Below are 256,181 nucleotides of genomic sequence, written 5' to 3'. Positions count from 1 at the left end.
AATGTGGGTGTGGATCTTCTCGATGGTGTTTGACAATCTGAGAGGAATGACAGCTTTTCTAGAGACGACCATGTCAAAATAGACAACATTGAAAATCATCGATGCCTTTAGCTCTTCTTCATTTCTCCCCTATTCAATTTACTGTTTTCTTTTTTCACTGTGCAAACCTTATCGACGGTGCTCTCATGGAACTCTTCACTTAGCTTCTTCATACGTACAGGTTCTTCTATCTTCATGATGAGCGACAGTGCCATCTTATTGAATTTGGTATTTATAGAAGCTAGATGCCTTCTAATCTCTCTCATATTCACCTCCCAATGATCATTGTTCCTCCAATTTGCTTTTACAAAGGCTGTATCATGCTGCTCTGATACCATATGTTATGAACCCAAATCAGTTCGTAATGTTATTGATCCTTTTAGAGGGAAGATCAGCATCTCGACCCACTTAAAGAGAAGGGTCGGTCCTGTGTGAGTAGAAACACAGTTTTGGGTATGAAATTCTTCATTGATTTGAAAAATGGATGATTATAAGTTATTTATACCAAATAAAACTACTTGACAACCAACAAACCCAATCTTATAAAAGTAAAACTCCTAAAGGCTAAGGCCAACCAAGACCCATAACTCCACTAACCATTATCCACAACCCTTATCATAAAGAGCCCTCCTAACTCTAAGAACTAACACGATACATCCTTTATATATTTCAGCTTATATCATGTCCACTTTTCTTTCCTCCAAATCATTTGGAACTTTTTCTCGCTCTGGTCAATTTGGTTGAGTAATTGTCTGATTTTTTCTAGCCGACTTGAAAAGAGTGGGTGAGGTTCGAGTTGGAAAACTTTTCTAGGAGTTCAAATACTTCTTAGATCTGATTTATGAAGAATGGAAAAGGAGAAGATTTATGGATTAACAGCAACCCATTTTCCTAATTTAAAAATAGTTTTCATGCTTGCCTTTCTTTGTCGATGGATTGCTTGGTCCTTTGTCACTGTTTCTGAGAACTATTTTTGGGTGCAGAATCTAAAGTCGAACTTGACGATGTGGAGGCTTGGGACTCTTACCTCCAGCTCTGATTACATTCAGGGGCAATGTTCATCCTATCGACCCATCATGGCACATGCTTGGCTTAGGCTACCAAAATAACACAGACCTCTGCGAGGAAGGCTGCTGTAATTCACTACAATGGTCAGTGGAAGCCATGGTTAGAGATTGCTTTTGAGCATCTGCAGCCATTGTGAACAAAGCATGTAAACTACTCCAATGACTTTGTAAGAAACTGCCATATCGTGGGAACCTTAGTAGATCAACAGAGAAAGAGGGAGACTTAGATTACAGTTAGTTTTGGGTCGCGGAGATTTACTGATACTCATTAAGGAAAACAATAAACTCGCTATGCAAGTGATATGGAGGAACCAAGATATTGCCCCACCTGCAGAGGATTGCATTACTGGTGTCATGAGAGATTCTTTCATCTTTAACATAGCTATCCTTGTTCTATTTTGAAGGGGACTTTGATTCATACTCTTTTGAGGGGACAGCTCCATTACCCATTTTTCGGTGCGAAGAGAATTGGATGCCGGACAGGTAGTAATGCGCCCATAATCAAGACTGCTAGAGTGCAGAAAGGTGCTGCTTGATTCAATCGCATGGATGCAAGAACAGTTTGAACTGTTCTTTTTCGAATCCTCTAGATTCCATTTCATTTCTTTTCCTATTCTTCCATTTCCTCCCAATTGTTTCATGGAGATTGCTGTGTTACTGAGCCCATTGAATTTGTGGGCAATTTTTTAGGATATTTGTTACCATTCATGTGTGTAAATAATTGACAGCCTTTGACATTTTAACCTTTGACATTTTAACCATGGGATAGGGATAATTCGCAAACTGCTTTCCTTCATCACCGTTTGCTCTGATACCATGCCAACACTCAATGAACTAAGCACCCAAAAAAAAACAATCAATGAACTGTGGAAGGAAGAAGTAATAGATAAGAAAGATTTGAGAATACAACCCAACTCAACCCACACAAATTTTGGGAATAGGAGTTGGAAGTCTTACCCAATGACTTGTCTCCTCCCCTCTCAAATTAATCAAAAGGCAATTTAAAAATATGCCCTTTAAGTGAATCACTGTGATTTACAATGACAGAAGGGAAAAAGGAAAAGTCTATCCTATGATATAAACAAACATAAATAAAGTACAGAGGAATATAGGATACAAATGCTACTATGTTTCAGTGGGAACCAATTACTACTTGGGGGACTCTTTCTATCTTCTACTCCTTGGTTAATTAGGCCAACCCGTGAGCTTCTTTTCACAACTTACCTCTAAGAAGCAAGTACTTTTTTGGTGGGATTTGCAATGCATAAGAAAGGATAGCAACAAAGCATTAAATTATTAAATCAAAGGGCTTATTACAGCCATGAATACTCTTATCATTTAGAAGCTTTAGAAAATGGCCTTAGAGTCTCTCTCTCTCTCTCTCTCTCTCTCTCTCTCTCTCTCTGTTTCTTTCTCCTAGGTAAGCAAATGGAGATGTCTCTCATTCTCGAATCCAAGGAGTGTGGCTTTAACTCAAAATTTGTACACTACTCTAAAGAGATGATTTCCATAGGTTGAGACATGCACAAACGCTATTTGATCAAAGCTTTAATACATACTAAAGTACATAGTAATATAGGGTACAAATGCTAGGAGAAATTATATGATGAAGGGCCTTATGAAAACGTACTCATCATCCCATCCTTGATATTTGATCCAAAAGCAGCTCCTATCAAGGGTGGTACACCACCTTTAATTGTTCATACAGCCTTTCATCATATAATTTCTCCAAATGCTATCTTTCACAGTGGAACCAATTACTAGTTTGGAGAAATTATATGATGAAGGGCCTTATGAACACGTACTCATCATCCCATCCTTGATATTTGATCCAAAAGCAGCTCCTATCAAGGGTGGTACACCACCTTTAATTGTTCATACAGCCTTTCATCATATAATTTCTCCAAATGCTATCTTTCACAGTGGAACCAATTATTAGTTTGGGGTCGGCATCTTCTCCTCCTTAGTTACTTAGACCAACCCGTGAGCTTCTTTTCACAAATTACCTCTAAGAAACAAGTACTTTGTAGGTGGGATTTGGAATGCATCAGAAAGGAACAGTCTATAAGCAACAAAGCATTATATTATTAAATCAGAGTGCTTATTACAGACATGAATATTCTCATCATTTAAAAGCTTTCGAAAATGTACTTAAAGCTTTTCTCTATTTGTTTCTTTTCACAATGTAAGCAAAAGGGGTTGCCTATGATTCTCAAATCCAAGGTGTGGACAACTCTAAAGAGATTATTCCCCCAAGTTGAGACATGCATAAATTCAGAGTCATGCTCATACAACTCTTGAGCTATTTGGTCAAAGCTTTAATTCCTCTACCACAACCATACAACTCTTGAGCAGAGGACTTGAGGGATCAATAACAAGCAGGAGCCTCCAAGTTTGGCAATCTGACAAATGCAATGGACAATGGAGTAAGAGATATAGGAGATTTTGCATCAACAAGAACAGGATTAAAATTGGGGATGTTTCCATCCACAGTTAGCTTCAAAGGAACCCCATTGAGGAGCATGGTTTGGCTTTGAATGTCGCCATCTTTCGGGGTTAAATGGTACTCTTCTCTCTGTGCTGCACCATCTGATGCTTTCCATCCAACCCATGAAACTCTTCTCTTAAGGCCATGCATCAAAGAACCTTCTCTGTAAGTGGTCTGTCCTACTTGCAGACCGATGTTCGTTCTGCTTTGAACCGTAATTCTGAACTCAGTGGTGTTGCTCAGATTGATCAGAAGTAGAGTAACACCTACCTGCAGAAAGAGGATGTTGCTATTAGAAACACCACAACACCTTTTTTTGTTTTTTGTGGGTATAAATCATAATCACAAATATCTTCCGTATTTTTGAAAATATTATGATATTTTGCAATTTTTTGATAACAAAATAAAATCCCAAAAATTACCCAAAATTCTGAAAAATCAGTGAGATACCTTCACATTTTACTTTTTATCGCAAAAAATATCACGAAAATACCCCGATAAATTCACAATATTATATGTTGTCCTAATTTTGTTCTTAAATTTTATATTTTTATCTATGTTATTTTTAAGTTTTTTTTTTCAGATATAAACCTGAAAACAACAAAAAAATTTAAAATATCAGGACACACTTTTATGAGAAATCCCCGAGACAAATATTTGTGACAGCTATGAACGCGCTCAGGAAGCCGAACCTATGCTTCCTGATCAAGACAAATCAAAGCAAGACAGCCATGCCAAATGGACGACAGACATGCCACAAGGAAAAGTCAAAACCAACAGTTGGGGAACAGTACTTGATGTTTCAAAGGATAGTGTAGAGGAAAAATCAAGATGTTTCATTCTTTTTCCTTTCAAACAATGGGAATGCTTGCAGCTTGCATCTCAAGTATTTGACCAGAAGTAAACAGATTGAAAAGCATTAGCTGAATGACAAACACAGCTGAACTCTTGACAGGTTGCCTTGGCACTCGGAGAACTTGAAATTTTGGTCAATATAACTCAAAATTCAATCTAGTTAACTCAATTTGACACCAGTAAGAAACCAAGCAATGATACACAGATTCTTCTGAATGGACTAGGTACCCGCATTGGATTCCAATACTTTAGGATTCCCTGTGACACTTCAGTCTCTTTTATCTGTCTTTTCGGAATACTACTACCACAGCTTAATATTACGGCATGTTTGAGCTTTATCCATCCTAATACTAAGTGTTTATATGGAAGTAAAACATTATATTTACTTGACCTGTATAGATTTTCAATATATTACTTGTTATAACCATATTATGTAAAAAATTAAAATCTGAGAATTGATTAAAATATTTTGACGAATTCACGAATCTTTCTTTTTGAGGTTTGTTGAATCCAACACTCATACCCATACTGATGCAATATAGAATCCAAGTCAAGTGTTAAGATTTTAATAAACCTTGACAACCAGCCAATTAATAGCTACATAATTCAACATTTCAGGGGTAATTCGGGAGCAAAGTCAATAAATTAGATTAGCCATACCTGTTTTCTTGAACAATGGGCATAGGCACGCAAATATGGAGACCCACTGAAATCAATATCAAGAACCGCTTTTCCCATCAATTGATTCCATAGCCGTGCACTGATTAAAACCAAGCCAACAAAAGCAGGTTCAGCATAAGATGTCCTTCAAGAATGAAATTTATAGCTCTGGGTTACATAAGTGCTTCTTGCCTGTAGTAATCAGGGTTTGGTATGAATGTCGTTCTGTCGAGAAGCCCATAGTTGCCGCCAATTAAACTCTGTCTACAATAAACCTTAGTACCATACTTGGATGCCATTCCGAGCTGATCTAGGTACCTACATTATATACATCTCTTAGAATTTGCATTGAATCTCAAGATGAAAATGAAGAAGCCAGTTAGGTAGGGTGCAACTTGGGTCGATTTTTGGAAATTCAGGTTAAGCTTTTACCATAAAATCGGATTAAGATGAAAATGAACAAGCTAGGTAGTCCGGATTGATTCCAATTCAATTTTTGGCAAAATCTCAACCTGACCCGACCCAAGTTGCACCCCTACAGTTAGGATGATAGAAAAAGAAAAGACCAAACCGAGAATTTGAACGACAATAGAAAACGTACCAAAAACTGTTAACAAAGGTGTTTGATACCAAACGGCCACCACTATTGTAGGCACCTCCAGATTCCCCAACCCAAGCAGAAGCCCATGGGCCATATTGTTGTATGGTGAGTTGGAGATCTCTGAATGTTTTAACTATTTGACTTAAAAAATGGGGATCCAAGATCTTACTTATAAGATTACGATCAACGCCTGAAAAAGAAAGATGAATTATAGATGCCATCAGCACTCAAAAAATAAAAGGATACAGCCATATATACTGTCACTTAGACATGCACATGTATATCTGTATCAGACTTGGACAGACATATCTGTATCACATGCTAGGAATGTCTGTATTCAACGGTCATCTCATATGATAATATTGAAAGATATATTATTTGCATAAATGTTTGAGTACGAAAGAAACATGAATCCAATTACATAAAATCACATGATGATATAAAAAGTGACAAAGTAATCGCAAAAACATGAAACGGGATACACATTAAGGCCATGTTTGGCAGCCATGAAAGTTTTGTCCAGTAAATATTAGTTTATCAAGTGGTGGGAGAGGGTGAGAATTGAGAGGGCATGAGTGAGTAGATGATGCGAAGTGGCAGGAAAATAGGGAAAAGAAAAACTCTACTTATTTCTCCTTACTTTTCAGCCACTTAGCACCATCTCTTCATTCATGCCCTCTCAATTCTCTGGATCTCCCAGTCTCCCTACCCTTCTCTCAACACTTGGTACGCTAATATTTGATGAAAATAATTCATGGTTGCCAAACATGGTCTAAAGTTTTCTCCTGATAATTGTGATTGGTGTGTGTCCAAAACGAAAATCTGGATTATCCATGATGAATGAGTCAAACCTTACCCACCTGGGCCTAAATTATATATGTGATGTGTCATGACATTGACCACCTCTGAACCTGAAGACTGAAGAAGCTGAGTATACCATTGCTGATCGAAGAATCCTCCAGGTGCCACTAGCAATGGCTTTGAGCGGGACCCATCGTATAGGTTATTGAGAATTGCTTTCAGGCCAATTAAATCTTTTCCATACTCTTCAGCATTAACACTTGCACTAACGCCACTCCCACTCAACTCATTTCCTAACATCAGGTAAAGGATGCAGCAATGGTGAGAGAACACCACATTGAGATTTTTCAAGTGAAAGAGATGAAGCAACAAATTTATAAAGTGAAGTACCAAATTCCCATGAATCAACTGGATATCCCTTTGAAATGGTGTACTCTATGAAACTTTGAGCATTACTAGAGTCCCAAGCACCTCCCCAAACGCCCGTTCTCATTTGATGCCTCCCATTCAGTGCATTAAGACCAAATGTCACAATGGCTCTGCAATCACAAGATTTAGACACCAAACACACCATCGGTTTTGGTAACAATAAGGCCCTGTTCGTTTTGGATTTTGCGAATCGATTTTGAGTTCAAAACTGATTATTGGACTTAAAATTAAACACAATTTTGAGTCCAATAACCAGTTTTGGACCAATCACTTCTTAAAATCCAAAACGAACATGGCCTAACCAATTTTTACTGGTATAAACTTCTAAATGAAGATCTATCAAGTTTTCCTATGTGTTCAATTTGTATAGAAAGCACAATTCCTCAGTATAAGATCTCTCCCTTGGAAAAAATGTAAATGGGATTAAAAACCCATACATAGCACACAAATCTTTCGTAAAAATTCATTAGTTCTGTAGCAACAATTGCTCACAACTATCCAGATTTATTACAGAACAACTGGCTTTCATTTAATGTATCTCTATGAGCTATTATAGCAAATGATAACTGCCTACAAACAAGTTAAATGTTTGGAACTTATAGCAATAAGCTAAAGCCTATTGGTTGATAATTATTATATTTAATGAGTAAGAAAGGTGAGTACTCAATACTTCTATCAACCATGCATGTATTTTGCCTAAAATTGTGTTAGTCTAGGTAATATACCCCGAATGCTTAAACAGTCAAAAAAAAAAATTAAGTTCTGGAAATAAAACCATTACCCTGTCTTGATGAAAAATGAGTTGAGTGCATCCCACCTCTCCATGGGCAAACAACCTTTGGAGAATCCGAACAACCCGCCTGGCAACTTTCTAAATGGCTGGCATGGAGGACCCAGATTTCCCACGTCGTACAATACCTGGTCTTGGAGTGAGCCTCCAATCCTTATTCTCAAACCATTGTCAAAACCTACAATTCCAGAAACAAAGAAACATAAAGATAGTATTAGCATCTATTAAGCAATCCAAACGATAACCCCTCACAGGATTGCTTTCTTTTTCAAAAAAAATTGTTTACTTATTCAAAATAAAATGCCGGGATCATCGGGAGCTACATTTTTATTACTGTAAAAGATGTATACTCTATAACAAACATGATTATCACCATCGCTCCAAAAATCAACCAGAAATCCCAAGCAAACAACTTGAATATTCCAAAATCCAAGTAAAGAAATTTCACATAAACCAGACAAAAGCAAAGTGAGTATCATTATCAGAATGGTGGGATAGTAGCGATAAATGAATACCAAAATGACTTTAAGAAAGTATATCTGAATTAAGTAGTCAAGACAAAATACCTTTGATGGCATTGGCAAGAAAGGGCTGGTTCAAATCCTGAAAAAAACACATAGGAGTGCTTTAATTTCTTAAAGAGCAGATGATATTCAACAATAAACAAAAGAAACTTCTCAAAATAACATGTATTGAATCCTCACTAGATTTAGAACAGATGATTGCCCCCATGGGCATTGACCGTAGTCACATTTTTCAGGTGGCCACCAATCCATAGTAGCACAAACAAAAATATCATCAGTCTCAGCTATTGGGGTAACCCCACTGACTTCAATGGTTTCGTCAACAAAGTCTTGGGCCAAAATCTCTGGAATAGAGCATAGAAAGACAAGCAAGAACACTCGCAGACCCATTCCCATATCTACAACAATTACAGTTTCAATAGAGGCAACCCAATTAAATAATCTGCAGAGATTAAAAAAAAAAAGTAAATTAAATATAAGTTTAACCATCTAATCCAAATGCCCCAAAAAAGAAAGATACAGAACTAACTAAACTCAAATTGCCAAATCTAGCAATAGATAGGCATGAGAAAGATAAGACAATAAAAGTGACACAAGTAATTTAATTCAAATTGCCATATTTAGCACTAGATAAGCATGTTTGTCTTTTTGCCCATAAAATTATGAATTTCTAACCGATAAAAAAATGCACAGAATCAAAGCTCTCATCAATAAAAGGGTCCAAATTTTGGACTCTAAAGAGAAATTATTACTGAAATTTGTGTTCTCACCAACAAAAAACATTTTACAGCGGAGTCTAGCAAAATCAACAAAAGTAAAAACAGAATTTCTTCTACCAATCAAAACCCAAAATGTGTTTGGAAATTTAGACTGTAAACTTATAAAGAAGAGAGATTCTCTCTGAATTCTGTTTCCCTTCACAATTACAAATCTGCCTTTTCTTTTCTTCATAACAGATTTAAGAAGTAAAACCAAAGCTACAGCAGAAACAAAATTGGGTTCAAACATTTGTGCTGAAATTTAAGTTTCTTCCCCTAATAAAATCTGTCTTTTTTCATTATCTTCATAACAGACATGAAAGGAACAAAAATTAGAGCTGCCAACAAACAATCTAGACTATTTTAAGAAAAACCCAAAATGATACAAACATTTAGAGACAGAAACAATCACCTTTAATGACTCATCTGGTTCTTGCTAGATTTGGAGAGGCCTTTAGCACAGGGGTGTCAGCATAAAACAGGAATTTTTGTACTATGAGAGAGCATTTTTATCTGCTGGGCTGTCCTCAAATCTGTCAGTTTGAATAAAAACTTTGCCATTTCTGAAAGAGGTGTTTGTTGTACCTCATCAGACTTGCTGCTCTAAGAAGCAAAGGTTTTTCCTGACAGATGAAAAAACATATAATTTCTCTAACATAGCTAAGCAAGGGCAACAAAGTTAAAATAGTGGAGTCTTATGATTTTTTTTATGATAACCTGATAAGATATGTTTAAGATTCTGATTTATCCTCAACAATAATTCATTGCGTCATATGTCATTATGGTATCTTTGTTCCTGCATGTTTTTAGTAAAAACATTAAAAATAAATAATAAAAAAATAAAAATAAAAACTTAGCATAGGGTTATTTGGGTTAGTGGCTAGTTGGCTACTCGTGGAGGCGATTATTATGTGATAAGTTATTGTTTGGGTTGCTCCATTTATGATGTATTTAGTCTTTAGTCAAGGTTTTTTTTTTTTTTTTTTAATATAAGAAGTGTTCTTTATGCAGAGAATTTATATGATGGGTGGCTGTGAAAACATGTGAAGTCTAAAAAGAAAGGTACGGGCCACTTTTTTTTTATGATCCAAACCGTTCATCTGTTTGGGCACAACGTAAATAGGTTGTGAATATGGAGATTTCCAAAAATCATTTACGGAATCTTCTACAGATCGGAGGGTTAGGATCATGCTATGGAACTGATTTTTGGGGCACAATCTATTTACGTTGTGCCCAAACAGATGAACGGTTTGGATCATAAAAAAAATAAATTGGCCCGTACCTACTTTTTTAGACTTCACGGGTTTTCACGGCCACACATCGTATAAATTCTCCTTTATGCATTCGATTATTATGTCTTTGAAGTTTTTTATGTTTTTCTAACCTTAAAATGCTAAAATTTGTAGCTTATGGGCCATTGAATTGAGGTCATTTTTGGGAATTGTGTTGAGCTTTTACCATAAAATGGGGTTGGGGTTGGGTTTGGGTTGATTATTCTAATTGACTTTTTAGCAAAAGCTCAATCCGATCAGACCAAAATATATGTTCGGGCCCACATTATTTGGGTGATAAAAACCATTCAGTTGTTGGGTCAGATAGGGGTGGAGGTGCCACCGTCAAGTCCAAAAGGCTTAAAAGTTAACGATTTCTGTCGAAGGGAGCGGAAATATCCATCATGGGGGGAGGGGGATATCACTGAGACCTAAGATAAATGTCAGAAAAAAAATCAATGATTTAGCTTTTCTTGGCAAAACCCAAAAACGGATATTGATGGATCAAAGGGCTAGGATCAACGGAGCAGATAATGTTCAGGTGGTACAGTGGGCACCAAAAGTGGATGTAAAAATGTTTTCCTTCAAAACAAATATTATTATGAGATATCACCATGGTTTAAAATTTCGATTTCGGTACCGGTTTCGGACTTCCGAAAAACCGAAATTTCGGTCGAAATTTGGTACTCTCGTTCGAAATTCCAGACTGAAATTCCGAAATTTTGTAAAGCTTTAAAAAAAAAAAAAAAACATTTTCTCGAAATTTCGTAAATTACCGAAATTTGGTAAATGGCGAAATTTCTAATTTCGCCAAATACCGGTTTCGGTCCCCACCGAAATCCAAAATTTCAGTCCGAAATTTCAGATTTCGGTCGAAATTTAAAACCATGGATATCACAAGGAAAAAAGAATACTAATTTATTTTTAAATGAGTTTACTATTTTGCTATTTTATTTGTTGATAGAAATACCAGTTCTTTCATGAGTTTTTTTTCCTCTTGAAATAAGATGAATAAATTAGAGATTTAGTGTTAGTAGATAATTATGCTTAAGTTTAATTAATGGACAGTCAATACTTGCACCAACCTTAGAAGGGAGGTATTCCTTCCTTAAATGCTCTGCATCTCCTTTCACTTTCATTCCTTCCTCGTTATATCCTCCCCACCAACTACATGTACATTCATAGATAGATGTCTGCATGTACATAATACATAGGGGAATGATATCGGCACTCCATATTTTGATAATGGCACTACTCACTCCGGTTTACATTAGATTTTTTCCTTATTTTTTTAGCCACTTCATTGAGTCTGCTCATTCATGACCTCTAAAGTCTCATTCATGACCCCTCAAGTCTCTCCTCTCACCCACCTTACATCTCCTCTCACCACTTGAGAAACTAATCTATCATTTAAAAAAAGGACCAATTACCAATGGGGGATAAACATTAGGCAAAATTATCAACGGGGGACAAAAGAGGTCTTGTCAATAAAAGTTGGACGAAAATACCCTTTGGCATTTACAACACGTTTTGACCTTGTTTTCTCCTTCTTTCCTCTTCTTTTACTTTTCCATTATCACCCTTTTGATTTTTTACCCTACTAGTCATCTTCCTCTTTGTTCAGCCACCATTGTTGCTGGCAAATCTTGAAAACTTGAATGTTGAGTTCTTACCATCTATCTCTTTGTATTTAGGTTTTTTTTTTGTTTTTTTTTTTTTAGGGTTTTGCACTATTTTTCATTCCTTTGTTTTTGATTTATCTTGTTTAGGGTTTAAGCGATTTGTTTTTTAGGGTGAGTTCTGGAGATAATGCATGGATGGCTTCACTCACTTTTTTGGAAGACGAGTGGTTGTATAAGAAAAAGTTGATGTAATACATGAATATTCATGGCTACACATTTTTTGATTTACTTAATTATTATTTTTTGTAATACACAAATTGGGATGTAATACATGAAACACATTTAATGAAAACAACATCTATTTCTTTTGTTATTTCTATCATGAGCAGAATTATAATGCCATTAGAAGAGTTGCTATAGGCAGGGGGTTTTGTAGCATAGGAGGTTTATCAACTCTTTGGAAGGGGGTTAGTAACTCTCAAAAGTAGGGCTACCAATTTTTGAATGGGCTTATCAAGTGCTTGAAAATTGGCCGAGGGTACTGGAGTTTTGGAAGAGGGTTTTCAAGTCTTTAGGATTGGGGTTATCTAGTATAAAAAATGGGGTCACCAATTTCGGAATGGGGTGATCAAGTCCCTAAAAATTGGCCAAGGGTACTAGAGTTTTGGAAGGGGGTTTTCAAGTCTCTCGGATTGAGGTTATCTAGTAAAAAAAATGGAGTTACCAATCTCTGAATGGGCTTATCAAGTCCTTGAAAATTGGCCGAGGGTACTAGAGTTTTGGAAGGAGGTTTTCAAGTTTTTAGGATCGAGGTTATCAAGTATCAAAATGGGGTTACCAATTTCCGAATGGGGTTATCAAGTCCCTGAAAATTGGCCTAAGGTACTAGAGTTTTGGAAGGGGGTTTTCAAGTATTTGGGATTGGGGTTATCCAGTATCAAAATGGGGTTACCAATTTACGAATGGGCTTATCAAGTCCCTTAAAATTGCCTAAGGGTACTGGAGTTTTGGAAGGGGGTTTTCAAGTCAATGGGGTTGGGGTTATCCAATATCAAAATGGGGTTACCAAATTCCGAATGGGCTTATCAAGTCCCTTTTGAACACGTTTTTACTTCCTGTTTTTTTTCACTCGTTCATTTTCATGTTTTTTTCTTTCTACCGTACAATTCATCTTCCTCGTCCTCCATTGAAAGGGAGAAGGAGAAATGCAAAACCCTAAAACAAATGAAAAACAAAACCTAGATATTGAGAGAGATATGGGAATGAACTCACGTTTCAAATTTTTGAGTTTTTCCGCCTCCAATGGTAGCTAAATGATGAAGAAGATGACTGGTATGGTAAAAAAAAACAAAGTTGAAAATGAAAAAGTAAAAAAAAGAGGGAAAGAAGAGAGAAGAGGGAAAAGTGGAAAAGCAAAACGTGTTGCTTAAGAAAAGGGCATTTTCGTCCAGCTTTTAATGACAAGACCTCTTTTGTCCCTCGTTGATAATTTCTAAAAGGCATGGGTCCTGTTGATAATTCCACCAAATTTCTGTCCCCCATTGGAAATTGATCCTTCAAAAAATTCATGGTTGCCGGACATGACCTACAAATTGAAGCCATATTTGGCAATCATGAATGTTTTTTCTATGAAAATATATTTTATCAAGCAGTGAGTGAGAGAGAGAGATGGTTACAAGGCGGGGGGGAATATATTGTATTTTGATTAGCGTTTTTCTTTTCCTTATTTTCAGCCTTTTCTCACCCTCTCCTCATTGTCCTCTCTAGTTTCTCCATCTCCCACCTTTCCCAGACCTCTCTCACCGCTTGATAAACTAAAATTCCATTGAAAAAAATTTCATGGCAGCCAAACATGGCCTCCCGTGTTGATCTATTACCTGCTACAAGTGCTGATGATGGGTCTCTTCATCAATCTAGTGGCCGATGAATTACTGATCAAAGATAGAGCAACCACCAAGTTTAATGATTTGGCGGGATCCACAAGGGTCCGTTTGGATGCAAGAAATTTTGAAATAGAAGTGAAGTAAAAGGAAAGGTTACTTTCCATGCGGTGCTTGGTTGTCATGGGAAACTATTTGGAAAATTACATTTGCATGTTTGGTAATATGAAAAAGGAAAATGAATGGGAAAATATTTGGAAAATTACAATAAGATGAAAACTAAAAGTGGATTCCATTTACCAAACCCAATTAGCAGTGCATTTCCCTTCCCTAGCAGGTCAGCATGAACATAACAAGACTACATGCCTTTTTATTTAGTCTATACCTCTCTTTTTGTGTAGAAAACTCCCTCCTTTCACTGCTAGCTTTCACAGACCAGCAAGTTATCAAAACAAAATCGTGCACAACTAGAAATCTCTGAGCATGGACTTTTATAGAGTAGGGGAGTAAATGGCTGATAAATTACCTATTTGGAAGGCGATTTTGTCTTGATGCAACCCATTTAAATGATAATAAATGGGTAATAAACGATGGAGAGGAATGTGCGGCTTTTAATGGCCATTTCTTGCTAAGCAATGAGATTTTTGCTTCATATATGGTAGAGAAATTGTATGGTGCACGGCCGTGCATGCGTGTGCAGCCCAAAATATATGGTGGGCCCCACATTGTTTGGGTGATCCAGAGAAATTTTATGATGAATGGGTGTATGAACACGTAAAGGTGGAATGATAGAAGTACCATCCTTGATATTTGATCCAACAGCAGCACCTCAAAAAGTGAGCTGTTGTTGGATCAAATATCATGGATGGGATGTTGATCGTGTTTATACTTAGATTCAGTGTTTAAAAATGCGGATGTGACGGCACAGAATGCGGCTAAGAAAATTCCTTGTCGACTCGGCGCGGATGCGGCCAAGAACGCGGTTGACACGGTCATAACTCAGGAGAGTCAAAGGAGTTTATTGACTCTGTAGGAGTTTTTAAACACACTTAGAGAGGGTTCGTCAGAAAATATTCTACGTGAGATGATCCTAGTAATGGATAATAAACAATGGAGAGGAAGGAAGGTGCAGCTATGAATGGTGATTTCATGCCTTTGAGCAATAAATACTACAAAAATGACAACTGAGGGTGAGGAAGATGAAGCTATATCACGATTTTCCCTTTCTGATTTCATTCGTTTTCTTCGCAATTCGGCAGGAAAATGAAAAAAAAAAAAAAAAAAAAAAAACACCCTTATTCGGAAAATATCACCCAGACAAACAGTGTTCCATTGCCATGGAAAAACATATGAAGGTTTGGAAAAGGAATGCGACTTCATTTCCCCTCTCTTCCCCATAACTTACCGATTACGGTGGCATCCAAACAGCCCCAAATGTAAAATGTAAATGTTCAATGCACATCTGGTAGCCAAGGGCAGTGACTACAAAGAAATTAGCTCCTATTCTGAAATTCAAAAAAAGGGAAATGATATCAAAAGAACGATGTTTTAATAATTGCACAATTCTAACTTGTCTTTTAGATGTTAATTGGCTTGTGAGAGCTTTTTGGGATCTGTAATAGCCTTGACAGCTCTTTATATAATAAAAGACAAGATGAGTTAGTGCAAATATCAAAACAGGTTGTGCTGATATCATTTCCCTAAAAGATAGGGGAAAACATATTTGGTATAAACATGTTTGGCTTTATTTTGGAAAGTGTTGTGCTGATATCAATTCGCTAAAAGATAATGGAAAACACGTTTGGTATAAACATGTTTGGCTTTTATTTTGGGAAGTGATATATTGACCTCTCCAGCGTATTTATCACTTCTCTTTTACACAAGAGGGAGCTTCTCCCAACGGATCCAACCTACAAAAAAGAAAAAAAAGAGAGTAACAAAATGGGGCCAATATAACATTTCCCTTTGTTTTTTGTGTTTTTATATGTGATAAGAATTCACACCTTGCCATTGTTTGGTTGTCATGGAAAATCCTTAGACTTTATATAAAGCGTGAATCAGGGGCTAAACTCTAAAGTCATCCTCGCTTTTGCGTTTTTTCCATTCACGTATCACAGCCTCCGCCACGGTACCTTTCTTTTTCATTGCCATTTCTGATTTTCCTTAGGGGTATTCTCGGCATTCATGTTGGGCAATAAATACCCAATCATATCATAAAGTCAGTTTGGGCGAGACTTCCAATTTTTCAGTCATTGTCATATTTTGTTACATTTTTTCCGTATGTTTTATCGTAATTTGTCCACTTTGCTTCCATTTTTCTATAATTTTTCATTTAAAACTTAGTATCGCATGATTATTATTTATTGCTATTATATACTGCTACCCACCTTTGCACAAATCCTGCTTTTGCTAATCGTTGCAGTTTGCACCCCATCAACAATAAGACAAATGTCTCAAAAAGTCAACAAACATAAATGGGCTAACATCACATGATCGCATGCAATTGCAAAAGATGGGTTGGTGAAGGTGGCTAGCAAATCCCTATACAAACAAATTTTTTTTTTTTAAAAATATGTCAAGCTATTATTTATTGCTACTCACCTTTGCACAAATGGTACTTCTGCCAATCTTTGCAGTTTGCACCACGTCAAGGATTACACAAATGTCTCAAAAAGTCAACAAACATAAATAGGCTAACATCACATAATCGCATGCAATTGCAGATGATGGGTTGGCGAAGGTGGCTAGCAAATCCCTATACAAACAAAAAAATAGCTGAAAAAATATGTCAAAAATCCGGCTGACCCCGGGTCAACCAAGCCCGTATAGGCCAGGTGCGGGTCCAAGCTTAGTGACCCGTATAATTTCCTGGGTCATTTTGACCCGTCCCGTTTGCCCCAGACCCGTACAGGCCGGGTCAATCCCGGCCCGGCCTACCCGTTTACCAGGTTTATTCCATACGATCCAAAAGCAGCCGCCCATTAGAACCATCAATTTCCGTTGAAAGGCCTACAACCAAATATGATCTGAAATTTCTAAGTTATATTGAAAGCGAAATGACATCAGCACCACAATATTTTAATAATTGCACCAGGGTTATTGCACTTTCCAAAAGGTTCTGATAGGGTAATGACAAAATAAAATACACGCTAAACTTCTGCAGCTATAAATCAGAATTACATTATGGAAATTTCTACAGATCGGACCGTTGGGATCATTTTGCTATTTTGGTCCTAAATTGACTTTTAAAATTTTATTTTATTTGGTAAATGGTAGGGGCATATTAGAATTATATATGTTTATGGAAAATCAATAAGATTGACAAAAAGCCATGTTTGGATTGCATGATATCAAACCCTATCTGAGTGCTGAGTTTCAGAGCTGTTAGGCTTATTTCAATTAGAGAAGTGTACAAAACGAGTATAGTCATTACTGTAGTATGGGAATGCAATATATCATTGTCCTTTTATTGTTCAGGTTTGATAGAAAGCTTGGATTAGAATCAACATATTTGATATTGGCAATTCTCTATCTCTATCACCTTATTTTCATTACTAGACAACTTACGTTATTTAGTTGGAAAATGGAAATTTTCTATAAAATCAATTTCCTATGCTTATATCAGCACAAACATGTTTTAATAATTGCACTAACTCATCTTGTCTTATACCATATAAAGAGCTGCCAAGGTGATTACTGCTCCCACAAAGCTCTGAAAAGCAATTTTAAAAGACAAGACAAGCTTAGTTCGTGCCATTATTAAAACCTGGTTGTGCTATACCATTTTCCTAATAATAAATGACTCTGATAAAGGTCATGGGGGTGTGTAAACATCAGAGAGAGAGAGAGAGAGAGAGAGAGAGAGAGAGAGAGAGAGTTACTTGCAGATTAACTTTTTTATTGTTTTTCCCATTACATAATCAGTTCAGGAAGACTGAATGCATTTGTCATTAGCTTTCTTTCCCATTACTGTTTAGTTGGCATTTACATTTCTCTGCATTTCTTCTGCCTTTGGTTTTTCATTTTTTTTCAATGGAAACAGAGATAGAGGAGGTAGAGGAATGCGTGAGCTTGAAAGTGAGGACATGAAAGATCAAAACTGAAAAGGAACTTCAACCTGAAGAACAAGTTGGTGCAAAAGAAGAGTTGGGTGAGCAACAAAGAAACATTTTCTTCGATGTAACTCAAGGTAAAGACATTTTTCTATCTTTCCTTTGCATTTTTATGGCTTTCTGTTGAGAGGTTTCTTTTTTGTGATGAGTTTAAGTAAGAAGGCTTTTTATCAAAAGGTGGTATTGTGTGGACTTAAAGGACTTTTATGCCCTTGATTTACTGTAACTGCTTTTATCAGTGGGGCATGCTTTAAGGTTTCACATATAAGAAGAGTTGGAGATTGACAAAGTTCGTTTTTATTTTCTTCTTTTCGTTGGTCGGTATTTTCAAATGCATTGGATGAGCTATTTGTTTGATTTGGAAATCAGCTTTCAGCTTATGAATTGCACTGGAAGGTTATAAATTTGATGAAAAAAGGGGCTGTTTTATGATTTTTGGGCATTGGGTTTTATATTATATAATGGTGGGACTAGATCAGGTTGTGGATTTTGATAGTTTTGGCCTTATATGTGCATGAGATTATCTTGTCTATTGTTCACTAATTTTGTTCTGCTAATATTTTTATCCAAGAACACAGCACGATGAGTTTTGTCAAGGATAAAATAAATTCATGCCTGCTAACCTGTGGAGAATAGACCCAATTGATCGATGAGTCTAATTGGATGATTAGCACAATGAGTCTAATGGGATGATTAGCGTTGAAGCTTAGGAATGTTAGACTGATTTATTTGATCTGTAGGCGTAATGGGTATTGATTTATTTGTTTGTGCTGAAATCATTTCCCTAATGTATAAAAACATGTTTTTCATACAACATGTCCAATTCGAATTGCTGAATTTACACTATAATGAATTAAAACATCATGTTTCCTGCCTAAAAAAATCAATCTTAATTCTTTTCACATTAAAAAAGAGTGAAGGTTTCGCAAGAATATACAAACAAAGTTTTTCGATTGAAATTATCATCCTTTAAAGTGCTCAAAATGTATTTTTATCCTTTCGTTCTCTGCACAATGACTAGATAGAAAAGTCGAAAGGGACAGTGATGGCTCGTGAAGTAGACAGCAAGCAGCAAGCATCACTTACTAATAGGGCTAATGGGAGGCCCCTATGCAACTCTCTAGCTGACGCCCAGTTTTTTTTAATCTTTTTCTAACGTACGACATGTTTTCTATTATGTCCTATTTATCAAAACTTTCTTTTTCCAGTACAATGATGTTTTCTATCATGTCCTATTGCTCAAAAACTTTTATTTCGAATACAATGATGTTTTCGAAAGATAAGTTAATGAATATCATTTATAGATTACTTATATATGTGCTATTCTTTGTAAAAATTTATTTTGATGATGATCCGTAGAACATGTACCTTTTGTAAACTTATCATTCTAAAGATTTTGACGATCTTCCAAAATTGTACTTGCACTCTATAAGATTTTGAGACCAATTTTCCATCAAAAGTGAGGAATTGGTCAAATAAGTGTTCAGCAAGAGATTCTGTATGATATATAGGTCAAAGCGCGTGTGAGTTAAAATCTATGTGACTTCATGATTTCCATGAACATATGTAGTTTCAAAATTAATTTCCATTAGAATACAGATTACATATGTAGTTTCAACAATACTTTCTATTAGAATACAAATTTACACATGCTTTTGATACATATTATTTTGAAGTTGTAATTGCACTTATGTGACGCTTCATGCTTGGAGTATTGTCATCTTAGGCTTTTCTGTATCATACTTTTCAAAAAAATGTGCGACCTTCAGAAACTTGCCTTTCTTGCTTAAAGATTATTATTATTAAATTCATTTTCAGTTAGAATAGTTCATTAAGACGCTGCACGTGCGGTGCACGTGCCTTTTTACTAGTAATAAAAATACTCTAATCCCATGAAAAACCACCAAACATTATTTGTTATGCCAGGACGGGTGGGCCCACTCTTTTCTTTGAAACTCTACCTTTCTCTTTATGGGATTTGCTAAGGTCCATCGCAAAAGGCTTTTCGCGGGTGGTCTGTTGCACGTCAGACCAGCCACCTCGTGAATGGAGACAAAAGCTGTTGTTTTCATTAACAAGGTGGCTGGTCTGACGTGCAACATACCAGCCGCAAAAACCCTTTTGCGATGGATGCTAGCAATTCCCTCTCTTTATTCAATGTACGTACATCCAACATTTTTATATAAGCTACTGATATTGGCACTACCATGTTTTGATAAGTGCACTAACTCATCTTGTCTTTTCTTTTTAAACAGCTGCCCAAGGATATTATAGTTCCCAAAAAGCTCTCATAAGCCAATTTAAAAATAAAAGACAAACTGAGTTTGCACAATTATCAAAACATGGTAGTGCCAATATCAGTTCACTTTTATATAATAGGGTTTCCTTTCCCTAGCCTCTTTCTTTGTCTTGGTGGGTATTTTTAGAGTTTCAGTGTTACACGATACATGGAGAAAATTTGATGTTTGAATTGGGTTTTGTAGAAAAGAGAATATAAGATGAAGAAACAGATGGAAGGGATTGCTTCAATAGCTCTGCTGCCTAGTGGTTCCATCTCAGGCCATTTCATTACACTTCCTGACTCTGTCTGCTATGGCCTTCATGGCACTGGTATTTGATCCTTTTATTCACTTATTCATACATTGCTTCATTTGATTAACCAAAGTTCTATAATATTTTTAGTTGGGCATTTCTTATATTCCAATTATTTGTTGTTTCTATTTGTAGGATTTTCCCCCCCTTTTGTGGGTTTTGTTTTTCACTTTGATGTTGATTGTTTGGACATCGGTTAATGGAGTTGGTTTTACTTCTCTTTTTTCTTTTTCTCTTTCTTTTGTTGGGTTTTGTAGACTCAGTTTGACCCTAGTTGTTTGCAGATGGGTTATTTTCCTTTTCTGTTTATTTTAGTATTGATAGGTTATTACTGACGATCTTTTGTTTGGTTTGAAATGTTTTTATTAAGGTTTTGGTAGTTGGCATGAGAACTAGTAATTTTTTAAAGTAGTTCCTGAAAGTATATGACTGTTGGGTAGCTGAAATTTCAATTGAGTCCTGTGCAAAGGTAGAATAGGGCTGTGTTTTCCATGTCAATTGACCATGTAGAAGAAATTTGACATTGTTACATTTTCATGGAAACAGAAACATTTTGGTCATTCCAAAATGGAGCATAGTTACAACTTGTTTAGAGGTCAAGTGAAATTTCCTCATTTCCTATACATTCAGATTCTAGCTCTTACGATTGCTTGGGTTCGAGCATTGCATTGCCTTGCTTCTGCTTCGTCTCAGCGCACAAAGGTATAATCAGGCTGTAGAAGAAATTTGGCATCGGTACATTTTTCATGTTTGATTAGATTTTTATGGAAACGGAAACATTTTGGTCATTTTGTATGGGTTTTGGCAGAACTTTAAAATCATGGATGATTACCATTTCGTTCATGAGAATGCTGCTTTTGGACACTTTGTTTCCTATTTTCTCTCTTAGCTTCAATTCATTGATGCAGTGTTTAAAAACTCGTACTCACATGAGAACTTGACCAAGGTAAAAAAAGAGTCGACTTAGGCAAGTCGTTGAGACATGGTCAAAATTTCTTTAACCTAGATGAGTCAAAGGAGTCTTTGATCGACTTGGTAGGGCAATGCTCATACTCGAGAACTCGGCCAAGGAAAAAAGGTGTCGACTCAAATGAGTCGATGATAGCTCAAGGATTTTCTTAACAATGGGTTGATTGATTTACCAAAGCATTTACTAAGAGCATTTTCAATGGTTTCAAAGCAAGTTGGGAATTTGTGACACTTCCACTATGATTGAGCTAATGCAACATGTGATACAAATTATAGAATGTGCTTAACACAAGATTTGTTCCACCTATATGTGTATATAAAAAGCTTACCATAAATTTGAAATTTGAAATTAAATTTCAGAAGTACCTAGGAATTGGTTAGGGGGGAGCCATGAAGACAGTAATCGAATTTAAATGCATGGGGCAGATTCACGAGAGATCCACAACCTAGTGGCCCACACTGTGCATGAGCACAACTCAATAAAACCCTTTTAATACCACATCCACTTTGTAGACATGCTACATAACTCTCAAAGCCATGCCATCTCATTTCAAAAGAAACCCCAAAACAACTTTGACCGACTCCTTTTTTTACCCATATACGATCAGACTGATATCCAATATATGTAAAATTTGTAGACATTTCGCATAACTAAACTGCCTTATATAAACATACAAAAAATGCCAAGAATTTCCTAGAACAAGTTTTCTTCTTTCTCCCAAATTACATGAAACACTTGCAAAAGCCCATTCTTAAAATACAAGATCCTGCACGTGAATACAAAAATTCAACACCTAAACATTTTTACATAGCCAAAACTATTTTGTCTTTTGGTTGTATTTCTCTGTTATAATTGTACCGAAAGATTACTTTATTTATTTCTTTTTCTTTTTTCGGAAGAACTGGCGTGTGAGAGAGAGTGCAGCAGAGGCGAGGATTACCGCTTGATCAAGCTTACAATCATTGATTATTGTGTAAGATTCGGTTGACAGTGATATTCCTCTTTGACTAGTGTATTTACATTTGCAATTTATTTTTATGGTTTTTTTCCATCTTTTTGCTTATCTGCAATAGTTGGTCTTGTCTATTACAGAGCAAGAAAGAGCGAGTGGTTGTAGTGGAGTGCAAAGGTCATGATGCTGCTCGGTTTCATAACATCGATCATGCACACGGGTATGCTAGCTATTGATGACTGGTATGGCATTACCAGCAAGCCTAGATTTCAATGCTTTGTTTTTATTGTTTCAATAGAGCATTGAATGAAAAAAATTCCCTCACAAATAAAGGAATGAAAAATATATTTCAGGCACCATAAGATATGATGAAATGAAAGTGCTACTTACTCAGATGGCATGTGTATCTAAGCATACTACCGTGCCTGTTAGTATGTCAGATCTACAATTAAGGTCATCTAATTAACACCCAGTTACTTATGGCATCTAAGACTTATAAGCATTGGTAATGAAATTGGAGTGGCTTTTAAGTGGTCTATCATTAACTGGACACCCTAAGTTAATGCCATCACAGATGATTTTTATGATTTTATTTCAATTTTCGGAATAATTTTTATTGAGTTTTAGAAAGTTCGTGTTTTGGGAGAAGATGAGGTTGTGTGAAGTTTCTAGAGTTTCTATTTTGAATGAGAAGGTTGAAGTTTGTTAACTTACCAACTTCTCCAACAGCGTAAGCTGTTGGAGAAAGGCGTTATTTATCTTTTATACTTCAACACTCCCCCGCACGTGTGGCCCACTTGGCAAACACGTGGCACATGTGCTCCGACCATCGCATGTGGATTTTTGCTATCTGGGAGGGTTTGAACTCGAGAGCTTTGGCTCTGATACCATGTTAACTTACCAACTTCTCCAACAGCTTAAGCTGTTGGAGAAAGGCGTTTTTTATCTTTTATACTTTAACAAAGTTGAAGTAGGAAGGTTTTATCATAGCTGGTTTATAATTAGAAACAGTTTATGATTTTTTTTAATGGTAAAAAAAAGTTTATGTTATGGTTTTGTAATTCTTTTAGAAATAGTTTATGATAGAAGGTTATATTTTAAGAGGAGATTTGGGTTAGTTTTCTTTGGAAAGTTTCTATTTTTTTCTAAAAGAATTATGGTTTGCTTAGGACTGCTTGAGAAAGGTGTTAAAGTTAGGAAGTGTGCAAGGGAAAGCTTAAGATGTTTGTAACTTGGATTACAAAAACTAAAACCTTTGTAAGTAGTTTCAACCTTTTCTTTGCTGTTTTCTCTTTGAGACTGTTCTATATCTTACTCTACTACTTGTCATTTGTTGAGGTACATGCTTGGTTTGTTCCGGCTTGAATTTAAGTTCGAAACTTGTGATTATTATTCTATTTCTGGTGCATCACTTGATTTGGGCAAACAAGAATGATCTTGATGACATTCTATAGTGTGGAGTTACTTTGCATCTTTGGTATCCAATGGTCTTCCCAGCTGCCAGCATCGTTCAAGGAGCTTGTAGAGGGCTGGTGGGGAATCCTTTGACTTCTTTCTCCATTTGTGACACCTTGGTTCTAATGTCAGGAGAGTAAATAGAAAAACATTTGAAAACTGTCCCCTTAGGCTAGATTAATTGGGGAAAGGGATCCTCTTCTCACGGGAGATAATTAGGAAAGAGTTATCCCATTTAATCTATTCAAGTTATTAATGGATTGCAAAAAGAGAAATATTCTCAGTTGTACCAAGGTAGTCTCTCCCCCCTCTGTATTTTTTTTTCATTACCAGTACCTGTGTTGCAGGTGATGCATGCATAAATGTAAATGTCAAAGTTTTTTGCGATTTGCCACTGCAAATTATAGTTGTTTTTCTGTGATTTAGAGTCAAATTAATGCAGATGGGAGACCGATGTTGTTGGTATGGTGGAGCAGAAGCATGGAAAACACAAGATTTCAGTTTCTTTTGAGTGTGAAACATTGAAGGCCGAAAAAGCAGCAGAAGAACATATCAAACGGTTCATGCCGAATCTAGATGGAGTTGATGCTGTTGGTAAGCACACCATGATTAGATGATCTCAACCCTTTAAATTTTGATCAATGCCTGAAAAAATTATCAGCTGCAAATTTGTTGGAAATGCAAAAAAAAAAAGGCCTCATTGATCAAGGGGTTGTCCCCTTGATCAATGAGGCCTTTTTTTTTTGCATTTCCAACAAATGTGCAGCTGATAATCTTATATCATTTATAAAGAGGGCGAGCCTTGGCGCAACGGTAAGGTTGATCCATTGTGACCTGGTGGTCACGGGTTCAAGTCACGGAAACAGCCTCTCTGCTAAGCAGGGGTAAGGCTGCATACATCTAGCCCTCCCCAACCCCGGAATGGCGGGAGCCTCGTGCACTGGGCCGCCCGGTAATTTATATCATTTATCTTCCTAATACAGCTGGGTTGAAATTGCAGTGAATGTAGGTCATATGAGCATTGTCGGATTAGACTTCGAATCAGAGGATGAATCCAACTAGGAACATCACTGACAATACTAAATGAAGGTTTCTCCTCTGTGATACTCATGTTTGCTTTCATTTGAGTACCATGAAACTCTGAAGTTCTCTCCTGTTACTTCTTTAACTTAGCTGTACAAATGACATATATTCTGCCATATCATGCTTCCTTGTTCGTTATCCATCTAAGAAAACAAAATTTTAAAGGAAATACAGAAGAATCCCTTTATACAAGTTATTCTCATCTGAATAAGCTGATCAGGTGCAAAAGCAGTAAGCGAGAGCCGCCTCTGAAACATATCACTATCCTAATAACGTTGTGTTTGGCAACTGATTTTTCTGTGGGGAATGGAAAAATCCGAATTTTTCGTTGCGGAGAATTAAAAAATCTGAAAGATGCAGTTCGGGAACCGAATCGGAACAGCCCGTTTCTCATGTTTCTCACTTCTTGCAAGGTTAAATATGCAGAAAAAAAAGATTTTCTGACTTGAAGTCACGTAGGAAGATTCTCATTATCTCATTGTCGCCTTGTTTTTTGAGAGAGAATGAGAAGCCTTGCCGAACTCACAACCCTCACAAAGCTCAGGAGAGAGTGTTTAAGCAAAATAGTTTCATTTGATCTGACAAGACACAAGTGAATCATGTTTTCAGCAATTCTTTGGCAATATGGACACGACCCAATGCCTTCCCCGTCAACTGCTTCAATGGGAGAGTACGAGTTACTATGATAAAACAACTACATAGAGAATCATGGTTTTAAATTTCCACTGAAACTGATACTAAAGTTTGGATATGCGAATTTTAGAATCCAATTTTTAGTTTGAAAACAGTGTAAAAGAGGGTTCATGATTAAGCGTTGTATGCTATCCTGATAGCGTTTCTTGGATTTAAGTAAGAAAGTCAGGTTTTAGAAATCTCTTCCGCATCCTTAGATTTCTAAAACATGGAAACATGGGATGGTCTACTACTCTCTTGCTGATGGAAAGAAGTGCGAGAAGTCAGAAAACACCGTCTGGTTCGCTTCTTCTCTTGTCTCTCATCTACAATTTTGAAGAAATCCCTGATTCTAAATCCGAGTATCCAAACAGGGCAGCCTTGTTTGGATACGCGGATTTTAGAATCCAGGTTTTTAGTTTGAAAACAGTGTAAGAGAGGGTTCATGATCAAGCTGATGTATGCTGTCCTTACAGCGTTTCTTGGATTTTAAGTGAGAAATTCAGGTTTTAAAAATTTCTCCTGCATCCTCAGATTTCTAAAACCTGGAAATATGGGAGGATCTGCTACTCTCTTGCTGACGGAAAGAAGGGCGAGAAGTAAAAAAACGAGTCAACAACGATGGGTGGTCCGCTTCTTCTCTTGCATCTTAGCTACAATTTTGAAGAAATCCCGGATTCTAAAATCTGCATGTCCAAACGGGCCCTAAACAACCGAAATGACTGAAATCTATAAACCAAATCATAAGTGTAATAGTGGTATATATATATTAGCATGTATTACACAAGGAATGAATGAAGGGCAGCCTTGCAAAAACCACCTTCAAGGACCCCTTGATTGGTCAATTTCAACAAAGTGTATTTATGATGGTGCCAAAAGAAGTGGATGGCACCGAAAAACATAGGAAATTGCTTTGGCTTTGCTGAAATTGACCAATGAGGGTGACCTTGAAGCTTTTTTTCCAAAGGCGCCCTTCATTCTATCATTCATCATATTACATAATTATATTTATATAAATTGCATGTAAAATGTGGTGCATGCATTATATATAAATATTCATATGAATTATATGTGAAATTTAGTATGTACTACATTATCAGACCTGCGATAGTGACATTCACGAGGTGTTCAATGGTCTTAAACCATTACGAATGATGGTCTTGCTTATGTGATGGTTTCTAAGTATTTTTATTTTGTTTAGAAATGGTGGTTTCTAATTGTGTATTTGTACTATTCTAGGCTTTCTAGCATTTCCTGAAGTTTCATAATTAAATTCCATGATTTACATATGTTTACATGTCTCCTTGATTTTACAGGATTTCTACCGGAATTTTCAACCGAAACGTTTCCGTTTTCGTAGCGACAGAAACTGAAATTTAAAACCATATTGAGAAGTAGGGGTTTTATATTCATTTGAGTTACTTGTACACAGACAATCTAGAGTAACAAAGCTGTTCAAACGTGAAAAGACGAGAGATCGTGGCACAACTCTTCAAACTTGCAAAAACTTAAGTGGAAGTCTTGTTTCGAGGTTTTCAAGCTGTCTACAAAATAATCTGGTTTTAGTTTTTCAACCAAGAGTTAAATTACCTCTAAATTTGCATCTGCACATCCCATCTGTTTTGTGCTGTTATCATCTTTAAGCTCCTTCATGAAGGTGGGCAATTTTTTGATGATTTTTTCACTGTCAAACGTCCCTCGAATAATCTAGGTGGGTCAATTGATGATTCTTTTTCAACAGATTTTTTGATGGATCAAGCAGTTAAGTCTACTTTTCACCTACTTTTTGGAAAAGTGAAGTTTAGTCTTAGAATAATTTGGAGTGTTTGTGGTGATCAAACATATAGGCCATGTTTGGCAGCTGAAATTTTGTTCATGGAATATTAGTCTATCAAGTGACGAGAGAACGGCAAGTGGGTGGGAGAGGGAGAGAATTGAGAGGGCATGGGTTTGGAGAGGGTGAAATGTGGCTGAAGAACAGGGAAAAGAAAAACTAAACTCAAAATAGAATTTTATATTTCCTTATTTTCAGCCACTTAGCACCATATCCTCTCTCTCTCCCCCTAACACATCTTGGCAAACTAATATTCCTCGAAAAAAATTTCATGGATGCCAAATAGAACCAATAAGTGTTGAATTGATTCTCACCTCCTTCCTATGGGAGTAAATGATAGGACCCATAGTGGGGTATTGATAGCTCTATGGGAGTTGTAACACAACCAATAAGTTAAAGTAGGGGGTGCCAATAACAATATGGTTGGTGTCAATATCATTTTGCAAAAGGCATAAAAAATAGAGATCCCCAACATCGAAAAAACATCCAAAAAAGGGGTGTGGATATCATTTCCAAAGCTAATAAGAAATGAGAAAGACGAGACAATGTGAAAGGGAAAAATAAGCATCAAACTCCCAAAACAAATTCACATCCCTTTTCAACTTATCTTTTTACAGCCCACCCAAGCCCCTATCTTAGACAAAGTGATTAAGAAAAAAGCACATTTCTACCCACAAAGAAAGCTTTAATGGAAAGAAATCTCTAAAGCATATAAAAAAAAGATAGAGAAACCTACACAATGAAAAGGGAAAATCCTTTTCTTCATCCAACAGCTCTTTAGATCCAAACCAAGCCTTGTATGCAAAGCATATCTCACCTTGCTTGCCCCCCTCCTCCATACACCATCTAAGACCCCTAAACCACCTTCACAAACCTTCCTTCTCCTCTTACACTTCTGCTTCAAGTAAACATGCAATGTTCTCTTCTTCAAAATCCTCAAACCCATCTCTCAGAAGCTGCAGAGAACCCCAAAGATTGATAGCAACATTTTGAAGGAAAGGATAATTTTTTTTGTTAAACAGATAAGGTAACTCTAAGCGCGACGGTGTTTACTATAATTAATCCTCTTTTTTCTGTTTGATAACTCTAAAATGAAAAAGCTTAGAATTCATTAAGAGAGCATGAAAAATTACATCAAGAAATATAAGAAAAAAGGCTACTGATATTGCCACTATCACGTTTTTGTAATTGTACTAACTTATCTCTTCTTTTAAATTGGCTTCCTAGAACTTTTTGGGAACAGTAATAACATTTGACAGCTGTTTAAATAATAAGGCATGCTTAGTTAGTGCAATTATTAAAACATGGTAGTGTGGATATCAGTGGTGAAAAAAATAGTGTATCAATAATTATCGATAGCACCTTAAGGAACAGCAACTCCTCTGAGTTTTCTACATACTAATTATTTTTCATTTCAGTAGGAATGGAGAAAAAGCAATTAAATTCAGTATTCATTAGTAAAAGCAGGATGGATTAGTTCAAGTTTACTAAAGAAATTGTTAATTATTCTATTCCCAATAATGTTTAAAATTGTGACTTTTTGAAACCAAAATGTGTAAAATCAACACACAGAAATGGCTACTTGGTACCCTCAGATTGAAATTTGATATTCAAATTTTCTGTTTTTTTTTTTTTGTGGTTTTTAGAGATTGTTTAGAAGAGGTCATCAGGGTACGCGGCAAATGGAGAAAGGAAAAGACCCAACACTAAGAAGACCTCCGACTTTCGCCGAGAAGTATGAGAATTATAATAAAAGCAGAATGAAATCTGAAAGTGAGCAAAAGCAGAATGCTAAAACTTCAGAACCATCTATGGTTCAGCCAGCCAGTGACAAGGAAAAGGCAGGCACTTGGGAGAAGGGCAAGATGGCAAAGATAAAAGACCGGTAATTAACTAGTACTCTCCTTCAAATGCAAGGAGTCATGGTACCAATTCTGGCACCAGAATTCAGATTTTCTCTCTTGCTAATAAGCAAATGATTTCAGATACGAAAAACTGCGTACAACTATTCTTTCATGGGAGAACGAAAAGAAGACAAAAGCAAGACGGCAATTGGACAGAAAAGAGGTTTTTAGTAACTTCATCTAAAGTTTTTTAATTGAAACTTATTCTGATTATCAGTACTGATCATCCAGTTCTGGGAATTGCAGAGCGAAGTGGAGAAGAGAAGAGCAAGAGCAACAAAAAAATACCACAGAGAAATAGAGAGAATCAATAAGATCGCAGGCGGGGCAAGAGTGACCATGGAAGAGAGAAAAAGAAATGACGAGTCCAATACGAGGGAAAAGGCTAAGCTTATCAGAAAAAAGGGGAAGGTGTCAGCCACATGTTTCTGCTTTTGATTACACAAACCCAGTTGGTTTGAGGATTGATACTGTAATCTGCTTGTCACAAAAATAATTTCTTTCACCATTTCTATGTAATTCTGTGCATAAAAAAATAGCAGGCCTAATTGGCCTCAGGAAAAATTCTGTATTCTACACAAAGAAATACATATATAAATTAATTCTAGATAGAACAGGTAGCTGATTAAATAAACATGTAAGTGGCTCTGTATAATTGCTGATGTTAAAAATGCCATTAGACTAAATGAGCAAACTATAGGATGTAGATGTACACATGCATACATAATATAAAATCATGCCCACAAAAGCTCAGTAGATTGAGAAAAGAAGGATGAGCAACATGTTGTAGCTTGCAGGCCCAAAGAGAGATTCTTTTTATAACCTTACATAGGAAAGATAAAATTTGGTTTTCTGTCTCCAGTGAAAATAGAAGATGAAGATTGCCATTGCAGCTTTGTCGCATCCCAAGTCCAAGTAAGAACCATGAGGAGAACATAATATTCAATACTTAATAACACAACGACGACCTGCATGAAATAGGAAACTAAGTGATAAACAAGATATTATATTAAGGGATTTGCTAGGGACCATCTCAGAAGGCATTTCGTGGACCGGCTGTTGCACGAGATAGTAGCCACATAGGCTCACTTTTTGTCTTATTGATTTAATTCATCCTATAGGGCTGCCCTCTCATGCAACAGCCATTCAGCAAAATGCCTTCTGCTATGGTCCCTAGCAAATCCCTCATATGAAAGAATGAAAAAGCTAAGGGATGGTCCAGCATCAACATCCATGAAACAATGGAGGTTAAATCGACTTAACATCACAAAACGAGAAAAAGAATCGCGTCTGAGGAATTCTTCAGTGAGGATAATTTAGATTTTGTATAAAACCTGGAGCCAGTTCCATCACATTCCAAAAGTTTGGATTCTGATATGTGACACTGTTGAACCTGTTGAAGCTGAGATGTGAAAATAACACTGCCAAATTCAAAATTTTGGTATGACTTAACACCCACATATTTTCCAAACATTAGAAGCGGTACACATGACATAAATCATATTTTCAATAATATGAGTAACTTTTTGTCCTTTTGAATAACAAAATTTGGAATGATAACTCAGAAAAATGTTGATGTTCATAATGATGGGGTATAAAAAAAAGCAACCTATAATAGGCCGACACCTGTCCAGGGGTATTATGGTAATTACCTCAGAGTAGGTAAACTCAAGCCTATGACAGGCCGACACTTGTCCAGGGGTATTATGGTAATTACCTCAGAGTAGGTAAGCTCAAGCCTATAACAGGCCGACACCTGTCCTGGGGTAGGTAATCCAATCACCCTCTATAAAAGGGCTTTCAAAGCTCAAACCAATGGGTAATAACTTCTCACCCACCACTCTTAAAACTAGCTCTGCACTCCTGCTCATACAGACTTGAGTGTCAAAGGGCCTGTCCGGAGCAACACTCCGGGTTGGTCTTCTGACCTCGTTTGCTCCTTGTGCAGGACTCAGCTCCTCAGCCTCTCCACTCGGATCCCTCAGGACTCAGCTCCTTCACTTCGACTCCTCGGGTCCTCCAGCTCAGCTCTGACGTCACTGCCATATCTGTTACCGATTTTAGGCCTAACACATAATTCTTGAGAGGTTATTAGTAGCAAATCAGTAACATAATATGTGAATGAATTTCGAGAAGGTTACTTAATAAAATCAGTACATCCAAAACCCTGTACTTTTAAAGTAACCAATTTGCTGTTGTTAAAGCAAAGAAAAAAGGAAAATAACTACTCATGCATATGACAGGTGAGTCCTTCTAAATGTAGAAAGAGAGACTATACATCCACCATTGGAAGCACTAAAAGCTATCAAAGTTTGTATTAGAAAAAAGAGGAATGATAGAATGAAGGGCGCCCTTGCAAAATTCAGCGTCAAGGGCGCTCCTATTGGTTGATTTCTGCAAAGTGCAATTATGGTTGTGCCGAAAAAAGTGGATGGCGTCTAAAAAAGTGGAAACAGTGTTGACTCTGCACTTTGCAGAAATCAACCAATAAAGGCGCCCTTGAAGCTGATTTTTGCAAGGGCGCCTTTCATTCTATCATTCTTCAGTCTTTCATTCCTCGTCTATTAATAACTTTTATAAAAAAAAGAAGTACGTACCAGGCTTTTGCAAACGAAGTCTTCGATTTTGAACGGTCTTCTAGTATGACAATTTACAAACAGAGTAGTAACATTTGAATGAATTTAAGGACATGCCATCAATTTGTGAGCAAAATACCCATGGTAGATTTTGGCTACTGATATTGGCACTACCATCTTTTAATAATTGTACAAGCTCAGCTTGTCTTTTATTAACCTTTATAGAGAAAGATGAAGTAAAGGGTTTTTGCAAAAGAAGTCTTATATTTTGCTTTATTTCTACAAACAGTCTTCTAGTTTGTCAATTTACAGAGTCATCAGATTTGAATGAATTTTTGCAAATACGGTCGTACCATCAGTTTGTGACCAAAATACCCATGGTAGATTTTGGCTACTGATATTGACACCACCATCTTTTAATAATTGCACAAACTCAGCTTGTATTTTATTTTTTAACTGGCTTCGGAGAGCTTTTTGGGACTGTAATGTCTGTAATAACCTTTAACAGCTGTTTAAATAAATGCCCAAGGGACTTGCTGTAATTGCTTACCAGAGGCTACATATAATATACCCCTTCTTATAATTGCTTACCAAAAAGAAAACCAAATTTAAGCATGAACATTTATGCTAATAAATGCCCAAGAGACTTGCTGTAAGATCCAAATCTTACTTGAATTTCTGGTTATGGATTAAAAGCACACCCAAGTTGTGGGCTCTTCAGTTTAGTCCAATTTTTGTAAATTATAGTTTGTACAGATTTATTTGGTGGGAAAGCTCAAACACACCCATCCAAATTAAGCAATTTAGAACATTCATACAAAAATCTTCATCAGCGGAGTTTTGCAAATGCGGTATCTAAATCAATGAATGGAAGTAAACCCATTTAGAGGTTGATCCTGCCAATATCTTCAAGTTTCAAACTTGGTTCCTTCAATGGCTAACTCCCTGCAACTCAAATCTGACAATTTTTGGAAAATTAGACCTCTCTAACTTTTTTATTTCATCAAATATTGTTCTAATGGGTTAGCTGGGCTAGTTTCTAGTTGCTAGTTGGTGATTGTGTAATTGATTATCCAAAGTTCAATCTACAGTTGGATTTTTAATTTCTAATCTTGATGTTGGAGAGTAGCACAGTTCTTTTACCCATAAATGGAAGAATGGAGCTCAAGAGCTCCTCTTGAACTCACTTAAACCAGTTCGATGATTTGGACTCGAGTATTCAAAAACCTACTCCTAAATGGTGACCACGTCCTTTTCATGTAATAAAAGTGAATTTCGACATTGGAGGGATCTTTAGGGATCACAGAGGTAGAACCCTCAAATGCTTTTCAAGTCCTTGTAGAATAGTGGACTCAAATGAGGCAGAGGCAAGAGCTCTTCGAACCAACCTACGAATATTTGTGGGTTGCTTCGTGTGAAGTTACATCTTTGAAGGGGATTTCAAAGTGGTTTTGGCATGGGGGCCCCTGGAAATTGGTGTCTATTATTATGGAGATCAGCCATCTCAGAAGCGGATTCTTTCACAAAACAAGGTGAGGACCGAAGTGAGCTCCTCATTAGTAACATATCTTATATATTATCCTTGCAATGCAATTATCTTTTTCAAAAAAAAAAGGGTTACATACACATTTCTTGATCAAATTGAAGAAATTAAGATAAAAGAAAAAAAGAGAGATCAATCTAAACCACCCAAAAGTAGGTGGGCTTATTTATTACAAGATCAGCTCAGTATAGATACAGATATGTGTAGTCAATGACGTAAGTATGATAAGAATCACATCAGTAAAGTTTAGTAAAAAAAAGAATCCCTTTTACAACAGATATGTAGAATGGCAAATTTTCTACACATAAAACTCTGCAATCCTTCTATCCAAGCTTCTTCAGAGAACATGCACAAGCCTTTTCCACTGTTCCAACTTTATATACTTGTAAAATCCAATTTCACACTCATGATTATTTAGATATATTTTTTTTACAGTGTATAAAAGTCATTCGACAAACATTTCAATCCCCATGTAAGCATATCATGAATTAGTACCAGGTTTGCTCTCTTGGAGAGAGATTACAGTTTCAAAAGCACCAACCAAGGCCTTCACTTTGCTCTTCCTAGTCCCGACGAGCTTATTCGCGGTTTCTTCAATTACATCATTAAACAAACCTTTCTCTTCTTTCTTTCCTTGCACATCTTGATGCCTCAACATTACAGCTTGAGCTTTTGGGTCAGTACCATTTGATTCAACAAACTCTTTCCTCTTAAAACTTCTCCTCCCAAGAGCAACCTTACCATTTTGATTCTCACCCACCACTCTCCCTTGCCTGAATTTGAGCCTCCTCGTGCCATTATTCTCAGACTGAAGACTGACCACCTTTCCTCTCCTGAACCTTAACTTTTGTGGCACACACTCTTTATCCTCAGGGTGAACAATGCCACTCCTCAACCTCCACTTGTCTCCTCCCTTTGAAACTTCAACTTGGTTCTTTGTTTCGATTTTGTCCTGTTCAGAAACAGACTCATCTGCTTCGCTAAGTGTACCATTGGAGTCCGAGTCCTCATCTTCATGTGAAGACAGTGAGGGAGATGATGACAATGATGGACGTGAACGGTTTTTGTAGGTTTCGCGTTGAATAGGTTCCAAACTTTTGTTCTCTGGTTTTGGCTCAATGACATACAAAGTCTTTTCAATGATTTCTTCGTCATTGGGTTCAGCCTTTCTAACCTTATTTTGATTATTCATAGGAAAGGCTGCTTTCACGTCCCTATGTTTCACTGGTTTTAAGCTTGCAACTCCATTAACAATAGGCTTGGGGGACAAAGAAGCTAGTGGTGGTTTCAGTGCTTTTCTTTCTCCAACTTTCAACAAGCTCACGTTATTGACTAGCTTGCCCCCACTGTTCCTTCTATCACTTACACCACCTGAGCGATTAAATTGGTTGCTCGGATTGTTTCTTCCACCACTTAAACTTCCTGAAAGATTAGATGGGCTGTTCTCACTGTTTCTTCTACCACTTCGACCTCCTGAAAGACTCAATGGGGATAATGACTTTGCTGCCACAGGTTTCAGCTTCGAAGCGATCACTGGTTTAACATGGATATCAATTTTCTTGCCAGGTGATAAAGCTTTTTGCTTGATAGTTCTGGGTTTATCAGATAAGCCAGTGTTCTTCTCATGTGTAGGCTTGAGTTTGATCACTTTTTTCATTTTCCTCTCTACTAGATTTACATCTTTTATTGCTTTTTGGCCTTCATCTGGGGTTGCATTCGGTTCAAGTGTAGGCTCGAGCTTGATCACTTCTTTCTTTTTTTGGCCTTCATCTGGGGTTGCATTCGGTTCAAGTGTAGGCTCGAGCTTGATCACTTCTTTCTTTTTTTGGCCTTCATCTGGGGTTGCATTCGGTTCAAGTGTAGGCTCGAGCTTGATCACTTCTTTCTTTTTTGGGCCTTCATCTGGGGTTGCATTCGGTTCAAGTGTAGGCTCGAGCTTGATCACTTCTTTCTTTTTTTGGCCTTCATCTGGGGTTGCATGTGGCTCAAGTTTAGGCTTGAGCTTGATCACTGCTTTCTTTTTCCTTTCTCCACCAAGATTTACATTTTTTACTTGACTTTGACCATCCAAGGTTGTCAAACTTCCCATGCTTAGACGAGGAATAGGACACCTACCCTTTGCTTCAAAAGCGTGTTTTCTTCCATATTTACAAAAGTCATGGCAAGAACTCGTAGAAGCTCTCAAATAATGGGGAAGCAACTTCTCTTCACTGTTTGGAGGAGACAATGAAGCTCTCATAAGTGTTTCTCCTGTTGAATGTCTCATCAAATTATCTCCTTTAGATTTAATCTTCTCAGGGGAGAGCGAGGCGATGGGCGTTTCAATCCTTTTCACAGTAACAAATAGGCAGTAGGATAATATTCCTTTCTGTTACAATGAGGTGGGTCCATACCAAATTAAAACAGAGAAACCGTGACCTGCAGCAAATGAAAACCTGTCTAAAAAAAGGGAACATAAATGGGAATATCATAGTTTCAGCTGCGTGAAATGAAAAAGAAAACACTAGTAAATATCTTTAAATTTTATATGATAGGCTAAGAGGAACAATATCATTCAATACTTTATGACAATCTGACTCTACCTCTACAATATTTAGCAGCTCAACTGGATACCAAGAAATTCGCCAACTTGATCTGACTCGATACTCAAGTTAATGAAGTCACTTGGTTTTCTTTAAAACCGTAAAAACTCAATTGAGAGCTCAAGAAACTCATTAGAGTACACAAATGTTGAAAATAAGATCATATAGAGCTTTTTGAACTCAAATATATGAATATATCAATTGAGTACTCGACTGAGTCGGAATCGGCTTGGATACAAGCCCTCATCAAGTCCAATTTGGCTTCGAGTTTCTAAACCTCGACGTTGCATATGATAGTATGAAATTACCTAGGCCATATATCTGACGTTACTCAGGGGACCAAATGATCTTCACTTGTATCAAATTTTGTTGATATATTGATTATAGAGCCATTTGACACGATAGCAGGTGCTTTCTTTCATTTTGAAAGTAATGCCATCTTCCGATTCACATTTCTACTCTCTCTCTCTCTCTCTCTCTCTCTCTCTCTCTCTCTCCAATGTTAAAACGTAGAAAAATAAGGGCAATTCATCTAGTTTCGAGTGAAAAGTATATTGTATCATTAGTCCAAATATATGATTCGTCAATAACAGGAAAGCAAAATGAGAAGAACTCACCAAGATCTAATCTGTTCTTACTCTGGCAAAAGAGATTCATGACAACTCAAGATTTTCAGGAGCTTCTTGATCTGCAATATAGATAAAATGGAGAAACCAAAGTAGAAACCAAAGTCTGATCAAAATCCATTCCAGAATTCTATGAACCCTTACTTTTCAATATCAGACCATTATAAGAGATCTGCTCAAGGGAAAACAAAAGGGCAAATGACATGACATGGAGAACACCTTCTTAGTACCACATTACCTCAAACGAGTAAAATAAAGGCTTTTTTGGTGGTGAGCTGGCTTCAAAACCTGACAAGATCACAGCATCACTTCAATCTGTAATGTGAATCAAAAATTGAAAATTCCCAATCAAACCCAATCCTCGATGATAAGAAATGGATACAAAACACCAAAATGACCTAGAAAAAGAAAACAATTTTGAAAATCTCACGTTTCTAAAATTTGAGACCAAAACATTAGAAATGTAAAATTAAATCACAGGAGAAATTTCCTTAAAAAAAAAAAATGCAAAACCATAATTTTTTTTCCCAAAGCAAGCTTCAAAAGAGGAAAAATCTAAACAACAACTATAACTTTCCTTAATCTGATAGTTTATAATTTCTGATCTAAAATACGTAAACAACATCATGCCATTCTTTAAGTAACAAAAGGATCGAAGCCAGATCGACTACAAAAATCCCTATAGGATTTAAATCACCCAAAAGCTCCTTAATTCCAATCTCCTCAAAAGCATAGATAATGCTAACCGATATGACAAAACATACATGAGATTGCTAACTTCACACATATCAAATTTTAATACAAATGAGATGAATAAACAGTTTTATTCATTTTTTTACTACGAACAGAAATATAAAAAAATGCCCATCAGGATCACACTTCTCACCAAAATACAAATTATACCAAAATCTGAAAAATCTTTGCCATGCATATCATTCCTTTGCAAAGAGATCCATAATCAAAGTTTATTTCTTTCCAAAAATAAATCAATGAAATTTAAGAAAAACCCATCAACACAAAGTTTATGAAAGATCATTTCTTTTGAATTAATATGAAGGGAAAAAAGATCAAGATCAAATCTTTCTGAAATTCCTATCACTAATAGAGAAAAAGAGAAAAAGTAAATCAATCATAGTCTCTAAAAAAGACTTATCTCTCTGCAATTCCCTTAACCAGAAAGAGAAGAAAAACCAACCCATGTGAAATCTACAAAAAGGGTCCCTTTTTTTTTTACAAATTTAATCCATACTTAAGAGAAGAACCCATCAAAAATAGAAGAAAAAACAATTTAGCTTTTCTGGCTAAATAATTCAATAAAATGGGAAAAAAAAACCCACCAATATCCCACCTTTTGCAATTCCCTTGAGCCCTAAGTCAGAGACGGTGAACCCATTTAAAATCTACCAAAAAAAACTCCTCTTTTGGAGAAATGAAAGAAAAAAAACCCATCAAAACGATACCTTTAAAGAGGAGAAGAAGCAATCATTTGAAATCTGTAAAAAGAAATCCCTTTTCCATGAAAAAAAGAATCGAAAAACAAGACAAAACCCATAAAAATCATACCTCTATGCAATCCTCCACACCATAAATAAGAGAAAAAACAACCCATTTGAAATCTATGTGAAATGAATCAATAAACACGAAAAGAAAGCACACAAAACCCATAAAAAATCATACCTTTATGCAATCCTTTTGAGAGATCGTGCAAGCAACAAAGCTGTTATTGGGTTCGATCTGCGTTGCTTTGAAGCGTGTGGGAATTGGGATGGCGTGTTTGTTGTAGGAATAACAAAAACAAAACAATGTGAAATCTTAGAAAGAAAGATACTGATGAAAACTGAAGTGGGGCCCACCAAAATAAACTGTTCGGAAACAGATTTATTGTTGGAATGATTCAATTGGCGGCACGCCAAATTAAAAGTCAATTTATCGTAAGTTAACCATATGAAGATAAATTGAATTCTCACCCTAAAAATTGCTAAATTATCCTGAGTTTTTCGACAATTTATCATGTGAAGATAAATTGTATTCCTGGCTAAGAATTGGAATCGGCATCCTATTCCAGATCACATCTGATCAAGGGAAAAAAAATAAAATAAAAAATAATACTGAAAAAAACAATAAAAATTTAGGTTGCTAGAATCAGTAATCGGAATGGGTAACTTATTACAATTCATATTCCAATTACCTTGAAAATAGGATGAAAAAAATTAAAATAAACAATAAAAATTTCATCCTGACCAGGTAGAATCGAATCAAAATAGCACCACTTGGGGGAGGGATACTGATTCCAGCATTCCCCTCCTTTAATTCCGCCAGGGCGCTTAAATATCATACTAAAATATCGTGATAAATGTATATTTTTATTTTCTCGGTTGAATGTTTCGACTGAAAGTCAAAATGTCGGGGCATGGAATTCATGTCTGATGTTACACTTTGAGAAAAGAACAATCTTATTGATTGATGAGGGACTGATTTCCGCAGCACCATATTTTGATAATAGCACTACGCTTCGTTTAGCAAAATGCTCTATGCAGTGTCCCAAGTTCAGTTGTTCTCAGGACTACCTAAGTCTATAGCCCGCCCTAATCTCTAGGGTACACCTTAAATAAGCGTGATTGGAATCATCATTATATATGGTGGGTCACATGATGGGTAGATCAGAGTCGAACGGTTGATCGTAGCCATCCGATCGGTGTAACGATTCCACGATTGCAAATCTCTATTGATTGGAAGTTAGGGATTGCTCAATAGCCAATAGGTGTAACAAACTTTCAATAATCGGATGATCCTAGCCATTCGATTGGTGTAGGGAGTCCATCGATGTAGCAATATCTATTATTGGAGGGTTTGGATTGTTCGTTCAGTTTAACATTTGGGAAAAAAAGCAATTGTTGATGTCCCAAACATGTGGGAATCAACCAAACAAGGAATCGACACTGTTATAGTATAAAAGATAAATAACGCCTTTCTCCAACAGCTTAAGCTTTTGGAGAAGTTGGTAAGTTAACAATTGGCATTTGAAATTCCAATATATGCCGAGCATTTGTGCAATGAAAAGGGCCTTAGATCATCGGTCTAGCAGCTTCTGCTTTATCCAAACCTTCTGTATGATCGGGACCGTTGATATGATGAACCAGGTCAAATGATGTGGGAAGATCACTTTTGCAAGAGGCATGCAAAAATTAATGACTTAAAGGCATCTTTTTCATCATGCTGGATCAAGGTCTAGAATCACCCGATCAAAGTGGGGCCAACAATGTTCATGGACTTGATCACTGCACACATGGCAATGGGTCCATCCGTCCGATGATTATTTTCCTTACGCTCCATTTCTTCAATGTAAAATGGGTGTAAAACAGATTTTACGCTCAAATTTTCACTTAAAATGAGAAAAATAAGTATAAAATTTATTTTATGCACATTTTATGTCGAAAGAAACAGAGCCTTAATGAGCGGTCGGCATTTATAGCTCGTGTCGACCGAACTGTAGTGGAGGTGGCATTTAGTTAAAAAAATTATCCATAATTAAAGGTATTTTGGTAATTTTCACCATAGTTTTTTTTGAATTCTAATAAAATTTGTTTTTTTTTGCAGGAGATAATATTTAAATTGGAAGCCCAAATGCATTCTCAATGGTTGGACATCTACCACTCTTCTTTAGCAAATCTGAAGTATCTTTGTCATAACTCATAATTAGTGGGTGCCATAAAAAAGAGGTTTTATCTACCAAAAAAGGGATGTTTAGTATTAGCTCCTAAAAAATAGGGAAATGATATTCACTTCCCCTTGTTTTAATAATGACACCACTGTATTTATCTACACTTCCAATCAAAAAATTGTCTTATATAGTGAAGAGAGCTATTATCAAATAAGAGAGTGCATATAATAATTCCCAAACAATGTTGTGCTTATTTTGTAGCATTTGCTTTTTCTACACTGTACAAAAAAATTGAGGATCCCATGTGGGCTTTTGAAGGAAGACCCTAACAAACATGCTCTATTGAGCCAACTTCTGGTTTTTTATTTGATTTTACGAACAGAAGAGATGGGAGTTTGGGACCATGAGAAAAGAGAAGGTTTATTTGGAAATGGGTGGTTGGGAATTTTTGGTCGGATGTCATTTTCTTGATTTTGGGCTTATGAAAGAACCCTTTTCTCTTGTCTAACAAAAAGAAAACCAGAAAAGGTGGGGAGATGATATTTTCCTCCCCTTAAATGGATAAAATCCCCCCCTTTAACGGTTTCTGTGAGAATGGCTCACTGCTTGAGAATAAATTCACCCCCTTTAACATTTTTCTTTGCCTTTAAAACTTAACGAATAACGTTAAAGGGGTGATTTTATCTGTCAGAGGGGAAAATATGATTCCCCAAAAAGTGGGTTATTTGAAAGTGACTTTCTTCCAAAAGATGGGAAGAGTTCAATTAATGAACACATTATGGGAGAAGAAACAAAAACATGTAGAAAGTGACTTTCTTCCAAAAGATGGGAGGAGTCCAACTAATGAACTCATATATGGTAGAAGAAGCAAAAACATGTAGATAATAACAACACATGGTTGTTATGATAATGGCACTCTATTTCAAATCTGGATGACTGTAGGGGTGCAACTAAGGGCCAGGTTGGGTAAGGTTGAGCCCAACCTAGCCCAACCTAATATAGTATTAGCTCAGCCCTAACTCGACCCAACTGAGCCTTGGGTCGAAGGGTCAACCCTAACCTAACCCACTTAACCTGATTTTCCAAATAACACAATGTTGGGTTCGGGTTGGCCTGGGCCAAAAAATGTAAAATATATATAAAAAAAAACATAACCTTAAGATTTTGAAAATTGCAATAAATTGAGATAAAATTAAGAGGAAAAGGGTCGGGTCTACGATCAGGTCTGTAAGACTTTTATGGACTTACATAGAACATGTTTTTGCTTTTGCCGGATTGTAGAGAATGGTTGATTGTGGTAAAAAGTAATCCATATCAGCTCATATACAGTCAGTGATCAACAAGGTTTTGAGCCGGCAGCACCTTAGCCACGTGTTCACGTTGGAAGACGTCTAGATATTGTCCGGTTCTGGGTCGCAACCCGCCTTGGTTTTGTTCCTCCGCGGCACTACTATGCTCGACCCACCCAGTGGGGATGTGGAAAATGGGTCTACACAGGGAGAAAGGGTTTACATATATAGCGCATGAACTTTCTCTCCCTTTCCGATGTGGGATCTTACAATCCACCCCCCTTAGGGCCTAGTGTCCTCAATGGCACACTGTACTGGAGGAGGTACGGCTCTAATCCCATTTTGTCACACCCTGATCCCATTGTTTTGATAATGTTTGGTTCTGGGTCGCAACCCGCCCCGGTTTTGGTCCTCTGCAGTACTACCATGCTGACCCACCCCGTAGGATCCAGAAAATGTGTCTACATAGGGAGAGAAGAAGTTTACATATATAGCCTACAAACTTACAATCACGCAACTCAATATCAGTTTTACAAGGTCTGGTTGCCAAAGACCTCAACCCTAACCCAACCCTAAATTAAATCAGGTTGACTTTTCCCTAATCCTAAAGCAACCCAAAATTAGATGAGGTTGGTTTTTCCCCAATCCTATCCCAACCCAACCCAATGAAATGCTATCCTAACCTGGGCCAAAATATGGTGAACCCATCGAGTTCGGGTTGAGCTCGACCCAAGTTGTACGCCTACTTGTCTATTGACAGCTACTTTTGGATTCTAAGAACAACTAAATAGAAGAGTGTCATTACAAAAATAACGGGCTGAGATTATCATCTCTCTGAAATAAGGTGTATAATTTATTTTATTAAGAGAAAGCACCTTGGGAGAATATTCTCTCTCTCTCTCTCTCCATATCTTTTGATTTAAATCAGGCATCTCCCTCTCTCTCTCTCTCTCTTGACAATGATATGCCATCCATTTTAGGTAGAGGGAGTTAATTGTGGAGGGTGACCCTCCAACAAAAGTGTAGGTTTAAATCTAATCCTGCATTCAGATTCAGCAACATTGCTGTAAAATCACAGAACACCTTATTACAAAAATTAGAGGAATAATATCCACACACCCCTAGCTTGATAATGGCAATCCTATCTTTGATTTACAGTTCCTTAACAGACTGTTAGAGGCACCCTGTTGTTTGATAATGACAATCTTTTCTTTCATTTACAGTTCTCTAACATACTGCTAGTTTTACATTTCCTAAGAAGCTATTAGGGGTGTCAATGGAAAATAACCTCATACATATAAATGAAAAAAAAAAAGTGAAGGGCATTTTGGTACATTGGTGCCCCCATTCGGATCTAGGATGGGCCTCAAATTTTGTGGCTACGTCTAGATCACGATCCGAAGTTATTTTCGCCATGGGATATGGATCCAATGGACATGGTCAGATCCAATTGTTGTGCCTAAATCGTGTCCATTAAGGTGCAGATCCTTTGGATCTATGAGACCTTGTGGATCCATTGACACACATAGATGCTGTCAGTATCTAATTAGAAAAGTATAAAATACAGGAGTCTCATTATCAAAACAAGGAGTGTGGATCTCATTTCCCTAAAGTGAATCTTCTTAATATTTAATTAAGTCTTTTTGGTAGATATCAATGGAAGGAGATTCCTTAACCAGCTGAGACTACTATTCTCAAGAAAGATAAGACTTCTTTTTCTTGGACCCATGACAACAAGTCTTTGGTCATCCTTGAAGACTTGTCAACTATCAGAAGAAAAAGATGTTAGAAGGGTGTTTGATGGGTTGTCTTCTTACTATTCTTGGAGTTGCTTTTTTGGAAGTTTGTTGCAGAAAAGTTGGTATTTTTCTCCCAAACAGCCATTTTAGGGTTAACCATGAAGGCTAATGCATGTTAAACTAGGGCTAATGCTTCAGTAGGCTAATCCTATATATGTATGAATTTGAAAGTTAAAAAAGAAAAGAACAGAAAAAATGTTTTAGTATATTAGCCCTCCAATAAAGATTTTCCTTCATATTTATGTTGAAAAATCCTTTTTATATGGTTAAGTGTGGTCTAGACTATGGACTTTTAATTAAATAATGATGCCATTTTTTGACATGAAATACTGAAAATACTGGTTTTTATCATTACCAACTAAAACGTAGTCATCAACAACCAACCATGTAGGTAGTGTTTCTCATGTAGATCCAATGTGTATTGTTGAAAGTTCGTCCATCTTAATAAATACTTTCCTGTATCTTGATATGTGCTTAGTTGGCTCCAGAGCCCACCCCCGCCCCGCCCCGCCCCCCATCATACTGCTCATCGCTTATATACTCAATTGTTCCTATAAATTCCCTCATGCAGCCACCACCACCCATTGTAAGATCTCATTTGTTCCTATAAATTCCCTATAATTTCCTATACTTCTATGATAACAAACAGCTTTGTACCTGAACTTCAAGATCATGCAAGCTGATCGCAAAATCGCAAAACTGTAGATTATCTCTTAGTTCGAAGCCACTTTATAAACTGAACCTGAGAAGTGCAGTGCCAAAATCAGATAGATTCCGGCGAAAATGGAAAAATGCAATAGAAGTAAATGTACAAAACAAAGGTTGGATTAAAATCATCAAATTCAAGAAAGTCTAGATACAAACATAGTACATGGATCTCAGACACAAGCAGTAAGCTTATACACACAATACCCAATTCCTAGAAGAAGTTCAATAATGGGACCTTGTCTGTTATTTACATGGCTGGGCATAACCACATGGAGCAAGCTTCAAACTCTTTTAAGACCTACACCAACATCATTTTAGCAAGCTCACAAGATCCAGACTGATTCTAAGCGCAGAAAGGCAAGTCGTCAAATTACACCATAACTGAGACTGAAATGTAGAGATGCACCACACTGTAGAGAGGCGCCATACTGGAGAAATAAATGGCATTTCAAGTGATGATTTCTCTCACCAGCCAATCCAAACTAGGATACGCAAAGCAGAGTATCAGAAAAGATGGCAAAGCAAACAGAAAAGTGATAAGGATGTACAGGGCCAGAATGGCAACGCTGGCTGGAATTATGTACAATACGATCAAAAGGAATATGACAACCAGCGGAAATTTGGCAGTTAAGTGAACAAAGAAAAGCAGGGATTTACGTAAGGAAGCATGGAGCCTCTCTACGTTAAGGTGGTCATTGACGAGGTTAACATCATTTGGGTTTTGCAATTGCTCTGGATGCATGTATGGAGGAGCCCTTCTGAGGTGACCATGACTAAAATGACTTCTTGATGCTAAGTCATTGTTTGAAGACCAAACCCCTTGATGATCCCCGGAAAAGGTGGGATGAGACTTCACCCTGTCACCATTCATGCTCTCAACCATCCAGAGTAGGAAAAAGTTCTTGCGAGGAAACTTGAGATTCCCTTTGTAAACTAGGCGAAGGGATAATAAGTGGCACCATGGACAGGAGATGAAGAGTGGTAACTGGACAGGTAGCGTGGGGAATTTCACGACAGCCCATTGGAGCCCAAGTACACAGTTCTTGCAGAGAGTGTGACCACACCATAGGACATAAGGTACGTTCTCAACAATATTGAAGGATTCACAACATATTGGGCACTCCAGCCCTTCCTCTCTGCTAGCGCCCGAAGAAACCTCATCATCTGAGCATTCAGAACCAGCTCGAGTTGACACTGGACGACCATTCTTTGGGGCTATGCTTCCAGCTATGGCATTTGAAGCAAAACTCCACATGGTGACGGTGTAAGGTAGCAGAATAAGAAAAAGAAATCCACTACTACACCAGTTGAGTCCAAACAGATCCAACCTCCGAGACAGTCGACAAGGTTCTTTTAAGTGCAACCTGAAAAGAAATAAAATGTTATCGAGTAAAAGATATCAAATTCTAGAAATTCAGAACAAGATCTGCAATCGACATACTTACAAAATAATAGAAAGGCAAGATTACATCTATCACATGCAAATATGGATTGATGTGGATATGGATACTGGTGAGACTTGGCATTTTCCAAAAAAAAAACAAGGAAGACAAAATGGATGTGAGCATGCATATTCTATCTTATCCATCAGTATTTAGAAAAGCTATGCAGAGCATGAAGGGGGATAGTTTGCTACTGCCATTTGAAAATGATACATAAAAAGTAGCATCCAACAGATCCAATAACATTCCAGCTTCGTATGATATCTGCATGGATCTTTGATCTATTAGAAATACCAGGGCGTCACAAGATGGCATACTGGCTGGAACCACTAATTTATAAGAAGGTCAAAACAGTGAGTTATGTTGATGTTTCCATGGGACTACCAGACAGAGAAGGATAAAGTGAAACCAAACAAATATTTTAAGCATACTCGTGAAATTCTATTTGATCAATGATTTTCTATCATCAGCAATACTAAACACCAATGTTACACGGATTCTTCTGAATGGGTGAAGTACCCATATCCGACACGTGTTAGATTCCAATACTAAGATAAGGTAAAGGATACATTGCAGGCACTTCTATATGACTTGGAGAAGGCTTGATCCATGGCATCCTTATTAGATCCCCGTAGTAGATCCTCTTATTCACAAGCAACACATCATATTGTTTTGCATTTTCTCTTTTGAAGCATTGAAGACTTGTGTTTTTATGAGTATACTATGTTACTACACAAACAATTTATGCTCCGCTCATAACTCAAATCAAACGATTCATTAGATAACCAAGTCAAATAGCATAGCAATCACAAGTTCCAAACTTAAATTCAAATCCAAAACAAAACCAAGGATGTACCTCAACAAAAGACAAGGAGAATAGGAAATGGTGCTGCCTCAAATAGAAAACAACATAGAAAAGTCCAGAACACTCCTTGCATAAACTTCAAACTCATATCAATTAAAGATTTTCCCAAAAGAGTGGTCTTACAATATGAATAGATTCTTTTCACTTCCAAAACACTTCCTTTCTTATACAAAAGCAATCTAAACCTTTCCTACACACTTTCCAACTTTGAAACACTTCTAAAACAGTCACAAACAAGCTAGAATTCTTTCAGAATAAAATTAGAAACTTCCAAAGAATTTTTTTTTGTACGGTAAAGATTTTCCATTAAAAGCAAAAGGGATGACCGGGCATTAAAAAGGGAGGGCAAGGATAAAAACAAAGCAAATAACAAACAAGAGGTGGCCATCAAGGGGGGAGGAAATCAAACATCTCGAACCCTGACTTAACTACATCTTCCCTTGCTAGTCTATCCACTGCACTATTGGCGGATCTTCTAATGTGCTTGAAAATTATCGACCATCCTTCCACCCGGCCTTGGATCTCATCAAAATATTGAGCGAATCTCCTTGGGGGGACTACAAAACCTCTAATCCACCAAGAATATTAAACCACATATATAGCTTCTAAAAATATAACTTCTCATCCTAAACTTTCCGACTCCAAATCAGTCCTAATTCATCATTCCCACTTCAACGTAAACCACCTCAATTCAAAATAGAGTCTATAAACATCAAACAACCCCATCTTCTCCCAAAACATGGACTTTCTAAACCCAACAAAAAATATTCCAAAATTCAAATGAAGTCACCAAAACTTATTAAAATATGTTTCTTCAAAGGTCAATATTCTCTAAATTTCGGTTTGAAGAACCTATGAGTAAGTGCTACATCAATTCTCTCCAGGCTGAAGAAACTTGAATCTGAATTGATAACCCTACCAGACTGTCTTAAAGTCCCGAACAAAGATATTGTGGAGACCCCTTCCACCGAATGAGTAGAGCCCTATAAATTTGAAAATATTCCATATATATACTTTAAAAAATCTTGCTCACATAATTTTCAAACTAGCATATCATCTCCTTCATAGAATTCATAGGATCATTGTCAACAATGCATTGAAAATCCTTATTTTCTATGAAAATTTTGTTAAGAAACTTTGATTCTTGCAGTCTTGAATTATTGGAATTGACTGCAGTCCACAAAATTAATGGCATGACTTCACCATCATCAGCACTGCTTTCATCATCTTCCATGGAATGATCTTTGTGAAAAATTGATTCATCAGAATTTTCTTGTAAATCCTCAAGTTCATCATAATATTCATTGAAGCGTGAATATCCATAAAACTCAAAATCATTTGCTTCTTTCTGATGCTGATTTTTTTTTTTTTGAATGGTACTCTGATGCTGATTGTTGTAACTGTGATCAATGTCATCCAAAAATTCTTCACGTGTCTTCATATTCCATAGAATGTTTGATGAAGTTGAACTCTTCTTCTTCGTCAAAGGTTTCATCTTATACTTTGACATGTTGGGTTTGGTTTTCCAAAACACCTCTATACAATTTTTCACCAAATTGAAGATCGTTTCTGCCTCCCAATTTGATTTGGACTTGGTCAATTAATTGGTGGAATTCTCTAAAGGATTGCTGACTATCATCAGTGAAGGCCTGGCCAATCCGTATTGCAAGAGTTGAATCTCACATATAACACAATCTATTTGTCTCCTCAAAGTAGCTACTTATCTCGTCAGAACATTAAAAGTTTTAAAAGTTCCATCAACTTTACCAAAATTTCCACGACCACGATTCTTAAATGTCATATTACCAACTACAAGTCCTAAGATCGAACTTGATCCGCCAATTATGGTGCATCAAATAATAAAATAAAAATAAAAAATTCCAAACTTAAATTCAAACCCAAAATAGAATCAAACAAATATCTCAATAAAAGAAATGAGAGTAGGATATGGTGTTGCCTTAGAGAAAGTGATAAAACTTCTTGCATAAACTTCAAATTTGTAATTATTCAAAAACTCCCCTAAAAGAGTGTCTTTCGTCATATAAATAGATTTTTTCACATCCAAAACACTTTTCCTTAATAAACCCAAACATTTTAGACCTCCACACACTTCCTAACTTTGAAAAGGTCCTAAGCAAGCTATTTAGAATAAATATAAAAAAAACTTCCAAAGAAATTTAACCCATATCTCTTGCAAATTACAACTTCCTCCCTAAACTTTTTAACTATAAACTAGTCCTAATCAACATTCCTGCTTCAACTTAAACTTCAATTCAAAATAGAAACTCTATAAGCATCAAACAAGCCCTCATCTTCTCCCAAAACATGAATTTCCTTAATCGAATGAAAGTATTCCGTAAATGTAAATAGAATCACCAAAATAATCATAAAATCTTCTTTCATGAAAGGTCAACCATCTCCAATTTTTGGTTTGGAGGACCTATTGAATTGTGTTGCATAATTAAGGGGCTTTTTGATAGGGTAAATGAAAGAATGGGTAGATTCTAGGTTCCCACTTATCCACTGTTTGGTTTCAATAGGAAATAGGAAAGAGGGAAATGATCCCACTTGCCCATGTTTTCTTGCTTATTCCCAAGAATTGTGAATGAAGCACCTGCCCCAATTTTTGGGGTGAGCGTGATTCAGGGTAGATGGTCCTTATGCTAGCTTTTCTCTTCACAACCCACGCAGCCTCTAAAGCATAAACAAGTTGAACAATGTTCCACAATTTGGTCCCCTAAATCTCAACTATGAACCTTGGGACTCGCATGTCATCATTTTTTTTTTGGAAAGATAACAACAATTTATTGCAATCAAGAAATATACAACCAATCCTGATAGCACAAGTCTAACAGACGAAGCGTCCTTAAGTAGAAAAAAGCAATTACAAGATAAACATTGAAAACCCTAATCCGTCATCAAGCCTTCGATTGGAATGGAGTTGCCAATAACCAATTCTTCCCTCTCCACCCCTTTAACCAGTTTGTCCACGAGTTCATTTGTAGCTCTTAACTTACACTGAAATCCAGTTTTAATTTAGAACATAGATCAAAATTTTCAAAAATAAATCCAGCTAATTTCCAAGGCCCCGCAAAATTTTTTAGCCCCCCACGCAATAACATTAGATGACTCACCTTCACTGGTATCATACTCAACTGCAGACTGGAAAAAATCAATAATAAAAGCCCATTAAAATCATGACATACATCGCCAGCCCCAACAAGACCTGACTTGCCTTTGGAACTCCCATCCCAGTTAAACTTGATCCATCCACAACGGGGGAGGTGGCCGCTTTGGAAGAGCTCCATATTTCCAACTTTTTTCCGTGTAATGTTTTTCCAATTTCTAATAATGTCACAAGTAATATTTTTAGTTAAATTCTAGTCGTTCCTTCCTAAAAGGATTATATCAAGTTTAATCTCCAACATTATTCTTCCCAGAGATCTCTTCTTATCTTTAAAAATGCGGTTATTTCTCTCCTTCCAAATATGGCAAACAAACACATATGGTACGAGTCTACAAAGAATTTTACCTAATCTTCCAAAATAAATACATACATATAATACATAAGTATATTTTATGATAGTATAAGATAATACATTGGCACACATCATTTTTTTTTAAAAGGTCATTGGCAGGCATCATTACCACAATATGTGTGTATAACATAGGTTAGAGTACGGGATATACTTGCATAATGTGCAATACGCACATATTTGTGCTAACATATATATAATAATAAATAATAACCATACTCGCATCCAAAATCAAATATTCATCGACCGGTGGTTCCAACTCGAAGAAATGACCGCTCAGAGGATAGTGATTTAATTGTCATCCATGTAAATTAGTCTTACATAGTTCTAACTCAAAGAAATGACTCACATGTTGTTGAGTTGTTCCTTAACCTAACACATAGTAAAATATACATGTGATAGTACTGTTACCACAATATGTGTGGTGAGACTAATAGATTAGAGTGTGTGATATATTTGCATAATGTGCACTAAGTAGAGGTATGTATTAACATATACATCATAATAAATAATAATCTTACTTAGGGTCAAAATCCCATACGCATTGACAAGGTAAGTATCTAAATCCATTACAACCAAAACACGTCATGAATAACCCCCATGAATCTACCAAAAATTTGCCAGTGCATCCATTTCTCCACAAACAGTTAAGAACAACAATGAAATTTGTTGGCAACCATCCATTTCACCACTAAGGGAATGCTTGGCAACCATGAAATTTTTTTCATGGAATCTTCATTTTCTCAATCGTGAGAAAGGGGTGGGCTATGAAGCACGGGTACGGTTATGAGGTGTGGGTACGACACGACACGGGTACGTGGGTACGTGATTTTTCAAAAAAAACCGGGTGCGGGTACATTTGGGTACGCCGAATATAATAATATATTTTATTATTTTATTATATATTTATAAGAATTATAAAAAAAAAATTGGACAGCAATCAAATAACAATAACATCACCAAATTGGAAAATTCTAATATTACTCTTCATTTCATAAGTTTAATATTCCATATTTCATAACATGAGGCATCAATACATCATTCATTTGAAAAAAGTCTGTCGCCAGTGTGTTGACCAGTGCCTGAAAAGATGAATAATTTTTAGAGACCAAATTATGAGATTTTTTATACCGGGCTTTTGGGATTTAATAATGTTTGGACATGATAAATTTTATAAATTTTTAAAATTTGAAAAATACCCCACCGTTTGGAAATTAAGAAAGTTAAAGTTTTGACCCGATCCTTTTTCTGCGAATTTTGTACTAGAACAGGAGAGTTGACTTTTGTTCCTTTTAGATTTGGGTCTTGAAACTATTTTTAATAGATCCAAATGGGGGATATTCCGTTATTTACATGTAAACCATTTAAGTCTTAAGTAAATGTCTTTACTATTTAGATTTGGGTCTAAAGTAAATGTCTTTACTATTTTATTGTCCATTTACTTAAGATTTACATGTAAATACTAAGTACAGGTAAGGAGAGAGAAGAAGCAGGAAGGGTTTACAAACCAGATAAGAGAAGCAGGACGTGTGGGGTACGCGTGGGTGTGCACCCCCAACGCACCGACACGCACCCAGTACAAGAAAAAGGCTTTTTATTATTTTAATTATGGGGGTGCGTACCCGGGACGTACGCAGGGCGTACCCGCACCCCATACGTGTTGGGTACGGGTACGGGAGGCCCGGGAGAGTACCCGTGCTTCCTAGGGGGTGGGAAGGGCGGGAGGGAGGGAGATTTGAGAGGGCCTTAGTGAGGAGAGCATGAGAGGGGGTTGAAAAACAAGGACTCGCAAAGCATGAAGAGGGTTGAAAAACAGGGACTCACACCTTCTCAAATCTCTCCCCTTCGCCCTCCTTAGCCTTCTTTCACGACAGGGAAAAAGATTACTCTCACCCTCTCCTCACTAGTGCCCTCTCAAATTTCTCTCCCTCCCTACCCGCTCTTTCACGACTGGAAAAACGAAGGCTCTATAAAAAACAATTCATTGTTAAAGGTCATATCCCATCCAAAAACTTGTCAAAGTCAAAATAATTTGTGGTTATGAAAAAAAGACACTAAATGGAATAAAGCATGAACACATCCAAGAGGTTAAGTATTGCAACGAATTCCAATTACAATTTCATGACAAACACTAAACGACTGAAAATGCAAACTCTATTGTTAGGCAATGAAACAATATGCCAAAAGCCCAGGACTGATGGAACGCGTTAGGCTAGGCCCTTGAACCAATGAGAATCGTAACATCCCACCATGCTCCATAGCCGACGTCACCAGTAGCCCACTCTGTGACGACTTTCACTCTGATTATTCTCCAGGTACTTAGCCATTTTCATAGGTCGCCCCTTCAGTTTGGTGGCCCACTCTATGATGGTGTTCACTCTGGTTGCTCAAGGTAGCCCTTTTTCTCATGCAGTCCCTTTCGTGACTACACGGGACGTGGTGGTGTCTCTGATACCAAATGTTAGGTGCCTAAAAGCCCTAGGACCGAGGACCAATTAGGATTGTAACATCAATTCCAGATCACTTTCTAGATTCAAATTGCACCTCTCGGCCTTATAATAGCGTTATCTGCCCTTTCCAATAAGCAATGTTCAGTCACATAAAAATGAAGAAGAAAAGAGCATCCATAAACAACAAAACCTACTGAACTCAAAATCAACTTTTGTTTGGGGTAAAATCCGTCCATCTATGAGTGCTCAACACGTGGCATCAGACTGACCTTCGGGTCTGAACTCACCGAAGTGAAACGAGGACAAAGAGGTCATTTCGGACCTCTCCCTCGAGTAATCCTATTTAAATAGGAAAGAATCATAGCTCCAAATAAAGACTCAAAGCCCTGTACGGCAGCTTTCCCAAGAGCTCGAATATTATTAGAAACCGAGTTTCTTAAGGAAACTCAGAGATCGCCCAGATGTGGGTGGAAACCGATTTCATTAGGAAATTGACCCAATAAGGAAATCGCCAGAGAAGACAACCCTCCTAAGCTCCATATGCCTCCAACTCTATAAAAGGACCCCCACGCTCAAGGCAAGTGATCTAAGCTCTTATAATTGCAGTGTCACTCTACTCCTTTTTTGCTCGGTTTTTCCATGTGTTACGGTCCTGAGTGGGGGCCCGCCTAGGTATGGGACTAGGTGGGACCCAGCCTGGTATGGGACAGGTTTAAAGGGCCTTACCTAAAGTGTTCCATTAGCTCCGGAGCTTTTGGCATATTGGTTAGGTACCTAAAACACTGTTGAGCCATTTTCTGACTTCAGCATCGGAGGGTCTTTCCGAAGTCTAAACTCCGAGACCTCTAACATTGCATTCTCTGAACACAGGACGAGCATGAAGCATATAATCAGTTCATCCTCCATATCGGATTTCGGCGTCAACAAACATCATTGGCAGGGCAGCAATCAAAAAAATTAAATGAAACCAAAGAAATACAAAAATTCTAACAAATTTCAGAACCACAACGACTATCAATCAAAACGATAATCTCCTACATATTGTCATGATGCGGACAAAGAAATCAGAAAGCAAAATATCAATAAATAGAAAAAAAATGAAATTTAAAAGTTAAAACGAAAGAAATACAGAGATCCTAACAAATTTCAGAACTACAACGACTATCAATCAAAACGCTAGCAATCAGAAAACAAAATATCAATAACAGAGAAACGTGAAATTTAGAGCAGAATCTAGCATTTTATCAGGTATATCAATGATCTAATTTCATACGAATAAAACCAAAACCCTAGAATTTCATTCAGAAAGATCTAATTTCAAGAGGAGAAAAGAAGAAAAATAACGGATCGATTAAAGGAGTTTGGGAAGAGATCTTGCCGTTTATTTTTCACGGGATTGATCGATCGAACGACAAGGAGAATCGAGTAGAGACGAAGAAGAGGAAAAAACCCTCCATCTCTCTCTCTCTCTCTCTCTCTCTCTCTCTCTCTCTCTCTCTCTCTCTCTCTGTGGAAAGTGGAAACTCCAAAATCACGAACTGATTTTTTTATAATGTTTGTTCAGTTAACAGAAAAGGACTTCTTAAGAAAGATCTTCGGCCTCCTTTATAGGGCTGTATATTTAGCCTAAGCACTGGATCATGCCACCACATCTTATGTCTTAGTCTTTAACATGACTAGATTACCTCCAACAAAGTGTAATAGCCACTAGTTGATCTTCTATTAGTCTATGAGCCTGCTCACTCTGCACCTTCTATTAGTCTGCATCTGTGCATCCCTCTATAGTTAGATAGCCCCTCACGGCACACATAACACCTTTTTCAGGTGTTCCCTTGAGTTATCATAGCATCATTTAATCAACTTCTAGGTACATAATTTTAGGAGAATGCGTGATATATGAAGATCCCATGGTTAGATATGGACACTTCGATCCTAAGAAACATTTAAATTTTGTTGCTTGGCAGTAAACAAAAAGAAACATAATTGATTGACATAAATGAAGAGATATAGGCACAACTAGGGGTGCAAGTTTGGCCCTGTCACAGGGGCGGAGCCAGGAATTTACACTTGGGGGCCGCAGTAATTTACACTTGCTTGCATTGGTCATTGGGAGGGCCATGGCCACTAAACTACCTAAGCTTGCATGTACAGCCCATACATGATACACCTTTAAAGGGATTTTGCAAATCATTGGGGGGGCCATGGCCCCCCTCATGCTATATGTGCTAGGGGTGGACATGGTTCCGGTTCGAACCGAGGAACCGAACCGAACCGGCACATTTGGTTCGGTTCGGTTCGGTTCCATTTCTATATAGTTCGGTTCCGGTTCCAAAATCCGGGAACCGGTGAAAATTCGGTTCGGTTCTGGGTTTGGGATCCCGGAACCGAGAACCGAATTGGTTTAATGAGGGCATGTTTGCTTTGGATATTAGGGCCTGATTATTTCCCAAATTTGTAGTTCATGGCTTCATGCATAGCCAAAATTTGTGCATGATTATCCCACCTGTTTGTACTTCTTCATACTTCATATAAGTTTTTCATTACCCAAATTTGTGCCTATTACTATTACTGTTAGTGCTTGTAATTCATATATAAACAGGGCCATTGGTGAAGGTTGGGTAAACCCAGAACCGAACCGAACCGAACCGATTATATATGGTTCTGGTTCGGTTCGGTTCCACAGATATATGGTTCGGTTCTGGTTCCAATTTCAGGGAACCGATTATACATGGTTCGGTTATGGGTTTAGCCCAAAACCGAGCCGAACCGAACCATGTCCACCCCTAATATGTGCCTCCGCCCCTGCCTGTCAGCCCTCACCCGCCCTTAGCCCAAACAAGGTCTGGGTTGGATTTTCCAACCCTAAGGGTGGGTCAGGTTCATTTTTTAGGCCCTGACTTAGGGTCGGGTCGGGTTAAGGGTTGATACCTCGGGTCGCCCCGACCCGACCCGACCCTAAGTTTTCTATTATAGAATTTAACCATCTGTGCATATTTCTTTTGCTAATGTTTTCTATTATCTTGGATGGATATTTCTTTAGATTATTATTATTAATTGTCTCTGTTGCCCGTCATGTTGTTGAATTCATATTGTCTTATTTTGTTCCCTTTCTCAGTTTATTGATCATTTTGTTCTAGGCACAACTTTCTTATACCCATGGATTAATGGACCTTAATTATATTTTATTGGAAAAAAGAAAATAACCTTATTATTAGATGAAAAGTGTTCTTGCGCAGCTTCGCAGGGAGCTCCCTACGCTTAAGTGGCTTATGAAACCTCCCATTGGTCACTTTTTGTGGACCTGCAAAGGTGGACCCGCTATACGAACCAATGGGAGGCTTTTTAAGCCGCTTAAGCGCATGGAGCTTCCCTGCGCAGGAACACTTTCCTCTATTATTAGTCATGATTTTATTTGACTTTTGATTTAATGTTCAAAGTCGTCATCAGTCATTGTCAATGAATGTATATGGAAGGTTGTATGACCATTATATTTTCCCATAGTCATTGTAATTAGGGCTGCAACTCGGGTCGGGCGGGTCGGGTTTTGGAGAACCCAACCCTACCCGAGAAATATCTCGAGTCGGGTCGGGTCGGGTTTTTTTTTCGGAAAACCCACGATTCCCAAACCCGGCCCTACCCATGATAAATCTCGGATCGGTTCGGGTCGGGTCGGGTTTTTTCACGTTGACGCAAATTTTTTAGGAAAATTCTTATTTGGCAAGACAACTCAACTCATAGAAGCAGAAATTACACTCACATTACACTTGAATCAAACAATGATGTAATTACACTCACATCACACTTGAATCAAACAATGCTGTAATCAAACAATGTTGTAATTACAATCAAACAATGCTGAATCAAACACTCGAATCAACTTATCTCATAGAAGCAGAAATTACACTCACATACAGTAACAGTGGGTGCGTGGGTTTTCACTTTTAACTTTGGGATAATTACATTTACACCCCCTCTAGTTTCTGACACATCCACTTCCACCCCTATAGTTTAAAACGTGACAAATACACCCCTGCAGTTTCAATTTGTTTAAGGTTTGCCCCCTCAGCTGAAGGTTCATCCATAGATTGAAGTGTTAGGATGATCCGATGGAGCTAATTTTTTGGGCACACCATATCTATGTCAGGACCCATCAAATGAACGCTTTGGATCATCCAAATAATGTGAGCCCCTACCCGAATCCAAACACTACCAAAAATCATCCAAATAATGTGGGACCACATTGTTTGGATGATCCAAAGCGTTCATTTGATGGGTCCTGACATAGTTAGGGTGTGCCCAAAAAATCAGCTCTATCGAATCATCCTAACCCTTCAATCTATGGATGAACCTTCAGCTGAGGGAGCCTACCTTAAACAAATTGAAACTACAAGGGTGTATTTGTCACGTTTTAAACTATAGGGGTGGAAGTGGATGTGTCAGAAACTAGAGGGGGTGTAAATGTAATTATCCCTTTAACTTTTAACTAACAATAGAAAAAAATGTACATACCATAACTTATGCAACTCGGGTCGGGTCGGGTCGGGCCCCTTCAAACCCAGCTCGACCCGAGATTCATGTGGGCTTTTGAATGCTGAACCCGGCTCGACCCGAAACCCATGAAACCTGAACCCGACCCAGGCTATTTTCGGGTCGGGTCGATGCGGGTTGGGTAAAACCCGGCTCAAGTTGTAGCCCTAATTGTAATCAAGGTTTTAAATTTCGGTTTCAGAGGTAATTTCGGTCCTACTGAAATTATGTAAAGGAATAAAAAATTAATATTTCATCTTAAATTTCGCCAAAATTTCAAAATTTTGGCAATTTTGGTTTTGGAACGTGTTAAAGTATAAAAGATTAAATACTGCCTTTTTCCAGCAGCTTAAGCTTTTGGAGAAGTTGGTAAGTTAACATAGTATCAGAGCCAAAGGTCTCGAGTTCAAACCTCCCGGATAGCAAAAGTCTACATGCGATGGTCGGCCCAAAGTGGGACCACATGTGCCACGTGTTTGCCAAGTGGGCCACACGTGCGGGGGAGTATTAAAGTATAAAAGATAAATAACGCCTTTCTCCAAGAGCTTAAGCTTTTGGAGAAGTTGGTAAGTCAACAGAACGTTTCGGTTTCGGTCCTCGCCGAAATATGAAACCTTGATTGTAATGACAAATAATGACAGACCCATGCTGAAAGTCATAATATTTTTCCATGGTTGATTGGAATCATGGATTAGCCGTGAAGACGAGGCCCATATCAAATGGTCAATAGTTGAGTGAAACCATAGATTAGCCATGATAGATGGGGAGGACCTACATCAAGAGGTGGGCCCTGTCCTCTCCTAAATCTCCCAACTTTGGGATGAAAATTGATGTGTACAACATAAGGCCTAGCACACTCGAATGGACGATCCGATTTGAAATGCATCATGACCCAGATTAGATAGTAAGATCCAAAAAGCAGTTTGAAAAATGGTCCAATAGATTAGGGATCTGAACAGATCATCACCAAGAAATAGGTAGATCCAATCCGAAGTGGATTTAATTATTGACAACTCTAACTCTACCGGACTAAGAAATCCAAAAAGCACATTAAAAAGGAGCTTAGGTTGCCGGGTTTTTTTTCTTTTTGTGGGATTTATGTGGGTAAAGGTAGGAGACAAAAGAGGGGACAAGCATTAATTAGAGAAAGATATTATGATTAGTGGAGAGAGAGGGTAGAGAGAGCAAGAGAGACCACCATTTTCAAGACAAGATTTTGCTGATGTCAGCAAGAAAAAGCTGGTGTGACCACTAAATATTTTCCCACATAAATCCTAGGGAAAAAAAACCCAGCAACCAAACAAAGCATAATGGATCATGACAAAGACGTAGTAGATGTTCCAATCCGAAGTGGATCTATTGACACCAATGCCAAGATGCTGAGATATGAGAACCTACACTTCTGTATTTTCCTCTACAATTTAAACTTCGAGACTAATAACAAAAGGGAAATGATATATTCACCCCCTTTTCTTCCCTGGGCCACCCCCTTCTAATGTAAACAATAGGGGTGTAATTTGGGTTGGGCTTTTACTAAAATGGAATTGGAATCAACCCGAATCCAAATTGACCCGAGTTGCATCCCTAAATTGAGAAGAGTAGTCATAAATACACTAAAAGGGGTGGCCCAGGGAAGAAAAGGGGGGAGGTGAATATATCACTTCCCTAACAAAACTTCCAAAAAATCATATCGTCAGGAACAGGTACCCCAACCGTTAGGTGGGAAACAAAACAAATCCCAACAGCCAACAGTTCTGTCACTTCTGTGAGAAAAAAAGACAAATCCCGACAGTAAAATCACATGTGATCAAATATCAAGCAGGTACACCATACCATCTCAACTAACGAAAACTTCCAAAATCTAATGTGGCAAACTTGTTTGGTGATCGAGGCAATTGATCAAATGGACATCTTTTCATCGCCCTTGATCAAGGGTCAGGATCATCTGATGAGGGTGGCACTCATGACAACATGCCTAACATGTGAAAACCGACCCGATTCACCTTATCTAAATAAGAGGAATGATAGATGCAAGGGCCCTCTTTATGCAAGGGCTAAAGAAGGGCTCTTGAAAAGATCCACATCATTAAGTGCAACCGAATTCAGTTTCTCAACCGACTTTAAAAATGACGCTGATCTATTCAAGGTCCCTTCTCCTGCCCTTGCATAAAGAGAGCCCTTGCATCTATCATTCCTCTCTAAATAAAGGCTTTGTTTGTTTCCATGTAAAATGGGCGTAAAACAAATTTTATGCACATTTTCTACTTTAAAAAAGGGCATAAATTTATTTTAAACACCATTGTAAAGTAGCTTTTCATATAATATTTTTTTTTACACTTGTAATATCCTACTACAAATTTATTTTTTTCTTCTTCTTCCTCTTCTTTTTTATATTTTCAAGCGACTCCTAGTTTTTCAGGCATTCATTCTTCCTTTTTCCTTCTTCTTCCTCTTCTTTTTTTATCATTTTTCCGGCGTCAATTCTTCTTCTCTTCCGCGAAGTGATAGACGACCTCAACATGTTTGGTTCATTCAACAAATATTGAGTTAGAGGTAATGTGAATGACTTCATGTTTATCATGTAGATCTTCTAGGATTGTCTACTAGCTCTTACTCCCATCCTTATGAGGATTGTCTCTTAAGCCAAAAAATCATACAAGTCACATGATCAATGGCCATATATTTAGCCTAAGCACAGGATCATGCCACCACATCTTATTTCTTACTCTTTCACATGACTAGATTACCTCCAACAAAGTGTAATAGCCACTAGTTGATCTTCTATCAGTCTATGAGCCTGGTCAGTCTGCATCTGTGCATCCCTCTACAGTTAGATAGCCCCTCATGGCACACATAACACCTGTTTCACGTGTTCCCTTGAGTTATCATAGCATCATTTGATCAACTTCTCAGTACATAATTTGAGAAGAGTACGTGATATATGAAGATCCCGTGGTTAGATATGGACACTTCGATACTAAGAAAATAGTAAAGAGAACTAATATATTTGATGTCAGATGTCTACGAAAGATCCATCTAGACTTCTTCTTGGAGGCTGTCATAGAGGAATTAATAAATCATGGTATGAGAGATATGGGTACAACTCTCTCATACCCTTGGCCTAATGGACCTTAATTATTGGAAAGAAAATAACCTTATTATCAGTCATGATTTTATTTTACTTTTGATTTAATGTTCAAAGTTGTCATCAGTCATTGTCAATGAATGCATATGGAAGCTTGTAATAGTCATTGTAATGACAAAAAATAACCCACCCATAACGTAAGTCATAATATTTTTCCATGGTTGATTGGAATCATGGATTAGCCATGATGGATGAGGTGAGCCCATATCAAATGGTCGATGGTCGACAGAAACCATAGATTAGCCATTATAGATGGGGGAGGACCTACATCAAGAGGTCCATTGATTGAAATCATAAGATAGCTATTGTAGACAAGGTGGGCTTGTCCTCTCTTAAATCTCCCAACTTTGGGATGAAAGTTTATGCCACAATGCAAGGCCTATCACACTCCGATCAACGTTCCACTTCGAAACGGATCATGACCCAGACTCAGACAGTAAGATCCGAAAAGCACTTTGAAAAAGGATCCAATAGATTTAGGACTGTTCATTAGGTTAAAATCAAGCCGAATTAACCCAAACCAACCGAACGGAAAATTTTCGATTACCTAAAGAAAACAACCGAAACCGAACGAATTATATGATAAATGAGCTGAGCCGAAACCGAAAAACGATTTCGGTTTTTCGGTTAGTTCGGTTATAACCGAATAATGAACACTTTAGCACTTGGTATGCTAATATTTCGTGTAAAAAAGTTCACGATAATACTCACTCTTTTTTTTAGTCGGAGCACCCCCTTCTACTAGTCATTTAGTCATTTACTCTAGTGTGAGTCGTCCCAAGTAAAAAAAGGGGGTGAATGAATATATCATTTCCTTTTAAAACTTTTAATTTTGTTGCTGATTCGGTTTTGAAATCTTATTCGGTTAAACCAAATTTTTTTGGATACAAACCGAACCAAAAACCGAAAGCCGATATATGCTGAAATCTGTAACCGAAACTGAACTGAAGAAATCCAGGGCCGAAATAACCCACCGAATTCGGTTCGGTCGGTTATTTCTGTTTTAACCGAATAATGCACAGCCCAAATAGATTAGGGATCTGAACAGATCATGACTATGACCAAGACATAGGTAGATCCAATGCGGTGTGGATCAATTAACAACCCTAACTCTACCTATACTCAGAAAGTAAGATCCAAGAAGCACCTTAAAAGGCTCTTAATGGATTATGACAAAGACATAGATGTTCAGATCCAAAGTGGATCAATTGACACCCATGCCAAGATGCTGAGATATGTGGTGTAGTTTGGGCCGGATCGGACGAGTTGCATCTATGAAAAGAGTAGTCATAAATACACTAAAACTTCCAAAAAAACATTCGTCAGGAACAGGTAGCCCAACCGTTAGGTGGGAAATAAAACAAATCCCAACAGCCAACAGTTATGAGGGGAAAAAAGACAAATCCTGACAGTAAATCACATGAGATGAAATCTGAAGAAGGTACACCATACCATCCCAATTAACGAAAAATTCCAAAATCTAAGTAAAGGTGCCAAACGTGTTTGGTGATCTAGGCAATTGATCTAATGGACTTCTTTTCTTCGTTCTTGATCAAGGGTCAGGATCATCCGATGAGGGGGGTACTCGTGACAACGTGCCTAACATGTGAAAACTGACACGATTCGCTCATCTAAAGGCTTTGTTTATTTCGATGTAAAATGGGTGTAAAACAAATTTTATGCCCATTTTCTACTTAAAAAATAGGGCATAAAATTATTTTACACACCATTGAAAAGTAACTTTTCATATAATATTTTCACCTAATTTCAAAATAATTAATTATTTTAAATGATAAAAATAATTAATTATTTTTTACACTTGTAATGTCCTACGGATTAATTTTTTCTTCTTTTTCTTCCTCTTCTTTTTTTATTTTTTCAAGCAACTCCTATTATTTCCGGCATTCATTCTTCCTTTTTCCTTCTTCCTCTTTTTTTTTTTTTCATTTTTCCGGCATCTATTCTTCTTTTTCTCTCCTGCTAAGTGAGCTGCTAAATGGCTTTCTGTAAAATTGCCTAGCAAAATCTTATATATAGCAATATATTCTTTCTTTCTTTTTTAATTGGGACAGCGACCCCAGTGTAAAAGAGCGGTCATAAATATACTAGAGGGGGTCATAAAAAAAGGGAAGAATATATCATTTCTTATATGGGATTTGCTAAGGTCCATCGCAAAAGGCATTTCGCGGCTGGTCTGTCGCATGTCAGACCAGCCACCTCGTGAATGGGGACAAAAGTTGATGTCTCCATTCAAGAGGTGGCTGGTCTAACGTGCGACAGACCATCCGCAAATTGCCTTCTGCGATGGACGCTAGCAATTCCCTTCTTATATATAAATGTGGAAGTCGCAGGAAAAAATGATATAATTTCTCATATATCCTCCCTCTCTCTCTCTCTCTCTCTCTCTCTCTCTCTCTCTCTCTCTCTCTCTCTCTCTCTCTCTCTCTCTCTCTCTCTCTCTCTCTCTCTCTGCATTCAAAAGCTCTAGAGCCACTACAAGAAAAGTGATTGCGAATGAATGTCGGTGTAACTTACACCGACGCTTTCAGTGAGCGTTGATGATGTTACCGTGCCTAAAGGTATTTACCGATGTTTCTTTCAAAGCGTCAATGTTATCAATTATACCGGCGTTTATGAACGTCATTAAAAATAAAATATAAAACGTTGGTGTTATGGTTATCACCGACGTTTTAAGTAAACCGTTGATCTCAACTGAAACACAAGCCAAACCCAAATCCACAGGAATCAGAACCTTAACCCCACCGAAACCCTAACCCAAACTCAAAGCCAAACCCAAATCCCCACCGAACCAAAGTGAAGAGAAAAACCAAAGCCAAAAACCCCAAACCAAAGTACAGATGAAAACCCAAATCAAAGGGGGGAGAGAGTCTGATAGAGAGAGAGACGCCGGAAGCATAGAGGCAAGAAGCAGAAAATCCAGTGGGAAGAGGAAAAGAGAAGTGAAAAGAGAACTGGGGTTGGTTTAGTGGGTTTCAATCTGCTATCACCAACGTTTCCAAAATAATGCTGGTGGTAAATTTATTCTATGACGCTCATGACCGTAGGTTAATCCCATCTACTTATTACCAACATCTTACTCAGCAAACGTCGGTGCATGTAAGTTATTAGCCACGCTATTCTTGAATGTGGGTAGTTGAATGATGGTGAAGGATGTTTTTCTTGCAGTGAGCTGATGGAACACGCCCTTTAAACTTGTCCCATACTAGGATGGGTCCCACCTAGTCCCATACTTAGGCAAGCCCCAGGATTGCAACATTTCCCTCGATTTTACCCATCTTATAGCCATCTGTCACCCCTTGCCCCCTTCATGCCTGAGTGTGTAGTGCAAGCAATTTGCTACAGTTGTGTTATGGAAGCAACATAAAAAAAACAAAGGAGATTCACATAAGCATAGTTAGAAGACATGAGAGATATCTCGTCCTATTCATCTTTTTGTCCCTTAGCCCGGCATGTTCGGATGTTCCCGTGGCTTGTAAGGGGACATTCAAATGTGTGGACACCGTGAGTGGGCAGGCCATTATTTTTATTTTGTTTCTTTTAGTATGCAAGTTACCCTTTTGATTTTTCAAAAAAAAAAAAAAAGCCAACAAGCAAAGGCTTAGGAACCATTTGGATGCATGGAAAGAATCATTCCTTATTATTCCATGCTTTGGCAAAGGAGAACGATACTTGCACTCCATTATTTTAATATTCGCACCTGTCCTTATTTGTACTCTTCTAGTTAGTTATGAATAGCTGCTCCAGCACTTAAAAAGGCTATCAATAGCCAGTCAAAACAGTGTTTACTACAGTGAGAAGTGCAAGTATCAAAACAGAGAATGTGGATATCATTTCCTTTGGAAAAATATATGTGGAAGGAATTTAATGGCTACTTTAGAATTTTGGAGAAGTAGAGATCCTAACCCCTTATTTATATAAGAGATCATTTGGATATGATTATTTTGTTTTCACTACATCTAATGATGATCATGAACATAGATTTTAAGAGCAAAGCCCAACTTATCTTTTAGCCACATGGATTTTTTATGACAAACTATGTAACTCAAAAGCATGCAACCATGATTTTAAATATACAAAGTTGTCACCTTGTAAGGTAAACAGTTTCCATTCTCTACATCGTATAATTTGTTAGATTTTGATTTTCAAAATCTTATTTTTAGTGAAAATATAGTGTTTGGAAAATGTTTTCTAAATGTGTTTTGGAAAAGGAAAAACTTTTCTTTGGAAAGAGTTGCTTTTTGCAAGAGAAAGAGAAGAGTGCAAAAGTAGTGTGAAAAAGATAGTTCCGTACCGACTCATAAGAAAGAAAAGTTTGGCTTATAAAGCTTTACTCTTTTCTCTACTTTATTATGGCGCACAATGGGTCTTAGCCTTGGGTTGAACCGCGGGACGGTGCAACGCACCATTCGCACACGAGCACGAGCGCGCGCGGCGTGGGCAATGGGCTATAGGGCGTATAGTGGCGCTTTTTTAGGCGCACTTTGCGTGAGCGGGTGCAATCCGAAGTGTCAGATCGTAGTGTAACGGCTAGTGGAAGAAGACCGTTGGATGGTGTCCCATCTACTCAATGGTCAAAGGCCCAAATGGTGCGATCTGCACCATGGATGGGCAATCTAGCGGTTCGGAGTTGAAAGGGTTTTTACACAAGCCAACGGTCACTCCAGGATTGATCTGATCCGTAGAGTCGCGATTAGACACGATCTAATGGTCAGAATTTAAACCCGCTGAAAGGATGTCCAGAAAGGGTGTTTTCCAACGGGAAAAGCCACCAGAAGCTCTATAAAAACAGTAGAAAATACTCATTCTATAGAGAATTCGGATTTCTACTTTGGCATACCCAAAATTGCTATTTCCAGCACAATTTTCTCACTCTAAACCCCTACAAAGTTTATGTTTTTACTGTTTTAGAAGTTCTCTTCAAGTAATCTGTTTTCTGCAGAAGCAGAACACTTGGGTCTCAATTACTTGAAAAATTCAAAGGTGATTCAGGCTTAATTCTGTTCAGTGCAGAACGTCGTCAAGCAATCAGTTTGGAACCGGGCTTCATTGTATCTTGGAGGCGAGTGCGTGGTCCCCTTTGCACACTACTGGTGGGGGGAATATCGTCTTAAGGAGAGCTTTTACGCGCCTTGAAGCATCTTCTTATTTTCTTCTCAACCACTACACGGATTATTTTCCAACATAATTTTGTCCCTTCCATGTGCATGATCCCCCACACAACATCCTCCATTCATTACCTATAAAAACCACCCATCTAACAATTATATTCTGCCATCAAACTGCCTGTCTAGCTCGATTCGATCAGAAAACTACCATGGTTTCTGAGAAAAATCACTGCCAACGTGTTGTCGTGATCGGCGGGGGGCCTTCGGGGCTAGTCGCCGCCAGGGAACTACAGAAAGAAGGTCACACTGTGGTGGTCATGGAGCAAAACCATGATGTTGGAGGGCAATGGCTCTATGACCCAAGAGTAGAAAGTGAGGACGCATTAGGAAAGGGCAGTGTCCTAAAAGTTCATAGTAGTATCTATGCCTCACTTAGGCTCACATCCTCTAGGGAGATTATGGGCTTCACTGACTTCCCTTTTATTGCCAAAAAGGGTAGAGATATGAGGAGGTTTCCTGGTCACAGAGAACTTCTGTCATATCTTGAGGACTTCTGTGACTGGTTTGGATTGAGAGAGTTTATTAGGTTTAACACTAGGGTGGAGTATGTGGGTATGGTTAATTCAGATGAAGATGGCAAAGATATGAAATGGGTTGTCAGAAGTACAGACAGAAAGAGTGAGAAGGTGATGCAAGAGGTCTTTGATGCTGTTGTTGTGGCCACAGGACATTATTCTAAACCGAGGCTGCCAAGCATTAAAGGTATGTGTAGATTTTTCCAATTGGGGGCAACCCATTTTTTCTGATTGAAGAATTGCGCAGTTTCAATTAGTTTTATTCTAAGATTCAATGATTTTGCTTCCTATTTCTGTTTGTGCAGTTTTTTTTCTATTGGGCGCAACCCATTTTTCTGATTGAAGATTTGTGGAGTATCAACTCTTTCTATTCTACGATTCAATGATTTTTTATCCCTTTTTCTGTTTGTTTGGTTCTGTCATTTTCCAAATTATCAGAGAAGAAGTTGCAGTTTCATGAATCAAATGTTATTCTGAAATCCGACCGAGCAACCCATGATTCTGTTTTCAAAACCGACATGAACTTTTATTTATTTATTTTACCTTTAAAAGGGGTCCCTGCGCTTTAGTTGTGTTATAAAGCCTCCTACTGGTTCGTTTAGCAGGTCCACCTTTGCGGGTCCACCAAAAATGACGAATGGGACGCAGGGAGCTTTCTTAAAAAAACATGAAATTTTATTTGTCAACTCCAATGAGAAAAAAGGTCCAATTGGGGATTTTGGTTCTTACCTTCTGTTGTCTGTATTGATGGTTATGTGACATTGTGTGACAAAGGGATGGATTCATGGAGGAGGAGGCAGATACATAGTCATGTTTACAGGGTTCCTGAGTCATTCAGGGGTGAGGTATGCAACATCCTTCTCTTGTTCTAATCTTACATTAGATTTTCCTATCAATGCTTATTTTTAAGGGTCTGATATATCGCAATATTTTAAGAGGTTGTTTCACCTCCTCGCCACTAAATGTGTCGGCCGAATTCAGGCTTTAGCTTTTTTATGCAGGACTGAGATTAATCTGGCTAAAAACATGTTTTTAATCTCATCCCTTCACAAAAAATAAAAAATAAAAAAAATTGAAAGAGTGAACACATAGAAAGGTATTATTGACATTGCGCACCAGACCCATTGATCTGGATAGTGTCCAATCTAGTAAAGTATAATTAACATTGTAACATTAGATTTAGATGTGATTAGGGTAATAATCTCATATGAAATTCGTAAGCGAAAAAATTAGAATTCCTACATGGAAAACATATTGATTAATGAAAAATATCAATTTATGAGTGCCATGTTGAAATCCAATGGTGACAAGGATGGGACTTCACTTGCTCGTTGACATTTTCCCCGGATTGTGGGTCAAGTAAAATCGAGCACTGAACGTCAATGATTGACACAGCCAATTTTTCATTAACTGAGGCAATGTTACAGTCCTGAGTGGGGACCCACCCTAGTTCCATCAGCTCTGGAGCTTTTGGCGTATTGCTAAGGTATCTAACATTAGAGTAAATAAAATGTTTGGTTGCCTCAGAAGCTCCAAAACCAAGTCAACTTGGGTGAGGCAATCAAGCATTCCACAAATACAACCATGACTCCCCAACTTAGGCTAGTCAATCAAGTATTCCACAGATAAGATCATGACTCACTGAGTCAGAGCCCACCAATAGCTCCAAAGCCAAGTCAACTTGGGCGAGTCAATCAAACATTGCACAAATATGACCATGTATCAACCACTTGGGTGAGTCAATCAAAGCATTCCACAATTAAGACCCTGACTCGCCGAGTCAGGACCCACTTGAGTCTCATTCGTGGGATTAGAGTAATCAATCCTTGTCTCCTTCAGCCTACTTGACTCAATCAAGTTGTGGGCCAGCTCCTTGATTTTCTTAAATACAGATGTTTTAGAAATCATAGAAATCATAATGGCCCAATTTATTTAATCTATTTATTAAACCATATGGTTTTTGAGTTAGCAATTATGTGTCATCAAATTCTCTAAAATAAAACCATGTTTAAATTTAATTTTATTTGTAAATGGGACATTAATGCCTCTGTAGAAGCCATTAACTGTATCATTTATGAACTTATTATAACCATTATTTACAGATATAGTACTTAAATTCAAAACCAACTTCATATAAGATTATATGCAAATCACTCTGTGACTAATCATGTTGATGTTCTGCACACTACAGGTGGTAGTTGTAGTTGGGAACTCCCTAAGTGGACAAGATATATCCATGGAGCTTTTGGGTGCAGCAAAAGAAGTTCATCTCAGTGCCAAGTCCCTTGAAATCACGGAGGGATTATCAAAAGTCATGTCCAATAATCATAACCTACACATTCATCTAGAGGTATTTCAATACATATCATATGTATGAACATTTGTTTTTTTTGTAGCCCCCACTCGGCCCAAAATTAGGCCAAAATGGCCATCTCGCATGATTCAATTATACCCATTGATCAAAAACTTGTGAAATGCAGATAGATTATCTTCAGGAGAATGGGCAGGTTTCATTCATTGATGGCTCGTGGGTTGTTGCCAACTCCATTATTTATTGTACAGGGTAATTAGTGCAAATAATTTCCATTGCTTCTCTAATCAGGATCATAATATCCCATTTTTAATATAATTTCTATAGTAGGCATTCAATAATTATTACAAATAAATTCTATTGCTTCTCTAATTTTAATCATAATCTTCTATTATTATTAATATATTTCTTTTGTAGGTATTCATATTCATTACCATTTCTTGACACCAAAGGAATTGTGGAGGTGGATGATGATAGAGTGGGACCTTTATTTGAGCACACTTTCCCCCCATCACTTGCACCATCTCTCTCCTTTGTGGGTATTCCTAGAAAGGTATTTAATCATTTTTGACATATATATATATAATTCTAAAATGTATTTCATATGGATTAGAAATTTGGTTGGTTTGAAACTGAAGAAAAAATCTTCACAAAACCAAAAGAAGAAAACTAAGTTCTTTCATCTGTATCTAAAACCTCGTCTTTGAAAAGTGTCTCTAATTTCGTTGTAGATCATTGGGTTTCCTTTCTTTGAATCACAAGCAAGATGGATAGCCCAAGTACTGTCAAAGAAAAGAAGTCTGCCATCATGGGATGAAATGATGAAATCCATCAAGGAGTTCTACCACTCATTGGATGTAGCAGGCATACCAAAGCACAAAACACATGAGATTGCTAATTTTGAGGTCTCTCTCTCTCTCACAATGAAACTTTTGGGTTCAAATAGACAGCTATAAAAGCATGCATTATAATGATATAAGAGGAGTGTTTTAGTAGAGTCTGTAAGTACTGGAAACAGTGTTTAAAAACGCAGATGTGACGTGGAACAAGGCCAAAAAAAATCCTTGTCGACTCGGCATGGATACAGCCAAGAATGCGGTTGACGCAGGCATAACTCGGGAGAGCCAAAGTAAAAGGGAGTCAACTCGGGCGAGTTCCGAGTAGAGTCGACAAGTTTTTAAACACTGTCTGGAACTAACCTTGTTCTTAAGTATGTATGTTAGGGTCTGTAAGTAATGGAACTAATCTCACTGCAATGCTCTTTATGTTGTTGCAGTATTGCGATAGGTATGGAGATTACAGTGAGTTCCCACGTTTGGAACAATGGAGGAAAGAAATCGTTTTGGCAACTTTGAAAAATGCTGATGCCAATTTGGAAACTTACCGTGAGTCATGGGACGATGATGACTGGCTTCAAGATGCTCTTCAAAGCTCCCATTTCACCCAGCTTGCAACCCAACCCTTCACTCTTTAAAACCCATTTTTTCCATGGATAAATTCATTGAATTATCAATGTGTGTGCGTGTGTGTGTGTGCGTGCGTGCCAGGGTTGAAAAATCATCCACTCTGAAAAACTGGAAAGCAAGAAAAAAAGGGGACATTCAAACCATACATGAGTGATAGATTTCTTCATTTCTATGAGTTTTATTTGTTGCAGATTCACTAGTAACGTTTTAGTTAGCTTGTAATTTTATACTTTACTTACAAAAATTACTCTTTAAGGTTGGAAATATAATCATGTGATGTTGTTTTAAGTCAATAATTAATGGTTTTTAAGTTGACGGGTATGCGATACTCCGATAATTTTTATCTGCTTGTTTAAGTAATTCTAGGACGACATGGATTATGAATAGATATCTACCAATCGAAGTATTGAGGTCACAACGTCAGCAGAGGTTTTTAGCAAAAGAAGAATGCTACTTTCACATGAAAAGACAATAGTAATCTCTGCAACAATAGACATCTTCTCTAAAATGGTGGGAGATGGGCATTCAAATGGTTTCAAAGGCAACCCCAACAAGTTCTCAAATTCTTTTTGTATTTATTTGCCATTGGCTTTCCTATGCAAAGATCTGTTTAGCCATTCTGAGGTTGTTGTTCTACATGCCTTGGAGCATGCCACTCCCCATTTGTTTTTCATCCCCTGTTATGAAGAGATGATAGCCAGCCGATCTGCTACATCATTAGCAATCCTAGGGACATGAACAAAAGAAGGAAACTATCGTTGATCATAGAACTAATCTCATCCAAAAGTTTACCTAATCTCTCCATGGACCAATGCTCGTGCCATGAACCCAAGATATGGCATTTGAAGAATCCCCTTCTATCTCCAGCTTGCCTTCCATTTGATCCCTAAATAAGCTAATGCTGAAGTGAAGAGCACAAACCTCCGCTTTGGAAGAGTCGTTATTCCAACTGGCCCAAAAATATATAGACGACGAGACCATTACTATCTCTAAAAACCCCTCCAATTGCCGCTTTGCCAGGGTTGCCACCAAGTGAAACTTGATTAGAGATGAATTCAGTTTCAAAAAATGTTTGGTTTCACAGCGCATCATAATTACCTTAGTAATGGTTCTCAATTTGCATATCAAAGTGAATTCAAGTGCCTTAAAGTCACAAGACTCACAACCGATGGAGTTTGAGAAGACCAAACACCTCTCCTGATTAAGTACAACTAATTTTGATCCCTAATAGCGATCCCCCTTCTATAGATCATTGAAATGAGCTTTAGAAAGCAATTTTCAGTCCCTACAAACTCTAAAATTATTCAAAAATTTCTCAAAAGCCCAAGAGAAGGAGAAAGATTCTTGACTAACAATAAAAAAATGGATTACCAATAATCTCTGCAAGAACAAATGCCTCCACCAAAATGGTGGAATCGATTTCGATCTCTAACAGTAATATCTCTACCATAGACCTTTGAAACAAGCTTAAAAAAGTAATGACAGTCCTTACAAACTCTCAGATTCTTTACTATCCTTATACTCGATCCATGCGAAGTTCTTAGAAGACCAAAAGCAAGAGCAAGCTTCTCACTGTGATACATAAGAGAATCTTCCTTCTCCTCTTCCGCAACATCATAAGAAACCATGTCAGTATCCGCAATATAACCTGCCAACCTCAATTCCTCGTTCATATCAGCCAACATTTGAAATATATCTTCATTGTTCTTCTTCTCCAACCGACTTGCAACAACAAATTCATAAACAACATTATCAATTTCAATTAAACTGCATCCCGGGACCTTTTGAATACCCCTATGGCTCATCCTCTCTCTTACTTCCTCAACCTTACTCCACCTTTGATCTCGAGCATATAGATTCGAAATCAAAACATAGTTCTCTCCATTTTCTGGCTCTAATTCGAGAAGTTTTCCAGTGGCAAGCTCACCCAAGTTAGTGTCTCTATGAATTCTACAGCCAAATAGCAATGCCCTCCAAACTACCGCATCCGCTTTAATGGGCATGGTTCTGATTAGGTCTAGAGCTTCATCTAAGAACCCGGCTCGACCAAGAAGATCAACCATGCACCCATAGTGCTCAATCCCCGGTCCCAATCGAAATTCCTTCTCCATACTAACAAAAAACTTTCTCCCTTCATCAATGAGACCACAGTGACAACAAGCACATAAAACAGCTAAGAATGTAACCCTATCAGGTTTGACATTGTCTGCCATCATTGCCGAAAATACTTGCAAAGCAGCTTCGGCATCGCCATTCATGGCAAACCCAGAAACCAACGCATTCCAAGTATAGATATTCTTCACTCTCATTGCCCAAAAAACCTTCTCAGACTCCTCAACAACCCCACATTTTGCATACATGTCAATGAGAGCAGTGCCCACAAATACATTAACTCTAAAGTTCTTGTGATTAATATAATTGTGAATCCACTTCCCCTGATTCAAAGCTCCTAAATGAGCACAAGCTGAAAGTGCAGAAACCATGGTAACTTCAGTCGGCTCAATGCCGAAAATCTGCATATCGCGAAACATGCTAAGAGCTTTCCTAAATTGCCTATTGTGAGCATACCCAGTAATCATTGCATTCCAAGAAACTGAATTTCTAATGGGCATTTCATCGAACAGTTTACGAGCGTCACTGATAGATTTGCAAGTGGAATACACATGAACAAGAGCAGTGTTTGTGATGACATCTGAGTGAAAACCCATCTGAATTACGCATCGATGAATCGATTTACCGAGTTCTAAACGTGATAATTGCGCAGCGGATTTAAGTACAGAAGGAAAAGTAGAACAATCAGGAAGAAATCCATGATTTTGCATCTGGGTATAAACTAGAATTGATTCTAGATGCTTGTTTGAGTTAGTGTAAGTTCTGATCATGAAGTTGAAAAAGTCAGTGTTCATGAAAATTTTAAATTGGGTGAAGAGAAGGGTACAATAATCAGAAACAGATGAAGAAAAGGACATGTCTATGAATTTCATGAGTGATAAGGGGTTGATGGGTATGTTGTTTGTGATACTGTGGCAGAGAATCTGTCTCGTGTGATTGAAATGTGTGAGAGATTTTAATAGGGAGAGGTTGAGGTTTTGTTGGGGAAGTTGAGTTGGATTTTCTGTCAGAGGAGAGATTGCAGAGGTGTGGATGGAAGAGGAATGAATCCATCTATCTAGACTGATGAGATTTTGTGCAGAAAAGATCCACTTTGCTAGTGATCTTGTCATGGTTCTTCAAGGATTTGAATTTGTAGGTTTTAGCTTTTGGGGGGGCTGATATTGGGCCATTTCGTAAAAGAAAATTATGGAAGGCAATCCATGGAAAAAAATTTCATAGAAAAATAAACACACTAAAGCCATGTTTGGCAGCCAAGGAAATTTTTTCCACAAAATATTAGTTTATTCAGTGGCAAATGAGGGCAAGGAGTGAAGGTGAGGGATAGAATTAAGAGGGCAAGAGTGAAGAGTGTGTAGTGGCAGAAAACAGGGGAAAGAAAAACATCTCTCAACACTTGGTAAACTATTCTAGGGAAAAAAAAAAAGAATTCATGGCAGACAAACATGGCCTAATAGGTAACACTCTAAGGGCATGTTTGGCATCCATGAAAAATATTTCATGAAATATTTGTGGGGCCCGTTGAGAAAGATGGGGCAGGGAGGGGTTTGAGAGGCTGAGTGTGAGGGGAGAATGGAAAAACCCCAATTTTATGTAGCACATTTTTGTTGATTTCTCATGTCTCTCTTTTACTCTGCATGTCTCACACAATTGGGCCTACTGGGTATTCTATGGAATAATTTTTCACTTTTGCCATATATGCCCTAAAATTCTCATAATTTCTTATGCATGACCAAACTTGGGCTTGTCCATAAAAAACACAAATAGGTAAAACACTGTTTTGAGTCCAATAATGGGTTTGAGGCTTAAAAATAGGATGCCACTATTTAAAAACTCACCCGTCCGAGTTGACTCCTTTTTACCTTGGCCGAATTCTTATTCAAATACAAGTTTTGACTTATCAAATTAATCAAAAACTACTTTGACTTGCTCGATTCTTACCCAAATCCGAGTTTTGACTTATCAAATTAATCAAAAACTACTCTGACTTGCTCGAATTAATGAAAAGTTGACCACATCAACCATTGACTTGCTCGAGTTAACTCATTTTACCATTTTGAACAAAAGATAACTCTATATTAAGAGTAAAAATAAGAGATTACATATTCACGCCGTAGGGGGGAGAAGCCCCAGAGTAAAACGAGTACCTCACTACCTTGAATTTAGCAAGGTGATCCGCAAAATCATTAGCACTCCTAGGAACAAGAACAAAACTGAGGAAAAAGTTCAAGTTACCATGGGTCCCAGGTGCTTGGCTAAGGGTGGAATGCTTCTCTAGCACAGAGGCACCAGGTGATGAAATCCCAGTCAACCATGCTAGATAACACTCCGGGTTCCTAAAATAGGACTTGTGTGCATGTGAGATGCAGGGTTTAGATGCAAGTGATGTAAGTGTATGCAATAAGTTCGCGCAATCTATGATGCCTTCAGGTTTTGTTAGATTAAGTTCAAGTAAAATGTGATGAGAAAATAAAACAAGACAAACTAATCTAACAAGTATAGAGTTTTTATGAGCCAGTTAAATTAAATTCAAATGAATTATCTTTTGGAATTGTGATGAAGTTAGGTGATCCCCAGCAGAGTCGCCAGACTGTGGGACCCGATCCCGCGAGAGGGGTGGGGCGCCACAGTCTGGCGACTCTGCTGGGGAGGTTGCTTGGATTTTGGAAAACAGAATTGGTATTTGGATCAAGAATCAGGTTTGTATTTGAGCATTGGACTTGAGATTCAGAAACATTGATTTAGCAATGGGATTTTGGAATTGGGAATTTGCATCAAAGAATTGAGCATATAGGAATCATCAAGGGTTTGAATTTTGGGAATTCAAAATGGGCGGGTTTATGAGATTCGGCCAAATGGATTCAGACATGCGACTCAGATTGTGTTGGGATATGACTTGGTTAGGCAAAAGGGAGGAAGTTCTATTAGGTGTAAAAGGGCATTAGTAGAATAGGGGAATGACTCGGTTGTGACATGGAAGGCCGCAACTTAGTCGAATGCGACTCGGTTGCATTGGGATGGGTTGATTAAGGAATTGGATTGAGTCAACTAAGGGGAGAGTCCAATCGGTTAAAGAGGTTGAGCATACTCGGCTAGAGAGTTGGGTCAACTCGACTAGGGAGGTTGGCTAGAGTTGACTCAGTTGAGCTGGGTTGGGATCCCACTTGGTTGGATTGTATTGGGGCGATTTGACTTAAGCTGCAGGTGGCCTGGCTGGGTTAGATTTAATGTAACCAGATTTATGGATAAATGATGTGCCTTAGTGAGTGGACAAAGGTATGGCTTGGGTTGATGTGACTCGGGTCTAAGTTAGGAGCAAACCCACGTACCAACGATAAATTACTACTAATCTTGCTCTTTAAATCTATTGAAAACAAGGAGTCCTTGCATCTTCTCTGCCTTCCATCTCTTATTGACTTTGTTAATGAATTCTTCTACTTTCCTTTTGAATTCTTCGACGTCTTCTTAATTTTCTCTCTTCTTTTTCGGCTTCAATCCTCTCGGAGATTGTCATAATGTACATTGGTTCTTGATAATCGGAGGGCGAATCGGGTTTAGACGTGTTAATAAGAAGAATGGCAATGATCAAATTGCAGATAAAGAAGGCAAAGAGAGAATGAGAGAGAGAGAGAGAGAGAGAGTTTGAAAGAGAGATGCTTTTAAAGCCTTGCTCCAAAGATGAAAGTGTACCAAGGAAGATTTTATATATCAAATTCAATGGGAGTGTTGATATAAAGGACTAGAAAAATCAATAGCTAAGGCCACATTTTGCAACCATTCTTCTGAGTGATTCTACACTTCCGGATTATGGTTTCCATTCGGATCAATGGATCTGATCACATTAATTAGGCATAAGTGGGGTCCAATAAGTGTCTTTTAGCGCGGGGTAAAAAAATCCAGTATTTTTTAAAAAGTCCTGTGGGGCCTACTTCATAGGGTGATCCAAACCGTTCATTTGTAGGGCTATAACTTAAATAGGTTGTACACAGTAAATTATCTCCCTAGGATAAGGAGATTTTATAAGGTATGTGCCGCACAGTCCAGTGTTTTTCAAAAAGTAATTTGGGACCCACTTCATAGGATGATCCAAACCGTTCATTTGTTGGGCTACTACTTAAATAGGTTGTAGGCCGTAAATCATCTCCCTAGGATAAGGAGATTTTATCTGGTACGTACCAACAAAGTCTAGTATTTTTCAAAAAGTAATATGGACACGCTTCATAGGATGATCCAAACGGTTATTTGTTGGGCCACAACTTAAATAGGCTGTACCCCATAAATCATCTCCCTAAGAGAAGGAGATTTTTGTGGGACCCACTTCATACGATGATCCAAACCCTTCATTTGTTGGGCCACAACTTAACTAGGTTGGACCCCGTAAATCATCTCCTTAGGACGATCCTAACCCTCTGAACCTCTATAGATCGAAGGGTTAGGATCGTCCTAAGGAGATGATTTGCAGGGTATGCCCTATTTAAGTTGTGGCCCAACAAATGAACTCAGCTAGAACAATCCTATGAAGTGGGACCTACAGTAATTTTTTTTTTAAATAATGTACTTCAACATAAAATATCACGGCCCTGTTTGGATTGCAGGAATTTGTTTGGAAAAGATTGTAAAGGAAAAATATTTTTAAAGTTCCTACTTTCTTGAACTAACCTCGTTCAATTATTATTTAGAGGGGCCATACTGTACCTAGACCATTCTGTTGGAAGAATGCCAACATAATGACTGTGTCATGCTCTTGTACAAAGCTTTATAAAGCAAAAGGCCCAAACCCATCTTCACCAATCTCCTTTAAAAGAACAGAAGCAAAAGAAACTACATTATCTTTTATCTAACAGAGATTGGCTCCAAAGGAGTGATGCCTGAGAACACATGTGAGATGAAATGAAAGGCCCTTTTCATTTCAATTGTGTTCTCAGGTCACCCCTTTGGATCACCCTGTTCAAATGCAGCTCACACACTGTTTTTGGAGGGGTTTCTGTTCATATCCACTTCTTCCTCTGATGTGATTAGTCTATACATGCAGACATGTTTTGTGTGTTACACCAAGCTTTTGTCATCTAACAGTTTCCTGCTTTTTTTCGAGTGCAGGAAACAAGTTTCAGTATCATTAAGTTTTCTGAATTGAAATATTAAAGTTGTTCTATCCAGTATTTCAAAATTCCGACTGGGTTTCAGCCAAGATAAAGGTGAGTTGACTCGGGTGAGTCATGGATTGATATGGGACCATGATAAAGGAATTTTGATTGACTTAGTAAGCAAAAGTTGGACAAGGTAAAAGGGAATCAACTCGGGCTAGTAGATGAATGACTCGGTTGGCTCTATCTATTGTCTTGTCGATTTCAAGACATTCAATTACATAGATTTCTTAAAGTGTAACATGTGGGTTTTAGTGGGTTTTTCTAAGCCTACAAGAAGAAATTGATTTCTTGTTAATGTTCATTTCTACGAATTTTGAGAGAAGAGACAATAAATGCATTTATTATTTCTTTAATTTTATAATTTTTAGTGCCATTATAAATACATATTGCAATGGCGCCTTTCAGTTTAGCATTCCTCCATATAATATTTCAGTTATAGACCGTTTGATATACTTTTGTAGTCTATGCAAAGTGGAAGCTCTTTCATTTCAATTGTATAATTTAAAACCTAGACTTTACAATGAAAACTATATTTGTTGGGATTTGCTAGGGACCATCGCAGAAGGCATTTCACGGACTGGCTGTTGCATGAGAGAGCAGCCACATAGGCTCTCTTTTCAACAGATTTTGTCTTATTCATTTAATTCACCTGAGGTGGCTGGCTCATGCAAAAAACTGGTCCGCAAAATGCCTTCTGCGATGGTGCCTAACAAATCCCATATTTATTTTATTGCAAATTATGATGGGTAACTATAAATGCGCACCCCTTGTAGGATAAGTCACACCCCTGTTAACGTGAATTGACGTTAGAGAGCATTAAAATACCTTCCTTTAAAGGGTGCGAATTTATCATCGCCCATTATGGTTAGTACTAAATAATTTTATATGTAAGTACATGTACAGGCATGTTATTGTTACCAGACTAATAGGAATTGCCGTGTCGGACACCTCATATCCATGTTGACAGTCGTGAATCCGCGTCCACAGTTCATAAGTAAATTCACATTTAATTCAGAAGTTTTGGGTTTAATTCAAAAAAAAAATGCATTTAATTCAAGAAATGCAAGATGTTTTGCAATATTTGGGATTTTTTTAAGTTTAAATGGGAGCATCAAAATTTTGGAAACTTTTCATGAATTATACAATTATTGGGAGAATTTTGTAATTGTTTCGAAACACAAAACAAAAGATTTCCATATGCATACAATGACATATACTGAACCACTGCAAAAAAAAATGAATGCTTACACTGGTATTAGAAATTTGAAAGTGTTGATGAAATTTATGATGCCTTTGTTATGTAATATCTGTAAAAAGCATGTCATGCTTAAAGTAATGCCATATAACACTAAACTAGATTATTAAACAAGTAATAACAGTAACAAGTTCAGATATAAAACTCAACTATCATTGAAATACTATTCAGAATATATAAGCTCAAAATTTGTGAAAATTCAGTCTGTTTATCAGTGACTGTAATTCAGTCTAATGAAAAGCTAAATTACAAAATGAAACAACAAAATAATCACTAGTACACTGTTGTGATGACATCCCTCAGTCTTGCACAGGTGTCTTCGCAACCAAGAATGATCGAGTTTCTGCCCTTCTTAGCAACAAGTCAACTAACAAATAAAATGAAAAATAATAACCAATTGGCAGTGAAGAATCCAAGAACATCAATAGAATTTTACTCTGTAAAACAAGCTTTGCGATGGAGAAACTTTAAAACAATAAGTATGTGTAAACAACCATTCCAAAAAAAAAACAAAAAAAAAAGTATGTAAACAAACTTGTGGAGTCCTATGGTAAACCGAATCATGCACTAGAGAAATATTTAAACAAATTATGTGCATGAAAAAGTTACGAAATGTTAAACTTCATAAAATACACCCAACAAATACCAGTCCCATTTACAGATTACGTAGCATATACTATATAGTATATCCTATGTATTATAGCAGCTTAGGTGACAATTATTCCTGGAGAAATGTATACACTATTATTAAAACATAGTAACAACATAGTAAACTCTTGACCCTGTTACCACTGTATTAAAATTTTATTTTTGTGCCGCATGATTGTTCTTTTTTCCTTCATTCTGCATTTCCCAAGTCCGTTTCAACTTAATTAAATTGTTGCAAGTTCTGGATGTATTCTCAACTCAACTAAGCCTTCATCCCAAACTAGTTGGGGTCGGCTAATGAATCCTTTAGAAAATTTTCATGAAGAAAGAGAACGGATCTACCCAGTTCAAATTGACTAAGTCTAATCCTGACACTAGTTGGGTTTGTCTATATGGATAATTTTCTTCCATTCTATCCTATCCAAGGTCATGTTCTCTGTTATGTTCCTAGCCCTCAAGTCTTTCCTCACTGTTTCTACCAAAGTTGTTTTCGGTCTACCCCTAGTTCTGGATTGTATTAATTAGAGAAATTATATGATGAACGAGAGGACATGCTCGTTTTCATCCTCCCGCCCTTGATATTTGATCCGAAAGCAGCACAGTTTTTAAGATGATGCTGTTGGATCAAATATCAAGGGCAGTACTTCCGTCAAAAGATGAATACGGGCATCTCCGCTCGTTCATCATATAATTTCTCGTATTAATTATTCACATCTAATTCTTGTTTTTTTATGTAGATATACAAACAACTCGGGTCTGGGAATTGGGGTTGAGCTTTTACGATAAAATAAGGACGGGTTGGGGTAGATTCCAATTCATTTTTTTAGCAAAAGCTCAAATTGCACCCATGTAGCTTATTGTAATCTTGAAGACTTAAAACTTAGGGCAGTGATAAATCGACCCCCATACAGGGCAGTGCTTATATATATATATATATATATATATATATATATAGAGAGAGAGAGAGAGAGAGAAAGAGAGAGAGAGAGAGAGGAAAGTGAAGCTACACCGCCGGTGTAGCTAACTTAGCTACACCGCCGGCCTAAAATACAATGGGCCCACATTGTTTTGGTGATCCAAAGAATTCATTTGATTGGCCCTCACATAGATAGGGTGTCCACCAAAAATCAGCTTCATAGGATCATCCCAACCCTACGATTTGTGGAGGCAAAAATGAACGTGTAAAAACCTTCACAAATTTGTCCATTTTTGCCTCCACAGTTTGAAGGGTTGGGATGATCCTATGGAGCTGATTTTTGGTGGACACCCTATCTATGTGAGGGCCAATCAAATGAATTCTTTGGATCACCAAAACAATGTGGGCCCATTGTATTTTAGGCCGGCGGTGTAGCTAAGTTAGCTACACAGGCGGTGTAGCTTCACTTTCCTCATATATATATATATATATATATATATATGAGGAAAGTGAAGCTACACCACCGGTGTAGCTAACTTAGCTACACGGCCGGCTTAAAATACAATGGGCCCACATTGTTTTGGTGATCCAAAGAATTCATTTGATTGGCCCTCACATAGATAGAGTGTCCACCAAAAATCAGCTCCATAGGATCATCCCAACCCTACGATTTGTGGAGGCAAAAATGGACGTGTAAAAACCTTCACAAATTTGTCCATTTTTGCCTCCACAGTTTGAAGGGTTGGGATGATCCTATGGAGCTGATTTTTGGTGGACACCCTATCTATGTGAAGGCCAATCAAATGAATTCTTTGGATCACCAAAACAATATGGGCCCATTGTATTTTAAGCCGGTGGTGTAGCTAAGTTAGCTACACAGGTGGTGTAGCTTCACTTTCCTCTATATATATATATATATATATATATATATATATATATATATATATATATATATATATATAGAGAGAGAGAGAGACACGGGGGTCGATTTAAGATATTAGGGGGTCGATTTATTACTGCCCAAAACTTATTGCCAACAGAATGATTGCAGAGAAAGGAACACAGTGATAATAGCTTTGACTTACCGAATACCAGATACCCAGCACGTATACCTGTATGGTACACGATCAAAGCCAACTCTTGCACACATCTCAAGCTAGGTCTGTATTAATATTAGACCCCGTCAAAGTTTAGATCTGACCGTGTCCACTTTCCGTTTCACATACTCATGGGCAATGCTGACTGTACTCTTGCTGTGACGCAAAAAGAACTCAGCAAGCAGGATCTGAAGTTCTTCGTCCGTTAGGTCACCGTGACTACCCTGTAGACAAAATAGAAGCACTTAGTTAATTATGATCATTTCGGAGTAAATGCATATGAATCTTTTGTTTTTTGTCGATTGGCATGCATGCACCTATCATAATGGGTATATCTTTTTTTGGAACAGTAACATTTAAACCCACAAAGGAAAAGGTACAGAACAGAACACAAAGAAACATAGTTACTACATCAGGGCAACAACTCATTGATTCACCTCAACCAAATGAGTACAAGGATGCAAACATCGGTTTCGGCTCGGACTTTGGTCCCCACAAAAGTAGTAGTGGATATTTATGGAAGTCCATAGAAACAAATGCAAATTAAAGAAATTTAAGATGGATATTCTTCAGGAAATGTTAGAGCAATCACAAATACACACTTAGAAACCATCACATAAGCAAAACAATCATCCATAAAAATATAATGATATCAAACGAGTGAGATTCGCTGTTGCGCATGTCCAGAACAGTAAAATTCATTCAAAAATTAAAAATATTTTTTTAAAGATAACTTTATTGATAAAAGAAAGCAAATACAAAGGCAGGGTAAGATGTCCCCCCAAACTAATGCAGAGAATCACAAGAGACCACACTGGCAAAGCAACCCAACAGCCAGTCCACCTTCCTTGGATGCTACAAACCAAGCACAGACAAATAACTACAAAAAAGGCAGGTGACATTCTTTACTGCCCGGCCATACAGACTGAGTACAGACCCTACCAGAGAGGGATCAGTTCCCAAAAGCCAAAGCACCCGAAACAAATATTTCAAGTCTCATACCCTGTGAGGGTATCAAGTTACTGGTTGATATTAAAGATTGCTTGGACGTTGACATTCCTTCCTTTTCTGCCCTTTCTTTTGCAAGCTTATCAGCCTCTTCATTTGCTGACCCCTGCATGTGTTGAAACTTGGTTTGGTCAACGCTACTAAGTCCCTTTTTTCCGAAATTTCGGTAATTTCGAGATTTTTTTATTTTAAAAAAAAAAAAAACTTCGAATTTAGCCAAAATTTCGGAATTTCAGAAATTTTGGTATTTCTGCCGAAATTTAAAACCATGCTGGCTGGCGGGTTCCAATTAGTAGCTAGAACTTCCAGCAATTTGAATAAGTGTTTCAAAACACAGATGCAGGTCAAAACGCAGCCAAAGCAAATCCCGGTCGACTCAGCACAATGCGGTCGAGTACTTGGTTGATGCGGCTGGGTACTCAGTTGGCACAGTCATAACTCGGGAGAGTCAAAGGAGTTTTGATTGACTTTGTAGGGCAAAATGCAGACATGGACAAGAACACGGCCAAGGTAAAAGGAGTCGAGGGTGTCCACAATGACATGGGGAAGTTTTGAAATGATGATTTGAACACCATTGGTTGATTCCACGAGTTTAAATTGCGTCAGTCAGATGTTTCATATATTCATATAATCAGTTTTGTGCATGTAGAAGACTAGAGAAACAACAGAGAAGATGTTTCTGCACAAATCAGCAGCAGTAAACTACTGTTCTCACAATTGGAAAAAAGAAAAAAAAAACAACTGCACAAGCCTGTGCCACAAGTAAGAATAATATATGTATACAAGTACATAATGGATTTATCATCCATTTTGTAAGATATTATATACATTTATATTTTTTTCACCATTTGTAAACTAAAAAAGCCTTTAGTTGTAATAAAAAGATGCAGCACATTTTTTACCATGCGAGAAATTCTATCACACACAGCATGGTGCATGAGGATGCCTGAAGCAACTGAAACATTGAAAGAGTCCACCATGCCGTTCATAGGAATGCTACAATGCAAGTCAGACAGTTCCAGAGCCTCATCACTTATCCCCCTGCAATCAGGTATTAAGTAGCATCAACTAGACAAGAATAATTTCGATGCATTTTATCAATCAAAGCGAACATTTGCATAATATGTCATGCCTAAGAAAAGTAATTTGGGATTTGCATAACAGGGCATGGACTAGAATTACATCTGTGTGATTTCTTTCAACAAGAATACGTACCATTTTGATGTCAAGTTTGTAGAGAATAAGCACATATTGCTATGGTAAGTGAAAACCCCTTTTTCTTTCTACAATCAATCTATTCAACATGTTTCAACATTTTCCATTCTTTTCTGTTGTTCTAACTTCTGAGTAGTTTTGAAGTGAACCGTGACTTACCGGCTTCTTATCACTTATGAACTGTGAACTAGATTCTAGATTCTGGTCGATAGGTAAGATGGGATAGAACCTAGGACCTCAAGGTTTAAGTACAAAGCCTCGCACAATTGAGCTACAGGCCCTACCCCAAGATTCCAGACTACATTATATCTTTATAAAAATGGGTTTGAGGTTTTAACCTTTTTTATGATGATTTGTGATAGAAAAGGAAGCACAAAATATTTCTAAAGTCATTGCTATTTTTCTTTATCTTTTCTATGCTTCTTTATTTTTCTGATTTCATTGCTTAAAAAGCAGGAATTCTTGAAACTTATGCCTGAAGCCTTGAGGCCTATGCTTCACGTCATCCCGCCTTTATAAATACTAACTGGTCATGCAACTCCAACTACAAGATAAAAAAAGTGATGGACTACTTTAAGTTACAAACTTTCAGTGGCAATGTTGGATAGTTTGAAGACTACACTTATTTTCATTTAAATAAGCCTCCAAAAAATATCTTTAAGGGTAAATTATCTCTTAAAAGTCAATGCAAGAAGATCAAGCACTAATTATGAGATTTACATGCCAAGATGTGTTTTCACTAGATCTTCCTTGGGCCTTGTGAGAGAATGTAAGACTGGACATTGTTAGCTAAACATGTCCTTTGGTTGACTTGCTTACACATTAAGGACATGATAACCATTCCAAAATGGTTCTCACTTATAGTTGCTAACAAATTTCAATGCTGACCCTAATATAATTTTGGCGGATACACCTGTTGGCTCAATTCTCTCACTATATCTGAATAAAAAGGAGAAAAAGTTGCACTGCTAATTTTAATAATGAAAACCTCATTATCTAACTGTCCTGTATTTGACATTTATCGATCATGCTCATCTCTTTTTTTGATGACGACGATCATGCTCATCTCTATGAGTTCAAAACTTTACAATCTTTCTAGTTCACCTATAACCATGTTAAACCAATACAAACTAGATGATGGCTAGAATAAAATAGTATTGTTAAACCCATTATTAAAATTTCCAAAAATGTATGTATTTCTAAAATTATTCATCTAAGAAATTGCTAACAATAAATTTCTCAAATACATTAAGATGATGCTTATGGTGAAGAAATTTAATTGTACCCATACGCTCTCACTTTTGGTGGTTGGCATGTGTAACTAGTATTGTTAGCACGAGACAATTGTACCCTTACCTGGGTAAGAAAGTGCATGGTCAGAAGTCAATCTGATTAACATTAGTCCTCCTCTTTCACATAAGGCTCATAGGTCTTGCTTGGCTAGTAAAGAATAATTTGTTTCAGTTTACGATGGTAACTTCAAGATTCTATATGCATTAGCAATGGAAATTAACAGTTGAGATTGAGAGCACGCAAGAAGGTACCTAATAAAGAAACATAGGTGACCACTATTGATCCAAGAAAGACGACAAAATTTCTGGTATAATTTAATCTTTTTTAAAAACAAGACCATGAAAAATGCAACAACAAAGTTATTGAAAGCAGGATGACTCAACCTGCCATAATAAGGAACATAAAAAAACAACACCATGCAGATAATGGTGCACAAAAATATGAACTTATATCTAAAAGGATATACTCACTTATGTTCATTTCCGACAACAATAGCTGTTGGGCATGACCAATCCATGTCATAAATAGAAACCTACAAAATCCCCATATTATCTTTTAGAGTTCATGTCATCATGATTTAAGAATTAATGCTTTTATGCCAGCAAGACCTGTACCGAATCTACGAATATTATATTCATATGACGACTTTTGGAATCATAATAAAAGTAAATCAACTTGGAAAATGACCACTACAACAATTACTTAAATGGAGGAATACAGCTCTTTGCCCAGTGCTTGACATGTTTGCGAATCAATAAAGACAAGCTTTTTGAAGAGGAACAGTAAACACACATTCAAGAGCTAAAGTTTTGTGCTACGGTCACGAGCTGGAGATAAACGGACTCAAACCACTGCCATCCGCCACAAGGCAAACCACGGTGAACTAAAACAGATACATATTGTGAATCATATCAGTTCTAACCAAAACGTTCTGGCTAAAGTTTTGGGCTACGGTCACGGGCTGGAGATAAGCAGGCTCAAACCACTGACATCCGCAATGAGGCAAACCACGGTGAACTAAAACAGATACATATCATGAAACATCAGTTCTAACCAAAACATTCAGGAGTCATTCCGAGCCCCAAAACTCAACTCAACTCAACTAAGCCTTTGTCCCAAACTAGTTGGGGTCGGCTAATGAATCGTTTAGAAAATTTTCATGAAGAAGGTGATTCCGAGCCCCCGCCCCCACCAAAAAAAATTAAAAAAAATAGGAGCAAATAAAAAATAAGTATAAAATGTTTGATAAAATATTAAAATTTGATAAAACATTTGAAATGTTCTGATGATATTTAGTGAGTATTAGGCTCTTGTCCACCTGTCACAATACTAGTTAGTTCGTATGATATTTTAGCCGATGGTTAATAGAAAAAAATGAAAATTGGATAAACAATATAAAAATACTATGGATCTACCACTGATCAACATTATATATCAACAGATTTGGTGCCAACATCGTAGATATATAACATTCTAAGAAATTACAATAACAATAAAATTAAGTAGCCACAGTATAAAAAACTAAAATTTTGCTTATTTACCACCAGTCTACTAGTTAAATAGTTAATACATCATATGGTGTTCTCACGGTATAACTCAAAAATGGGTTAATTCATAGCAATTGAACCTCAAATGCAAAATTCGAAAAAAAAATCCGAAAAATATGGCCAAAACACATCCGAGTCCCACAAATGTTATGAATTACACCAGTGTCTCACAGCGAGCTAGGTTAAACATATGTAGAAAAGACCATTCCAGTGGAACTTTTATCCCATGCCCAATTATAAAGAGAATCAATTCTAAAATATAAACTATTGTGAACTTGATCCCACATTTAAGTCATAAATGGCTTTTAAACATATGATTCTTAATTTGTAACTGGCTATTTGGCACAATAAAAATAAAAACTAATGCTAATGGCATAGAAAATGCATTTATGAAAAATATGGATAGTCCAACACAAAAAGGTTCTCATAGAAAGGAGGTCAGTACTGCATCTGTTCCCACATGCGTCGTGGCAACCCGATAACCACGTGATTTCAACACCTTAAAGCACTGTTGGGTAGACTTCCAAAGTTCTATATCCAACCATTTCTCAGCACCCATGCTAACATGGCGATTGTCTCTATACCTGCAATAAGCACACAGAGATATAAGAGACTACCAGGGAACAAGTAGAATATCATAGCGCAAAAGGGTGCTACCAAACTCAAGTGGGAAGAATACACCATGATCCATTCTATTTAAGCTACTATGAACGAATAGAGACTCAGAGATAGAAATTCCATACCATATGAAGCCTAGATCATGATTTCATTAGACAAGAAATTATATACCGTGGTCATAGCACGTGTATGTTGATCAACGCAGTTTTGGTGGGTCACAACCAGACCACATAGGCTGGCAGCTCCCACAGAAAGTGACTGATCCAACTAAGACCCATAACTCCACTAACCATTATCCACAGCCCTTATCATAAAGAGCCCTAACTAACTCTAAAAACTAACACAATAGTCATGATAAGATCCTGACTTATTCACCACCCTAGGTACGTAATATCAACAAGATCAATAACCCTAATCACCGCACACATGCTAATGTGATCTCCCCGGACCTGAAGATCAACAAGGATTGAGAGGGCAATCTCTAATGGATCAGTCTCTTAGGAAGAAAGAAGGGGACAAATATGGAAAGAGGCTATGATAATCCTCAAAAGGGAAAACTAGCTTTAATACATAAAAATCAAAGTCCAAGAAAAATGCCCTCCTCAGATCTGTTCTAGCATATAATATATCAAATAATCCGTGAAATCAAAAGACCTAAGATTAGGTCTTTATGACATGCATAGATAAGGTTCTGACTTCATGGTAGAGTGTTCAGAAGTCTTGGGTTCGATAGTCCAATCTCAAATATAGACCAGCCTCCACTGGAGTTATACTTGGGCAGACCTTCACCATGATATCATAAGCTTAACATGGACACTGGTGCTTTCAGAAACCTGGGTCCTGAAACAGCTGAAGGGATTGAGCAGGATAGTTTTGGACAGCCTACAAATTTTCTTTCCCCCTGCTTTAAGTTCTTTCCCTAATGAAAATCAAGGGCCCCATAACACCCAAAATCTCATGAACAATGAAGGCACCAAGAGTCTGCAATAGAAAAATGAACCAAAATAGGGTCAATTGATGGCATTAGAAAATTAGAGAGTCATGCTTGAAAATAGCAATAATTTTTTTCTTTCAAGAAGACATAAGAAACTAAACTTCTCAGAAGGAAATATCTGTGTTCATAAATTTAGTATTGGAATCAAATTGGGACAGTCACCACTCTCACTTGGACCTATAGACATGAATACCGATAGATGAACATTAAACTGAAATGCAAACAATGTACCCATTCTTGGCAAGATCCCAAACATCTGTTGCCGTCTACTTCTCTTACCTCCGTAATACAAATTATGCTCCAAGAGGTAAAAGAATAGATAATATTGATAAATGGAAATGGATGATGAACATTCATCGTGATCCTCTAGCATATATATTCTACCAAGATTTCTTGTCTCCACTATTCCCATATGGATTTTGCAGTACCTTTACTATTTTTAATAAATTACATGTAAACCAAAAATGTAAAAAGAAAATATCATGCACGGCTTAATCTACATCACATAAACAGCAATATATTGGAGTTCAATCACGATTCAAAAATCAATATATCCACCTTCGATCCCTAGGAAACCACCTCAAGGGTATGCTCATTTATCAACAGAATCCACCATCGATCAAAACCGTGAATCTACATGGCTGATACACGGTTGAGGAAGGGCTTCAAGAGATCTCAAAAATTTAATTAACACATTCACTCTAATCGAGGGTCATGATTCCTTACATTATATAGACAATTCCCAACGACTTGTAGCTTTACTCCTAACTAACTTAAAACACTTCTCAGTTATCAACAGTCCTGGATAAAACAAGCTCCCTAACATAAACAATCCTTAAAAAAAATAGCCCAATAAATTCTTACTTGGACTCTTTGAATTAAAAGAGAAGCTAATCAATATAAACAACTCTCACACGTGGGCTGTATGTGTTGCGGCAATCCACTTAATCCCTAATATTGCCCACAACTAGTTTGACCAAGGTCAAACATGTCACAAGTGTCAAAAGCATGTCCTTGCTTGTGTCTCCCTTTCTTGGACTTGTTAGCCCTGCTTCAACACTTGAATCACCAAATCCCATATCTCTCATTCTTGTCTCTCACGATTAACTGTCCCCTCACCAAATCCATGCCCAGATTCAGAGTTTTTTTTTTAACCTTATTTTAGCATAAATACATAATAAATAATTCAATTTATCTATTATTTAAAAATCAGCCATGTCCAAACCATCCAAATCCTAATTTCAAAAGTCTAAAAAACTGACCAATAGACTTTGAATGATCATGGTATGAAAATCAACACTTAAAACATAATATAACACAGAGAAAATAAATAGAAAAAAGAAAACAAAAATGAAGGCTTTCACCTCAAATCTTGTTGCACCTTTTTGTGCCGTCGCAAGAGATAACATGAATCGATTGGACTCCAAGTGCATCAGCTGACCGCAACACCGCAGACACATTTCCAAAATCAGTCAGACCTTCAACCGCCAAGCAAACACCATAGCTCCTGTTCTTCACCACTTCCCTAATCCTCTCCTTCCTCCCCTCCAATATATACGGATCCAGCGCCTCCAAAACTTCACTACTCGTCAAACTCGTACTTCCCGTCCTAAACAGATCAAGATATGGAAACCAATGCCTTCTCTTCACATCTCCCCCTCCATCAACAATATCAGACCTTCTTTCCATCTTCATCAAATCGCTAACTTCATTAGCATTCGCAAGCAATTCCTCAACCCTATCTTCCGTCGATTCATCAATAATCTCTACTGTTGAATTGTTTGAAACTGTTTCATCTAATTGATCTGTGATTTCTCCTGAAACAGCTGCTTGAGCTAAAGCAAGCGATCTTGAAAAAGCTCCGTTCGGATAAAACCCTAACCCTAACCCTAAGAATAATGCATTCAATTGAAAAGGAAGAAACGTAAGGATGAGGATAGAGAGATGATGAAATTGAGGGGAAAGGAGATGGGATTACCTTGATTTGGAGAGACGAGAGATCTGAACCGTTGATTGGAGAAATTTGCAGAGATGGAATTGAGATTTCGAACAGAGATCGAGGAGAGATTTCGCCGGATTCTTTGTGTTCTTCTCTGGAAAGAGGAGAGGGGTGTACGGACTAGGGTTTTGCAAGAGTTCATTTTGCAGATATGGGAGAAAATGATTTTTTTTTTTTTTGTTCCGCGCCACAGAATAATATATGATTTTAAGATAAACCTTCTAGGGAGGGTATTTTAGTAGTTTTGTTGATTTGGGATCTAAGTAGTCCGCGTATAGAGTGTGTTTGGCGTACCGTTTGAAATAGCGATCAGTTCAAAACAATGTTTTGCCAAACGGCGTTTTCATGTTTGGTTGGCCAGATCAAAACCGCGTTTTAAACGGCAAACGGAGGTATTGTGTGTTTGGTTGTAAATGCCCCAAAACGGAGTTTTAGTGGTAAAATGACCAAAAATGACATTGTTTGGTTGGCTTCAATGTAACTCAACTTCTCTCATTAGGCCCAATATTAAAAGGAAATTAGGATCTCATTCAAACACTATTAAAATTAAACATCATTGCCAAAAAAAAAAAAAAAAAATGGCTATACCTTTGGGGTTCTTCTCCTTCTTCTTCTTAATTGCTGGATTTGCCGAATTTGACGAACGAGTGGAGGTGTTGAGGCAGTGAGGCGGACCAGTGGGTTTGCAACTTTGCAAAGTAGATGAAGAAAGTAAGAAACTAGGGTTTCTTTTAATTCTTTTGTCTTTAAAAAATCAAAATTAAGATATCATATAATGATATCAGCAGCCCCTTGTTTTGAATTAAATATTAACAATTTAACAAATTTGTGTCCTCAAGAATGATATTAACACCCCAACTTTTTTGGTATTTGCGTAACTCATAAAGTCGCACGCATCTATGTAAAAATGGGTTTTGGTGAGGGCAAACATGTAAAAACCCATAGCCCAAAAACTCCGTTCAAAACGGCGTTTTGCAAGCGGACCTCCCCCCCTTCGTTTGCAAAACGCTGTTTCAAACGGTGGCTGCACACCCAAACACTCCCAAACAGCCGTTTAGCCTCAAAACGGTATTTCAAACGCCAAACGGTGTTTTAAACGGTACGCCAAACACGCACTTAATTAAGGGGGGTTAGTCGTGTGGGATTTTAAGGTACGGACATTAATGTGCCCCCCTTTTTCTTCACTGGACCAACCACGTCCGCTGTATTTATGGGATTTGCTAGGGACCATCGCATAAGGCAGTTCGTGGACCGGTGTTGCATGAGAGAGCAGCCACATGGGCTCACTTTTCATCAGATTTTGTCTTATTATATGAGGTGGCTTCTCTCTCCCAGCCGGTCCGCAAAATGCCTTCGGTGACGGTCCGTCACAAAATCCCTAATACCTTTATTAATATAAAAAAAATTAATATTTCGGTAAGACGGCAAGCCTTGGCACGACATTAAGGTTGCTCCATTGTGACCTAATGGTCACAGGTTCGAGTCACGGAAACAGCCTCTCTGCAAAGCAACGGGGTAAGGCTGCGTACATCTAGCCCTCCCCCAGACCCCTCGATGGCAGGAGCCTCGTGCACTGGGTGGCCCTTAATATATTTTGATAAATCCACAGATCTTTCTTTCCGTGGTTTGCCTAATCAAATATTGATTAGGCAACTAGAAGCAAGAATTATTATTTTAGTGGATCCACAAGTCTTTCTTTTTGTGGTACACTTGCACTGCAACATATCCTCATGGTTTTAAATTTCGACCGAAATCTGAAATTTCAGTCAATACCGAAACCAAAACTCCCAAAATATAACAAATTTCAGCCGAAATGTTGGTAATTTCGGAAATTTCGGTCGAAATTTCATTAAAATATTATTTTATTATTATTTTACAGAATTTTGGCCGGGATTTCGGCCGAAATTTAAAACTATGCATATCCTACAAGATATGAAAACTGATGCAACATATCCTACAAGTATTTTCATATCGTTTCCCAATGAATAATATCCAACTACAAGTTTATTCAAGTATATGCCACCCACACATACTCATCTAGTAATCAACATAGAAGCAGGACAGATAAAGGGTCTGGTCATGACCCTCTCTAATTCAATACATAAAATCTTAGTTCCAAAACCATGCTTCAAGTAGTCAATTAAGTCCGGGAGGAACCCATAAAAAAAAACTTAATTGGTTTATTTTCTACCCAACCATCCAAACTAAAAGGACCCTACAAAACCATGGCAATAATAACCAAGAGAATCCTTCAAAATCATTAACAATAAAGGACCAAGCTCAAAGGCCAAAGCCCTCCAGTTTTTAGCCATTTAAAAATTTCTAGGTTCATTTTTTAATTTTCCAAAACATTGTTGTAAACTTGTAATGGTCACATGTTTGACACAATTTCTGGAAGTAACTAAAGCTCTGCTTGGAAAGCAAGAAATTCTGGAGAATTTCTTGCTTTTCTATTGTTTGATGTATAATGGTATCCCTCTAAGGCTCTAAAGAAGATATCACTGTATCATTTCCCTCTAAAATCCTGGAAAGAATAAAAGTTTTCTTAGAAAAAAAAATTTCCACAGAAATATTTTCTCTGCAATCCAAACAGTGCCTAATGTTTCAGTAGTATTCAACTATGTACTGTTGAATGAGAAAGAGAACTAGATAACCATCTACAACCATAAAGAGTTAAATACTTCCAATGAGTCATAATCAAGTGGTATTAAAATCATGTTAGAGTCACCCCTTTCGGTCAATGTCAATTATGTTCATCTTCTGCAGTTGTTGAAGGATGTGACAAGCTATTGAACCAGTGCTCTTGCAGAAATGTGGCAGGCGACCTCCGTTTCTCTTGCGCCCTCCATAGATCTTCTGAAAGCCGCCTATTTTTGCCTTGTCTCAGGTATATTTTTCTTGCCATAGAAGCTGGGAAGGAAGAAATGCATAAATAGATAAATAGGTGTCAGATACACATTTCTAATTGACTAATTCAACCAAGATAATAACAATGAATAAGTTCTTCAAAAAATTAAAAAACACAAAAGGGAGTAGACAGTACCAGCTCTGATATAGTACCAATCAGGGTCATATGGAGCAAGCTCCTTGAATGTACGAGTCTTCCCTTAGATCGGCCAGTGAGGCAGCTCACTCTATTCACCAAACCAAATTAAAAAAGAACCCAAGATAGCACAAAATATGACTTGTACAAAATACTGCAGAGGAAGATGTGAACTTCAACCATAAAGGGCACAGCATAGTTCAACCAATAGAGCAGCAGTGTTACCTCGGTTAAATCGTCTCAATCTATAAACGAAACCATGTCAACCTAATTCATGACAGAAAACCATATGACAGTTCTTCAGTCTTCATCAAGAATTAGATTCTTTCCTATTGACAAGAACACTGCATTTAGTTCTCAATTAGACATAACCCATTGATTCTCTGTCTTTATGAGTTAAACCTCTTCCAATTGTTCAAACAAGAGATTCAAAAGATTTTACACACATTACCCTTTATGATGTATAAAAATCCATTTAATGGCCACGCAATCAGTGTCATACATTAAATTGAAGGCAGATCAAATGGTTGAATACACCCAGAATTCGGGTGTGCTTTCTATGTTGCCTAGGAATAAAATGCATGTCTTAAACAATGGCCTCAACTAATAAAACTCATTTCCCTACATTTTTTACACAGAAATTTGGTTCTATGATGACCAACACCCTTTGCTAAAAAAAACAAAAGAAAGAGTGGAGCAAACACCCGAATAGGAAAGGAAAAAAAAGTCCCTTCAACATTTTCTCTAACATATTTAGAAAAAAAAAGAAAAAAAACAGAAACCAGCCATTGTTAGCATAGGATGAAATAGACTACATAGAAATATCCATTAGAAACGCTTCATACATCCAAAAACTCATGGAAAACAGAAATCTGCCGTTGATAGCATAGGATGAAATGGACTAAATAGAGATCCCCATTAGAAACGCTTCATACATCTAAAAGATCATATGGAAAATAAAAAGACGCCATTGATAGCATAGGATTAAATAGAAATTCTCACTAGAAAAGCTTGTGAAGTCATCAGAGAGAGAGAGAGAGAGTGTGTGTGTGTGTTTTACCTGGAAGGAGGTGGGAGAAGGAGACCCAAGGTTGAGGGAGATGTTGCAAGGACGATGAAGAGAGGAGGCCACATAGTAGAGAAATTGAGCGGAGAAGTCGAAGAATCGAATGAAATAGGTCTGCTATTGGATTTATAAATAATAAGTTTTAAAATATATTTTCAAATCAAAACTATTCTCAAGTAATAAATTAATGCCAAACATCATATTTGGATTTAGAAAATCAAATCCAAACCAAATTCAAATCCAAGGGGTATCCAAACGGGCCCTAAAGGTTTTTTCCAATTCGCTAGAAACATTTAGAATAAAGTACTTTGATTTGGTTAATACGGTCTTGAGATAGAGCCAAAGATTCAATGAAAAAACATTTTTTTCCTGGTCCTAAAACTGTTTACAGTAAGCTTGATCTCATCCAAAATAAATCTGATAATAAGGTACCTTGATTTGGTTAATGCCGGCTTGAAATGGATCCAAAGATTCAATGAAAAAGAATATTTTTTGGGCCTAAAATGTATTCAATAAGCTAGATCTCATTCAAAATAAATCTGATAATGTAATTTGATTTAGCCATACCTTCCATTCTTCTTCTACAATGCTCTCCTTCCATAGCACCAAAGCAATACTTGAATGACTACTTCTGAATTCTGATCACTTTGCCACATAAAGATTGATATCTTCTTTTAGATAACATACGCTAAAAAAGAAGCCTTCTTTGAATGCTTTAATATTGAATCAAGGGAATGTCAAGCAACCTGGAGAAGAAATTCCACATTTCTTTAGCCATACTATGCTTAATAAATAAGTGATCCAGATTCTCCTCATGATTTAGCACAACAGTTGCACTTTCGTATTTTATACAAGGTGAAAAAATGTATTCCTGCTTATAGCTGTCTACAGGAATCATTTTTATTGAAAAGCCTTGACAAAAAGAACATTAAAAAAAAACACATTCAAAAAAAAAAAAACCAGCTAATCTTAGAAGGCAAAGCAATCCAGATAAACTTAGACAAATCCTTCTTACCTGCTTGATTTCTTATTACACTCCATGCCGAATTAGTAGTGAAGCAACCATATCTATTAGGAATCCAAAATAGCAGACCATGTCAGCTGGAAAGAGTGATATTGAGCCGCTTTATCGCGTCCACAATACCATCAGTAGGAAGAGCAAGAACAAAGGTGTGAATATCACACTGACAATTTCTGTCCACAAATAAGATGGCCACTTTTCACCTTTATATTCGTAGAAAAAGAAAATCAAGGCCAGTTATACTTATTTATAGCGTTCAATAACATCGGGAGCTTACTGGATTTCAAAGCCAAAATTAGATTCTAACTCGATCCAAATGGTTACTGATGGTCCTCAGCGATGATTTGCCATGGTTTTGGGTTACCTGAATGGTACTTCTTTCCCGTATTTCAATATCGCGTGAGTGAAGAAGGGCAATGCAGCTTGTAAAGCTCTTTCGTCTCTCCTTCCTTTCAACATCTTAATAAGGAACGCAAGCTTTCTTTCTATCGAACTATGCCGACGCTACTGCGCAAACATATTTTCCAAGATATTCACATCCTGCAAACCTGATTATCTAATTCTATCAAACTATACCCAGGCATCTTCCTCAAGCCTCTCTCCTTTGTTAACGCTCTTATTCTTGCGACTTCGCTCCATTTACCAGCCTCGGCATACATGTTAGCTATCAGTGTGTAAGCACCTGAGCTTCCAGGCTCTAAATCCAGTAGCTTCCTTCCAATAACCTCTCCCAACTCACTGTTTTTATGAACTTTGCACGCAGCAAGCAAAGAACTTAATGCACTAATGCTATCTCTTAACGGAAAACACTTCAAAAATTCATATGCTTCTTCTAGTCGACCAGCTCGACCCAATAAATCAACCATGCACGCATAGTGTTCTTTGCATGGGGTAATGAAATGCTCAGAAGTCATGGAATGGAAGAGGCGCTGACCCTCTTCAACTAGTCCAGTGTGGCTGCAAACAGAGAGTATTGAAGTAAAAGTTAACTCATCTGGCTCAACATTTTGATCTTTCATTCGATTAAACAGCTCGAGTGCCTCTACGGAATTCCCATGCATCCCATGTGCGGCAATCATCGTGTTCCATGATGTCCGGCCCGGATCTTTCATATTATTGAACAGAATTTCAGCCATGTCTAACCTTCCACACTTTGAGTATGTTGTCACTAAAGAATTAATGATGGCAAAACCTGTGTCCAAGCCCATTCGATGCACATACCCGTGAATTTCCTTAGCTTGCTTGAAGCATCCTAGGTGAGAAAATGCTTGAAGAAGACTTATAAGAGTGACTGAATCGGGCTCCTCCCCAGCTTCTTTCATCTGCCAAAATAGTGCTAGAACTTCATCTGCATGCCCATGATGTACATAACCCATCATCATTGATGACCAAGACACCAAATCTTTCTCTTTTATCTGATTGAATATCTTCCTTGCAATGTCAATGTGCCCACATTTTGCATACACGTGTAGGATCTGATTGGCAACTTGAACATCCAATTCAAGCCCATATCTCATGATGCAGCCATGGATCCACCTACCTTTCCTAACATCCATTAGAAGAGCAGATGCAGAGAGTATACTTAGCATGGTAGCAGCGTTTGGTCTGTGACCTGCTTCGACCATCCTACCAAACATTGCAATGGCCTCATCAGCAAAGCCCATATGGAGATAACCAGAAATCATTACATTATATGAGATAACATCCCTCGTTGTCATCCTATTGAACAATTCTTTGGCCTTGTGTACTCTACCACATTTAGAATACATACCAATTAGAGCAGTAACTGCAACCAGATCAAGATGGACATCTGTCCTAATTATGTAACCATGGATGCTCGTGCCTTGACGAAGGGACCTCAAATCGGCACAAGCTAGAAGTGAATTTGCTATGGTGATCGAGTCAGGTGCAAGGTTTTCTTGCTTCATAACACAAAAAAGGTCCAAAGCTTTGGAGGCTTCCCCCATTTGAACATAACCAGAAATCATCGCAGTCCAAGTAGCAACAGTTTGCGTTTGTGTTCTGTCAAATATGGATACCGCAATGCTCAGAGCACCACATTTGATATACATGTCAACAAGACTTGTCTCGAGAACTTCATCAGAATGATTGATTCCTCTTCTAATTGCATAGCAATGGATCAATCGACCCTCTTCAAGTGCTTCTAACTGTGATGCTGCTTGGAGTAAGCTCACCAGAGTCACCCTATTAGGATCCAAACCTTTGTTCTGCATATAGCAAGCAATTCGAAAGGCCTCAGAAGCACGGTCATCAGCCATTTGCGCATACCCAGTAACCATTGCCGTATAAACAACAACATCCCTCTCTGAAATCTCCTCAAACACTAGGCGGGCATCCTCAATATTACATTTTGAGTATAAACCTATAAGTGCAGAACCCACAAATCTATCACTATTTAGGCTAAATTTGAAAGCATCCACATGAATTCCTCTGCCATGTTCCAAAGCCCCAAGCTGTATACAACTCTTCAAACTGAATGTTAGCGCCGAACTATCAACACCCAGTCCTTGCTGTTTCAGATTTGAATACAGCTGCAGAACTTCGCTGGAATGATTGGATTTAAAATACCCAACAATGATTGAACTCCAAAGAGAAATATTTCTGTTGATAATTTTACTGAACACCCTTCTTGACTCTATTAAGTATCCAAAACTAGCATAGCAATTCAGCAGCTTAGAACCCAAAAAAATGTTACTTTCAAACCCAAAAGTGAAAATGCAAGCATGAAGCCTTCTCAGAGATGCAACATCTTGACATGTTTCCAACAAAGAAACAAACCTCTCTACAATGGATAGTTCTTCAAAGACAGGCATTTTTGCTCCAATACTACTCTGAAAACTTCTTTTCTTTGGACCCATTTTCCAACTTAGAGTCCTGTTGGGTACTAAATGGAATATTTTCATTTTTGATAACCAAAACCCAGATGAGAAAAGAGGCATTTTTATCTAATCCAAACAAGACCTTTAACTGATGAGTATTGATTGGGTTTGTATCAAACAAAATCACTCTGGATAGTTCTTGATAAACTGATCCTTCTCCAAAACTACAGTAAAAATTTCTGTTTTTTGGACTAAGTTCCCAAGGGGGAGTGTTGATAAATAGTACACAAAGTGTGCCTGTGACTAATAAATAAAACCCAGATTTGTAGATAAGCATTTCTCTGTTAGAAAGAAAAATAAATCTTATATCTTAATTGGAGACTTGCAGAAAAGAGACAAGGAGTTTCATCTTACTGCTATTTCTTCAGTTTTCTTGAAGCTCCTTCCAAAAAAATCAAGACTTTTTATAGAGTAGAAAAGGAACCTGCGATTTCTTCAGACTAAGTAATTTGTACGATTAAAAAGCTAGGGTTTTTCCGAGAGAGAGAGAGTCTCCCCCTCGTAACTTTCCTGGAAAACCAAAAGCCAAGTGAAAGCCGTTTGTGGGGAAAAAAATCCCTTGTCTTTTTTTTTGGCTACCTATGTTTAGATGGAAAAAAACATTTTTCCTTTGGAAATGTTATCAGCACTACTGAATTTTGATGATGATCGGAGGGTTAGGATCAACCTATGGAAATGATTTTTTGGGCACAACCTATTTAGGCTGTGGCCCATCTAATGGACGGTTTGGATCATCCTATGTTGCGGGCCATACTGAACTTTTAATAAAGTCAGGAGTAGGATCATCAAAATTCAGTAGTCCTGATAACATTTCCCTTTTTCTTTCCATGAATTTTTGGATTGCTAGAAAAACATTTTGGACGGAGATATTTTCTTTCCATGTTTTTTTGGAAAAGGATTTGCTAGGGACCATCGCCAGAAGGCATTTCGCGGACGGTCTGTTGCAGGAGAGAGCAGCCACCTCATGAATAAAGACAAAATCTGTGGAAAAGTGAGCCCATGTGGCTGCTCTCTCCTGCAACAGACTATCCATGGAATTCCTTCTGCGATGGTCCCTAGCAAATCCCCAAATGATATGATTATGGTTAATCTATGTGGGTTTGCAGTCGGGCTCAACCCAGACCCAACTGGTCAACCCGATTTTAGTTTGGGTTGGGCTAGGGTTGGAAAAGCCAACCCGGTTTTATTTCGGGTTGGGTTAGGGTTGAGAGATTTAGAGTCGGGGTGGGTTAGGATTGGCCATCCTTGACCCAAGGCTCGGGTTAGGGTTGAGGGAAAGCTAACCTGACCCAAGTTGCACCCCTAAATCTAGGTTGGTTCAAGTTGGTTTTTGTGTGTAAACAAGTAGGAAATTTTAAAAATAATTTTATTTTGCAGAAATCCACGCAATCCAAATAGGGCTAAATGATATTTCTATCCCCTTTTGATAAATAATGCCAAATGATTGTATTTAAAACTTAAAATCCCATGATTGAAGATACATGAGTTGATGATAGCATGGACATGGGAGGGCATCACATGTCAAATAGACTTTTCATATAATTAATGAGGCATTGGAGGAATGAAGGGACCTTATTTTGAATCAGTGTCTTGCAAGAAATTCATGTGCCACAAATGATCCAGTAAATACATCATCATCATTGTCATGGCTGAAGATGCATGGTTTCATTACATGTGCATTGTCATGGAAAACACACATCTCATATCTGACTAGCTTCCATGGTTGAAGATACCTAAGTTCATCACATTATTATAGTCATGTATGACAGTAAGAGAAACCATACAATAGTGAATAAAATTTTGTGTCTTATTTTGATTCATGACTCCTGCAAGGATTTACATGCATAATCACACACAGACATGGAAGGATAATTGAACTCCTTTACATTTGTATTGGAGAATAATTCCATGATACAGGGGAAACTATACTGATTCCAAGGAGTCTGTCTATACTCTACTCCACCAAAGAATGATAATTGTTTAAAAATGATGGCCACATCTCTTAAATCACAGTTCACCAACAAATTTTCTTGTACCCCCATTGTTCTGTATATTCACATTCATTTTTTAGTCAGATTATCTGGTTCATGTGGATAAGAAGACACCAGTCATATTAATGCATCAAGCAGCAAGAGATGAGTATTAAAACTAAGTTAATTCAGGATCCTCCTGTCCCATTTCACCATACTCATAGTTCAAGAATCTAAAGCTTGCTGCTATCATCTGGACTTTCTCATCTCAATGATTCACAGATTGTGTCAACCTATAGCCTGTAGGGAATCCGAAGCTAGTGGTTGATTCACTTAACCAGAAAGTGAACCCTGATTTCCCCGCCGAAGCTCATGAGACCAGATGTGGCAGATGTGCCGTCTGAAGCCAGTTTCAGTGGGAGTACGGTCAAAAATTGGAAAGAGCTCCCCATATCTAAGCGAAGATATATTACATATCTACCATATCTTTGCTTGACATACACACTCATCTCTTTATTGGCAAGCTCGGCGAGGTGTCAATCCGACTATTATCAAAAAGGTCAAAAGGCAACTGCCATATTCCATCCTCTCACTCACTACAAAAGTGAGTTTCTCCAAACAATAGCTACCCATAGTCCCAAGAGCTCCTTTTTTTTTTCTGGGTATAATTGCAAATTTTCTAGTTAGGGTGCTGCTACTGCTTCAGAATCTCAAAATTCCCATACACTTCAGGTCATAAAATAGCTTATTTTCTACATTCTGTTGCCATCCCACTTCTAGTAAGTAATGTGGCCGATTTTCTATGAGAGAGCCATCTCTTTCAATGAGAAGGAATGTAACCTATTATCCATCTCCACAAAGCTACAGCCAGGGGACTTGCTCAATCCTCTTTCCTTCATCAATTCCCTCACCTTGGTTGCCTCATCCCACCTTCCATCTGAAGCGTACAAGTTTGACATAAGGACATAGTATCCCGCACTATCAGGTTGCAACTCCAGCATCCTCCTCACTGCCACCTCTCCAAGCTCCAACTTTGAATGGACTCTACAACCATGAAGAAAAGCTCCCCACACGCTAATATCCACCTCTACTGGAATCCTCTCTATAAACTCCAATGCATCTTCGAGCCTGCCGGCCCGAGCTAGTAGATCAACCATAGACACATAATGTTTCATAGAAGGAACAATATGAAATTGTCGAGCCATAGCATCAAAATACTTCCATCCTTCACGCACCATCCCTGTATGGCTACAGGCAGATAAAATGCTAGTGAACATTACATCATTGGGCTCCATGTTTTCCTTTAACATTTCAGTAAAGATAGCAAGAGAGCCACTAGTGTCCCCTTGCATCCCATACCCACCCACCATCGCGCTCCATGTCACGGTGTTCTTCTCATGAATCCTATCAAAGATGAGACGAGCCGACTCCGCATCCCCACATTTTGCATAAAGGTTTAGAAGAGCAGTCCCAACATAGACATTGGATAAAAATCCATTCTTCACACAATAAGAGTGAAATGAACTACCAAATTGCAGACATCCTAAACAAGCACAAGCCGATAGAACGCTAACCACTGTGACTGCATCTGGAAAGGATGGACCAGATCTCATCTCGCGAAAAAGTAACAGAGCTTTATAAGCGAACCCGTTTTGAGAATATCCACCTATCATCGCGTTCCAAGAGATAACATCTTTATTTAATGCCCTTTCAAATATATAACTAGCATCTTCAATCATACGACACTTTGAGTACATATCTATGAGAGCATTTCTCACCAGAGCATCATCTAGTCCGAGTTTCATCCCAAGCATATGGATTGATTTACCCAAACTCAAATTGCCAGACTGTGCACAAGCAGAAATAACACTTGCTATAGTAACTGAATTGGGTACTATAGCAACCCACTTCTTATCAATAAACAATTTCAAGGCCTCATTAGGGTAGCTTCTCTGCGTGTACCCAACAATCATCGCAGTCCACGAGACAAGATCTATGGTGGACTGCCCATCAAATACAGAACGTGCATCGGTAACTGTCCCACATTTCACATACATATCCAGTAGTGCAGTTGTCACAGAAGAATTCAAATCCACATTATTCTTGATCATATAACCGTGGACCCATTTGCCCTGATGCAAAGCAGCTAACTTTGAACATGCCGTAAGTAAGCTCCCCATTGTGAACTCGTTAGGCTCGATTGACACCCATCTCATTTGATTAAACAAAATCAAACCTTCTTCAGGACAATCATTCTGCACATAACCCGCGATCATGGAAGTCCAAGCTACAACGTTTCTTTCAGACATTTCATCGAACACTCCACGGGAAAGTTTGATCATTCCACATTTAGCATACATATCAAGAAGACCAGTTAGTACAAAACTATCAGGATTTCCCACTTTAACAATCTCACAGTGGATTTTCGTCCCTTCATCCAAATCAGTCAATTCAGTACACGCCTTCAACACAATTGAGAAAACAACATTATCCTGTTCTCTGAGGCATTGTTTCATATACCTGTAGAACCTAATAATTTCTGAATAGAAATCATTCAAAAAGTACCATCTAACCATAACTTTCCAAGAATAAAGATCAGGGTTTCGTATCCGATCAAATACCAAACGCGCCCGCTCGACATCACCATAAAATCCATACAAGCTAACCAATTTGGTTTCACAGAGCAGGTTTTCAGTAAGACCATGAACTATAAGCTGGGTATGGATTTTCTTGAGAGAACCCATGTTGTTGCATAGACGCAAAAAAGTATAACATGGGTCTAAAGAGATAAGATGAATTGACTCCATGGTTTTATCAAGTTCAAAAGATTCAGGCAGATGTTGGATGGACGGATTGAAAGATCTCCATTGAAAGTGGGATCTCCAAATGGGAAGAAAATGGGGAGTTTGTGCCTTTGGCAGATGAAATAACAGAGAAACCATTCTCATTTTTTCTTCTCATCTGGGTCTGGATTTATTTTGGTGTTTTTGCCGTTGATGTTTGAAATCCTGGAAAGAAACCAGTAGTCAGAAACCAGAGTGAATATTGTGTGGGCCCCTTGATTGCCACTGGTCCCACCCTGGTTGAATGATCCTAAACCTTGATCAAGGGAGATGTAAATGATTGCCCTTTTTAAGTGTCTCCAAGCTGTTGATTAATTTGCTGAACACAATCTTGAGCATGGGATCTTTGTTAATTGTAAGATAAGATGTCAAATAAAGAGAGGAGTGCCAATATCAAGACAAGGGAGTGTCTATATCAGCTTCTCTTTTGAAATCGATGAAAGAGGTTATTTGAAGAAAAATATTTAAGTAGAGAAGTGTATTTCATTCCACCTTAATTTGGATGAAACTGCATCTTAGCTACAGAATAATAGCTTTTTAAAATTATTTATCATACAATTGGGAGGTGATATTCTCTCTTGTTTTAAGATTCTTCGATGGTTTGGTGAGCAATCCTAGCCATCTCAATTCATAGTGATGATATCTAAATAAAATGGAGAAAGAGATTAATGGAGAAAAGGAAGAGAAGAGGAAAAAAAAAAGTAAAAGGAAAGAAAATGGGAAGAAAGAAAGGAAGATGACGAATGACGATTTGATGAAAAAACAGCAACAAGAAGGTAGTTGAAAGGCTTCTGGGTGGTAAAGAAGAACACAACTTCTTTGAAACTACAGCCCTAATGCTAGACGATGTAATCCTACAAGGGATTATAGGATTACAGCAAAAATACAAGAAAATGGGCGAATCAAATTCTGATGGATCGGAATTTCTTTTGAAACCTAGTAAGACGTTAGATTTCACTAAAATATTCCAAGAAATTAGATAAAAAATGAACAATCGAGCTAATCACAATCAATACATGCTTAGATTTTTAGTAGAGCATTAAGACATCAAGCCAAGAGGAATTCATAGGTCTAAAATTTCCAAAGAAAAGAAATTTTATTTCTCATCCCCAAATCAAAGAAACAATCCAAAAAGCAAACTCTACTATTACCATCAGTTTCTAGGCTTTTATAGCCTCATTAACAAAATAACAAGCTCAAGTAAAAAATTAGAAATCGCAAACAAACTAGGAAAGTAGAAAATCTGTAATCCCAAACCAACTAGGAAAATAGAAAAATCTGTCTAAAAATAAAATTGGAAAGTAAATAGAATTGGAAAGCTATGAAAAACAGCTAGAAAAGGAGTCATGCTCGGATCCCAAAAGTCCTTAGCAAGATCCCGGTTTGCATCACTTATTTAGGGTTTCAAAGGAATCGACTTACCTGGGAATGGTCTGTTTGTCCGAACTAAAGGCAAAATATTCTTCAATAATTCTTGGCTTATTTAGGGTTTTAGAGGAATCGACTTACCGGGAACGATATGTTTCTCCAAAAAGGCAAAATAGTCATCAATAAATTTTTCAATATCAAGCCTGGGAAAATCCAATTTGATTGACTTTAGCATTGAGTTTCTCAGAATTTTACTATGAAATTGTGAACATGCATGAAAGGGCATGCAACCTGGCTAAGCAAGAGCTTTAGATGTAGCTTTCCCAAGCTTGATATTGCTAAAAATTAGTGAAGAATATTACATGGGTACACTTCTGATCATCCACTTTTTGAAGGAAAATCTCACATTGTGGGCAGATGGTGACACTGTGGAGGAGGAGGATGAAGGCAATGCCTAAAGAAAAGGCCACTCAATTCAATGTTTTAATTAACGGAGTCGTTAGCCACTTTCACGGGAAGCCATTTCGCGCCCGGTTTTTGCATGTGATGACAGCCCACACATGTTGATATTTGGCAGATTTTGTCGTACTCATTTAATTCGTCAGACATGGCTCTCATCACATGCAAAAGCTGGGCGCATAATGACTTTCCGCAAAAGTGGCTAGCAAATCCCTTTGCTCTGTATGGTTGCCGGGTTTTTTTTGTTCCTGGGAGTTATGTGGGAGAAAAAAATACCCTGGGAGTAGGTGGGACAAAAAAAGTCCTAGAAGTATCCTGGTAAAATAAAAATCCCATGCTTGGTTATGTAGGAGAAAAAAATACCCTGGGAGATATGGTGGGAAAAAAAAACCTTTGTTTGGTTGCTTGAACTCTTGGGTAGAAAAAAATTCTTCTCAAGCTTATTTTTGGTTCCTGAGTTTATTTTTGTTCCTGGGGTTATCTTGGGATGGGATGAAAAGGCAATCATTACAAAAGTGGGATTAAAAAATTCACCCCACAAATAATCATTACAAGAGTGGGATTAAAATAAACCTAGTGCTAAAAGGCAACCAAACATGAGATGGGACCAAAATTTAACTTACTCTCCCACAAAACTCCCAGGAACAAAAAAAAACCCGGCAACCAAACAGAGGAGTTTGTCTTACTCGTTTAATTACTACGCTGTTAATGTTATCTTGAGCATTTATTTTCTTGTTGCCATTTTAGGCTACTTGGGGATAATAAGGGTTGGTCTCCGCTGTCATCTTATCTAACCGTGGTTTTAAATTTTGACCGAAATCTGAAATTTTGGTCAGTAATTTTGGGTTTCGGTTGAGTCTGAAATCGGCAATACCCTAAACGGTAGTTTATTTTGGCCGAAATTTCGAAAGTACCCCGAAATTTAGTTCGAAATTTATGGGATTTCACCCAAAATATCGATATTTTTATAATTATTTAATATTATCCTGAAATTTCAGCCGAAATTACCGAAATTTTTTTCTCGAAATTCTGTATGCTATAAAATTGCCGTAGTTCGATTTCGTTGGATTTCGGCCGAAATTTCGGTTTCGGTGAGGACCAAAACGCATTCCGAAACCGAAATTTGAAACCATGAACCTAACCAAAGTAAATCTCTCCCACCATAGATCAGGCAAACCAAACCAGAGGAGGCAATAAAAGATTCAAGCCAAGCGATCACCATTTTGCCGATGAGATAAGTTTTCAATCCTTTGTATTCTAATTTATTTGCATGGTTAGATCCATAATACTGATTTGATTAGATCTATTGTATCATGGCTTATTCTAGATGTATGTTTGTTGAATAGCACGATCCTAAAATTTAAAATATTAACTATGATATTCCTATTGGAAGTTTTCAATCCTTCTTTGTATTCTAATTTATTTGCATGGTTAGATCCATAATACTGATTTGATTAGATCTATTGTATATGTGATCATGGCTTATTCTAGATGTATGTTTGTTGAATAGCACGATCCTAAAATTTACAAAATTAACTATCATATTCCTAGTGGAAATTGCACTATTATATGGTGAGTTTCACGTTTCTAATTGGTTGTTGATAGCTTTTTGGGAATTATAACGAACTTTAAGAGCCAATTTGAGAATTGAAAAACTAAGAGGAGTGTCATTATTGAAAATGTTATATGGTAGGACTTCATAGTACTCTCTACGGAGATATCCACATGGGTAGGAAAGTTGATACAATGCCTCAAGCCATTAACACGCCATTCACACACAACCTCAGTTCGACGTTGAGTACGATTACAAGGGTGCCCTAGTTTTAGGATGAAGTAGAGGAGGCCTTGGCAATAGGGTACTTCCGGGCATTCTTGACTAGCTTTGTGAGAACTGCTTGGCCAAGATCAAGTCCGCAAACATCGGCAAGGCGGACTAGGTAGAGTAGCACATCAGATAACTCCTCTTCCAGGTGCTCTTTATCAGAAGAAATCCAGTTGGGTAGTCCTGTGGCAACCTCTCCCTTCCACTGGAATTTTTTCGAGAGCTCTCCGACCTCTCCCACCTACATGAAGGTGACAACAATTAGTAGAGGTGTGTCAAAAGATAATGACACAGACGACTAACCGAGCTACTTAAGCATGTGGTTTGAAATATGGGTATCATATCCGATGCAATATTAACGGGCAGAAGTGCCTATATTCATCGATATGACCGATAACTATTGTTGATATGGATGATATATATTGGTTAGGCCTTCCTCTCATACGATGACCGATACCGATATTTTGAACTATGCTTAGTTGTACTCAAGGGACTTTATGGATGCAAAAAGAATTGATCCTTATTTGCATATAAGATTGTTTTTATTTGATACTATTTGTAAACATGCGAGGTAAGGCTGCGTACATCTAACTCTCCCCAGACCCTAGAATGGCGGGATCCTCGTGCACTGGGCCGCCCCCTCTTTTTTTTTACTATTTGTAAACGGGGGTGTAAAGGTCCCATTAATAAAACTATTAGACGCACTATTTACAAGTAATCAGATTTTGGGCTCTTTAGACACCCTTTCAGAATTATTAGAAGAATAATCTCATTTGCAAATAATGACTTAATTTAAGATGATATGGTAAATAGCTTCCAAAGAGGCCTCGACGTTCCAGTTGCAAATAATACAAAATAAATCAAAGGGAGATGATATTTTCACTCCCCTGCAGTACGCATGCCCTCCCCCCGGTAATGTGATTTGATGTGGGCAACTTTAACTCTTTTTTTTACGGCAAATCACATTATAAGGGGGGCGCATGCGTACTGTACTGCAGGGGTGGGGGTGAAAATATCATCGCTCTAACTCAAAATGACCTTATTAGCAAATAAAGCCCTATTGAAGCCCGAACTCCCTAAGTTTCTTTCAACGTAAAAAAGGGTGTAAAATATTTGCTCTTTTTAAGTGAAAAAATGAGGGTATATTTTGTTTTACGCCCATTTTATGTCCAAAGGAAAGGAGCCTAAATTAAGTTTCTAAGGGACTTACCAAGGCCAAGAGAAGGTTCCTAGGGCTGTGGAACTTATCCCATTCCCTTGCTTTGGCAAACTCTGCAAGCATATCTCTTAATTCCACCAGGGAAACATCCTTGGCTGTTAGAGGATTCCCATGAGAATGATCCATCTCTTCCTCACCTTGCTCTCTTTACACTCCATGCAGACTCAAATTTAAATGGGAATGGAGAGAGAGGGAGTGAGTTTTAGCTATTTTTTCAACACTCAATACTCTGTTGAGTTAGTGGGCACTTCAAATAGTAAAACATGTGAGGTATGACAAGAATTCTCCCCATATTCTGATTCTTGACTTGATGTCACTTAGTCTATTTTTTGTATTTCTTTAAAGGGGTGGGGGCCCATTTTTCTGGCTCTTCTTGCCCTAGCCACTTATCCATGAATTTATATTTTGCTCCTAGACGAATTAGGTTCTCTTCACCCTTTCCACAACCCTCATCTTAAAAAAAAATATCCACCTGAAGAGGACTATGTTTAGCTTTATCATTTATGTCGTATGAGAGCCTTTTTTGCCTTCCTCCTACATAGGGACCCCCCCCCCCCCCCCCCTCTACTTAGAGGGTACATGTTGAGACAAAACATACATGATTAGGGCACTTAGTGACATATGACTTATCTTCCACCATGACATCCGTCACAAAAACGTGTATGCACGGGCCCACACATCTATGGGAGAGAGATAGATATATGGTGGGGCATATACCCTACCTTTGTCTCTATGTGTGAGTCTAAGTGTATGCAAGAATTCATTAGCAAGGCTTGGGCCTGTAGCCAATGGTTGAGGCTTTGTTTCTGATTTCTGAACCTTGAGGTCCCAGGTTCAATCCCAGCTTAACTACCCCAAAAAAAAGGGAATTCTTTAGCAGATCCGTATGTCCCACCTCGTAATACAATGGGGTACATACACTATAGCACAGTGGGCTCCACATTTGACTGATCTGAACCATCCATCTAACAGTGCTTGCTTTTTAATCAAAGAAAAATGGTAAAAAGAGGGTTAACAACAATGTTTTGAGTCACATGAGCCACGCGGATGTGGTTTGCCCATGTAAACCACAAGTTGGCCCATTGCTATTGACCCCACCTTCATCAAATGATCCTAGAACATGATCTATCAAGCATCATTTAGGGTGTGTTTTGTTGCCAATATCCGGGCATTGTTAGGGGCTTTTCCATGTAAACAACAAACCCCAACACGACTCCCAGGGATGTCCAGGGGCTGAGGTGGGAACTCTGCGGTATTGCTGAAAAATTCATCTGGATTTTGCAATGAAAAGCTAAGGAGGTTTTCGAAGAACAGAATTATAGAAATTTTTTTATGAAAAATATATTCATGGGCTCATAGATTTACAATTTTACTGGAAAAGTGGGAAAAGTTTCAATTTTAGGAAAATAATTCATGGAAAATTAGTGTACCAATCTATAGAATAAATTTTCAATAAAAATTTTCCATGCATAAAAAATTCAAAATAGCCTCTAAACGATTGATTTTTGTGGCCTTTGATAAAGTACTATGAAAGAAAGGGTGATATATTCACCCCATTGTCTTCTCCGGGCCACACCCCACCCGTCTATCTGGTCTATTTAACAGGGGTGCAACTCAGGTCGGGTTCAACCTGAAAAAAAGTCGGGTCGGATCGGGTTGACATTTCCCAACGCATTTTTGTTATGAAATTTGTGTTTTGCAAGCTTAAAAACTCGGATTCGGCCGGGTTGAATTCGGGTTGGAAAAATGGGGTTCCTCGGGTCGAGTCGAACCTCATCAGGTTGGAAATTGGTTGAGGTCAGGTCGGGTTCGGGTTGGAAAAAAGGGTTCCTCTAATCGAGTCGGGTTGACCTCAGGCCAACCAACCCGACATGATTTGCACCCTTACTATTTATGACTACTCTTTTTACGCTATAGTCTATTAGGGGTGGCCCTGGGAAGAAAAGGTGATGAATATATCATTTCCCTAAAATCATGAGCCGGGACCACTTATTTCGTTTTATGAGCGGTTAGGCATTGTTACGGATGGGCCACACACCAATGCCTCCTCTCATTGAACAATTCTAACCGTCCAATTTGTATCAGTGAAATGGACGGTTAGAAAAAAAAGAAGCAACGGTCTATATTCGTTTGGATCATAAAAAAATTGGGCCCCACTTGTACCTATAGGCCATAGCCCATGCCTCTCAAGAGTGGGTCCCACTAGGTCACACTGAAGGACCATTAAAAAAATCAACGGTCTTGATTACGATCACTGAACAAGTGCCACGTGTAGCTTGCTAGTTGATCTCAGAAGGTAGCATTTAATGACTAAAATGCCCTCGCTCTTCTCTCACAATGACTATTATCACCCCTTCTTTGGTGCTTTTTTACCCTGACTGTTGTAGTTTGGGTTCGAAGAAAAAAAATGGCGATTTTGGGAGATTTGAGTTTCTATACGAAGCTGAGTTCTTGTCCTACGCACCCACTTCGACCCAACCTTGCTCCTTTAAAGGTCAGATTCTTATCCTGCGCACCCACTTTGTCAGAATGCTTTATTTTCTCTATTTTCATCATATTTTTAAGCTGCATTTTGTTGGAAACCCTAGTCTAATTCTACACTTAGAACACGAGATTCAAGATAAATGCTCATTTTCCATCTGGGTTTTGATTATTTTCTATATATATCTTGATTGATAGCAATTGGGTCTTTTGCCTGTATCTGAATTTCTACTTTGTGGGCTATTTAAGTTTTTTCACCTTTGGGTCCTTTTAAGAGACTATGTTTTGGTTTTTTAATTTTTGAAGCTATATTTTCTGGGTATTTTCTTGTTGTAGATTTTGATTAGAATTCAAGGATTTGAGGAAATCAAAAGCTTCTCAAATTGACAATTGCTTATTTGATTTTGGTCTTCTGTGAATTTTTTCTTGCTGTGATTGATAACACTCGATCCTTTTAAGACATATCTGAATTTCTACTTCTGGTGTGTGTTTTCATGTAAAGGTAGATTGTAACCACCTGGATTTTAAAATTCCCTAAAACCCGAATCTTGAACTGACTGATGTAATATAATTTAGGAAATTCATATCTAAAGCCTAATTGAACAAAACATAATTGAAAGACAGCTTGGTTTACAATCTTATTCCTTATGGGATTTACATGCCAAATGTATAAATATACATCAAATATATATTTTTGTTCTAAGTTTAACAAACCCACCACTAACCAAACAACTCCTATAGATCGTTGCCTCTCTCTCTTACTAAACTCCCATATCCCCTAAATTCTTATTCATAAAAAATTACATAGATGCCCCCAAATCTCCACCTTTAAAACACAAGATTCAAGAATTAAAATCCCCAGCCAGACTGATGTTCATTTCCAGTCCAGTCTTATTTATTCCATGTTTTTTGCCCCGGAATTTCATATATGACCCCGGGCTAAACCCTTCAAATTTTATTAAAATATATCCTAAAAAATCAGCGTGGCAAAAGCCTAACCTAAGCAAAAGGGCAAAATGCCAAAAACACAGAGACACACACACATACACACAAATAGAAAGGAACACCAAACAAGCATATGATCATCTGATGCGGATGCTAGGAATTCCAAGCAAATCAATTCTGACAGCTCTAGTAATAATAGGAAGCTCATTCCACGTTCAGAAGGCTCTCAGACTTTGGTGATCGCAGGCCAACGAGTCAGCAGCCTGGTTATCTTCTCTACATAAATGGGTAAGACTAGCGACCTAGCCTTAATATCAAGTATCAATCTCTTGATCTCGTCCCAATAGTAATGCAGCGTCCAAGGAAGATCATCTTGGCTAGAAACCAGGTTGACCAGGGACAAGCTATCTGATTCTATCCATACTTTATACACATTCAGCTTATGCCTGCACATTAGAACCCTCTCCATAAAAGTGTAGTAAGGCATAAACAAGTTTAACATTTGTATTATTAAAACCATTCGGAAAAAAAAACATTTCTATTTCTAAAAATACCCTCATCCCAATTGCCTCGGATTACTCTTAGATGCACCATCAATGTTTAATTTTAACATTTAGCCATTAGTCCTTGTCCACAATACAAAAATTGGTCTAGCTGGCTTTATAGACGACATAACAATGCCCAACAAACAGTCAGATCTCTGTGAATATGCTGCCTTCCTTTGCCTGAACAATTTTAGATAGCAACTTAATCCAATATATAACTGATCTAAATGTAATGACTATGAAATATGGTCTGAAATTACCTTCCATGTGTCTCTGGCATATTTCCTTCCATATTTCCCACAAAATTAAAGCTGAGCAGATCCTGATAATGAAACCCATTAACGCTTGTGGACGTATTTTTTACTTCATAAACCAACAGTTGTGGACGTCTTTTTGACTTTATAAACCAATAGAGCAATCTAGCTTGCGCCAACTGAAATCTAACTATGGTAATGTCCATAGTTTTAGAAAAAAAGTTCCAAACCTTATTAGCCAAACCATGGTTTTAAAACTCCCCTGCGTCGTCGTCGACTCCCCGAGTCGACTCTCTTTTCCCTTGGCGGCGTTCCATGTTTTGCCATCGCGTTCAGTGTTTTGCCCTTTAGAAGTCAATAAAAACTCCTTTGACTTTCTTGAGTTATGACTGCGTCAACCGAGTACTTAGCCGCATCAACCGAGCACTTAACCGCATCAACCGCATCTTTAGCCGCGTCCGCGCCGAGTCAACAAGGATTTTTCTTGGCCGCATTTTGATCTGCATCCGCATTTTGAAGCAACGAGTCAAACTGCTGTCCACCAAAAATGATCCATATCTTCTTCCTTTCTAACCTCACAACAAGACCATTTGGAGACTACACTAATCCAGCTGTTCTTAATTCTGCTGTCGACTGCAACTGCCGCTTGAAAAATTCACCATAGAAAGCAAATGATTTTCAGTTCTCAATAGAAAGCAAATTATTTTATAAGGTAATCCATCCCAGATGAATTGAGCCCAGCAGTTTGTTGTGCCTTCCTTCCTAACAAAATTCCACGCAGATTTGGTTGTGGAAGACCCGGAATTTGTTGGGATCCAAAGCGGCTATGTTTTGGACTTCTTTAAGCTTAATGGACTCCTTTAATCCTAATGGCATAAATATACTCCATCAAGAGTCTCTCTTGTTCAGGTTGTGGACTGCTTCAAGTCTAATGGCTTTACAGAAATCAGTTATGGGATTAAAGTTCAGACCCCCTTCATCTTTTAATTTGCACACCTTATCCTACACTACCCAATGTGCTTGCTTCCATGTTCAGTTGTCCCCCACGTTGGTCATAATTGAAAGCCAGCTGTTTGAGTTCATTTTGCTTATTAAAATTCCCTATTTCGGACACAAACAAATTTCTCAAGGACCAGAAGGAAGCTCCAACTGAGTATCATAGGCATTGGCCATATCTAGTTTTAGAATAAAATTGCATCCTCTGATTTTTTTGTTGATACATTGCATCATTTCCTGGGCTATGTTAATATTATCTATTATATTTCTCCCTTTGGCAAAAGCCCATTGTTCCTTGGATATTATCTTAGGAAGGAAGGCAGCAAGGTGATTGGTCATTAGCCTAGATAGGATTCTATGATAGAAGTTGCATAAACTAATGGGCTGGTAGTCGGTTAGACTTGAGGGATTCTCAACTTTGGGAATGATGGATATAATAGTAGATGTGTAAAATTCCAATAAATGATCTCCATCCAAAAATTCCTGCGCGGCCTTGGTGACATCTGGCTTCACCACTTCCCAACAATGAGTGAAGAAAGTTCTGTCAAAGCCATCAGGCCTGGGAGCGCTTTCATTTGGCATACTAAAAACTGCCATTCAAACTTCATTTTCTGTTGGAGACTCCATATGCATTGTAAGCATTAATCAAATTAAGGATTATATTCAGCAAATCCAGATATTCTATTACCCCTTCGTTTGTCCAAAGGACTTTGTAAAAAGCGCCAGTCTGATCTTGGATGATTCCATATTTTCTACCCAGGTACCATTTACCGAAATTTTCCTAATTCTATCATATTTGCAATCTCGTTCTATTAGCCATTTCTCCTTAAATTTCTGTCTAAAATAGGCCTCTTCCATGAGTAGAATTTTTTGAAGATTTCTTCTGTCCATAACTAACATTTCAGCATTAGATGAATTAGGACTGCTGTTATAAGTATTTTCAGCTCCAGAAACTCTATCTTCTGCATCCTTGACCTTTTGAAAAACATTCCCAAAGGCATCTTTGTTCCACTCTTTCAATCTCTTTAGATATTTAAACTTAATGGTTAGAACGTCTAAATTGCTGCCTTAACAGAAATATTCCATTGCTCGTCTACAACTACCATGAAACCTCACCATTCAGAAAAAAAACTTTCATGAAACATTCTCCTAGATCCATGCCTGTTGAAATCTCAAAGGTCTCTCGATAAGATGGATTTCGTTTATTATGGAAACATGGAGAGGGGATTGATCAGAACAAGTTCTGTCCAAGGGGTTACCTTAGTGGAATGTACAAGGTCCAACTAATGACTGTTGACTGAGACCCTGTCTGGCCTCGCTCTAACAGTACCATTCCTCCAACTGATCACTGAATAAAGCCATGGACTGGATACACCTAGCACATACCAAGGTAAAGACAGCTTCAGGTCTATTACTGTTACGACAAACTGGAATGGAGGCACGCGCTAACCAACTCCCACCAGAAGCCTTTGAGGGACTGGCTAGCCCTATTAGTAAGGGAGGTGCACGTTGAACCCGGGGAATTTGATCACCCCTCCATTGACCCTTTTAGCGACGAGTAACATTATTTTGAAGTAATGGTGGAAATGATTGCTCAGGATCTACCTGCAGTAGGAGCATAGCTAGTTTAGGCCTTCCATTAGTAAGTGTTAAAGTATAAAAGATTAAATAACGCCTTTCTCCAACAGCTTAAGCTTTTGGAGTAACTGGTAGTTTCACATGGTATCAGAGCCAAAAGGTCCTGAGTTCAAACCTCCTGGATAGCAAAAATCCACATGCAATGGCCAAACCCAAAAAGAGGGGCTACATGTGCAATTGTAGGCCAAACCCAATGAGGGGCCACACGCGAGGGGGAGTTTTATAGCATAAAAGATTAAATAACGCCTTTCTCCAACAGCATAAGCTTTTGGAGTAACTGGTAGTTTCACATTAAGGATGGTAAATCTCAGTGGTACATGTGCAATTGTAGGCCAAACCCAATGAGGGGCCACACGTGAGGGGGAGTTTTATAGCATAAAAGATTAAATAACGCCTTTCTCCAACAGCATAAGCTTTTGGAGTAACTGGTAGTTTCACAGTAAGGATGGTAAATCTCAGTGGTACAGTTAGTTCGAGACCAGGTGGCGGGGAATAACCAAAGGCATTAGTGGCTGGGGCGAAGCGGGCATCAACATGAGGACTGGAGCAAGCATCAGTAGCCGATCAAGCCCAATTATAATATTTTCAGTATTCAAACACCATATTTTATGATTGGATTCACTTACAAGGTGCTGGCACATGCCAGTTCCTTGGGATATCCTGGTTGCTTCACCAATATCTATGAATGATTCCAAGATACTATCAAACTGAATTTTATGAATTTTTATAAACTGCGTCAGCCTTCTGCATGACACATTCAACTTTCTTATACAAGGATTCAACTCCACATTTCAACGAATATCCTGAAACCACTCCACATTTAGCACCACTCAATGACATTTTTTTATGAGGAATTTGTTGTTACTTCTTTTGCTCTTCATCTCAGAATTTCATTTTTCAGTAAGCAACTTTTCCATTGTGTTGCTGTATACCAATGCATTTGCCTCTTCCCTTGTAGATTCAGACCCTCTATCCTTCTTAAACTCTTCTACTAGTGGATCAGGATCTATACCATGATATTTGCCTGCTTTAAGCGTTCATCATAAAAGAATCTCCACCCATTCTTTAGTAGTCCTCTCAGCTATTGACTTGAGAATCTTTTCAAGATCTTCGTTCTCACAGCTAATGAAAGATTCCCCCTAGCCTATCAGTAGTCCTTTACCATTGTAGGGAATAAGGGTTGTTTAGATTGTACTTGAGGGTATTTAGTTACTTATGTCTTTTTTCATGCCACGTAGGATTTTATCATTAATATACAAAAATAGCCAATAATGAGAACAATTCCATTCACTCCATCTGTTTTCTCTCTCTCCTCTTCTCTCCTCTTTCCCTCTACTTCTTTAACCTCCCACAACTCCAACTTGCTATCAGAGCAAGGGATTTTTCACATTTTTTTCGAAGAAAAACAATGCCTTGACTCTCTGATGCATTGGTGACATCATCAGGCTGTACGACTGGCGCAAGTGGTCGGATGGCCATGGAGTAGGCCTGAATCCTCCATGGCTTGTAATCATATATCATTTCCGTTATTATTGAGATTTTTCAGAAACCAGCTCCTACCAGGAGCCTTACATTTCAGTACATGAATGCTCCCAAGACACCTGGAAGTGACATAAAGGATTTAAGGTATCTTAAATCCTCAGTAGGGAAAGGCCATCTATTCACCAACCATGGTCTTCTATCAATTGATACATCTACTGGTGTATACTGGGTAGGTTTTGTTGATTATAGATGGTCGACATCCGGTTGTTGCATATGCTCACAGGTGGCTATTTGATGATGTAGAGAAGCAAGAAATAACATTCAAAAAAAGGAAGAAGAAGCAAGAAACAGAGAAAGGGTACCATTCAAAAAAGAAGGAGAAGAAAGAAACAGAGAAAGGGTAGCTTCCCAACAAATTTTATTTACTATTTTTGGCTGCTGGAGATCAGTTGTCTGACATTGTTACGAAAAGTGTAGTAGGGGCGAAGCTTAAACCAATAGTTAGCAAGTTGGGCATGGTAGATATCTATGCTCCACTTGAGGCGGGGAGTGTATTCTGGTGGGGCATAGTTGGAGTTGTAACCTCGAGAAGGCCATAATGGGTGGTTATTTTTATTAAATAAGATGAGAGGGTAGTCTAACCCTAACTTTCTCCCTATTCATCTTCGTTCGTTCTTCTCTCCTCTCTCCTTAATCTCCTCCTCCTTCAACCTATACATTCTCATTCTCTGCTACTTCAGGAAATGGAAGGAGAGTTTAGATGGTCGTCTGGCAAAAGAAAGTATGACTGGGATTCCTCCTCCCCCGCTTGGCTGCATTAAACTCAACATTGATGGATGCTCATTGGGGAATCTTGGTCCAGCTGTTATTGGCAGTGTGTTCAGATATGGTAGCCGGGTGGTTTTATGGGAGTTCTCAAGCCCCATTGGAATTACAGACTCCAAGGAAGAAGCAAAAGCCTTTCCAATTTGCAATTTTTCTCTTCTAAGTTAAAGTGGGTCTGATGGTTGAAGCAGATTCTCAAAATTCTGTAAACTGGAACACTGGGAATGCAAGGGCCTGTGACGAATGGGATATATTATCAATGAGATTGTTAACCTATCGAGAGGAAAGGATATTTGCTTCAGCCATACACTCAGAGAGGCCAACGAGACTGCTGATTCGCTGGCAAAAGGGAGTGTTGATAGAAACTTTATAATGGAGTGGCAATCTCTGCCCTGCATGTAACTGTTTGGTCCAGTATTCTTCTTTTCTGTAATAGAGTTATCTTTTTCCCAAAAGAAAACGATCATCTGGATATGCAGCTTGGATCAGGGAAAGTTCAGCTTCCTACTTGGTATGAGCTGCAGTATTTAGAATTAGACCCAATCCTTGCACGGTAAGCTGATTCTGATTTGCTTACATGCCTAAAACATGTGGGCTTTTGACAGCTGTTGCATTCTTCCCAAAAGACGCCTTTAGTCGTTAATTATTTATTGCTTTAAGTCCTAGCATTTGTGGTTCTGTTTTGATTTGAATCTTATGAAAAAGATTTCACAGTTGTACTTGAAGCCATTTGACAAAAATCGTACCTCAATCAACTTCTTGCCCATGTCTGATTTATTTGGATCTAGTTCATTACTTCATCAATTTTTTACAATTATCTTTCCAATTACAATAGGACTGCACCAAGGATCAGCTCTAAGCCCTTATCTTTTTACGCTAGTTATGGATGAGCTTACGGAGGGTATCCAGGATGAGGTGCCGTGGTGTATATTATTTGCAGATGACATAGATGACATAGTATTAATCGACGAAACCAAAGCAAGAGTAAATGCTAAATTAGAGTTATGGAGAACTACTTTGGAATCTAAAGGTTTTAGACTGAGTAGGACTAAGACAAAATATATGGAATGCAACTTTAGTAATGTAAGGAGGAGGGACGAGGATGTAGTAAATATCACTGGACATGAGATACCTAAGAGGGATATCTTTCGCTATCTTGGTTCAATACTACATAAGGAAGGAGAGATTGAAGAGGATGTTAACCATAGAATAAGAGCAGGTTGGTTGAAGTGGAAGCTTGCCTCAGGAGTTCTGTGCGACCGTAAAATCACTACCAAGTTAAAGGGAAAGTTTTATAAGACAGCTGTGAGGCCAGCCATTTTGCACGGCTTAGAATGTTGGGCCACCAAGAAGCAGCATGTGCATAAAATGAGTGTAGCGGAGATGCGAATGCTTAGATGGATGTGCGGCCACACAAGGCTAGATAGAATTAAAAATAAAGACATTCGTAAAAAGGTGGGCATGGCTCCAATTGAGGAGAAGATGAGAGAGCACCGCTTAAGATGGTTTGGACATATCCAACGTAGACCTTTGGATGCTCCGGTGAGAAGAGGCGACTCATGCCAAATTGATGGAGTAAAAAGAGGTGACGCAGACCGAAAACAACTTGGGTAGAAACAGTGAGGAAAGACTTGATAACTAGGAACATAACAGAGAACATGACCTTTGATAGGATAGAATGGAAGAAAATGATCCACGTAGAAGAACACAACTAGAACCAAGATTAGAGCTGGGTAGACTCCTTTTACCTTCTTAATGAATTTTTTCTAAAGGATTCATTTAGCCGACCCCAGCTAGTTTGGGACAAAGGCTTTGTTGAGTTCAATTGAGTATATTTCAAAAAAAAAAGTTGTTTCCTCATTTTTAACTTATCTTCTTATCAATTTAAAGAAAATTAACAAAATTGTGATTTAGGACTCTATTACATCAAAGACTCGTTGTCCAAAGATATTTTCAGAACGTTAGCATTCTGAAATGGTTTCTATCATTAACTTCAACTCTGATTCCTCCATATTGGTTATGTTGATTGATCTCACCTTAAGCTTTTCTTTTCTCTCTTCATTGAGCAGGTTGGATTTAGTGGTTTTCTTACTGGAGGTACTAAAATTCTTGAGATTGTGCCCAAAAGGCCATGCAATGAACTTGAAGGCCGTAATAGACGGCACCACCAATGTCTTGGGATTGCCAGTGACAAGCTCTCAGCCAGAACTATAAATCAAGCAGCCGAGGGATTCCTCCTTGATGCTGTTAACATGAGCTTCTTGGATCGTTTAAACTTGGCCTGGAAAATCCTATTCCCATCGACAAAAGCAAGGAGGAGCTCGAATGCAAATATTGCCAAGCAGCGACTGAAAATGATCCTGTTTTCTGATAGATGCGCGGTTAGTGATGAAGCAAAGCAAAAGATTGTGAGCAACATTGTCGGTGTTCTATCAGATTTCGTTGAGATAGATTCTCAAGACAAAGTTCAGCTGAGTGTCTCGACTGATCCGGACCTTGGAACTGTGTACTCTGTAACCGTTCCTGTCAAGCGTGTGAAGGCGGGATACCAAGATTATGATGAGGATTACAGGGGAATAACGAGCATCGAGTACAAAGATAAAGGTGAACAATCCGGATCAGTTGATGTAAGATTCGATTTCTTCGTACCCAACGAGAATGCTTAATAAATGATTGAGTTTCTAATGATCTGGGTTTGGTTTTCTGTGTTTACATTCTCTCTCCAATGGACCCATGAAAAAAAAAAGCATAAGACAAAGGGAAACAATTCATCACATTTTGGGTTTAAGATGAAAAATTGTTTTTTTCTGTTAGTAGAAGCTTTTCACTGAGGCTATATGGACTTTGTGTACTTGAAAAAAAACCTTATTTTTGTATATATATAATGTTTGCTACAGGATGGTTGCAATTTCTCTACCATTTGCATTGTGGTTGCTCTGATTGGTGTCATTGTGGGAAGGGGAATGATGTTTCCACGCATTTTGTTTATATTTTCCTAAAAATGACAACATTTTTTTAGTAAAAAAAGAAACAAAAGGGTGTAGAAATGCAGGCACTTATTGGAAAGACAAACTAATGGGTGTGGAAATGCTGGAAAAGGTGGAAATATCATTTCCTTTGGGTCTGTTCTGGTGAGGGTAAATATGAGGAGGCAACCCGCAAAATTATTTTCGAGTAATCTACTTACTCTATGGTTTACCTTTGAATTAATTTTCGTTTCTAAGAGGGTATTTGACATCCTGTGTTCTAATGATTATATATCTAAGGGTATATGTTAGGGGTGCAACTTGGGTCAATTTTTGGGAATTTGGGTTGAGCTTTTACCATAAAATAAGGCTGGGATTGGGTTGATTCCAATTCATTTTTTAGCAAACGCTCAACCTTACCCGACCTGAGTTGTCCCTGGTCCTAGCAAATATATAACTTTTCTGAACCATTCATTTTACACCGATCAAAGATCAAAGTTTTGACAGTAACCCAATAATTACAACGTTATTAGGATTGAAATGAACACCATTTTCATTTTTCAACTATGAAACATGTGGCATTTGTCATTCCTACATGTTATCAACATATTATCCTATTGAAATATGAGGGATGCTAGACCGAAGGGCGCCCTGCAGAAATAGGAGGAAAGGACGCACCCATTGGTTGCAACTTCCCAAAGTGCATTTACAATATGTAAAAGTCAAAGAGCATTTATTGTACTTTTGTGAAGTTGCAACCAATGGGGGACACCCTTTCCTCCAATTTTTGCAAGGGTGCCCCCGGGTTTAGCATTCCTCTTGAAATATTACTTCTCTATTTAGATTTCTAACTTATTTTTAGAAGGTATGGTTATTAATATCCATAAACATATTCATGGGATACAAAAATCCAGGTATAAAAATAATAAAAGAAAAAAATTTTTAAGTGTCATTCTCTGTTTTCACCTAAATTTATGCATTTACAAGAATCTTCAATATTAATTTCTCCACTGTAAGGATAAATGCGCCCCTTTTCATCACTTGGAACACCCAGCTGCATTGTACGTGGCATTCAGGTCACTTCATTCCTTCAAATGTGAAGTCAATCAGTCCCAAATAATGAAACGGGGCTCATTTATCATTTCCCCAAAAAACTGGGAACCAATTTTTTGAGGCCGCCTCATTGCACTAAGAATCAAGCCAAAACAAGACATGTATGTCTCAAAATCGTAATGGCCGGCAGATCTTTTTTCTAATCTCCACAACCACTTGCCCAACAAAGTAGTGTTCATGATTTTAAGAATTCGGAAGCCAAACCTCCTTCTAGTTGAATTTGCCTATAGGAAATTCAACTAGATAAGAGAACATTTAAACAAAACCCTTCAAACAAATATTTGGCAAATACTCTTGATATGATTGCCTATGATAAATAATAAATGGGGAGGTTAGAAAACCTACTTTCCCTCGTTATCCAAGGCTATTTACGTAATTTACTTTCGCATGAGCGGGAACCCTAAACCCTAGGACTATAGGGGTATTTTTTTTTTAGTAGAAGGGGCTCACACCATATAAAGGGAGATGATTGTTTCACCCCTCTTTATAATGGTACACCACCCTGTTACGTGAATTGTGGGCAGACTTTAACGCTTTTTGACGTCAAATCACGTTAAAGGGGGGTGTATCCATCGTACATTGGGAGTGAAAAAATCATGTCCCCATATAAAATCTCCCATTTTCATTTTAAAAGAGCACTAGGGCGCGTAGGATTCTTATCTCTCCTCTATTTTTTCCCTCCTAGGGTTAGGGTTAAATCGGATACAAAAGAAGAAAAGCGCGACTCATTTTGATCGAGTTCGAGCTCGAGTTTTGCTCGAATCAGAACTCATTTGCAAGAAATTAGGGCAATCTACATTCGGAGAAGAAAAAGAGGCGAATTTGGAGTTATTTCTCACTGATTCTTCCAGGATTTAGCGCTTTGTTCCTTGATTTTTCAGTTGCGAATATGAATACTAAGTCTTTGGAGCTCGAAAATCCCTTTCAAGATGCTATTTCTAGAATCAGATTCTCATCTAGATCCAACAATCTCCTCATCTCATCATGGGATAACGTTAGTAGTCCCTAATCCGATTCTCATCATTTTGATTATCTGTTGATTTGCTTCTATCATATATGTTTAAAGTAGTTTTTTTTTATCTGCAGACACTTAGGTTATATGATGTGGATGCATCAGTGCTTAGATTAGAAGCTCCTTGTGAGGCAGGTCTTCTGGACTGTTGCTTCCAGGGAGAAATGGCTGCCTACAGTGTTGGTTCAGATTGCCGTGTCAGGAGGTGTGTTGATAATTTAATCTAACCAATGTTTATTTCTTTGATGTGCACATTTTTTAATTTGCTTGTACATGGGTGCATTGATGTTTTTGTTGCTAATTGAATTGAGATTTTAAGAACTTAAGATTTGGTAGGAGAGTTTGGAAATGCTATAAAGTTCATGTGCAAGATGCTACAAGTTCAAGCTTAATTTGTGCTGTAGCAAGGCAATTTTTATTATTCACTACAATATACATATAGTTATAAATGGGATTGGATTTGCTAGGCAATTTTGTGGAACTCCACTTCACGGCTCGCCTTTGCAGGAGAGAACAGCCACAGATTTTAGTAGATTTTTCTTATTCAATTAATTCGTCTTAGGTGGCTGTTCTCTCCGGCAAAAGTGAGCTGCGAAATGGCTTTGCTCGAAATTGTTTAGAAAATCCCTTTCTATATTACATTTAGTTCAAGTATTAATTTTTTATTGGAATATTGTGATAAAATGCCTCTTATTAGTTTTGGGCTAACTTTCATTTAATATTTTAGGTTCATGGAATACATTATGTACTGGTGGTTGCTCCTTGAACATTGCCATATAATTAAATTGCCCAACACTTGGTACTTGGAACTGTTTTCAAGAGATGTTTGATTGCATCGACGCCTTAAAGTTGTTGGCACTATTTGAATAATGAGCACATGTAACTTTCCATGTTTTGTTACACTAGAGGGTGTTATTAGCCGTTGCAATCTTGGATAAGGGATTGTATATAAGCTAATCCCGTTTACTCTTAAGAGATTGATATGGAAAACACACAATCGAAAGCCTCCTGTTGGGAGGAGAAAACCCTCTGCCACTGTAGCCAAAACTGTTTGCTTATTGGAATTGAACGTCCCTCTCTACTCTCCCTTCATTCCGTGCATTCATCCATTTGATTACATCTTCTCTGCGTGGGTTTTCATGTATCTCTTACCTAGGGTTCTCATTGACAACATGACCGTTTAGCGGTTAGTTTCTCGTGGAACTCAGCATGATGAGCACGAAATGTTTTTTTGTTAAGCATACAAAACCAGATGCATGAATGCCATTTAATAAAGCTTTTGTACTCAAGACTAATCAGGTTGAGGGATGTAGAATGATACACACTTCGGTGCAAGACATACGGTGCTATATGTTATTGTACAGTGCCAAAATGGCTGCTACTGGACTATATCAGTTAATTGGGGGAATAATTGTGAAACCTTTACCGTCCCACTTACCAAAACAAAACGTTGAATGAAACAGTATTGACAACTAAGTCCAGGACTCAAAGCTTGTGCAGATGAATGAAACTTATTGTGGAAGTTCTTTGTATTTCCTGTAGCATCTTTGCCTTCTACTTTTGTCAAGTTTAAATAATTTGTTACAATAAAATCATCGGATTGAGCTACACGTTGCAAAGTTCTCGGGATGCTTAATTTGGATGCAACAACAACAGACAACATTTTTAACCCTACTTGTTGCAGCATTGTAATGCTTTGTGTAATTTCTATATCTATAAACTTGTCAGCAATGCGTTTGTTTGTATTGATGCCAAAACCAACAGGTTGGTGTTCTGACATCAAATGTGGTTAGAGACTTGGAGTACTGAGGTCGTGAACTGTCACTGGATTTGATTATCTTGTACTATATGTTTAGTCTTGTGCCAAGCTTAGTCCGTTTGCTTTTACATTTTTTTTGGTGTGGTTGCCAATGCATAATAATCAGCTTTGTTTTGATGTAACTTAATTATTAATCTGTCTGTTACTTATTATGGTGGATAAATGTTCTTAGGTACGACTTGAATTCAGGAATCCAAAATACAATAGGAGATCATGATGATTTGGCAACATGTATTGAATATTCCGAGGCAACCAGTATGTAATCACTGCACATGTTTCTCATCTTGTTAAAATCTAATGTCTGTCCGTTGAATTTCTTCTTAATTGAACATTTCCTTGTATATTTATGTTTCCTGGGCCATCCGGCATTTTACAAGCAGTTAAAAATCAGAGCTTCAGTTTATAATTAGAGCCTATCACAAGTCATGCATCTCTTATTGGTCATGTCGAGTTGCTATAACTCTCTTCAGCCGTATTAATGATTTAATTTGGAGTGTTTTAGTTACGGGGCAAACTTTTGTATTTTGCGAAAAACATGTCAATATTTGAAAGCTCCTTACTACTAAGTCAATTGCGAGAAAGGTGGGAGTGATTTATCAAGTCATCAGTTGTTCATGTATTTTGCTCCTATGGTGCATTGATTGTTGTTATGCATAGGGATCGACTTGAAGTGCCATCTCTTCTAAGAGGGCTCTTTACCACGTTCGTTATATTTTTCTCGCATTAAATAGTACTTACTACTAGTATTTTTGGCTTTCCATCAGGTCAAGTCATTACCACAGGTCTGGACAAGATAATAAACTTTTGGGATGTGCGGGTGTCAAATGGTAGTGTTGGGTACTCAAAAATGGTAAATGCAGAGGTGGAGTCAATGTCACTATCTGGGCTTCGTTTACTAGTTGCCACTGGAACAACTGTAAATATGTATGACTTGCGAAACTTGGAACAACCAGTCCAAACAAATGAATCCTCTATGGACTATCAGATTGCGTGCATCCGCTCATCTCCTAATTTCCAAGGTCTTTGCTTCCTTCTTTTCAAATCTGCTTTTGAACAATGTTCTTGCTAATGTCATTTATGAATTCCATGTTTTTGTTTAGTTGCCTTGCTAGGTTCTCTGTTATCTGGACCATTCCATGGTTCTACTCTTCAATTCTTTATCCGCTTCTATCTTATGACAATATTCAGACTTCAACATTCGTTTTCATTTTTGTGAATGAGTAAAGTGCTATAAAGTTTTTTTTCCTTTTAATTATATTTCAGTATGTTTTTTTGTTGTGCAGGATATGCTGTCAGTTCGATAGAAGGACACGTTTCATTGAAGTTTTTTGAGCCATCTGATGCACATGAAATAGGGGGGTTAGCTTCTGGTTCCTGGCTACCCAAATGTCTTGCACCAGGGATTATTAGGCCTCAAAGTGGGCTTTTTTATGCATTGATATTTAATAATTTGTTGTCCTTGTATGTTCATTGATCATCGAAGCAAGGCAGGACTATGTCCATTTTGAGAGAATGTTAGATGTTGTAACCATAATAATACTTAAGCTTTGCTGTCTGAATGTCTGATTCAACAATGGGACCTTTTGAACTGACTCTTTCTGGCAATCGATCCAAAAATAGACATTAGTCTGCTTTTTTCATACGGGAAAATTTTGAATATTCAGCATGTCATTGGCTTGGGACACTCTTGTTGCTAGGCTGTAATGGTACCATTGCTTATAAACTGATTTGTTTTGTAACAGATATGTTTTCCGGTGTTATCCAAAATCAAAAAATTGGAGGTATCATCAGGTTGCAGTGAATGATATTGCATTTCATCCATGGTATGCTTTTGTTTTTTCTTCATTTTGAATCCTAGCTTTTTATAGAGTGGATTAAAAGTTGTGTTGACATGACATGGTTGACTAGCAGCTATGGTACATTTGTTACCGGAGATAATGAAGGATATGCAATTATCTGGGATGGACGAAGTACGAAGCGACTGTTTGAGGTATTGTTTTTATTGTCTCCTGTTGTTTTTGGGTACACGTTGGTGTTTGAGTTATTTCTTTTTCATTCTGTTCAGATTCCGATGGTAACTTGTATATTATATACTATTTTTTTTATGTTTTAAGGGTTTGTTTCGTAAGTAAAAACAATACATGGTGTTCCAGTGGACTGGAATACATGATTGGGTTAAGGACATTTGCTTCTGATGAAATTTCAAATAACCGTGGTGATGGATTTATTGTCATGTTAATTGGTGAATTGATAAAATCAGATAGTCAATGCTAATTCTTTTTCTTTTGAGATCAATTCATTATGATAAATGAAAATAAATGCTTTCTCATTGCTTCCAGTCTACTGTGAGTCATGCATTGTTTGGTTCTCAGTTCTCCAAATGTGCTTACAAATCTCTTGTACAGACTGATATCTAATCGAGTGCTTTTAATAAACAAAATGTTTCACGCAACTAACATGAAGATTCTTTAGTACTTCCCAATTGTTGTCAATGTAATTCTTACATATTTTATGGTTTCAAGTCTGGTGCTTGCACTTTACATGTCTGTTAGATTCATCAGCGTACAGCAACATGACGATGTGAACTGTGATTTGTTGTCATCTTGAAATTTTCAGAAGTTATAGACCTTTTTTATTCAATAAGTAGCTGTCTTTGTGATTCAACAAGTAGCTAAGTTTACCCATATTAGATTTGTGTACAGCAACATGCTGATAAGAACAATGCTTTGTAATATCTTGACAGCCTAACCTTGATTAGATGTAGTTACCACATTCGCATTTCAAATTGCAATGTTGAGCACTGCATTGATATGGAACCTGCTTTGAAATGCCCGGGTGACATGTTCAATTAGTATTAGTAATGTAAACTGAGGTTGCATCTTTGTTAGTATTGCGAAATTTAACATAGCCATCGACATTCTACTCGTATGATTGTATCACTTTTTCTTGAAAAGTTAATCTGAAATGTACTGATGACCCATATCAAGCATTTTCCTTTGATTCATCATCATTGTAGATCATTTTTGTCGAGTTTGGACATCAATGTTATTCATTCTCGTATTTATTATGAGGTTTTGCCAGAATATGTTTCATTTAGCACCGGTAACATTCTTGTATTTTCTCTTCAGTTACCAAGGTACCCTAACAGCGTGGCATCCATGTCGTATAACCAAGATGGACAAATTTTGGCTATTGCATCGAGCTATACATACCAAGAAGCAAATGAAGTGTTAGTTGTTCATCCTTGTTTTCTTTTATTTGTTTCCTTTCAATGTGAACATAACCTGTGGTAAGGCTTTAAACATGTCTGATCTTCTGTAAGCTCCAAAAAGGTGAAAGAACTAGGTTAAAAAAAGAAGGAACATAAAAATTTGTATTTCAACGAAGTGAACATATTAGGCGAGAAAAAGAAAAGGAAGAGAATAAACAGAAGAAACATAAACTGCAAGTAATCAAGGTTTTCTCAAGGCATTGAAGGTGAATTTTTTGTCTTAGAATTTACACCCACAAACACATCATGAATACCATATTGTACTGGGCTTTATTGTATTAAATTTTGTATGTAAATTAGTGTGAGAATGCATGCCATGTGCATCTGAAAATTTGTTAGATGATGCCATCGTTTAATGAATGACTTGACACTAGAGATCTGTTGGTACAAGCGTCAGAATCCAACTCGGATACTGATTGCCGGATTCAGCAAATCTCAGAAAAGGAAGATTTGTAGATTCTCCAAAATATTTTAATCAATTCTCAAATTTTATTTTCTTAAATTATAATATGGTTATAACAAGTAATATATTGAAAATTTAGTATTAGGATGATAAAACTCAAAACATGTGGTAATTTAAAGTTGTGGAAGTAATAGGTAGAAAAAAATAGATAAAAGAGATCTAGAATTCACCATTGAGAGAGAGAGAGAGACGGCCCGAAGTATTGGAATCCTATGCGTCCGACAAATGTACTTTGCCCAATCAGAAGAATCCGCATAACATGGCCAGAGTTGTTTATGTTTTAGGTGTTATTGATTTGATAGTCATTTTGAACGGAGATAATAACCAGAACTAAAAAAAAGAACTTAACTAAATGAGCAGCCATTAAAAAAAAAAAAAGAACAGCCAAAAGCTGTGATTCTTGTGCCTGGTAGTTTCACTTTCATCTAGTTTTATATACCATGATATTTCTGTTTATTGCATAAAAGTTAATTCAAAAACATTTTCCTGTCTTCCAGAGAAGAGGCTCCTCAAATATTCATACATGAAATGGATGAGAACTTTGTGAGGCCATTTTCTGGTGGAAGTTCCAGACAGTCGATGTGCTTTATGCCTTAATGAGGAGGAAACACTCAATCACCTACTGCTGCTATGCCTCATACGCGTATGCAGTATGGATGAATATCTTTAGTTTCTTCGGGATGACAACCGTCCTACAAAATCAGATCCACTTGATACTAATTTTTTGGAGAGGCGGCTTTCAGGGTTGTTTTGGCGAAAACATGTGGAAGATGGTCCCCTATGCCATCACCACTTGTGGACTGAACGAAACAACCGGATATTCAATGGTAAAACTAAAACCTGGCAGTACATAGCTTTGGACATTAAACTGAATATTATAACGTGGTCGAAGGCAAAATCATTGATCCCTTATCCAACTGGAGATATTCTTAGGAACTGGATAGCAGTGTTATCGGAAAAGAAACACAGGGAGACTTTGAATCCAAAATGGGAGCCACCTCCGATGGGATGGTTTAAACTAAATTTTGACGGTAGCTCCTTAGGTAATCCGGGATTGGCTGGTATTGACGGGTGATACACGATGATAAAGGTAGCTCGGTTATGTCATTCTCCGAACCCATCAGAATCTGCGATGCGAATGAAGCTGAGGCGAAAGCTCTGTTATTTGGCTTGAAGTGGTACGTTACGAATAACTAGTTACCACTCATAATCGAAGGGAGCTCCTCCAACGTCATTGGGTGGGCATTGGGCAGATGTCCGGGACCCTGGCGACTGTCTTTTACTCTTGATGAGATCTGAGACATCATCCTCATCCTGCGGCCTATAGAGCACAGATGGAGATCGGCCAACTCTGCGGCTGACGAGTTAGCTCGTAGTGGGGCCCTAAGGGATTTCATTCTGATTTCCACTCCGGAAGGTCAGCTTGGCCAAATCTAACTTAATGGGTAGCACGGCTCTGACTGTGACCTCTTGACGGGTTTCAATCGGGTGTTTGTTTTTTTTTTTTTTTTTTTTTTTTGGGTCTTGATATGTATAGTATTGGGTGATGCCTTGTCCCCTGCTGATGTGTGCTCTAGTATCATGAAATAAAATGAGAACTTTTCAAAAAAAAAATAAAAAAATCTAATAGTTTGCTCATTTGAATCAGTTCTAGCTTACATCAGTGTATAATGTTTTTGCAATTTTTTCAATATTTTGTCTGGTGCTATCTTAACTTTCACTTCAGTCAATTTATAAAACCATTGAGGAGCAATTTTGCTGATTCCCTCTATTCCCATGCATTTATTTCTATTAGTTTGATTATTTGGATCAGTTCTAACTGCATCAAAAGATATATGTACTTGGGCAGAAGAGAAATGAAATTGTTCTTGATTCTGATGATTAGAATCATGATGGTAGATCAATTGGCCACGAAGCATGAAAAACTCACATTCCCTTAATCAGCCAAGACAAAAGTTAAAACAGAAGTTTAGATATATTATTCTCTATCTCTGCTTGACAAAAACATCGAAGGTACTTGTAGATTCAATTTCACTGCATCTTAAAATGTGGACAGTGTCTACTCTTAAGGCCATGTTGGTAACATAATTTTTTCCCTTGACAACCAGAGTTTCCAGTAAAAATTCATATTTTTTGGGCATGTTTGGCAACCATGGAATATGAGCAGGCCATTTCAGTTGTGAGAACTGGCCTGAGGAAGAGACTTGAGAGAGTGGGAGTGAGGGAAGCATGAAAAGCCACTAAAAAAACAGGAAAAAAAACCCAATTTGAAGTAGTGATTTTTTTTGTTCTCCCTATGTTTTAGGGATTTCTCATGCTCTCTACACTCGTTTCCTCTCAAGTTTCTCCCCCTCTCTCCTCCTTAGTTCCACTAGAGTCGACTATGACTCCTAGACGATGTCCTAGGTGGAGACTCTGGTCAGTCTTAAAATGTAGTAAGGCCGAACTTCATAGGTCACTACAGAATATTAATTTAGAAAATGACAAAAAATTAGGACTTCACTATTGAAATCCGCAGTGCCAATATCATCTTATAGCAACCAAATATGCTCAACATTAGATCATTCCTTATAATTAAATGGGCAGATGGGTAGGTATTCCTAATGTTTCGTATGCAATTAGAAAAGATAAAAGCATCCTTATGTGTGCACATGAAAGTAGTTAGGACAATGGTAGGTTTTCCAAGTTTTCATATGTGCTTACAAAAGGAAAAAGATCTGTGTCTGTGGAGAGGAAAGTTGTTGGGATAATGATCGGATGCCCACTTACCAAGCGACTCATCCACCCCACCTTCTATCTGTCTTTAGTGGAAAACACTTCTAAAATGGGGCTCTGTTTTGAAAATAAAGATTAAGATGGTAAATTACAAAGTACCCTTATTTAAGGGTTAAATTTCCATTTGAAAAGTTACCATTAAAGAGGAGTGTTTTGTTCATTTTGGTAGAACCTAATATTTGCCCGATGGATTTTTGTTTGCTTTTGATGGTAGATCATTGATAGCTTTGCAAAAGTAATAGATCTTTTTCTCCTGGCTTGTGTCCACATGCATGCAATCGAATGAACACCCATGATGGAACATGGACCGTTGGATAATGGGAGACAGCATGATTGCTTGAGAGAGAGAGAGAGAGGGGTCAAAACTAGAATTTACAACTCCAAATGCAAAGGGTAAATGATATTTCTATCCTTTCCTCCAACATGTCCTCTTCCTCCTCTTCCTTTGAGGTGCAACTCGGGTCAGGTTGAGGCCAACTCTAACCCAGCTAGAGATAGCATTCCCTCAACCCTAACCCGATCCAACTTGAGCCTCAGGTTGAGGATGGTCAACCGTAGCCCAACCGACTGCTAAATCTCTCAACCCACCTAATCCGAAATCGGAGAAAAATACAATAATCCAGAGAAAATCAAGATAAAATTAGAGGACAGAGGTCGGGTTGCCAAGGCCTCAACCCCAAGCCAACCCGAGTAAATGCCAACCCAACCCGAGCCAAAATGACAACATATTCAAGAAAAGTTATACAAAATGGGGGTGGAAATGATGAAAAGTGGGTAGAAATATGATTTCCCCATGCAAAGGTCAAAAAGAATTTACAAAGTTCAAGGAGAGAATTTGCTATCCACATGCAAAAGTCAAGACAGAATGTACAGTCATGAATGCAAAATGTTAAAAAGATATCATCAGCTCTTTTCAACCTTCTTGGAGAGCATGTTAATAATTTAGGTCCAACCTGATGAATCTGTGTATTTAGAAATTCATTTTGGACGATTGAGGGTGTATTCAACAACTACTAATTCTCACATAATAAACAGTTGGAAATGGGAGAATCATTATCTCCTGAAGGGACTCCAAAAAAGCTTCAAAAATAAAATAAAAATGGGGAGAAATGTGCAGGTTGATGAACACAATTTGAACCTTTTCAAACTGTTTCTTTTTAAGAAGCAAAAAGATTAGTATTTAAGAAGGCCAATCCATCAAAATATCAACCCACTTGGAGGCTTGAACCATTCATTCAAGGGTCCAAGTCAACTAATCTTGACCCTTGATTGAGGGAGGGTTTCCCGTTATTTATAAAAGGCAAGAGACTTGGTTATTGGGTGTTTTCACAGGCTGATGAGGATTCATGGATTGTTATTTAATGATAGATGGGGTCCATTCTCTCAGCCATTCATGGATTGTTATTTAACTATAGCTATAGGTGTGCTCCTCTTGTTTCTTGGAATTCTATAGTGTGAACCCTGGCACATTCCTCAAGTTTCTCCCCATTGCCAAAAAATGTAGACAAATGTTGAGAGAGAGAGAGAGAGAAAGAGATCATTTGTTGGTGTGGGTCCCAACACAACTCAAGTTGTGGGCCACTAGTGTTGGAGTAGAGGTGTGGAAAGGTGACTTTAATTGGTATGCATTGTGGGTCCCAACACAACTCAAGTTGTGGGCCACTAGTGTTGGAGTAGAGGTATGGAAAGGAGACTTTAATTCGTATGCCTCTCTCTCTCTCTCTCTCCCTCCGGAGCTGTATTTCTTTATTCAATGCTTCCGTGTATTTTTTTGACTTGAACCCTTCCAGGCCTTTCCCATCTCCTTCTCAAAAGAATTAGTGTCAACGACACCACTCTACGTGAAGACAAGTAGTCGTTTCCCATCTCCTTCTAAAAGGAAATTCTTAGTCTCAACAACACCACTGCACGTAGACAAAAGTACCATCTCTCTCTATCTCTTTCTCTCTGAAACACAAAATTACAAACCGTCAGAGACATGAGAGAGAAAAAAGTCAAATTACAAGCATTTCTCCATACTCAACTCAACTAACCTTTTGTCTCAAATTAGTTGGGTTCGGCTAATGAATCCTTTAGAAAATTTCCATGAAAAAGGTGAAAGGATTTACGCGGCTCAAATTGTCCAGCTCTACAAGCATTTCTACATGCAATATAAAATTACTAACTTTCAAATATCATCAAAGAGAAATAGAGAAATTACATACATTTCTCTAAATAATATACAATACAAAATTACAAACTTTCATAGCTCATGAGAGAGAGATTACAAACATTCCCTCCAAACAATACAAAATTACAAACTTTCGATGTCCATGAAAGAGAGTGAAGGTTAATGATATAAAAATCAAATGAGGAGAAATAGTAAAACTAGAAAACGTTACTGATATTGGAACTACTAAGTTTTATTATCTGCACTAACTCATCTTGTCTCTTATTATTTAAACAGCCTAAAAGGTTATTACAGTTCCCAAAAAGCACCCACAAGCCAATTAAAACAGAAAAGACAAGATGAGTTTATGCAATCATTAAAACATGATAGTGCTGATATCAAAATCTAACTGCCCCCCTTTCACCAGCTTCTTTTAAGAGAAAGAGAAAGATTCGAACACCACGAGTGTTTGCGTTGATTGGGGCCAGTTTGTTACAGATATCCAAAATCTCATTAAATCCTGTCATTCTCAATCTTCCGCAAATCTCGCTAGAAAGGGTAACCCTGACCCATCTCAAATATCTCTAGTGTTTTAGCCTTTCCTCCCACCATTCATTCCTCTTTGTCTAATGGTGTCTCCTTTTCCCCATTTCTAATCTATAATTCTTTCTGGGTTTCTTCAAATATCTCTAAAACCTTTCCCCAATTATGGCTCTTTTTTTCCATTTCTAATCTAATTCTTTCTGGGTTTCTTCAATTCAATCTATTCTTTCCTTTGCACTGATGGGTTGCATCGCCTCAAAGAATACTGTCTCTATAACCCCTGCTTTTGATTATTCAGGCTCTTTACGGGCCCAGGGTCCGGGCATTTTGCCTTCTGCACAAAACCAAGCTGAACTTGAGAAGAAAAAGTGTGAATTGGAAGAATCTGGGAGGGGAAGTTCTATTGGGTCTGATTCTCTAAGTTTGAGATTGGGCAATTTGCAGAAATACATTGAAGGGGAACAGGTTGCCGCGGGTTGGCCTTCTTGGCTCAGTGCTGTGGCTGGAGAAGCCATTCAGGGATGGGTTCCCCTTAATGCAGACTCATTTGAGAAATTGGAGAAGGTAATGGAAAAATCCAAACTGACCCATATCAGATTTTTGAGTCATTTGTCTGTTTTCATATTCATTTGTTTTTTATATGTTGTGTTGATTGAATGTTCATTAAATCTCAGCCGACCCATTTCAAATTTTTGACTGATTTGTCTGTTTTTATATTCATTTGTTTTGTGTATGTTGTGTTGATTGAATGGAATAAAATTGAAGAAGGAAATGGAAAATTCCAAGCCAACCCATTTCAGATTCTTGACTCAGTTGTCTGTTTTCATATTCATTTTATTTGGAAAAACTGATAGAAAAGCAGTTCAAATTAAGATTGGTAGATGATAATCCTTATGACAATTCAAGTAATCAGCTAAGATCATGCCATTAAATAAAATGGTTCAAGTGAAAATATGTTATCTAATAAGATTTATGATCACCTAAATTTGAGAGGTTTGTCAGTGCTTGTGGTAAAAAACTATTATATGTAGTGGACCCTTAACAACTATTGTGATGCTAACTTAACAACAGAATCTTCTGGATATGATGTTCACCTCCATGGAAATGATAAAATTGCTCAAATTTCAAGTTTAGTCCTATTTTCCATTAAATATACTTTAATTGTTTGGCATGTTTTTTTGTTTTTTTAAGTCACTGGTTGGTTGTTGGTTGGCAGACTTGAATGACTGTCTACTACAACATGTATGGAAATTAATGATATTGCTCAAATTTCAGTTTTGTTCATATTACCATTACATATTTTATTTTCTCTGCTTGCTTTTCATGATCAGTTGGTTGTTGGTGGCAGGCTTGAATGATTGCTTATTATCTCTCATATTGTTAAAATTTCAATTCTTTGCAAATCTAGCTATCTCCTGACTAGATGTTTTTCTATGCCAATTGCATTGGAAGATAGGACAAGGTACATACAGCAGTGTCTTTCGAGCACGTGATATTGACACTGGAAAGATAGTTGCCCTGAAGAAAGTGCGCTTCGACAATTTTGAGCCTGAGAGTGTAAGGTTCATGGCACGAGAAATATTGATTCTCCGGAGACTCGACCATCCAAATGTTGTGAAGCTAGAGGGTTTGATTACTTCTCGATTATCTTGTAGTATATATCTCGTGTTTGAATACATGGACCATGACCTTGCCGGATTGTCATCTTGTCCTGACATCAATTTTGGTGAATCCCAGGTTTGTTGCTGTTCTCAATTAGTATTGGTGCAGTTTAAGACATTTTCTCCTTTCTTTTTTTGAATGGTTTAAGATTAAGACATTATTGAATCTTGATACGAGTGATTATGAATGTCTATATTGTCTAGGTTAAGTGCTACATGCGCCAGTTGTTATCTGGGCTCGAGCACTGCCACTCGCGAGGTATCATGCATCGTGACATCAAGGGATCAAATCTCCTAGTCAATAATGAAGGAATTTTGAAAATGGCTGATTTTGGTCTGGCAAATTTCTTCAATGCCGGACATAGGCAACCGCTAACCAGTCGTGTGGTGACCCTTTGGTATCGGCCACCCGAGCTTTTATTGGGATCAACTGACTATGGAGCTTCTGTAGATTTATGGAGTGTTGGTTGCGTGTTTGCAGAACTGTTGCTCGGGAAGCCTATACTACAAGGGAGAACTGAGGTGATCACACCTGTCATCTAATCTTTACTGCTTTTCTTTTTCTCGAAGTGTATGAGAAAAAAACTTGTAAGTTGTAACACGCTTAGGTTTTTGATATTCCCAAGGAGAAAAGTCTGAAATTTACCAACTCTTATAACACACATGTAGGCTTGTTCATGAGGTCTCAAGGACCATTATCAGGACTGATAAAGAATGTGAAACAACCAATTACTCCAAAAGGTTAAGCTTTTGGAGATGGTGTCATTTAATCTTTTATACTTTAACACTCCCGCTCACGTGTAGATCCTCTTTTTATGGTTGGTCATTACATGTGGATTTTTCAATATCAAGGAGTTTTGAACCCAGAACCTTGGCTCTGATACCTTGTGAAACAACCAATGTGATACCATGTGAAACAACCAATGACTCCACAAGCTTAAGCTTTTGGAGATGGTGTCATTTAATCTTTTATACTTTAACAAATACATATGCATGTATTTATCGGAGTTATGTGGTACCAACTCCTATAGCAAACTTATGCTTTTGGCATTCCCAAGGAGAAAAACATTGAAATTTCATACCTCATAAGTATTAGTGTAACTTTTATAACAGAATCTTTGTTTGCTATTAGAATTTATAAAATAATAGTTATTTTCCATCTGCAGGTTGAACAATTACACAAAATCTTTAAGCTCTGCGGCTCACCCCCAGATGAATACTGGAGGAAATCTAAGTGGCCTCATGGAACAATTTTTAAACCTCAACAACCTTATGAGAGTTGTCTTGGAGAAACATGTAAAGGTTTCCCAGAGACTGCTTTGAGTCTGGTAGAAACTCTTCTTTCCATCGAACCTTACAAGCGTGGGACCGCCTCTTCTGCTCTTGCATCTGAGGTAGTTCTTATAATAAAATTATTCTTCCTGTGGAACTTTTGCTTGATATTTGAGCCATCTTGCTCTTATTTGTCCTAGTTCTTTTCTACATTGATTTTTTTAAATGGTAAAATTTAAGTAAATAAAAAGAGGGCCAAAATACCAAGGGACCGAGATGGTCAAGTAAAATACACATTAAAGGAGAAGAATGAAACAAAAATACTCTCAAGATGGAAGATGATCGAAAATCTCCGACTCTGCTCTTCGGAACGGGCCAACTGGTCCCCTACTATTCTAATATGGTCCCAAAGGACTGTGTAAGTAAATTTTCTTATAGTTCTAAGTATATGTTTCTTTATAGTATATTACATAACTTATAAAACACAAAATTTCAAGTTATATATATGTCTTGATTTATATCCCATGTATACTCCCATCGCCCTTGCGATTAGCCAAATAGATCCTTTCACCTTCTTCATGAAAATTTTCTAAAGGATTCATTAGCCCAACTGGTTTGGGACAAAGGCTTAGTTGAGTTGAGTTGAGTATACTCCCATCGCCCTTGCGATTACAATATTTGCCAGAAGGTCCCACGTCCGTCTTGAATTATTCATTTTCTGGTAATTGTTATAAAAATCCAGAGAAAAAAATCAGGAAGCAGTGGAAGAAGGTACATGTGACATTGATACAGAATAAGAACTGTACTGAAACAGTGTAATCCTCAATCACTATCTTCCCACAAACATCAGGGAATTACCACTGAACAACAAAATGTCGAAATATACGCGCAACTCCTTCTATAACAAAACCATTTTTGTGATTGTTAATGGGATTCCCTTATCCCATCTGCATTCCAAATTCCAGTGGCAACACACTGGTAACCATGCTTCATTCATCATGGAAAACCTCTCGACTAGTTTGACCATGTACTTGTGAGTTTTTGGATGGGATTCCATCCTCTTCTTTAAGTCAATTGTCAAGTCAACATGCCATCACCGCAAAACCTTAGCCTAAGGTTGTGAATAGAATACATAAGATGTGAGTTTGTATGTACATGTAGTTGTCTCTGTAGCAGCTCTATTGTACTATGGTTGCACTTACCATTTGATGTTGTTTTATGCTCAGTACTTCACAACAAAGCCATATGCATGTGATCCATCAACCTTGCCAAAATATGCGCCTAACAAGGAGATCGATGCAAAAAGTCGTGAAGAGGCACATAGGTGAGCATATCCTATTTGGATGGTTATCCTATCTCATTAAGTGTTTCCAGGTCATTTGATTTTATGCTTTTGTTGCTTATTTGATTTTATGCTTTTGTTGCTTATTTGATTTTATGCTTTTGTTGCTTAGTGCTAAGGCACAAAAGCAGGGGTAAGGCTGGCGCAACAGTAAGGTTGCTCCATTGTGGCCTGGTGGTCACGGGTTCGAGTCACCGAAACAGCCTCTCTGCAAAGCAGGGCTAAGGCGGCGTACATCTAGCCCTCCCCAGACCCCGCAATGGCGGGAGCCTCGTGCACTGGGCTGCCCTTTTTTTTGCTTAGTGCTAAGGAAACTGTTATATATTATCGGTATTTTAGTCGTTAGATGAAGAGTTGAATGCAGTTGCTGATGCAATTCCAGTAACCTCCTCAAATGATTTTAATAATAAATTCACTAAATAGGGAACTAGACTGGATAGGCCAAATCATCGATGTAACTTTAACCCTTCTGTCACAAGCTATTCTCTGCTAGTTCTTATAAACTCTATTGAGCTCTTCCGAGTTGACTCAACTCTACTAAAACTTGGAATAACCCTTTTAAACTCAAAACACTTAGGGGCTGTTTGGATATGTTGATTTAAGAATCCAAGTTTTAGTTTGAAAGCGGTAAATTCTGGATTTTACTATCCATTATTCTGGATTTTAAGTAAGAAATCCAGGTTTTAGAAATCCCTCCCCGATCCTGAGATTTCTAAAACCTGGAAACACGGGCCGATCTCCTACTCTCTCGCTCGACGGAGAGAAGGTCAAGAAATCAGAAAACGACAGATAGTCTCCTTCTCTCGTCTCCCAACCAGGATTTTAGGAAATCCAGGATTCTAAATTCCGCGTATTCCGCGTATCTAAACGACCCTTTAATCTCTTGATCAACCAAGTTCTGAGGCAGTTTAGACTTTCGACTCCAGCCTTCATTGACTAAAGTTTTGGGTGTTTAAACCCTGTTCTTATTGCAAACAGGATCAATATAAATCCTTTATATGCCTCCCATGTTTCATGATGATTCATGTTACAACTTTTTCTCTGGCATTTTCAGGAAAAAGGCTGCTGGTAGAGTGCGTAATTCTGTAGCAACAAGAGTACCAGCAACAAGAAGACCTGCAAATGGCCTTGGTAAATTGGCTGCACCCACACAGGTACTCAGAAAATTTCTCCATATTGAACTGGTTGACTTATGCATCGTTGCTTTTTAAAAAAAAAAAAAACCCAGAAAAGATTGCAGCACGGGGATGACATCAAAGTTTTATGGATAAGGGCTAATCCAAAATGAGATGGGAAACCACAAGAATACCAATAAGGCCTCTCTTCGAGAAGATTTATACCCAGAGGACTTTCCTACACTTGTGGAGACACCGGTTATCTGCCACATGCATTGTTGCTTGATTCATTATTCAAGTTGCAGAGAATATGATACAAACAAATTTGAAGTTTTCTCTGAACTAGAGACTATTTTTATCTCTGCAGGAGCCACACATCAATGCTCAAGAAATCCGTAGAAGTGACAGTGCAAAGCTGAATCGTCCCAAGCAAGATGATGATGGTAGATCATGTGTTGAGCCACCAAAGATGGCAGTTAATTTACCAGAAGTAGCCTTCCATGCAAAGCAGGCCTCTCAAGGGGACCTAACTTTCACGGGCCCCTTACATATTAATGCATCTAGTGGGTTTGCATGGGCAAAGAAACGTAAAGAGGGCAATGCTTCCTTAAGATTACACAGTAGATCTAGTTCAAGAGGTTTAGTCTCTGGTGCCTTAGATGCCTCGACTATCGTTATACCAAGAAACATTTCAGACTCGAAGAGGCGAGCAAATAGAGATGTTTTATGTGGTGCCCACATTGATTCCAAGGGCCATGAGTCATTCGATATTTCAGACTCGAAGAGGCGGGCAAATAGAGATGTGTTATGTGTTGCCCACATTGATTCCAAAGGCCATGAGTCGTTCGAGTTTGTTAAGCGTGCAATGCTGAAACAGTGGACTCAGGTTGATCATCTAGACTCTTTTGATGCCTCTGATGTATACCATTCTCAGGAATTATTGGCTGCTCTTTACCAAAGGGATGAACTGTCATCGAAGCGAAATATTCTGGTATGGATGAAATTATATTGATTATCTTTTCATTTTTTGTTCCGTAGGACGAGATTGAAATTTTATTTCTTTTGAAAAATAATTCTCAGGGTTACCAGGATGAAGGAGACAAGATTGAGTTCTCAGGGCCCTTATTGTCTCAATCAAGTAAAGTTGATGAAATCTTAGAAAGGAATGAACGCCATATCCGTCAAGCAGCGCATAGACCATGGTTCCAAAGAGGTAAGGAGAAAGTGCATTTTGAATGGTACCCATTGTCGACCTTTTTCTCATTTCTGCGCATAGTAATTCTTAAGCACTTGTTTGTAGTTTCTCCTTTTTTTCCTTTTTGTTTCCACCCTATGCTCTTTTGTCCTGCTAGAAACCCATATTCCAAGACTCTTAAGAGTGACTTTGGATTAGCCAATTTGACTAAACTCATGTTCCCTTGTTTTCTTCTGTTTCCTTCTTTGAATGGATGGAAATTTGAATATCTTTTGCTCTTTAATTTTTGAATGCTAGCGGCAGATGCATTTCAAACATGCATACACGTGGAAAACGGTTGTTCTGATCATCTTCCACCAAAAAAATAAAAGAACGGCGCAAGCAACTAAAGAACTCTATCTGGAGTAATAAAAATCTCACCCATGGCCCATTTGGATCTGAATAGGGTCAAGGGCATACTCAGTTTTTTTTCTAAACCTGGAAAGCTCAATGGCTTATCTAATCCAGGACTCTTTTTAAAAAAGAAAAAGAAAATCAGTTTACACCAGTCCTTTTAAACAATGGCTGTGAGTCTATGAGTTGGACTTTGGTCCTCAGCAAGTTTTATAAAACTTCGATACTAATTGGGTGAGTGTGCAATTCCAGGGAGAAGGCAAGGAAAGTGACATTTGGGTATTAATGACTAGAGAGAATCCTTCGAAGATGCCGATACAGGATTTTGGTTTCTAAAGCTCTACAAACTAACAGCCTTAACAGTGCAGCAACAATCCGACGGGTAATAGGTTCATTGCAAATGACTAAACTACTATTATCATTACACAAGGTAGGTGAAATGGAGAATTCAGATCAGTAAGCCTATGAACTTGGTCGAACAGCATTGCCACTCTAAATGAGGAACTGAGTGAAGGAAATTGAGGTCATGACAATGTTTGGATTCACAGATTACTAGAAGGTGAGATGGGGAAGGTTTCATTTATAGTCAAGAGGAAGAAATGGGTCTTCTAGCATCTCAATGAAAAGCCATGCCTATGCCTCGTGAAAGATTTGTGTTGTGTCACATGGGTGTGAAAATTAGCCTATATTATTTGTCAAACAAGCCCCAAGTTCCAGCAATGTATAGATTACTTGGTGACAGTGTCCAGAGTGTTGGAACCATTCAAGGTAGTGGAAGAAAGGAGATATTCAGACCCATAAAAATTTCTCAGTTTTGTTTCTCAAAAGCCATATCACAATGATTCTGATTGATTTTTTCTTTTGATTGCCGCCCTTAATTTGGTTTCTGACCCAAGGCCTGTGGTCAATTGCAAAAATTAATTTAAACACTTAATCATAAATTAGACAGCAATTTATTACAGTTAACCTTGGTATTGACATCTTTAACTTGCAGAAGGCACTCTCAGAAAGAATCCTCAGATACAGAATGAGAGTAGAATGAGGAGAGCTGTATCTAATAAGGGTAACTAAAAATAGGACTTTATGTTTGAACTTTGAATTAAGCAAAAGCCAAAACATCCAAAGAACTTTTGAGGGGTTTTGCACTCCTTTTGCAACTAATTAGCCTTGGATTCCGAAACTCTAAACAAAATTTTTTTGGGATTTGCTAGCGTTCATCACAAAAGGCATTTCGCAGATGGGCTGCATGTGAGAGCAGCCACCTCATGAATGAAGACAAATCCCAAAAAACTTTTAAGTGCCGTTATTTTGTAATAATTTGAAGAATTTTTCCACCAGGCTGCACAACTTGGGGCTTTGCATTTTGGGAGTCACGTTGGCAAAACAGCTTGTTTGGTTGTCAATATAACATTGAAATCCGTGAATGTCACCTACTTCCTAGTTAATTATGTGTCGACCTCGTCTCTTTTCTTTCCAATATAATAACCCAAGCCAAAAGCCCAAGAAAAAGGTGATTTTTTTGCACTAATCTCTATTCTACTAGATAGGAAAATCCAAGCTTGTCCTCTCCCTTTTGATCACATACACCACTACTCTAAAGGTAGTGTTTGTCTTGCTTTTTTATTTAAAACTAAGCTTAAATAGCGAGACTTTTTCCCAGCATAGAGGAGGGAATTTTTTTTGACACTGAAAGTGAAACCCAAAACCCTGAGGGGCCGTTTGGATGCACGGATTTTAGAATCCGGAATTTCTTCCAAATTGTAGCTAAGAGACAAGAGAAGAAGCGGACCAGCCATCATTTTTTACTTCTCGCCCTTCTTTCCGACAGGAAGAGAGTAGCATGAGAGATTTTTAAAACCTAAATTTCTCACTTAAAATCCAAGAAACGCTGTCAGAACAACATACAGCTGCTTGATCATGAACCCTCTTTTACACCGTCTTCAAACTAAAAACCGGGATTCTAAAATCCGTGTATCCAAACGGCAATGTATCAAGGAAATAGGAAATAACAACACAGATCCCTCCCACAAACAAAACCAAAAAAAAATACATCAAATGGCATTAAAGCATGTAAATATGACTATTTTGTGAACTTCAGCAGCGTTTTGCAACTGGGTTTTTCTAAGAATCTTGCTCCGTTTGGTTGTTGGGTTTTTTTTCCTAGGATTTATGTGAGAGAATATTTAGTGGTCACATCAGCTTTTTCTTGGTGACATCAGCAAAATCTTGTCTTGAAAATGGTGGTCTCTCTTTCTCTCTCTAGCCTCTCTCTCCACTCATCATAATATCTTTCTCTAATTAATGCTTGTCCCCTCTTTTGTCTCCTACCTTTACCCACATAAATCCCAGGAAAAAAAAAAAACCCGGCAATCAATCAGAAAACAACAAACACCAATACACATTTGTTCCACGAATAGAAGAGAGCAGCACCAGCCAATATGATTGGCTCTACTATGTTTGATAATTGCACTAACTCATCTTGTCTTTTCTGTTTTAATTGGCTTGTGAGAGCTTTTTGGGAATTGCAATAAACGTTTGACAGCTGAATAAATAATATGAGACAGTACCTATCCCAAAAAAAGTAATGTAAGACAATGTGAATTAGTGCAGTTATAAAAATATTGTAGTGTGAATATCAATAGCCTTTTTCCTTTTTTTTTTTTTCCTTCAGAGAGAGATGAATGAATGTAGGGCAATCCCGTCGCTCTGACTGTAAATTCTGAAAGCAGAAGAGCGGCGAAAGTAAGCCCAGATGCTTATGTGAGTGCGCCACCCTAATAGACCCTGGATATTGGGAAAAGAAAATTGTATTTTCTATGGAAAATATATTCCATAGAAAATAAAATCCCAGAGTCTAGTAGTTTTGCAGTTTTCCTTGAAAAGTGGGAAAGTTTTCAATTTTAGAAGAAAAAACTCCTTGGAAAATGTGTATATTTTCACTCCACCTGCGCCCCCCTTATAACGTGATTTGTCACATGAAAAGTGGGCAACTTTAACACTTTTTTGATGTCAAATCAAGTTATAAGGGGGGCGCATGCGTAATGCAGGGGGTGAAAATATCATCGCCCCATGTGTTTTGTGGAAAATTGCACAAACTCAGCTTGTCTTGTTTGGTGGAAAAATTGCTGAGACTCGGCTTCCTTTTTCTTTTAATTTGGCTTCTAAGAGCTTTTTGGGAACTTAATAACTCTTGACACTTGTTTAAATAATAAAAGACAAGATGAGTTTGTGCAATTATCATGGCATAGTAGTTCAAATATCAGTAGCCTTGTATAGGTAAGGCAGTGGGGGCATTATAGATAAGATGTGGCATATGAAATGGGTTGTGGGGTCGGGTTAGGGTTAGAGTTACAGGTGTTTTCGAGATGAAATTTGGTGTAAAGTGGTCGAGAAAGCGAGAGGACCTGGGAATGCGTGGCCAATGGTGAGCCCTTGTGAGGGAACAGATGGGATCCAATGAATTTAATACTAAGAAGAGACAGAAGCTGACATAGGTAGTAAAATACATGGAGTCATACAAAATCAACCATTAGATTTGTAACATCCCCTACATCAAGTCCTGTACATTGACAAGAAAATGCCAAGAGGCGGAGTCCTCTTTACAAGGTGCAACCAATAACCTTGACTTTAATGCATTTAAATAGCATGAAATACTACTAAATTTCAATGATAATGGACTTGATTTTGTTTAACATTAAGGTTAACAAGTTGCCTAATCTAAGGCATGAGAATACAACATATGAATAGCCAGGTTTTGCCTGTTCCTATTTGCCTAGAACACAAGCAAACTTTCTTCATAGTTATAAACTATTGGTGTTGTCTATCGAAATAAACTAGTTTCAATAGAAGTGGGTCTTAATAGAGATGAGTTTTAAACATGTTGCTTTCATCAAAGATTGGGTCTTTGATTTTGTTCTCTATGAGGTGATAGGACTATATTCTTATAAAACTCAAGTCACCTTCACCTGTGATGCTAATTAGCACAAGATTTATTTAAAGAATTTTATTCTCTCTAGTTGGTCTTGCTTGAATCATTGTTCAACCGAACAGCATGACATCAAGCTATGTAGATAATGGAGAAAGAAAAAAGCAAAGATGTCATTCAAGAAGTGGAACCCATCCCTGTAAATTCCTTCTTCTATATCATTGGATCAAACTCTTGGTGTGCTTTTCTCAAATAAAATAACATACTTGGGTTGTGCTTGCAGAGAGAGAGAGAGAGGGGTTACTGGTTGGTAATGATGATCATGGAAGATGTTGCTGCTAAAATTTGAACGAGGGTCATGGGCGATGAACGGTGCTAAGCTGGCTCTTGAGAAGATGACATCCTACTTCCGAACAAAGAGAAGCCTTGGAAAGCTGATTGGAGTTACCTTTTACCCTCTTTTGCTTTTGAGCTTAATGTGCCTAAGGGTGCAACTCAGGTCGGGTTGGATCGGGTTGAGGCCAACCCAAACACAACCCGAGATAACCGAAATCGGGTGACGTAGGTTCAGGATCACCTTGGGCCAAACAGAAAAACAAAATAACCCAAAGAAAATCAAGATAAAATTAGAGCAGAGAGGTCGGGTTCAGATTGGGTCAGATTGTCAATGCCTCAACTCTAACCCAACCCGAAATTAAATTGGGTTAGGCTTTTCCCAACCATAACACAACCGAACCCCGAGCCAAAATCTGGTCGAACCCATCGGGTTCCTGTTGAGCTCGACCCAAGTTGTACCCCTAAATGTGCCACGTGCCGGCTTCGGATAGGATGCCAAATTTTACCCCCAACCAAAAAAAGACCAAAAGAGGTTAATGGTTGGTAATAACAATCATGAAAAATTAGCACATTACAGCTCTTTGTTCTAGGATCACGGGTAACCAGGAGTACTAGCCCCACATCTAGTCCTCTTCCTGGCTGTGAGCTGTGGAGAAGAAATGGGCAAATGATGAAGTGAACAGGACAAACTTTCTCCATGTCGCCTCCTTTCTCAACCCAATCACTCATTTCCTCCCCCCACTTTCTCATTCCTTTTCCACTGATATGACTCCTGAAAAAGAGCCTAGTGAGGAAGAAAAAGAAAACCCAATTCCTTCTATAGTTTCCTCTCTAAACTTTTTTGTCACATCTCTGTATTTGCATTGTATCTGAACAAAACCCAAATGAGGAAACATGGGTGGCAGCTCCCTTACCATCCTCTTCAGGTATGTGTTTCTTACTTGCCTTTTTTTTTTCTGATTTTTTTTGGGTGCAAGCTTTGTTTTTCTATTTTCTATTTTTTATGTTTTCTTCTCTCTATAGGTGGTTGCTGTGGCTGTTTTTCTAGCCCTGGGGTTTGCTTTTTATGTCTTCTTTGTCCCCTTTGTTGGAAGGAAGGTGTTTCAGTATGTTGTGATGGGGCTCTACACACCATTGGTAAGACATTTTACTAGCCTTTTAAACCCACTTTATCCTTTTTCCATTTCTTGCTTGTTTGTGTGGTTTTATAAGCAGCTGAGATCCCTCTGGTTTTGCTGTTGTTTCTTGGGTTTTTGTCTGATTCAGATTTTGGGTCTGATTCCTTTAGTGTTTCTCTTTAAATGCTTTCTTTTCTTTTTTATTTTTCTTTACTCTTTTTTTTTACTGATTCTCGCAAATTTGTGAAGCTGGTACTTATTTGATTATGAGTGGAAGTGTTTTTCTATTTAATGGTTGTTGATATGTAATTTGTTACTGAGAGTAGTAGAATCCGGTCACGCAGATTAGACTAAGAAACTGAAATCCAGCTGTCCATTTAAATCCATGAGGTTCTTATAGTCTTCCATGAGGTCATGGTTTTGGAAAGAATGTATAATACCATAATATGTTTGATCAACAACATTCAAGTTGAGCCTGTGCACTATATGTTGCAATCTTGAGGTGGACAATTAGATTCCAGCTTACCTAACCAAGTAGAGATAAAAAAGTAACATTAAACTGATTGAGGCCTGTTAATTTAAAAAATCCATCATTCAAAAAGGGAAAAAAAGAAGACAATCATGTGGCCACATGAATGTCTGAATTAGCTTATCAGTGTTCCCAAACTTGATCAGTGCTTACTGTCAGAAGCCTTTTGTATGTGACACCCCAACTAAGGCCCTGTTTTGGATTTTGAGAACTAATTGTGATTTAATTTTGAGTCCAATAATCAGTTTTGGACTCACAATCTGTTCTCAAAATCCAAAACGAACGGGGCGTAATTGCCACACAGATATCCAGTGTTGATGGTGACAGATTTGAACTGTAGAAAATATCAACAAAATCTTGGATCACCATGAAATGAACCAACTAGGAAAAACTCGAATCTAGATCACACCCTTACTCAAATGGACCTAGGTGTAAATATTTCCTAGCATAAAAATCCTTCGAAAAGCCCTCTAAATAATATAAAAATACCTGAGAAAAATCATCACAATTTGTCTGAATTCCAGATCTACTAGGATCTGGACTATTTTTCCTAACCCAAGAGAACTATCCGTATGACAAGATGATATCACATGGTGCATTGGCGACATCAGCAATTCTCTCTCTTGATCAAAGCTTTAGTTCTGTATCCCTTCCCTATAGATCTGCAAAAATAATCTTTGTATCTTTGTATGGATTTGATACCATGTCAAGCTAAAGAGAAAAGGGCGAGGAAGAGAGAATATAAGAGGGAGAAAAGTCACGAATTGGGGGGAAGAGGTTGGTGCCTTCAGGTGGCCTGCTTCGGATATATAAATTAAGTGATGTAAAATAATGTGTACCAGAAACACCCTGCAGATCATTTCCGGATTTGTAAAAACCTACCCTAGGGCTTTCTGTCATATTAAATGTGTGGAGAAACTCTTCAGTAGGGTGCACTCATTGTAATATAATGAGGCATGCCCACTATGGCACAATAGATCTTACCTTTGGTTTTTTCTATTAATGATTGGGTCTAACATTTGATTGATCTGATGTTCTGAACCGTGCACTTGATAGGCCTTGCTTTGGATCTCCTATGGCCTAAAAATAACGCCAATCATCCAATTCTAATATCAAATAATGTCTATTTTTGTCATTGAAAATGGGCAATGGAAAACACATATAGGCAGCTGTTCACATTCAATGAGAAAATGCATATTATTAGATGCTAGGACTGTATGGTTGGCATAGTGTTGAACCGTAGAAGATCCATAGAAAGACCTATCAAGTGGATGGTTTGAATAAATCATAGGTGGGACCAACTATGCTGTAGTGAGTGCACCTCATTGTATTGAATGAGGTCTCGCTCCCCCCCTACTAAAGCATGTCTCTAGATGTGTATATTCCACAGGCAACCCAATTGGGTTAAGAACGATGATCATTAACGATCTCCTACTAGTGACCCAACTTATCCTAACCAATCCAATAATACAATAGCAACCTAGTTCGAAAAGTAACAAGTTCCCTCGGTGAATACATTAACTGACAAATATATTAATATTAGTTCCTAAAATTCGATATTGAAGTGTGTTTCTAGACGAATAATGCATTAAAACTACATAGACAGTGTAGAAGTATTCCAAAAAAAAAATGAAAATGACGAATAAAGATTAGTTCCTAGTGGCACTGTGGACATGTACCGAAAATTTTCTAAAAATTGACCGTCCTTATTACCCACAGCATCTGGTACTTAGTCGTAAAATGATGTTGCTCTTAACATCAAGTGATTGATTAAAGAGTAAAACTGGAAATCAACCATGAAAGCATTCAGATGAATTACAGGAATACAAGACTTAATTGGGGAATTCTTTTTTTAACGTTGGTTGTTACAACTACATGTCGGATCCAAACATCCTTATGCAACTTGAAATTCGCTATATTGTGTTTCTCAAGTTGAAATACATATGTTATCTATGTATAAATTATAAAAAAGGACACATACATGCATGCTGACTTGCTGAGACATGGTTGTATAATAGGTTTATGTTCTGTTTTCGAAAATAATTACAGTTTTCACTACTGCTCTTATCAGGTTACAAGTGTGTTCTGCCTATACATTTGGTGTGCGGCTATTGATCCTGGGGATCCAGGAGTTTTCAAGTCCAAAAAGTATCTTAACATTGCGGACAATGTTAAACATATTCACCCAAAGGTATCTAATCTAGGAGGAGAATCGACTTCCTGGATCAATGGTGCAAATGCTTCCACAATTGGAAGGACACATCTGGATGAGGGCACGGATATGGATAATACTGGGGTCGACTCCACTAAAGAAGTTGAAGAAAATGGCACATCCTCCCATAATTTAACTTTTTGCATGGTTTTGTTAGGATGGTGTCCTTTTGCTTTTCTATGGAGCAGATCTCATTTGCACGAACAATCTTCAGAGCAACAAATGAGTGAGGATGGCATGTTTTACTGTAGTATTTGTGACGTGGAGGTAGGCAGCAGAAATTTTGTCATGATAATAGTCTTCAGTCATTCTAGACTTAATGAATGGTTGAATACTTATGTTTTTGTGTGGGTTTGATTGTCATGCTGTTGAACTTCTTTATGGATGTAACGCAGGTTTTCAAGCACAGCAAGCACTGTAGAGTTTGTGACAAATGTGTTGACTGCTTCGACCACCACTGCAGGGTAGAATCTCTTGATTTGCTTAGAATCTTCCTTGTCCCTTCAGTGAGCCTCTAATGTCTTCTTCATCCTTTGTTTTGTAGTGGCTCAACAACTGTATAGGCAGAAAAAACTATGGCTGCTTTTTCACCCTCATGGTTTTTGCACTTCTTTTGGTAAGCATAGGCTTCCTCCACTTCCTTTTTTTAGATAGTGTGTCAGGACCCACTGTTGCGCCCCGACCCTACTGTGTAAATATTGTCTGGTTCTGGGTTTTCCCACCCTCTCCGGTTTTGTTTTCCAGCAGCACTAATCGTGCCCGACCCACTCCGCGGGGCCCACCCCTTGGAGATGCTGAAAATATGTCTACACAGGGAGAAGGAGAGTTCACATATATAGCCCAAGAACTTTATCTCTCTTTCCAATGTGGGATCTTACATCACCCATGTCATGTCTCACATGTCTTTGACCTTGAGCAACTGTGTCGCCTACCCCTTGCCCAAGCTCCAGCAGTCAACAGATGTTGGAAGCTTTTGATTTCAGGTATTTTTCTTTTTGGTTGATTATTGACAGGTGTCCGTGGTTTGTGCACCTTGGGCTTGAGATTGCAGCTTATTCTACAGTGGTCGATAGGAATCCTTGTACTGATTTGCTGTTTCCTTGATCGGAAGCATTTCTCTTTGGATATCATCTCTAAGTTAGGGAGCAGTTTCTCTTTGGTGCCCTTTGTTGTTGTGGTGGTAAGTCTTCAATTTTTTTTGTCTTCTTCACATTTTACATAAGCAATTTCTTATTCTATTTACGATTCAAAAAAAAAAATCTTATTCTGTCACTAACAGGATGGTAATTTACTTTTTCAGGCTTCTTGTACCATCTTGGCCATGATTGCTACTCTGCCGCTTGCTCAGCTCTTCTTCTTCCATGTTCTTCTTATTAAAAAGGTAACTCAATGATGATTTATTACCTGCTAGTGTGTGGACATGACTGCCTTGTTACTCTGTCTGGTTAAAACCCAGCGTGTGTTTATACAAATTGTTCATACATTATCATCTATAACCGTTGTGTATCTGTTTTTTCTTGTACTATGGGATTATATATTATAATATTATTATAGATTTAAAGTATTTGTATATAAATAGCTAAATTTTTTTATGTTACATACTTATACGAAGTACTTCTTGTATAGTAATTTATTATTAAATATTATCACGTAATTGTACACAGATGTCTACTTATATGAACTACTTGCATAGTAATTTATAATCAAATATTATAACATAACTTGTACACAGATGTCAGAATGGTGGCTTGCTGATATTCCATGCCACAACCCTCATCATGTTTATGTTGAAATCTGTGTCCGTGTCTAAGTCGCATAGGTTACCACGGGACACTTTTGAGCTGGCCCATTAGTTGAGCTATTAACAAAAAACAAATTTATTTTAACTATATTGATTCATAGACCTGTGACTTTGATCTGATTTTTCAAGCAGAAGCATTGCTTACAGACCACCAATGTTGCCTTATTTTCCATTTCAACTTTATTAACCAGTGTATCGTTCTTACTTTTTTTTGCAATTACTTCCACTACCTCTGTTCCAAATGGGTATTATTATATCAAATCTTCGAAATAGTTATAATGGCATGAGAAATGTGGAAAGATAGGAGGATTCTATCTTTATCAAACAGGGAGATAAGGATAGGTGGATATGGATTTGGGCGCATGATGGGAAGTTCTTTATTCAGTTTCTCTACCACCGCTGCTGCACGCTTCTCCCTTGTCAGCTGGAAGAATATGGTGGATTCCTGCTTCTTATCGGGTCTGCGCTTTCTGATCGACAGTTTGCCCAAGTAAGATCTTAACCGTTGATCATCTACGGAGTCGAAATGAGATCATTGTGAACCATTGTTCCTAGTGTCTAGTAGCTGAGGAATAAGTAGACCATTCGTTGTAGGGCTGCTAGAGAGGTTTGGTCATTCGTTCTCATCTTGTTCGGGACTTGCTGAGGTGATCATTGGGAACCATTGTTCCTAGTGTCTAGTAGCAGAGGAATAAGTAGGCCATTCTTTGTAGGGTTGCTAGAGAGGTTTGGTCATTTGTTCTTATCTTGTTCAGGATTTCCTGGGTTTTCCCAGTGCAGATTGCAAATTTGATTGAGGCGTGGGTCTTTGCCCCTTGGCCCCTAAGAGGGGGTGTATTATGTGGAGCTTGGCCCTGGTGGCTTCGCTCTGTGTTCTTTGGAAAGAGAGGAATAATCAAAATTTTAACTATAATTCCAATCTATAAGTCCATATATTCCATTCAATGACTTCTTATCTCTTCCATCGTGCATTGGGCGGCCGTTCTTCCTGAGTATTATAGAATCGACGATCCGTAGATCTTGGGTGGAAGTTTGTGCGAGTAGGATTGTCAAGGACAAGCTGTCTTTTAGTAGTCTCTGTCTCCTCTTGGGTTTATTAATTTGAATTTCAATGGATCAGGTTTGGAGAACTTGAGTCCTGCTGGGATTGGGGGGTCTCCTTTGAAGCCCATATTGTGAATCTCAATAGGCTTATTCTGGCTCCATTGGTGGTTAGGATGCTAATGAAGCAGAGGTGCGGGCTTTTCTTCCTGCCATTCGGCTTATTGATCATAGTGAGATCCATCATATGGTTGTGGAAGGAGATTCACTTCATATCATTCAGTGGATGGAAGTTCGCCGATGTGATTGAATATATCCTGTACTATATTGATAGGTACTTTGTGTCATTTCAAAATTGTTACAAGTAATTCCCAATCACTGAATTCTGTTCCTTTTCTTTTGTACTCTTAAGTCATTGTTGCGCATGTAATTTTACTCAGTTTTGCTTTGTTGAAATCTTAGCCAAGCAAGCATTTGGATGTACATCCAAACGCTCCCTAAAACGAAATGGAGTCAAGAAATTTGCATGTGTTTGGATAAGTTGTCACAATTTCTTAGTTTATTTTTGGTTTGTGGTTGAAGTTGTAGTCAGTGTCTCCTGTTGAAGCTTAGTATTCTTTCATTTCCTTTTTCTTTGTGAAAGCTAATGAGACAAATTTGAAGATCAGGAGTTCATTGCATATATGTATTCAATTGTGACAGGGAATCAGCACATATGATTACATCATAGCCTTGAGGGAACAGGAGCAGCAAGGTGTAGGAGGTCAACAGAGTCCTCAGATGTCTCTGGCGAGTTCCCTTACTGGTTTGAGCAGTGCAAGTTCGTTCAATACTTTTCACCGAGGTGCATGGTGTACTCCTCCTCGCCTCTTTCTTGAGGATCAGGTATTGAATCTTAGAGTCTGCATGCCACTCTGGAATTGCAAACTCCTCTCCCTCCCATTGACCCCATCAAATCAACATTTAATATATACAGTTTTTACTTTGTTTTGATTTCTTCATTATATCTGGATTTTATATGTTGTTAAAAATCTAAGTTCTTATTAATACAATCAGTAAAAATACAACCTCATGTTCTAACATGGTAAATGGTGAAGATGTTTGAAAGGAAAAAATGCCACGTTAAATTGGAAGTACTACAGTATTTTCTTATTATTTTTCTGATGGGAAAAAACACTAGAAGGATAGTACCAAATAAATAATATGAAAATACTGCAGTGTTTCATGCTTCGGAAGTTTTAGTTGAAATTGTTATTTTGGCTATTGATGGGGTGTAAAAACACAGTAGCCTATTAGCTGCCGACACGTGGCTAGAGGAGGACCCACCGCGGACCAGCCTATTAGCTGCCGACACATGTCTCGAGAGGGGCCCACCGCAGACCCCGCGTCAGCAGGGGTAGTTTGGTAATTACACAGAGTAGGTGAGCTTGAACCTATAGCTGGTCGACACCTGTCTTGGAGCATTAACTCCCCAACTACCCCAATTTCTCCCTATAAAAGGGCCTTCAAAGCTCATAAATCAGGGTATTAATTCTCACCCTCGACTCTTAAAACTCCCTCTTCACTCCGGTTCATACTGACTTGAGTGTCGAAGGGCCAGTCCGGAGTACACTCCGGGTCGGTCATTCTGACCTCGTTTGCTTCTGTGCAGCATACAGTTCATCCGGACTCTATTTCCTTCACTTCAGCTCCTTGGGCCCTCCAGCTCGGCTCTTACGTCACTGTCATATCTGTTAACCGATTACGGGCCTAACAGATTGGCGCCATCCGTGGGACTCCAGAACTAAAAGCTGTTCAGATCCCTCACAAACAAAAATGGCAGGGCGCAAGAGCGCGCGCATCCCCACTGCACGGACTACCCAAGACGTGCTGCCCCGCAGGACCCGGAGCGGGCGAATTGCCTCGCTAGTAGTGGCGGCCTCCGCTACGGCCGAGCAGAGCCTTGCTCACTCGGAGCACCTGAACCCCCTGCCCACTCCAGAGCAAGTTCAAGCTCTCTTCCAGCAAATGACGACTCTCGTCGAGCAGTACCAGCAGCTACTCCAGGCACCTCCCCAACCGCCTCCAGAAGCTCCACGACCTGCCCAAGAGAGGCCAGATGTCCACCGGGGGGAGTCATCGCGCCATGGTGAGGACCGAACTCACCGCTCCACCAGACAAGTCCGCCGCCAAGTTCATTAAAACTAGGGTACTCGCTGCTTTGTTCGCCACGACTCGTCTCCGCAAAGACCGGGAGCCCACTCCTGGTCCGGGACCAGTCCGGATGCAAAAACCAAAGCTCCTTGGAAACCTAGTTCATTAAAACTAGGGTACTCGCTACTTGGTTCGCCACGACTCGTCTCCGCAAAGACCGGGAGCCCACTCCTGGTCCGGGACCAGTCCGGATGCAAAAACCAAAGCTCCTTGGAAACCCAGTTCACTAAAACTAGGGTACTCGACACTTGGTTCGCCACGACTCGTCTCCGCAAAGACCGGGAGCCCACTTCTGGTCCGGGACCAGTCCGGATGCAAAAACCAAAGCTCCTTCGAAACCCAGTCCACTAAAACTAGGGTACTCGACACTTGGTTCGCCACGACTCGTCTCCGCAAAGACCGGGAGCCCACTCCTGGTCCGGGACCAGTCCGGATGCAAAAACCAAAGCTCCTTGGAAACCCAGTTCACTAAAACTAGGGTACTCGCTGCTTGGTTCGCCACGGCTCGTCTCCACAAAGATCGGAAGCGCACTTATAGTCAGAAACGGGCCCTGGCAGAAAACCAAACCCTTGCAAAAACCCAAGTTCAATAAAACTTAGTCATCTCCAGCCGGACTGGATACGACGCGTCTCGCTAGACGACAAAAATCAGTTCGGCCCAAGCCGGACTGGATACGACGCGTCTCGCTAGACGACAAAAATCAGTCCGACCCAAGCCGGACTGGATACGACGCGTCTCGCTAGACGACAAAAATCAGTCCGGCCCAAGCCGGACTGGATACGACGCGTCTCGCTAGACGACAAAAATCAGTCTGGCCCAAGCCGGACTGGATATGACGCGTCTCGCTAGAAGACAAAAATCAGTCCGGCCCAAGCCGGACTGGATATGACGCGTCTCGCTACACGACAAAAATCAGTCCGGACTGCTCCAAAATCCGGACTGCTCCAAGCTCCGGATTGACAAAATCCGGACTGCTCCAAGCTCCGGACTGACAAAATCCGGACTGCTCCAAGCTCCGGACTGACAAAATCCGGACTGCTCCAAGCTCCGGATTGACAAAATTCGGACTGCTCCAAGCTCCGGATTGACAAAATTCGGACTGCTCCAAGCTCCGGACTGACAAAATCCGGACTGATAAGCTCCGGACTGCTCCAAGCTCCGGATTGACAAAATCTGGACTGCTCCAAGCTCCGGATTGACAAAATCCGGACTGCTCCAAGCTCCGGATTGACAAAATTCGGACTGCTCCAAGCTCCGGACTGACAAAATCCGGACTGATAAGCTCCGGACTGCTCCAAGCTCCGGATTGACAAAATCCGGACTGACAAAATCCGGACTGACAAAATCCGGACTGATAAGCTCCGGATTGACAAAATCCGGACCGCTCCAAGCTCCGGATTGACAAAATCTGGACTGCTCCAAGCTCCGGACTGACAAAATTCGGACTGCTCCAAAATCCGGACTGCTCCAAGCTCCGGATTGACAAAATCTGGACTGCTCCAAGCTCCGGATTGACAAAATCCGGACTGCTCCAAGCTCCGAACTGACAAAATCCGGACTGCTCCAAGCTCCGGACTGCTCCAAGCTCCGGATTGACAAAATCCGGACTGCTCCAAGCTCCGGATTGACAAAATCCGGACTGCTCCAAGCTCCGGATTGACAAAATCTGGACTGCTCCAAGCTCCGGACTGACAAAATCCGGACTGATAAGCTCCGGACTGCTCCAAAATCCGGACTGATAAGCTCCGGACTGCTCCAAAATCCGGACTGCTCCAAGCTCCGGACTGACAAAATCCGGACTGCTCCAAACTCCGGATTGACAAAATCCGGACTGCTCCAAGCTCCGGATTGACAAAATTCGGACTGCTCCAAGCTCCGGACTGACAAAATCCGGACTGATAAGCTCCGGACTGCTCCAAAATCCGGATTGACAAAATCCGGACTGCTCCAAGCTCCGGACTGACAAAATCCGGACTGATAAGCTCCGGACTGCTCCAAAATCCGGACTGCTCTAAGCTCCGGACTGACAAAATCCGGACTGCTCCAAGCTCCGAACTGACAAAATCCAGACTGATAAGTTCCAGACTGCCCCAAAATCCGGACTGACAAAATCTGGACTGATAAGCTCCGGACTGCTCCAAGTTCCGGACTGCTCCAAATTCCGGACTGCCCCACAGGCCGGACCCCGACCGCCACCAACCAGAAGATGTACTCACCACATTTCCCCAAGTCACCATAATAACTTGGAGAACTTGGGGGGCAACTGATGGGGTGTAAAAACACAGCAGCCTATTAGCTGCCGACACGTGGCTAGAGGAGGGCCCACCGCGGACCAGCCTATTAGCTGCCGACACATGTCTCGAGAGGGGCCCACCGCAGACCCCGCGTCAGCAGGGGTAGTTTGGTAATTACATAGAGTAGGTGAGCTTGAACCTATAGCTGGTCGACACCTGTCTTGGAGCATTAACTCCCCAACTACCCCAATTTCTCCCTATAAAAGGGCCTTCAAAGCTCATAAATCAGGGTATTAATTCTCACCCTCGACTCTTAAAACTCCCTCTTCACTCCGGTTCATACTGACTTGAGTGTCGAAGGGCCAGTCCGGAGTACACTCCGGGTCGGTCATTCTGACCTCGTTTGCTTCTATGCAGCATACAGTTCATCCGGACTCTATTTCCTTCACTTCAGCTCCTTGGGCCCTCCAGCTCGGCTCTTACGTCACTGTCATATCTGTTAACCGATTACGGGCCTAACAGCTATAAACCTCCCAAGCAGTTGAGTTCTACTTAAAATCTTTACTTGATTTTCTTCAAATGTACTCAATAATTGTCTTACTATTTCATAAAAATATTAATGCAACCCAGTTACCGATTTTGATGGAAGATATGACATGCACTGTCAACCTTTTTCAATTTTTTATATTTAATTTTTTGTTTTCTTGAAATAGTGCAGCTCTTTGATCATAAAGATTATAACATATGTTCCTTTTGTGCCTAATGATTAATATTATATCATTTCTAATGGGAAGATAGGAAGATCACCGCTTTACCTTCTAAAATCTTTATATCATATTTTCTTGTTTTTTCCTTCTTTCTAATAAATGTTATTCTAAGATTGTTTTTTTTTCTTTTTTCCTGGAATAACTAATACTTTTAAAGTTACATGGAAAATTTCTGATTACGTCTGAGTAACTCTTCCTTTTGTGGACATTGGAAAAGGAACGCTGGTTCTATGTGTTATGATGAATTCACCACCAACTTGCTAGAATAAAATAAACATGACACAGAGAGAATTGAAATGTTCCTCACAAACAAAATATTCCAGTTTCTTTGAGAAATTTATGAAATGCTTTTCGTCCTTTTATTGTGTATTTTGACTTTTGAACAAACAAAAGAAGAATCAACAATTCAGTTAATTAATGAAAAAACTTGTTTTGTTTTTTGGTCAGTGACTTGATTTGTGAATTTCCAATTTATTCCAGTTTGATGTAGTTCCTCCAGATGCTGGTGTACCTGCAAATCCATCAGGTAAGAGGAAGATGGCGGAAGAAACTACAAGAAAAAGAAACAATGGAACCGTAAAGATCAGTCCTTGGACTCTGGCTCGCTTAAATGCCGAAGAAGTTTCAAAGGCGGCTGCACAGGCAAGGAAGAAATCCAGAGTCTTACAGCCAATTGTGAGGGGGGAAGTGCCGACGGTGTTAGAAACAGACAGCAGTTTTGGAAGAAGCCACGGTCAAATGCTTTCAAGGCCCGAGAATAGGAGACGAGCTAACAAACGAAACAGGGGCCCGACAGAACCCCTAGCTAAAATATCATCAAAAGCCACTGACAACAATGGAAGTGATCTGAATGCAGAAACATCGACGAGCTTGGTTCCTTTGCAGCTTGAAGCAAGGAGTGCTTTTCGCACTAGCCGAGCCATGTCTTCATCTGGGATTGTTGCTTCTTCTCCCGAAAGCAGTTTGGACTCACCTTTTCGCGTTTCTTCATCTGGTGCCGAAGAGGCACGGGGACTAACGGCTCTTCCAGCTAGGGGGATTCAACTCACAAGGTCTACCAGCGATGGGTATGAACCATCTGGTGGAGAAGATAGTGACCGGGTTCCTTCGAGAAATGTCCATAGGTCAACCAACTGGAGTAGCCCAATCTTCAGCTCCACCCATATTATTAATAGTGAAGCTAAGTTGAGGACTTCATTACCATTCCAAACTAGCAGTAGAAATCATTGATGTTTTAGATTGCTGAAATTTGGATGTTTTGGTTGGTGTCCTTTGGTTTGGGATAAGGTGAGACATTCTTGTCATCCTAAGGCTTGAATCAGTATTGAGGAGCTATATACATTGTGTTGGAGAACAGTCAGTCCATCTCAATTATGCTGGTAAAGATTGTTTATTTGAGTTGAGGGAGATAATTCTGGTTCATGAGAAGACGTGGGAGTGACACATGAAAGCCAGATTTGGATTGCACAGAGAAGCATTCTGGTTCTCTAGTCCTTTTCCCGACCGATCGGAAAGCTATGCTATATTGTTGGATCCTGCCTGTTTTATTTCTTGCAAACTATTCTGTTAGAAATGAAATAACTCAAATATGACTTCTCTCGAATTTCCCATTTGAATCTCAAGTTAGTTTCCTTCTGATTAATTGCATCTGATGTTTCCTTGAGTGCCCAAGAGCTTCATGTCCTACTGTGTTAACCATCCATGAATGCTGTTTTTACATTAAGAACTGATGAGAAACTAATACAATTGCATAGTTCTGTAACACACCACAGAAATGTAGCTCTACAATTAAGTAACCAAAAAATGTAGAAAGAATAGTGACATGGTAAGCGCAACAAAGGCGAATTTCTTTTATTTTCCTTTTTGGGTTACTTCATTTTGGACTTTATTCATGTCTGATGTTTGGTTTGTTTTACTCCATGAGTGACAAGAGTTTTGCTGCCTTGACTAATTTTACAGGCTCAATTTTATTCTAATCAGTTCGTGTGATTCCCTTTTCGAAAAAGGAGAGGCAAGACATGGGAAGGCCACAATAAGTGTAATTAAAATCTTAAGCAGGGAAGAAAAGAAATTTCAGCTTATGATTGTGTCAAGGATTATGAGGACAGGGTATCTGAAACAATGCTTCAATGGCACAGTTGCAGCCCCCCTTCCTCCTAACACAGTTTACAACTTTCATCGAACTGTGCTCTTCAAAGAGTTATTCTTCTCATAATCTCAATGAAAAGGTGCTGAGTTGGAATCTCACCGTAAGGATTTTGCGATTCTGGAGGATCCAGTTGCAAGAGAACCAAGAAAGGAGAGCTCCCTCTTTTCTATCCTCCTGACTTTTTGGTCTACTGGTTTTAAGAGTGTAAATCGAATAGCTTATGGGTTCCAACTTATTTGAACACATATATGGTGTTTGCCCTTAGATGCACATAATGAGGGGAACCACAAACGTGCTCCCCTTGAGGATTTGCTAGGCAATTTTGCAGGAGAGAACAGCCACCTAATTTGAATTAAATAGATAAGACAAATTGCAGCTGTTCTCTCCTGCAAAAGTGAGCTGCGAAATGGCTTTCTGCGAAATTGCCTAGCAAATCCCATGAAGATTTTGATTTGGAATGCTCACATTTGCAGCCCTTTTTGCGTTGACATTTGGATCCCGATCAAATCCTTGAATTTCCAATTCAGCGGCTGACAGTGAAAAAAAATCAGATTTCCAAATAAGCTGTGGAAATAAGAAGTTGGAAATCCACAGCTCTGGCAGCTTCTTCACCCTCTTGGCTCTCAACCTCTCCCCTGCAGCTGGCTCTCAACCTCTCCCCTGCAGCAGGAATTACCTCCTTCCCTCTCTGTCTACTTCAACATGACCTGGCAGATCTATTCATTTTTGTACTGAAAACTCAATTCCAAATCCAAATACAAAATCTGAGGTATCCAAACGGGCCCTGAGTGTTTTTCCAACATTGAACTTTGATCGAAATAATTAAGGATGTAATAATTTAATTATTAAAAGTCCATAAATTGAATGGCTGGGATCATATATCATTAATCTAAGATTTTCCATTTGATGGGGTCCACCATAGACAGGTAATCGTGCAAAAGAATTCTGAATTTTCAATTAATTGCCACAGATGGACGTCTTTATTTCTTCCGATTGCAAATTTGATGGCCATACATACGGTTTATAATAATTTGATGAAACAGACTTTAGATTTTGGGGCCTTGGCAATCGCTAAGTAGGGCCCACTAAAGCACAGTCTATATCTTCTAACACACCTTGTTCACACCATAGGGTGCAGGGGATTATTTATCGTTTCTCACCGGGGGAGGGTACAAAATTCTGACCCGGCCAATCCAACCACAAATAACATACAATGGGCCCACCTGTTTGGAAGATCTAAACCATTCATTTATTGGCCCCACCACATACAACCCCTGCCTCAAAAATCTCACTATATGATGATCCTAGCCCTCCAATATAATTGGTGTAAAATGGACAACTCGGGAAGTTAAAAAAATGGGATTATACAAACCCCTTCTAAATTTCACTCCAGAAAAATAAAACCTAACTCTGCATTTGGATGTACAATGAGATTGCAATTTGGAGTGTACTTCTATGTGCACTCTTAATCATTGGACAAGAAATAACTCCTCAAATTAAACATCTACATGCAGCTGATATACAATTCTCAATCCAGCTACTACCACCAAGCTTGGTATTTACTCTGGCACAGACGCCTTGCTAATTCGAAATCCTTTTTCACTGCAGTAAAAAAAAATGGATATGAACAAACAGCCAAGTTCATCCACTAAGCTAAGTGCATCTAAAGCTTATCAGTAACAAAATAAAAGCATAAAAAAGGATGGAAAAGCATAATGGCACACACACATATGGAGATTCAAAACTAAACAAGGTTTGCATAGAAATTAAGCTTGTCAAACAGGGTGTCATCATCATCCAGCTACAAGCAACAAGGTTTGCATGAACACTACTACCACAACTTTACAGTTACCTCATGCTTTGAGATTTACCCGTCCTACTAGTACGTTTTTTATATGAAAATAAAATATTTCAATATATCACTTGTTATAATTAAAATTTGAGAATTGATTAAAATATTTAGCAAATTCACGAATCTTTCTTTTTGTGGCTCATTGAATTCGACACTCGATACCTGTTTTGGATTCCGACATTCGTACCTGTACTGACGCAACATAGCATAGAACTTGAGCTTTTCAAACAGGCTTTCATTATCAACCAACATATGCAGCTACAAGCTTTCTTGTTTCTATCTTTATTCTGGTTTCTAACAGGGTTTGCATAGAACTTGAGCTTTTCAAACAGGGTTTCATCATCAGCCAACATACTGAACTACAAGCTTTCTTGTTTCTATCGTTATCCTGGTTTCTAACAGGGTTTGCATATGACTTTTCATCCAGGGTTTCATCATCATCATCCAACATACTGAACTACGAGCTTTCTTGTTTCTATCATTATCCTGGTTTCTAACAGGGTTTGCATATAACTTGAGCTTTCCCCAAACAGCGTCTCATCATCATCCAATATACTAAACTACTAGCTTTCTTGTTTTTATCTTTATCACTGCAGGAAAAAAATGGCTATGAACAAATGGCCATGTTCATCAGCTGAGTGCAGCTAGAGCTTAACAGTAACAAAACAAAAGCATGACAAAGGATAGGAAAGCCTAGTGACACATGCATGGAGTATACAAAACTAACAGGGTTTGCATAGAACTTCAGCTTTTTAGCTGCTTTTTTGTTTCTATCTTTATCCTGGTGATCATTGGTCTTACAGTATGCAATTTAACACGTAAGTTTAAACAGCATAACATATAGATGTGGTCTTCAACCCTTCTTCAATCTACATGGCAACTTATAACGGTTTGCCATTGGAAATGAAGATGAAGGGATAAGACCGCAAACTGATGATCGAAGGGTACACATTTCACACATTACCAAAATCAAGCACATGATGAAGATATTCACAATGGTACAGAACAAACGGAGGGTAGAAGCTAGGCCTCGTTAAAACTCCTGGCCTTCACCTGACCATACAGTTCCTATTGCAGAATCATGGCAACAATAACTGAACACCCAACCAAAAGCAAACCTTCATTCTACAAAGGAACAAATGGTCTAACCAAAGCCTTGCTTCTTGAGAAAGGTACCACCTTGATACAAATCATTTTAAACCGATTTTGTGTATTTTTCATCATTCAATGGAATTTCATTGTCCATGATGTTCTTCGGTTGAAAGTTAGAACTTCATATGTTCAATGTGAAAGAGGGGAGAAGAGCAATGCTTTCAGATCATATGGGATGGATGATTCGGACCCATTCTGGGTGGCAAACAGGTCATCGCCATTTCCAAAAGTTGCAGAAGAGAGTGAGACCAAGTTGATAAGCAGAATGTTGATGAAGTGAACAGGGAGACAAGAGGTAAGGATGGGATTGAATTCGACCGGCAAGATTTGACTGGGAACACGAAAGCATTTGATGAATGTCGTGAATGCACTGCCTAAGCTTACCGAATGCCAAGCGGAAGAAGGTGATCGATAAGCTCACGAACATAGTGACTGAACATTTGGTTAAGAGTCACTCTCAAGAGGCTGGAGAGGTAGCAAGGGTGGGTTGCAATATTTTTGATGGAAAAAAGGATAGAAAAAGATTCAAATGAAAAGGAAATGATAAACTACCTGGATTTGAACGAAAATGGGGAGAGAATTACAACAAAGTAACAAACTCTATGCACATAGATGAGAAACGATAGCAGACCCTTAAGGATGATAGTTCAAATCGCCTAAGCGATTTTACTTTCAATAAGGTGAATCCTTAACACAGCAAACAACGGTTGGCCATTCTGGATTTATTTTTCTTTTGTAACATGTTCAAGTATTGATACTATCAATATTGCAGTTCCCCCAAAATCCAAGATGAGTGCCACTAGGATCTCTCTGCAATCATCACAGCCTCAAATAATTGTGGGCAAATGAGGTGGTATAAGTGCTGGCCAATCCCCTAACTAGGCATAGGTTGTCTACATGATCCATGTACATTAGAGTTAATATCATAAAGAACCTACTATTTCACTGATGGATGTAACATGTAATGTTAGGAAGAAAATTGTAAGGGGAATTCTGCTGATGAAATGAAATGTCAATCCAAACCGACTAAGTCAGTTACTTAAAATGCAGACAAACTAAAAATGTTTTTTTTTAAATGTTTGCAAGAAAATATCAATGTTTATGAATGATTTCAGAGGGGGAAAAAAGGAAAAGAAGACCCCATTCTGAAGAATTGAATTTACTAGGAAAAAGGAAAAGGGGACCCCATTCTGAAGAATTGAACTTACTAATTGTAACACGCTTTGCATGAATTGCACATATCATTGCATCTTCAAATAAATTGACCAAATGAGCTTCAGCCGCCTACAGAAACATCCCCCACATAAATGTAATAGAACACGTATATGAGGTTAAAATTCAAGGAGAAATATTAACAATAATGCCTTGTTGCAACCCTTCAATAAAACAAGGATAAAATTAGAGTTTAAAACAAATTTATGAAGACATGTGTTGGAAACATGTAGAATTCATTTAAAAAGTTGATAAAAATATAACATATCTATAAGAGACATCCTTGCGAAACTTCAACAAAAAAGATGTCCCGATAAAAAATATTAACTTCTTTTTTTGTGAATGGTAAAAAGAAAAAAGAAAAATTCTCAAGACATAAAATCCTTGAGGTCACTAAATAACAATGCAGCTAAAACAGAAGACAGGAAGAGCTCGATATATGTCTTAATGATTATGGTAGATGCATTGCAGTTAAGCAATGGGAGCATCCCTCTTGAAATTTCCTCGTGGCAGTCCACTGAAGCTTTACTAAAAGAAAGCGATTTTAGATGACCATTTGGCAAGGATAGTCGAATTTGTACATCACTCTAGAATATTATGTTAACCATTCTTGAACATAATACTACATGCACGTGAACAGTTTTTTTTTTCTTTTTTTCTTTTTTTCTGCATGCCTTGCTTTAATCTATAGACCAAATAAGTAGCCTTTGTCTAGCAGTATTACCGGGATACTCCTATTTATTGTTCTTTTTGTTGTGCTGAAACATGTTACTCTTGGAACTCGACATGACCAACAGTCCAAGACAATATCGGTGAATTGTTTAAACTGAATCAGTGACATAATAGAAAAGTTTGTTGTGTTGGTATGGTAAATGAACTGATTATCTAGAACTAGCGATTCTTTCTGAAGTCAATTTTTAAGTTATTTCTTAAAAACTTGTCTACATCAGAAACCCTATTTACATTAATGAGATTTTAGGAATTTTTTCAATAAAACTTTGAATTCACTCTTGGATTTTTCATGTAGGCATTTTCTCTAGGGCACAAGCTTGTTACCAACCATTTAAGACTATGACACTATGCTTATTAGTATATCATGCACAATGCTGTATAATGGTAACGTTTTCAATTTCAACGAAGCGACTGAAAATCACAGAAAAAGTATTTCATGAGATTTACTTAGAAGTTAGAAGCACAATTGCTTAGCCACAAAACCACTATGAATATCAAAATAATAAATTTAGTTAAGTTTCACACACTATCTTTTGCAAGCCTACATAGAGTGTTGGTAAACTTCCGACAATTAATAAGAGAAACAAATGACAATTTACATACACCTGTGTGTGTCTAGCTAGCAGTGCTCCCTAAGAGCATTTACAGTTCAAATACCTCTTGAAGTGCAACTAAAGCCTCCGCTGTCCAACGATTGACTTCCCTGGAAAAGAATCCAGTCAACTCCCTTACCTAAAATAACCGGGAGGACCATGAGCACAAGTAATATATGAACTAATATTGACAAGCTTAAATGCATTTGACCATGAGCACAAGTAATATATGAACTAGTATTGACAAGTTTAAATGCATTCACAACATTCTGAAATGCACTCAGTTATCCAACAAAGACAAGAGAAAATACGCAAGACTTAAATGGTAGGATGTGCTTTGAGATCTATACCAATTTTATATGAGCAACAATTATCACACGCCAATTCTAGCATAAACTATAAATGCATCTAATACATTTCAAAATAGACTATTAGGTGCCTTTTGTGGTGAATAATACCAATTTGAGAACTATAGAGTACTACATCTATATTTATGGGTTTGGATCCTATGGTCCCAATTCCACTTTGATCAGACTGGGCCTTGGTCCCCACTTGACACATGAATTATACATTCCACCGGAATAGGCATGTATGTTGTTAAAGGTATTCTATCCTCCATGAGTGACAGGAAGAAAGAAAGAGAAGAGAGAAGAGATGGAGGAGAAAGAGATGAGAGAGTTGTTGTCCTCTCCCTCTCATAACAAATATGTGTGTGTGACTAGGGTTACTGGTGCAATGACAAAAATACCCCAAATGGGGATATAATTACATCACTACGTCTGCTCTATACCATGTTAACAGTATTCTATCCTCCATGAGTCAAAGAGAGAAAGAAAGAGATGAGATGGAAGAGAAAGAGATGAGAGAGTTGTTGTTCTCTACCTCCTTTCCTAGAGACCTCCCTCTCTAGCTGAGGTTTCTAATTTCCTTTGCGATGCAAAATATAAAAAGAATAAAGGTTCATTTACAACTTAGGATTCTCATTTCCTTTATTATGACGAATATAAAAAAATGATGCTTAATGGAACGAGTTTGTGATGATGGATAATACAGAAAAAATGAGAAGAGGGGAAGCGGAAAGGATGAAGCCATATATAGGAGAATACAGAAAGATTCATGTGAAGCAGCAAAAGTGAGAAAACATGTGCCCCTTTTTCCTTATATTAACATATACAGGATACATTGTTACAATAAAATTCGAATTGGTACAAAGAATTATAAGATGAACAATTTCTTGTTAGGAGGAAGCTACTATAGCAACAATACCAGAAGTTGCTTTCCTAAAATTTAATCAGATTTTCTTATTTCAGTCTTTACGAAAGAAATTCTAAAGGATGGACCATATCATCAAGAAATTACCAAAGGTAAAACTGATAATAGGAATAACATTACAGGTCAATTTCTACCCAATGCTTGCATATAAAACTAAGTCACACCATTATCAACAACTGAACACTCTTAAATATTTGAGCAAATGAACTTTTCATTAACCATTCATTTGAGAGGGTTAAAACCTGTCGCAAGTTTTGGGTCGCGTAGGGCCCAATACCTAGGGGTGCAACTTGGGCGGGCTCAACCCGAAACCGACGTGTTCAACCCAGAAAAAAGTCGGGTTGGGTCGGGTTCGGGTTGAGGTCTTGGGCAACCCGACCCGAGTCAACCCGACATTTTTAATAATTTTTTATTTTTTACGCTTAAAATCTCGGGTTGGGTCGGGTTCGGGTTGGCAAAAAAGGTTCCTCGGGTCGGGTTGAACCTCGTCGGGTTGGAACTCGGGTCGGTCGGGTTCGGGTTGAGCAAATGGTTGGTCGGGTTGGCCTCAACCAGACCCAACCCGACCCGAGTTGCACCCCTACCAATACCTAACAGTCCAGATTACAATACAGGGGACAATTTGTACAGTGGAGATGAAGCTAAAAATGGTTTCCTAGTTTGATTCGCTGAATAGGAAACGAGCCAATGAGATAACAATAAACCCCAGAAAAGATAAGAAGAGGGGAAGAAAAAAAGGAAACACATGAAAAAAATAAAATGGAGGAAGTGATAGGCAAGAATACTAACACATCTGATGAATGGTGCTCCAGGTATCAACAGCTTCCATGATTTCTGAAACTTGCGGATCTCTTGAAGAGCCTTTGTTCCCGGTCTGTAACGATGACGCCTGGTTTTCCTTCTTCCTGAAGGCTCTGCAGTTCCAAAGCCCGAGAAGACACCAAAACTCAAGAGAGGAAGAAAAATAGAGAGTGAGATAACGAAATTTGATAATGAAAATACAGAAAGAAAAACTCGCCTCCCTGCGAAGAACGATCTGCACTCCCACTTGCATTTCTTTCATTTTCCTGCAATTGGTTTTGTTATTTTCAAAGAAAATAAAAAACCCATCAATGAAACAGAGAGAGAGAGAGAGAGAGAGAGAGAGAGAGAGAGAGAGAGAGAGAGAGATTTAGTACCGAGGTCTTGCGAGGGGAACGCCTGGATTGTGGAGCTGCAGTTTGGAAGAGGAAGAAAAACAAGAATTAGGGTTTTTTTTTTTTTTGAATGGTGTAAAATGAGAATTAGGGTTTCGAATTTGAAAAATCAAAAGGGAAATGAGAGAGAGAGAGAGAGAGAGAGAGAGAGAGAGAGATGAGATGGGACTGACATGATTGCAATGGTGTTGTAGGGCGTCTTCGGCCACGACTCGGAGGGATTTGCTTTGTTCTCGCCATGGAAAATGGGGAGACAGATTTGAAATGGAATTTAGGGTTTTAGAGAGAGAGAGAGAGAGAGGGAGGGAGGGAGGGAGATATGAAATGAAAGGAGGGTTGTTAGGGAGGAGGGAGAAGAGACATTTGAAATGTGAAAAAAGTACTGACATAAGGCTTTTTGCAGATGTAGATCGGTACCGTTAATCTGATCGGGATGATCCTAACCCTTTAATCTATTAGTGTTCCACTGAGAGATCCTAAACCGTTGATTTCTCTTTTCTCATCAAAATACTAATAAAGTGAGGAGATATTATATGTTGTGAGTTCTTCAACTCCAGTATTTTTCAAATACTACTGTGGGCATTTTATATGCTGTGTGTGTGAGTGCACGTGAAGTCCAGTATTTTTTTTATTTTTTTTTTTCAAAAAGTAGTGTGGTCTCACTTCATAGGATGATTCAAACCATTCGTTTGTCGGGCCACAACATAAATAAGTAAATCATCTTCATAGGATGATCCTAACCCTCCTAATGTGGAATCCCTCTCCAGATTGAATTGGATGGTTAGGACCATCCTATGAAAATGCATTTCGGGGTAGACTCAATGTACCCTCGCCTTTCTTCCGTGTGAGGATGGGCTGAAAATCGTTTTAAATTTTACCGGAATTTCGGATTTTTTTATATTTCGTCCGAAATTTTGAGAAACTCAACCCAAAATAATTACATTTACACCCCCTCTAGTTTCTGACACATTCACTTCAACCCCTATAGTTTAGTTTAAAAAGTGACAAAGACATTCCCACTAGTTTCGTTTTGTTTAAGGTTGAAGGTTCGTCCATAGATTGAAGGGTTAGGATGATCCGATGGAGCTGATTTTTTGGGCACACCCTATCTATGTCAGGACCCATCAAATGAACGCTTTGGATCATCCAAATAATACCCGAATCCAAAGCGTTTGGTAGTGTTTGGATTCGGGTATGGGCCCACATTATTTATGGGGAGAAATAGAGAATAGATTAGAGAATTTTTGGAAACTTGGCTTCTGCTAAGTTTGAGTTAAAAAATTCTGATTTTTGTAGCAGAGAATTTGTAAAAGAGAAAAAGCTCACACTCACTCCATCTCTAAGAAAGAACTTAGGATCGATAAAAGTGAAGTTGTGATAGGAGTATTTAGGGGAAGAAAGATAAATGAGATGTAGAAGGGTAGCAGTAAATATTAAGTACTGGAATCCGATATATGCACAAAGACCATGAATTTGAATATCAGCAATACATTCTTTGGTATTTCCCACACCCAAAGAACACAAGAACCCCTCTTTGATCAGAGAAAACCAGAGTAAAAACATTTGAGCTAATGCCAATCTTTTTCATTTTCTTATACATACGAAATCTTTCATTCAGGATTCCATCTTTGGAATACAAATAGAACAAATATAACCAACAACATCAGGTGTGAGACTTTCAAAGTACCAGTGCGAAATAATTCAATCTTCCCACCTCCTTCAAAGATGATGAAATCATGCTCTGTTCTCTTCTCCATTACCTGCAAACACACTATCAAAGTCTCCCATAGTTTTCTGCTCACAATAGACGTCAATCAGAAGACTAAATAGTCACATACTTGGGTTTTTCATTTCCAATATAACCTTAGTTAAGATGTATTCATTGGATGGAAAGAATCATTGCAATTTGTAAGAAGTAAGAACCATTGAAAGTTGCAAACAAAAGAGATTGGTTCAAACCATCAAATCAACGAGATAGTGAAGTGGAAAATATCACATTTCAAAATGTAAATGGAAGGAAAATTAAGTAAATCATAACGGCTTGGAAAAAGAGGGAGAGAAAAGATTACTCGGTGGTGGCAATTAAGTGTAAGGTTCCATTCTGCCACTGATCTTCCTCAACTCTTAACATCAGAAGAGGCAATAAGTTGATAATAATTAGACATAAACAACCAAAACGAACAAGGGGTGAACATGAATTTATGAAACAAAACCTTGACTTCTCTCTTGAATGGCAACAAAACCACAACCTCAACATGGAACACCCCCACCCCACCCTCCCCCAAAAAAAAAAAAACACATCCAAGAGGCTTAAAAAGATTGCTCAGGTCAGCAGAATGTGGAACAATTAGAAGTTGTCAAGTAGTAAATTTTGAAGTGGAAAGTATTCCTCAGGTTATAAACGGAAATAAAATTTAGCAAAACAAAATGGCTTGGAAATAGAGGGGGAGAAAAAGATTACTTGATGGTGGCAATTAAGTACAAGGTTCGATTCTGCCAGTGATCTTCCTCAACTCTTATTCTCTTAACATCAGAAGAGGGAGCTTTTTTCCTCATCGTAACCGTTTTGCTCATCATAAAAATACAGTAAAGAATAAGAAATAATGGATTTTTTTTATAAACCCATGCCAATAATTAAATAATAATTGGATAAAAATAAGCAAAAAGAAGGGTTGAACACGAATTTATGAAACAAAACCTTGACTTTTCTCTTGAATAGCAACAAAACCACAACCTTAATTGAGAGAAAAAAAATCGTCTAGGAGGCTTAAAAAGATTGCTCTGGTCAGCGGGGTTGTCGACATGCAAATCTCTCAAGAAAGAAACCTACAATATGGTCTGTTGAGCTTGAACATTAGGTGTCATCACCGCAATCTTCTATTCATATGCCAGACATAGCATGAAGAAATCAGAAAGCTTATGAAATAGTGAAAAGGAAAAAAAGAAAAAGAACCAGATACTAAGTATGAACTGGTCGAAATACATAACTCTTCTGATCAGTGTTTTTAACGGTACCGTAGACATAGGCCTCATGGCATGTCTCAAGGTGAGGCAAGAACACCTCAAGACTTAAAATGGCATAATGCCAAAAAGGTGTATGCCTTGGGGAGGAAAGGAGTTCAAAGGCATATGCGGCGTCACCTCCAACAAAACATGTAGTCTTCCAGGCATGCACTCATCAAATGTCATTTTTGACAAAATAACTCCCCAAAATTTTCATTTTCAGAAAAAAAAAACCCGAAAATTTTGATTTCCCCCCCCCTATTGTCTTTTTTTCCCTGAACACTTACTAATCTCAAAGTTAGATCCACAAGCCTACCTTGTAGCACACAATTTTAACCTTCCACTGCATCACCCAACATCTGACCCCAATTCTGCACATGGTTAGCTCCAGCTTCTTCGGAACTCAAGCTCAATACGGATGCGTCGTTGACAGAAATCTCAGCAGCTATTGGTGGTATTGTCAGAGACCATTCTAGCAAGATTATCGCTTACTACTCCATTGATGTAGCTGTTGAATCTATTCACGGACTGGAGATGGAAGCAATCCTCAAAGGCCTCATGATCATAGCCAAGGTCACTTCAGGCACCATTTGGATCGAAGTAGACTCCAAATTAGCTGTGGAGATCATCAATGGAAATTTCAAATGCCCATGGCGCAAGAAAGGAACCTTTGGAAAAATCAAATGTATCCTCAACTCATTCACATCATGGAAAATTTCTCACAGTTGGAGGGAAGGAAATCAAGTGGCTGACTTTCTTTCTAAGTCCACCTGCCTTTTTAAGGGAGAATTCATAGAGCCTCATTCTGTTCCTCCCCCTATTGTTGATCTTGTAGCTAACGATGCTATCGGAACCCCTTATACTCGCCTGTAAATCTTTTCTTTATTAATGCAGGTAGGGGGTGTCTGCCTAACCCCAGGTAAACCACCAAAAAAGAAAAAATCTCTAAGTTAGGTTAAATGAGGTCTAATAAGACCCATTTGAAGATCTAAGAATGGTTTTCTAGAGTTTTTGGAGTTTTAACAACTTTTCCATACATACAGGCTTTTTGTGACTTCTCCACAACCATTCAATAGAATCAAAATTTGTCGCTTCTAGTGATTTCCTTTCATCAAAACGGAGCTAATGGTGGTGGATTAATTTGTGATTGTGCACTGAGTTAAAATCCTTAATTTATTGGTTTTTTTCTTTATAAATCAATTCGAGGTTATTTTCATTTTAAAAAATCAAGCTAATGGTGGTGGAATAATTTGTGATCGAGCAATCCTTCACTTGGTGAGTTAAAATCCCTAATTTATGGGTTTTTTCTTTATACATCTAGTCAAATTTTGCATTAATTATACTTTCTTCATCATTATCTACTTTCTCTCCAATACATCACAAAGTAATGGAACTCATCAAGTATTGGATAATTACTATTACTCCATTCTCATCTATAATTTTCTCCAATAAACAGTGGATATGCACTCCTGCTCACCAACAAGGTTTTCTCATTCCAAACATAGTTTAAGTTAGAATGTTTTCATTGGCTACAATTATAAGCTGTAACAACTAAAACAATTTTTTTTAACTAAACCCATTGAAAGTTGCAAACAAAAGAGATTAGTACAAACCATCAAATCAAGTAGGTAATATTGAAGCGGAAAATATTACACAGATTATAAATGGAAAGAAAATTGAGCAAATGAAAATGGCTAGAAAAGAGGGGGAGATAGATAACTCAGTGGTGGCAAGGTTGGATTCTTCCAGTGAAATTCCACAAATCAACATCAGAAGGAGCATTTTTTCCTCGTAACCTTTGTGCTACTCAACTAGTGTTAGGATTAGACTTAGTCAATTTGAGCCGGGTAGATCCTTTCACCTTCTTCATGAAAATTTTCTAAAGGATTCATTAGCCGACTGACCCGACCCCAACTAGGTTGGGACAAAGGCTTAGTTGAGTTGAGTTTTAACCTTTGTGCTACTCATAAAAATATGGTAAATAAAGGATAAAATAAAAATAAACCTAGGCCAAAATGTAAATCAAAAGTACGAAAAAATAACCAAAAAGAAGAAGGGTTAACATCAATTTATGAAACAAAACCACAACCTTGAAATGAAAAAAATAAAAATAAAACATCTAGAAAGCTTAGAAAGATTGCTCAGGTCAGCAGGGTTGTCGACATGCAAATCTCTCAAGAAAAAGACACCTACAATCCGGTTTGTTGAGCTTGAATTTTTGAAGTCGTCACCGCAATCTCCCATTCATATGCCTACCGTAAATCAAAACAAGGAAAAATTAACCAAAAAGAGGAAGGGTTGAACATGAATTTATGAACCAAAACCACAACCTTAACATGAAAAAACTAAAACACCTAAAAGGCTTAGAAAGATTGCTCAGTACAGCGGGGTTGTCGACATGCAAATCTCTCAAGAAAAAGAGACCTACAATCCGGTCTGTTGAGCTTGAATTTTCTGAGTCATCACTGCAATCTTCCATTTATATGCCGAATGTAACCAAAAGAAATCAGAAAACTTATGAAAAAAGTGAAGAAAAAAACAAATAAAGAGCCGGTTCATAAGAGATGGATACTATAGCTTTAAACCATTGAGTATGAGATGATTGAAAGACAAAATTGCAACTCTTCAGATCATTGTTTTCAAAAGCACAAGAGGCGTATGCCTAAAGGCATGTTCCCAGGTGAGGCGTTATAAATATGCATCAAGGGGCGGCCCAGTGCACGAGGCTCCCGCCATTGCGGGATCTAGGGAGGGCTAGATGTTCGCAGCCTTACTCCTTCTTTACAGAGAGGCTGTTTCCGTGACTCGAACCCGTGACCACCAGGTCACAATGGAGCAACATTACCATTGCGCCAAGGCTCGCCCACTTGGCGCAACGGTAATGTCATAAAGGCATAAGCCTTGGGAGAAAAAGATCTTTATAGAAATAAATGGCGTACACCTCTGACAAAAGTGGTACACCTTTCAGCAATGCACAGGAAATGTCACTTTGACAACCCGAACTCCCAAAATTTTGGATTTTCACCTTATTTTGTATTTCTCAACTGAAGACTTACTAATACTTACCGTTCAAAAAAAAAAAAAAGACCTACTAATGCTTAAGTTAGGCTAATTGTACTCTAATAGGACCCCTTTGACAACCCAAACTCCAAATTTTTTTGGATTTTCACCTTCTTTTGTATTTTCTTACATGAAGACCTATTAATGGCTTAATGCTTAAGGTAGGCTAAATGTAGTCTAATAGGACCCATTTGAAGATCTAGGAGTGGTTTTTTTAGAGTGTTGTTGCATTTTTGGGACTTTCTTCCTTATATCTTGTTTTTGTGATTTACTCCCAACTGTTCAACATAATCAAATTTTGTTACTTCTAGTAGTTTTCTTTCATCAAAAAACAAAGCTAATAACGATGGATTACACACCTTTACTCGGTGAGTTAAAATCCCTAATTTATTTGATTTTCTTTATACATCCATTCAAGGTTATTTTTTCTAAATATTTGGGGCTATTGGAGTGATTTTTATCAATTGGATGTAAATATGGGCAACTAGAAGGATTCTTCATGGAGTTATGCAAAGAAAATAGTAGTTAGATACTTTATTTGGAGAATCTACTACAACCTTGATAATGACTAGTCTCTGTCTACTTTCATTATTTGGTTGAAAACATGTCTACATTTTGAAATTAAAGTATGATGATCTCCTCAGTGGTAGTCTCCTATGAAACTCAAGTCCACCGTCTACCCATTTTAGGTTTCATTTTCCTAAACCCACATAACCCCCAAAATTTGAAATAGAAAAATGCTAGAACCGACCTATTTTCTAATTAAGCTATTCCTAAGCACGAAGGACAACGATTAAAAGTATGTCATAATCTCCATAAAGAGAAATATCCAACTTTAACTCTACATCACTATTAAATTAGCATGTATCATTTTCTTGCATTGGTGAAAACAAAAGATTAGTTCAAGATACAACTAGAATGGGGCTCATTGCCATCTTGAAATATATCACAAAATACTACAAGAAACTGACCAAGATAAACAATCAAACAAAGAAAAATAAACAAAAGAAAGTAGCAAACCATCAACTGGAAGTTTCAAAAAGAAAAATAAAAACATCACTGAGTATAGTATTGTCCTGGCTCCTGAATAATTCACCAACAACCCAAAATCCTAAAACACAATATATAGAAACATGAGAAGCTGTCTTCCTCAAATCACATTCATGTTGGAACAACCATTATATTAATAATTCAGAAATTACCAAAACTAAGAACAGAAGAAAAGAAGCATCAGATATTAAAATTTAACAAGTTACTGGAAGATATTTAAAAAAAAAAAAACATAACAAAAGATGAAGCTCAAATTCAGAAGCAAATGATCTCACATCACCATGAAATGAAACTCAGATCAAGTGTTACATTAATTATATTACATCAGATAAATTTGAAAGCTAAGTCAACAGATTTATATAAAAATATTACATTCCTGTGCCCTAGTGCCCTAATCACATGATGGAAGACTTTAAAAAACATAACTAAAGATGAAACTCAGATTCAGAAGTAAATGATCTCACATCACCATGAAATGAAAATCAGATCAAGTGTTGGATAATTTATATTTACTTCATCATTATCTACTTACTCTCCAATACCCACGGATTTGGTATTGCCACCAACTTTGTTTTGCTCATTACCCAAATCTCTTTATAATGTTCTCAATTGTTTGTACAAATCGCCATAAGTTTTAGAACGAACGATAATTCCAAATAACAGAAATGGATTGAAACGTAAAAATCAAGACCCACTAAAGTGAAAAAAGATTAGGAATCGAGAGATCATTCTTCAAGATCACAAGACACAGCTCTTTATCGTCATCAAAACATTTATAAGCTGCTGGGTGTCTGTAGAATTAGGGTTTTATCCCCTATTATTTGTAATGACACTCCTTTCCGTATTTGGTTGCACAATTCCAGGGTTCACTTGGTGCTTTAGCTGGTTTTGGTTGCACACTTAGGTGCGGGTATTTACCTCGTTGAGTTGTAGGGCACTTACCTTGTAAAATAGTGGTATAGTGTTTGGTTGTCCACCTCGTAGAGGAGTGGTTGGGAGTGTCATTACTAATACAGAGAGTAGAGAGAGAGCACCATTCCTATGAAATCCAAGGCAAAATTCCACTTTTTTGTAGCTTTTGGCTTGAATTCTATAGGAAGTAGGCAAGGGCGACACATCATACTGCTTTGTTTGGTTGCTCAAAGGTGGTTGAGAGATTAATAGAAGAAGTAAAAGGAAAGTTGACCACCATGGAAGATGTATAGAGAAGATTAGTGGAAGTGTCTTTGGTTGGACGGCAATCCTCTAGAAGATTAGCAGAAGGTAGAGGGGTGTCATTACCAAAATAGAGGCTTTTAGAGAGAAGAGAATAAGACAAGACATTTTTCTCCTCTTCTTCCATCAAAATGGTGAAAATTGATTGGAAGATTTGAGGAGAGAACATTTCCGCTGCATAGGCACCGCATAGAAAAAAAGCCAATCATGATATCTCATACATGTCTGAGAGTCAAAGGGAGTTCCATTGCAAATTGGCAACTAAACATGTTTCAGAAGATGTTTGAAAGATCAGCAGCGTTCGAAAACGCTATTGATCTTTTAGCCTTTGGCAGCCAAACTGAGCATTAATGATTAACTAAGAGACATCTCTAGTAGTTTCTCAGGATTTCAATGCTAGATTGGCAGCCAAACAAGGAGTGTGTTAGTGATTTTGCATTTTCAAAATATTGTATATTACATGTTTTAGTGTTTTGGAAAATATTTTATCAAAAGCGTTTGGGAAAAAGAAAATGTTTTCTTGGAAATATTTGCTTTTACAAAAGGATGTAGAAGTGTAGTTGAAAAGATAGTCCTGTACCGGATGAGAGAAAAGAAAGAGAAGGGCTTATAAAGCACTACCTTTTCTAACTCTTGTTGATTGCACATTGGGTTGGACCCGCGGGACGGTGCAACGCACCATTCGCACACGCGCGCGCCCGGCGTGGGCAATGGCCTATAGGGCGCATATTGGCGCTTTATTGGCGCTTTTTTAGGCGCACTTTGGAGCCTTTAATTTTTCAAGATTTGATCTGCACCGTTGGATCAAGATGAAGGTGGACCGGTCGGATGGGTGGGTCAAATGGTTCGCAGGCCCATCAAGCCGAATGGTTCAGTTGGGTTGGGCTTTGGTTCGGGCCTAACGGTCGGCCCAACGGGCCCATGACTCCAACGGTCAAAGGGTGTGATCAAATGGGTTGTGTCCCTTCCCCCAACGGTCATGTGCCAAGGGGGTGCGATCCACACCATAAATGGTTGATCTAACGATGACTGGGTTGGAGAGAGGTTTTACTCAAACCAACAGTCACCTCTAGAATCGATCAGGACCATTCAATATCAATGGGTGCGATCTAACGGTCAGATTTCAAACATTCTGGAAAGGTGCCCTGTAGAGGTGTTTTTCACACTGAAAAGATACCAGATGGTCTATAAAAATGTGCAAACTTCGGTCATTTCATATAGAAATCGAATTGGCAATTCTGACAGACTTTACACTCTCTTCTACACTCCTACAAAAATCCCCAAGTATTTCTACATACTGTTTTTCTTTTGTTTACTGTTCTGGATACTGTTTTTCTGCAGAAACAGAATCTAGAGATTTCTCTAAGGCTTGAAATTTCGGAAGGGCATTTCGGGTTTGATTCCGCAAGTGCTACGCGTCATCAAACATTAGTAGGGCTTCCCTACTAGGCTTCATTGTATCTTGGAGGCAATTCGCGGATCCCCTTTGCACACTACTAGTGGGGGTGAATCTTATCTTAAGGAAAGTGATATCACGCCTTGAAGCAACAAGTTTCTGTTTTCTATCATCAACAGTACCCCCAACAAATTTTCCAACAGAGTGTTGCTAACGTGTCACAAAAATGGCAAGCAAAACCCCTATGTCATCCTGGCTGAAGTGAAACCAAAGACACCTATTTTTTTATCCAAACAACTAGCAAATTATTTGCCTTATCTCTTCCTAGCGGTGACTTTTGTCCATGTAGCATTGACTTTTGTACCCAACCAAACAACTTGAAAAAAAAATAACGTTTTTGCTCTTTTCTCTTCTCTTTTCGCTCTCTATTTTGATAATGACATCCTGTAATCCCCTTATTTTGGTAATGACTCTTTGCACCAAGAAACTGCTTTAGTTAACAACCAAGTACTACTTACCACTACTCTACAAGGAGACTACTACTTTGGTGTAATACGCATGTTGACTAAATAAGTTCTAATTGACCATTACGATGTAACTAAGTGTAACCTCCAAACGTAATTGCACGCCCAACAAAAAGATACAGTGGAGCCCACATGGTTGGCACATAATTTGGTTCTAGTTCCATGCTGAAGAGATATTCTATTTGGAATAGGGAAATGATTTGAGCGCTCCAATGTTTTGATAAACATGCGCGCACTTGTTTGTCGTGTAGTATTTAAAGGGATTTAAGAGCTTTTTGAGAACCATAATACCCTCTAACATCCCTTTAAATACTACACGACAAACAAGTGGAGCGCATGCTTATTAAAACACTGAACCATAATATCCTCTGACACGTTTGTAGGCTTTAATCTTGTGTATAGGATACATAATATAAATCATTGATTTCTGTTGGATCGAAGTAGTTTCCTAGAAAAGTTTGGAAGGGAAAATTATTCCTAAAATTTCCTACTTTTTTTTGTACACACGGAAAAAAAAATTAACTTGAACGAAGAAGCTTGTACTTTCTCCCGTCTTTATTTAAATTTGAAAAAATAAGGGCCGAGGTACCTCAGAACAGACTAATTCAAATCCTAACGGTCGAACCAAAGGTTTCACCAAAAAAATAAAAAATAAAAAAAATGTCAGATATGATGGGACAACTTGTAGGGCCCACAAAATCAATGATCTCGACCATGCCCATGTGTGGCCCCCCGCATTATTAGTCTTAGTTTTGGCTTCATTCCCTTATAATAAACCCCAAAGACAACCCTAAACGATTAGTGCCAACCCAAAATGAGGTCAGATATATGATCCCCGGTTAGATCAATGGACCCGATCATGTCCATGTGTCTAGTAAAAAAGTGCCCAAAGTATGGTAAAAGGTTACACACCTATAGGTGTAAAAGAAAGGGGAACTAAAAAAACTGCCCATTAGAGAGAGAGAGAGACAGAGACCGGAGAGAGAACAAGAGAGGCAAGGGGGTGTTGGGTGGAAATCTGGGGTCTGAAATTGAGTACTACAGAAAGAGAAGAGAGCATTCAAAGCAATGCAAATTGAAGAGAGACAAAACGGGAAGTCCAAAAAGCCAAAAAAAACAGACTGATTCTCCACTCCCCTTTTTGGCCTGCAGCCACCCCTCTGTTTCTCATTACTTCTCTGTTCTGTTATCTGAGCTTCATTTATGTAAATAAATATTTTATTTTATTTTATTTTTGCTGTATTTTTATTGGGTCCTACCCCACTTTCTCTTATTTTTGTTCTTTAGATCTCTGCCATGCAGTCTGCAGCTGAGGACGACTTGCATACTGAGTGATACAACACGCTACATTTTTCAATTATTCCCCCATACGACCTTCTGTTATAACTTATAAGTCTTTCTCTGTAGCCTCTAGGCCTTTTTATTTGATAAGGACCATTCATTGAATGGGCACAGTAGGCCGGACCCATATCATTTTCAGGACCCTAGTTACAAAATTCTTGAAAAAATTGAAAAATTATTGAAAAAATCCAAAAAATTGAGTCTCCTTTTTAAATTTTATATTTTTTGAATCAATTGGAATTTTCATGGGCAAGACCCATATCATTTTTAGGGCCATAGATAAAAAATTCTTCAAATTATTGAAAATAACCAAAAATTTGAGTCTTCTTTTTAAATTTTATATTTTTTTATTCAATTGAAATTATCATTTTTTTTTCAAATTAAATGCAAATTCTACTAATTAAATGTGAATTTCACAAATAAGTGGTCAATTTCTCATAATTTGTTATGGCTAAAAAGTTATTTTCTTAGGAAATATTTTGCAAAGTATTACTCAATTAGTCATTGCAAATTATGAAATGCCCCAAAAGATAACAGTTTTCGAAATATTTTTGAAAGGACCCTAAATGCTCACCAAAAAGGAGATTGCAGAAATTTCAACTTACACCCTAATCTTACAAACACATGCATTTAGTTATCTTTTACATGATTCTTATTGTTTCTTATTTAAAAGAATAAATAAATTTTAAATACATGCATTGTAAACACTAGCCTATCTAGGGGTGGCAAAATTGGCCGAACTGAACCGGAACCGAGCCGAAACCGAACGGAAAATTTGGTTTCGGTTTGGTTAAACCAAACCGATTCAAATTTCGGTTTGGTTCGGTTTGGGGATCAAACCGAACCGAAACCGAATATTTCCAATGATTATGAGTAAGGGGTGGCAAAATTGGCAGAACCGAAAAAAAACCCAACTGAAAATTCGGTTTCGGTTTGGCAAAACCAAACCGATTCAAATTTTGGTGCGGTTGGGTTTGGGAGCCGAAACCGAACCATTGCCACCCCCAAGCCTATCCCAAGTGAAGCAGTATACACGACATAGAGCCTGTAGTGCATCCCAACCTTATAATGGAGGAACAGTTCTAATGAGAAGTGTAGTGTACAAGACAGTAAGGATATGCACAAATAGAATCTAAATATTTGATGGAATGATTATAACTTTATCTATTGTGAAGGGCATCCTGAGAGTTTAAGAAAAATCACTTTACCATTAAGAACACCTGTGAAACGCGTACTGAGAGTTTATGAAAAATCACTTTAACCATTAATAACGCCTACGCTCGGTTCTCTGCTAAGTGATTTACATGCATACTGCATACAGTTTGTAGTACATCTTAATCATTGTTCAAGCTCTCATATGCAATACAAGCCTGATCTGAAATATTATGTGTTTCAAAAGCCTACAACTCTCTATTTTTGTTTTGGCTTTTATGAAGACTCTAAAAAACTTAGTTAAACTAGATAACCACTAGAGAGGATCCCCACTTGACATGGAAAAGAATACATGTATCCTCCCAACACTCTGACCATTGACAGGCCAGAGGATGATTGGGATTGTCTGATGCATGAATTTTTTCTGTCTTCACTCATACATTGTAAACCCCAACAAATGAATGGTTTGGTTAACCAAGCGTTAGAGCCCACAGGTAATTTTGCTGGCAGGGACACCCATGCAATGGTACTAGAACACCAAGGACCAGGCTGGTCCAGGCCCAAGATATCAACTTGTTCGTTTTCAGGTTACCATCAATTCTTAAATGCAAATGCAACTAGTATAAGTTCCTCAACAATCATTTAAATAAATATTATAGATCAATGTTTTGGAATTTAATCAAGAAGGAAATCCCAAAGGAAGGACGAGAAGTTGGCAGTTAAACATACCTGTATAGTTTCAGCATAAAATCTTATAGTTTCCTTGTGTGTATAATCTGCAACAAGATTACATATAGAGCATGGATCACATTTGGAAGCCCTTTGTTAATTCAGATGGAATCTGGAAGTTTTAACATATCAGAAATGGTTATGGAATGACATACGGATACAAAATCTCCGCAGTTTCTTGTATATGAGCTTGCTATAGGGACTTCAATTTCACTACAAAATCTTCAGCTATTCTGATGTCTATAACCTGTAAAATGATCGTATACTAACAGACAATCATGTTGAATGTCCCTCAAAAAGTCACCCATAAATAGGCCACAATGGTTAGTCTGCATTCTAGAACATGGGTTAGTGTAGGAACTTTGAGTTGTAAACAACTGTGTTTACACGAAAGAGTTTTTGCGAAAGAGTCAACAGTAGAACATGAGCTTCTTTATATTTTCACGGAGTTTTGGAAGCGGTGTGGCATGCGAAGGAGGAGCGGCTCGTGAGAGTGAGTTTCTGGGAATGGCCGTGTGGCCATCTGAACGGTCAAGATATAGTCTGCCTCTATACGCGGCGAGGTGGGCATAGTATGCAGGGGGCACCAAAGAAACAGGTTTGGTGCACCTCACAAATGTGTAGCAGAGATTATGTACCAGCTTTTGTAGCTCATCCGATGTGAAATGGTTCTCATCCCACAAGATGTGGTAATGTGTTGGTCTGCTTGTTCCTTTCATCCCCCAATGACTACAAAGATAGAAATCGAATTCCCTCGGATGGGTAACCAAAGTATCCACAACAGTCCCTGGTGGTATATTTTCATCAGTAGACCTGCTACCATAGGTTTCATTTTCATTGGGAAAGAGTCTTGTATGGTGCCTTTTTTGAACTACCGCAAAAGTGATGGTGGGCTTATAGCCAGGAAACCTCAAACAGGCAGCTCTGATGGCCTGCAATTCTTCCTTTAGTACTTTATAAAATTGGGTCTCGCTTACTCCATCTCTGAAGAAGATAATTCTCTTGGGCAGTTTGTTAACTCCTTGGTGAAAATCATCCAGTAATTCCCTCACCATCTCACTGAGGTCTTGGATGATTTCTTGCCTGTGGGTTTGGGATCGCATCCTTGAAATATACTTGTTCGCCGCAGGCCAGTTCATGCTACCAACAACAGCGGCAATGGAGGGGCTAAAATCATCAAGTGGGTGTGGGTGAGTGACATCAGCACCCATGAAAATTACAGGCTCATTGTCCCCAAACAGCCTAGGAATTTGGCACGGTAATGTGTTATACAATGCCACGGTACATCCCCCGACCTTGGCATTCATTTTCAAGGCTAGATTTGCTAGGAATTGCGAACCCAATTTGCAGAGATTGGGATACAAACAGCACTGAGTTACAACACCTACACTGGTCTCGGCAATTCGCTTTAAATCCGCATAGCCTCTATGTTTTTTCTCCATTATACACATGAGTAGTTGGAGGTTGTTTGACGCAGCTTCGTGGATTTTCCTTAGCTTGGATTCCAAACGAGAAACACTGTTCAGAGTTTGGATCTGCTCAAATTGTGGACTAAGAACTGTATTTTTGTTTAAAAATATGCCCAATTGCTCACATCTATGAGACAGCTGGTTTATGAATTTAGGAATGCAAGAGCGCTGCTCTGGGCTGCCACCGAAACTTATCAGTGCCCACCTCTCAATTCTTGTGCCTTCAAAGACATGGCTCTCGAGAAGGTTCCACTGGCGGTCATGGCGAGTTGGAACTAGATCTGTAACATGACCACTGTCCCCAAGTTTCAGTTTGGGAGGTCGAAGGACTCTTCCATTCAATTGGGTCATTTCTCTAGTTAGATGGAGCTTGAACTCCCTTGCATTGGTTCCACTGCCAAGAAATGATTGCAGTTAGAGATACAAGGAGGGCCTTGGGAAATAATTCAAGCAAAAGAGTACAGCTTGTTTTTTGAAAATAGACTTTGAGTGAGACAACAATAAGAAAGCATAGAAATCCTTGCATCTCCTCTTTCCTTAAACTAAGAAATGGAATAGAATGAATGATAAACAGTCATATCAAAATGTCAAAGGCGTTGTGACCCTTATCTACAGTAAATACATCACATGAAAGGAATTCAGGAGAAGAAAATAACACAAGTATAAACCAGGAAGAGAATTATCTTAACATGGCAATTGTTTCGAGAAGATTACAGATTCTTTGTGAAAAATGAATTGAATTAGGACAATTACCTCATTGGCCCAATGGCTCCTGCCATGACTCCGTTAATAATCACTTTTCTTTCTCTTGGTCTTTGACAGCCCATTTGAAGGATCCCTGCAGTCTGATCATCGGAAAGTTTCCCAAGAAATTTCTGTCCTTCACAAATCACACAGAGCTCCATTGGAAGATAACATGGCTTGCTCCTACTAATCTGCAAGCATGGCAAGTTCTTGAATTGTATATCATGGTTATAGTGTTCCTTAAAGTAGTCGACCAATTTCAAATCACTCCCATCCCTATCTCTAAACTTAAGATGCTCAGTAGCTTCGTCGGTCAAGCTAAAAACCCGGTATCTCTGATCAGTATCTCTGTGGCAAACGAAAACTCTGATGTTCTTCAAGGCCCTTTCCACTTCTTTCTTTTCTTCTCCAACCAAGCCTCTGGTTTTCCTCTGAGAAAGGTCTCGCAGAAAGTCACAGCGTTTCTGCAGATAGGGGATTATGCCAATACTCTCATGGAAAGCTGTCACGGAGAAATCCACGTTGAGGGCTAGGCCTTGTTGGGTTGGTCTGAGGCTCTGAAAGAACCCTCTAAGGCCAATCGCTCCTCCACCAATATCTTTTATCCCGCCCATAGAGCTTGAATAAAGAGACCTTCCCACAGGGATGCATTTCTCCATTGGGGACTCTCGCAGGACGACATCCAAGGCATGGAGATAGTCCTGAGGGAGAGGGACACAGTCCTCCTCCATGCTTAAGTATTTTCTCAAATCTTGTCCATCCAGCTTTGAAGCAAGCTTGATGCTTACCTTGAAAAGTTTATGTTTTCGTTTCTCAAACGTGTCAATATCTCCCAATGGCATGGATTTTGACATGGGAATTGGCAAGCTAATGAAGAATTCGAGCCTGTCATCTTGGAATTCAACAGGACTATAGAGATTCTTTCGGCCATCGAAGGCAGGCAAAGCCCCTGAGAGAACATCCTGGTTGTCTTGTACTAGTTTCCTCTTGATTATCCTCGCAATTTCCTTTGATGGATGAGGAGAAATGTCAACATCATAATGGAAAATTCGTTGGGAGGGATCAAATTGAACTAAGAAATGGTTAGCAAGGAGGGGAATCACAGACCCATCTAGGCCACCGGAATCTGGTCTCCTGGCTGCCACCAGTGCCTGCGAATTAGTCGCTGGTTTTCGGCAATTATCTAACTGAGGACTAGCCATTTGACTATCATCCTTTCTAATGGGTGAACTGGTTTTCTGCGCTAATCCCTCGGGAGCTGAACAAATATGGAAATTTGAGAGAAGTTATGTATTATATTCTATGAAAGCTTTAGGACCCAAAACTACTAACAACAAGTGGTCCGCTTAAATGATATACAATCTGCAGAGGAAAATGACCAGTAATTTACATAGAAGCAAGAATATGGAAAGCTTGAAGCTAATGATTTACTGGCACCATAGAATTACTCAAAAATATTAGTATCTGCAATGGAAATTCAGTGCCCACCATCATTATTCTAGGTATAAATAACTATCAATATAACAAATTTAAGCTTTCCTTCAAAAGCAGATGTATAGGTCAGCGAACTGAAGTCATGTTTGTATTACTGTTTCAAAATGCGGCCAGAGCAAATCCAAGTCTACTCGGCACGGCGCAGTCAAGTACTCGGTTGACACGGTCATAAATCGGGAGAGTGAAAGGAGTTTTCATTGACTTTTATAGGGCAAAACGCGGGCTACAATAAGAACATGGCCAAGGTAAAAGCGAGTCGACTCGGGGGAGTCCACAGTGATGCAGGGGAGTTTAGAAACTATGGTTTGTATGAGTGCCAAGAAACTTCATTTCTTGAGGAAATAGAGGTATTCTCTTTCATCATGTAGTTGGGGCAAACCTACAAAAGATTCAGGTGTGCTGTCTGGCTGTTTTAAGCTAAAAATAGTACTCTTGTCATCCATTGATCTATATTATTCCCTCAGCAACAGCTTAAAAACAAAACTAAATCTTTTGAATTTTTAAAAGCATTCAAAACTGAATGATCAATAACTTCTACACCCAAAAATCAGAATCCAAACCCAACCATATGCAATATTTTTTTGAGAGGTAAAGGAAACAACCCATATGTAATATAAACTGTAAAGAGAAAAACACCATTTGCAAGAGGATAAAGGAGGAACACGAGGAGCTTATTACCTTGAGGAGCTGAAGAAACTAAGACATGGGTTTTTGAGGAGGCAGCACTAGAAGGTTTATCCTTCCATGAGGCTTTCTGCAAGTGGGTTTTGGACTTGTAGTTTTGGTTTTGAGGAATAAAGGGTATTTGAAGAGGAATAGAACTAGGGAGAGGGAGAAGAGCTGGGTGTGTCTGGTATTGATACTGATAAGAAAACCCATTATGAAAAGCATAGTTTTGATGGTGATTTCTATTTGAGAACTCCATTAGAGTGGTGGGATTTGGGGTATTTGATCCTCCGATATTCCTTATATTAGAAGTGTATTTTTTTTTGGTTTTGGAGACGTTTGAATCATCCATGGTTTAGTGGAAAAGGTTGGGTGAGAATAAAGAGAAAGGAAGAGCATAAAAAGGTATAGAGAAGGTGAAGTGTACGGCCTATTTTGCTGACCTCATATGGGAGAAATGTCTGAGAAACACTAGTAGTAATTGCAGGATGGAGAGAGAGACCCTTTGGCTTATTTTGTGTGTTTTCTTTCTGTCCTCTTGTGAAGGGGTTTATCTGTTGTGTTTTGACAGAGAGACAGAGAGATAAAGAAAGAGAGAGAACACACTCAAGAAAGGTATTTGGTTGTTTTGGTGGTATTTCAATCAATGAGAGTATTTAATGAAAAAATGGTCATTGTCATGATAAACCATTAGAATATATGAAGTCAAAAGGAAAGAGGGAGAGACAAAGAGCTTGTGACTGTTTTGCAGCCTCCCATTCCCTGCTACTGTATGGGCCTCTTTGTATACTACAAAAACTAGTCTGTTTTTTTTGTGCAAATGAAACTATTTGAAGTTAATCTCTTTTGCAAATAGAATAGTAAAACCACTTTTGGAAGCCATTAATTAAGAAAGATTTAAGAGTTGGTACTGATATTTACACTAACTCACCTTGTCTTTTATTATTTAATGGGCTGCTTAAAGCTGTCAAAAGCTATTACAATTCCCAAAAAGCTTTAAGCAGACAATTAAATAATAAAACACCAGGTGAGTTAGTACCATTATCAGAGCATGGTAGCGCAAATATCAGTAGCCTAAAAAGTATTATATTTATGCGGAAAGTGATTGTGAGCGGGCCCTCATATAAGCTCATATGAGGTGGCCGCTAAAAACATGGTGGGCTCACATTTTTCGGGTGATCTGAGCCGGTCATTTGATAAGCCCTGACATAGATAGGGGGTGCCCAAAAAATCAGCTCCATAGGATCATCCTAACCCTTCGAACTGTTGAGGTGAAAGAGGAGAAAATGGCCGGGTATAAATTTGCCCACTTACCTGTCAATTTTCCCCTTTTCCCGTCCACAGTACGAATGGTTGGGATGATCCTATGGAGCTGATTTATTGGGCACCCCTTATCTACGTCAGGGCCTATCAAATGACCGGTTCGGATCACCCCAAAAATGTGGGCCCACCATATTTTTAGTGGTCACCTCATATAAGCTTATATGAGGGGCCGCTCACAATCACTTTTCCCTATATTTATATGCTCTATAGTATCCATAGTGCCTTTATCAGTAGCTAATAAGAGAACTGTAAAACAAAGTGACTCGCCCCATTTTCAAAATACCGTCATGCCTTTATCAGCAGCACAATAGTATTAGTATCTATACTAAATGTCTGTTATCATTTGTCTTTTCTATGAGAAAATTTATTAGAATTTTTTCCACGGAATTTTTTATTGGAAAATTTTTCCATTCAAATAATTTTTTTTATTTCCATTCACATTATTTTCTAAAATAAAATTCTCTTTTTTTCAAGGAAAGTTGCAAACCTACTGCACCCTGGATTTTTTTCGATGAAATATTAGTTCCCATGGATTTTTTACACATGATGCTATGGACAGAGCCCACCATTTTACACCCATGGGTGGGGCCATCATCTCCACCCAAAACCATGCATATGATGAGGACCCACCACTTTACACCTCATGTTTTGATGGAATGGGCTCCACCATCTCCACCTGAAACATGCACAGCCAGGCCCACCATTTTACTTTCATGCATAGCATGGGCCAGGAATGCTAGCTAGTAGAGGCCCTATGTGTATGTATCTGTGTGTCTCATAGCTTTTAACTCAAACCGATTCATCATCTTTCAGGAAGTGTTATCAGCACAACCTAGCTTATTTTGATATTCGCAAACACCCAGCTGTCAAAGCTTATTTTATAGTTTCCAAAATGCTCTCAGAAAGCCAATTAAAAAAGAAAAGACAAGCTGAGTTTGTGCAATTATTAAAATATGATAGTGCAAATATCAGTTGGGTGACGGTAACTCTAGATATAGATATCATGGCCTTTTCACATGGAATGAAACCTGGGCCAGGTTGATAATGAGCTTCCATATCTGGAAAATGTAGAAAGCCTTGGATTTATGTTGTATACATTTTGATACTCAAATACTAGACGTGAATGGACTTTATGGCTTTTCATACTTACAATCATGGTTTAAAATTTCGGTTGAAATTTGGTAATAATTAAAAAAGACTATTTAATTCATTCCGAAATTTCGGACAAATTCTGAAATTTTGTAACATTTCTTTTTTTTTTTTTAAATTGCATTTTCTAGAAATTTCAGACCGAAATTTCGGACCAAAATTTCGAAAAGGCCGAAATTCGAAATTTCGCCAAATTTCGGTTTCGGTCCCCACCGAAATTTCAGATTTCGGTCAAAATTTAAAACCATGCTTACAATCCATAAATTCAAAAGGATCCCACCTGTTCCATCTTTTCTCTATGAGCTACTTTTATACCTATCTCACTATCTGTATAATCCCTTTGCCTTTTTTATTATGATGAAGTGATTAAAACATATTATAAAAGGTTGTGGACTATACTCAGAACTTTCACATGCATTCTACTCATGAGTGCTCAGCTTGTGCTTTCTTGTCTCTTAACTAAATTCAATCTCTATCTTGCCTCAACTTTCAACCTTGTTGTTTGTTGCCTTAATTATTTTCAAATGGTAGTGGGATGGGTGGAAGGAACAATCCATTACCCTGGTGGGTCACTTCTCAATGATAAACACAGTATGAATGACGTGCTATATATTATCCCTTGAGTTTCAGGCCTAGGCTTTAGAAAACTTCCTAGAGTTGAGAGACATTTTGATAATTATTTAGCTGCAGGGAAATGATATTTCCAACCCCTTTCATGCATTCCCACGTTTAGTTGTCTTTTCTTTGAATTAGTCATTTTCAGAAAAAGACAAAGAAAAGGAAGTCGACCAAAAGGTGGTGGAAATGCTAGGAAAGGGGGGGGGGGGGGGGGGGAGGGGAGGATATCATTTTTTTAACAAAAAAAAACTATAACATTACTCTTGGATAATTAGATAATGGATCTGATCTATGGTTTATTCGAACTCAAAAAATTTGTAACTTGAAATGAAAAAACTCTTTCTATTTGGAAATCAGAAATAAAATAGAATTTATCTGTTTGGTTGAAAACCCTTTGGAAATCAGATTGAAAAGAATAAGGCTGAGTCGTGCCACTGGTCACTCTCCTTAAGAATCGTATCTGCCCCCAACTGGTGCAACCGGGATTTGTGAACTGAGCTCCAAGATAAAACAGCCGAAATTGGCCCCAGTCCACGTGCACTCGCTGACTGGTCCACCCAGAATCACCAACGGAACTGTGCTCAGAATGAACGGAACGAAGGAGGAAGAAGAACATAACAGAAAGCCTTGAGTTATAAATTTCAGAATGTGCAAAAATGTCTGTGTAATTTCTGTGTCCAAAACAATCTATCTCGTCCTCTTTATAGACCTGAAAGTGTCTGTTGGGGAGAGCCACCATTAAAACACACCCTTAAAGGCCAGTAACGTTTTTTCTCCCAACAATCATTTTTGTGACCGTTGAGATTTTAAACGGTTCTTTGCAATTAAGGTGGTGTGTCCATATCAAAACCAAAGGGTAAAAATCAAAAAAAAAATTGCAATAAAAATAACATTTTCATTTAAACCCAAACCCGGACCTCGGACCTCGGGCCACGGCCACGGCTCGGCAAGGCGAGGCGAGGCGCGCGCGTGTGTTTTTTACACATGGGCTTGTGCTCTTCTAAAAGCCCAACCCAACAAATTCTAAAGCCCCTTGAAGGCTCAAGCCTTTCTCCAACTCTCCAGCTTATATGAATGAGAAAATTTCTCTCAGGCTCCTATGTGAGACTACTTATTTTGCCTTGGTTTAGAGAGCACAGAATTCACACACACACACACACACATCATGGTCTTGGGTTCAAGTCCTCATTCATGCAATTGATTCTAGTTTTCAAAGAAAGAGGGGGAGAACTTTAATATGAATCTTCCCTCCAAATTTTAAACACAAAGCAAAAGCATCTTTGACTTTTCTATTTAAAATATTTGAAATTGTCCAACAATCCCCCACAAGATTCAAAATACAGTTACAGTTTTGAAAACGGAAATATCTGAGCACATTAGAATAATAGAGCGGATTCATACCGGTGTCTTTTGGACTTCAACCGATATTTAGGATAAACAGATTACGTTACCGAGTACGGGTAGAGTTAGACTCCTTCAACCTTTCCTCGTAGGTGTAACCGACTAACCTGTCACCCACACCCTACCATCGATTCCTTGGTGATTCAATCACAGTTTTGGAACACTTTGGTCATGTTCCCTTCTTTGTTCTCATGAATGTTCTAGAGAATTACTCGTTAAATTCTCATAGGAGGCGGCCTTACTTCCATATTCACTTAAGACAGTCATCAAGTATACATTGCAAGTAACATACCACCCAATATAGGTTATGAACTGATTAAGAGCCTATAACTCATCCTTTCTCATTTGCAGTGAACACTATCTTCCAACATTTTGCATCTAGGAGTAGGGGGTGATAGTGTTAACAAACCATTCGGTGACTTGTTAGTACCCATTGAACCAAATTCGAGAGATCTCCTTTCACATTGGTTGGGTGTCCATCACTAATGGTTCATGCCACAAGCTTTAACCCCATTCCTTGCGATGCCTCATAAACCACCTTGTTTATCTGTGGCTTTGTCAGAGGATTTGCCAGATTCCTCTCCGACCTTACAAAGTCGAGTGCTATTGTTCCCTTACTCAAGTATTGCTTTACCAAATTATGCATCATGCGAATATGCCTTCTTTTGCCATTATAGGTCTTACTTTTGGCCTTGGCTAAAGCAGCTTGGCAGTCACAGTGTAGAAACACCGAGGGAACTGGCCTTGGCCATAAAGGCACATCTGCCATAAAATTTATGAGCCATTCGGCTTCAGCTTTTGCTAGGGCTAAGGCTATAAATTCTGCTTCCATAGTGGAACTTGTACTACATGTTTGTTTAACCGATTTTCAAGAAATCGCACCACCACCAAGGGTGAATACATATCCACTGGTAAACACTGAATCTCTTGAATCAGAGATCCAATTTGCATCACTATAGCCTTATAAGACAACAGGAAACCCCCTAAAATGCAGTCCAAAGTTCATTGTACCTTTTAAGTACCTCAACAACCTAGTCAAAACCTGTCGTGTTCATGTCCTGGTCTATGTGTGTGTTGACTGAGTTTTCCAACTGCTAGTGCAATGTCAGGTCTAGTACAGTTCATTAAATATGACACTGAACTTATAATACTTGAGTATTCCTTTTGGGATAACATCTCACCTTTGTTTTTCTTTAGGTGAACCTGACAATCTAAAGGTGTCTTTGCAGGTAAACTATCATATTATCCAAACTTCCTAAGAATGTTCTCTACATAGTGAGATTGAGACAATATTATTTCATTTTCTTTTCTAATGATTTTCATTCCTAGAATTACATCAGCTTCACCCATATCTTTGGTTTCAAAGTTTGACATTAAAAATCTCTTAGTAGATTTAACTATGTCCAAACTAGTACCCATAATCAGTATATCATCTACATATACACACAAAATTACACCTTCATCACCATTAAACTTTCTATAAACACATTTATCAGATTCATTTATCTTATAGCCATTTGTAATTAAGACACTATCAAATTTGTCATTCCACTGTTTATGTGCTTGTTTCAAGCCATACAGTGACTTAATTAATTTACAAACTTTGTTTTCATGTCCAGTTACAATGAATCCTTCAGGTTGTTTAATGTAGATTTCTTCATTTAAATCTCCATTTAAGAAAGCTGTTTTTACATCCATTTGATGTATTACCAATTTATGAATAGAAGCTATAACTAATAATATCATAATGGTGGACAACCTAGCAACAAGAGAATAAGTATCAAAGTAGTCCATCTCCTTTTTCTGTCTAAAGTCTTTAGCTACTAGCCTTGCTTTAAACTTATCAATTGTCCCATCAAGGCTTAGCTTCTTTTTAAATATCCACTTGCTATCTAGTGCTTTAGTTCCAGGAGGAAGGTCCACTAGTTCCCAAGTGTGATTTTCTATTATGGAGTCTAGTTCACTTTTTATAGCTTCTTTCCAGAATACAGCATCTGGAGAAGTTACAGCTTCAGTATAAGTTACAGGATCTTTATCAATTAGATAGGTGAACATCCCATCTCCTAGATTTGTTTCTTTCCTTTGTCTTTTACTTCTTCTGAGTTCTTGAAACTCAGGGTCCAATTCCTTTTCAGTTTCAGTTTGATTTCTTGAAACATTACTAGGTTCTTTAAGAATTTCTTTCTTCATAGGGAAGTGATGTTCAAATAACTCAACATCCCTAGATTCAATTATAGTGTTATATTCTAGGATATTTTCAACTGATTTCAAAACCAGAAATCTATAAGCAGTACTATTTTGAGCATATCCTATGAATACACAGTCACAAGTTTTAGGTCCTAGTTTTCTTTTCTTAGGTGAGTATTCCAACCTTAGCCAAGCAACCCCAAACTCTTAAGTGAGATAAACTAGGCATCTTGTTATGCCATAAATCATATGGTATTTGACCCTACTTCTTTGGAGGTATCATGTTATATATATATAACACGCCGACAGAAGTGCTTCCCCCCACAAGTTTAAGGGTAAACCAGAACTTATTAACATAGCATTGAACATATCCTTTAAGGTTATGTTCATCCGTTCTGCTATACCATTTTATTCAGGTTGGTATGGGGCTGTGGTTTCATGGATAATATCATTATCATCACAGAACTTAGTTATAGAGTATTTTGTTCCTTTATTTGTTCTAAGTCTTTTAATTCTTTTATCTAACTGATTTTCCACTTCATTTTTATATTTGATAAAGGCTTCTTCAGCCTCATCTTTAGATCTAAGAATGTATACTTTAGTGTACCTAGAGTAGTCATCTATAAAGGTTACATAGTACATTTTACCTCCTCTAGATTCAAGATTTCTAAAGTCAGCTAGATCACTATGAATTAGCTCTAATAATTCAGTTTTTCTTTCAACACTAAAGTGATGTTTCTTAGTGAATTTTGCTTAAACACAAATTTCACATTTTTCTTTACTAGGTTCAATCTTTTCATTTATTAAACCTAAGTTGCACAGCCTTTTAATATAAGATGCACTTCTATGACCTAGTCTATCATGCCATATATCAAAAGATTCAACTATGTAAGCAGAAGAAGATGGTATTTCATTCATAATTTTAAGTACATTCAGTACAAACAAACCATTGGCATTATAGCCCTTTCCTACAAATACATTATTTTTACTAAGGATCACCTTGTCTGCTTCAAAAGTGAGCTTCAGTCCATTTTTGTTGAGGAGCGCGCCAGACACCAAGTTCCGCCGTATATCCGGCAAATACAGCACTTCTTGCAATGCAAGTATCTTTCTTGAAGTTAACTTCAGAAGGACCTTGCCTTTTCCCATGACTTTAGAGGTCTGTGAGTTGCCTATATAGACCTGATCTCCTCCATCAACTGTAGTGAAGTTGTAGAAGGAACTTCGGTCTCCACATATGTGCTTGGTAGCACCTGTATCCAGCACCCACTCTTTTGGATTTTCCACCAAGTTCACCTCAGTCACAACTGTTGCAATCAAATCTGCCTCGGTTAGATTAACCTTAGCACTGGATGAACCAGTCTTTCGGTGTCAACAATCCTTCTTGTAGTGTCCGGATTTCCCACATTCAAAACATACTCCTTTCTTCTTAGGTCCAGATTTCTTGAAGTTCTTATCCTTCTTCGATTTCAGATTCTTAGACCCATCATTCTTGGTTTCAACAATGTTTGCCTTAGAGGTGTACTCTTTGGCCTTTAGTTGCTTATCCTTAAGTCTGTTTTTCTCTTCAATTTTAACCCGAACAACCACTTGGTCTAAGGTCCATTCATTTGTCTTGTTTCATTCCGATTTTAAAATCTTTCCAAGACAAAGGTAATTTTTCAATGAGAGAACCAGCCACAAATGTATCAGGTAATTTCTTACCTTCCTTAGCCAATTCACCAATAATAAACTGATACTCATCTATTTGGGCAGAAATAGGTTTCCCATCTTACATAGTAAAGTCTAAAAAATTTCCTATCACATATTTCCTATTTTCAGCATCCTCTAATTCATATTTAGTTACTATGGCATTCCAAAGATCAGCAGCATGCTCATAGGAATAATAGACATTATAAAGTTCATTTGACAAACCATTCAACAAATGATTTTTTCAGATATAATCTGCATTATCCCAATCAGCAGTTTCTTCATTTGGTTTTGGTTGGGTAAGGACAAAAGCAACACCAATTTGTTGTAAAGCAAACAAGATCTGTTGTTTCCACCTTTTGTAATTCAAACCAGTTAGTTGTTCAATTTTGGAAAAATCAGGAACAGTATTGAGAATTTTGTTCCCAACAGGTGTTCGAACGACAGAATTTGGATTGGAATTCTCACCAGAGATGGGAAGAACAGAAATTGGGTTTGGATTATCGAAAGCCATACGATCAGATCTGTTTTGTTACGATTCTTAAGACTGTTGGATAATTAGATAATGGATCTGATCTATGGTTTATTTGAACCCAAAAAATCTGCAACTTGAAATGAAAAAACTCTTTCTGTTTGGAAACCAGAAATTAAATAGAACTTATCTGTTTGGTTGAAAACCCTTTGGAAATCAGATTGAAAAGAATAAGCCTGAGTCGTGCCACCGGTCACTCTCCTTAAGAATCGTATCTGCCCCCTACCGGTGCAACCGGGATTTGCGAACCGACGCTCCAAGATGAAACAGCCGAAATTGGCCCCAGTCCACGTGCACTCGCTGACTGGTACACCCAAAATCACCAACGGAACTGTGTTCAGAATGAACGGAACAAAGGAGGAAGAAGAACAGAACAGAAAGCCTTGAGTTATAAATTTCAGAATGTGCAAAAACGTCTGTGTAATTTCTATGTCCAAAACAATCTGTCTCGTCCCCTTTTATAGACCTGAAAGTGTCTGTTGGGGAGAGCCACCATTAAAACACACCCTTAAAGGCCAGTAACGTTTTTTCTCCCGACAGTTATTTTTGTGACCGTTGAGATTTTAAACGGTTTTTTGCAATTAAGGTGGTGTGTCCATATCAAAACCAAATGGTAAAAATCAAAACGGTTTTTTGCAATAAAAATAACCTAAACTTAGACCTCGGGCCACGGCCCGGCGAGGTGCGCGCGCATGTGTTTTTTACACATGGGCTTGTGCTCTTCTAAAAGCCCAAGACCCAACAAATTCTAAAGCCCCTTGAAGGCTCAAGCCTTTCTCCAACTCTCCATCTTATATGGATGAGAAAATTTCTCTCAAGCTCCTATGTGAGACTAATTATTTTGCCTTGGTTTAGATAGCACAACATTTACACACACATCAAGGTCTTGGGTTCAAGTCCCCATTCATGCAATTGATTCTAGTTTTCAAAGAAAGAGGGGGAGAACTTTAATTTGAATCTTCCCTCCAAATTTTAAACACAAAGCAAAAGCATCTTTAACTTTTCTATTTAAAATATTTGAAATTATCCAACAAACATAGACACACGCCAAGCCAGATAGGCAGAAACACACATAGATGCATCCAGTCACACTCGAACAAAGAGACACATACACAAGCACACAGGAACACACATGATGATGATATGTAGGGTTTTTTTCAATTTCAAAAATGTCAAAAACCACAAATCCAATATTTTGAAAGATATTCTTCTTGAAGTCAGATACAAAATCAACTCTTTAAATCTGTCGGAAGTCGACAAATTTAAAGAGTTGGATATAGATTCCTCCCCTTCAATCAACCTCAGGAATGGTGCAGCTTGGACCCGCCCGATAGAGAAGAAACCAAAATCAATGTGGATGCGTCTTTGGAATCCACAGGAGGAGGTATTGGAGGATTGCTTAGAAACTGCAATGGAAACTGCATTGCTCTATTCTCACTAAATTCTGAACTTGAGGAAATTTATGTCCAGGAACTTAGGGCGATTCAAAGAGGAATCTAGCTTGCTTTGCACAAAAAAAAGAGTCAACCGTTTTCTTCCTATGTTTAGGGGTGCAGCTTAAGTCAGGCTCAAATAGAACGCTGACAGGTTCAACCCAATTTTGGCTCAGGTTGGGTTGAAATTTCCTCTACAAAGCAACCAACCAGAGACTTGGAAATAGTAAAATAAAATAAAATTGAATGTTCAACCTTTAAGACTTAAAGTCGTGTAGTTGTCAACGACTGATGTGTAATTTCAATGCCTGCATGACTCTAGAAGTCCCCACTGAAATCCCTTTGATCCTCAAAAAATCTATCCAGGTGGTCCCATGTGTCCATGCGTTCAAAGTCCAAGTACTCAAAGAGTCACGAACTGTGCACAAAGTTCACTCGTGACTTAAAATGCGGTGCGACTAAACCCTCATCACATGCTTACACACGGTGCAACTCGGGTCAGGTTGGGTCAAATTGGAGCCAGCCCGAACCCAACCCGAAACTCTAAACCTAAACCTAAACCTAAACCTGACCTGATTTCTCAATCCGGGTCGGGTTAAGTTGGGTTGGGTTGACCTCGTTATGGTGCTATATTTCCCCTTTAGGTTAATATGTTCTGTTTTTTTTTTTTTTTCCCCAAATGTCGGGTTTTGGTGTGGGTTCAATTTCCTCAACCCGAACCCGACTCCAACCCAATCCATGATTTTTTTCGGGTTGCACCCCTTAATCGGCAGCTTTATTGCATTTACGAAGCCTTCTCTGACCAAAATTTTTTCCCTCTCTATATTTCAAAATAACGGTGGAGATATTTTTATGCTTCTAATCCATCCAAAAGAATCTCAGGAGAAAAAAAAATCTTTAGGCAACCAACAAATGATTCCTCCTCTCTCTGCTCATGCCACTCGTTTTTCTCTATTTAGGATTGGGATATGAAGTGTACCAATCATCCATCTCCCTCTCTTTATATCACTCACATATCACCTGTTTGCTAAATTGACTGAACAAAACAGACTTTCATAATTAGAATGAAATGAATGAAATTTCAGACTCTGGATTGAAAGAATGGGAAGAAGTGTCACTCCCTCAATCCTCATCCTCTTTCTCATCAACCCAATTCCAATCTCAATCCCAAACCCAATTCCATGGTAGGGATTGGGAAATTGTGGCAAACCCTTCAATACCCAATTCATTATGCTATGAAGATTGCTCTATCTTCCCTCCGAGCAATCATGAAGGTCTCCACATTCAAATAGAAGAATACCCACAACCACAATCCTCACCACCAACATCAAAGAGAGAAAACCAATGTTGTTTATTCGATTCCCGGCTTCGAATTGCGGGAAAAGTCTCCGTTGAGCGATTGAGGTTAGGGTTTGAGGTGTTGTACTCTAAGCTGTTGCTAGTTCTTCGTCTTCGTTTTACTTCTTGGTGGTTTTTGGCTCGAAGGGTTTCTCGGTCATCAGCCATGGCTGCGGCGGGTTTCATGGGATTGTTGTTGTACATGAGGCGTAGACGAAGTCGCGCGAAGGAGAATGAAAAGTTGCTCCTCATCCGGGAAAAGGACGAGGTATATGCTTGAATTCTCTCTTTTTCATTGTTTTTATCTATGGAATGGTCTGGGTTGTGTGAATATGCATGCTCATCTGTTCACTCCAATGGATGCTGTACAACCTGTCACGTTAATTATATGATTTTTTGCTCGTTGTCAATTTATTATTGTAGAATCCATAGTTTCAGAACTCCCCTGCGTTGACTCCATTTCATCTTGGCAAAGTTCTTGTTTGGGTCCGTGTTTTGCACGACAAAGTCAATTAAAACTTTGAATCTCCCAAGTTTTTTTTTTTAAAGTTGACATATTTCATTAATATTAAGATAGCAATCGAGACCAGTAGTCCCATCCTCCTTTACAAAATATTAAGATGGACTGGACCGACATGCCGGCGCTAGTCCAGGAGATAAACAAAGTAGCATCCAGACATCTGTTCAAAATTCAACCAACATCCAGGTCTTCCCAACATTCATTTCTTTTACCCAAAAAATAAATGATAGAACTATTTGAATCTCCTAAGTTATAACCTCATCAACTAAGTACTCAGCCGTGTCCGCCAAAGTACTTGACCACGTCATGCTGAGTCGACTAGGATTTGCTTTGGCTGCATTTGGACCTGCATCCGAGTTTTGAAACACCGGTAGATCCATGGAGAAAATTGAAGAAATAACTTTTTGAAAACCAGAATAGTTCTATCATCTCTGTGAAACAGCTGAAACAGCCAGTTACTCCAAAAGCTTAAGCTGTTGGAGAAGGCGTTATTTAATATCTTTTATACTCTTAACAATCTCTATTTGAATGAAGCCCGACAATTTGTTTAAATAGTTGTGAGGCTTACAGAGTTGCCACCATCAGTTTTCATGTCTTGCAGATTAGTCCATAGGGCATCCTTGCTCCTTGGATGGCCAGCCTTCAGTTTTGGCAGATCAAGACATGGCACACTCAATGTATCGTTCCTTGGTGGACAACCGGTCATGCCTTCACTCAAGTAAGCAATCCACCTCTGTAAGCCCTTAGGTTACATAGTAACCCATCACCTGCTTAGGCAACATCTTGACGGACCATATCCAACTTTCCATCTGCCACACATCGGTAGGTTGTTGGAGCATGCCATTCAGTGACGGTTGCTTCACTCCCCAAAAGGAAATTTATAGAAACTGGAAGAAAGTAATTTTTTTCAAGAAATTTCAGGTAATTCAAAAGAAAATAGCCAAATTTCTAGTTTCCTCAGATTTTGGACACATCGTGATGACTGGATTGGAAGTTCTTGGGCATGTCCTCCGCCCCCCAAAAAAGAGGAGCCTCTACTCGATTCTAAGGTTCGGAAAAAATGGTTTCAATGATGTTGGAGGTTGAAGACGTATGCCGCCAGAGTTGGGCGAAGAGAAATAGAGAGAGATGAAAGGAGGTCTACCAGGAATTTGACCCAACCTCTTCTCCTTGGTTTTCTTCTCCTCCTCCTCCTCCTCCTCCTCAACATCTTAGGCACAAACTTTAGATGACTGGAGGAAGCTTCTCCTTGATTTTCTTCCCCTCCTCCTCCTCAACATCTTAGGCACAAACTTTAGATGACTGGAGGAAGCTAGCAACGGAATTTCACAGGTTTTGTTTATATTTTTAAACTAGAGTTGAAGAAACTAGCAAAGATATCAATTAAGGGGTAATACATCCAAAATTGGAGGCCTTTACCTAGGAAAAAATGATTGATATTTATAGGTTGGATAGAATATTTTAGGTTGGATAGAATATTTTAGAGTTAGATTTGTTAATGTTTAGGTAGAGGCTTCCTATTGGCTAAGATTAGGGATGCTTTGATGGAGGGTTGAGTTGGAACTGGAGCCAAGGAGCCAATTTAAGGGCCCAGGATAAGCTTTTGGGGGACTTAATTGTCACTATTACATTTAGAGAACAATTTAAGATCTAGTTGGTGGATGCTTATGGGTGGGGTATCTAGTTAGTTATGGAGACTCAAAAGTGATTTTCAGGATGATTCCGTTTGAATGGAATTCTTGAAAAGCCCAGAAGTGATCAAACTCATTATGTCCCAAAAGTCATTGAAAAGGCAATGGGGAATCCATCTGGCCTAGGAGGTTGAGTGAGCAGCAGGAAAATGTTTGGACTATTTTGCTGTAGTTGGGAGTTCCTAATTGTATGATTGTTGTAGGCGACATCTAGGCAATTTATTAAGGAACAAAGAGGAATACACGGAATGATCTCGTAAGTTGCGGATATAAGAATTTTCAGAAGGGACTTGCTTTTTGTTCATTAAATGTTGTATTCCTTCTTATCTGCTTGTATGTACTTGCCCTGACCATCTCGGTCGGGGGGGCCTCTCCCCTTTTTTCTTCTTTAATAAAATTCTCACCATTAAAAAAGAGTTTTCAGGGTTTTTAAAAGCGGTCTAGTCAAGGATCTAGGGTGGTTGGGCTGGGAAGTATATAGATGGACATTGATCATGCTTAATTGGGAGTCTCGTGAGATCAGTATGCGACCAATCAAAGGTAGAATGGACTACTAGATCTGATGGGTTCCTTAACAATGACCCGGCCTTTGGGTGAATTAAATTTTGGGGATTGGATGAATGTTGTTTGTACAATTTATGGGTTGAGGCTGACATCCCTTCATTCTACATGTTCTGATAAAAGAATAGAAATGACAAGATGGACACCACTTTTAAAGTACTATAGGGATTTACTTGGGCTTAAGTGAGGTGCCTAAGTTCTCTAGGAGGGTCTCGTAGGTTTGAATTCTTCCTCATTTAGGCATAATCACTTGGGTAGGGTTTCTCTATATGAGATACAGGGTTATATATGGGATTCTAGGTTCTCCAAAGGGCTTAGATGGAGGCATGGGGGTGCTTAGTCATGGATATGCTTGGTAATATTTTGCCTTCATCTGATGGTGGCCTTCCATTTTCTTATGTGCTTCAAATCAGATCCCAACCATTTATTTCTTTCAAATGTGCCTTGTCTTTATGTAAAAGACTGATTTGGCCTCCAGGGTAAATGGGTTCTCCATAAGAGTCTTTTGTTTTCTGGTGCAACTTCTTTACTTACGATCAGCTTTCTAACAACAATTATTGGATCCACTTTTAGATCTACCTTAAAGGGGCTTATAGTTAGAATGAACTCCATGGAAGCATAGTTTGCTAAACTTAGAGCCAATCCTCTCCTATATAAGAAATTAGGTGACTTATGTTGTTCAAACAACTTAAAGATGCTTCAATAATCTTGGGGCTGAACGCTGGACTAAGCAAGAGGGAGTATTTATAGTTTCAATAATTGTGTACGTGTTAGGAGAGAATCCATCATAATTGGTTGGTGCAGAGAGTTAGTCTAACTGGAGCTCTGTTGCAGTAAAATCAACCATATTAAAAAAATGATTGGCTAATATTAACAGAAAAAAAAAAAAAAAAAACATGGTCGAAGCCAGCCAGTCAGAAGCCAGAACTCCATTTTTCCGGTGGCTAACTCTAGCGCAGCCGATGTTAGATCACAACAGTTATGAATGCCTTGTCCAATGATTGGGATGATTTAAAATTCAATTTTCATTGGTTATATACTTTTGTTAAGTTTGTGTCGTGCAATGTGTAGTAATGTCAGATTATGTAACATGATTCCTCTTTTCACAAGCATATACAGCCATTCCAACTCCCATGTGATCCTAATTTCATCTGAAAAGTGAACTAGGTGGATATATATTAGAATTACACAAGATAACTTGTATATTAGTCAAAAGATAAAGCAATTTATGTTGGCCCCAGCCACAACTAAGCCATACTTCATTTCATGGAGGGTTTCCTAACATCCTTCATAGCTTGAACCTCTTGCACATCGCAGAGTAATGTTGATGAGTTACACAGGAATGATCAGATCCCAGTTCAGGAGCATCGGTGGATGGACTTGGGCTAGAGTGGAGTTGGGCCAGGGTTTGAGGCTGGCCTGGCTTGGGGAGTCCTATCTGGGTGGACATGGTTTGAGAGGCTGGGAAAAAGCCTAGGATTCTGCTTGAGGACAATGAGGAGTTCATATACGCAGTTTGTCCTGTTTGTTCATTCGCTTCATGACACTCGGATTAAGACACTTCAAAGTCATAGAGGAGACTTTACCTAAATTGCCTTTCGTGACTACCATCTGCAACATGGAATTATACAAAAGTTTTCATCACCTTATACACCAGTCCAAAACGGACACTCGTATTAAGAGACTTTGAAGGCACAGAGAAGATTTTACCTCAATCACCTTTCATGACTACTGTCTGCAACATGGGATTATGCAAAAGATTTCATGTCCTCATAACCCAGCCCAGAATGGTGTTGAAGAATTCAAACATTGTTTTCTTATGAAGTTTGGGCTCTCCATGTTTCATAGTATCACTCCACAACATCCATTAATCGTGGTATTCCGAACAACTGTATATGGACTTATCTTCTTTCAGCATATGCTTTGTTCATGTTCCTTTTGTCACTCGACGCACATTGCTCTAACAGCTGATATTTGCATTATGCTGTGATACAATGATGATGATAAGCATCGTCTTCAAAGGCCGACAACGATGATCATAAAGATGGTACCATTGTTATTCACTCAAATCTTGAAAGGTTCTAATCTCTTATGTGATAACAATGTCAACAAAAGAAGAATGTCACTGACTGCCTTGAGTTTCATATTACTAAAACATCTTTGAAAAATATTATGCTTCTCAAACGAAGAAAGGTTACAAATCTCATCATCTCTTAGAAAACAAATTTAAGAAAATTTAGAGCACGAGTTGTTTGAAGAGGTTGATGCTTTTTTATAAGAAATACATGCGAAATTGTTCTTAAACCAGAAAAGTCTGGTAGTGTACAACTTAAAAGTGAAAGACTTGGGCCCACTCAACTATTTCTTGAGCAGAGAAGTGATGAGAAAAACCTCAAGGCGTGATTCTAAAATATAAACAAAAGTATGCTATTTGTCTCATGAAAAAACTCGATTCGATTTTCTCATGAGAAGAACCATAGGCTCTGTTCACTTGTTTTCCTGGAAAAGGAAAAGAAAATGTTTCCCGGGAATCTGATGTGGCATTAGGAAAAGAAATCCAGGGAATCTGTGCAGGAAAAGGTTTCCCTGGACTGTTTCTGGACTGTTCACTTGCGCAGGAAAAGGTTTTCAGGGAAACTGCTTGCCCTTCTTTTTGCACTAGTTTCCCAGGGAAACGAAATCTGTGTGTTTTTGGTTGGAAATAAAATCCCTAAAGGGGGGGGGGATGGGCTTTTCCATGTCATTTTTTGACTTATTGCAGAAATTCCACATGTGTAATTCTATTTTCATTAGAAAGCAAGTGAATTCTAGAATTCTGTCTTGTCAAGGTCTTGTCAGAAAAAAGAGGTTGTTTTCCAGGGATTTGCTTTCCAGGGAACGCAAGTGAACACAGCCATAGGGAAAGAGTTGGAAGGGGCAACATACATAGGGACAAATAATAAACCTAATCTCATAAGGACTAGTCTTGATAGGATACTTGTATCAAAGGAATGTGAGGAAAAGCATTCACACATCAACCGATGAGGCATTACCTAGACCAATATCATACTATTATCCAATACTATTGGAAATGAAGAATTGGCAAGGCGATCCATGTCCATTCAAGATGGATCTAGCATGTTTAGAGATTCCCGAGTTTGAGAACGAGGTAGAACAATGGTGGGAAGAAATTAAGATTAAAAGGTGGAAGGGATTTATACTTTGCATGAGGATAAATAAACTTAAGCAAAAGATAAGGGAGTGGAAAAAGAAATATGATGAAGGGTATAAGTTTTATAAAGAAGTCCTAAACAAGATTGAAAGTTTTGATCTCAAAAAGGAGGAAGCACACCTTGAAGAAGAGTTGGAATTGGAAAGGAAGAACCTTAAGATTGAGGGCGACTTTCATCGGATGGCGAGTGTGACGTGAAGAACAACTGCAATCAATTGCTCAGTCTCTTTAATGGGCTGCAATGTACTGGGTTTGATCTCAGAATGATGAATCTTGGCCTTTGAAATGGTTGAGAGCACAGGTTGCTCTAAGAGCTCTTACCATCTATAGAAATACATATACAACACAAACATGTATATTATATATAAATGTATGTAATTCCGCCCCACATTTGCTTCCTAAAGGGCGGGGGATAAATGTTTCACCCCTTGAAGTTGAAAGTTAACAGCTCCAATAGTGATTTACTCTCTCTCTCTCTCACCGAATGTTTTGATAATGGGGCTAATTACTTTCTGTTTACACTTATTTAATTGGCTGGTGAGAGCTTTTGGGGGATTGTAATAGCTTTTGGCAGCTGGTTAAAATAGTATAAGACAAGGCCATTCGCCCCATTATCAAAACATAGTATTGCGGACATCATTAGATATCTTGCGTTCAACATATTCTTAGCATGGTTCACTCATTTGCCTACAAACTTTGTCAAATATATAATTCTCAATCTTGCAAATACCATTTCATGGTTTCTTTTCTCCTTCAATTCTCAAATTTGATTTTGTATGTTGCAGAAGATCAATCAGCTCTTACATCAAATTGCTCAAATGAGCGAATTACTATCCGCACCCCGCAGAGTTCCTGTACGGATTATTAGCGGCTCAGCCACCTGATGGTGGTTTTGAAGGAATCCACCCTTTTCACACTGCTTTTAGCTCTTGGGTGATTCTCGTTATGTCGTTACAATACGCTGCAAGCAGAATCTCTATTGCATTCATGAGTTAAGCTTTTTTGGTTCAGTGTCTATTTTACTGATAATGCTTACTCTCCATAGGAGTAGGCAATCAATTCAAAATATTAGGGAAATGTTACAATATAATGAAAGCCTACTTCTTCTTTATTTATAATTTGACACATATGGTACTGCTCTGTAGATCTCAGGTGGACTGGAAATGTGTGTTTTCTTCATGAGGAAGCGACTGATCATAGTCACAAACATCTGACATTTTCAAAAATTATTGTGATATTTTGCAATTTTTTTTGATAAAACGATATAGTTTCGAAATTTTCCTCAACCTTTAATTTGACACTGCATGAAAATCCTGCTCTTTATCATGTTGTTCATCAACTTTTTGCTTTATCATATTGTTCTTTAAACTCTCTGTGGTGTTGGTCTCCTTTATATGCATCAGTGCAAACTAGTAGCACCTAGAAGAAAACATGAATGGCATTTCGAATTGCAGCTTGAGTTATGATTTGTTCTTTTTAAGGCTAGGGGCATTCTTCTACTGATCTGTTGGAACAAAAGAATTCTGATGATGAACGAAATTTATATCTTGTTAGGCTTTGGTACCCATAGCTGAAGAGATGGTTTAGGGTTTAGGGTTTTAGGGTTTAAGGGTATGGTATTGAGTCTGCTGATGGGCAATCACAGGGCGGCCCATATAAGTCAAGCCCAAGTTTGATGCCAAATGGGAAGCCAAAAGGAGATCTTGATTGAGGTGTGCAAAAATTAAAGGCTTAAAGACATCTTAGGCCCTGTTTGGATTGCAAGAAAAATGTTTCAGATGAAAACTTTTTTCTTGAAATTTTTTTTCTTTCAATGATCTAGAGGGAAACGATATGATTATAGTTAATTTAGAGATATTATCATAAATTGAAGGTGCCTGTAAGTAAAAAATGAACAGGCTTAGTTCAACTTATCTTTTTTGTGTAAAGAGTAGGAATTTTTTAAAAAAAAATTCCCATGTCATTTTCTTCATGTTTAATCAAGGGAAATGTTATCAGCACTACCATATTTTGATGATCGCACTCCTCACTTTATTAAAATGTAAGGTATGGCCCGCACCATAGGATGATCCAAACTGTCCATTAGATGGACCACAGCCTAAATAGGTTGTGCCCCAAAAATTATTTCCATAGGTTGATCCTAACCCTCTGATCTATAGAGGGGCTGAATCTTAGAGAGTTGATCCTAACCCTCTATAGATCGGAGGGTTAGGATCAACCTATGGAAATGAATTTTGAGGCACAACCTATTTCGGCTGTGGCCCATCTTATGAGCTTCTTTTTTTCTACTTAAGATTTTTTTTCTTATGGGCTTCTTTTTTTCTACTTAGATTTTTTCTTTCTTAAAATCTGATTATGTCCTAGTTATCCATGTAAGTAGAAGTGAACAAAAGAAGCCCATTTCTAACGATCCGGTTTAGTTCACATAAAAGTTCCCTTTGTTTTGATTATAGCAATCTGTACTTCATTAAAAGCTGTTATTTTTTTGTGAATTGTTAAAAAAAGACTCAACGGATAAAGGGAAGTGATATATCCGCCCCTCTTATTTTATAGTTGGGACCAGGGGTGTCAACTGATCCACTTCGGATCGGATCCACCTATGTCACGGTCACGGTCACGATCCATTCAAATTCCTTATCGGTCAGATCGGATTCAGATTGTTCTTCGGATCCTACTTTTCACGTCACGATCACGATCCATTTTAAATCGGACAGTCCATCAGAGTGTCCTATTATGTCTTACTAAGCTTAGTACACAATTAATTTTTTTTTCAAAAAGAGTTAGAATGTCACTCCACCATAATGAAAAGCAGTGATCGAATTCAAAGAAGTGACTAAAAACAGGGAAAAATATGTATCAACTATCCAGTATTCTAAGAAGATAATAGAAACCAAAAACTTAGCAGGAGTTTTCCGTGCTTACTACTCGGATACTGGGAAGGCAAGGTTGCTACGATGGTGAGGGTGAGAGCAATGACTAGCTATGGCGAGGGTGAGAGCAATGACTAGGGACAGAACATGAAGTAGATGGGTTATGGTTACAGATAGGAAGATGAGATGTTCCTTCCACAAATGGGGAGGGATTACTTACACGAGAAGGAATAGGAGATTTATTTCGAAAAGGAGATTTCATTCAATTAAGATGGAAACCGGTAACTACTAAAAGAATATGACTATTTTGACGAGAATACCCCCACTTAACATTGATGTTGTAATGATTTTGAGGGTATTACTGTAAGATGATTTCGGATCGTGACCGTCCCTAAGGACTTTCGCAGCATGCCTGGATCCGATCCGAAAAATTTTGGATCATATGATTGGGAATCTGAAATATGCCCATCGGACCGTCTGGATCCATTGACACCCCAAGTTGGGACAGCCCCTCCTGGGGACTACTACTCTTTTACACTACATAGGGCCGTCCAAGGGGAAAAAGGCAAATTTTACACTACTCAATTATTTAAACACTACTCTTTTACACTACTCAACTATTTAAACAACTTATTCCCAAAATACCTTCATCCTTACAATCCAAAATATTTTCATAATTTGCAACCTTATCATATAATATACAATTTAATCCCAAAATACCCCCATTGCAAGTTTTACATTGCTGGGCCTCTAGATTAGTAGATTTCCACCCATTACAGAGAGATAGAGATTAAAAAAAATCTAGAAGAGAAGAGGTTAATTACAAGATATGAAGTTTAACAAGAGAAAAAGGGTCAATATCCACACTACCATATTTCGATAATGGCACTACTCTCTTCATTTTACACTTTAAAAAAAATCTAACTAGCCATTCAAAAAAGTGTAAAACAAAGTGATTAGTGCCGTTATCAAAATTCGATAAGTGGGAATATCATTCCCCCCAGAAAATTATCGTACAAAACCAAAAATAATAGTGGTGTATAGATGTGTGACTTAATACACTTTCTTGGAAAAGAGGGTGCGCATACTAAAAGGGGGTTTTGTGTTACCATTTTTGTTAACGTTGGAACACTCCTCGTGGACCCCCATCGCCGGAACTCCGTTGCCGTCACCGGTGCAACTCAAATGTTGCCGGTAGCCAATACAAAGAGGAACATTCAAGTTCAAAACCCTAACCCTACTACTACTACTTTTATCCCCATTTTTGTTATCAGAGCTCCGAACCACAGGCTCAGAACCAGGTTTGGAACCCGGACCTCGGCCGGGCCGGACCTGCCAAACCGGGCTAGTCCGGCCCAAATGCACTCCGGCTCGACCAGGGCTACTGGGCCACTTTTTCGTTTTGGACTCCCCTCCAGAATTGCTTCGAGAACACGGCGCGCTGCTCACCTTTCGAGCCGCGGCCGATTTCGGTCGGCTTAAGCCGTTCCCAGCCGAATGGCTCCGAGAAAAAGGCCATATGTTGATGCTGACGTCAGCAGCCGAGCCGAACCCACTTTTCTTCTCTTTCTTTTTCTTCTTCTCTCTGTCTTTTTCCTCGGCGGCTTCTTGGCTAGCTCGACTAACCAGCTTCGGCTTCGGCTTCTTTTCACTCATTTTGAAAATGTCTTTCCACCTCTTTGATGCTGATAAAACTGAGGGTTCTGGGTCCGGTTCGGGTTCCGGTTCAGATCCGGGTTGGGTTTTTTCAGGGTCCGAATGTTCGGTGGGTGGTGCGGTAGGCCCAAAGGATGCTATTGAATTCATCAGCCCATGGGCGTTTATGGTTTCTGGGTCCGAGTCCGGTTCTGGTTCTGATTCGGGTTGGGTTTTGTCAGGGTCTGAATTTTTTGGGAGGAGATGAAGAGGAAGAAGGACACCGTCTACGAATAATTCGTCTGCGGAGAGTAATTGAGGTTGTGGGAAAGAAGGGTTTCTGACCATCCAAAACTCAAATTCCGGTGAGGAAGAATCACTGCTTCTTCTTCTTTCTCCTTCGTCCATTAGAAGAAGAGGGATTTGTGGGTATGTAAAAAAAACAGTTATTGTTGATATGTAATATCAGGAGGAGCAGATTCAGAAGAAGCACATGGGGGTGTGCAGAGAGGCCCACAGGGCAATAAAGAGAGGGTGGGGACTGGGGAGAGCAATAAATTAAAAGCTGGAGAAAGAGGAAAAGGATAATGGGTTTTTTTTTTTTTTTTTTTTGGAAATGTTATGAGCAGTTCAGCACTACTGTATTTTGACGACGGCACTCTCACTTTATTAAAAGTACGGTATGGCCCGCACCATAAGATGATCCAAACTATCCATTAGATGGGTCACATCATAAATAGGTTGGGCCTCAAAATTGATTTCCATAGGTTTATCTTAACCCTCCGATCTGAATGTTAGAGGGCTGATCCTAATTCTCTATAGATGAGAGGGTTAGGATCAACGTATGAAAATTATTTTCCTGGCACAACCTATTTAGGATGTGGCCCGTTTAATGGACGGTTTGGATCATCCTATGGTGCCGGACTTTTATAATGTTACAGGAAATTAGGAATTTTAGGAAAGAAAAAGGAGAGAGTTATGGAAAGTGGTAAGTGTCATGTCATGGTTGGTTGGTGCTAACATTCATGTCTGCATCAATTTGGTGTCGTACGTGGCGTTGACACCCAACATTAGCTCTCATTCCCACACCCTTGCTTATTTTCTTCCTCTTGGCCAATCCTAGTTCGTTCAAAAGAGATGATTCTTTTGGTAGTAGATTGATATTTCCACCCTTATTTTATATGAAAAATTGGTGATCTTAGGAGTTTTGTTAACGAGTTAAGGTAGATTGGAAACGAAATTTATAATATGGTTTGAGAAAAAGAGTCTCAAAACAATTGTAAAAGTCTTAAACATTGCTTAAAATATATGTATAATTGCGTTTCCAGTGCACCTTAAAGGATACTTGTTAGGAAAATCTAACCAAAATATTGGGTTAGGGGGGGTTCGGGTTTGGTTCACAATAAAATTATGATAAAATTGGAGGGACTGGGTTGAGTCTGAGTTGGGTAGTGTTGCCAAAACCCAACCCAATGGAAAGCTAACCCAACCCGAGCCGAAAATCAGGTTGCACCCCTAAGAATCAATAGGGTGTTCGCCACGGGGATTGAAATCATAGAATGAGTTGTTCTTGAGATTGACTATCTTTGATAAGTTTATCTTTAAATTATCTTAAACATTGTTCACTAACTTTATTATGGTAATATTTTATGTAAGAACAAAGGTCGATGTGAACAGAGAATTGCAAGCCTATCCAAATGTAAAATAAACCCTACCTTACTTTCCCAACACAGTGAATAACCCCAATGAGTTGTGTGAGAGGGGGTGGAAGATATCAAAACATGAGGGATCATACTATGGCCTCACCTATTTTTCAAGAGAAATATAAGGTTGGGAAAAGAGTATTGGTATGGAATGGTAGTACAATGATCCAAACAGATCATGTTTTGAGGATGGTGGGTGGTCTAACTCTAACCTCAGCTGCAGCGGAGATGGTTGCACCAAAATCAAGACAAAAAAACAAAGGGGATGGTTGCACCAAATGGGGTCGTTATACAGATTGTTTTACCCAGTAATCTGCCTTAAAAAAAAAAGTAAAGGCTTGGGAAAGAGAGAGAATTGAGTTGAGGGAGTAGAGATTGCATTAAAAACTACTAAAAACTAATGAAAAGAAAATACCTATTTAGAAATTAGAATTGGTTTTTTGTTTTCCAGGTCTTAAGAGCTTTTCATGCTCTCTTCACTCTCACCCTCTCAAATCTCTCCATCCCTGGCCCATTACTCACAATTGGCCCCACAAATATTCTGTGGAATATTTGTCTTGGTGGCCAAACTTGGCCATATGTGTATTTTTTATCAGTGAGAAGACTGTATTTAGATGCTTAAGCAATCATAATAGTCAATTATTGGCTTCAATGAGACCAAGAAAAACAGCATTAAGATGCAATATGTCATTATAGAGAGTGTCTAAGACAATTTCGCCTCGTGGTGGCCAGACATATATACGTATTTTTTATCAGCAAATTAGATGCTAAAGCAATCACCATAGTCAATTATTAGCTTCAATGTGACCAAGAAAAACAGCATTAAGATGCAATATATTAATAGAGAGTGTCTAAGACAATTTCTGTCATGGGCCTCATGGCCAAGGTTTAAAATTTCGGTTTCGGACCCTAAAATTTTGAAATTTTGGTCGAAATCTAGTACCACAAAGAAAAGGATATTTTAATTAATATTAAATTTCGGCCGAAATTACCGAAATTTCGGTAAAATATTAAAATAAGAATTAAAAAAAGGTTTTTTGGTTTAAATTTCGGGCAAAAAAGAAATTTCGACTGAAATTCTGAAATTTCGACCGAAATAAATGACCGTTTCGGTTTTTGGTGTCGGTCTCTACCGAAATCCGAAAGGTCGAAATTTAAAACCATGCTCATGGCTCCTCTTTTTTAAGAGAGGAGCCACCTCGCAGGAGAAGCTGTCGTATTCATTTAATTCATTTGTGGTGGCACTTCTCTCTTGCAAAATTTCTATTGTGAAATTGCTTGGACGCTCTTTTATTTTATTTTTTTATAGGTAACTTATAATGGGAGGGATTTCCTAGGCAATTTCATAGAAAGCCATTACGCATATCACATTTTCCGGATGGAACAACCTCATTGAATGAATTAAATGAATAGGACAAATCTGCTATGAGGTGGTCGTTCTCTCCCGAAAAAATGAGCCATGAAATGGCTTTCTGCGAGATTAGTTAGCAAGTCCCGTAATTAGGGGTGGTTATTCGGTTAAAACCGAACCGAAAAAACCGAAATGTTAAAACCGAAATTATTTCGGTTTCGCAAAATTCGAACCGAAACCGAAACCGAATTACGAGAAACCGAACCGAAACCGAACCGATTACAAATTCGGTTATTCGGTTATAACCGAATAACCGAATTGTGAGAGGAAAAGAGGGAAAAAAGTAAAATTTAGGCTTGGATCGGAGGGCTAGGATCATCCGATCAAAATGAATTTTTGAGCACAACATAATTAAGTTGTGATCAATCGAATGGACGGTTTTGATCATCCCACGGAGTGCACATAAAGCAACTTTTTTTGAAAAAAAAAATGGTTTCATCCCTTATTTTGGTTAACCGAATTTTTTTTTTAGATAACCGAAACCGAAACCGAATAACAGAATTTCCCAAAAAACTAACCGAAACCGAACCGAAATGGAGAAAAACCGAACCGAACCGACCAAATCGGTTCGGTTCGGTTCGGTTCTTCGGTTATAACCGAATAATGCTCACCCCTACCCGTAATGGGAATAATTTCGGTTGCCTCCATGTTATTTAAAGTCTTATCTATAAATATGAAGTTTCCTTTAATTATTAAATAGCTTATAAATAAAATATTTTATAGCTATTAAATATACATGTAAAATTTTGTATAGCTATTAATTAAATAATCCGTATAAATGTAAATATCTTTATAACTATTAAATACCTTATTTTTATACATGTAAATCTTTGTATAGTTTTTTTTCTTTCTTTGATGACATAAGGTATTCCCACCGCAATTTTTAGGGCAATTTTTGTATAGTTGTTAATTAAATAATCTGTATAAATATAAATATCTTTATAGCTATTAAGTATCTTATATTTTTATACATGCAATTTTTTGTATAGCTATTAATTAAATATATTGTATAAGAGGAACAGGATTGTACGCTCGAGTGTACCAAGCTTATGGTACGCTCGAGTGCCCAATCACATGGGTCCCACTTTTTTTGTGGTGATCAAAAGCATTCATTTGCAAGGCCTTATCATAGATAGGGTGTGTATCAAAAATCAGCTTCATTGAATCATCCTACCCCTTCCAAAAGTTGAGGGCAAAAATAGGCAGATTTGTGGACAAACAGTGTCTGTCCATTTTGACCTCAACAAATGGATGGGTTAGGATGATGATTTTTTGTACGCACCCCATCTATGTAAGGGCCTTTCAAATGAATGCTTTGGATCATCCTAACAAGTGGGCCCACATGTGATTGGGCACTCGAGCGTACCATAAGCTTGGTACACTCGAGCGTACAATCATTTTCCTCATTGTATAAATGTAAATATCTTTATAACTATTAAATACCATATGTCTATGGAAACAATGAGACCTACAAAAGAAAATGGTCGTCCCCATACTACATTCCCTTTCTATCCATAGCTTATGGACATAAATCTATCATCTTTACCATATTTGATAAGTGTAGCCTATTTCCCCTCAAAAAGGGAAGTGGCATATGAATATCAGATCCCTTTCGATACTTTGTTGATCTTATCTCATGTCTTTGGCCCACCTGTGGTAGTGGGGCCCATTAAAATAGACCGTTGGGATCATAATTCATACGCTACAATGGAAATGGAGATGAAGGGAGAAAATAAAGGGGGGTGGAGAGACGAAAATAGAGGGGGTGAGAGAGACGGAGCAATTCATATCTTAATTGCTTTTGTTTGGAGGCAAAATGATGGGTCATGTGAAGACGGAAACACTAATCAGGTGGGACCCACACGGCCTTTTGATGACATTAACCGTCACGTGTCCAGCTTCGCTGTTACCCATTTTCGTTTTTTTGCCCTTTTTTCTCGTCGGACAGCGGACACAATCTTTTGTAAAGATTTCTATCCAATGTAATTCATCCTGACCGTTCATCCGATATTAGAATTCTAATTAGGGAAATGATATGTACGTACCCTTTTCTTCCCGGGCCACCCCCTGCAGTGTAAATTAGCCCCCAAATCCCAGCAATCAGGTCGACCATTGACTGATAGTGGTTTTTGGATTGCTAGAATCAGGCACTGGAATCGGCTTTTGTGATTCCGATTACACCTGATTCAACATTTGGTCCGAAAAATGAAGTGAATCAAGGGCGTGGAACTGACACAAAGGGTAGAATTAGAGGGCGCAAATGCCGGAATTTGTTTCCCCTCCCAAGAGGTGGTGTTTTGATTCCTCCCCAGTAGGAATGGAATTTTGTTGAGTTTTTTTTCCGTGGCCCAGCCCCGTCTAGTGTGTTTATGACTACCCTTTTATGCTACAAATGGTTGTTCCAAGGAAGAACAGGGGGCAAATGATACTGGATTGCTGCATACTTGTAGGCAACTAGAGTAGGGCCCACTGTGTAATTGTAGAAATGCCTCGTTAAAGCATATTCCTCCTTCATGAAACATTTCACTCCATTACAAATCTAAATGCTCAATCCCCTTTATGGGTAAAGAGTGTAATGGAAGCAAACTTTGATGTGGAGGGGGAGACCTGTATCTGCACTGTTGGGAACCGGGTAGAACTCACCCTTAAAAGCAAGCCGCTAAGGGGATGCTGCTGAAGTTCTTGTAAGGACATCCACACCCATTCACTTTTCCGATGTGGGATATTTTGCTTTCCCATGAACCCCCCACCCACACCACCACCACCACCACCATCACCATCACACACACAAGAAAAAAAATAAAAATAAAAATAAAATAAAAAAAATAATAATAATAATATATATATATATATATATATATATATATATATATATATATAGAGAGAGAGAGAGAGAGAGAGAGAGAGAGAGAGAGAGAGAGAATGCAGGAGTAACGTGGGAACTACAAGATATTCCCCAAGCGATTTTTTCGCCAGCAGAGGTACACCGGGCGTACAAAGATCTTCTCCGAGGGTTTTTTTTTTTGCACTCGGAGGCACACTAGGGTTACCACACCCCAACATGCACTGCTATATCTTGATAATAATGGCACTGCTCACGTTTTTTTTTAATTTTTTAACAGCAATGAAAAGCTAATTTAAATGTATAAAACAGAGTGAATAGTGCCACTATCAAAATATGGTGCTACTGATTTCATTTAATAGCTATAAAAGGTTACTTTTATAAGGTATTTAATAGTTATAGAAACTTTGCAATTGTAATGTTTTAAATAACTTATTGGGCACCTAAAAAATTTACATAGATGATTTTTAATTTATTTTTTGAAAAATGAGAAATTTACATAGATGAAGTTTTAAATAACCTTTTGTTTTGCTGTGCAGAAGCAAGCAACTCCGAATTGCTAAGAAGAATCTCATTTTTCAGTCAAAATAGGAGAAAACTAGGAAATGGGATTTGCAAGTTGGGTAGCCAAACAAGATTTTCTGGATTTTTCACTTTCCTAATTCTCTGCATCAAAAAAGTGGGAGAATCCATTTTAGTAATGGTTGCTGAACTCAACCTAATTTTTTATTTGTTTGAGATTTATATGATGTGTGGCTGTACAAACCGCATTTTTTCAAAAAGTTCACTATGGTCCTCTCCATAGGATGATCCATACCGTCCATTTGTTGGGCCACAATGTAAATAGATCGTGCCCCAAAAAACATGTCCATAAGATTATCATAACCCTCCGAACTATAGAAGAGCGCAGGTCATGGAAGAAGGAACTGAGATGGAGGTATCAACAACAACTTGTTTTATTACGAGACTGCTCAAGATGTTCACATCGATCTATTATGCGCCTCTGCATATGACATTGGGTAGACCTCATACAATAACTGTCCTGGTTCATCTGTATCTTTTGTTTCGGCCCCATTTCTTTTGATGTAAAAATGGATGTAAAATTTGTTTTAAGTTCATTTTTACAACATAAAACAAATTTTACGACTATTTTTATGTCGAAAGAAACAAAGCCTAAATGTAAAAAAAATAGAAATAAAATTTGTTTTATGTTGAACATAAAACAAATTTGAGGTATGCTAAACTCACAGGAGACCTTGCATAAACTGGTCACTAGGGCTCGACCGTCAAAGCCACGTCATTGCAAGTGCATTTATAATGGCGGTAACAACCTCAGAAGCAAATGATGTGGCTCCAATAGTGGAGCCCGGTAGAAGCTATACAACACGGAGGGTTAAGATCATCCTATGGAAATGATTTTTTGGGGCACAACCTATTCGCGTCGTGGCCCAACAAAACGGACGGTTTGGATCATGCTATGGAGTGGGCTGGGTCATACCCGGCATACTTCTTGAATCCTCTCTATGATTCGAATTGAGTCCTCACTAACAAGCTAGGTTTTGTTATGAAATTTGATAATCGAATCTTTGATTTGATCCTATTTGGATCCATGAAACCTCTGCCACAAAATTAGAAGCTCCGGCCCATTTTGTCCGCAGACCGGGCCTTCCTAGCCCATTTACAGTTATAGAAGATCCGGCCCATTTGCAGTATCTGGGCCTCCTTGTGTGACAAGAAAACTCTTCATAAAACTCTAGTCGGTGCTCTCAAATTTCATAACAGGGAAGAAGAAGAGTGTAGAAATGGCGCGATTTTTCAAGACAGCTCAATCATTTCAGGCTTTACGCTCTCTCTATTCGCGCGCTTATCCTTCTTCGTCTACTTGCAAAATTCCAGAGCTTAGACCCCGATTCTATCGTAACCGTACGTTTGATCCATTTCCTCTCCCGCTTTCTATTGCCTGCTAGGGTTTTTTACATTATTCGATTCGAGCAAAACGAATTGGTTTGAGTTTTCGTTTGAATTTTTCCTGTAATCATATGCTTACTATCTTTTTGTTTATTGTCTTTGGTAGCTTGATTTTGGTTCTTATGTCTTTGCACTGCATTACTCAAAATTTTAGAAAAAGCTTCTAGGGCTACTTTTTATATTATTTATTTAAGAAGATTAGTATGTTTTGTTGCATTATTTCTAAAATTGATGTGTGAAATGGCATCATAGAAATATGATTATGGAGTCCCAAACCGATTGATTCGACTCAAATTTAGTGCAATTTCTGGTCCAATAATCGGTTGGGGGCTCCACAATCGGTTGTCATAATCTAAGGCCCTCTTCGTTTAAGATTATGAAAACAGATTGTCAGGGCTAAACTGATTATTGGACTCAAATTTAAACGTAATTTTGAGTCCAATAATTGGTTTGGCCCTCACAATCGGTTGACATAATCTAAAACAAACAGGGCCTTATTGTATAGTTGGAGATGTAATCATTTGCCAGAGCTGATAGGGGTTGGAAATTTCTTTGATCTGTATCTTTTGATTAAAATTGTTGTTATTGTCATTGTTTGCAGGGCTATTTTCTGAATGCAGGTATCCCAACACATTAGAAGATCTGGGGTTGAAATCAGTATCTAAGATGCCTAGGTTTTGTTATTCTTTACTAGCCATCGTAGCAGGCGTGTCTGGAATGGGAATGGTAGAAATGTCTCATGCAGATGCCAATGAGGTTTGTGCTAAATTATTTTCAGCTTTTCATAAGTAACTTCAGTAAAACAAGAAAGGAAGAGAAAAAGGTAAAAAACAATACATATCACGAGACTACAGAACAAGAAGTGAAGCTCCTATTCACAATGAAAGTATTGAAACAACTTCCATGGCTAAACAATCAGTGACCTCATTAACCTCTCTAGAGACATGGGGAAACAAAACATCAGGATTCCCATGCAACTCATTCACAAGTTTTCAAGAAAAAGATCACTTTACTTTCCCAACAATGTTCCACCCGTTCTTTAGCATCCCTACAAAGTGCACACTTATTGGAGAGAACCATACTCTAAGTTGAGATGATGGGTAGTAAGAATCTTGTTCAGGAAACAAGCTAGACAAAATGCTTTCTCTTTATTTGTGGTTGGGACACCTTAAAGTCTTGTACTAGACACCTAACACCTTACTTGATAAAAAATGATAGATGGAACTGAGATCCCCCTCTACACGCTATCTTACTTGATAGAAAACTGACTGATGAAACTGAGATGCCACTCTTTTCATGTTCCAAATTCTACTACCATCTCCAACAGATAACCCACTAACTTCTTAATTTGGATGTCACAAAGGTTCTCCTCAGCATAGGACACCAAGCAGCCTTTCTCATATGGGTGCAACTAGGGTCGAGTTTTTGGGATTCAGGTTGAGCTTTTACCATAAAATCGGGTCTGGTCCGGGTTGGTTCCAATTCATGTTTTTGCAAAAGCTCAACCTGACCCTACTCAAGTTGCACCCCTACTTCTCTCTCATTTTGATATACTTGATCTCTACCTCCTATCCATCACTAACCAAGGTAGTTGAGGGCAGGCAGACCACCACAGGGGATCAACCAAATCATCTTGGTATTAAGCTGATCACAACTAGCAGATCTTGACCTACTCTATTTCCTAAAATTGCCACTTGATATCCCATATCCTCTCTTGATTACCATTTTTCCCTCTAAAATCCTCCTTCGTAGAGCTTGTTAATCCCTTTGAAGCTCCAAGCTATTCAGCTAAACACACTTTATTATCTCTTTAATCTTCAAATTTCACTCCACTCTCCTCATAGAGTAAGTCACCTCTCATTTCCCCAAATGAAATTTGTTCCATTCTCCCCTTCCACGCCGCATAAATCTCTTTCGGTATAATATGTTCCAAACTATTCAATGCATCCCATATTGACATGAAACAAACCAACAAACTAGACAAGGTAGCCCCAAGTAGAGCGATCCACCCTCCTCCTTAACAACTGATATTTTTTCAAGGTCTGAGTCTCTTCTTGTACTGATCACACTGAATCCCAAATAGCCCTTTTATATGCTATCAGAGTGCCTTGGAATGTTGAATCAAAGACAAATGCCCATTAGTAGAAGTTCAAATTGTATGTAACAGTAAGAGTAATTCAAATCCTTTTGTGTATGTGAAGAGTTATGTAGATGATAACGTTCTTATAGGGGATGGCATGAAAGCTATCATATAGTTAAAAGAGCTTCTAAGCAAAGCTTTTGACATCAAGGATCTTGTAACTAATTTGCTCGGAGATAGGTCTTCCATTCTAGAAGAAGGATTTTCTTTTCACCTTGAAAGTGCACCCTCGGTTTGTTGCAAGAAGCATGGAGCTTGCGTGTCAGGCCCTCATGGTCGAACAAAATCATCATCTCAATCATAGATTCATAGCTAGGGGTTATGAGCTCATTCATGCATGTTTCTTGTGGTACCCATTTGGAGGCTGCGTGTAGTGTAGAAATTCGAGTTATTTGAAGTCGGATATGTGGCCCACATACACCTTCATGTTTTACATTCTTAAATGTGTAGATAATAGGTGGCCAACTAAAGTCTTTGTCCCAAACTAGTTGGGGTCGGCTAAATGAATCCTTTAGAAAAATATCATAAATAAGGAATCTATCCGGCTCTAATCCTGGCTCTAGTTGGGTTCTTCTATGTGGATCATTTTCTTCCATTCTATCCTATGCAAGGTCATGTTCTTCGTTAGGTTTCTAGCTATCATGTCTTTCCTCACTGTTTCTACCCAAGTTGTTTTCGGTCTGCCCCTAAATTTTTTTACTCAATCAATTTGGCACGAGTCGCCTCTTTTTCCAACCGAGCATCTAAAGGCCTACGTTGTATATGTGCAAACCATCTTAAGCGGTGCTCTCTCATCTTCTCCTCAATCGGTGCCCCCCCCCCCCCCCACACACGTTTTTACGTATGTCTTCATTTTTAATTCTATCTAACCTTCTGTGGGTGCACATCCTTCTAAGCATTCGCATCTCCGCTAAACTCATCTTATGCACATGCTGCTTCTTGGTGTCCTAACATTCTGAGTCGTACAACATGGATGGCCTCACAGTTGTCTTATAAACCTTTCCCTTCAACTTGGTACGAATTTTACGGTCGCACAAAACTCCCGAGGCCAGCTTCCACTTCAACCAACCTGCTCTTATTCTATGGTTAACATCCTCTTCAATCTCTCCTTCCTTATGTAGAATTGAACCAAGATAGCGAAAGATATCCCTCTTAAGTACCTCTGTCCAGTCATATTTACTACATCCCCGTCCCGCCTCCTTACGTTACTAAAGTTGCATTCCATATATTCTGTCTTAGTCCTACTCAGTCTAAAACCTTTGGATTCCAAAGTAGTTCTCTATAACTCTAACTTAGCATTTACTTCTGCTTTGGTTTCATCGATTAATACTATGTCGTCTGCAAATAACATACACCACGGCACCTCATTCTGGATACCCTCTGTAAGCTCATCCATAACTAGCGTAAAAAGATGGGCTTAGAGCTGATCCTTGGTATAGTCCTATTGTAATTGGAAACTCACTAGACGTGCCATCCGTGGTTCTGACACTAGTTACTGCTCCATCGTACATATCCTTAATCACATCAACATATTTAGTAGGCAATTTTTTCCTTTCAATGACCCACCACATAACACTCCTGGGAACCCCATCATACGCTTTCTCCAAATCAATGAAAACCATATGAAGGTCCTTTTTATTTTCTCTAAATCTCTCCATTAGCCGCCTAATCAAGAAGATAGCTTCCATAGTCAATTGTCCGGGCATGAGGCCAAGCTGATTCTTTGACACCTTAGTCTCTTTTCTTAGTCTATGCCCAATTACCATCTCCCAAAGCTTCATGGTGTGACTCATTAGCTAAATTTTCCGGTAATTGGTGCAACTCTGAATATCCACTTTATTCTTATAAATAGGTACTAATGTACTCTTTCTTGAACATATGAGTTTTTTCTTGAACAAATGAGTTTTTTTTTTTAATAAAATAAAATAAAACAGCTCTCCTCATAGAAACCTCGAGGATACGAAGAGCAAACAAAGGAAAAGGAAAGAAAAAAAAGACGAATTACAATCTAGGCAATTCATGACAGATCATCAAACTAGTGCTGTGTAAACTGATCGGCCATGGAATTTCCTTCTCTATGGATGGGAGAAGGAACACCTCACATTTCTCTATAAATAAAAAACCTCTCTATGCAAAGACGTAGCGCTCCATGGTTTTTTGGGGAGGGGGGAGGGGGGCTCACTTTTAGGGCATCCTATCGTGTTGAAGGAATCTCCAATCCACAACATCTTTTCTCCAGTCCGAGATACTAATCTGATCCCGTTCTGAATAGACCAAAATTCGGATTCCTAACACTTTAACTTAGAAAGGGAACTCTGTTCAGATTTTTCTAAATATTGCTAACTTAAAGCCCACATAAAATATTCATCATAAAATCAGTTATGATTCCTATAAATAAAATAGTCAAACCCTAAAATTTCAGACAGACACCTTGTCTTCTTGATGGATATGCTTCTACAACACTTCTCTGGCCAAACATTCAAACTAACCACGTAATATCCAAACTTCGAAGCCAGTGGTCTCTACTCCGTCATCACCTATTCGGGTATCTTCTACTAATCTACATTGATGGATTGACCTAGGGGAACTTGCCCACTAGAAAGCCATGATTATAATTTTTCCATGAATTCATCCTCTAACCCTACCATTGCGCTCTGGTTCTTTTGTTCAGTCCTTAGACACTCTTCTTAGTCAAACCTCCAAACTTACTACTTCCTTGTAATTTCTGAAGCCAGTGATCCTTACTCCACCATGAGGTTTGTTCAACCCTAGCCGTTGATCTCCGTAAGTCCAATTATTGGGTCAACAAGCCATATATACTTATCTTACGAAACCTACCTCCATCTCTCTCCCTCGCTTCTATATGAACCAACCCAACTTTGTGATAACTTCTGAGGCTCCTAGAGCCAAATCTGTATCTTTCATTTTGTCCTCAAGCAGTGCTTCTCCACCATCTGCTAGAATCTCCTCACAATGCCATCTGAAATAATATTGAATGGGCTGCCATCTTCCCCCCCAAAAAAAGGCGTTTCCTGATCTATTCCAATGAGTGAGAACCCATATGTTCCATCCTAGTCAACATTACACAACTTCTTAGAATAGCATGACTATTGCTCTTTCCTTGCGTACCAAGACCACTCGTCACTCATACTTATAAGACCCATAGCCTGCCCTCCACCCTCCTAGTTCGTTTTGCATCTTCCATTTTGACTGCAATAAATGCTTCTCTGATCACTTTTATGGAGAAGACCCAAAGCCTGCCCTTCACCCTTCTAGTATATATTCTTTATCTTCCATTCTGACAGCAAATAATGCTTCTCTGCTATTTACTAGAATCTATTCACAATCCATCTTAAAAAATATTGAAAGAGTAATATATTCTAGTAAAAAATTGTAGGAGTGACACCATCCATTGCTATCTTTGTTTTTTTACTCCCCCCCCCCCCCTTTTTTTTAATTTTTATGTATTTTATCTTGTCTCTGTTGATTTCCTTCTTCCGACGCTTACAAATTTATTCCCCGAGATTTTTTGCAGCCAGATTCTCAAACTCGGTCGGCATTAGGGTCACCATCAAATTATGACGGCATGGAGAAAATTGCTAGTCAAGAACGGCAACGGTTAGAGGAGTTGCTTAGAAATAAAGGGATGCAATATGGAACTTATCCATCTTTTACTGTTGCGGTTAAGGGCCAACAGGTGAAACTACCATAGTTATTTCTTTTGAATTGGTACTTTCAAGTAATGTCTTTGATAGCTTGCTCATTCAGGTCGTTGTGTTATGTTGCATTTGAATTTGCATTGGCTTTCACCTTATGTGAAAGAGCCTGATGCCATTTGATTTTGTAGAATTGAATTAGACATGAATGCCACTGGATATAACTTCGCAAACCGATTCTTTTACCGTATTTTCCCTTTAGTCCTTCACATATGAAAAGACAAGTTAGAGGCAATTAAATTTTGGGTTCGGTCGCCACAGAAATGGAAATGCTTTGCTTTCATATAAATATAATTACGGAACACATATTGATATGTATACCACTAATTTTGGTTTTGGTATTCGTTTCCATTTCGATATGCATTTTCGATGGGGATGGAAATGGAAGCACATAATATATAAACCATATTAAATATGCAATTCATATAAATATAATTATGGAACACATTGATATAGTACACCACTAATTTTGGTTTTGGTATTCGTTTCCATTTCGATATGCATTTTCGGTGGGGATGGTAATGGAAACACTTCGGTTGTTTTGTGCCGATAAACCATCGATGCAACTGCTTTTGCTTGTTCTTTATAGATTTCCTAGTGGTCAAAAGGAGTAAAAGATTTTTTATTTTTTAAAAAAGTAAAATCTTCTTGAATCAATTAATGTTCCACCGTCAGTCTCTTTTAGTGGCATTGATTGTTTGATTTCTGTCTTGTCCTTTGGAGAATATTTGTAAGGTGTTCCTTAGCTTAGAAGCAAGAATCTTCCCTCATGGGTGCCGCTCCCGTAGCCCAAACTACGATTCAACGGTCCTTTGGAAGGGCTTTCAAGAAGTGTGATCCCGTGACTCTCCCAACATGATGAGCGCATCCTCGTGATGCTCCCAACCTATTGGCGCCTCCATTTATGATGGTATCTTTGAAATCTGGTGCATCAGACTCCTCCAACTTTCAAAGTACTTCATTGGAGCAAGCACAAAGGCGTCTTCAGAAGGCACGAGGAAACATGACAGGAAATAGGGCACAAAAATTTGGTAGGCAACATCATTGAACTGCAACGCAAAGTAACCATATCTTATGCATGGGATGTCAGATCGGCATGAGATCAATAATACCTTGTAACTCTATGTGGTATTTACATAGAATTGGGGTCCTTAGAGGGAGATTGGTCATTGTACTTTCTTATACTTCATTACGTTGTACTTTCCTTAGAGGGGAGACTGGTCTTTGTACTTTCTTATACTTCATTACATTGTACCTGTGTTAGGGCTGCACATGGTTCGGTCCGGTTCGGTTTAAGGGTGTTTCTTGGATTGAACTGATCCCATCGGTTTGGAAAAAATCCAAACTGTAACTGAACCGTGGGGCCTTATAACCGAACCGAACCAAACCGATTTTGACCGATTCGGTGTGGTTTGGTTCACGGTTTATCCATTTTTGACTTGTAAATACTCATCCCTACAAAGAAGTCACTACTCATCCATTAGCAAATAAAATTAGCTTAAAATAATCTCACTTGCAAATAAGGAATGACTTTGGTAGCATCCAAAGAGGCCCTAAACTCCTCATAGTCTTGCACACATGTAGTCTCATTCACTAAATACATGGATCGGATATCTGAGATTGAGAAAAAAAAACTTACCACTAAAAAGGGAGATGGTGGAAATCGGTGGGGAGATGCCGAGATGGTGGTGGTGGATTAGAGTTGCAGGGTAGTGGGTTAGGGCAATGAAGGAGGGTTTGAAGTGGGTTTTGAGTCAGGGATGGGTGGCTCCGTGGCGGATCTGGGATTTAATGAAGGGTTTGAAAAGGGGTTGGGCTTGGGATTAGAGGAGAAGAAGTTAGGGTTTGAATCTTTTGATTAGAGGAGACGAAGATGTTAGAGTTCGAACCTGGAGGTGTTAATGGGTTTGATGATAGGGAAGAAGATGGCTTGCACTTGTAGGTCGCAGCGATGCTATTTGGGTTGTTCTATGTTGCTGCTGTAGTTGTGGTGTAGGAGAGGTGAAAGAGAAGAGAAGAACGGTTTGGGTCTTTTTTGGGTTATTGTTGGGTTAAGGTTAGAGTTAGGTCAAAGGAACAGATAGATATGGGTTTGGTTTTGCTACGAAATTACGAATGGGCCGAATGGCAAAAAAGAGCCAAACATTATATCCGAACCGGTTCGGTTCGGTTTTGGTAAGAATTGTCGGTTCGGTTCGGTTTTTCGGATTAAAATTCTCTGAACCGTAAACCGAACCGATGGGATCGGTTTTGTGAATCTCGTAACCGCGACCAAACCGATAGGTATAAAAACCAAACCAAACCGAACCGAAAGGCCCGGTTCGGTTTGGTTTATCGGTTTAGGCGGTTTTTTGTGCAGCCCTAACCTGTGTTGCATGGATTCTTTGCCCCCTATACTGAATCCGTGTCGACATGTCTCCACATGCTAATCGGACATGGATTCGCATGCGACACACCTTGATTCTTGTTGTAGCCGTGTGTCCCACATGAATCCTCTTTTTTCGGGTGAATCCGACACATCGTTGTCAGTTTTAAAATGCGAAGCATGTTTTCTTCTTAAATTTTTTTTATATATAAAAGGACAACCCGTACTCTTTTAATAAAACCCTAGAGCCTCGGCCCTCCACCCTCGAACATCCACCCCCCTCCTCCTTCTTGAACTCTCTTAATAAAAACTCTAAAACCATGACCCTCCACCCTCATATTTTTCATGAATATATATGTGTACATATATATTTTTTTAATTTAATTTAATTGCATAAAAAGTACCGAATCCACGAATCCTATTTTTTGTGGTTTGCCAAATCCGACACCTTGAATCCGTGTTAGATCCCGACACGCGAATCCGAATCTATGCAACATAGCGTTGTACTTATTTATTGACTTTACTGTCTAGACATGTGCAACAACGCATGTCATTAGGTGTTCGGCGTGATTAGGCCATTATGGATGGCTTTCTTACTTACGCGATGGGTTCTAAGTATGTATTTGTGCTTATTCTGGCATTTCCCAACATTTCATTGTAAAATTTCTGGAACAAAACTCAAAATTTAGGTATACTAGATTTATCTGGAACAAAACTCGAAACTTAGGTATACATGTTACTAAGTCTGCTTTAGTTAGTAATTACTTCTTTAAGATGATGTCCTTATGCATGGTTAGTAAAAAGAATGCCTGCTCTTTATGGGAAGTATGCTAGCTAATTATCCTTGAGTATCTATTCATCTGTTCTAATGCTTCTTTGGAGAATAACATATCTAAAATCTAGATTTGATATGAATTCCGTTTTAAATTTCTTGATATAAGCAATAAACATTTATTGCGACTCATTTTCATTCTAATATTTATCTAATGCCATTAATTACTTTTTAGACATACTGATAAATGGTCCAATGCTATATTACAGGTCACCATCAAATTCCAAATTCCTCCAACATGTGATGTATCCCGCATGATAGTAGATCTCATTTCTCGTCTTGGACTAAAGGCTGAGGAGCGTGATGGTGGTTCAGAAATGGTAGTGCGTGCTTGGGAAAGGTTCATAAAAGTACCATTTTTATGATCTTAATTATTATCTTTTGTTTATTAAATCCAAACTATTTATCTTTCCACATGGTTTCATCCCTTTGAAGTTTTTAGATAGCATTGATTTTATTTATCAAACCTGCAAGGCATTTTGTTGGATGTCATGCTTATATTATATAGCTGATGCTTGCTTTTATTATTTGTAAGTCTTAAATATGTGACGAGTCCAATGTTTGGAAAATGTGAGATAGTTGTCCTTTAGAGCTACCAAATATGGTGAAATGGATTTTTTTAAGACATGCATATGATGCAGCTCCCAAATTGTTCAAGACAGCCAAATAGGGCATCAACCCATCTTGATTGAGTCATCTAACCCATTCATCATTCCATAGGACCTAACATAGATAGGGTGTTCCTAAAAAATCATCTCAATAGGATCATCCTAACCATTTGCTTTGTAGAGGCACAAAATGGACCCATTTTATCATAGCCGTCCATTTTAAACCTCCACAAATCAAGGGTTAGCATGATCCTATGGACACGATTTTTTAGGAACACCCTATCTATGTTAGGTCCTATGGAATCAATACCTAACATCACCCAAACAACATAGGTACCTGTGCTGTTTCTGAGCGCTAGCTCAAATAAGCTATCTAAGGGATACCTCAGACACAGATATTGGGTGTGTGTGAACTTATATTGTTTCTTTGTGAACTTTATCTGCTGTAGATTCATCACTTTAGGTTTCTAAGATCAGGCCCTGGATAGTATTTTCAAGTTTCGCTCCGAGAAACTTGACTTCGACGGGATCAAAGTAAATATCATCCCCTTTGACGTTGATCTCATTATTGTATTCCCTATGGTGATGATCGAATGACCTCTATTTCTATTTATTTTATCTACTCTATCTCCTCTGCCACGCAACGAGGTTCTTCTGGATTTTTGTCCGCACCACTTTTAGCCTCTCAACTGCACGATCAGGGTCCATTACCCTTGTCCATCCATCATTTGCAAGGTAATCCTGGCATGACATAGGACATGTGATAAAATAAAGAAATTAGGCAAAGTGTTTATGGAAAGAAGGCAATTTATCAAATGAAACAAATTAATGCGTCCTTACTTTAATTCTCTATAGGGGCTGCTCATGGGATGCGTTAGTCGGAGAAGCAGAAACAACTTCACTGCATAAAGATGAAGGAGAAAAAGGAGTTGAAATTGGAAGAGGACACAACCAACTAGTGAATAAAATAGACACAACCAAAAAGTGAACAAAACAGGCACACTTAACAACATAAGACCAACTTACCAATTCTTGGACCCAAAGAGTTAACAGAGCAGACACAACCATGTACAGGAAGAAAAACAGCAAACAAAGCAATGTTAAGGAAAAAGATGGAATGAGGAGCCTTGCCTTCTAAAACTGAAGATGATATAAAGTTAATTAAATAGCATGTATTCAACACAACATCTCCAAGATAGACCTTTGGCACACGCATTAAACAATTAAGGTACAAGAGACTTAGTAATATGATGATGTTTACATTCGTCACTCCATTATGGCAATGATACGTTCTGTGCAATACAATGTTGTTGTTTACAATGAGAACTGTGCTCTTTATTTATTGATTCTGCTTCTAATAGTTGAGTGTCATGCTCTTTTATTATACCACTACCATTTTTTTGTGTAGATTTGCCTTTTGCCTATTTATGCTATCAATATACTGGGATGCATCATCTCTTGTAATGTCGATTATTATTTATTTATTTCTACATTTTCTCCCATGCAGTTCCCATTCTCTCTTGTAACATCGGCTATTATTTCTACATTTTTTCTCATGCAATTCCTTGTTACTGTCATTATACTGTGATCGTCTGATCGGTCACCTCTTATAATGCCTTACATATTAATTTTTTCTATTCGGTCACTTCTTATAATGCCTTGCATATAAATTTTTTCAAACAGATAACATTGTCTACCATATTATTTACTTGGTAGGAAGTTTAGGGGCCGTTTGGATACGCAAATTTTAGAATCTTGGATTTCCTCAAAATCGTGTATGGAAGACGAGAGAAGGAGACCGTCCGTCATTTTCTGTTTTCTCGTCCTTCTTTATGAGCGAGAGAGAGTAGGAGATCGCCCCTGTTTCCAGGTTTTAGAAATCTCAGGATGGGGGAGAGATTTCTAAAACCTGGATTTTTTACTTAAAACCCTTCCTCTGCAACCTACTTCCCTCACATCTGCAACCTACTTCCATTGTAAAACCCAGAATTTTACACTGCTTTCAGACTAAAACCTGGATTCTGAAATCCATGTATCCAAACAGGGGGTTAATGTCTGAGTATGGATCTTGAAATATTTCAATGTCTTGCCAATGATAAATATTGTCCATGTGTTGGTTTTTTTTCTATTTCAGTGCTGTTGCTTGGCAAGTTACGCTTAATTACCCAAGAAAGCAGAAGGAAATAGGAGACAGTGAACTTTCTGAAGATAAGGATAAACCTGAGGGAAATTTGTGTATCTTCATATTTGAATCACTTATTAGCTCTGACAATGCGGTACGTTCTTGACTTCTTCCCGGTAGTAGTTGAGGATCTTTTCTTATTTTTTACATTTTTTTTGCAGTTACATTGTAAACTAGTGACTTAAACATGTCTCATCTATATCTTTTCTATGATTTGTGGACACGGACATGAGTGTCGCGTGTCGACACGGACATGAGTGTCGTGTGTCGACACGGACACGGAGTGTCGGACACGGCAAAGCCCCAAAATTTAGAAATGCGGACATTGCTAAATTAGAAAGCGGACACCGCTAAATTAGAAAGCACACATGATGCAACAACAAATATTAGTTAAAGAAGTACTAAAAAAGAGTTTATAATAAAAGAAGAGTTAATAATAAAAGACGAAAACACAATATACAATAATAAAATAGAATGGCACACTTGACATGGCACAAAAATGTGTCCACACCCCCACATTAAGTCTAACACTTATAGCGGTATATTTAAAAGTGTCCAACGGAGTGTCGACACGGGTGGACACGCGTGTTGTGTTGGACACGGCAGGACACGCGCGTCAGCAATAAATTCAAAGTGTCGGCTAAATCATAGTATCTTTTGCTTTCAGGAAATTGAGTTCATTAAACAGGGAACCTTTAGTTCTAAAGAGCTTGAGGCCTTGGCATGCACCCTTAAGTTGGCCAGTGGAAGAGGCGACACAAAAAGATCATTTGAGAAAAAGCCAAGGGGGTATCCAAACATTAGAGACAACAAGCCAAATACTGCACATTCTGTAGAGAAGTTGATGGCTACTCTAGAGGAAATGGGCGTAAGGGTCTTCGGAGTGAATGAACCCCATGAACTTTCCACAAATGGAGTGATATCATGGGACAACATTGCAGGATACAACCAGCAAAAACGGTATGGAAAATGATAAGGAATTTTATTATTTTACTATTGCAATGAGAAATACTTTATGGCTTCCAAACTTTGTGATTTATGTTCCCTTACATTCTGTATTTCTATATTATTCCAAGTCAATCCTACAATATTGAAAAAGTAATAAGCTAACATGGACTCTGTGTTGTGAAGAAGACTTGGAATCTTCCAAAAACTTGGAAGACATGCACATGTTTGACATGAATGGCTAGCCCATCAGCCTATGTAAGAATTTGACTAAGGCATATCACAGATGGGGCAGTATCCTGTACCTGTGTCAATGTCGTAGTCCCTTTAACAGATGCTTATGCCCCACTCCCCATATATGCTTAATATGGGTGCAAAAAGTCTATGGTGTAAAGAATTGAAAGATTGTAGATCTTCAGGAAACCGATTTAATAAAACAGGGAACCTTTAGTTCTAAGGAGCTTAAGGCCTTGGCACATGTAAAGAGATTGCCGTATCATATTGCCCTAGTCCCCATATGCTTAAATATGGGTACTCAAACTCTTTGATGTAAAAAAATTTGAAGGTGATAAAGGATGGTGAGAAGAAGAGAGATGTGAGCGAGACCATACAGTTCATGTGGGGGCACGTATATTTAATGATGAATATATCACATTGCAACCCTTATATATATCAATGATGTACACAATTTCATCTCTAACACCATCAGTGATCACTCCCCTCAGCTTTTCATGCAGATGTGGATGATATTCTACAATCACCCCCTTGGTGAAGATATTATTCACTTGGTCTTTGTTTGTTATGTGTATTGTTATCACCTCTCCTCTTTCGACCTTCTTCGGAACGGAGTGAAATCTATCTCCATATACAATCCTTTGTTTCTTGTTTTTCCAACATACAAGATGTCAATATAGTAATGCACCAGAGCCTGTTCACATATCTTCTCATATTGGAATCTTTTGTCTAATCAACATTTGAATATCTTGCATCTATAAGTCCTTTTTTTTTCCATTTTGTAAACAACCCATAACTCATTGCCCCTCAGCTCCTTGTAAATGCTCCTCTCTGTGGTCATGTAAAAGTTGTCAGACCTAATTCACAGCATACACGATATCTGGTCTTGTAAAAGTAAGCTACTGAATAGCACCTACCAAGCTTCCGTGCATAAACGGATGGATCCTTTGTCCTTTCTCATTGTCTATCATCTTTTCCCAACAGAAAGAGTGTTAACTGGTTTGCAGTTTATCACTCCTTAGTGTGGCATCTGTTATGTATTCCAGTTGTGGCATTTTCACTCCTTAGTGTATTCAATCTCTAGACTTAGGAAGTACTGCCACTCACCAAGATCTTTCATATCAATGTCTGATCTTAAGCCCTCCTTTACTCTTCTAATTTTTACAAATCACTTGCTATGACTATAATATCACCCATAAACACTAGGAAAAGCCCTCTTTTACTCTTTTAATTTTTGTTGAATCACTTGCAATGACTATACTATCATCTATATACACTAGGATCAATGCCATACCTGATGAAGTGCGTGTAATAAACAAGTAGTTATCATACTTACTCCTTTTATACTGACATATTCTAGGACCTTGATGTAATCTATCAAACCAGGCATGCAATGCTTGTTTGAGGTCATGTATAGTTTTTGTAGGAGGAAAACTGCTTGGGAGGCAAATCCTTGGTAATTTGGCGATGCTGACATTCAACACCCCATTCTGTGGCCATGAGAGGCATAAGTCCCCAGAAGCTTGGGAGTTTTATTCCCATCCTTAATTGTTTGAATGTGTTTTTTTCAGTAATATACATACAAATGGAAGAGAAAAGGGAAAGAGCATCTATTTTGTTTTTCATGAAATAAACCCAAGTATATTGAATGAAACAATCCTTAAAAATAACATTAAAGTGAGATCTAGATTCCAGACAATGAAGCATAAAAAACAGGGCCCCGAACAGAAGTAAGAATATTATTATATGAATTACATGATAATTCAGTATACTTTTCAAGCTTACAAGTAGGAGAAATATAGCACTCGAGAGCTTTATGACAACCGACTGAAATCAAAGACTGAAACTCGTGGCTGAAAAAACATGATTCGTACGATCCAGCTGGTGATGTCATACGGACAACGACAGAGATGCGGAAAATGCAGCAATTCTGGAGTGTCCTGATGTGAGGATTTGACACCAGAAGCATCCGGAAAATATAAATCATCCCACTTTTGGCAAGGAGCTTCTTGAAGCACAAATCCTTCACAAGTGTAGAGTGCATTGTAAAGATAAAATAACAAGTAGACTCATAATTGAACTTGGAAACATATAGTATCTTTCATTGAAGACTATGGACAAAATACACATCGGGAGCAGAAAATGAGCCAAAGAAAGAAAATCGAAGCAGAACCAAAGTGAGGGATGGGTATAAACTGAGACATCACCCAATGCACTGTGATGAGCCAAAATAAGGAACTAGGGAAGAAATGTTACCTGAATCATCAGATTAGTGATGTGTTGCGCCCAAGTGAACAACCATAGAAGCTTCCCACAGAGACGAAAAAGAGATATCTCTCATATGATATGTTGAGAGAAGGAAGAAGAGGAGAGGAGTGAGAGAAAAGAGTGAGTTAGATCATGGCTCCCCCTGACTTATGTATTTATAAAGAGAGAAAAGATACAATGACCACTATGCCCTTCGGCATCTACACACTTACACTTCTAACATGATATGTGAGAGCTATTGATGGGAATTGTTGATGCTCTGCTCATGCAACAGTAGCATGTGAGTGCAGTATGATTTTTGCGACCATAGATCTAAAAACCCAATGGTAGTTAGTGTGCCCAGACAAAAAAGAAGTTTTGGACCTGTATGACACAAATACTGTGTCATCTAAGGTGTATATCTAATTGATGGTTGTGAAGCCAGCATGCCACATTGAGAGGAGGGGAGGGGGGTGGCTGGGCTGAGGAGGTCGGGGGCTAAGATACCCCAGGTCGAGAATTCTGGAATCCTTGCTGATTTTAGGGGATGCCTTCAGAACCTCTACCTTAAACATGACCACAATGGAGACCTCGTCCATGGCCACGAAAGTTCGACAATATGACTGAATAGGAAACCTCAAAATGGTCCTAAGATGAGGAGGATTGTTGTCGGGACATGTTAGAGGTAGGGGAGAAAGTTGTAACTAAGGGTGTGTTCTTCAATGCTTCTCATTCTCCATTTACCAGGTGGAAGAGAATCGCTTGGTGCGACTTTACTTTGCTCCAAGACTTCATTGCAAGTCACCGCCAAATGGCTCTCGAGAGTTGGAAATTACATAAGCAGGCAGAACGGTTTGGATTTGCCGAACACTGTTCTCCATTTGTTTTCTCCGCAATGGAAAAACACAGAAGCATTGCTGAGGAGGGTTAAAGAACGTGAGGTCGTGACCTAAGTGGTCAAAATTATCTTTCTTTTGCAAAACTTGTGTTTATTTCTGAGGACTGACTGAAGTTTGGTTACTTCAACAAAGATTCTTAGACCTAATCTTGACGTTCCATTGTTTCCAGGGTCGGAGGTGAATTATCATCAAGTTATGTCTTGGATTCTAAATTTGATGGAATCAATTATGGGAGCTGGTTACTTTTTTTCAGCAGCAGTGAAGAGGTTACAAATTGCTGCTAAGGCTTTTTACACCAAAACAATTTTGTGAGGACATGTCAGCTTCATTAGGAAAATGAACATTTACAAAACAGTGATAAGTAGTTCTGTGATTACTACAGTATGGGTGCTAATTAGTACAGTTCCATATGTACTTTCTTGGGAATTTAATCTCTGGTATTTTTGGGGTAGTTTGAAGATTTTCCTTCTTTGTCAAGATAATATATGCATGTGTAATTGCATCCATGATGAAGGAATATCAGTGCATTGATATAATTACTCATTGTCTTTTCTCCAGACAAAACAAGGTTCTGATTAATTCAAGAAGTTATATAGACCACTTTTGATTTTTAATTGTTTATGTTGCAGGGAAATAGAAGATACCATTCTATTGGCTTTGCGTAGTCCTGAGGTGTATGACAATATTGCTCGTGGCACTAGACATAAGTTTGAGTCCAATCGACCTCGGGCTGTGCTTTTTGAAGGTCCACCAGGTCTGCCTTCTAGCCGAGCAAAGATAATCTATTGGAATAAGATATTTGAAAGTAGTTTGGTTGATAATTCTTCGCAAAGAAAGACTATACGGGCTTGATTTATGCTTAATTAGTGAATGTGAAATAGAAGGGGAATTCATATTATAATCAGTTATTCTCCTCCTATTGTTATGCAAAAAATCCTGTCATGAAAAATGAAAAAAATGCCCGTCTCATAAAATTGATAGCAATACCCTTTTCTCATGGAAAATGAAAAAAAATAGAACAAAACCCTACAAAGCAATAAATCCTAAACTACCTTTGTCATAGAAAATAACCAAAATGCGCTTATCTCATGAAAAATAATGAAAATATTTTATGAAAAATGACCAAAATACGCTTATGTCGTAAAAATGACCAAAATCCCAAATAACTAAAATATTCTCTCTCATGGAAAATGGCTAAAATAGGCAACTGCAGTATGGCCCCACCTATTTGTATGATATAATCTAAATCATTTATTGGTTCCTATCCTAGATAGGCCCACTACATTTGCTTATTTCGACCTACGACTTTGTTTATTTGGACCCACAACTGAGCCCACATACATCTTGGAATAATAGTAAAAACTGGAATGAAAATACCCTTATTTTAGGACTTTACAATATCCCATTTCTTTATGACTAACCCATTATAGTGGGACTTACAGCATTTATTTATCTGGACCCACCATTGGGGCCCACAAACCTCCTATGGTAATCGTGAATAATTAGAATGTAAAACTTTTCAGGACTTTACAGTCCCCCATTTCTTCACGACTAACACATGACTTTAATCCTTGATCACTTTGAAATCTCTACCGAAGTCTGCTTGATGAGCCCGCATTCCTAGAGTGACCCACGGTCCATTGGACTTCTCTAGAGTGACCCTCAGTCTAGGAAATCCCCAGGGAATTTAAAATCCCGTGCAACGAGCACCCCCTATAGGAATTATATGACTGAAGGAATAGAATCGACATGGTAAGTATGATGCAGAAAAAATCGGCAATAGACGTTTTCTAAGAAAACAGCATGAAGAGACACATACGTTCTTTTTTCAGGATCATAGAAACCATAACCCTTTCTTATCTTCATAGCTTAAAAACTCCACTTAGCACCTTGATTCGTTAACTTGTCCCAGTCGTGAGGGCGTAGATACACAAAAAAGACACAACTAAACACATGGGATCAGTGTTTCAAAATATGGATGCAGGTGACTGAACATGCGGCCAAAGCGGATCCTAGTTAACTCGGCACGTCGCGGTCGAGTACTGGCCGAGTACTCGGTTAATGTGGTCATAACTCAGGAGAATCAAAGGAGTTTAATTGACTTTCTAGGACAAAACGCGGACTCGACCTGGAGGAATCCATGATGACGCAGAGTATTTTTGAAATCATGCATGGAATAATGAGTAATCAAGTCGTCCATTTTCAAAAAGAAAAAGAAAAGAGTAATCAAGTGGTTTCCCAAAAAGACAATGATATGGAGATTCTTTATCTAATGCACTACAAATTTGACAATTGTTAAGATGAACAATATTAAGTGTTGCTTCAATCCAAAGAAAGTTTGTATTCAATAAGCAGAGTACGAATGACGATGAGAATGTGTCTGTTCTTCCTCTTAAGTCCCTACAGCCAATACAGCTCTTATAAGGTACCCTTTTCTTGTAATAGCTACCAAAAGTCTTTAGAAAGATGGTTTCTCCCTGAATCAGATCATAAGACCTTAATGGTTTCTATGATCCTGAGAAAACAACGTATGTGAGTGTCTCTTCATGATCTTTTCTTAGAAACTGTCTATTACTACAATATTTCCTCTCTCGTCGAAAAAGTCGAGGGATATTGTGTTTTTTTTTAATGGCAAGTCGAGGGATATTGTTATTAGCTCATATTATTAATGTTTGAAGAATATCCATGTATATCATGGGAAATCATCATAAAAATTAACGAACCAATTATCCCATACGGGATGAAATATGAGCTTGTCCCCAAACATCACTATGTAGTAGTTCAAACGGTTCATTAGAAACGTGATTACTTGTAGGAAAATACAATTGAATACTGTTATCAAGAGAACTAGAATGACAAATAAAAGGCAATGATAGTCCAGAAACATCCACTTTTTTCCCTTGTGTCTGGCTAACATCCTTTAAAGGCTAATTAATAATTATAAATGAAAGTTAAGGTTGATCTCGTTTTGTGTTTTATATGTTACTTAGGATATACTGTAATATTGTGGGAAACTCTGAGATGCACAGGTATGAGCACTCGTGATTGGGCCTACACACATCATGTCCTTTGATGCCACAATAAAGAGATTTATAGTCTTGAATCACATTTAACCAGATATTCTAACTCCTGAATCAATGGCCTGCTAATAAATGTTAAAAACACTAAGCAACTGCCCACATACTAGTCCTCTGATATGATGGTTAGGAGCATCCAATGGGTGTTTCTTTAGTCTATGGCATCTCCACAGGGGTGCCTCAACTCAACTCAACTACTAAGCCTTTGTCCCAAACTAGCTGGGGTCGGCTAATGAATCCTTTAGAAAATTTTCATGAAGAAGTTGAAAGGATCTACCCGGCTCAAATTGACTAAGTCTAATCCTGACACTAGTTGGGTTCTTCTACATGGATCATTTTCTTCCATTCTATCCTATCCAAGGTCATGTTCATTAGGTGTGCCTCATTGATTTTTTATATACAGCAATTTAGCTCTGTTCATCAGGTGGAAAACTGTTAGGGATTTTACTTTTACTTTTTTCTTTTTTCTTTTTGTCACAACATGTTGTCGAGCTTGTCTTTACATGCATTCAATTTACTCCTTATGCTGACGATGGATCATTTTATATGATGGAACATCTAATGGAGTTCTCAGTTCTTCCACTATATGTTGCTTTCAAATAAACACTTTACCTTAACCTCACCTTGGCAGCATGCTTACTCATACTTCAAATATGATTTTTAGGGACTGGGAAGACATCTTGTGCTCGAGTAATTTCTAATCAAGCGGTGAGCAATTTAAATTCATTTATTTACTTCATATAGTTTTTTCTTTAGCTATATTTATTTATTTATTATCATTCTTGACCATTCCTGAGGACGAGCCTTGGCGCAACGGTAAGGTTGCTCCATTGTGACCTGGTGGTCACGGGTTTGAGTCATGGAAACAGCCTGATGCAGATAGTAGGCCAATAAGTGGCATATTTGCCCATTAGGGTTTATTTCTATGTTATTTAGTTTCTAGGATTCCTATTTACATGTTATTTAGTTTCTAGTATTTTATTTTCCATGTCATTTAGATTTAGGGCTTTTATTTACTTTCCGGAATTTTATTTCAGTTGCCTATAAATAGGCCTCATGTATTAGAGATTGTTCCAAGTTGCGTTATTCATCTGCTGCTTGCATCACCGGTAACACCCCGCAAAGTATCCCGCAAAACCTTCCCCAAAAGGTTCGCAAACCAGTCCTTATATATCATATGTAGCCCCCGCCTATTCCTCAATTCTCAGCCCCACATAAGTTCCAACAGCCCCTAATTACTCTTGAAGAATCAGTCCCAATCGGCTAATTTTTTTTTACCCAAAGCCCATCCCTAAAACTCACCAGAGGACTTGTAGCTGTAGGAACCCTCCTAGCCTTTCCATAATCACCCTAACAGTTCCTTTTCCTTCCATTATTTCAGCCGACCATTACACCTCAGAACCTCCTATCTGCCTCCTCCAGCTAACAGCCCCAAAACACCCAACTGTAATCTCTGCTAATAGCAGCAGATTTCACCACCTAAAACAGTTCTACCAACCTTTAAACCCTAGCCTTTTGTCGCCTTCCCCACTCCCCATCGCCTCTTCCCCATCTTCTCCATCTTTCCGATCTCTTTTTCTGGCCCCGTTGCCATTATCGCACGCAAATAAACCGGAGAGGCTCTGTTATGTGTTTGGGAAGGATAGGGAAGCTCATGGATCCGTATCTCCTTAATTTTTGGTAATAGGTAAGCTTCCTTTATAAGGGTTTCTATTTTGACAGTCAATGAAAGGGTAAGCTACCTTTTGAGGAGGATTTCCTTTGTCTCGATGGTTGCTATAACGTGCCAGTCAAGGAGATAAGTTCCCTTATTGATATTGTTATCCGGTGACCTGCTATTAAGTAATTTACAAAGGGAGATAACTTGCAGAGCAAGTTTGCCACACAAGGCTATTGGTCAAAGGGTAAGAAAGACTTTTTCTTCTTTCTACCTGTAACCTGCAGTGGCTGGTCAACAGTATTTAATGTTTACTCTATTCTTCTTGCTAGCAACCTGCTACTTAGGAAAGGTAATAAGAGAAAGCCGCCCTCCTTGTTACCTATTTCTGTAATTAGTGATGTAGACCAAGTTGGAAAAAAAAAACTTATTGACCACCCCCCCCGCGGCACCCCCAACTCTTTATCTCCACCAATATCACCCCACCTCTTTTCCTCTTGGGCACCCCCCTCTTTAAGTAATATCTACCCCACCTTTTTTCCCTAGGCACCCCCATCTGAATTTTCTTTTTAAAGTCAATTTTATACCCCATATTTTTTTCCCTTGGGCCACGCCTCTATTCTAAGTGTTTCACGTGTTAGAGATATCTGTCACGTAACTGAGACGATGAAAAGAAAAAAAGAAAAACAAGGAAAAACAAATAGAAAAAATATCAGAACTTTCTCTCTAGTTTCTCTCTCCTCTCTCTTTGGTATTTCTCTTCCTTCATTCGGGCAATTTCTACTCATAATTCGGTTTCTCCATCAACACGAAAGTTGTTCATAACAACTTTTTGAGTATATCCGACCCACTCTCAGCAGTCAGCAGCGAGCCTAAGCGCTACTTCAAGCAATTTTGGCCGTTCATCCGTTATGGTTCGACCACTGATCCAGGTATCCAGGAGTCCGATTTGAGATCTGCTAAAGGCATTGTTTTCCTTTCGACATGATAGACAAATCAGACCGTTGATTTCAGTTTTTGACACCGATCCTTATGGCTTCACCATATGTTCCATATTTTGATCGGTACGACGATTGATTTTTGCAACGCCATACTCCTTGTAGTTATTATGAGGATGCATGTTTACGGTGGATCTATGCTAGACGCATATCATGAGTAATATGGCTATGATCACCGAGTGACCATTTATCGAGCCAGAGAAACTACGAGAGGACGAGCCTAATGATTCTTGATGAGCATGGTGAAAGCGCGTCCCTCCTCACTAAAAACATTTGGATCTCCCGCTTGTAGGCTTGATTTAGATTCTCTAATCAAAGGCGCTTGGAGTCCCGTAACAAGAACAACGATTTCCTTCCAGAACTGTACGTCGAAAGCTAACTTAAAGCTCTACTACCGAGCTTCACTTCCAAGCACGAGAAAAAGTATCCTATCCGAAAGCTGAAAGCAACAGGGAATCTATCATCTACTGCTTACCCGGACCGGCACTGAAAGACGGAAACAACCAGACAAAGTTCAAAGCAAATGGGTCTGTTTGGCAAGGAAACGTATAGGCTTAGGTTGATCAAACGTACCGTCCATAGGGATGGTGCGCAGGACCTCCATAGCCCAGTCATGAACGGATTTTAACATTCGTTGTTTGACAAAGTTTCCAATGACGAACAACCGAAGTTTGCCTCCGCCCTCGCGAACCATTCCTAAATGGGAGGCAACATGCTATTGGGTGGTGGTCCTGCTTATGGGGTCAAATCGATACTTTCTAAGAAGAAATATTTGAATATCAATCTCATTGATGTCATCGATCTCATAGGTATCCCTACCAAATCCCATCAATCTAATTACTTTTTCGAGAAATACGAGACCTGGCTTTTCATGAATATTGAACCCCATCCACTAGATTTTAGTGCGCTGAATAATTCTCCCCGTACGGATTTGAGCATTGGTGCTCAATCTAGTGGTATTTTTATGGGGATTCTATCTATCGCTGTAGGATCCCTATTCAAGATCAGATATCGAAGGCAAAGCCAGCTGATTGCGACAGAAGACCGGGAAGGATAGATTACAACAAATACTGATACTGCCGACCGTTACAAGAAAGAAGAGCTAAGCCACTGAACAAGCCGTATCAAAGTCCTTCACTGAAGTCCGAGCTCAAAGGCAGGAGCTCAAAGAAAGAGATTCACCTTAAAGGACAGCTTTCGAAGGACCTATCGATTGACAGATGCGACCGGGAAGGAAGACATATTGACAATTCCAGGGAAAGATATTCATCAGGACGAGATGAGAACACTGACAGCACAACTACGTGCTGGCACTCAATTAGTAGCGCTGGCACGTCACTTGGCTCCTCGGCTCACTTCGGTTGCAAAAACTTTCTCCTTAGGCGCATCTCAGCAACACAAAACGATGGTTTCGCTCGTTTTAGGACTTGACCAAACATCTCACGACACGAAGTCACGACAGCCATGCAACACCTGTATGAAAGTCAGTACCATCCCGTTAAGGATAGGTTTTGTTGTTCATATGTCAAGGGCTGGTAAGGTTTTGTGCTTGTATCGAATTAAACCACATGCTCCCCCGCTAGTGCAGGCCCCCTTCAATTCCTTAGAGTTTCGGTCTTGCGACCGTACTCCCCAGGCGGAGTGTTTCACGCGTTAGTTGGGTCCCTGATCCGCGTCGACCAAGGGCGAACACTCATCGTTTACGGCGTGGACTACTCGGGTATCTAATCCTGTTCGCTCCCCATGCTTTCGCACCCCAACGTCGGTAGGGACCCAGCGAGCTGCCTTCGCTTTTGGCGTTCCTTCGTAGATCTAAGGATGTCACCCCTACACTATCCCCTTGACTCGAACTGATGAGAATTTGACTCCACGGGAAATTGAACAAAAAGCTGCCGAATCGGCCTATTTCTTGCGCGTACCAATTGAAGTATTTTGAAATAAACTGTGATGAAGAATGAATGCTTTCTTTCTCAGTATGAGGGAAGGAGCTCAGGAATTCCCTTTTACTTTTAATATAAGCGAAGTTTCTTCGGAACGTTTTGAAGGCTGACCTCCGTTCTATCATTGGGAGGAGATCCGTTCTGAATTTATGCTTATTTATGCATATTCAACACATAGGTATGAACTGAGATTGAAGCGTGAACGAATAATCATAGCTCGCCATGGACGTGAAGCCGCAGCCCGTCATGCCCGAGACGTCGAAATTGAGGTAGAAAACGAATATTTCGAGCACCGCATGCATAAGAAGGAAGTTGCGAACACTATTGAGGAGCCAGATGCTAGTGTTGATGAGATCATTATCCAAGTTGAGCCCATGCTTATGTCAGATACAGAATCCGAGATGGAAGAAATAGAGCTAGAGAGCCTAGTGACTGATGAAGCATTGCCAGAGCATGCAGTGCACGAGCAGTTCGTTGAGGATGCCGATCTATATCATTCCATGAGCACTATGACAGTATTGATTCTACAGTAGATGCTCCGATCGAGTTGGTTGTAGAGGTTGAGACAAATGATTTCAGTGCACCTGATAATGATCATCAGGAGGGTTGTCATCTTGACATCACTGAGCCAAATATGGTTCTAGCAGTTGGCTTTTTTCCTGATTCCATTGAGCCAGATTTGATACTAGCAGATGCTGACTTTATTGTGGCTAGTCATAGATTGGTTCTGCCCATAGCTATCATGCCGATCCCACCGATCTAGGAGCACGTTGCTATCTTCCCGGCCAGTTCACTTCTCCGATGCAGTTTGTTTTCTTATGATTCTACATGGGCGATTTCTTCCCTATTGCTCTGCCGGCTTATCAGGCTACTCTCACGATTGTCGCGGGCATTAGACATCACGAGTTCTTCTGACGGATTACGACTCCTGCTACTTGATTGGGTCGTGTACATATTTGATCCAGGAAGACTAAAACTCGAGGTTGAGTTCTTTTCAAGCGGGGTAGAATGATGCAGATAGTAGGCCAATAAGTGGCATATTTGCCCATTAGGATTTATTTCCATGTTATTTAGTTTCTAGGATTCTTATTTACATGTTATTTAGTTTCTAGGATTTTATTTTCCATGTTATTTAGATTTAGGGCTTTTATTTACTTTCCATGGAATTTTATTTCAGTTGCCTATTAATAGGCCTCATTTATTAGAGATTTTAAGTTTGGATGAATAAAGATTGATTGGCTTCTCCCCTCTACAGGTTTTTCCTTCTCCTCTTTCTCCTCTAATTCTTCCTTTTCTCGTCTTCCCCTATTCTTCTTCTATTCTTCTCCTTCTCCTGATCTTCTCTTCTCTTCTTCTTCCCTCTTTTTTCTATTTCTCTTCCCGGTCCTGCATCACTGCATCACAACCTCTCTGCAAAAGCAGGGATAAGGCTGCGTACATCTAGCCCTTCCCAGACCCTGCAATGGCGGGAGCCTCGTGCACTGGGCTGCCCTTTTCTTGACCATACCTCAGTAGGCTCAACTGTTACCACTTAGTATAATTGTTAAAAGCAAGTTTCATAACCTTTCACATTCTTTGGCTTCATGTATATTACCTGTCATAATACTGCCATTCCTCTAGAAAGCTAAAGGTGAAGTGGAATGGCGACCCAAAAAGAAAAAAAGAAAAAAAAAAGCAAAGTGGTGGCCTCTAGGTAATGAGGGAGAAGCCTCAACTCAAAATAGGCATCTAAAAATGATAAGGAAAAAAATAAAACAAAGAGGAAACTAGGGAATAATTTAAAATGGTTAATGAATCAGCAGTCCCTTGGTTTAATAATGGCATTCTTATCTTTAGTTGCACTTTTCTAATTAGCTGTTAAAGGCTCCCGAAAGCTATCAGCATCCAATCATGGTAGTGTTTAATAAAGTGAGGATTACCATTTTTAAAACAAGGGGATGCAGGTATCATTTTCCTTAAGAAAAACAAAATTATGAACTAGAAAAGTGTACTATAAACATGGAGGAAATGATCAACATCCATGATTCATCATCTACATTGTTTTTAACTTTCATCATGAGTTCACAGCATTCTAAATATCAAACATTGATATAAATCAGAGCTAATCACAATCATGGATCATAATATCACACATTAACGAAAATTCATCAATCATCGTGCAATACAATTATTAAGCAGCCTGCAGCCCTCAAATAAGTGGGCAATGTTATTTTGGCTACCAAGATGGCACATACCAATCATGGAGACCTCACTGTGACTAAGTTAATAATTCAACTATCAACACTTAAATTAGGTATGTTATTTTGGCTATCAAGATGGCACGTACCACTAATGGAGACCTCACTGTGACTAAGGTAGTTAATAATTCAACTATCAACAGTTAAATTATGTCTTCTTCTAGGTCTTCTTTTTTTTTTTTTTTTGAATGGTAACAGAATATATTAAAAGAAGACTGAGGAGGTCCCCCTTACAATATAGCGACACACTTACAAGCCACGAGGATCTTATACAACCCCAGAAAAATCACTTAGGGCGGAAGAAAATCAAAAAGTTCAAGAACCTGCTTCGATACTCCATCTTTTGCCAACTTATCTGCCACAGCATTAGCAGATCTTCTCACATGCTGAAATGGTACCGGACATCCTTCTAAGAGGTCTTTTATCTCATCAAAGAAATGAAGGAATCTCCACGGAGTACCCCTAAGGCCCCTAAGCCATCTTATAACATTAAGCGAATCACCCTCTACAATATAACTACCTAATCGATCCCTATCCAAACTCAGAATGCCTTGGTGCACAGCTCTTACCTCCGCTTCATTCGAGTCTGCTGTTCCAATTGGGCCAGAAAAAGCCTTAATGACCTCACCGGCACAGTCTCTCAATACGCCGCCGATCCCAGCAGGGCCAGGATTACCCAAACTTGAGCCATCGAAATTTAATTTTACTAGCCCCTCAGGGGGAGGGCACCAAAGCTGAGAAGTTACATTAATAATCTCCTGACTATTACATACTACTCCCCAACCCTCCCACAAGTCAAAGGCCGAAACAAATCGGAAGAGCGGAAGAGCCCGAGCCCAAGAGATAGTAAGAGAAATGGCCTTGATGAATAGAAAATAAGGAGATTTAGCTTGCCCTTCGAAAACTCTATTGTTCCTTTCAGTCCACATAACCCATAAGAAGGCCAACAAGGAAAGCCACCACAATTGCTTACCTTTTTTCCCCCATGGTGTACACATCCAGCCTGCAAACAGCTCTTTAATAGAGGATGGAAAAACCCAATTTATACCAAACCTTTCTAGAATCCTTCCCCATACCTCCCGAGCTACTCTGCAGTGGATGAAAATGTGATCTACCGACTCCCCTGATTCGATGCACAGAGCACAATGGTCAATAATCATCATATTCATCTTTCTCAGAAAGTCCACCGTTTGGATCCTGTTACCTAACGCTGACCAGCCAAAAAAACAAACTCTTGGAGGAGCCTTTATTTTCCACACCTTTGCTGCCAATAAATTTTCCTCAAAGGGCATCAAGCTATTGTAGAAAGACTTGTCTGAAAAGCAACCAGACGATTTTAAAACCCAAAGCCTTCTATCTTCCCCTGCTAAGCTGATGTAATTCTGATCAAGGACCTGAACTAAATTGATCACCGAAGGCAATTCTCTATCAAAGAAATTCCTCCTGAAGAGTGGTTTCCAGATGACTTTACCAGCAATTCTCTCATAACAGTCTTTCACTAGAGCTGACTTATCAGCAGCAACTAAGAAAATGTCAGGGAATAAATCTTTTAAAGGGGAACTAGAGCACCACCGCATGGACCAGAAGGATATCCTGTCGCCTGAATACACTCTATATCTGACCCCTCGATCAAAATGTGAATTTAGACAGAGAATATCCCTCCAAATTGTCACCCCAGGTTTGCTCATGCTATTCAGAGAAACCCAATTACCGGGAGCAACACCATATTTCCTTGATATTACTTTAGCCCATAATCTTGCTTTTTCCTCGCCAAACCGCCACAGCCATTTACCCATTAATGCTTGATTAATCTGCTTGATCCTGCGAATACCGAGGCCTCCTCCTTTGATTGGCTTGTAGACCTGTTCCCAACTCACTAAGGCCAAAGACCTCTTCTTCTCCGATCCCCCCCACAAAAATCTTCTCTGAATCTGTTCAATACGCTTAGCGACATTCACAGGACATTTAAATAGCGATAACTGGTAAATGGGAATATTGGCCAATACTGCCTTAATCAAGGTTAATCTGCCTCCTTTAGAGACCAAATTCCTCTTCCAAGTATCAAGTCTTCTTTCGATTATTTCCACAATGGGATCCCATGCACATTTGTGAGGTCGCCCCATCCCCAAGGGCAATCCCAAATACGATGCGGGCAGACTTTCCAATGAACAACCCATGATATTGGCTAGACTAGATGCTTCTGCCTCGGCGATATTCACAGCATAGAGTCTTGATTTTGAGAAATTTGAACGGAGCCCTGTTACTAATTCATAACAACGGAGAATCGCCTTGAGATTAAGAATCTTTGAGGCCTGGGGAGAGCTAAAAAGTAAGGTGTCATCCGCAAATTGTAAGTGCGATACCTCAATCCCAAACTGGCTACATTTAACCCCGGAAACCATACCCTCTGATCTGCCTTTCATCAACAGCACGCTCAAAGCTTCCGCTACAATTACAAATAGAAAGGGAGAGAGAGGATCCCCTTGGCGCAAGCCTCGCGAAGATTTGAAGAAACCTTTTGAAGAGCCATTAATAAGAATGGAGAAATAGGCTGAAGATAAACAGCTTCTAATCCACCCTCGCCACTTCACACCGAAACCCATCCTTTCAAGAAAATAATCCAAACATTGCCAATCCACTCGGTCATACGCTTTTTCCATATCCAGCTTACAAATAGCACCTTGCTCACCTGATTTTGCCATCCAATCCACCATTTCATTTGCCACCAGCGAGCAATCCAAAATTTGTCTCTGGCTAACAAAAGCGCTCTGATTCTCGGATGTTGTCAGCAGATTTATCTATGTAAACATCCTCTCCACCATCTCTCTCTCTCCCAAAAGTTGCCTTTCTTTTTTATTACCTTTCTTTTTTTTCTATATATACTTACGAAACACATTGATCCACATGTATATGTCTATAAATATGTGCTCATATATATATATGCGTGCACACGCTCTTGAATCTCTTGGGGTTGCATTTTTATTGTGCATGTTCCATCTTTCCAATGGCGTGAGTTATCTTTTTAAGGAAGTTACATGCATCTTTGTGAATATAGGGGTGATCATGAGGGCTACATGTGCTATGATCTATTCATACACAAGATCCTAACCTCTCATGATCTTTCTCTCGATGAGTTACATTTCGATGACCCATCGGAGATTTGACGTAAGATTAAAGGAGAGAATAGTTTATCTCGAGGCACCACATCTAGCATGCCATCTAATGTTATACGGAGTTAAATTCTCACTCTCATCTCGTCTACCCATACGCTTAACATTATGTCTGTCAGCGCATGTTGAAAGCATGCTTTAGCCGCTCAGGTAGCTAATACAATTAATGAGCCATTGACTTTTTTCAGAAGCATCTACTAATGACAAATGGGTAGAAGACACAATGGAAGGAACGAGTACTCTAAATTAGAATGAGACATTGGGAGTTTTTCATCGACCTAAAAATAGAAAGTAAGCTGCAAATGGGTGTTCAATGTAAAGAAAATGCCAAATGGTACAATTGATAGATGGATGGTCAGACCGGTGGCAAAATGATATAATCAGAGGAATGTTATTAATTATGATGAAACCTTTAGCCATGTAGTTAAGAGCACCACTGTTAGATTTAGTCTTGCAAGGGCTAACTTGAATAACTGAACCCTTAGACAGATGGTCATGATTGCTTTCCCTCAGAGGCAACTAAAAGAAGAGGTATACATGGAGCAGCTAGAAGGGGTCGAAGTTGCAAATAGAGGTAATTGTCTATATGCCTAAGAAAGCAATTCATGTACTCAAGCCCTAGTGCGTGCTTTGGTAAGCTCCAACAAGCACTTAAGAACAATGGCTACGGGAGAAGCACAAATGATAATAATCCGAAGAGGTATACATGGAGCAGCTAGAGGGGGTCGAAGTTGCAAATAGAGGTAATTGTCTATATGCTTAAGAAAGCAATTCATGTACTCAAGCCCTAGTGTGTGCTTTGGTAAGCTCCAACAAGCACTTAAGAACAATGGCTACGAGAGAAGCACAAATGATAATAATCCCTTTTTATCAAACACATCAAGATAGGAATGGTGCTGATTTTGGTGTATGTGGATGATATTATCACCACCTAGAGTGAACAGTTATGCGATACAGGGTCTCAAAAACAACCTAAAATGGACCTTTGATATGAAGTATCTAGGAGAGATTCGATATTCCCTATGTGTGGAGATCAAAAGAGCTAAAGAAGGAATGAAGTTGGCACAGAAGAAGTATCCCACTGGTCTACTTAACAAGTTTCGCATGATGAACTGCAAACTCGTTAACATGCCAACAGTGTACAACAAGAAGGCAAGTGCGGAATAGGGCGGCAAGGTCAAGGATCCACCAACTTACATATTATGGTAGGAGCACTTCACTACTTGACTCTTACCAAGCCATACATCACCCATGTGATCTTACATGATCACAGAGAGGAACATTTCCCAGAAGCTAAGTGTATCATGAAATATCTTAAGACGGAATCTTCATCATGGTCCGTACTATAGAGGACCATATGATAGGTCTATCAAAGTATCTGGATACTTTGACACTAACTGGGCAGGCGATACAAGCATGCGCAGATCCGTGACATGATATTATATCTTCGTAATGGTTGCCTAATCGTATGGAGCAGTAAAAAGTAGAAGACTGTGGCTAGATCAAGTTTCAAAGATGAGTACAGGTCTATGGCGTATACTATGACTAAGACAACATGGCTAAAATATCTATTTCAGTTGCTTCATTTGAGGTCACACATGTACCCTATATTATGACAATCAGGGTGTAAGCCCAATAGTTCCAACATTGAAGCTAAATTGGAATGCATTTGGAGTGCTAAAGCTAGGATGATCCAAGATGCATGGAGGACTTGAAGCCTTAAAGATCAAGAGAAGATTATAGTGCTTTTTCAAGTCAATAGAGTTTGTACTCTTCTCCTTATGTTTTTAGAGATGTCAAAGGCACTAAACTTAGGTTAAAATGTATTTGAAAATGTAGGAATAAATCTCAAAGACCATGGCCCAAAAGTCCCAAAAGTTTTTAAAGTAAAAAAGGAATTTCATATAGGGCCGGTTGACCGGGCTATGCCGGGCGACCGCGAGATGGAACCTGGAATTCCATGGCAAACATACAACTCCCCCTATTTGATTGACAAATATAATAAATGAGGGATTGTAGAAAAAAGACATACAAACTAAGTTTAAATCTCTCCCCTTTTATGAAAATAACTCCCCCTATCAAAGACAAATACTCAAAACAAGAGGGATTTTTTTTTTTTTGATAAAACAAAACATGTCAAGGTAAGCAAATAACCAAGAATACATTTGAACCTTGGGCTTTAAATCATCAAATGCAATGGATATTCAAGATTTAGCACAAGCCCACTAAACCAATTTCAAAATGAAATTAAGCTGGGGCTTTGGGAACCCAAGATTTTTTGGTCCCAATGCTATCCCTACTCAATTTTGATGCACATTGGAATTGATAATGCCCATGAAAGCCGCAATAATGGCATCGAATTGAGGGGTTAGCTAGGCTCCCTTGTAAAGGGATTTTTAGTTTTCTTTCTTTGAGGAACATTGTATTTTGGCGAGTGCAAAGAGACGCGTAGCCATCTCAAGAGCGAGTGTTGGAGACGCGGAGCTTTCTCCGGTTCGTGGCGAGTCTTGCAAGGTGGAACCGAACCTTTGTAATTGGGTTGATTCCTCGCAATTAAGGGAATCCGTAGTGAAATCACCAAGAGGTCTTGGTGGAGTGGAGTAGGTCCTTGAGTGACCGAACCACTATAAATCTCGGGTGCACTCTCTCTATTTCTCTCTCTTTATTTTGTGATTGTGCATTTGTGGTTTATTTTCATTTGTGTTTAAAGTTTTAATTTGCCATTTAGTTTTTCATTTCCGCAATATTTTTGGCAAAGTTTTTAAAACCCAATTCACCTCCCCTCTTGGGTTGCCATCTACCTTGGGATTTCACAGAGTCACATTTAACTCTCACAAAACCCTGTTTTTCATTCTAGGACTAAGCGGAGATCTATCCTTATTTTCTTACTATTTGAGAGAAAGTTGCTGGTATCTTCACTAAATGACTCACAACCGAATATCATCATTGATTGGCAGACAAGCTGAACAAGTCAATGCAGGACACGTGCCCAGTTGAGGGGGAGTGTTAGCATAGGGTCAATATCACCCAGGGGAGTGTACTTAAGTTAATTATATTTTGTACAAGGTTTTAAATGTCGGTTTCGGCCACTACCAAAACCGAAAATTTCAGCCGAAATCATGTAAAATTTTGGAAAACAATTTCGGTATTTTACAAGATTTCAGTGGGAATTTTGGCCCAAATTTTGGAAATTTTGGTGGAAAATTTTCAAATTCGGTGGAAATCTTCGATTTCGGTGGAAATTTCAGTTCATGTACTTTTGGTGTTGGCCCTACTCAAAATTTCGGTTCATGTACTTTCGGTGTTGGCCCTGCCCGAAATTTCGGATTTCGGCCGAAATTTCAAACCATGATTTTGTAATACTCATTAGTTTAGACTCTAAACCTATCTATCTTTATGAAAAATTCTAAACCTATCTATCTTCTCTCTTCTCTGATTCACATATTTATCAAACTATAGCTATTTTCATATTAAATCCCTTTCCCAATTAGGCATATTTCTCCTGAAGATCTTCAGTGGCCTTCCTAAGCTAGGTAACTCTTTTTTTTTTTTTTTTTTTTTGGAATGGCATGCTAGGTAACTCTTTAAACTTCTTAAACTTGAGACCCCTTCTCAATTTAGTTTCCTTCTATATATTTAAGATGTTTTAAAGGCTATATTCATACATGGAACTTAAGGTCCTAAAGTTAGCTAATAAATGGGTGATTACATTATCATTTCTTTGACATAATGGTTGTTCTTAGTTAGTATTTGTGTACATTTTTTTCCTTGTTCAAGGAACACGATTAGAAAAGGCTTCTAGAATTCTTGTGTACTTTCTCTAGGCCCATAATCTTTATATTATCAATATTTATTTTTATCATGTAATGTTATTTGTTCTGAGAGTGTGTTTGATAATTTTAGGGTGTCCCGCTGCTATATGTTCCTCTTGAGGTTGTTATGTCAAAATATTATGGTGAAAGTGAACGTTTGTTGGGGACGGTGTTCTCTCTTGCTAATGAGCTCCCCAATGGAGCAATAATTTTCTTAGATGAGGTAAAAACTATGCTTACTCCATGAAGAATTCAATTAATATGGTAATATTTCTTTATTAGATGAGGTGGTTGTTGAGTTTCCATCTTTGTATCATTGTATAAAGTGTGATTATCTTTGGGTCTTCTAATATTGGTTTCAGGTTCTTAACATGTTTGCGTCTTTTTGGTGTATATTTTATAGGTTGATTCTTTTGCTGTTTCTCGTGATACTGAAATGCACGAAGCTACACGTCGTATTTTATCAGTGTTATTGCGACAGGTGAAAATGAATTTTCCGTTGATCACTCAATTTCAGTGATTTCTGGTTTGCTGCATTTGATTGAATTACTTAGTGCTTACTTCGTCTTCCATTTCTTCACTAGTATATTTTGTAAATTGTTCTTTATATTCATCATTCATTTAAATTATCACCATTTACAGTTTATACTAACTTCCAAAAATTTCTAAGCTAAATAAATGATAAATTGGAACTTGCATACCTTACAATGGATTGAAAGCCAACATACATGAATGGACTTGGAATGATGAAAACCTACATGAGCTCCTAGGACTAAGAGCTGACAATTATTGCTTTTGGCACTCTTGAATACTTGAACCCTACCCAGTGGTTCTTTTGTGACAAGAAGAGTTGGCCATGTAAACTCTTGAGTGTTAAGACTGATCTCACTTAGTATGAAAGCGATAATACTTCACATGAAATGAATACCTACATAGGATGGGTTATCAACATCTTCTTAGTGTAGGTATTTGCAATCTTTAGTTCTTAAAGTTTGTGTCAGTAGAGGGTGCCGATATTTTGAATGAAAAGAATCATTTGTTGAAACAATATCATCCTCAAATTATTTGTCCACAAAATTAAACCTCCAGTACACCAATTACAATGCATAGCAAGTTCTTGGAAAGGCACCAATTAATTGTCAAAGAATACCAATGGATAACTGTTTCTATTAAAGATAAAAAAATGGTATTTTAAGTGAGGGAGAGGATGTTTTTGTATTTTTGGGCATCCTTGATCAAAATCAAGCAATTAAAATTTAAAGCATCATTCCATGCCAATGTATTGGAGCATATTAATCTAGTGGTTGCTCATGGGTTTTTCCATTTTCTTTGTCTTCTCTTCACATTATTTTTTATCCAAATGCAGTAGGTTCTATGATCTTAGTAGTGGTTATTAAATATTGGATCAACAAATCATCATAATCTCCAGTATGTTATCCGTGATATATTTTATCAAAGCAATTAGATTAAGTTCTTTTTCCTTGGATTGTCATTTAAGAAACTCTTTTAACTAATGAGTTTGACGCTCAACAATTCAAATGATATCAGAAGGCTGAGGGGCCTCATCAACATGATTATGATGCTTATGATGAACCCATAGTCATTTAAGAAGCACAGGTGATGCTTATGATGGCCCCATAGTCACACAAACCAAAGGCGAGAGAGAAGAGGCCAAAAGGGGGTGATATGGGCCTCTATTGATTATGTTACCTATGACATCATGCTGATAGTAGCATAGGAATCCACCCCACCTTGGGACAAAATTCACGAAAAGAGGGTCTTTATTTCATGTCTTTAATTTAGCTTATTTTTATTTTTATTTTAGAGCTCACTTGGTTGTGTTTTAGCACCCACTTTGCACAACGCCTAGTGTTAAATGAATTTGCTTCTAGGGAGAGGATTTTGTTTGATGATTAGGATCAATCAATTTTTAGAGGTATTTAGGTCAGAATTTAGCTTCTTTTAGGGCTTTATCCAATACTTCATACGCCAACAAGCGACAATTTTTGTACTTTGTGGTTCCTTCTATTTACATTCAATTGAAGTAATTGTTATTTTCTTATGGTTTGTTTAGTTGGAGTTTGATGACTTTGAATTGAATTCACTTTTATATGCTTTTGGTTCGTCCATTGTTGGAGAATTGATTGTTTTCTTGAGCATTCCAACCAATCAAATGTCATCAGCTGTTATCAGAGCATAGGCGTCATTGGGTTTTTTTTATTGAGGATTCAACTTCTAAAAGAGATCCTCAAGCTCTATCAATTCATTTAGAAAGAACATATCAAATGGAACAATCAATTGAGATGATAGGAAAAGCAATGAAAGAGAGATTATGACATTGCTAGATCAAATTACATATCATGTAGAGCTGGTGCGATAATGACCATAGTATTGGATTCTTGATATTACTCTCGATCTTACTCGTGGTGTTCCAAAAAAGGAGATTTGCACCCTTCTTCAGGTTGAGATGGATATGATAGCGCCAGCTTCTGTTGTTGAAACTAAGCCTTGAGTCTTTAAGTTGGAGATAGATACTTGACTTCCATGGTAGATTGAAGACGAAGGATTTCCTTGAATGTCTGTCAAAAATTGATAAAACTTCTATACTAAATTTCTGTCTAATTTGTTACAGAAAGGAAAAGAAAATTTCACCACATGGAATACAATGAAGGTAGAGCTTCAGAGGAAGTTTTTGCATTTGAATTATGCTCTTGATCTCTATTTTTGTTGCCAAAATCTTAAGCAACGAGAAAAGAGTCTGGCGTATACCACAGAATTCTACACGCTTTCATTGCGGGCTAATTTGCAAGACCTAGGGGTGCAATTTGGTTGAGGTCGTTTTGCTAAAAAATGAATTGGAATCAAACCGAAGCTAATTTGATTTTAAGGTAAAAGCTCAACCCGGATTAAAAAAAATCGACCCCGAGTTGCACCCATAACAAGATCGTAGTTTCAATGAGTATGACATGACCCATATAGATACTATTTTTAAGTTTATTATTTATTTTATTTTCTAAGTTAAATTTATTTGATTTTTATGGTATTTTATTGATCCTTGTCTCGTGTCTTATCGTATGGGATGGAATACACCTATTTGTGGCCTAGATTTTGGAAAATGCCTAGTCGTGTCTGCATTACGGTGTCTATCCATATCTGTATTTGGGTATCATTTCCCTATGAAGTGGACATTGAAATTTTAAAAGGGAAGTGGATGGCCCAGGGTCAAAGATTCAAAAAACCCCATTACACAGTAAGGAATTGCAATTGAGATGAGAGTGGATCTTCAGTTTGAAAATGCAGTTACTGTGTTCCGGCCGAAACATGTGTCCTGTTTTGGCCGGAACAGACTGATGCGGAACAGAACAGACCAAAATCTAGGCCGAAATGGAAAATATGGGGTTTATGTTCCATTTTCCATACTGGAACTAAACATTTCATCCGTTCCAGCCGAAATGGAACGGAATTCACAACTAAGATGGGCATGCTTTCCCCTTGATTATGGTGATTTTTTAAGAATTTTTTGGGGATTTTGTGACGTGCTTTCAATTTTCTAGAAAAATCCAGAAATATATTGTTTTGGGGCTAATGTGAGGTAACTCTTAGCCTGGGACCTGTTAAGAAGGGAGATTTAACCTTCTTGGATCCTTTTTGGGATAGGAACATATTGGTGGTTTACTCGCTTCGTTCCGAGCTTGAGAGAGGAAGTTCTCTCAATTTTTGTGGATTTTTATTGATGCCGTCCTGCGGGAAACTGGTTTTTTAACCAGTTTCCTGCCATGCAGAGGTTGAGAATCTCCCTTTCAGGTCATTTTGAGATATGTCACAATCACAAGGGCTTCTTCTAATGGATCTGAAGTGAGCTCCATTGCTGCTGGGACTCCAGGCACTTGGTTTGGATCCCCTACAGGTTTCCTATGGGGACAACCCTAACGTGGAGACTCGAAAAGTAGAACTTGATGGAACCAATTATACGGAATGGGCTCAGTGTGCACGGATGTATATCGGTGGAAGATACAAGTTGAGTGATGATATTTAAGTCCTTTTCCATTTATTAAGGGTTTAATATAAATGCAGAGGAACTTTTCAAAATAATAATAATAATAAATACAGAGGAATAGCCCATCATGGTATTCTATTCCATTCTCTCCAACCTTCCTCTCTCTCTTCTTGTCTTCTTCGTGTGGTGCTACAACACTTCTAGAATTACAACTATTTTCACAGATTTCTTCAAACCATTAAATTGGGATGTTCCTTGCAGTAGATGCTCTTTGTTTTCCCAATTTTGGTTTTATAATTTCAGCAAATCTGAATTCTTGTTAAAACCGTATTTTATTTTGTTTTATTATAATGATTAGTGACATTTATTCTAGTTTTGATAATGTCTAATATTTCTAGCATGATGTTTACTAAGTGGAGAACATGTTTGTTTTGTTTTTTTTTGGGTGAAGATTGATGGGTTTGAGCAGGAGAAGAGAGTGGCAGTAATTGCTGCAACAAATAGAAAGCAAGATCTTGATCCTGCTCTCATCAGGTATATATGTGTGAACGATCGTGTCCGTAGGATCATCATACCCGAGTCAGTACATTGTTTTTCAAATGCATTCTTTTTTTTTTTCTCCCATATCTATGGGAATACTGGCAGTCCTAGTGAACCTGTGAATTAATGCATGCTAAATATTTATCCTATCTTTCAGTCGATTTGATTTAATGATTACTTTTGGCCTACCTGATCAAAACACTCGTGAGGAAATTGCTTCACAATATGCAAAGCACCTTAAAAAAGCTGAACTAGGTCAGCTTGCCGCATTTACAGAAGAGTAAGTAATTACAGAACTTTTTTTTTTGTTGTTGTTGTTTTACTCCAAATTATTTTGTTGTGATTTTTTTTTTCCAAGGCATGTAGCTTATAAAAAAAGGGGGTCTTTTCTGAATGGAGATGGAGATGGTGGGGTTGGGAAGCATAACAAGAAATAACGTTTGCTAGATTAAGGGAATGGCTTGATTTGAAATTACTTAGAAAACGCAAGGATCATCAAGTAACTACTTGTAGTGAGCAAACAGCACATCAGTCATAAACACGTCTCAGGCAAAATTTAACAAATGATTGGAAATTGTAAACGAAGGCCTGACAATAGTTAACAGCAGCCCAGGAACAGTAACAAACTAACAACTGCCCGATAACCCCAAATAAATGTCCGATAGTAATTAATTACAGCCCGGCAATCCGTCAAGTCGTCAACAAACAATTATGCATCCAAGAATTGATTTAATCAATAATTTCAGTAAACTTGTTTGATGGCATTGTGAATAAAACAAAACTATTCCGATAGTAATTAATTGCAGCCCGGCAATCCGTCAACAAACAATTATGCATCCAAGAATTGATTTAATCAATAATTTTCAGTAAACTCGTTTGATGGCATTGTGAATAAAACAAAACTATGAAAATATGGCTCCAATAATGTGTTAATGAAATCAGTTGATACAATAATCACACCCTCGTGCTGTTCCACAACCACCAATAGAACAAAATGAAAATAGAGAATATGGAGACTAAAGTTATAATCATCCAAACATGGATATGTACCAAGATGTCAACCAGGAAGAATAATAGGTCCACATCCAACGCACTGCCAAGGTGAAGCTGCCCTAGGAGAGATCTACACTAGTCGCCAAGCTCCAAGAAGATAAGAATCAAAACCCAAAACTCGTCAACCTCAACAGTGACTAAAGATGGGCCCCATCAATAAATCTCTCTCTCTCTCTCTCTCTCTCTCTCTCTCTCTCTCTCTCTCTCTCTCTCTCTCTCTCTCTCTCTCTCTCTCAAACGAAAAATTCTCACATAACAAAGCCCTCTCAAACAATTTGGGGGAGGTTGTTCAGGCCTTTGCAGGGCCTAAAGGGGAAGCTGATGCATCGGAAGCAAAAGTTAGGGCAGTTCACCAAGGGATAAAATTAGTGGAACAAAACCTAACGGCTTCCTTGGTGGCTGAAGTCCTTGAATCTGATTTGTTGGTTGGATGGCTCACAGAACCATCCTTGGAGATTTGACAGGTTTTGTGATGAAGTGTTTGATCGGATTGGATCCTCTCCCGTAGTGTTTCATCATGTGAGACGTTCGGCTAACTCGGTGGCAGATAATCTAGCAGGGGTCAGAGTGTTCAAAGAAGCTCTAGCGTTATTTGATGCCCTTCCCCCTTGACTTCAATAGCGGGAAGTCAGATTGTTTTGTTTTTTTTATCTTTTGTAATTTGACCATCTTGGTCTCTTCTTTTTAATAAAATTTTGGCTATCATTCAAAACAAAAAAACAAAGCTCTCACCCCACTTCCACAAAAACTACTACTCCCTTTTCCGTACATCGATCCTAGCTGGCCCTCCCTCTGCAACTAAGTTGGAGCATTACACAATTGAAATAGAAAAAAGGAAGTTCAGAAGGGCTTTAAGTTGCTTTACAATGGTCTCTCTCCATTAAAAAATCCCTTACCTACATGTACTGTTAGTTTGGTCAAATCTTTTGATTTTGTTGATTAGTGTTGCGTATATTGTTGAGTTTATGGGTGCCTAAAACATGTGTGGACTTTTACCATATGTTTGGTTGACACTTGCCATCTTCAGAATGTCTGGAAGGGATATCAGGGATGTGTGCCAACAAGCGGAACGACACTGGGCGTCAAAGGTATTCCTAAGCTCTTTCTTCACTCTCGGTTTATGTTTTGTTTTGAAAGGTAACAGATCTCATTCCATTCAAAAGAGTTACATAAGAGGACAAATACCCAAAAGAGTTACATTCACTCTTGGTTTATGTTGAAACAATAATCCCCATTTAATGCTTTTGATAGATTATAAGAGGACAAGTACCCAGTGATGGTGAAGGAGTACATCTTCCCCCAATCCAAGAATATATTGAGAGTGCTGAGCAGAGGCGCAAGGCTCTTTTTGACATTTCAAACAAGGAAAGTCAAAACTCTGACTCAAAATTGAAAAAGCGACCCTTGGCATTAGCTTGAGAGTTTATGCAGGATGACCAATATCTAGAGTGTAAAGATTTACGATTTCATGTACACTACAAATTCAGTATAGGAACCACAGGTTCTCATAATCTTCAACTTTATTTGCAGAAGTCACAAGCTTAATCTTCTGCATTATTCATCTATTTGTTGGATTCTTATTTAACTATTGACGACTGAAATTGATTAGTGATCTTTCAAAGTTGTGATAGTGACACACTGTTATCATTGAATCACCAGAAATTTACAGAATGATTTAGAAAGAAAATGATAGATTCCCTGGTTAGGAGACCTGCTACTTGACAATACATCCTTTAGAAGAACTTAGTTCAAAAACAAAGCTGACTCAAAATCAAAGACCTCGAACTTATACATTGTCGTAGTTTTGATGCACACTGAGAGCCTCCAATTCTGTTGCTCTTCTGATGATCCTGCTGAAAGTTCATGGTATCATATTGATCAGTCTGGTGGAACACCAAGACAAGGTGACCCCCAGTATCCCCTTCCCTTCACTCTACTACTCACAAGCAATGTGTTTTGTTAGCCAAGATCCTAGAGAACAGTAGGGAAAGGGTAATTGTATCACTGTAATAATAGTGATACATGAAAACATAACCCAGTTTCCAATGGTAACATTCCGTGTGAGGTTATCAAATCCTCAGGTTGCCATGCTAGAAAGGTCGACCTCTGGTTTTTTTTTTTTTTTTTCAACCAAGAATTTAGCTAGGAACCCAGGCCAGCACCTTAAATTTTATTAAGGAAACTTACAGAAGGTACGGCTTTGGTTTCTTGTAGAAGATTTTATTTTAGAAGAGGAATGCTAAACTCAAAGGCGCCCTTGCAAAAAATAGACAAAAGAGCAATGCCGATGGTGATGTTCGACCAATGGGGGTGCCTTTGCAAGGGTGCCCTTGAGTTTAGCATTCCTCATTTTAAATTAGGAAGAAAATTCCTAGTGGTTTCTTCTATATCGCTTTCGCCTATTTGACAATTACATTAAAAATTACACTGATATCTAGAATTGGAGAGTTTTCAAGTAAAAATATTTGAGGTCAAGAGTTCAATGTTCATGTTACATTTAAAAAAAAAAAAAAAAACGTTTGATCCTCAAATTGCTAAAGGTGATAGTTTGCTTAAATCTCCACCACATATACATGGCATGTATATAAGATAATTGGAATAAGTCATTAGGCCGGCCCACATTGCGAATTTAGCGGCTGCCGAAAAGATTATAACCGTCCGATCAAAGGAGTTTTGTCCAATAAAGATGAATCATTGATCATGTTTGTTTTAAGAAACCAAATGTAATTCGAAATAGATTGTGACAAAGTAGATCCAAAAATCACTCCAAAAAGGATCCAACTGAGAAGTGATCTGAACAGATCCGCCCCACTTCAATTGACACCCCTGCCTATAAATCAAAGAGTGAAGTGCCATTATTAAAACAAGGGAGTGTGGATACAGTTCAATTTTCAGTATAATGTCTTTTCCATTAGTTTTATTTTTTTCTCACGAGATTTACAAACAATACATTAAAATAATGAAGAATTATTCAAAAAATTCACACTTAAATTGGAAAAAATCATCATTTTTAAATTATTTTAGATTTATTAAAGTTTAAAATGGATGGAAAAATTTTGCAATTATTCAAGAACTTTTCAATTATTCGGAGAATTTTGTAGCTATATGCATGACAATATTTTTTTTGAAAATTATATGCATGACAATATTAGGACTGTTTAGGACAACCTTAACACAAGTGTCCTGATATCATTCCTACTTTTTTAGAGTTTTTACATGGTGCAAGCCCATAAAGTCCAATATTTTTCAAAAAGTCCAATATTTCTCAAAAAATTAAAAAATCTCACTTTTATATATCAACTACGCAAAACTTGATCAACAGGATAAGGAGGAACGAATGAAACTAGGGTTGCAACAGGGTTGGGTTTTTCAAAACCCTATCCCAACCCTGGATCCCATTATCTCGACCCTGACCCGCCTTGACCTTGAGTCAGGGCCGAGAAACCTCAACCCATTGCCCGCCCTGCAGGGCTCGGTGCGGCCGTGGCCTGCCCTGATTGTCCCTGATTGGGCAGGGCCGGGCCGGGCCGGGCCTGATTGACCCTAGTGCAAATACCTGTTAAGAGTGCCAAAAATAAAGCAACCACATATCATATAGAACAAAATGATCAATAAACAGAGAAAGGGAACAAAATGAGACAATATGAATTCAACAACATGACGGGCAGCATAGACAATTAATAATAATAATAATGTAAAGAAACATCAATCCAAGATAATAGAAAACATTAGCAAAAGAAACATGCACAGATGGTTCAATTCTATAATAGAAAACTTAGGGTAGGGCTGGGTCAGGGTACCCGAGGCATTAACCCAGAACCCGACCCAACCTGAGTCAGGGTCTAAGAAAATGAACCCTGACCCGCCCTCAGGGTTGGAAAATCCAGCCCT

General features: G+C 38.3%; 18 protein-coding genes, 2 long non-coding RNA genes, 5 other non-coding genes and 1 pseudogene across 39 annotated transcripts; 9 read left to right on the top strand and 17 right to left on the bottom strand.

Annotated features, from left to right (window-relative positions):
* Positions 1–3,171: 3,171 nt before the first annotated feature.
* Positions 3,172–9,720, bottom strand: LOC143851277 (heparanase-like protein 1). 6 transcript variants are annotated; one of them, XM_077360635.1, is made up of 10 exons: positions 9,598–9,720; positions 8,435–8,696; positions 8,297–8,333; positions 7,722–7,908; positions 6,902–7,050; positions 6,571–6,804; positions 5,711–5,900; positions 5,302–5,427; positions 5,110–5,209; positions 3,172–3,864 (listed from the first exon to the last, which is right to left on the bottom strand). In XM_077360635.1, the coding sequence occupies exons 1-10, from the start codon at positions 9,600–9,602 to the stop codon at positions 3,475–3,477; spliced, it is 1,680 nt and encodes a 559-aa protein (XP_077216750.1). In that variant the 5' UTR covers positions 9,603–9,720; the 3' UTR covers positions 3,172–3,474. The 6 variants fall into 6 exon arrangements, with proteins under 6 accessions (XP_077216750.1, XP_077216752.1, XP_077216754.1 ...); XM_077360637.1 differs by having other exon boundaries at positions 9,403–9,718; XM_077360639.1 differs by having other exon boundaries at positions 8,435–8,652; positions 9,403–9,718.
* A 10,591-nt stretch (positions 9,721–20,311) lies between these two features.
* LOC143851282 (uncharacterized) lies at positions 20,312–27,199 on the top strand. Of its 2 annotated transcripts, XM_077360648.1 has the most exons (6): positions 20,312–20,507; positions 22,359–22,432; positions 22,552–22,631; positions 24,309–24,460; positions 24,867–24,955; positions 26,938–27,199. In XM_077360648.1, exons 1-5 carry the CDS (start codon positions 20,396–20,398, stop codon positions 24,926–24,928), a joined length of 480 nt encoding a protein of 159 aa, XP_077216763.1. In that variant the 5' UTR covers positions 20,312–20,395; the 3' UTR covers positions 24,929–24,955; positions 26,938–27,199. The 2 variants fall into 2 exon arrangements, with proteins under 2 accessions (XP_077216763.1, XP_077216762.1); XM_077360647.1 differs by lacking the exon at positions 26,938–27,199 and having other exon boundaries at positions 24,867–25,089.
* A 1,065-nt stretch (positions 27,200–28,264) lies between these two features.
* On the top strand, positions 28,265–29,977 carry LOC143851283 (uncharacterized). Its single transcript, XM_077360650.1, has 4 exons — positions 28,265–28,482; positions 29,102–29,340; positions 29,441–29,522; positions 29,606–29,977. Exons 2-4 carry the CDS (start codon positions 29,138–29,140, stop codon positions 29,795–29,797), a joined length of 477 nt encoding a protein of 158 aa, XP_077216765.1. The 5' UTR covers positions 28,265–28,482; positions 29,102–29,137; the 3' UTR covers positions 29,798–29,977.
* Positions 29,978–33,610: 3,633 nt separating this feature from the next.
* On the bottom strand, positions 33,611–38,463 carry LOC143851276 (uncharacterized). Of its 4 annotated transcripts, none has more exons than XM_077360632.1 (4): positions 38,364–38,463; positions 36,925–37,001; positions 36,678–36,748; positions 33,611–35,913 (listed from the first exon to the last, which is right to left on the bottom strand). In XM_077360632.1, the coding sequence occupies exon 4, from the start codon at positions 35,742–35,744 to the stop codon at positions 33,960–33,962; it is 1,785 nt and encodes a 594-aa protein (XP_077216747.1). In that variant the 5' UTR covers positions 35,745–35,913; positions 36,678–36,748; positions 36,925–37,001; positions 38,364–38,463; the 3' UTR covers positions 33,611–33,959. The 4 variants fall into 4 exon arrangements, with proteins under 4 accessions (XP_077216747.1, XP_077216745.1, XP_077216749.1 ...); XM_077360630.1 differs by having other exon boundaries at positions 33,611–35,896; XM_077360634.1 differs by having other exon boundaries at positions 33,611–35,896; positions 36,925–36,974; positions 38,364–38,429.
* Positions 38,464–44,244: 5,781 nt separating this feature from the next.
* Positions 44,245–54,008, bottom strand: LOC143851281 (uncharacterized). The gene is made up of 2 exons (XM_077360646.1): positions 53,815–54,008; positions 44,245–45,507 (listed from the first exon to the last, which is right to left on the bottom strand). The coding sequence occupies exon 2, from the start codon at positions 45,396–45,398 to the stop codon at positions 44,592–44,594; it is 807 nt and encodes a 268-aa protein (XP_077216761.1). The 5' UTR covers positions 45,399–45,507; positions 53,815–54,008; the 3' UTR covers positions 44,245–44,591.
* A 10,678-nt stretch (positions 54,009–64,686) lies between these two features.
* On the top strand, positions 64,687–69,874 carry LOC143851280 (flavin-containing monooxygenase FMO GS-OX-like 9). Its single transcript, XM_077360645.1, has 7 exons — positions 64,687–65,996; positions 66,584–66,654; positions 68,001–68,159; positions 68,290–68,372; positions 68,538–68,673; positions 68,852–69,025; positions 69,397–69,874. The coding sequence occupies exons 1-7, from the start codon at positions 65,444–65,446 to the stop codon at positions 69,592–69,594; spliced, it is 1,374 nt and encodes a 457-aa protein (XP_077216760.1). The 5' UTR covers positions 64,687–65,443; the 3' UTR covers positions 69,595–69,874.
* Positions 69,875–70,953: 1,079 nt separating this feature from the next.
* LOC143850107 (pentatricopeptide repeat-containing protein At4g21065 pseudogene) lies at positions 70,954–72,555 on the bottom strand (annotated as a pseudogene).
* A 5,682-nt stretch (positions 72,556–78,237) lies between these two features.
* Positions 78,238–89,628, bottom strand: LOC143849642 (uncharacterized). Its single transcript, XM_077358748.1, has 7 exons — positions 89,415–89,628; positions 88,818–89,325; positions 86,270–86,408; positions 84,748–84,809; positions 82,672–82,810; positions 80,750–80,985; positions 78,238–78,467 (listed from the first exon to the last, which is right to left on the bottom strand). The coding sequence occupies exons 1-6, from the start codon at positions 89,575–89,577 to the stop codon at positions 80,848–80,850; spliced, it is 1,149 nt and encodes a 382-aa protein (XP_077214863.1). The 5' UTR covers positions 89,578–89,628; the 3' UTR covers positions 78,238–78,467; positions 80,750–80,847.
* A 2,332-nt stretch (positions 89,629–91,960) lies between these two features.
* LOC143849843 (pentatricopeptide repeat-containing protein At2g03380, mitochondrial-like) lies at positions 91,961–97,924 on the bottom strand. Of its 4 annotated transcripts, none has more exons than XM_077359108.1 (5): positions 94,560–97,924; positions 94,112–94,290; positions 92,704–92,745; positions 92,479–92,569; positions 91,961–92,345 (listed from the first exon to the last, which is right to left on the bottom strand). In XM_077359108.1, exon 1 carries the CDS (start codon positions 97,523–97,525, stop codon positions 95,099–95,101), a length of 2,427 nt encoding a protein of 808 aa, XP_077215223.1. In that variant the 5' UTR covers positions 97,526–97,924; the 3' UTR covers positions 91,961–92,345; positions 92,479–92,569; positions 92,704–92,745; positions 94,112–94,290; positions 94,560–95,098. The 4 variants fall into 4 exon arrangements, with proteins under 4 accessions (XP_077215223.1, XP_077215221.1, XP_077215220.1 ...); XM_077359106.1 differs by having other exon boundaries at positions 92,479–92,745; positions 94,560–94,738; positions 94,843–97,924; XM_077359105.1 differs by having other exon boundaries at positions 92,479–92,745.
* Positions 97,925–100,133: 2,209 nt separating this feature from the next.
* On the bottom strand, positions 100,134–102,589 carry LOC143849998 (Pentatricopeptide repeat (PPR) superfamily protein). Its single transcript, XM_077359333.1, has one exon. The coding sequence runs from the start codon at positions 102,381–102,383 to the stop codon at positions 100,236–100,238; it is 2,148 nt and encodes a 715-aa protein (XP_077215448.1). The 5' UTR covers positions 102,384–102,589; the 3' UTR covers positions 100,134–100,235.
* Positions 102,590–105,928: 3,339 nt separating this feature from the next.
* On the bottom strand, positions 105,929–107,272 carry LOC143851364 (uncharacterized). The gene is made up of 2 exons (XM_077360767.1): positions 107,138–107,272; positions 105,929–106,168 (listed from the first exon to the last, which is right to left on the bottom strand). Exons 1-2 carry the CDS (start codon positions 107,270–107,272, stop codon positions 105,929–105,931), a joined length of 375 nt encoding a protein of 124 aa, XP_077216882.1.
* A 2,253-nt stretch (positions 107,273–109,525) lies between these two features.
* LOC143851362 (cell division topological specificity factor homolog, chloroplastic-like) lies at positions 109,526–119,208 on the top strand. Its single transcript, XM_077360766.1, has 2 exons — positions 109,526–109,640; positions 118,382–119,208. Exons 1-2 carry the CDS (start codon positions 109,554–109,556, stop codon positions 118,976–118,978), a joined length of 684 nt encoding a protein of 227 aa, XP_077216881.1. The 5' UTR covers positions 109,526–109,553; the 3' UTR covers positions 118,979–119,208.
* A 1,822-nt stretch (positions 119,209–121,030) lies between these two features.
* LOC143851188 (Transducin/WD40 repeat-like superfamily protein) lies at positions 121,031–128,612 on the top strand. The gene is made up of 9 exons (XM_077360537.1): positions 121,031–121,385; positions 121,478–121,608; positions 123,395–123,477; positions 123,987–124,241; positions 124,506–124,581; positions 124,965–125,045; positions 125,134–125,212; positions 126,351–126,451; positions 127,454–128,612. The coding sequence occupies exons 1-9, from the start codon at positions 121,281–121,283 to the stop codon at positions 127,551–127,553; spliced, it is 1,011 nt and encodes a 336-aa protein (XP_077216652.1). The 5' UTR covers positions 121,031–121,280; the 3' UTR covers positions 127,554–128,612.
* Positions 128,613–132,354: 3,742 nt separating this feature from the next.
* On the top strand, positions 132,355–140,228 carry LOC143850728 (protein IMPAIRED IN BABA-INDUCED STERILITY 1-like). Its single transcript, XM_077359961.1, has 9 exons — positions 132,355–132,987; positions 133,876–134,160; positions 134,289–134,606; positions 135,251–135,478; positions 136,583–136,680; positions 137,753–137,852; positions 138,181–138,804; positions 138,894–139,026; positions 139,654–140,228. Exons 1-9 carry the CDS (start codon positions 132,664–132,666, stop codon positions 139,671–139,673), a joined length of 2,130 nt encoding a protein of 709 aa, XP_077216076.1. The 5' UTR covers positions 132,355–132,663; the 3' UTR covers positions 139,674–140,228.
* A 3,410-nt stretch (positions 140,229–143,638) lies between these two features.
* On the top strand, positions 143,639–157,193 carry LOC143849953 (putative protein S-acyltransferase 22). Its single transcript, XM_077359270.1, has 9 exons — positions 143,639–144,588; positions 144,686–144,799; positions 147,381–147,788; positions 147,917–147,985; positions 148,066–148,137; positions 148,573–148,701; positions 148,822–148,902; positions 151,066–151,248; positions 156,039–157,193. Exons 1-9 carry the CDS (start codon positions 144,547–144,549, stop codon positions 156,786–156,788), a joined length of 1,848 nt encoding a protein of 615 aa, XP_077215385.1. The 5' UTR covers positions 143,639–144,546; the 3' UTR covers positions 156,789–157,193.
* Positions 157,194–159,055: 1,862 nt separating this feature from the next.
* LOC143851880 (uncharacterized) lies at positions 159,056–166,202 on the bottom strand. The gene is made up of 7 exons (XM_077361379.1): positions 165,890–166,202; positions 165,699–165,733; positions 165,539–165,587; positions 165,310–165,434; positions 163,313–163,387; positions 161,920–161,995; positions 159,056–159,309 (listed from the first exon to the last, which is right to left on the bottom strand). Exons 1-7 carry the CDS (start codon positions 165,954–165,956, stop codon positions 159,248–159,250), a joined length of 489 nt encoding a protein of 162 aa, XP_077217494.1. The 5' UTR covers positions 165,957–166,202; the 3' UTR covers positions 159,056–159,247.
* A 984-nt stretch (positions 166,203–167,186) lies between these two features.
* Positions 167,187–173,756, bottom strand: LOC143851304 (uncharacterized). The gene is made up of 2 exons (XR_013236282.1): positions 173,362–173,756; positions 167,187–167,476 (listed from the first exon to the last, which is right to left on the bottom strand). It is a non-coding gene; the product is annotated as an uncharacterized LOC143851304 (long non-coding RNA).
* Positions 168,491–168,591, bottom strand: LOC143852087 (small nucleolar RNA Z107/R87). Its single transcript, XR_013236667.1, has one exon. It is a non-coding gene; the product is annotated as a small nucleolar RNA Z107/R87 (small nucleolar RNA).
* LOC143852089 (small nucleolar RNA Z107/R87) lies at positions 170,855–170,957 on the bottom strand. Its single transcript, XR_013236668.1, has one exon. It is a non-coding gene; the product is annotated as a small nucleolar RNA Z107/R87 (small nucleolar RNA).
* Positions 171,090–171,192, bottom strand: LOC143852086 (small nucleolar RNA Z107/R87). Its single transcript, XR_013236666.1, has one exon. It is a non-coding gene; the product is annotated as a small nucleolar RNA Z107/R87 (small nucleolar RNA).
* LOC143852119 (small nucleolar RNA snoR31) lies at positions 173,079–173,166 on the bottom strand. The gene has a single exon (XR_013236697.1). It is a non-coding gene; the product is annotated as a small nucleolar RNA snoR31 (small nucleolar RNA).
* Positions 173,268–173,356, bottom strand: LOC143852118 (small nucleolar RNA snoR31). The gene has a single exon (XR_013236696.1). It is a non-coding gene; the product is annotated as a small nucleolar RNA snoR31 (small nucleolar RNA).
* Positions 173,757–179,129: 5,373 nt separating the features above from the next.
* LOC143851683 (protein argonaute 7-like) lies at positions 179,130–184,097 on the bottom strand. Its single transcript, XM_077361169.1, has 3 exons — positions 183,572–184,097; positions 181,409–182,657; positions 179,130–181,049 (listed from the first exon to the last, which is right to left on the bottom strand). Exons 1-3 carry the CDS (start codon positions 183,909–183,911, stop codon positions 179,597–179,599), a joined length of 3,042 nt encoding a protein of 1,013 aa, XP_077217284.1. The 5' UTR covers positions 183,912–184,097; the 3' UTR covers positions 179,130–179,596.
* A 10,297-nt stretch (positions 184,098–194,394) lies between these two features.
* LOC143851213 (uncharacterized) lies at positions 194,395–202,339 on the top strand. The gene is made up of 2 exons (XR_013236257.1): positions 194,395–195,497; positions 201,998–202,339. It is a non-coding gene; the product is annotated as an uncharacterized LOC143851213 (long non-coding RNA).
* Positions 202,340–204,732: 2,393 nt separating this feature from the next.
* Positions 204,733–206,301, bottom strand: LOC143850920 (uncharacterized). The gene has a single exon (XM_077360206.1). It carries the CDS (start codon positions 206,123–206,125, stop codon positions 205,136–205,138), a length of 990 nt encoding a protein of 329 aa, XP_077216321.1. The 5' UTR covers positions 206,126–206,301; the 3' UTR covers positions 204,733–205,135.
* Positions 206,302–213,435: 7,134 nt separating this feature from the next.
* LOC143851484 (P-loop containing nucleoside triphosphate hydrolases superfamily protein) lies at positions 213,436–253,911 on the top strand. Of its 3 annotated transcripts, XM_077360941.1 has the most exons (14): positions 213,436–213,596; positions 214,243–214,397; positions 219,317–219,478; positions 222,904–223,034; positions 225,437–225,578; positions 226,152–226,444; positions 230,439–230,563; positions 233,551–233,594; positions 246,792–246,923; positions 247,104–247,181; positions 251,149–251,231; positions 251,395–251,517; positions 253,318–253,378; positions 253,542–253,911. In XM_077360941.1, the coding sequence occupies exons 1-14, from the start codon at positions 213,476–213,478 to the stop codon at positions 253,707–253,709; spliced, it is 1,818 nt and encodes a 605-aa protein (XP_077217056.1). In that variant the 5' UTR covers positions 213,436–213,475; the 3' UTR covers positions 253,710–253,911. The 3 variants fall into 3 exon arrangements, with proteins under 3 accessions (XP_077217056.1, XP_077217058.1, XP_077217057.1); XM_077360943.1 differs by lacking the exon at positions 246,792–246,923; XM_077360942.1 differs by lacking the exon at positions 251,395–251,517.
* The last annotated feature ends 2,270 nt before the right edge of the window (positions 253,912–256,181 follow it).

The sequence above is a fragment of the Tasmannia lanceolata genome, unplaced genomic scaffold (assembly GCF_043159265.1).
Source record: "Tasmannia lanceolata isolate RefF3 unplaced genomic scaffold, GAP_Taslan_0.1 ptg000018l, whole genome shotgun sequence".
NCBI classification, from domain to species: domain Eukaryota; kingdom Viridiplantae; phylum Streptophyta; class Magnoliopsida; order Canellales; family Winteraceae; genus Tasmannia; species Tasmannia lanceolata.
Note: the sequence above shows the minus strand (reverse complement) of the source record. Positions and strands in the feature narration are given on the sequence as shown.

Bases quoted from the DNA above. Each gene is read 5' to 3' on its own strand.
- LOC143851277 (XM_077360635.1), bottom strand. The intron at 7,909-8,296 runs GTATTTTGTCTT...CTGGAATTGTAG, and splicing joins TCTTGCCAATGCCATCAAAG to GTTTTGACAATGGTTTGAGA. The intron at 5,901-6,570 runs GTGGGTAAGGTT...TTTCTTTTTCAG, and splicing joins CATATATAATTTAGGCCCAG to GCGTTGATCGTAATCTTATA.
- LOC143851282 (XM_077360648.1), top strand. From the start codon at position 20,396: ATGAAGAAACAGATGGAAGGGATTGCTTCAATAGCTCTGCTGCCTAGT. The intron at 22,433-22,551 runs GTAAGATTCGGT...TGTCTATTACAG, and splicing joins TTACAATCATTGATTATTGT to AGCAAGAAAGAGCGAGTGGT. The intron at 22,632-24,308 runs GTATGCTAGCTA...AAATTAATGCAG, and splicing joins AACATCGATCATGCACACGG to ATGGGAGACCGATGTTGTTG.
- LOC143851283 (XM_077360650.1), top strand. From the start codon at position 29,138: ATGGAGAAAGGAAAAGACCCAACACTAAGAAGACCTCCGACTTTCGCC. The intron at 29,341-29,440 runs GTAATTAACTAG...AAATGATTTCAG, and splicing joins ATGGCAAAGATAAAAGACCG to ATACGAAAAACTGCGTACAA. The intron at 29,523-29,605 runs GTTTTTAGTAAC...TGGGAATTGCAG, and splicing joins GGCAATTGGACAGAAAAGAG to AGCGAAGTGGAGAAGAGAAG.
- LOC143851276 (XM_077360632.1), bottom strand. From the start codon at position 35,744: ATGAGACATTCAACAGGAGAAACACTTATGAGAGCTTCATTGTCTCCT.
- LOC143851281 (XM_077360646.1), bottom strand. From the start codon at position 45,398: ATGTGGAGTTTTGCTTCAAATGCCATAGCTGGAAGCATAGCCCCAAAG.
- LOC143851280 (XM_077360645.1), top strand. From the start codon at position 65,444: ATGGTTTCTGAGAAAAATCACTGCCAACGTGTTGTCGTGATCGGCGGG. The intron at 66,655-68,000 runs GTATGCAACATC...TGCACACTACAG, and splicing joins CTGAGTCATTCAGGGGTGAG to GTGGTAGTTGTAGTTGGGAA. The intron at 68,674-68,851 runs GTATTTAATCAT...ATTTCGTTGTAG, and splicing joins TTGTGGGTATTCCTAGAAAG to ATCATTGGGTTTCCTTTCTT.
- LOC143849642 (XM_077358748.1), bottom strand. From the start codon at position 89,577: ATGAACTCTTGCAAAACCCTAGTCCGTACACCCCTCTCCTCTTTCCAG. The intron at 89,326-89,414 runs GTAATCCCATCT...CATTATTCTTAG, and splicing joins TCTCGTCTCTCCAAATCAAG to GGTTAGGGTTAGGGTTTTAT. The intron at 86,409-88,817 runs GTGCAACAAGAT...TGCTTATTGCAG, and splicing joins TCTTGCGACGGCACAAAAAG to GTATAGAGACAATCGCCATG.
- LOC143849843 (XM_077359105.1), bottom strand. From the start codon at position 97,525: ATGCCTCTTTTCTCATCTGGGTTTTGGTTATCAAAAATGAAAATATTC.
- LOC143849998 (XM_077359333.1), bottom strand. From the start codon at position 102,383: ATGAGAATGGTTTCTCTGTTATTTCATCTGCCAAAGGCACAAACTCCC.
- LOC143851364 (XM_077360767.1), bottom strand. From the start codon at position 107,272: ATGGATCATTCTCATGGGAATCCTCTAACAGCCAAGGATGTTTCCCTG. The intron at 106,169-107,137 runs GTAAGTCCCTTA...ACCTTCATGTAG, and splicing joins GGAACCTTCTCTTGGCCTTG to GTGGGAGAGGTCGGAGAGCT.
- LOC143851362 (XM_077360766.1), top strand. From the start codon at position 109,554: ATGGCGATTTTGGGAGATTTGAGTTTCTATACGAAGCTGAGTTCTTGT. The intron at 109,641-118,381 runs GTCAGATTCTTA...TTCATTGAGCAG, and splicing joins CCAACCTTGCTCCTTTAAAG to GTTGGATTTAGTGGTTTTCT.
- LOC143851188 (XM_077360537.1), top strand. From the start codon at position 121,281: ATGAATACTAAGTCTTTGGAGCTCGAAAATCCCTTTCAAGATGCTATT. The intron at 124,582-124,964 runs GTTAGCTTCTGG...GTTTTGTAACAG, and splicing joins GATGCACATGAAATAGGGGG to ATATGTTTTCCGGTGTTATC. The intron at 126,452-127,453 runs GTTAGTTGTTCA...CCTGTCTTCCAG, and splicing joins TACCAAGAAGCAAATGAAGT to AGAAGAGGCTCCTCAAATAT.
- LOC143850728 (XM_077359961.1), top strand. From the start codon at position 132,664: ATGGGTTGCATCGCCTCAAAGAATACTGTCTCTATAACCCCTGCTTTT. The intron at 132,988-133,875 runs GTAATGGAAAAA...TTGCATTGGAAG, and splicing joins CATTTGAGAAATTGGAGAAG to ATAGGACAAGGTACATACAG. The intron at 134,161-134,288 runs GTTTGTTGCTGT...TATATTGTCTAG, and splicing joins TCAATTTTGGTGAATCCCAG to GTTAAGTGCTACATGCGCCA.
- LOC143849953 (XM_077359270.1), top strand. From the start codon at position 144,547: ATGAGGAAACATGGGTGGCAGCTCCCTTACCATCCTCTTCAG. The intron at 144,589-144,685 runs GTATGTGTTTCT...TTCTCTCTATAG, and splicing joins TCCCTTACCATCCTCTTCAG to GTGGTTGCTGTGGCTGTTTT. The intron at 148,702-148,821 runs GTAAGTCTTCAA...TTACTTTTTCAG, and splicing joins TGCCCTTTGTTGTTGTGGTG to GCTTCTTGTACCATCTTGGC.
- LOC143851880 (XM_077361379.1), bottom strand. From the start codon at position 165,956: ATGGCGAGAACAAAGCAAATCCCTCCGAGTCGTGGCCGAAGACGCCCT. The intron at 165,588-165,698 runs GTACTAAATCTC...AACCAATTGCAG, and splicing joins GTTCCCCTCGCAAGACCTCG to GAAAATGAAAGAAATGCAAG. The intron at 159,310-161,919 runs GTAAGTTCAATT...TTTTTACTGCAG, and splicing joins TGCAAAGCGTGTTACAATTA to TGAAAAAGGATTTCGAATTA.
- LOC143851683 (XM_077361169.1), bottom strand. From the start codon at position 183,911: ATGGATGATTCAAACGTCTCCAAAACCAAAAAAAAATACACTTCTAAT. The intron at 182,658-183,571 runs GTAATAAGCTCC...ATATTTGTTCAG, and splicing joins AGTTTCTTCAGCTCCTCAAG to CTCCCGAGGGATTAGCGCAG. The intron at 181,050-181,408 runs GTAATTGTCCTA...ATTTCTTGGCAG, and splicing joins GGAGCCATTGGGCCAATGAG to TGGAACCAATGCAAGGGAGT.
- LOC143850920 (XM_077360206.1), bottom strand. From the start codon at position 206,125: ATGGACGAAGGAGAAAGAAGAAGAAGCAGTGATTCTTCCTCACCGGAA.
- LOC143851484 (XM_077360941.1), top strand. From the start codon at position 213,476: ATGGCGCGATTTTTCAAGACAGCTCAATCATTTCAGGCTTTACGCTCT. The intron at 230,564-233,550 runs GTCTGCCTTCTA...TATGATTTTTAG, and splicing joins GCTTTTTGAAGGTCCACCAG to GGACTGGGAAGACATCTTGT. The intron at 251,232-251,394 runs GTATATATGTGT...CCTATCTTTCAG, and splicing joins CTTGATCCTGCTCTCATCAG to TCGATTTGATTTAATGATTA.